At 44.5% G+C, this 288358-nt stretch overlaps 1 protein-coding gene across 2 annotated transcripts; it reads left to right on the top strand.

The window, feature by feature from the left end:
• The first annotated feature begins 67670 nt into the window (after window positions 1-67670).
• Window positions 67671-270706, top strand: IGDCC3 (immunoglobulin superfamily DCC subclass member 3). Of its 2 annotated transcripts, none has more exons than XM_073653419.1 (14): window positions 67671-67988; window positions 119446-119751; window positions 202752-202896; window positions 204008-204138; window positions 204229-204366; window positions 207289-207447; window positions 217077-217242; window positions 225906-226153; window positions 257056-257220; window positions 262055-262243; window positions 264245-264349; window positions 265875-265986; window positions 267407-267599; window positions 268849-270706. In XM_073653419.1, exons 1-14 carry the CDS (start codon window positions 67922-67924, stop codon window positions 268972-268974), a joined length of 2250 nt encoding a protein of 749 aa, XP_073509520.1. In that variant the 5' UTR covers window positions 67671-67921; the 3' UTR covers window positions 268975-270706. The 2 variants fall into 2 exon arrangements, with proteins under 2 accessions (XP_073509520.1, XP_073509519.1); XM_073653418.1 differs by having other exon boundaries at window positions 265848-265986.
• The last annotated feature ends 17652 nt before the right edge of the window (window positions 270707-288358 follow it).

Raw genomic sequence — 288358 nt, 5'->3', positions numbered from 1 at the left:
CGATACTTAGAATAGAATATTGCATACTGCGATTTCTTTAACTCCCCCCTAGTAAGGACCATAAAATGAGCACTAAATAAAAAAGCCCAGATCTCGGGAACTGTATGGTGGATTTATTAAAAAAAAAAGCAGAATACTCAGGTGAGCAGTAGTAATACCATGACAGCAAAAACTGAACACTTTTGACCTGGTCACAGGCCTTTAAGTAAGGAATTTGAATTATAGTAGATGGGGCAAATTGATCGCACATGCAATTTGCCTTTTCTGCGAGGAAGAGGACTAGAACTCTAGTGCCACCTACTGGAAATAGCAATCCTAAACATCAATATCGACTCTAACAAGGCTTGCCACTTGAAAGCCAGAATCTCAATTTGCAGACTTGTGTTGTCCCTACTCAGTGCAAAGCTTGAGATCTGACTTGGCTGTATGAGAGGCCTCTGACTAGGGTCTAAGGTGAGACTATACTTTGCACTGAGGAGGGGCAACAACCTCGAAACAGGTCTGCAAATTGAGATTTTGGTTTGGCTTTTATCCTAAGTCATGTGGCAAGGCTCGTTAAAGAGTTGATATTGACTTTTAGGATTGCTACTTCCAGTAGGTGGCACTAGTGTTTAAGTCCTCTTCCTCTCTGAAGAGACAATTTGCATATTTAATTTACCAGAGGTGCATTGCATGGCCTATAAGTCTTTCTACACTGGCATGTCAGGCATCCCAGTGCCAGTGTAAGTAGACCCTCCACAATAGAGGTATACAAAATGTTTTGGTCCAAGGGCCACATTGCCATAGTGAACCAATCCCAAGGGCCTCAAACATTTTTAAAGTGGTACTTACATGAATACCTCATCAGAACCACCATCAGTGCGTTAATACATTACCAGAACCAAGTTTAGGGTATTTGAGCAGGATATGGAAAGTTTCTGCTCAGTTTCTGCTCCAAAAAAATCAGTGTGAAGACACGCTAAATTAAACTGTTTTTGGAGCAGAAACTCACCAAATCCTCCTCATAATCTCAAATCATTAAATTTTGAGGATATTTAAATTTAACATGGCAATGAAGCACGTTATGGATTGCTATATGTGTACAAGATCCGAACCATTCAGCATGAGTGCGGTGCCAGAACCACCATCAGTACATGAATGCAGCTCTAGAAGCACCGTCAGTACATAAATGCAGTACCAGAACTCCATCAGTACATGTATACAGCACCAAGCATACTACAGTGATCAATTGTAATGTCAGGTCAGCCCCATATATAATTATATTGCTAAAACCTACAATTACCAATATGTCTTAACAATGGATGGAGATACTGGCAGTTGTTACCAGCCATCATCAGATTGCAGACCATACAGAAACCATAGCACTGATGAGACGTAGTCAGTATCACAAATAAACATTTGCATCCGTGTATCATTTAGGTGACATCTTCTTTGATTGAAGTCGCTCCCATCCTTATGTCTCTATGTACACTGCTCAAAAAAATAAAGGGAACACTTAAACAACAGAATATAACTCCAAGTAAATCAAACTTCTGTGAAATCAAACTGTCCACTTAGGTAGCAACACTGATTGACAATCAATTTCACATGCTGTTGTGCAAATGGAATACACAATAGATGAAAATTATTGGCAATTATCAGGACACCCTCAATAAAGGAGTGGTTCTGCAGGTGGGGACCACAGACCACATCTCACTACCAATGCTTTCTGGCTGATGTTTTGGTCACTTTTGAATGTTGGTTGTGCTTTCATGCTCGTGGTAGCATGAGACGGACTCTACAACCCACACAAGTTGCTCAGGTAGTGCAGCTCATCCAGGATGGCACATCAATGTGAGATGTGGCAAGAAGGTTTGCTGTGTCTATCAGCGTAGTGTCCAGAGGCTGGATGCGCTACCAGAAGACAAGGCCAGTACAACAGGAGACATGGAGGGGGCTGTAGGAGGGCAACAACGCAGCAGCAGGACCGCTACCTCCGCCTTTGTGCAAGGAGGAACAGGAGGAGCACTGCCAGAGCCCTGCAAAATGGCCTCCAGCAGGCCACAATTGTGCATATGTCTGCACAAACGGTTAGAAACCGACTCCATGAGGGTGGTATGAGGGGCCGATGTCCACAGATGGGGGTTGTGCTCACAGCCCAACACCGTGCAGGATGCTTGGCATTTGCCACAGAACACCAGGATTGGCAAAGTCGCCACTGGCGCCCTGTGCTCTTCACAGATGAAAGCAGGTTCACACTGAGCACATGTGACAGACGTGACAGAGTCTGGAGACGCCGTGGAGAGCGATCTGTTGCCTGCAACATCCTTCAGCATGACCGGTTTGGCAGTGGGTCAGTAATGGTGTGGGGTGGCATTTCTTTGGAGGGCCGCACAGCCCTCCATGTGCTCGCCAGAGGTAGCCTGACTGCCATTAGGTACCGAGATGAGATCCTCAGACCCCTTGTGAGACCATATGCTGGTGCGGTTGGCCCTAGGTTCTTCCTAATGCAGGACAATGCCAGACCTCATGTGGCTGGAGTGTGTCAGCAGTTCCTGCAAGATGAAGGCATTGAAGCTATGGACTGGCCCGCCAGTTCCCCAGACCTGAATCTTATTGAGCACATCTGGGACATCATGTCTCGCTTTATCCACCAACATCACATTGCACCACAGACTGTCCAGGAGTTGGCGGATGCTTTAGTCCAGGTCTGAGAGGAGATCCCACAGGAGACCATCCGCAACCTCATCAGGAGCATGCCCAGGCGTTGTAGGGAGGTCATACAGGCACGTGGAGGCCGCACACAATACTGAGCCTCATTTTGACTTGTTTTAAGGACATTACATCAAAGTTGGATCAGCCTGTAGTGTGTTTTTCCACATTATTTTTTGCATCCTGAGCTGACGTTTTCATTGATATCATTTTGGGGTAGATACGATGTTTTGATCCCCTCTTATTGCATTTTATTGCAGTGTTGTGGCGGCCAAAGAAATGTAATTCTGGCTTTTTGATTTTTTTTCCTCGTTACGCTGTTTACCGATCGGATTAATTTGCTTTATATTTTGATAGATTGGACAATTCTGAACGCAGCGATACCAGATATGTGTATTTTTTTATTGTTTTATTTTCAATGGGGCAAAATCGGGGTGATTTGAACTTTTGTGTTTTTTTTATTTTTTTCATATTTTTAAAATCTTTCTTTTTACTTTAATTAATAGTCTTCTATAGACCTGAAGCTGCGATCGTCCTATCGCCTGTGGTATACATAGCAGTGCTTCATTAACCCCAGCAGTCTTGGCAACCCATTGGCACCCCCTAATCATGTGAAAGGGGCGCCGATGGGCGGGATTTATACCATGCTTCCGGGAGGCGCATATAAAATCCCGCTGTCAGAGATTGACAGAAGTATTTACTTATTAACAGCCGCTGGTGGAGCTCCGATGTTAAAGGCACATGATAGTTGATTAAATCAGCTGTCATGTGCAGGGAAAGATGCGGGCTCAGCATCGGAGCCCGCATCAAAGGCTTATGATGCGTCATATTTCGTGAAGTGGTTAAATAAAAATTAAAATGATGTTTACTGTTTAAAAAATGGTGCTCTATCTGTAAATAACATGCAGGATGTTCATGAAAAAAGATATATCTGCCAAATTTGCTCAAAACACATTTGAACAAATTAAAACTTGCGTCTACACAAATCCTATGGACTACAAAATATGCCATGGACTTTGCTGTAAGTTATTTTAATGGTCCAAGTGCTCATCAGTATAAATGCCTTTGTGCGCTACGTCCATAAATAACCTTTGTGCTGTTGTCCTTATAATGGGTTCATTTATTTTAATGCTGTTCTTCACCTCTGCAAATAGCACCATTTCCTGATTTTAATTTGAAATTAATGTGCATATGTCAATGTCAACTTGTAAAGCAGAAAGAATCAGCATTTTAACTCATCCATAGAGACTAATTTGTTAGGAAATGAAACCCATTTTAAACTAGAATAGGAAAAACTACCACTAGGGGGCGACATCAGCAACGAAAAATGTGTTCTGGTAAAATTCAGCAAGATTGATTTGGGATGAAGGTCGGTGTATAGTGCACCCAGCACCTGGGATGTATACGTGTAAGAGTGGTGGACTGTACTGTTGTGTTCCTACCCCTGATGACACCAATCGCACAGTGGCATGTAAAAGTTTGGACACCCCTGGTCAAAATTACTGTTAGGCTATGTGCCCACGATGCAGAAATGCTCCGGATTTTTCTTGAGCGTTTCTGCATCTCCCTGGCAGAAAAAAACGCATGCGGATTGTACATGCGGATTGTACATGCGGATTGTACATGCGGATTGTACATGCGTTTTTCCTGCCAGGGACAAGCGGATGTGAAGCCTTCTTCACTTGCATTTCTGCATGCGGGTTGACAAGCGCTCTCCAAGCGATTTTAGCATCACTTGGAAAGTGCTTGACAACTTGGTCACACTATATAAATCCATGCAACCGGCATGGATTTATATAGTGTGACCCGAGAGAATGTCAAAAAATAAAAAAATAAATCTATACTTACCTTCCGATGGCCCGCGCTGCCTTGATTCCCTCCGTTCTCCCTTGCCGGCAGCGGTACATGAAGGACCTGCCGACGTCAGCGTCACGTGGTGACTAGTGTTGAGCATTCCGATACTGAAATATCGGGTATCGGCCGATATTCGCGGTATCGGAATTCTGATACTTAATTCCGATACTTTTATAATATCGAATACCGGAATCGGAAGTTCCCATAATGCCTGCGCTCTGCAGTGTCTCTGAAGGATGACAAGCTGGATGGCAGCGCTCAGCTGAGATCCAGCCTGTCATCAGAATGCCATCCCAGCGTGAGAGAATTCTCCTGATTGTTTAAAAGCCAGCGGGCGGTAAAAAGCCGCCGGCTTTTAAACAATCACACAGCCCCATACTGCTTCCCCGCAGCCTCCCACCACGATCCTCCTCTCCCCTCACCACCTCCCATCCCGATCGTAAGTTAGGACCGGGCGGGGAGCGCAGCACCATGGAGCGGGGAGCGAAGGACCCGGGCGGGGAAGCCGGCAGTGAAAAGACTTCACCGCCGGCTTTCCCGTTCTGTGCTGCGCTTTCCCGCCGGTTATTTCAAATGAACAGCTGAGGTATCAGGTGATGCCGATCAGCTGTTCATTTGAAGTAGCCGTGGTGCCCTCAGAGGGTTCATGTGAGTTCATGCTTGACTGCATGAACTCAAATGAACTTTCCCACAGCCGCACAGGAAAGCCTCACCTCCCAGACCGGTCATGATTGGTGTGTGTGAGTGTCTGTGCAATGTGTGCAGGTGTGCGCGGTGTCTGTGCGGTGTGTGCGGGTGTGCGCGGTGTCTGTGCGATGTCTGCGGGTGTGCGCGGTGTCTGTGCGATGTCTGCGGGTGTGTGCGTGCAGGCAAACATAGGCCGATGTGACACTACTACTCCCATCGGCCTATGTCTGTCCCCCGTCCACTTGTGCCAGCAGGATCAGCTTGATGGGAGCAGTAGTTCCCATCAGCCTGATCCTGCTATTTAAACTACCCCATATGTTATTTTGCCCCTATACATGTTTTATTTTTTTAGGCCCCCATATTTTTTTTTGTTTTTGGTCCCCAATAAATTTTAAATACATGTCATTGGTGGCCAGTGGTTACCTAAAATAAATTAGTTTATACATTACCTGTCCCCGCCGATCGCCACCTAAAATAAAGTAAAAAATAAAAAACTACACCTATACTCACCTAGACACCTAATTCCCCGAAGCCATCGATCTCCTGTAATAAAATATAAAATAATAAAGCACAACCTTATCCTTACCCCTCCGTAGTAGTCCACGAATGTCCCACGAAGATCTCCAGATTAGAGCAGCCACATAGAATGTGACCGCTCTGAACTGAATGATGGGGCCGTAAAGCAGCTCCGTCATTGCATAAGCGGGTTCACCGGAGTTCAGGCAGCGCTGCTCCGGTTAGCTGCTTTACGGCTCCGCTGTACCGTGAGAAATTCCCACGGTACAGCAGTGCCGTAAAGGAGGTCTCCGGAGAAGCGCTGACTGAATGCACTCCGGTGACCTCAGTCAGGGGCTCCTGCTGCCGGGAGCGGACGTGTTCATAAAGATGCAGTCCCTAAATTATTATTTATTTTTTAATTAATTTTTCCCAAAAATTTTGACGTGGGCTTTGCCATATTTTTGTATGCCAGCCAGGTACAGCAGGCAGGAACGGGCTGCCCTCATCCACCAGCTGCCTATTTGTACCTGGCCGGACACAACAATATAGGGAAGCCCTTTTTTTTTAATTATTTCATGAAATAATTTAAAAAAAATTGACGTGGGGCTTCGCACTATATTTGTGTCCAGCCAGGTACAGCAGGCAGGAACGGGCTGCCCCCAACCACCAGCTGCCTATTTGTACCTGGCCGGACAAAACAATATAGGGAAGCCCTTTTTTTTTTAATTATTTCATGAAATAATTAAAAAAAAATTGACATGGGGCTTCGCCCTGTTTTTGTGTCCAGCCAGGTACAACTAGGCAGCTGGGGGCTGGAATCTGCAGCGCAGGGAGGCCCAAGCTTTCTGGGCCACCCCCGCTGCAAATTGCAGTCCGCAGCCACCCCGGAAAATGGCGCGTTCATAGAAGTGCCATCTTCTGGCGCTGTACCCAACTCATCCAGGGCCCTGGTGCGGTGGCTCACTGGGTAATAAAGGGGTTAGGGCCAGCTTGGCATTATCAGCTGGCCCTAAGTCCGAAATTCATGGGGTCACGCCAATATTAGACATGACCACCATGAATTTCTAGTAAAGTATTTAAAAAAAACACAAACACCCAGAAAAAAGTCCTTTAATTGAAATAAACACACAATTCTTTATTGTTCTAAATTAAACCATACTTACCATCACGCCCATTCCAGCTGAAGCCAACGATCTCCTGCAATAACAGAAAAATAATAAAGCAACATCATCCTTACCTTTCCATGGTTCCCAGGACAGCTTCAGCTCTGCTACATCGAGATGACAGGCTGGACCGCAGCAGAACGCTGCCATCCAGCCTGTCATCCCGCGGACACTGAGAAGCGCAGGCTTGCTTGCGCTCCTCAGTGTCTCGCTGTGACGGCATAAAGATGAGCCGAGGTCATGTCCAATGATCTCGGCTCACCTCATGCACGTCACTGACAGCGTGGGAAAATTCTCCTGCACTCAGCGCTTCAGCGTGAGAATTCTCCCACGCTGTCAGTGACGTGCATGAGGTGAGTTCATGTCCAATGAACTCAGCTGAGCTCTATTCTTTCTGTTGTAAATTGTCGGGTACCGGTGTATGCCGCTGATGAATTGCCGGCTTTTCGCGTAATACATTCTACATTATTCTTAGTTGTTTTACTTCATGTAGAATTAACCTACAAGGAAAGAAAGGGTTTATTTTCATTCCGATATTTGTGTCCCATTGACTTGCATTGGTTTCCGGTATCGGAATCGGCGATATCCGATACTTTTTGGGTATCGGTCCGATCCAATCCGATACGATATTTCCTGATATCGGAAGGTATCGCTCAACACTAGTGGTGACCCGTCACATGACTATGACGTCAGAGCAGGTCCTTCAGTGCATCGCTAGTTGCCGGCATGAGAGGAGGAGCGCAGCGCGGGCCGCCAGAAGGTAAGTATATATTTATTTTTTATTTTATTCTTTTTTTTTTACAGTTTTCTATGGTACCCAGGTCCGGAGGAGAGTCTCCTCTTCTCTAGACCTGGGTACCATCTGCACATTAGAACGCATGGAATGCGCATCTACATATACAGTGATTCGTAATCCATGTGGTCTAATGCAAGTCAATGGCGGCGAAAACGCTGCACTTACGCAAAATAATTGGTAGTGCTGCGTTTTTTTCCACAATGATAATCCGCAGCGGAAATTTCCACAGCATGTGCACAGCACATGCGGATTATCATTGGGGAACATGGCAGGCCTTCTACCATGCTTTTTTTAAGCGTTTCTGCAGCGTTTTTGCCGCTGCGGAAACGCTTAAAAAGCGCATTGTGGGCACACAGCCTTATTATGAACAGTTAAGCAAGTTGAAGATGAAATAATCTCTTAAAGGTCTAAAGTTAAAGATGACACATTTCCTTGGTATTTTAGGCAAATATATATTTTACATTTTAAAAATTACAAAAAGGAAAATGGGCCTATGCAAAAGTTTGTGCACCCTCCATGGTTAGTACCTAGTAGCACCTCCTTTTGCAAGTATCTCCGCTTGTAAACTCTTTTTATAGCCAGACAAGAGTCTTTCAATTCTTGTTTGAGGGATTTTCATCCATTCTTCCTTGGAAAATTCTTCCAGTTCTGTGAGATTCCTGGGTCGTCTTGCATGCACTGCTATTTTGAGATGCAGACAGATTTTCAATGATGTTCAGATCAGGCTACTGTGAGGGCCATTGTAAAGCCTTCAGCTTGTGCCTTTTGAGATTTTTAACGTGTGTTTAGGATCATTATCTATTTGTAGAAGTCATCCTCTTTTCAACTTCAGCTTTTTACAAATGACAGGCAATCCCTGCTTGTGTCACAGCTGTCTAAGAGCCGTGACACTTGCAGCCGCAGCAACAGTAACAGAAATGCCGAGCACGCCGCAAGTACCCGGCTAGCACACGAGTGTGCTTGCCGAAAGGGTTAACGATACATACTTGCTCATTACTAATGAGTAACCAATTATACCAAACACATGAAAATGATCATCATTTCCATATGTAGATTGAAGCACATTCATTAAATTAAACAGAAACAGCTCTGTAGGAACTAAACTTGGTGAGGTACAGCCAAACTTTGCTGCAAAGGTGAGGTTGTGGAATACAGTTTCATGTCACAGGTCAAACACCATGGCAAGACTGAGCACAGCAACAGGGCAAGAGGTAATTATACTGCATCAGCAAGGTCTATCCCAAGCAAAAATTTTAAAGCAGACATGGTTTCATGATGTGCTGTTCAAGCTCTCTGAAACGGACAATATTAAAGACTGCGGATCCATTGGTCAACCATTAAAACATTGTAGAAGATCAGATCAGAGCCTGCCTGCACAATTGCAGCCAGATGTTTTTTTCTGAATTGCTCTGGCACTTCAAAGAAAATATACCTTTTTTTTATAATTCTTTATTTAGAAGAATCAGACAAGGAAAAAGCACAACCACTACAATATCATAACATCTGTATTTGCCAATAAAATACAAATCAAACATTTAAAAGAAACTGAATATTGAAGCGCATATATGATCAAAAGCTACGTCCACAGGAGATCTGTGGTTAGTTCTCCAAGATGTTTGGAACATCCTCCCTGACGAACTCCTTCAAAAACTGTATGCAATTGTACCTAGAAGTATTGATGCTGTTTTGAAGGCAAAGGGCGGTCACACCAAATAGTGATTTATACACAAGTACAATGCAAGGCTTACATGTGATGTGAATAAAGAATACAATGTTTAACAGCCAGGGGAAATATTAAACTTCTTTGTGCTCCAAGGTGAATCAGCAGAATTTCTAAAACATTTTGAAATAAAAAAATGGATAAAAATTCTAAATAACTAAATACAGCATCAGTAAAAAAAATCTACTAGTTTTTGTAAAAGTGGAATTAGACTTAACTTTTACACTAAAAAGGTAAAATAGAATCTGAACGAGGATCATGTCTGTACATAGTTAATGTAACCTAAGACTTACCAAGCAGGGACATTTTTTGTAAGTGCAGCATAAATAATCTGTAGGTCACTTTGTGATGTAGAAGTGCAGCATAGGCAAAATCAGTGTTATCGAGCCATCACACTGACCTTACTACATTGCAGCAGTGTTCATGCTCTATGTACTGTATGTATGCAATCCAATAATATCAGATATTCAAGACACAGTCTTCATGAAATGTCATCCATGTATATTATTCTATATTAGCTTTTTAACCTGGGGTTTGGTTCAATTCATGGGGCAACAAACTATAAATGATGAGTGAACTAAGTATAGCCCAAATTACAGAATATAATCTGTGTGCCACTTACTGTTACAGATGAGATCCATATATTGCAGGAAAATCCTAGCACAAAATAATCCATCACTGGATAACTGACTATAACTGACTACATATTCACTACAATAAATCATTGTTCCCTTCATAGTGTTGTCGTTATTTTTTTTGTCCCTTTGCATTCAGAATAAGCTAAATGCAAAAAAGTGAGTACTTATAGAAAAATAGCCTATATACAGTGGTGGCCAAAAGTATTGGCACCCCTGCAATTCTGTCAGATAATACTCAGTTTCTTCCTGAAAATGATTGCAATAACAAATTCTTTGGTATTATTATCTTCATTTAATTTGTCTTCAATGAAAAAACACAAAAAGAATTGTCCTAAAGCCAAATTGGATATAATTCCACACCAAACCTAAAAAAGGGGGTGGACAAAAGTATTGGCACTGTTTGAAAAATCATGTGATGCTTCTCTAATTCGTGTAATTAACAGCACCTGTAACTTACCTGTGGCACCTAACAGGTGTTGGCAATAACTAAATCACACTTGCAGCCAGTTAACATGGATTAAAGTTGACTCAAGCTCTGTCCTGTGTCCTTGTGTGTACCACATTGAGCATGGAGAAAAGAAAGAAGACCAAAGAACTGTCTGAGGACTTGAGAAACCAAATTGTGAGGAAGCATGAGCAATCTCAAGGCTGCAAGTCCATCTCCAAAGACCTGAATGTTCCTGTGTCTTCCGTGCGCAGTGTCATCAAGAAGTTTAAAGCCCATGGCACTGTGGCTAACCTCCCTAGATGTGGACGGAAAAGAAAAATTGACAAGAGATTTCAACGCAAGATTGTGCGGATGGTGGATAAAGAACCTCGACTAACACCCAAACAAGTTCAAGCTGCCCTGCAGTACGAGGGTACAACAGTGTCAACCCGTACTATCCGTCGGCGTCTGAATGAAAAGGGACTGTATGGTAGGATACCCAGGAAGACCCCACTTCTTACCCGAGACATAAAAAAGCCAGGCTGGAGTTTGCCAAAACTTACCTGAGAAAGCCTAAAACATTTTGGAAGAATGTTCTCTGGTCAGATGAGACAAAAGTAGAGCTTTTTGGGAAAAAGCATCAACATAGAGTTGTCACGGGTGTGTTACCACGAAGATCGTCACGAGTACACAGCCTGACTTCTCGCAGCTGACTTGTTGGTGCTTTGTGTTTTCTCGGCAGTGAAGGAGTTAATTCTCTCTCTCTCTCTGGGCTAGCTGAGGTCCAGCCTCGCCCAGCTGCAATCAATGCTTCGTTAGTGAGACTCCTTTATATTCCTGCAGGTCTGTTTGTGAGGTGTCGGTGAAAGCTTTTCATTCTGACTTACAGAGCGGATCGTGGTGTTTGGAGTTGCTGAGTTAAGTGTATTTGGAAGTGTTATTTCCCTTTCCTCGCTTTATCATTTATCTCCTTTCCCGTTGGTGTTCCCTCTGTTGTAGTTGTGTTGAAGTTGTATGCAAGGTGGTTTTGGTTTTTCCCTTGTACTGTCTCGTTCGTCTAAATACTGTGTGTGGGCATATTATTGCTGGTTCCCAATTGTTGTGATCGGGGTCCTTCTCAGGACTAGATTACTGTGGTGCAGGGATCCTCAGGAGGTAGGGGTTACGCTGGCGGCCTGGACCTCTGTACCTTTAACAGTACCTCCAGGATGAGGGATTAGTCAGGGCCCCAGCTTAGGGTCAGCTTAGGCCCCCTACCTCCAGTATTCTGTGACAGTGTGACATTTTCACCGACCAACTTAGTTTTTCTCCAGCTACCATGGATCCAGTAGCCGGTCTAGCTCGGCAGTTGCAGAGTTTGTCCATGGGGCTGGCGGACGTTAGGTCCAAGGTTTTGCATCCTCTGGAGCAAGCCGGACCAGAACCTAAAGTAGCTCTCCCTGACAGGTTCACTGGGGGGCGGGACAAGTTTTTTGTTTTCCGGGAGGCATGCAAATTGTACTTTCGGCTGCGGCCTCGGTCATCGGGCAGTGAAGAACAAAGGGTGGGAATTGTCATCTCGCTCCTACAAGGGGACCCACAATCTTGGGCGTTCTCTCTTCCCCCAAGTTCCCCGGTTCTCCAGTCAGTGGATAGGTTTTTCGCTGCTTTGGGACTCGTATATGATGACCCAGATCGGATCTCCCTTGCTGAGTCTAAGTTACGTAGGATTCAGCAGGGAGATCGTCCGGCGGAGGAATTCTGTTCAGAGTTCCGTAGGTGGGCCACGGACACCCAGTGGAATGACCCGGCTCTTAGGAGCTAGTTTTGTCATGGTTTATCCGACAAATTACAGGATGTGTTGGCACAGTATGACTCTCCCGCGTCACTGGAAGCCGCTATGGCCCTTGCTATTCGCGTTGACAGACGGCTTCGGGAGAGGTGCGGGATAACTCTACCCCCTGTAATGTCTCCACCTCTTACAAGGTCCCCTCATATGGTGGTTCCCCTGGTCAGTCCGGAGGAGCCTATGCAATTAGGAGGGACATCATTTCGGGGAAGGGGACCGGTGGTGCGCCATAAGACAGGAAGGTGTTTCCTCTGCGGGAAAAAGGGACATTTTATTGGGGGGTGTCCATCCCGCCCCTTGCAGAGTAAAGAGTCGTCGAAAAAACTGTTGATCCCAGGTTGTGTGGTGGACGGCAATCTGGGAGTAGGTATTTCGTCCCTAGGTTCGTCTCAATTTCTCGTACCGGCGGAGGTGGTGGTGGGTACGAGAACTGAGAGGATATCTGTTCTTCTGGATAGTGGGGCCGGGGCTAATCTGGTTGATGCTCGGTTTGCCCGGGTTCAAGGTATGCGATTGAGTGAGTTGGCTAAACCCATCCCCATATTCTCGATCGATGCCAGGCCTCTCGGTCAGGGAAGTTTTTTGCAAGCTGTGCATGGCGTAAAACTTCAAGTGGGGGCAATACATAAAGAACTGTTGTCTTGCTACGTGTTGGAGGGTCTTCCCACTCCTATAGTGTTGGGCCTTCCTTGGTTAGCTAAGCATAACCCTGTTATTAATTGGCAAACCAGAGAGATAAGCCAATGGAGTAAATTCTGTAATAAAAACTGCATGAACACGGTCATCGGTGCGGTTACTCCTTGGGTCTTACCTCCATTTCTGGCAGACTTTGAGGATGTATTCTCGGAGAATGGGTGTCAGGAACTACCTCCTCATCGCGAGTATGACTGTTCTGTAAAACTGCTCCCTGAGGCCAAGTTACCTAAAGCTAGGTTGTATAACCTTTCTGGTCCTGAGAGGCAGGCCATGAAGGATTATATTTCTGAAAGTCTGGCTAAGGGGCATATTAGACCTTCATCTTCACCGGTGGCCGCGGGGTTCTTCTTTGTTAAGAAGAAAGATGGAGGCCTACGCCCTTGCCTGGATTTCCGTGAACTTAATCGGATTACGGTCCGAGATCCGTATCCGCTCCCACTTATTCCCGATCTCTTTAATCAGATCGTGGGCGCCAAATGGTTCTCTAAGTTGGATCTCAGGGGGGCGTACAATCTGATTAGGATGAAGGAGGGGGATGAGTGGAAGACGGCTTTTAACACTCCGGAGGGGCATTATGAGAACCTTGTCATGCCATTCGGTCTGACTAATGCCCCGGCGGTGTTTCAACACTTTGTTAATGATATTTTTCGCCACCTGGTGGGACAGTTTGTTGTCATATATCTGGATGATATCTTAATTTACTCGCCGGATCTGGTGTCTCATCAGGAGCACGTTAGACAGGTGTTACAGATCTTGCGGGATAATAAACTGTATGCCAAGTGGGAAAAGTGTGTGTTCGCCGTACAGGAACTCCAGTTTTTAGGCTTCCTGGTTTCTGCGTCCGGTTTTCGTATGGACCCTGGGAAAGTGCGGGCAGTTCTTGAGTGGGATCGGCCGGAGAATCTTAAGGCACTACAACGTTTCCTGGGGTTTGCTAACTATTACCGGAAGTTCATTCGTAATTTCTCGTCCATGGTTAAGCCTCTCACAGACATGACTAAAAAGGGGACGGATTTTTCTAGGTGGTCTGACAAGGCTTGTCAAGCATTCTCCTCCTTGAAAAAATGTTTTGCCTCGGCACCCATACTCATTCAACCTGATGCGTCTCAGCCATTCTTTGTAGAGGTAGACGCTTCCGAGGTAGGGGTGGGAGCAGTATTGTCACAGGGTTCGTCCCCTGGTAAGTGGCATCCGTGCGCCTTTTTCTCTAAAAAATTGTCGTCCGCTGAGAGGAATTACGATGTCGGCAATAGGGAACTCCTGGCCATTAAGTTAGCTTTTGAGGAGTGGCGCCATTTTTTGGAGGGGGCAGTTCATCCGGTCACCGTCATCACCGATCACAAGAACCTGCTATATCTGGAGTCCGCTAAACGTCTGAATCCCAGACAAGCTAGGTGGTCATTGTTTTTTACCAGGTTTAATTTCGTCGTTACATATCGTCCTGGGTCTAAAAATGTAAAGGCGGATGCCTTATCTCGTAGTTTCCCTGGGGCCGGGAATACGGACGACCCGATTCCTATTCTTCACGAGGGGGTGGTGGTTTCGGCAGTATGCTCTGAGCTGGAGGAGGAGATATTGGAGGCTCAGGGGGACGCCCCTGTTGGACCTCCGGGGAGACTGTTCGTTCCAGATCAGTTGCGACAAAAGGTGATCGAGGCACACCATAACTCAGTTTTTGCAGGACACCCGGGGAGTAAAGCAACTGTGGATCTCCTCTCGCGTCGGTTTTGGTGGCCTAACTTACATAAAGAGGTGGTAACTTTTGTCGCGTCCTGTGGGGTTTGTGCGCGCTCTAAGACCTCACATACCCGTCCGTCTGGGGCCCTCTTACCTTTGAAGATCCCGGAGCGTCCTTGGACTCATCTGTCTATGGACTTTATTACGGACCTCCCTCCGTCTTCGGGTAAAACGGTCATACTCGTTGTAGTGGACAGGTTCAGCAAGATGGCACATTTTATCGCTCTTCCGGCTCTCCCTAATGCTAAAACTCTTGCGCAGGTGTTCATTGGGGAGATTGTGAGGCTTCACGGGGTACCCTCCGAGGTGGTGTCTGATCGGGGGTCTCAGTTTGTGTCCAAGTTCTGGAAGGCGTTTTGTGCACGGCGGGGGATGCATTTGTCATTCTCGTCGGCTTTTCATCCTCAGACCAATGGTCAGACGGAACGTATGAACCAGAGCTTGGAGACATATCTTCGGTGTTTTGTGTCAGAGAACCAGGAGGACTGGGCTTCTTTCCTACCTCTGGCAGAGTTTGCTCTCAATAATAGGCGAAGCGAGTCCACTGGTAAGTCCCCGTTTTTTGGGGCATATGGTTTTCACCCCCAGTTTTGTACTTTCAGTAGGGGGGGCTCTTCGGGGGTTCCGGAGGAGGAACGATTTTCCTCATCTCTCGCTTCAGTATGGAGAGGGGTGCTGAAGAATCTGAATACTATGGGGAACCGATACAAACGTATGGCTGATAGGAGGAGAGTGTCTGGTCCGGACCTAAGTGTGAACGATCAGGTATGGTTGTCTACCAGGAATATTAAACTTAAGGTTCCCTCCTGGAAACTGGGTCCCAGGTTCATCGGGCCGTACAGAATCAGTTCTGTTATTAATCCGGTGGCATTCCGTCTTGACCTCCCCTCTACGTTTAAAATTCACAACGTGTTTCACAGATCATTGCTTAAGAGGTATGTGGCGCCGGTGGTACCGTCACCTTTACCTCCCCCTCCTGTGGTTGTCAATGGTAACTTGGAGTTCCAGGTATCGAGGGTCATTGATTCACGCTTTAATCGCCGGTCTCTTCAGTACTTGGTTCATTGGAAGGGGTATGGTCCTGAGGAGAGGATGTGGGTTCCTGCGTCGGATATTAACGCAGACCGATTAGTTCGGGCCTTCCACACGACTCACCCGGATAAACCTGGCCCTGAGGGTCCGGAGGCCCCTCGTAGAAGGGGGGGTACTGTCACGGGTGTGTTACCACGAAGATCGTCACGAGTACACAGCCTGACTTCTCGCAGCTGACTTGTTGGTGCTTTGTGTTTTCTCGGCAGTGAAGGAGTTAATTCTCTCTCTCCCTCTGGGCTAGCTGAGGTCCAGCCTCGCCCAGCTGCAATCAATGCTTCGTTAGTGAGACTCCTTTATATTCCTGCAGGTCTGTTTGTGAGGTGTCGGTGAAAGCTTTTCATTCTGACTTACAGAGCGGATCGTGGTGTTTGGAGTTGCTGAGTTAAGTGTATTTGGAAGTGTTATTTCCCTTTCCTCGCTTTATCATTTATCTCCTTTCCCGTTGGTGTTCCCTCTGTTGTAGTTGTGTTGAAGTTGTATGCAAGGTGGTTTTGGTTTTTCCCTTGTACTGTCTCGTTCGTCTAAATACTGTGTGTGGGCATATTATTGCTGGTTCCCAATTGTTGTGATCGGGGTCCTTCTCAGGACTAGATTACTGTGGTGCAGGGATCCTCAGGAGGTAGGGGTTACGCTGGCGGCCTGGACCTCTGTACCTTTAACAGTACCTCCAGGATGAGGGATTAGTCAGGGCCCCAGCTTAGGGTCAGCTTAGGCCCCCTACCTCCAGTATTCTGTGACAGTGTGACAAGAGTGTACAGGAAAAAAAAAGGGGCATTCAAAGAAAAGAACACGGTCCCTACAGTCAAACATGGTGGAGGTTCCCTGATGTTTTGGGATTGCTTTGCTGCCTCTGGCACTGGACTGCTTGACCGTGTGCATGGCATTATGAAGTCTGAAGACTACCAACAAATTTTGCAGCATAATGTAGGGCCCAGTGTGAGAAAGCTGGGTCTCCCTCAGAGGTCATGGGTCTTCTAGCAGGACAATGACCCAAAACACACTTCCAAAAGCACTATAAAATGGTTTGAGATAAAGCACTGGAGACTTCTAAGGTGGCCAGCAATGAGTCCAGACCTGAATCCCATAGAACACCTGTGGATAGATCTCAAAATGGCAGTTTGGAGAAGGCACCCTTCAAATATCAGGGACCTGGAGCAGTTTGCCAAAGAAGAATGGTCTACAATTCCAGCAGAGCATTGTAAGAAACTCATTGATGGTTACCGGAAGCGGTTGTTCGCAGTTATTTTGGCTAAAGGTTGTGCAACCAAGTATTAGGCTGAGGGTGCCAATACTTTTGTCTGGCCCATTTTTGGAGTTTTGTGTGAAATGATCAATGATTTGATTTTTGCTTCATTCTCTTTTGTGTTTTTTCCTTGTAAGCAAATTAAATGAAGATAATAATACTGAAGAATTTGTGATTGCAATCATTTTCAGGAAGAAACTGAGTATTATCTGACAAAATTGCAGAGGTGCCAATACTTTTGGTCACCACCGTAGGTGGTATTGAAAAATGGTGAACAGCTTGTGGCTTGCATGCTAATGCTACACTGGACTCCTAAACTCAATAAGCAGGGCTCTTACCAGCTTCATTAGCAGCATAAAGCAAGATTACTGAATGGGAATACAAGTCAGTCCAAAGAAAAAAAAACAGATTCGTAACGAGTGTCTTTTCATACATCCACCTATTACAGAACGTTTGGGGGGCACTATTTGCATGATATATTGAACAGAAATTTTCCCATTAGTGTAAAGTGAAATCCAGAAAGTTAACATAGCAGTTGAATACATTTCTAATTGTGGCCGTATAGAACCTCCATCCCCAACTAAGGACCATGTTCCGATTGGAATACCTAGCCCGACATCTGGATCACCTGATCTGAGCTATCTGCCTCATACATGCCTAAATGTCATAAGCATATGAAGCACTTATCCTGAATACTGAAGGTTCAGCCTAGTGATAAAGTCGCACTGATGGTCCAAACTATGCTATCTGACGTACAGCAAGCAGAGGCAGCTTTACCTCCGCAGCATGGGAAATGGGTGGACATATCATTGGTGCAACCTGTGCAACCTCCCAAGAAGTAAAGGGCACCATTTCCACTCTCAAAACAGGTAGAATTGTGTATTTTGAGGAGCTATTGGACTATAAAGGACCCATATATTGTTCTTGCACAAAGGCCCTCTTCTGTCTGTGTTCACCAGTGTTGGGAAAAGAACAGGGGCATTGAGGCTGGGCAGATTCAGAGATCTGAATAGCTTCAGAGAGGGGTGAGCAGGGTCTAAAGCATAGCCCCTCAAGTGGCGCACACTCCTTACCTAGGTAACCGGCCACTCTGAGATGACAGGTCGACCGGTAACCTAGGTAATGAACTGTAAAATGAACTATAAAATAAAAAATCCTCTCCCTTCTAGAAAATGGAGAAGATTTTTTGTAAGAGGTAAATTGCCTGTTTTTCTAAGCACTTTGCAATTTTAATCATTTGGAAAGTTGAGGCAACCCCCTTTAAGCTATTTCTGTTTTACGCGGGATACAGTGGCTGAATATTGGCAATCTAGAGGTTGACTGAATTTGCATGTGTTGTCAATAGTCCTCAATATAAGAAGACGTAACAATCGGTCTTAATTAGTGTTGAGCGAGTATGTTCTGTTCCGAGTATGCTCGGGCCGAGCTCCGAGTATTTACAGCTGCTCGGTGATATGGTTGAATCGCTCCCGTGTGCATGATTTGCAACTGTTTGACAGCTTTATTACATGTGAGGAATGTGTAAGAAATAGACATTCCTCCCATGTAATAAAACTGTCAAACAGTTGCAAATCAGGCACACGGAAGCGATTTAACCATATCACCGAGCAGCTGTAAATACTCGGAGCTCGGCCCAAACGTACTTGGCGAAAGGGTTAATAGAGCATACTCGCTCAACACTAGTCTTAATTCTTTGTAAACAGTTTCACATCCCCATCTCATTTTATGCACCCATTTTTATACACCGTGGAAGAGATTTACTAGGCTAATGCTGCAGAATTTAAAGACTCTTTTTGTGTCAAAGAAGCATGGCTACCCTAAAAGGGTCAAAGTCAACTAATAGATGCAGTGTTTAAGGGGCCTTAGTCCTCAGCGCCGCTTTCTCATGGCACCGAGGATTAAGTGTATAGCGACCCTCAATGGGCGAAAATCCCACTGTATATGACAGCTGACACCCTGCGACATCGCCCCTGACCGGATTTGGAACAGATCAGGGCCGATTAACTTCTTAAATGCATCTGTCATTCGTGATAGCGGCATCTAAGTGGTTAAAAACGGTGGACTATAAGTCGGTCCTAACATACTGAGTCAGTATAGAATTGACAAGTCTCAGGTACTGCAGGACAAGAGTACTATAGTGTATGAGACTAGCGATCAAAGTAAAAAATATTCATTTCCCATAGTGGGACTAAGTGTAAAGTAAAAAAAGTGAAATAAAATATGAAAGAGGTAAAAAAAAACAAAATGGACAAAAATCACGAAAATCAGTTTCACTACTAAATATGCAGCCTTTGTGTTAAAATAAAAATAGACAAAAAAACATACACATAATTGGTATCATCGCATCCGGAATGATCAGGAATAAAACTGTCATGTTATTTATTCCATGAAGCGAACACCGTAAAACAAAAAAAACGCCAAAATGTAGTTTTTTCGTCATACTGACACACAAATTTTTTTTATAAAAAGTGATCAATAAGTCATATGTAAAAAAAAAATGGCATAAATGAAAACACCAAATTGTACCGCAAAAGCAAGCTCTAATATGGCTCATTCGGGGAAAAATTAAAACGTTACAGCTCTCAGAATATGACGATGCAAAAACAAGTTCATTTTTGTAAAATATTGTTTTTAGTGTGTAAAAGTAGTAAAGCATAAAAAAAATTATATAAATCTGGTCATTATATTTGGAAACCTACCTTGGTTACCATCACTCCTTGTTTCTTTACGTGAATAATCCTCTTTGTGTCATCTCTATACATGTATCATTTGTCCTTGTGATGCATGATTTTTTATAATATTTCTGTCAATAAAGTATGATTTATTTTATATCTATTTTTGCGAGTGGTTTTTGGATAACAAATATCCAGGTGTAGGCTAGTATATGGATTAATCCACTGCATTTAATTTGTTAATATGGTGAATGGATAGACTGATTTTGGAATGTCTCTAGCCAGGTTGAATAATATATGCGTTTTGAATATTTGCATAAGTATAAATCTGGTATTGCTGTAATCATACTGACCCGAAGAATAAAGCCAACTGATCACTTTTACCGCACGGTTATCCATTTAGATTTTTCAGAAGCTCAATGGTATCAAAAATATCTTCAACTCGTTGCGAAAACAATAAGCCCTCACACAGCTCTTATCACCAAAAAAGAAAAAAAGTTTCAGCTCTCAGAATATGGCAACCAAAAAACTATTTTATAAATAAGTATTTTCATTGTATGATAGTAGCAAAACAATATGAATCTGGTTTCTCTGTAATTGCAGTGACCCGAAGAATAAAGCCATCTTTATCACCTATAGGCATGGTGAATCATGCAACTCTAAAAATAAGAACTAAAATTGAAATAAGGCTCGGCTCACATTTATCCTGCGCTCTCTGTTGAGCACTTTCATCGGGGTTTCCATGTAGATCCCAAAAACCGCAATTTAGGCAAAACCCTCGAAAGAGCCACTCACTTATGAGGCAGATGGAGGCACTTTGGACTGTGTCTGGTCTCTGTTCCAGTGGTGTCAAATAATTTTAGGCTGCGTGCCCACGATCCGTAATAGCAGCGTTTTGGACGCAGCTCATCTGCACTGCGTTCAAAACGCTGCATTGTACAGTAGAAGCACAGTGGATGAATTTATAGAAATCCCATGCCTACTGTGCTTCTATTTGACCTTGTGTAAACCCACCGGCGGCACAGCTTTACAAACCGCAGCATGTCAATTTCTGTCATGGAGACACTAGTCTCCGCAACAGAAATTTCCCCAATAGAATGTATAGGGTGCGGTAACTCCCCATATGTTCAATGAATTATTTACCTGCGTGATCGGATACAGCGAAAATACGCTGTGTCCAAAGCGCTGCTATAGCCTGATCATGGGCACATACCCTTTGGTGTTTTTGAAGAGCACAAGTTGACCACAGATCTGTGCACGCTTAAAAAGATGGATACCACCGGAATAGACACCAAACAGTCCAAAGTGTCTCCATCTGCCTCATTATAGTGAGTGGCTCTGTTGGGGGTTTCTTCTGAATCGCATTTTTGTGAGATTTACACGGAAACCCCATCGTAAATGTTCAGCATAGAACACAAGAATGTGACCACAGCCTTATACTGAAAGTAATCAAAAAATGCTATGTACCCTAAAATGTTTCCAATAAAAACCCTAACTTATCCAGCCCCCACTCGCACCCATCATCAGATGTCATGTCCACTTTAACCCCTTCCCGACATTCGTCGTACATATGTAATGCAGGTGCCGGAATGCAACGCACAGAGACACAAGGCGAGAACAGTCAGAGATGTTTGTAAACAGTTTTATACAACAGGTATACTGAAACAAGGGATTAGCAACAAGGGTAATGAACAGTGGTTTGAAATATCAGAAAAATACGAAATTTCTCAAAATAAGGCGCAGTCTCTTAAAATAAGGCGCAGTCTCTTAAAGTAAGGCGCAGTCTCTTAAAATAAGGCGCAGTCTCTTAAAGTAAGGTGATGCCCTCAAGCATGAGAAGCACCACACAAGTTCTTTAACCGTGAATTTGGCCCTAGCGGGGGTCACCGGTTATTCCCGCTAGGCCGTGAGTCTCTTTCTGGATGAATTTAATTAAATCACGTTGTGCTACTTTAGCCCCAACCGTCCCCCTCCCAACCTGAGTACTTAAACCCAATTGTCCCCGGTACCGTGGGTGAGCAGTGGAAGTGACGGCCCTGCTCACGTATGCAGCTCCTCTCTGCTTGGCTGTTGGGGGCAGTCTCTCGAGCCTTGGATAGGGGGGTCCAGGCCTCGTCTGTCGGCGGCCGACGTCGGGTTCCGCGAACTCACTCAGCACAGCGATCAGGTTCCTAGTATCCTCAGCAGGCACAGCACTCGAGTCACAACTGTGAGGGATCCGGAGCTCTTTTACCGGTGCCCGGCTGGAGCACCTCTCAGGCCTCTGGATTTGGCCTGTCACACGGGGTTTCTCAGGACGCAGGGAGCACGTCTGCTCCTCTCTGCTGCTTGGCGCCAAAGACCCCTCGGGTTTGGCGCGCTGGCCTCTTATCTCTCTGAACTCCTTCCTGGAAGTCACCTGATCAGGTCCAGCCTCTGAATCTGCCCTGCCTGCAACTTCCTTTGTGTATTTTGGTTCCGCTTGACTGTCTCTGGCCAGTAGATGGCAGTCTCGCTCCATCCTTGAAACGTCATGTTGAAGTTCTGTTACAAGCTTTTTAGCTCGTTCTACACATATACAGGGCAAGTCGGGAGCGGGTGCATGGAGTTGGTTCACAGACTGAGCCCGCATTATAGTGCGGGCTCAGTCCAGTTGTAGAGGTTGTCCAGTCTTTTGCTAAAAGTCTGCAGTCACTCTGTGTGACTGCAGACTTCTGAATGCTGTGAGGATTCTCCTGTGTTGACGGTAAAAGTGTGCAGTCATGTGACCACAAGTATGTGATTTCTAAACTTCCGGCCACATTCCATCTAGACATGTATTGAGCGAGGCCACGAACATCTTGTCTGAATATGCCCGGAAGTATGGAAGTCATATGACCACTCACTCTCACCGTCAACGCTGGGGAATCGCAGCATGTAATGATGTGATGCGCGCTTTAAGGATTCAGAAGTCTGCAGTCACATAGAGTGACTGCAGACTTTTAGCAAGGGCGTGTTCGCAGTGCGCTAATGGGTTTCTATGACAGCTAGGAGTCTGGTAAAGACCCCCATGCCTGCTATCACAGAGCTCTGTTGAAACTCATCTGTGTCAGGGCTTTAAAGAAAACTTTTGCTCTATACAGCAGTACTGAGGTATTACAGCGTATAGCACAAGCGATTAGACAAACGCAAGTTCAAATCCTCTAAGGGGACTAATAAATACAGTAAAAGGTAAAAAGAAATTTAAAAAAAGATAAAAATTTAAATAATCCCCCATTTCTTCATTAAAAATATAGATATTAAAAAATACACATATGTGATAGCGCTGTGTCCATTAAAGTCCCATCTATCAATATATAAACTTAGAGCACCACTCCAGCATTTTTTTTTTATTTCAGCACTGTTGTGCTGCTATTAATCTAAGGTTGCTGCCCCTCTTTGAGTTACTAGCTGCCATCTTCAGCTGTTCCCAGCGCTGCTCTAGTTAGTTTGCAGCAGTTTTAACCTGCCGAACTGCTTCAGTGTTTGCTGAATGAGCTGGAGGTCACAACTCAATGTAAGTCTATGAGAGCTAGAACGAGGCCAGAACGAGGCTCTCTTAGACTTACACTGAGAGCTTGTGACCATCACCTCTGACTTCAGGTCACTCAGAAGTCACAGTCACAAGACAGTGGACAGGAGCGGCGCCAGAAATATGCATAGAAACATGTACGTTCATGTATTTTAAGTAAATAATATGGTGGAGGCACTCAAGAGCATTTTTGCACAGGTCACCATTCAGTCTATGGATGGAATTTGTTATGATCTGCAACATGAACTAAGGAAAGATAGGGGAAAGCTGTCCTTACAGTAAGACTAAGCTGAATCCCTACGATGTAGCGGGCTGACTGTTCCTAGCGAACAGACCCGCCTTAGTCCTCAGCTAGTCTGAACGGAGACCTATAGCATTAAGGGAGGGGTCCCTAAAAGAACTAAGGACTGGGACAAAAAATGGGACACCTCCTAAACAGAGAAGTTGTTGCAAAACACAAAAAGACAAACTGCCAAAAAGGTACTAGAGGTCCCAGAAGCACCAAGCGAACTGACAGAGAAAGGTACAGAAGCACCTGGCTAGAGAAACAGTCAAACACTGAAGTCCAGCACAGCCAAAAGGGTGGAGCGGGAATGTAAAGGCAGATGGTCACGTGACCACAAAACACAAGATGGAAAAAACAAACAAGAGAGTTCTAACAGTGCCCCCTCTTTTATGAGGATCCTCCTGATCCTCCAGTTCCAGGCCTATCCGGAAACCTCTTGTGGAAAGCTTTAACAAGCCTAGGAACAGAGACATCATCCGTCCTTACCCAGGAGTTGTCTTTGGGACCGAAACCCTTCCAGGAGACGAGATACTGTAATCTCCCTCTATGTCATCTAGAATTCAAGATACGAGAAATTTCATATTCGCCATCTTCCACCACAGGAGTAACTGTGACAGTGGCGTCCCTATCAGATACATCAGCCTTTTTCAACCAGGAAACATGAAACACAGGATTAATCTTTCAGGAAGTGGGGACATCCAACCTAACAGCAGACGGGTTAACAACCTGAAGCACTTTAAATGGACCCACATACTTAGGACCCAGTTTTTTTGAGGGAATCCTCAACCGCGGGTTCTTCGAGGACAACCAAACCATGTCACCCACAGTAAACAAAACCTCCTTACGTTTCCTGTCAAAATACTTCTTGGACTTCTTGTTAGCCTCTTGAAGGTTGCAACATACATTAGTCCAAACTCTCTCCAAATCACCGGAAAAATTCTCCTCCTCCGGCACCGCCGACCCCCATTTGGAGAACGAACCAAAAGACGGATGTCTCCCAGTACAACAAAAAAAAGGCGAACACCCAGCAGAGGAGGATGTATGATTGTTAAGAGCAAATTCTGCGAGAGGAAGAAACTCAGACCACACCTCTTGATTGTCCGCCACAAAACAACGCAAAAACTGTTCAACATCCTGGTTCTTTCTTTCAGTCTGTCCATTAGACTCAGGATGAAAACCAGACGAAAATGACAAATGGACTCCCAACCTGTCACAAAAAGCACGCCAAAAGCGAGCCACAAACTGAGGTCCTCTATCAGAAACAATATCTGTGGGAACGCCATGGAGCTTGACAATCTCCTTAACAAACGCCTTAGCGAGTGTCTTGACGCAGGGCAACTTAATGAATGGAACTAAATGACACATCTTACTAAAACGGTCCACAACCACCCAGATGACAGTAAAACCCTCGGACACTGGAAGATCCGTAATAAAATCCATTGTGAGATGCATCCAAGGCACACTAGGAACCTCCAGAGGGCCAAGCAACCCCGCAGCAGGAGTAGGTGAAGCCTTTGACCTAGCACACACAGTACATTGACGCCCCCACTTGAGGACTTCCTTCTGCCATCCTGGCCACCAAAAATTGCGACTGATAAGTCTCTTAGTCTCCGAAATTCCTGGATGACCTGCCAACCGAGACTCATGACACTCCACAAACAAATCTCTCCTAAAGGCTCTAGGCACGAACAACCTCCCATGGGGAGTGTTAGATGGAGCATCATCTTAAGCTTTAAGAATCCCATTCTCCAAAATGGAGTCCAATGCCGCCACCACAACTCCTTTCTGTAAAATGCTCTCCTCCTCGGCACCGACCGTAGGAGAGAAGCTGCGAGATAAAGCATCGGCTTTAACATTCTTAGTACCAGGGATATAGCTAACAGAAAAATGAAACCGAGAAAAAAAAAGTGCCCACCTAGCTTGACGGGCATTCAAGCGCTTGGCAGCATCCAGATAGATCAAATTCTTATGATCTGTGAAAACCTGAATAGGAAATCTAGCACCTTTTAAAAAATGACGCCAATGTTCAAACACGAGTTTAATAGCAAGCAACTCCCGATTTCCAACATCATAATTCAGTTCGGTTTCCAAAAATTTTTTCGAAAAGTAGGCACAAGGATGTACTCAATCCCTGTTCTCCTGAGACAAAACTGCTCCGACCCCCACCGATGAAGCATTAACCTCGACCAAAAAAGGCTTGGTCTCATCAGGCTGCATAAGGATAGAGGCAGAACTGAACCTCTCTTTGAGATACTCAAATGCTTCAATGGCCTCAGTAGTCCACTGGGCCGTATTCGCACCTTTCCTGGTGAGATCGGTTAGAGGTTTAACAATTACAGAAAAATTCCTAATGAATTTCCTGTAATAATTGGCAAAACCCAAAAATCTCTGTATAGATTTCAAACCAATAGGCCTAGGCCATTCATGCACAGCCTGAACCTTCACAGGGTCCATCTCAAAGCCCTCGCTGGAGACAATGTAGCCCAAAAAACTAATTTTCTGCACAGCGAACTCACATTTCTTCAGCTTAGCAAAGAGTGAATTATCACTCAATAACTGCAAAACTTGACGTACACTCTGCCAATGGGACTCTAGATCTGGTGAATAAATCAAAATGTCATCCAAATACACAACCACATTCTTACCAATCAAAGGTCTCAGGATGTCAATAATAAGGTTCTGAAAAAATGCAGGTGCATTGGTAAGACCAAAAGGCATCACCAGATTCTCAAAATGACCTACCGGAGTGTTAAAAGCAGTTTTCCATCCATCACCCTCCTTCACTCGTAACAAATTGTATGCCCCCCGGAGATCAATTTTAGAGAACCACTTGACCCCCACTAACTGGTTAAACAAGTCAGGTTTTAACGGCAATGGGTAGGAATTGCGTACGGTAATCTTATTAATTTCACGAAAATCCAGACATGGACGTAAACCCCTGTCCTTTTTTTTAACAAAGAAAAATCCAACTGCCACAGGCGACTTAGAAGGTCTAATGTGACCAGCAGCCAGGCTAGTCTGTATGTACTCCTCCAAGGCCTTTCTTTCAGGAATAGTCAGATTAAACAAGCGACTCTTGGGAAGAGTAGCACCCGGAATAAACTCAATGGCGCAATCATAATCTCTATGAGGAGGTAAAACTTGCGACTCCTCCTCAAAAAAAACCTCCAAAAATCTTGAATAGGTACAAGTAATTCCCCTTTTTCCACAGCCGCAATGTGACCATTACAACATTTATCATAGCACTTCGGACTCCAAGACTTAATCACATTAGCAGACCAATCCAGTAAAGGATTGTGCAGTTTTAACCAAGGCAATCCAAGAACAAGCGGAGAGGGTAAATTATCTAAAACAACCAAATCCAAAATTTCTTGGTGAACTCCATTGATAGTGAGGGGAACTGCAGCAACCTTGTGAATAATAAATTTCTAGGAAGTGTTATCAATTGCAATCACAGAAATAGGTGATGACAAAGGTTTGGATTTCCATTTAAGGTTTTCCAAATACCCTTTATCAATCACATTAAGTGTTGAACCACAATCCACAAATACCTGAAATTCAATCAAATCTCCCTGCAAAGTAGTACTCCCAGAAAGAAATACTCCTGCAGAGTGTAAACAAGCTATACGGGCGTAACTGACCTTTTTTTTTTCTTTACTTAAACGAAGCTCACAATACTTAATCAAATGGTCAGCTTTACCACAATAAAGACACAATCCCTCGGCGAACCTCCAGTCTCTCTCCTGAGAGCGGAGTGACATCGCCCTAACCTCCATCGGTTCTCCGCCGTCTGAGCAGATTTTCTGGGGACTATGAACTGACATTACAGGAGTCTTTACCTCATTCAGCCTGCACCTCAGCCTCCTGTCCACACGAACAGCTAATTGCATGGCATCCTGCAGAGTCTCAGTTCAGGGAATGCAATTAGCAGATCCTTAACTCTTTCACTAAGACTAGCAAGAAATAAACATTTCAGCACAGGATCATTCCATTTAACTTCTGAGGCCCATCTCCTGAAGTGTGTGCAATAATTTTCAACATCACCTGACCCCTGATTCAAACACCTGAGTTCTGCCTCAGCAGATGAGATTCGATCAGGATCATCATATAATAGCCCCATAGCAGAAAAAAATTCTTTAACAGACCACGGATCATTAGGTTGGAGAGAAAAAGCCCACCCCTGTGGTTCATTGCGCAAAAAGTGACATAATAAAACCAATGCGCTGTGATTCATTCCCAGAGGACCTTGGTCTCAAACGAAAATATAACAAACAAGCATTTTTAAAGGAAAAAAAATCTTGCTGTTTACCATAAAAACATCAGGCAGTCCTACCTTGGTTCGACAAAATGCGCTCCAAAACAGCTACTCACGTGTTGCTGAAGCTCGGCCACCTCCAGAGACAATCCCTGCAGGCGTTGAGCCAAATCCTGGATGGAAACCATACTGATCCCCGAATTTCTTTCCTTTTAGTTTTTTGGGCTGGACTTACTGTTATGATCTGCAACATGAACTAAGGAAAGATAGGGGAAAGCTGTTGCTACAGTAAGACTAAGCTGAATCCCTACGATGTAGCGGGCTGCCTGTTCCTAGCAAACAGACCCGCCTTAGTCCTCGGCTAGTCTGAATGAAGACCTATAGCATTAAGGGAGGGGTCCCTACAAGAACTAAGGACTGGGACAAAAAAATGGGACACATCCTAAACAGAGAAGTAGTTACAGAACACAAAAAGACAAACTGACAAAAAGGTACTAGAGGTCCCAGAAGGACCAAGCGAACTGCAAGAGAAAGGCACAGAAGCACCTGGCTAGAGAAACAGTCACACACTGAAGTCCAGCACAGCCCAAAGGGCGCAGTTGGAATATAAAGGCAGATGGTCACGTGACCGCAAAACACAAGATGGAAAAAAACAAACAGGAGGGTTCTAACAGAATTCTCACCTGGGCAATTCTAAGGAAATCCTGAATAGATGATCTGTTGGTGGCTCTTAAGGACTGGAGTTGGGGGATACGCTGGACTAAGTTGTGAAAAGGTTTTTCAATCCAACAAAGCGAATTAAAAACAAAAATACTTTATTGTGACTTCATTAAAATAGTAGTATGGGCATAAAAAATAATAAAAAATATACTGATGCGTCTCGAGTCTAGCTGACTCTTAATCGTAGATATACACAATAAAGTATTTTTGCTTTTAATTTGCTTTACTGGATTTAAAAACCTCTTTTCACAATTTTGAACAAAGCTGCTTGATACCTCTACCTTTATCTGTGCATAGTGGAGTGGATTGCCCAGGAAACCAGGCTGAAAAACATACCTATATTGAATGGGATGAGCTGTATCTACAAACTATCTTATATTACTGAACACGGGACTAGTCTAAAGCCACCATTCACTTTGAATTGCTGTTAGCAGAATGATATTTCAGCAGATTGTTTAGCGGCAATTATCATGCCCAACTCCCCCATACAAAGGATCGCTCGCTCTGCCGAGTGGTCGCTTGTTCTATATGATAGAGCCACTGCCAGACATCTCTGGTGACTGCTTACCTCTTAGAGGACAAAAGTGACTCGCCCCCTGGGCCGTGGGGTACCCGGAACCGGGCCTTCTAGTGTACGGTACTGATGGGGGTAGTAGTGGCGACCCGATCCCTAGGCTCAGGGTGGTCAGACCAAATGCTGTGGCAGTCTATTTATGGAGTTATGAATGTCCGACTACGCCACCTGTGGATTGCGGTCAGGGATGACCTCCGCTGCTAGGCAGACCGCTGAGGCTGGTGTTGGTCTGCAGCACAGGGGTAGGACAACTCCCCACGGGAAGAGTGTAGCCTCAGGGCAGTGTAGGTGAATGCTGGGGGTGATAGTGCAGGCTGCAATAGTAAAAGTTCAGAGTCCGCTTCAAACACTCCAGGGTCTTTATTGTAGGTATTATTAATGACCCAACAGGAGTACCGGGTAGGAATGGGCCTGGGTATCTGAGAGCATTCGGGCGAGCCCCACTGGTCAGGGTGAGTGTGTAGGCCTACCGTTCTCTCTATGCTCTTGCTGAGTATCCCCCTTTTCGTGGTGTAATAGCCCACGTCCCTGAGCTGGCCGTGTACTTTTCGCCTGTATGGCTTGCGACTCGGGCCTTGGGTACCTGTTTGCTTTCTCCTCGCTGTACTGGTCCCTCTGTGTGGCGGAGCCTCCAGGCTTCTTAGGCCAAGGGACCTGAAATCCCTCGCGGGTTGGTTCTCTGCTGCTGGGCTTACAACCCTGACAGCCTCGGACCCCAATGTCCGGTTGTGTGCTTCTCTCAGCCAGGACCAGCTCTCGTCACCTCTGTCCCTGGCTCGCAGTCTCTCCTCTGCCTCACGGACTCCCCGGCTACAGCTGAACTGTCCCTCCTTCTCTGGGACTAGTCTCAGTCCTGAGCTAGGTCGTCCAGTTCTCTCTAACCCTGCCCCCAGTTCCAGCTTTTATAGGGGCAGCCAGCTCCCCCTACTGGCCTGGGACAGGAGGTGCTGTATGCTAATTGTCCCTAACCAGGGAACCTCCCTCCTGCTCTCAGACACAGCCTTTAATATTTGTGGCATCCAGGCCTGGGGTGACACATTCCCCCCTAGTAAAATTTAGTACTCCGGGACTAAACAGGAAACACAAATACAAGGTAGAAACAATAACATAACATATATACAAGTACATTTTGTCCTTAAGGTCACGGCGCTTCCGTGACCGGGTGTCCATATCACCCAACAAGGTGAAGTTTTGAACGGTGTGGGGACCTGTCTCCATAAACCCCAAGTTCCTGGCCTTGGGCGTGGCGACAAGGCTGAGCTACCTACTTTGGGCCACAAGGGAGCCACGCCAGACAGGTTTTTCTTCTGTGGCCATCTTCACAAGAGGGCACCAAGTGCAACTATCTACAAGACAGTTCCGGCCATTCAGTGTCCATGACCTGTTAGTCCATTGTATCTAGAAAAACTGGGAAAACAGTATTAATAATCAGGTATAAAACATAAAACATTAAATATATACTTTACATTTAGATCTTCCAGCGAGCTGGTATTTGACCCCTAGTGATCCGGGTTGACCTGCGTAACCCACTGTCTGGTGGTGGTCCAACCTGGCTTTCCCCACTAGCATTAAGGGTACAGTTACTAGCTGGGTTTACAGGCAGTGCAGGCAGCTGTCTGCGGGTCCTTTGGCTTACCGCAGGCATGGCAGGCTCACTGTCAGCAGAGGGTTGACTCTCCTGGGCTGCTGGCATGGGTTCTTCTGCCTCTGGGGCCGCTTGTTCCTCTTGTGCTTCCTGCTCTCCTGTAGGTTCCTGATGGGTAGGTTGAAGTAAGTGTAGGACGGGTACCACTATTGCATAATTTATCCGAGTCCAGGACCGGGGGAACTCTCCAAGAACTGTGCTCATCATTTCTTCCTTGTCCTCTGTGGGTTCAAGGTCATCTTGATCTTCTCCTGCACTCTGTAGTTGCTCGGGGCACCATTTTAGGTGGTCTCTGGAGACGGTGCTAGTGGTTTCTCCTCCATCCTTGGTAATTACACATACCTTCGGGTTGTTGTGGTCGGACTGCAGTACTGTGTATGGGTCGCTCTCCCACTGGTCATCTAGCTTGTGAAGCCTTCTCTTCCGCTTCAGGACCTGCTCTCCAGGTTCCAGGGGACCAGCAGGGGCGTGTTGGTTGAATAGCCTCTCTTGCTTTTCTCTCGCTTGAGCCAGACTCCTCTCCACACTCTCCTGTACCTTCTTGTACTGTAGCCGCCGTTCCGTATCCCAGTCCGCGTCTGGGGAGGTGTCCTCGGGTGTCAGGACTCCCATCTCCAGGTCCATAACAGCTTACCGGGTCTCGCTCGCATCAGGTAAGCCGGGGTGCAATTTGTAGCATTCACCGGGATATGGTTGTATAAGTCAATCAGGTCTGGCAGCTTCTCCGGCCACAGGCTGCGTTCTTCCAGGGGCAACATCTTGAGGAGATCAATGACGATATTATTCATTTTCTCACACAGCCCGTTGGTTTGCGGGTGGTAAGGCGTCCGAATCTTCCTACAGCTGTAGAGGTTGCAGAACTCCTGGAATACTTCAGCCTCAAACGCTGGACCTTGATCTGTCAAGACCTGTTCCGGATACCCGTGTGGATGGCAAAAGTGTTGTTGGAAGGCTCTGGCCGCTGTTTGGGCTGTCAAGTCTTTAACAGGAACCACCACCAGGAACCGGGAGTAATGGTCCACAATCGTGAGGGCATAGATGTAGCCGGACCGGCTTGGAGCCAACTTCACATGGTCCAGAGCTACCAGTTCAAGAGGCTGCCTGGTGATGATGGGCCTCAAGGGTGTCTTCTGGCTGGTACGGTCCTTCCTTCTGAGGTGACATGGGCCGCAGTCCCTGCACCACTTCTCTATGGCCCCTCTCATACCGACCCAGTAGAACCGCTCTCTCAGTAGGAACTCCTGTTTCTTCCACCCGAAGTGTCCCGCTCTGTCATGATAGGCCTCCAGGACCATTGCTGCATCTCGCCTTGGGACCACTACCTGCCAGGTCAGCTCGTGCGTCCGGTGGTTGACAAGCCTTCTGCACAGCTTACCCTCGTAGAGGAATAGCCTGCTTTTCTCCTTCCATAACTGCTTGGCTTCCTCCGGAGTGTCCGGGCCAGGGCTAGCGTCTGCCTGGGTTAACAGGTCTTTCCCCAGGCGAATTGCAGGGTCACTATCTTGCGTTTCAGCCCAGCTGTGGTGGGGTAAGGGGTTGAACATGACGGTGGTTAGGTCTTTGTCTCTTACCTGGTGAGAACACTGAGTGGCCCCATACCGGTGGAACGCAGGGAGCTCTACTTCCTCCAGCTCTTCCGAATCCTCTTCTCCTTCGGGTAGGTGGGGCATTCTTGATAGGGTGTCTGCGTTGGCGTTGGTTCTGCCTGCCCGGTACTTGATGGTGAAGTCATAATTTGATAGACGGGCCATCCACCGCTGTTCTAGGGCACCTAGTCTTGCATTGTCCAGGTGTATCAGCGGGTTGTTGTCCATGTACACAGTGAACTTTGCGGAGGCCAGGTAATGCTTAAACCATTCTGTGACGGCCCACACCACTGCCAAGAATTCTAGCTTGAAGGAGCTGTAGTTCTCCGGGTTTCTTTCAGTGGGCCTCAGCTTCCGGCTGACGTACGCTATCACCCTTTCTCTGCCCTGTTGGTTCTGTGACAGTACGGCTCCCAGCCCCACATTACTGGCATCTGTGCGGAGGATAAAGGGCTGGCCATAATCGGGGTAGGCCAGGATCTCATCCCCCGTGAGGGCCATCTTCAACTGGCGGAAGGACTCCTCTTCTGGCTTGTCCCACTTGAAGGGTGGCTTTTGGCTTCTGGTCTTAGATTGTCCTATCAGGAGGTCCTGCATAGGAGCTGCCATCTTTGTGAACCCGGGGATGAACCTTCGGTAGTAGCCTACCAACCCGAGGAATTGCCTCACTTCTTTGATGTTAGATGGACTTGGCCAGCTCTTGATTACTGTAACCTTGTCGGGGTCGGGAGCTACTCCCTCTGCACTCACCACGTGTCCTAGGTACTGTACCTTTGGTTTCAACAGGTGACACTTTGAGGGTTTCACTTTCAGGCCATAGCCTGCCAGGGCTTCGAACACCTCTGCCAGGTGTTTTAGATGGTCCTCGTAGGTCTTTGAACATACAATCACGTCGTCCAGGTAAAGTAGGACCGTCTCAAAGTTTCGGTGCCCTAGACAGCATTCCATCAGCCTCTGGAAGGTCCCGGGTGCGTTGCAGAGCCCGAATGGCATACAGTTGAATTCACTTAATCCCATCGGGGTGGTGAAGGCGGTCTTCTCCTTGTCAGCCTCTGCCACAGGAACCTGCCAGTACCCGCTAGTAAGGTCCAAAGTAGAGAAGAAATTAGCTGATTTTAGGGCTGCTAAAGACTCCTCTATTCTAGGTAACGGGTATGCGTCTTTATGGGTGATACGATTGACTTGTCTATAGTCCACACACATTCTCATGGTACCGTCTTTCTTTTTTACCAGAACGAGGGGGGCTGCCCAGGGGCTACAGCTGTCTCTAATGACCCCGGCTTCTTTCATTTCTCTCAGCATGCCCTTTGCGTTCTGATAATGTGCGGGGGGTACAGGCCTGTATCTCTCCTTTATTGGTGGGTGGCTCCCCGTGGGGATGTGGTGTTCTACCCCTTTCACTCTGCCGAAGTCTAGCGGGTGCTTACTAAAGATTCTTTCATACTCCTGAACCACCCGGTAGACTCCTTGCTTTTGGTGCAAGGGAGTGGAGTCAGCACCCACGTGGAGTTTCTGGCACCAGTCCTCCTTGGGTTTCTGGGAGCCATTACCCTCCGCCTGGGGAGATGAAGGCAAGGGTTCCACGGCCCTGACAGCACTGTGTTCAACAGTATACAATTTGGCTAGTGTAGCGTACCGGGGCAAGTGTACTTCCCTTTCCCCAATGTTTAAGATCCGGACGGGCACCCTTCCATGGCGGACATCAACCACCCCCTGGGCTGTCAAAATGGTGGGCCTGCTGTCTGAGTACACGGGTTCTACCATGGCTTGATAGTCTCTCCCTCTTAACCCGATTGCAGTCCGACACCAGATCATCATTTCACTTTTGGGAGGCATGGCAATAGGGAACGGGTCGCTCATCCTCACGCTACCGATCTCACCACCAGACAGTTCTACCTGTTGCCGTCTCATCAGGGCTCTTATCTCTTTCTGGAGGACCCTCTGTTGGCTGGAGCTCACATTCATCGCCACCTGCTGCAAAATCACAATTACTTCTGAAAGACAATTTTCAATCACGTTAGTACCCAAGGTTATTTTAGGGTGACTTTCTCGACGGTCAATGTCCACAATGATCACTCCCTGTGCCGGCAGTTCAACTTTACCAATCTTAATGGTCATCTCTCTGAACCCCACCTGCGGCACGGGCTAGCCATTGCTGGCGATGATGCTCAAGCCATTGTCTGGATAGCGGGTTATGTCAGTGTCACTCCATTACTGCTTAAAAAGTACATAGGGGATGGTAGTTACTTGCGACCCGGTATCCAGCAGTGCACTCATGGGGATACCCTCGAGCACTACGGGTAAAACTCGGCGTCCCGCCACGTACTTATCACGCCAATTAGACGGGCCTGATGACCTTATGCCTGGGGGTTGGCCCTCTGCCCCAGGTCGGACCCGTTTAAAGTACAGTACCTGGCTACGTGTCCCGGCTGGCCGCAACGGCGGTAAATCGGCTGTCCATCCTCAGTGTAACGGTCGGTGGGCCTCCCTCTAAACGACGGGATCCTCCTCTGTCGACGCCACGGGACATCCTCCGGACTGGAATCCAGCTTGATTGGTCCTGACGGGTCCATCTGTAACGACTGTACGGTCCTGGTCAATGCAGCAACACTCTTTGTTAGTTCTTAGACCTGATGGTGCAGGTTTGCAGGCTGGGATGGATTTAGGGCCTGCGCATCAGCCCCCACAAGGTCTGCGGGGTAGGGCGCCGCCCCCTGGTGGTAAGTGATGGCAGGGCGCCGGGAAGCTACAGCGCCACCTGGTGCGGGTTCTCGGAGTACCCGGATGGCCCTATCTTTGAACTGTGCAAAAGTCAAATCGGGGTTCTGTAGGGCCATGAGGCGCAGCTGAGTCCTGTGGGTGCTCGACAGCAGACCTTCTGTGAACTGGTCAGTCAACAGTTTTATCGGTGTCCTGCACGCTGCCAGGGTCAGCTTGTTTGATTGCTCCCAGGGCTTCTTGCAGGTTTAAGGCATAGTCTCTGATACTATCTTGGGCTCGCTGCTTACAGCCATAGAACCGCATTTTGATTTCTGCTGAGGTACGGGTGTCAAAGGTGTCCCGTAAACGGGTCAGAACCCCCTTTACAGTCCTTTTCTCTTCAGCTGTCCAAGACTTTACCTCCCGCTGGGCCGCACCAGTTAACTGCTCTATCAGTATGCTTACTTTCTGTTCTTCTGTCAGGGGATAAACTTTGAACAGGCTATACAGCCTTTCTTTAAAGTCGCCCAAGGTATGCGACTCGCCAGCATACTGTGGCAGCCAGGCCGCTCCGGGGATATAGGGCATGGAAAACGGCATCACAGCTGCAGCGGCTACGCTGGTGGTAGAGGGTCCCTCCGTGTCCGACATCTTCCTCCCCCCTAGTTAACCGTAGCCTACCTTCCGTTGATCCTCTTCCGTAGGCCGCGGTTCCGCTAGCGCTGCTCTGGGCGAGGACCTTGCGTCGCGTCCTGGTGACGTCAGCGTCGCTCTCTCTCCTTCCAGGACCTTGCGCAGCGTCTGGACGTAGGGCGGGTCTTCAGGTCTCACGCGGTTTTGACATCCACGCCCTCCTGCGCGGCGTCCCGAAGATGGCGTCCGATGGTGGGAAAACGGCTGAAGATGGCAGGAAACGGCTCCGAATGGCGGGAAATCTCTTTTTAAGGTACGCATGCAGTCTTTTAAGGCGCGCAATACCCGTTTGTGGCCGGTTGGTCACAATCCTGCCGACTACGCCAAAAGCTGACTCGCCCCCTGGGCCGTGGGGTACCCGGAACCGGGCCTTCTAGTGTACGGTACTGATGGGGGTAGCAGTGGCGACCCGATCCCGTGGCTCAGGGTGGTCAGACCAAATGCTGTGGCAGTCTATTTATGGAGTTATGAATGTCCAACTACGCCACCCGTGGATTGCCGTCAGAGATAACCGCTGCTGCAAGGCAGACCGCTGAGGCTGGTGTTGGTGTGCAGCACAGGGATAGGATAACTCCCCACGGGAAGAGTGTAGCCTCAGGGCAGCGTATGTGAATGCTAGGAGTGATAGTGCAGGCCGCAATAGTAAGAGTTCAGAGTCCGCTTCAAACAGTCCAGGGTCTTTATTGTAGGTATTATTAATGACCCAACAGGAGTAACGGGTAGGAATGGGCCTGGGTATCTGAGAGCATTCGGGCGAGTCCCACTGGTCAGGGTGAGTGTGTAGGCCTACCGTTCTCTCTATGTTCTTGCTGACTATCCCCCTTTTCGTGGTGTAATAGCCCACGTCTCTGAGCTGGCCGTGTACTTTTCGCCTGTATGGCTTGCGACTCGGGCCTTGGGTACCTGTTTGCTTTCTCCTCGCTGTACTGGTCCCTCTGTGTGGCGGAGTCTCCAGGCTTCTTAGGCCAAGGGACCTGAAATCCCTCGCGGGTTGGTTCTCTGCTGCTGGGCTTACAACCCTGACAGCCTCGGACCCCAATGTCCGGTTGTGTGCTTCTCTCAGCCAGGGCCGGCTCTCGTCGCCTCTGTCCCTGGTTCGCAGTCTCTCCTCTGCCTCACGGACTCCTCGGCTACAGCTGAACTGTCCCTCCTTCTCTGGGACTAGTCTCAGTCCTGAGCTAGGTCGTCCAGTTCTCTCTAACCCTGCCCCCAGTTCCAGCTTTTATAGGGGCAGCCAGCTCCCCCTACTGGCCTGGGACAGGAGGTGCTGTATGCTAATTGTCCCTAACCAGGGAACCTCCCTCCTGCTCTCAGACACAGCCTTTAATATTTGTGGCATCCAGGCCTGGGGTGACACAAAAAGACTGACACACCAACATGCTGAACCATCATATCTCCTGACATTCACTGATGATGTCGGGGGAGAGTTGGAGGTCCCCATACACATTAGACTGCCGGCCGAATCAGAGGGTTCAGTCGACATTGGTCTAATGTGAATGGGGGTCCTTTAATTTGAACTGTCAAAAAGTTTGAAAGCTTTAGTAAATCAGCCCCATTGACTTCAATGGTAAAATCCTAACAAATACGTAGTAACAGATTGTGAAGGATTAATTTGTTTTGATGATTAGTTTTGTTTCCAGAGATACAGTTGGATAAATGTGATCTTTTGACAGACCTATTTTTTTTTTCTAAAAATGAACCAATTATGCCTATGCAGATGGAGATGTGGTCGCATTTTTCAAATTATGTAGCAAATAAAATTCATTATGATGAAATAGATGCAAACTGTGCAACAAATTGAGTCCTTAGCAATAAAAACAGAGTCAAGTAAGGATGTAAGGATGCGCCATGAGTTGTATTTGTAACAAAAACATGATAACATTAAGTAAACCATAACTGGCCAAGCATTCGTCATTAATATTTTACAAGACTGTAGTGCTGGCACATATTGTGGACATTGCCCATAGAGGACAACGCAGCTTATATTTCTAGTATTAGTTCTGCTCTGCAGTTCCTTGGTATCTGAGGAGGGTAATGGGTGCAGTTAATCCCAACTTGTCGTTCTAAAATATGCAAATGATTGTACCAGGGCTATTTAGGTGCATTACATGCACGAGGAATCAATCAGCAAAGAATAAGCAGGTGGCACACGAGTCCTCTCAGCACATTTCATTAGGCATGATGGCACATGATGCACTTGTTTCAGCCAGTGCATTAATGCACGTATTAAAAGAAAAAACTGTATATGCAATGACTTCTATTAATTTGGAAATCTCATGAGCGCCCTAATGATAAGGGGCATGCCTAATGGCAAGTGCTTTGACACTTAGCTAGTCATAAAAGGGTTAGAGTAGTTGGGCTTAAAATAAGGCATTCTTGGTAATACTTGTAGTAAGTATGAGATATCTTGTGATGTCAGGAATAATTAGATTTTCTCATAAAATAAAAATATAAAGATTTGGGGGTCTTCAGTGGTTGATACCTTTTAATGGCTAACTGAAAAGATGGTAACAAATTGCAAGCTTTCAAGACTACTAGAGTTTCAAAATCTTGCACTTTAAAAGGTATCAACCACTGAGGACTCTCAAATCTTGATATTTTTATATCTGCTGGCCAACACGGTACAAAGATATATGTTTTTCCTCGTAAGAGAAGGGTGCCATATTGGACGTTGAATTTGACTATCCCACCAAATGGATATAAGACTTCATTCAGGGAAGACAGTGCTGTCATGCATTTTGCAGGGTTTGTCTGCCATGGACAACCCCTTTACATATGTCCTGTAGGTTAGGTATATGCCCTTTTTCTTTGGAGGACTCATCCTGACCGTGCATTGCACAGAAAGACCATTGATTTCAAGCTCTTTACTAGTGCTGTAAGGGAAAAGAGTACATCAGCCTCATCAGTCCAATCAGATCAGAAGAATATGCCTAATGACAGGTAGGATGGCAGATATCGCTGAGTGATATCTTGGTTTTTGCACTCTACAGTTGTGGCCAAAAGTTTTAAGACTGACACAAAGATTGTTTTTCACAAAGTTTGCCACTTCGGTGTTTTTAGATCTTGTAGTCAGACCTTTCTATTTTTATTGAAGTTCAATTATAAGCATTTTATGAGTTTTCACACTTTTGGTGACAAATACATAAAGTTTATGCAAAGACTCAATATTTACACTGTTGACCCTTATTTTTTAAGACTTGTGCCATTCGTCCCGTTGGTTCCATGCGCCTATCGGCCCCTCTGCAATGCAATCGCAGGGTGCCAATGGGTTGCTATGGCAGTCTGCAGTCTGCTAAAGACTCCCATGCCAGACATGATGATACTACATGATGGCACCAGTGGCTGGTGTGTAAGGGTGTGACAGCCGCTGTCATATGCCTCTTCCTCTCTAAACAGTGTTTGCACAAAATGTGTGCTGATTTGTGACTGGTATAACATGTGTATAAAATAGATCCGGCACTCCAGATAGGTGAAATATGAAAATTTATTGATACAGGTAAATCCACTATGAAGAAAAATATTTTGACTTTTCGGCCAATAACACGGCCTTCATCAGAACATCAGTGGAACTAAATCTAGTGAACATGAAGAGGTAAAATTCACAACAGGAATATTCCATAAGATGGCACAGAGGCCTGGAGAATTATTTACATCCAGTTATAACGGCGCTGTGGATCTGCACTGCTGTGCTCACGTTGTGGCCAATAATGTAAGTAATTCTCCAGGCCTCTGTGCCATCTTATGGAATATTCCTGTTGTGAATTTTACCTCTTCATGTTCACTAGATTTAGTTCCACTGATGTTCTGATGAAGGCCGTGTTATTGGCCGAAAAGTCAAAATATTTTTCTTTATAGTGAATTCACCTGTATCAAGAAATTTGCGTATTTCACCTATCTGGGGTGCCGGATCTGTTTTATACATTATTGTGGAGTGGAATCCTATCCGGGCACCCACACAACAGCGAGTGCCGCGCAGCCTATCCTTTGTTATAATATGTGGCACTGCATAGAGTTCTATGAGCACTAATGTTCACAGTTAATGTAATGTATTATGAATAATGTTATTTATGTATAGTGTTTAGGGATAAGTACAGGGTATAGGTATAGCATAAGGTTCATAGTTTAGGACAGGAATTAAAAGGTGCAGTTTTTGGGCACACTAGATATAGGAAGTCCAGTGCATACTGTTAGAAGATGGTGACTGAAGTTACAGTCATATGAAAAAGTTTGGGCACCCCTATTAATCTTAAGCTTAATGTTTTATAAAAATTGGTGTTTTTGCAACAGCTATTTCAGTTTGATATATGTAATAACTGTTGGACACAGTAATGTTTCTGCCTTGAAATGAGGTTTATTGTACTAACAGAAAATGTGCAATCTGCATTCAAACAAAATTTGAAAGGTGCATAAGTATGGGCACCCTTATCATTTTCTTGTTTTAAATACTCCTACCTACTTTTTACTGACTTACTAAAGCACTTTTTTTGGTTTTGTAACCTCATGGAGCTTTGAACTTTATAGCCAGGTGTATGCAATCATGAGAAAAGCTACTTAAAGTGGCCACTTGCAAGTTGTTCTCCTGTTTGAATCTCCTCTGAAGAGTGGCATCATGTGCTCCTCAAAACAACTGTCAAATGATCTGAAAACAAAGATTATTCAACATAGTTGTTCAGGGGAAGCATACAAAAAGCTGTCTCAGAGGTTTAACCTGTCAGTTTCCACTGTGAGGAACATAGTAAGGAAATGGAAGAACACAGGGACAGTTCTTGTTAAGGCCAGAAGTGGCAGGCCAAGAAAAACATCAGAAAGGCAGAGAAGAAGAATGGTGAGATCAGTCAAGGACAATCCTCAGACCACCTCCAGAGAGCTGCAGCATCAACTTGCTGCAGATGGTGTCACTGTGCATCGGTCAACTATACAAGGCACTTTGCACAAGGAGAAGCTGTATGGGAGAGTGATGAGAAAGAAGCCGTTTCTGCAAGCACGCCACAAACAGAGTTGGCTGAGGTATGCAAAAGCACATTTGGAGAAGCCAATTTCTTTTTGGAAGAAGGTCCTGTGGACTGATGAAATCAAGATTGAATTATTTGGTCATACAAAAAGGCGTTATGCATGGTGGCAAAAAAACACAGCATTCCAAGAAAAACACTTGCTACCCACAGTAAAATTTGGTGGAGGTTCCATCATGCTTTGGGGCTGTGTGGCCAATGCTGGCACTGGGAATCTTGTTAAAGATGAGGGACGCATGGATTCCACTCAGTATCAGCAGATTCTTGACAATAGTGTTCAAGAATCAGTGATAAATATGAAGTTACAAAGTGGATGGATCTTTCAGCAAGACAATGATCCAAAACACCGATCCAAATCTACTCAGGCATTCATGCAGAGGAACAACTACAATGTTCTGGAATGGCCATCCCAGTCCCCAGACCTGAATATCATTGAACATCTGTGGGATCATTTGAAGAGGGCTGTCCATGCTCGGCGACCATCAAACTTAACTGAACTGGAATTGTTTTGTAAAGAGGAATGGTCAAAAATACCTTCATCCAGGATCCAGGAACTCATTAAAAGCTACAGAAAGCGACTAGAGGCTGTTATTTTTGCAAAAGGAGGATCTACTAACTATTAATGTCACTTTTCTGGTGAGGTGCCCATACTTATGCACCTGTCAAATTTTGTTTGAATGCAGATTGCACATTTTCTGTTAGTACAATGAACCTCATTTCAAGGCAGAAACATTACTGTATCCAACAGTTATTACATATATCAAACTGAAATAGCTGTTGCAAAAACACCAATTTTTATAGAACATTAAGCTTAAGATTAATAGGGGTGCCCAAACTTTTTCATATGACTGTAAGTAGGTGAAAGGTGAAGTTTCACCAGCAACAGACTGCTGGGGCAGACAGGTTAGTACACAGTTAATATGTTAGGGACCAGCCCCGAAGGTGAGGGGAAAGGTTATAAAAAGGGTGGCATTTCCTGGTTTTAGTCAGAGAAAGATAGAGTTGGAGATTAGATTAAGAGATAATTTTAGCAAGAGTTCAAGGCCAGACGGCTGGAGGGCACAAGAAGTACAAAATGTTTGGCAGTATGAGAACGTTGGCAACTGTCTTCAGCGGACATTCCTGTAACGTCTGGGACCTATGGCCCGAACTAGGCATTGAGAAGCGTGCCTTATTCTCTTTACACAAGGGGAAGCCAGATGGGGAAATGCATGAGGGAGACAGGACTCATGGATACTGCAAAGCTGAATGGAGTATCCCAGGGGCCAAGGAAGCCTGAAGTGAAGGGATAGTGTTAGAACCCTCCAGTTTTTGTTTTTTTCCATCTTGTGTTTTGCGGTCACGTGACCATCTGCCTTTATATTCCAGCTCCGCCCTTTTGGCTGTGCTGGACTTCAGTGGTTGACTGTTTCTCTAGCCAGGTGCTTCTGTGCCTTTCTCTGTCAGTTTGTTTGATCTTTCTGGGACCTCTAGTACCTTTTTGTCAGTTTGTCTTTTTGTGTTCTGCAACAACTTCTCTGTTTAGGAGGTGTCCCATTTTTGTCCCAGTCCTTAGTTCTTTTAGGGACCCCTCCCCTTATGCTATAGGTCTTCGTTCAGACTAGCCGAGGACTAAGGCGGGTCTGTTCGCTAGGAACAGGCAGCCCGCTACATCGTACGGATTCAGCTTACTCTTACTGTAGGGACAGCTTTCCCCTATCTTTCCTTAGTACTTGCTGCAGATCATAACAGATAGCTCAGGATGAACAAACGGAAAATGTGGAAACTTACTGTGCTGTAACTGCAATTGAACTTAAGATGCTAAGTAAAGTTGAACTGTTGGTTATGAAGTGAGTGTCCCCTGATTTGTGTGTGGATGTTCCTGGATTCAGGATCGTGGATACAGCGGAGGCTTGCGGCTAAATCGTGAATGTTATAAAATATTCTAATTTACTGAGATAATGGCTCATTGGGTGTGAAATGTGTTTTCATTGGCTGTAATCCATAATCTTCAACATTAATAGAAATAAACACTTGAAATAGATCACTCTGTTTGTAATGACTCTATATAATATGAGTTTCACTTTTTGTATTGAAGAACTGAAATAAATTAACTTTTTGATGATATTCTAATTTAGTGAAAAGCACTTTATATCACTTAGATAATAAATGAATGAACACTGCGCCCATTTAGTGCATGCATTACCCTCCCATGCTCATAGTGCCATTATTTACCTTGAAAAATAAGACTCGCAGTGTCCCCTGACACTATAACGCACCCACCCCATGCTGGCTTACTTATCCAAGTTCACATGCTGACTTTCACCTACAGTTTGCAATGAAGGACATATTGCCCTCTGCTGGCAACATCTAGTATTACTAGAAATATATTACTGATTACTAGTCTATTCATAAACCATAGGGTGCAGCACACTGTGTGCATTGTATAAGATGTATACCAGGGGTGGATTAAGAGTAGCAAGGGCCCCGGGCAGTTTAGAAGGCGCCCCCCCCCCCCCCCCCACACACACACACACACACACACCTGATGTATCACATGTCACATGATCCCCTGTGATAGATCATGTGATAGTTCACGTGAAATTAATTTGGCACAATATTAATATATTAATTCTAATAATTTTTTTTAGGCTGTGTGCCCACTATGCGTTTTTAAGTGTTTCCGCAGCGGCAATTCCGCTGCAGAAACGCTTAAAAAACGCTTGGTAGAAGATCTGCCATGTTCCCCAATGATAATCCGCATGTGCTGTGCACATGCTGCGGAAATTTCCGCTGCGGATTATCATTGCGAAAAAATCCGCAGCACTACCAATTATTTTGCGGAAGGGCGGCGTTTTCGCCGCCATTGACTTGCATTGGAACGCATAATATCCTCATCACTACATGTGCACATGCGGATATTATGCGGTTCAATGTGCGGATGGTACCCGGGTCTGGAGAAGAGGAGACTCTTCTCCAGACCCGGGTACCATAGTACCTGTAAAAAAAAAGAATAAAATAAAAAATAAATATTATACTTACCTTCTGATGGCCCCTGGTGTCTTTATCCAATGCGTCCTGGCTTGCCAGCAGCTCGCGGTAGACTAAAGGACCTGTAGTGACGTCATTTAGTCATGTGACGGGTCACGCGACTGCTGACGTCGGCAGGCCATCAGAAGGTAAGTATATATTTATTTTTTATTTTTTACCATTCTTTTACGGTCACACTATATAAATCCATTCTGGTTGCATGGATTTATATAGAGTGACCAAGTTGTCAAGCACTTTCCAAGTGATGCTAAAATCGCTTGGAAAGGGCTTGACAACCCGCATGCGGAAATGCATGTGAAGAGCGCTTCATTTCCGCTTGTCCCTGGCAGGAAAAACGCATGTAAAATCCGCATGCGTTTTTTCTGCCAGGGAGATGCAGAAATGCTCAAAAAAAATCCGGCGCATTTCTGCATCGTGGGCACATAGCCTTACATTAATTGTATGACTTAATATTGAGCACACGTAGCCATCTATACACAGCGGGAGGCTGCACGTAGCCATCTATACACAGCGGGAGGCCACACGTAGCCATCTATACACAGCAGGAGACCGCACTTAGCCATCTATACACAGCAGGAGGCCGCACGTAGCCATCTATACACAGCAGGAGGCCGCATGTAGCCATCTATACACAGCAGGAGGCCACACATAGCCATCTATACACAGCGGGAGGCCGCACGTAGCCATCTATACACAGCAGGAGGCCGCACGTAGCCATCCATACACAGCAGAAGGCCGCACGTAGCCATCTATACACAGCGGGAGGCCGCATGTAGCCATCTATACACAGCAGCAGGCCGCACGTAGCCATCTATACACAGCAGGAGGGCGCACGGCGCCATCTATACACAGTGGGAGGTCGCACGTAGTCTTCTATAGAATGGGGGACGCCGCACGTAGCCATCTATACAAAGCGGGAGGCTGCACGTAGTCTTCTATACACAGCGGGAGGCCGCACGGTGCCATCTATACACAGCAGGAGGCCGCACGGTGCCATGTATACACAGTGGGAGGCCGCACGGTGCCATCTATACACAGCGGGAGGCCGCACGGTGCCATCTATACACAGCAGGATGCCGCACGTAGCCATGTATACACAGCGGGAGGCCGCACGTAGCCATCTATACACAGCGGGAGGCCGCATGTAGCCATCTATACACAGCAGGAGGCCACGCGGCGACATCTATACACAGCAGGAGGCTGCACGTAGCCATCTGTACACAGCAGGAGGCCACACGGTGCCATCTATACACAGCAGGAGGCCGCACGTAGCCATCTATACACAGCAGGAGGCCGCACGTAGCCATTTATACACAGCGGGAGGCCGCACGTAGCCATCTATACACAGCAGGATGCCGCACGGCGCCAACTATACACAGACAGCGGGAGGCCACACGTAGTCTTCTATACACAGCGGGAGGCCACACGTAGCCATCTATACACAGCAGGAGGCCGCATGTAGCCATCTATACACAGCAGGAGGCCACACATAGCCATCTATACACAGCGGGAGGCCGCACGTAGCCATCTATACACAGCAGGAGGCCGCACGTAGCCATCTATACACAGCAGAAGGCCGCACGTAGCCATCTATACACAGCGGGAGGCCGCATGTAGCCATCTATACACAGCGGGAGGCCGCACGTAGCCATCTATACACAGCAGGAGGGCGCACGGCGCCATCTATACACAGTGGGAGGTCGCACGTAGTCTTCTATAGAACGGGGGAGGCCGCACGTAGCCATCTATACAAAGCGGGAGGCCGCACGTAGTCTTCTATACACAGCGGGAGGCCGCACGGTGCCATCTATACACAGCAGGAGGCCGCACGGTGCCATGTATACACAGTGGGAGGCTGCACGGTGCCATCTATACACAGCGGGAGGCCGCACGGTGCCATCTATACACAGCAGGATGCCGCACGTAGCCATGTATACACAGCGGGAGGCCGCACGTAGCCATCTATACACAGCGGGAGGCCGCATGTAGCCATCTATACACAGCAGGAGGCCACGCGGCGACATCTATACACAGCAGGAGGCTGCACGTAGCCATCTATACACAGCAGGAGGCCGCACGTAGCCTTTTATACACAGCGGGAGGCCGCACGTAGCCATCTATACACAGCAGGATGCCGCACGGCGCCAACTATACACAGACAGCGGGAGGCCACACGTAGTCTTCTATACACAGCGGGAGGCCACACGTAGCCATCTATACACAGCGGGAGGCCGCACATAGCCATCTATACACAGCGGGAGGCCGCACATAGCCATCTATACACAGCGGGAGGCCGCACATAGCCATCTATACACAGCGAGAGGGCGCACGGCGCCATCTGTACACAGTGGGAGGCAGCACGTAGTCTTCTATAGAAAGCGGGAGGCCGCACGTAGCCATCTATACACAGAGGAAGGCCGCACGGTGCCATCTATACACAGCAAGAGGCCGCACGGTGCCATCTATACACAGCGGGAGGCCGCACGGTGCCATCTATACACAGCGGTAGGCTGCACGGTGCCATCTATACACAGCAGGATGCCGCACGTAGCCATCTATACACAGCGGGAGGCCGCACGTAGCCATCTATACACAGCAGGAGGCCACACGGCGAAATCTATACGCAGCAGGAGGCCGCACGTAGCCATCTGTACACAGCAGGAGGCCGCACGGTGCCATCTATACACAGCAGGAGGCCGCACTTAGCCATCTATACACAGCAGGATGCAGCACGGTTCCATCTATACACAGCAGGAGGCCGCATGGTGCCATCTATACACAGCAGGAGGCCGCACGTAGCCATCTATACACAGCAGGAGGCCGCACGTAGCCATTTATACACAGCGGGAGGCCGCACGTAGCCATTTATACACAGCAGGATGCCGCACGGCGCCAACTATACCCCGCGGGAGGCCACACGTAGTCTTCTATACACAGTGGGAGGCCGCATGTAGCCATCTATACACAGCAGGAGGCCACACGGCGAAATCTATACGCAGCAGGAGGCCGCACGTAGCCATCTGTACACAGTGGGAGGTCGCACGTAGCCATCTATACACAGCAAGAGGTCGCACGTAGCCATCTATACACAGCTGGAGGCCGCACGTAGCCATCTATACACAGCGGGAGGCCGCACGTAGCCATCTATACACAGCAGGAGGCCATACGTAGCCATCTATACACAGTGGGAGCCGCACGTAGCCATCTATACACAGCAGGAGGCCGCACGTAGCCATCTATACACAGCAGGAGGCCTCACGTAGCCATCTACAGTATACACAGCTGGAGGCCTCACGTAGCCATCTATACACAGCAGGAGGCCGCACGTAGCCATCTATACACAGCGGGAGGCCACACGGTGCCCCCAAATACAGCGGGAGGCCACACGGCGCCATCTATACACAGCGGGAGGCCGCACGTAGCCATCTATACACAGCGGGAGGCCGCACGTAGCCATCTATACACAGCAGGAGGCCGCACGGCGCCATCTATACACAGCGGGAGGCTGCACGGCGCCCCCCCAGAGACAGCGGGAAGCCGCACGCAGTCACGCACACGCACAAACATATACAGACATATACATGCACGCATAAACACATTTGAAACACAAAAATACATATAAACAGACATCACACAATGAGATCTGCCTGCACACACACACACACACACACACTCACTCAATCACACACACACTCACACACATACACACACTCGCACACACACTCACTCACCATCCCCCGGCTCGGCTCCAGTCGTCCAGCTTCTCTCCGGTGCAGCAGTGCAGGCCGAGCGCGCACTGCGTGACGTCACACTAGCGGACATGGCCGCACACAGGGCCGTGTCTCCTAGCTGTGACGCGGCCGGGCCAGCAAACAGGGAAGTTAACAGGTGCAGTACTGGCCCGGCCGAAGAAGAAGCAGTGGCCGTGCGCCGCTGCTGTCGGAGCGGTCCGGGGGCCCCCCCGCCACTGTCTGCCAGTATGTGCCGCGGCACCGCACATATTATAATGAGGGCGATCTGGCCATGGACCCCCCGGGGCCCCGGGCGGTAGCCCAGATTGCCCTCATTATAATCCGCCTATGATGTATACAAACATTGAATATTTGAATTTCAATGCTGTAGACTAGGCTAATAAAATTGAGGTACTTACTTAGTGCATAATTTGGCCAATTTGTGTGTGCTTCTAAGCCACGGCGACGTGCCTTTCTTTGATATGACCCTAACTTTTCTATCAGACATAGCTCTCCCGAGCTAAAAGTATACAAATTTAAAGGACAGACAAAATCCAGCATTAATTGAAAACATAGAAGAGTATAATGCACTCCCCATAGTCCTCCATATAGTATAACGCACAGCCCATAGTCCTGCATAAAGTATAATGCACAGCCCATAGTCATCCATAAAGTATAATGCACTCCCCATAGTCCCCCATATAGTATAATGCACTTCCCATAGTCCTCCATATAGTATAACGCACAGCCCATAGTCCTGCATAAAGTATAATACACAGCCCATAATCACCCTTGTAGTATAATGTACAGCCCATAGACATCCATGTGGTATAATGCACAGCCCATAGTCATGGATATAGTATAACGCATAGCCTGCCCATAGTCATATTTACTTGCCTTGGTTTGCTGTGCGCGCTCGCCCGGTGCATTCAGTTCCCCGGCCTGGACATTCGGCACTCTTCTCGTCCATGTGTGTGCAGCCCTTTGCTGCGCGCTCCCGGATGTGACCGCCGGGTGTCATGTGCCGGGACTGCTCTGCCCCGTGCGCGTGCGCCGTACATGCGTTCCTATTGGCTGGTTTCCGATCACGTGGTGCACCACGTGACCGGTAACCTAGATACTTTAAGGTCCTGTCACGCAGTCAATTTACCTTCCCTTGAGAAAGCTGTTTGGTACTCCACGCGAAACGCGCGTCGGGAATCCAGTACCACCCACACTACTCTTTGGAGGCGCATCACTGATAAGGGGTAAGCGGCACCGAGGTTTACTAAGCTTGTGTGTTCATGCTATTGGTTTTTAGGGTATTACCCCTGATTATATTGCCACTGCCTGTGCAGCTTCCTACATTGCAATATATATATATTAATTGTCTACTCTCTCAGCTGTTTCAGGAAGTGTGGCTTTAACAAAGGCTTGTGCACACGGGTACCTCTTATTTTAAATTTTCCCAGGTGCTGTCATTTCCTTTTCCCTTATCATTGTTTTGCGCCTCTTGCTGCTATTTTTCATCCCCCTCCTGCTCAGATCTTGTCTAATTTTACAATTTTGTACTAAAATAACTATATGTATTAATAAAGTTGAATTTATCTTTATAGTAAAATTGAAAAAGACTCCGTGTTGTTCGCTTTTTGTAACTGTCTTGTGGAGTTTCTTGTTTGTATTGGTGCACAGTTGGTCCAGACGGATTCATGTGCCCACAAACAATATGCGTTTGGGATTATTTGTTATAACTATTTCCTCTGTGTTTTTCACAGTTTATCCTGTTTTTCTCATGGACTACAGGGCCCGTGACGTCACATGGCTCTCTTCCCTTAATGATGTATGCAAGGAGGGTGTGGATGTCAACACTATTGACACTGGTTCAGATAGTCAATTTATGGTGACACAGCTAAAGGATTTAATTAGAAGGAGAACGCGCACATGGTGGAACCACGCATTTCTTGATAGATATATACAACGAGGGCTCATTCCTAGGGGCCTTCGGGTCCAGGTGTTTCCTTCTTTCCCTATTGAGGACGATGTTTTTAAAAGCAAATGGGAGGAATGCGCCAACGTATGTTCCCGGGGTTTTCTCTCACTCCTTAGGGATAGGAATCATGCCTCAATAACTGACATGGAAAAAGAGATTGAAGGCCTCCTGACTTGCCTCAACAAAGACCTCACTATATCTGCATTTAAGAAATTAAATGATGAGATTGATGCTGAGATTCAAAATTTAGCGGATGAACTTCAAAAAGTCAAAATAAAGAAATTTCAGAGGGACATTAATGACTTAAAGGTCAATAGAGTTTACAAATGGAGAAATCCACAAAATCGATCACGATCACGCTTTAGGGATGATATGTCCTCAAGATCAAGGTCTTCGTCTCTTCGTTCTGATATTTCCGGTGATCAAATAGCATCTATTTCTAAAAATGCTAAATCTGGATCTAATAGTGGAATACAACGGGTCACAACACGACAGAACGCTAAGCGTCAGGCACCCGTAAATGGACAGTCGGGAGGTGATAACCAGGGGGGGCTACAGGTGATCAACCTTTCCTCATACAAATTTTCTGAACCTGAATTACAGGTGCTCAGTATGGGCCTAACATTTTCACCTTCTAACGAGTTTCATTTTTTCACAGCCCTCAAGGACCTAAATCTCTTTGCACGAAAATTAATTTTAAAGAAATTACACTCCAGGGACACAATGAATCCACCCATGATGAATTCGGCCGAGAGGGAGGCATTGCAGACATTAGAAGAACTCCTTGATGAACAGACCTCGGCAGTTAGAGGTAGGTTTCCTCCTCAGATACTTCCCAAATCTACACGTTTCCCCCCCCTGTCAATTAGCCCGGCAGTGGAGATCTTCACTAGACTTGTCTCTGATGACTTTAGGAGGCTCTCCACTGCACGAAGATATGATAATCTTACATACTCTCAAAGGGCAGCCATATCTAAGCTCCAGGCATACCCTGATTTGGTGTTTAAACAAGCAGACAAGGCGGGGAACATTGTAATATGGCCATCAGCCCTTTATGAAAAGGAGGCACTACTTCAACTACGGGATAAGACAACTTATAAAAAACTGCCGTTTAATCCATTGCCCACCTTCTCGGCCGAACTTCAATCTATCCTCGGTAGTGCATTTGAAACAAATATCATCACCAAAAAGGTCCTTGAGGGACTTACAGTTAAGTTTCCAAAGATTTCTACTTTTTATTTATTACCAAAAATCCACAAAGACGCGGCCAACCCACCGGGACGTTCGATCGTGTCAGGGATAGAGAGTCTCTGTGAACCAATCTGCAAATTGGTGGATTTTTATCTTAAACCACTGGTTGAGACTCTCCCATCGTATATTAAAGACACGACGGACGTCCTTACTCGGGTTGACGGCGTCTTTGTGGATGCAGATAGTTTATTGGTTACAGCCGACGTGGAGACCTTGTACACGTGTATTTCCCATACAGATGGATTGGAAGCTGTCCGCCTCTTTCTCGGGGCCTCCCACCTGGACGGCCCCTTATGCGGGTTTATTCTCGAGCTGTTGCACTTCATTTTGACCCACAATTTTTTCATCTTTAAGGATCAGTTTTACCTCCAACAACGTGGCACAGCAATGGGTGCGGCCTGCGCGCCCTCGTACGCCAATCTCTTCCTGGGCTCATGGGAGAGATCCCTCTTTGGTGGCGAGGGTGGGTGGGCCGCTGACCATGTGCTGTGCTGGTATAGATACATAGATGATATCTTCTTTCTGTGGAGGGGTACAGTGCAGCAGCTCGAGAAATTTATGGGGGAAATCAATACCAATAATTTGAATATCCGCCTGACTTATAAGGCGGATGCTGCTATAATTGACTTTCTTGATATCAGTTTGGAGGTCGATGATGACTTTTCCATTCGTACTGACGTTTTCAGAAAGTCAACAGCAGTAAATTCATTAATTCATGCTTCTTCCTCCCATTATCCCGCAACCATAGGGGCCGTCCCGGTGGGACAGTTCCTGAGGGTGAGGCGGATTTGCTCCTCCTCTCGGGATTTTGAAACTCAGGCTAGAGCTCTTAGGCAGAGATTTGTACAACGAGGTTATAGCAATAGATCAATTAAAAAAGGATACAACAGGGCTAAGGCAACATCACGGTCCCAGCTCCTATATGGGCATAAACAAACTAAACGGACTGAAGGCCTGACACGATTTATTACTACATACAATACGGAATGGGATAATATGCGTGCCATTCTGAGGAAACAGTGGTCAATATTGTTGACTGAACCCTGTCTTATGGGCTCTATCAGTGAGTTTCCATCCATGACTGCAAGGAGAGCCCGAAACCTGGGTGATTTGATTGTCAGGAGTCATTATGTTCCCATTAATAATACCTTCCTCTCTGCCAGTCAACCCATTTTGGGTTGTTTCCCCTGTGGTCACTGCTTGGCTTGCGCCAATGTCCTACGTACCCGAACCTTTGACTCTGCAACAGGAGACAGACAATTTCAGATTCAACACCGTATCTCCTGTAGCTCCACTAATGTGATCTACTACGCCACATGTGGATGTCCACTTATTTATATTGGTCTTACAACCAGGGAGCTCAGAGTTAGGGTTCGGGAGCACGTTAGGGACATTGCCGCAGCCAAGTCAGTGACAAACCCCTCCGAGCTAAAGACACTTCCCCGCCACTTCCGGCAATTCCACAACTGTGATGCGTCTTCACTCTCCATCCGTGCTATTGATATGGTACGGTTGGGGGCGAGGGGGGGCAATGTTAAACGTATTTTAGCACAGCGGGAAACCAAATGGATAGTGACCTTGGACACTATGTCCCCTAAGGGTTTAAATGAAACACTTAGTTTTGCCCCATATCTATAATAGGTTCCATCTGTGCGCGTTTGTTCTCCTGTATTCTTCCTTCTTTTATTTTTATTTATATATTTTTCCCCCCCCTTTTTTTGCACTTTGTCTTTGTTTGTTTTTTATCAAGTTTTAAAACTTCCAGTGTTGTTTGTGCAGTACATTCCATATATTGCCTGCGTGTTCCCATGGTCTTTGTGTATAACTGGTGTTTTGTTTTCTTTAATTACTAATTTTATTTGTCCATTTTTCTTTTCTATTCTCTGTTGTCTAGGTTGGTCCCCACAAGTTTGCTACAATTCAGATTGGACTCACCTTCTACTACACAACTTATCTTTTTTGTTATGCCTCTCTTTTCCCCCCTCTATGTGTATGCCCATTGTCAGATGTTGCCATGGTAATGTGTTATATTTACTTGCCTTGGTTTGCTGTGCGCGCGCCCGGTGCATTCAGTTTCCCGGCCTGGACATTCGGCGCTCTTCTCGTCCGTGTGTGCGCAGCCCTTTGCTGCGCGCTCCCGGATGTGACCGCCGGGTGTCATGTGCCGGGACTGCTCTGCCCTGTGCGCGTGCGCCGTACACGCGATCCTATTGGCTGGTTTCCGATCACGTGGTGCACCACGTGACCGGTAACCTAGATACTTTAAGGTCCTGTCACGCAGTCAATTTACCTTCCCTTGAGAAAGCTGTTTGGTACTCCACGCGAAACGCGCGTCGGGAAGCCAGTACCACCCACACTACTCTTTGGAGGTGCATCACTGATAAGGGGTAAGCGGCACCGAGGTTTACTAAGCTTGTGTGTTCATGCTATTGGTTTTTAGGGTATTACCCCTGATTATATTGCCACTGCCTGTGCAGCTTCCTACATTGCAATATATATATATTAATTGTCTACTCTCTCAGCTGTTTCAGGAAGTGTGGCTTTAACAAAGGCTTGTGCACACGGGTACCTCTTATTTTAAATTTTCCCAGGTGCTGTCATTTCCTTTTCCCTTATCATTGTTTTGCGCCTCTTGCTGCTATTTTTCATCCCCCTCCTGCTCAGATCTTGTCTAATTTTACAATTTTGTACTAAAATAACTATATGTATTAATAAAGTTGAATTTATCTTTATAGTAAAATTGAAAAAGACTCCGTGTTGTTCGCTTTTTGTAACCATAGTCATACATGTAGTATAATACACAGCTCATAGTCATACATGTAATATAATACACATCCCATAGTCATACATAAAGTATAATGTACAGTCCATAGTCATCCATGTAGTAGTATGTCCACTGGTTTTAAAAAAAAAAGTCATACATGTAGTATAATGCACAGCCCAGTCATGCATGTAGTAGAATGCATAACCCATACTCATACACGTAGTATAATGCACAGGCCATAGTCATCCATATAGCATACTGCACAGCCCATAGTCATCCATGTAGTATAATGCACAGCCCATAGTCATCCATGTAGTATAATGCACAGCCCATAGTCATCCATGTAGTATAATACACAGCCCATAGTCGTCCATAAAGTATAATGCATAGCCCATAGTCATCCATGTAGTATAATGCACAGCCCATAGTCATCCATGTAGTGTAATGCACAGCCCATAGTCATCCATGTAGTATAATACACAGCCCATAGTCATGCATGTAGTATAATACACAGCCCATAGTTATACATGTAATATAATACACAGCCCATAGTCATCCAAGTAGCATAATGTACAGTCCATAGTCATCCATTTAGTAGTATAACCACTGATTTAAAAAAAAAATACTCCCCTTCCCTCCAGTCCTCCGCCGCGAGGTGTCCTCTTATGAAGCTGGCAGCAGACTTCAGCATGCAACAGGAGCGCATGATGTCACTGCCATGTGCCCCCGGTCACGTGCATGCTGACATCAGCTGCTGACCTCTGAATGGCCGGCAGCGTGTATTGCCACACATGGACCCGATGGGTCTATGCGGTGCAATACACTTCAGCTGGCTGTGAGTCTGAGTACACACATCCAGCTCAAGTTTGTGCTGGCGTCGGCGGGACTCTGGCCCTCTACACCCATGGTCGTTACGCCACTGGGTGGAGTGGTGGGGACTGCAACCAGATTGTAGGTTGTCAAAGAGTGAGTCAGATGAGAGGTGGGAGGAAATGTGAGCATTTACATACTGATCGAGGAGTTTGAAGGCAAACGGGAGCAGCGATATAGGATGATAGCTGGACGTAGAGGTCGGGACAAGGGATTGTTTCTTCAGGATAGGTGTGATTGTGATATGTTTGAAAGCAGAAGGGAAAGTGACAGAAGTTAATGAGTGGTTGAAGAGATGGGTTAAGGCCTGCATAATCGGTGATGGTGGTGAGGTTGGGAAGGTGGTGGGATGAGATGAGTAAGCTCCCCTTCAGTGATTGTGGGGAGGAAGGTTATGGGGGAAGTTCAGTGGTCTGCTATACATAGAGGTTATTTTGACCTATTCTTCCTCTGTTTTCTTGGTTTAATAGCAGAATAATAGCAACCATTTTTTAGCACTTGTAGAACAATCATATATATATAGTCACTTTGCTCCACAAAAATAGAGAGGCCCCATAATTTTTGGATTTGCATTTTTTTACCTAGTTTTTGGTACATTCTGCTATTTTTCATTTGCACTTTCTTCTTCTTTTAGTTTGCGCCTTTTTTAAAGTTTATTTCATATGTGCTTGCCTGTCTTTTTATATGTTTGTTAGGCCCCCTTCACACATCCGTGTTTCTGGCATGTGTGGCGTCCATTTCCACATGTACCAGAGACACGTACAGTACAGACCAAAAGTTTGGACACACCTTCTCATTTAAAGATTTTTCTGTATTTTCATGACTTTGGAAATTGTACATTCACACTGAAGGCATCAAAACTATTAATTAACACATGTGGAATTATATACTTAGCAAAAAAGTGTGAAACAACTGAAAATATGTCTTATATTCTTGGTTCTTCAAAGTAGCCACCTTTTGCTTTGATGACTGCTTTGCACACTCTTGGCATTCTCTTGATGAGCTTCAAGAGGTACCGTAGTCACCGGAAATGGTTTTCACATCACAGGTGTGCCCTGTCAGGTTTAATTAGTGGGATTTCTTGCCTTATAAATGGGGTTGGGACCATCAGTTGTGTTGTGCAGAAGTCAGGTGGATACACAGCTGATAGTCCTACTGAATAGACTGTTAGAATGTGTATTGTGGCAAGAAAAAAGCAGCTAAGTAAAGAAAAACGAGTGGCCATCATTACTTTAAGAAATGAAGGTCAGTCAGTCCGAAAAATTGGGCAAACTTTGAAAGTGTCCCCAAGTGCAGTTGGAAAAACCATCAAGCGCTACAAAGAAACTGGCTCACATGAGGACCGCTCCAGGAAAGCAAGACCAAAAGTCACCTCTGCTTCTGAGGATAAGTTTATCCGAGTCACCAGCCTCAGAAATCGCAGGTTAACAGCAGCTCAGTTTAGAGACCAGGTCAATGCCACACAGAGTTCTAGCAGCAGACACATCTCTACAACAACTGTTAAGAGGAGACTTTGTGCAGCAGGTCTTCATGGTAAAATAGCTGCTAGGAAACCACTGCTAAGGACAGGCAACAAGCAGAAGAGACTTGTTTGGGCTAAAGAACACAAGGAATGGACATTAGACCAGTGGAAATCTGTGCTTTGGTCTGATGAGTCCAAATTTAAGATCTTTGGTTCCAACCACCGTGTCTTTGTGCGACGCAGAAAAGGTGAACGGATGGACTCTACATGCCTGGTTCCCACCGTGAAGCATGGAGGAGGAGGTGTGATGGTGTGGGGTGGTTTGCTGGTGACACTGTTGGGTATTTATTCAAAATTGAAGGCATACTGAACCAGCATGGCTACCACAGCATCTTGCAGCGGCATGCTATTCCATCCTGTTTGCGTTTAGTTGGACCATCATTTATTTTTCAACAGGACAATGACCCCAAACACACCTCCAGGCTGTGTAAGGGCTATTTGACCAAGAGGGAGAGTGATGGGGTGCTACGCCAGATGACCTGGCCTCCACAGTCGCCAGACCTGAACCCAATCGAGATGGTTTGGGGTGAGCTGGACCGCAGAGTGAAGGCAAAAGGGCCAACAAGTGCTAAGCATCTCTGCGAACTCCTTCAAGATTGTTGAAAGACCATTTCCGGTGATTACCTCTTGAAGCTCGTCAAGAGAATGCCAAGAGTGTGCAAAGCAGTCATCAAAGCAAAAGGTGGCTACTTTGAAGAACCCAGAATATAAGACATGTTTTCAGTTGTTTCACACTTTTTTGTTAAGTATATAATTCCACATGTGTTAATTCATAGTTTTGATGCCTTCAGTGTGAATGTACAATTTTCATAGTCATGAAAATACAGAAAAATCTTTAAATGAGAAGGTGTGTCCAAACTTTTGTTCTGTACTGTACACACCCCCATTATAATCTATGGGGCTGCGAATATGCCTGTGTTTTCACAAGGACAGTGTGTCCATGTGACCCACGCGTAGACATGTTTTTTTTTCCGGCAGCACGGATGTTAATACATACCGCACACACGCACAAGTATGTCATCCGTGTGTCATCCGTATTCCATCCGTGTGACACGTACCAGAATAGAATGCAGAATAGAAATTAAAGATTTTTATGTGATAAAGATGTGCAAAGATAGATAGATAGATAGTTACGATATGAGGTAAATAGATGATAGACTCTAGATAGATAACAGATACATCGATAAATAGATATCCATGAGATTTATAATTAGTGCCTTGCATGTGCAGCTTACTGTACATGGATTAACCTAATAAATAAATAAATGAAAAAAATTACGTGGAGTCCCCCCCATTTTTGCCAACCAGCAAAGGTAAATCAGACAGCTTTGAGCTGATATATTTAGGCTGGGAAGGGCCCAATGACCATGGACCTTCCCAGCCTTATAATACAAGCATCACATTAGATGCTCCAATTCTGGCCCTTCCCGATTGCCCTGGTGCGGTAGCAATCAGGGTAATGGTAATTGGGGTTGATATCAGCTGTGATCTGTCAAAAAACACAGCTGGCATCAAGTCCTGGTGTTAATAATGGAGAGTGGGCTGGCTTTAGGTGTGGATTGGTGCATGTGAACAGGACACACTATATAAACCAGCCATGTGAGTGTATAGGTATACTTTACAAGCAAGTGCTCTCAGCTTTTGTCTACTCTGGAGTAATGGAGAGATGTCTATCAGACATCTCCATTACTAACCCAGTAATAAAAAAAAACAGACACACACAAAAAATACTTTATTTAAATAAACACATCCCCAACACTTTCCCTAGTTCACCAATTTATTTAAAAAGGGGGGTTGATGCCAGATGTGTTTTTGGACAGCCGTCATCAACCCCAAGCCCCATTACCCAATCAAGTAGAGTGGAGGCGAAGCGCCAGAATTTGCACACCTAATGTAATGCGCCACTTCTGGGGTGGCTGCTGGCTGGTATTTTTAGGCTGGGAAAGGCCCAATAACCATGGAACTTCCCAGCCTGATAATATCAGTTCACAGCTGTCTGCTTTACCTTTACTTGTTACCAAAAATGGGGGTGACACCACATCAATTTTTTCATTTATTTATTAGATTAATCCATGGAAAGTAAACCTATGTATCTATATATGTATGTATGTATGTATGTATGTATGTATCTATTGTGATAAAGTCACTGGTAAGGTGATAGAGGAAAGATATGTTTCACGGAGGCTATTAGCTTCCGTGAATTGAAACCATGAAGTTTGCTCCAGCATGTTATTTGCTGAGAGGGTTAAACCTCCATTTTAAAAGGGAATGGTTTTTGTGAATAACCATTGTGAAGGGTGGGAGGTCATTCACCATATCTCCACCGCAGAGTGTGCTCTGGGGTTTAAATACACGGCCTGCTGAGGCATTAGTTGTTCAGTAGGTCTATAGAGAGTAACTCCAGATATGTTTATGTATAGCTAGCCAGAACCACGTGGAGTTGCTGAACGCCGAGCAGGCAGATCTCTGCTAACACAATGACTGTGCTTTTATGTTACCATTTTGCTTTGTTTTCCCTGTTTTGCCCAAAGGGCCGTATTTCTTTTATGGACTCAGTGTTGGTTTATACTGCATTTTAATAAACCAACCAGAAGTTTTAAAGAGACAACGTACCTCCGTCTACCTTCGTGTGCAGCTGAGTGAGCAATCTACCACACTATATATCTCTATTTTTGCACTTCTTTAACACCTAAAATTCTGCAATTTCTATTCTGCATTCTATTCCGGTATGTGTCACATGGATGGCACACGGATGGTACACTCGGACAGCCAATGGAAAACTATAAGGATAGTAAAAACGGACTGTCTCATGTGTACGTTTTTTTAAGAGGACGTGTGAAGGGGGCCTTATAGTGAGTGGCAGTTGGGATTTCCTAATTTTTTCAACTGATTCATCCACTGCAATTTTTTAAAAAGTCGCTACATTTTTGTGCAAATGTACTCCAGTGGAGTAATTTTATGTCTAAAATTTCGAGCAAATTTTGCAATATTTTAGCAGAATATGTGATGCTAAATAGTCGCAAATCGGTTAAAGGCAAGTATAAAGAGCATTTTTGATTTTACACAAAATTCACGGGTGCCATTTTGAAAAATTTTCAACTAAATAAAAAAAAAGAAAAGTCATTTAAAAAAAAACTGCAAATATTAAATTGAGCCTATAAGTCTCTCCTTGCCCTCTCTTTCTATTTTTTCTTTAGTTCCTATTATTTTCTTTTAATTTGATGCAATAGCTGATGTAAGAGTGAATAACAAGGAAAATTGTGAAAGGCTAGGTTCACACTGGAGCTTTTCTATTTCATTTTTACATTATAACTAAGCAAATGGTAAATTGATAAATGAGGGGACATAATAATCAGAGTTGTGAAAAATAACATACATGAAATGAAGCCAGTGCAATCTAATTGTGAAGAACTTTTCACCAATTTTTTACAGAACCCAATGATGAAGTGAGACATTATTTACATTGTTTTTTTCTCTTATTTTTGTTACTGGTGTACTTTGACATCAGCAGAAGTATAGCTATAGACCAGATACCTTTACACCTTCACCTGCTATCTGTGGGGTCCTAAAGGCCACAGAACTATAAATGCCATATAATAGGTGCGAGCGGCGAGGCCTATTACAGATTATGATTTGCCACACAGAAGCTTTAGGTTGCACCTCTGGTCATCAGTATAAGACCTCATTCATATGACAGTATTTTGATCAATATTTTGCATTACTTAAGGAAAAACAAAAAATAGTGCATAAACGAAAAATAGGATAATGGAAAGATTTGCACCTCTTCCATATTTTGGACCCAATCCTGTTTTTGGCTTACTAATACTGATGCAAGTTACTGATCGCAATTCTGCCAAATAAAATTGCCCTTTTACCCATAGAAATAAAAGGAGCTATCGAAAAATCATTTTTTTCTTTTTTAATAGTAAAAATCTTAAGCAATTCTGACTGTGGGAACAGATTCTTTTCATCAGGTTGGAAATTACAGCAGTAACCACACTGGTTGCTATGGGCATCACCTCACATTTCATTTTGCACATACTACACACCAGTGGCATAGCGTTGTTGGAGGGGCTCCAGGTATGGTTACCCCTGTGTCGCAATAGTTTTAAGGGTTTAATATTTGAAATAACAATAAAATAAAGCAGCAGTGGTATCGCTACTGCCGAATATCCGGGGCAGCACACATGCCCCAATGTTCTGGCCAGGAATCCAAGATCTCCAGTCGGGCGCCACTTTGAACTGTATCAGTGTCACCATGATGCCGATACAGTTGGATCATGTGGTTGTCATGCAGATCTCATACCCCATTGCTCTCTGTACTGTAGGCCGCAGGCTCAAACACGCTACCATCCCAGCCCAGGTGATGCAATGACACCACTGCATTGTGCCTGCTGTGCCAACCCGCACTATGTGCAGGGAAGGAGAGGACTCAGTCGCTTGATTTAGGTGTGAATAAACTTTATGCTTTTGTGGGAGGGAGGTGGCACAAAGGTAGCATTCTTACTTTTGGAGTGAGTTATTAGGTTTTTTCATGTGTATTGGATATTTGTATGTGTATAGGTGTGCGGGGCTCACACTGTATATAAGAGGCTATGTGGGGCTCACACTGTATATATGGAGGCTATGTGGGGTTCACACTGTATAAATGGAGGCTATGTGGGGCTCACACTGTAGATATATAGAGGCTGTGTGGGTTCAAACTGTATATATGGAGGCTATGTGGGAGATCATACTGTATATTGGAGGCTATGTGGGGCTCACACTGTATATATGAAGACTGTGTGGGGCTCGCACTGTATATAGAACGCTATGTGGGGGCTCATACTGTATAGAAGACTATGTGGGGGCTCATATTGTATGTAGGGGGCTATGTTGGGGCTTATATTGTATATAGGAGGCAATGTAGGGGCTCATACTGTATATAGGAGGCTATGTGGGGGCTCATACGGTATATAGGGGGGCTGTGTGCGGGCTCATATGTTATATAGGGGGATGTCAGCATTCTTAATTCTGCTCAATATTAAGTGATACAAATAATATTAATATGAATAATTATAATTAATATATTAATATTGAGCAAAATTGATTTCAGCCTATTGGTTCAGCCCTCCACAACATTCACTGTCTCTCATGTGGCCCCTCGGAAAAATTAATTGCCCACCCCTGACCTAGAGTAAACAAAATTTGCAGACGTTGATGAAAAATTAACAATTTGCAAACTCTACAGTTGTGAATTAGAGGTACAGACAGTACCACCGATCATTGTGTGATGTTACCTCGATTAATAATCTCAGTGCCTTTTTGTCAGTAGCAAATAGGACAGGAGGAACGCATGTCACATAAATAAAGTTAACCAAATCAAGCAACAGTCATTTCAGTAAGATGAAGGATGTCCGCCTGCATCCAGAGACTACATCTCTGCTTGCACAAATGAACATCAAGCTGACAGTCAATGCTAGCGGCAGCAATACCCCAACTGCAGCCCACAATCCATATCTCACTAATGAATATTTCATATCAACCCAGGCCTGGTCCTCCAGGGGTCCTCTGTTCATTACATTAAGGGTGCGGCCACATAACAGAAATGGGTTATGGCACATGTGAACTTATGGAAGATGGAAGCTTTTTATCATGGACTATATACTAAGAAGGTTGATGATATATTGCAGCTTCATTAGATATTTGATATTTCGAGCTGTAAGAGAGACATCAACCAGCCATTTTCCGTTAATCCCTGTCGTCCTATCAAATCCCTGTCAGGGAAGGAGTTAATGTCCTTTGTATTATTTACCACTGATTAATTTCTATGGAAACTGATCTCCTTTGGTTTTCCCTGGAAAGCTTTAGCACAAGAAGCATTAACCCAATTGGCGGTGGGGTGACCGGGCATGCAAATGGGAAAACAAGGAGTTAATTTTCCTCTTAAATTAAGTATGTAACTCAGTGAGTAAATGAATAGGAAGCGTTTCTACTAGTGGTAAGTCAGATACCAGGAAGATTGAAAACCTTTATAGACATGTAGGATGGTTTATTTGCAGACATTAAACTGAACCTCTACTTCACTTTGTATTAATGGAGAGAACAGTGCTGCAGCGAGTAAAGTGCTCCTATATCTCCTGGTAATTTCCTCGAAAAGTGTTTTCCATCTAGGCAAAATGTGAAGCAATCTTTCTCTATTTCGAGTTTACTAATAGTTTTTAGTACAGCCCGTCGTTGTCTTATAATTCCCAAATATGTTCTATACTGATTATTAAGATTACTGTCTGATAAAGTGATCTGCCAGTAACAGTAGGCACTGTGCTCACTGGTCAATCGGCATTAGTTATGTGTTGCATAAAGTTCATCCACAAGCAGACCATAAAATGAGTATAAGATAGAGCCTGCATGGAGAAACATGGAATAAGGATGACAATCAGTGCATTAAACTGGAAAAAGCCTTGGCTGGCTTGGATGGGCAAAGGCAAAGGGTATGAGGAGCAGACAGTTGATCCAAGAGGACCTGCCACCAGGTCAGTTTCTAAGTTGCTAAGTTTTTTGTTCTTAATTAAGTAGGTGGTGCTCCCTGGGTACTAATGCTGAGAAACCTAAAGACATGCCCCCAGAAAATACTGTGAGCCATATCCTCCTGTCTTGTAAACATCATATTTTTGACATCATGGCGCAATGGAGAACATAACACATTTACATACACCACTGTGCGGTTTTCGCATCAGCCCCAAATTAATATAATATCTATAGAAAGCTGAAGTCATGATAGGAAATATGGAATAAATATCTCCCAATAATGTAATAGCAATTCCAGCTCAATGTTGGTGTTCTCCCGACTTTGGTGTTCTTTGACAATGGCTCTGCCACAGCCCGGAAATGCAAATAGAAAGGAAAGGAGTCCAGACAAAAAATTCATGCAAAGGACATCTGGTAAGATGATGGCGAATGAATTGATACGAACATAGCGCTGGCATCTATGCATTTCATGTGTCGCAGCACCCTTAATTATCAATAATGTCTCCCGCCTGGGACCTCCAGGGGGGCAGACATCTTCAAGATCAGGGATCTCACTTCGGTACTCGAGCCGCATCTCATTTACTGGCCTCCATGTGAGGTCACCAAAGGGGCGTGACTCTTACCTGGTAAAAGCAGATTCTGACTTAGAGCCATTGTTCAGTGTTGGGAGATACAGCTCGTTGTAAGACTGCACCATTTCCTGATCGGAGCGCTCCCCTCCCCAAGATCTGTGCCAGTCCTGTGACATCAGGTCTAGTAATTTTCTTTTGTTTATCCTTTTTATTTTTTATGTGATTGTATATACTGTATTGTCTTGTCCCCTTTGTACATATTTTGTATATTTTTATAAACACTGCCTAATTGTGGGATTAAATATATAAAATGTAATAGCTTTGTTCTTCTTGCTCTACAAACCGCACCCCTGAAGCCTTGTGAGGACACAAGTTGCCAATAATGGGTGTCCAATTGACTTGTATAAACGATTGGTGGTGGCAGCTACTTTTTCTTTGATTATTGCGGAGCTTGTCAGTGCCCATACCAAAGTATATATACTTACCAGTCTGCTGGAATCGGATGTGTGTATAATATACATTAACTGTGAAAGCGGCCAATAACTGGCCTAGTAGCAGAAGCAGCCAGTTGCCTTGTCCATCAATCGTCAGTCAATTGTTTCATTGTCCTGACGACTGGAGGCAGTGGAGTGCTGTGCGTGACAATTAGCCCTAATTATAAAGGCCTGTATCTCGGGAACTGTATAGAGCATTTAAAAAATGAGAATAAAGGAATACTCAGTGGAGCAGTGGGAATAAAACAATAGCAAAAACTGGCCACTTTTGACCCAGTGACCATGGTGGCTTATTCATTCACTGGCCTGGTATTGTAATCTGTAGCTCGAATTTTATGCTAGTGATCTCTTATTTCAGTTTCTTTTTTTAATTCTTACCTGCAGCACCAACATATTCTGTAGTGAAGTACAGAGATTGTAATCATTGATATCAGTCCCTGTGAGAAACTTATTTCTCTACCACAAGCAGTAATAATCACCTAAGCATGTCTGTGTAGGAGGAAAACACAGCACCTGGAGGAAACCACGCAAGCACAAAACGAGCATGCAAACTCCATGCAGATGTGATCCTGGACTGACATGAATCCAAGACTCCAGCTACCTCTTGTTGGCTTCTGTGCATTCTCAATTATACTCTCCTCTACATTAACATTGCAATACCAAGAAGGAAAAGTCATATAATTATGGAAATCAGAGGATCGATAGACATATTAATGATATGCATTGATAGCAGCCAAGGAGTGTAAGTGCATGTATTTCTCCGTTCATATTCGAGACTGAATAAATCAAGATATTTTGAAAATTTTGTTTCCATTTTTATAATTTGCATATCATTAACATGTACATCCGTCCTGTGATTTCTGTAATTCCATGTTTTTTCCTTCTTGGTGTTGCTGTTTCAACATTGAGGAGAGTATATCTCATCACGTCCTCTCTCTGGGAATATTCATGATTCTTACCACATATCTAATGCTCATTGGGTTCAACATTTATCTGCTTTTATGGCATGTGTTTGTCAATGTAATCTGCTATAGGCTTTACTGTGCTGTACTGTACTTTTTTCAGGACATTTTTAGACCTCTGATTTCCATTTTATCTTGATCTTTTCCTCTAGCAACACAACATGTGTCTGTATGAGGCCCTTGGAGAGAGGGGGTCCAGCTGTGGCTGGTTCCAGCATCTTTGCTGGTGGGTGGGTGCTGAACATCAATGCAGGAATCACTTCTACGGACAAACTTCCCAGACTAATGGTATATGTCAAAAAATTGTAGCGTATACTAGATTAGTCTGTTTAACAGACTGGAACAGTCCATGCAATAGAAAGCAGCTCTGAGATGCAGACAAGCATGCGGGACTACACATGGAGCCAATCACATCTGAATTTTGTGGATGTCACTTGCTCATTTTTGTTTTATGGCCATCATAACCAGAACAGATTATTGGAAAGAAAAAAATAAAAATCAAGATCATCTATTTTGGTGGCAAAATTTGACACCATGAAGTAAAGTTGAATCTTTGCTAAATTGTTTTTTTGTCGCTATTGTGGTAGACTATATTCTGACTACTTTATAGACAGGCATTTACAGAGCTCTTGGTGAAGCTCCATGTACTGTACATGTCCAAGCAGGGCAGTATATATCATAATAAGTGAAATATGTCTTTGTCTAACTGAATTAAAGGGTTATTCTCAAGTTGTCTCTCGAGCAGCTCAGAGTTATGCAGTCTCCTTACTTCCTGGTCTCTTGCAGGGCGGGCTCTCATCCTTGAGTGACAGTTCTGGTGAGTCGCAGAGCTGTATTATAAGGCGGGGATCACATTAGCGTATACCATATGCAATATGCTAATGACACTCAGCTCAAAGTCTACTGCGAGCATGAGCCGAGTGTCCTGCTACTGGGAGCCGATCATCTCGCATGCGAGAATTGGACCACAGGTAAAGAGAAGAAGGAGAGATTAATCTCTCCATCTTCTCCATTGCCTGTCTCGGCTTATATCGGACTGCACTCGGATGACATCCGAGTGCAGTCCAATGTTTTGCACGCACCCATTGACTTGAATGAGTGCCCAGTCGCACCGTGCAAGATACACTGCCAATCACAGCAGGCTTTGATTCGGTATGAGAAAAAATTCACACATCTGCTCTGCCTCATTAAATAACACTGACTAGAGTGCAATGCTAAATTTTCTCCATATTATACGCCAGTTTGAGCTATCCCTAAGTAGAAATAAAAAAGCTCATCACAAGTTCTGCTGTAAAACATTGGTTATCAGTGCTTTGTTCTTGAGTGTACACTGTTATCACTGCATTTACACATAGAGAAAACAAGGTATTTGAACAAGCACATAGCTTGGGACAGTGAGAGCAGCAGAGAGCTGTGATTAAGAGACCTGCTCTGAAAGCTGCCTATGCTGGGGGCTGGTGATTTTGCAAGATTTATCACAGCAGATTGTCAGTAGCTGAGAGAGAGGTGAGCAGCTAACTGTTACTTAGGAAGCGATGTGCTGGAGAGTGGTGGCTGGGATGTAACTACTGTGCACTCTCAGCCAAGCTCCATGGAAACCAGCTGTACACTACAAAAGATAAAAGCACTCACTACAGGAGAATAACAGCAAATAGAAAAAGCAAGTCAATTGGAAACGTGCTTATTTTATGCTGTCTAAACAAAGCAATTTAATAGCTTGAGAATACCCATTTAAGTAATTTAGAAGTCCCTTGCCATTGCTCACTTTCTTCACTCATTACTTATGTGGATAAGACTATTTTTCCTCATCCATTCTAGATATTTACTTCATTTACAGCATTAATGGGATCATGTGTTGTAAATGTGCAATGTAAAAAGTGGACCTCCATAAATCTGGATTACTAGTGCTGACACTTCAGTTCACTTATTTCCCAGAGATTTCTAGTCCTAATGTACTACATTGTTTTTCATACTAAAGTGGGTAGTCCACTACTTGCACTAAATGTTTGGCCCCGATAACATAAAAAAGCTTATACTCACTTCCTGTTCCGGCTCCGTTCCAGCTCTGTTGGCACTCGCGGTCCCGGGACTCCCGTGTGGTGTTAGGACACGTGGTGCCCCGCTTTCGTACGTACTGAATATGAAGAGGAAGATAGGGCTGCAGCAGATCTCTGACTTCCTCTTCATGTTCAATTTGTACAAATGCGGGGACAGTGACGCCAGCGCTGATTGGGAGCCAGGGTCATGTGTCATAGCACCACATGAGAGCCACAGGGAGAGCGAGTGCCGTCACTGCTGGAACGGCGTCGGCACGGAAGGTGAGTATAAGCTTTTTTATTTAATCGGGGCCAAACATTTAGATCACGAAAGGGTTGTCCTAGTAGTGAACAACTCCTTTAAGCATATTACTGCCTGAGGAAGGGCATTCTGATACAGTAAACCATGTCACATACCATAGTGTCTTGAAGAGACCTGGAGTGTTACAACCCTCATCAAATGAAATTAATTGAACTAAATTGTAACCCAATGCTGGGTATTTGAAATATTCTTCTTCAGTCAATGAAATGTTTCCAGAATTTATATATTTGTTAAATCAGGATTCGATATCTACAATTTAGTGTTTTATGTTTTTTTCTTTCTTCTGCTGTTTCAATTTGCAGCTTTCTGTAACATTTCTGTTTGTGAACTTTGAAGATCTTTGCTTATAAGGCATTATCAGTTCCTCTGTCTTTTGTGGGTAGCACTTGCCTTTTCATTCTTCCATGTGACTTTTTCTGCTCTCCATTCCTTTACTTTCTTTTCCAGTGTAATGAGCCATCCCTCTAGGTAGGAGCCATACCATCCTCTACCCTACGCCTGTCAGTGCACATCTATCTATCACGCTAGAGGTGCTATCTCTTTGTCTTATGTGCAGAGGTTTGGGAGAATTCACGCCTCAACCTCGACTCCTTTAATAAATATATCTGCAAAATAATATCTGTAAAGCATATATTATTGACAAGCGCCCACCTATGCACCCTGGCATCTCCTGGCACACTCCTGGAAAGAGGAGAGAAATATCAGACGTGACATAACAAGGTTCGGGTAGAAAAGGGGCGATCTTTGATACCTCCCCTAAAATCCACACGCCCGAAGTTCAAAAGCATGGGGATCACTTTGCTTAAAAAGTCCACTGGCTGAAAACACTAGCTGGCTCTTTTGTTCCCCAGAAAGGGCCTCAAGAGAACTGTGGTGAGAGGGAGGAGGTAAGGGGGGGGGGACCTGGGAGCTGCTGGTTCAGTGCACACACACACTCACACACTCATGCGGATGGTCTATAGGAGCAAAGGGGATGCTGACAATTTTTTTAATGCACGTGCAAAATGGTGCAAATGTGCCGCGATTGTCCCAGTGACGAGTGACTGAGACTTACCGTCTGGCTGGATTGCTTTGTGCAGCTGCACTCTCCAGACTTGATTTTGCTTGCAGCATTTTTGGCAGATTTTTTTTGGAACACCATAAAGTGATACTATGGCTGGTGAAAGCTGCTCGTGGTGCTTTGGATTGTCACTAACACTGATGATGATATCCATCTTCGGTGAGTAAATGAATTGCTTCATGCACTTGTTGTCTAAATCATAGCTGGACCTAAAGTCACATGGCGGCCAAACAATATTGGGCACCTGAACCCAAGAGCTTACAGCAACCTTGCATGGCATGTAGACCAGAGATGCATGTTCATTCTCTGACACAGTGCTGCCTTCATTGTATAGGAAGATTTATGTTCTTTGTTATATTCTTATGCAATCTCTATGTTTAATTCTATATTTTGCACTGATAAAGTTTCACGGGGTAAACTCCCCTAATCTGCCCAGACTACCCCCGTCTACCTCCGTCTGGTACTATGGTAGCATTGTCTTGTTCATTCATCTGAGTTCCATCTCGCACACCTAAATCTACCCTAGGTATTGTCCCCGTACCTAGTAGCCATGGACCCCTCAATGCCACATTGCTCTGCAGCATCTTGCAGTGAAAGACCCCCTCCCTAAAAAGACTTGGAGGTCCTTAGTGTCCTGTTGCCATGACAGCCTGATCATAACATCTCTTTGTAGTGGTAGTGGATGGGCAGAGCATTGTCTACCATCCGGGTGTGTAACGCTGTCTAGTACTAGAGCACATGGCTGTGTCAACAAGTCTCCCAGCAGCAGGGAATGGTGCCAAATGGCAATAAATAATGTGCAAAGGGACGCACAGCGGGCAGCGTGGCATGCCTCATCGTAACCCAAAAAAAAATATGATAGCGACAACGTATTAACCCACGCCACGCCGCAATGTTAGCAATTGTTTTTCAGGAAAACACCAACAGTGATGCGACATTGTTTGCATCTTCAGCTTTGGATAATGAGCCTCCTGGGGTCTGTTCCCATTGATCTGTGTGCTTGTAAATGTGCATGGTTTCTCTTTGTACAGATAAGGATCTGGGCGCAGTGTGCATGTGAGCTCCCCGCCTGACGATGACATGTGTACATACATTGTACATCTCGCCTGCTCTCTATCTGGACCATGTGAGGCGTGTGTAATCCATTCTGCTAAGAAATGCACCGCTTCTTTTGTGCAAGAGCAGAGACTACTATAATCCCATATAATTAGGATTATCGTGGATTTTAGTAATTCACTTCTCTTAAAACTGTATAATAATTAGGGGTATTAATTAGAGATAATTGAGTATCAATTGCTAGCAAGGTATGTAATAAGAAATGCAGGTTACTTCTGTGATAGATGTGCAACCAATAGATTTAGCACATATCTCTGGATGAAGATGTGATCAATGTCAAATTTCATTGGAAATTATTAAATGTCCTTAAAATTATTAAACTTCCAAAATGTAAAATTATTAATTACATTTTGTGATTTGATGGACAGAGCTTTGGTAAATTTTCAGTCAAAGTTGCTATTAATTATGCGTCAGTAAAGCTTTTTTTTTTAATATAAAAGGGTTAAGAAAAGCAGAGGTGCATTGGATTTAGGAACAAATGTCAGATCCACCCTGTCTGCTGCCCTTAGTGGATATGCTGGGTATTACAACAGCACAAAAGCTTTAGCCTATCGATGGCACACCTGCAAAAGGGACCACTGCATTAAATGTATGTTGTAGACCATAGTACTTAATGACACTTAGGATATATGTATATATGTACATACAAATCTATATATACATATATATTCACAGTGAAACTATAAAAAATGAGTATCTTGCCCATTTTTTTAGCCACAGGATGAAAACTATGAAATTGTTTATTTTCACTCACATAGAATATTTGAAAACGCTATTATATAGTTTCACCTTGGAGTCATTTAGCAGAATATAATAGCGGTTTGCAAGATGTATAGTTTCATATAGTTGCTGCCTGTTCGCACGATGCAGGCTGCAGAAATTCTGATTACAGTAAGGGAAATCATAATATATTTTGCAAAGAAATCCAGTATTTTGGACACCTAGGGTGTCACGATTGATGGGGTAACATTTAATATTAAATTAACATTCTTTTTTATTATGCTTTGCTTATATAACATCATCATATTCCACAGTGCTTTACAGACTTCATTATCTCTGTCCCCATTGGGGCTCACAATCCACATTCTCTATTAGTATGTCTTTAGAGTGTGGGAGGAAACCGGAGAACCTGGAGGAAACCCACACAAACACATACAAACTCCTTGCAGATGTTGTCCTTGCTGGGATTTGCACCCAGGACCCCAGCGCTGCAAGGCTGCAGTGCTAACCACTGAGCCACCTCACTGCCCCGTTTTAATTTCTGTTGCCACTGCTATTTCTACTATCGTCACCAATAAATTCCTTCCAATGGTTCATACAAAGCTAAGGCATCAGGAATAGGTGTAAGTAACTTCACTTTGACATAAAGATCACCTTCCACAGAATATACCTTAAATATCGGAAAGATGAGAACCTGCACATATTTCCACAATTGTTCTGGACCCAGAGGTTGCACCTGTATCTATCAGACATTTATGGCATATTCTATTTATATCATAAATGTCTGAATGGGAATACCCCTTTGCAGGAAAAATGCTTTATTAATAAGTTAGGATACAGTGCGGATTTGGGCATCTAATGTGCAGTAGGACCTCCTGGCTCTATTCTATCAACATATTGGGATGTTGGATTTCAAAATGCCTCATTCTTTTGTTTCCAGTGGAGATGAGACGTCACCAGAGATTTCTGGAAGTTGCCTCTTACTTCCCTGTCCTCATTCAGAATGCATGCACGCTCAGCCGGGCTGAATGTACATTTGTATGGGGGTCGGTAGTGGTAGCTGCTGGACAAATGATCGTTAGCTGACAGCTATGTAATGTGTATGGCCAGCATTATCCCCGTAGTGTGGGCAGCATGCACAATGTGGTAAGGATGTAAATAACTGCAGCATTTGTATAGACAAAGCCTGCTCCCTGCCACTTCTGCTGCAGAGGCAGAAAATCCTGGTTTGTACAACCTTGCACACAGAAAAAGAGATCTGATTAAAGGAGGTGTCCCCTTTCAGAATTTTTTTCATTATACTCAGTTCGTTATAGAAAAAACAAACGGTGCTTTACCCACCCTCCCCAGGTTCAGTGCTGTGACTCCACCGTTGCTCTGGTCTCTGTTGTCTGACTGCAGAGGTGACGTCACATTGACAGCGCTCAAGCCAGTCACTGAGCTCGGCCTCTCTTGTCATTTATGTTGACAGAGCTGCTTGGCTCAATGATTGGCTACAGCTCTGTCAATCTGCTGTCACTACTGCAGCCAAACAACAGAGATTGGGGCAGCATCTGAGACACGGATCTGGACCGAGGAGAGTAAATAAAGCTCAGTTTGTTGGGTTTTTCTAAACTGAGAATATGATAAAAAGTGTTCCAAAATAAACTCTTTACTGAACGGGAACTTGGTAGGGAAAATATACAAGAGATAGCGGGAACACAGTCTTATGAACATTTCCTTCACAACTCGGAGCATTTTCCACACAGTTTCCTTCCTTCGTTTCTCTATTGTTCTCTATGTCCACTGTTTCTCACTACTTCACCACAACCCAGCTTTAATACTACCGTCCTGCTTCGCAAGAGTCGTTTACTTGTCCCACGGTTCCACGTCCTCTTTTCCCTTTAGGATACCAGTATGGCCGGTAATGCTGACACTCTGGAACTTGCGCCTGGGACACTTTACTCGCCTCACGTACTCAGTCCTGTTTGGGCACTTTACCTTCAAACATTATAAACTCAGCCTTGTGGCTAGGCGTCCTCCTCCAAGACCCCTCTCTGGAAGGTCATCTTGGCTCTTAGTCACTTCTGCTCCAGATCTCGCTATCCCTTTTCTTCGGTCTCCTCTCACTTAGGGTCAACCCAGAATGCGACACTGCTTAGCTTGGACCTTTCGGTCCATTTGCTGTGCACTCCAGGCCCTATCTGACTCTAACAGGAAATTGTCACTTTCTCTGCAACTCAGCCCCCCCCACTCTGGGCTAGTCCCAACCATTAACTCTAACTGTCCCTATGGTCAACTACACAAACAGTATTGCTAACACCTTTAACGCACATCACAAGTCACACTATACATCACATAACATTTTATAACAACAAACTTGTTTCTTCAAGAGGGAAACTTAGGCAACATGTTCATTTCCTTACCTTGACTAAAATATCTATCAAAACTGATGTTATAACTGATCCTATTGATCATTACTGGCTTGGCATTGGCACTTTTGTGTCCCAATTGGAAACTATTTTCCTATATGTACTAATGCTGTCTGATAGAGAATGGAAAGTTAGTTCAAGCAGTCATAGATTTGTCAAATACTGTATATCATAGTGGCGCATGGTGTGTGATAGATTTGACATTCCTTGCTTACCTAATTCTTAGTTTTCTAAATTTAGCTTATTCTTTTGTAGCAAAAATCTGGCTCATGCCAATAATTATAAATGGCACACAGTACAACACCATTTAGCTGCTCCCATTTTAAAGGCTGAAGAACATAAACTTTGAGAGTGATGCAAAAATTCATTATTTTTCTGCAAAAAAACTGATAAATCAGTGTAAAAAAATAGAACTTAAGTGAAAAGTACGTGAAAATAAGGTACATTGACCAAAGTGAAAGTGGGTTATTGTCAATTGTTGAAGCCAAAAAATAATCTCTTTGAGGAGTGTAAAAAAATAGTAGCAGCAATTAGAACAATGGATGAAAAAGCAGGGGCAACAGATTCTGATTATTGATTGCATATATTTTTGTCATCCTTCAGTGGATGATAACTAAGAAAAATGTAGATATGTTGCACCCAATGTACAAAACCTCATGAAAAAATTAAGTCAGCATTTGTCATGATTTTTTATGTTAGAGCTCTTCAGTTTACAAACAACAGAGCAGAATACAGTAGATCATGGATTGACCAAAATTCAGAGAGTAAGGTGTGTATCAGCTGCAAAACATCCGGTACAATGAGTAGTAATTAATCTTCATCGAATCACACATTAAAATCATGTGTTCAGTTAGCCGATATGGGTTTTCTGCTTTATTAATAAATGCCCAGAAGATTCAAGAGACTTTATTAACCAGCAGAACATATTGAAAGGTGCTTAGTTGTTTCAAATTCTACTAGGTTTCTTCTGAAAGAGGAAAATGAGAAATGGTCGATGATGATAGTGATGGATTATGTGTTGACCCACCCCAGTTTTGGGTCATCGAGGCCACAGGCAATTTCTCAGTGATGAAGTCACCCATGTAGTCCTAGCCTTGGGGTATTTGGGTAGTGTGTGGGAATGTGATGGCTTTCAGATGGAAGGGAGAATGAGAATTCCCAGGATACAATAGGGCGTGTGGTGACTTCAGGGACATTACGAGAGAATGACAGCTCCTAGGAGCAACAAAGCCAAGAATGAAAAAGTTGTCCTTAATATTCTATACTGAGACATCTATATTGCTGACATTAGCTTAGAGATCTGGGGATGTGAGCACATTCCAGAAGAACGAAGAAAGTCAGCTTATCGCTATCCCACATTCCCACCCCTCATTAAATTAGCATTAACTTTGTATGAAAGTCATTTAACAATGAGTTTATTGCTTGACTATGACTGTTACATTAATCTGATCACATATCGAGACCACAGTTAGATTTCACCTAAGAAATATAACCTGCTGTCAGCTCCAGACCTTTATCTACAGTATATACCATCTCTGCTACCAGGTACATTATTCAACTAATGTCTTTTTCAATCACTTTGCTCAGCAGAGTAATATGCAAAGATTATAATGTATACTGAAACCTAAGGGTGTGTGTGCAGACCGGGAACATGCGGAGAGGATTTTCCATCTAGATTTTACCAAAAGATCTAAGGGCCGGCTATGCAAGCCGATTGACAATTGTTTAATGACCTATTTATTGGCTGACCACACTTCAACGAGCACAGAATAATCATTAAAGAAATTGTCCACTACTTTTACACTGATGACCTTTCCTTAGGATAGGTCAATATATAATCGGCTGGGGTCTGACACCCGGCACCCCATCCGATCAGCTGTTATCGGCGGCTGCCGGCCGGAAGCTGCCGTCTACTTGTCGTGGTCGGGCTTGGTACTACACATCCGCCTCCTATTAAAATCACTAGGAGGCGGATGTGTAGTACCCTGCAGCGGGCACTACAAATAGACGGAGCAGCTCGGCAAGACGTGCTTCCGGCCGGCAGCCACCGCCGATGTCGATAACAGCTGATTGGCGGGGGTGCCAGGTGTCAGACTCCAGCCGATTAGATATTGACCTATCCTAAGGAAAGGTCATCAGTGTAAAAGTATCAGCAGCACGATTAGTTTACACAAGACGATGTCCTGCTGATCAAAAATGATTTTTAAGCTTCTTTAATAATCATTTCACCCCAAGACCAAGCGCTGTGCTCATCCGTCCTGTTATTGCAGGCCTGTTTAGCCAGACTAATGTTCGGGAAAAAAATGTTCATAAGAATGTTCCTGAATATTGGTCTTTTTAAATGGGCCCTAAAGGTATGTTCGCACGTGGCATTTTTGCTAAGTTTTTTTATGCAACCTATTTGATGTTTTATAGTACCAGCATAACCAATGTGATTTCTGTAAGCTCATGCACATGCTGTGTATTTTCCATAGGTATTTTGTGCCCTGCTGCATTTTTGCCAGGATGCAGAATATCAATTCTTTCAGAGTTTTTGGCTGTTTTTCACCCATGCAAATGAATGTGTGAAAAATACAATAAAAAATGTTACAAAAACGGGCACATTGTATATAGCATCTTTGCTGTCACCCCTCTGGTGTTTGGTGCAAAAAAAAAAAACACTGCAAGACTGTCACATGGGAACATACTCTAACTTTCAAAAATGTCGTGCACACATTGCGCAGAATATTCGCAGAATAAACTGACAACTACTGTGGTCATAAAATCCATAGCATGCCAATTTATGAAGAGATATTATCTTAGATTTCATCATTTGCAAAAGGTAAATGTCTGGAAAATCCACATCTGCAAAAGATGGGGCAGAAAAAAATCTGCTATAATTCAGAATTAACATCTACATGAGTTATATGTAAAATTTGATGTGTGGCGCCCCTGAGGGTTCGACCGCCACAGGAATGCTGCACTTCTTTAATGGAGTGTGGTGTTCCTCCTCTGAGGTAAGGCCGGTGCGATGGTTGTGACCTAACCTTTTGCATCCAACACCACATTTCCACCAGAGGGAGCTATTATGCACTAGGTGCTGTTCCCCTGGTTACAGGGAGACTGGGGAACACAAAGTAGTAGGAACCAGTTAGTGGGTGTGGGTGGAGGAACAACTAGTAAGTTACACTTTAGATTTCATATTTAATAGTATGCCATCTTTGATCTTGGTCCTTCTGTTCTTCTTCTTCTTCGGCTGTTCTAGTGGTCGTACTGTGCTGTCAAAATACTGTGTGTAATGTGACTTCCCTCCGGGAGCGCAGATCCTGTGTGGGCCTGCACCGGCATGGGACACGGCCCTCGTACCCTGATATTGGGACAAGAGGTAGGTTGCAGACAAGGAATGTCTCATCCCGGCCGAGGACCAAGATCAAGAAGGTCCGGGAGCTTTAGAGTGTGGCTCCCTAGCAAATGGGTCCCGGGGAGGATGCAGGCGGAGCGGAGTACGCCACCTGTCCTCGCTTACCTGATCTATTCAGAGGGATTCCGGCTGCAAGAGGGGTACCGGCCCCCGACACCCAACCTCGTACTCTACGTCCAGGACGGGAAAGCCCGGTTAGGCCCTGAGGATTCCGCCGGGCGTCGGATGGAGAGGAATTGCCACCCGAGCCCTACACCTGAGAGGAGCTCAGAGGGAGACCCGGCCTATCCACACACGCACAGACGGGAAAGGGTGAAGTCTGTAGTGCAGGAACACTCTGGTCTAGGGTCGCTACCGAACACTGGACTTCCTCGGAGGTAGTCCCTGGTGGCCGCAGGACTCCGCGAAGAGCAGGGAGTCGCCTTCCCGCTAATATCTCTCAGTGAGTAAAGCTTTGGAAGTTCACCCCTATGGCCTCCGGACTGTTCATTACGCGCTATACCATGCGACGCGGTGCCCGTACTCCCCGTGCTACTGCTACCCCCCTTCATCCTGTTTGTCTGCCCTGAGGTCTTGCTCCGCCTGTGGGGAGCAGTGAAAACTTTAGCCGCCACGACACCGGGCCTCAGCGGACTGCTAGCGGCGCTGGTGACCCTTCACCAGGTACCACAGGTGGTGTAGTCGTTAATCAGCCACTCAACCCGGACAAGCCCACACCATCTCTTTCTAATGTGACAGCCCTGAGCACGGGTTGGGCCCGGGCCACGGCTGCATCCCATCTCTTCAACACAGGGCCCGACACCGAGTCCCCCAACACCCAGGGTAAAACACGGGCTTTCTGAGTAGAGGCGTCACAGATGCATATTTTGCCACAAATTTACAGTGGATTTCACCCAATGTGTTACAAAAAGGTAAATCCACTGTGAAAATCTGCATGTTGATTGACCTGCAGATCTAAAATTCCTCACCAAAGGTTTCATGCAGATTTCATGCAGACTTTTTCTGTAGCTTATAGATGAAATTTTTTAGATGACCTGACACTTGCTCAAAGAATTTAGTTAAATGCCTTATAAAAATCCACCAGTTCCCCTGATTCAGCCGCTCTTTTCCTTTTTGCGCTGCTTCACTCCATTATAAAGGGAGGGATTAAAGTGGACGCCCCCAGAGAAGACTCTGAAAAAACGCCCAGTTGGTCTGCTAGCAGAGATTTCACATACTGCACTCCATAATCAATAAATGTGAATATATTGCAATGGAGCAACACAGCACAAAATGCAAAAAAAAACAAAACGTCACAATCAGGGACTCTCAGGGTTTTTAAAAAGTATTTAACTCAATTTGAGCAAGTGACAGGTCCTCTTTAAAATCAATATCACTTTACTGCTTAGGCCATGTTCACACGTTCAGTATTTGGACAGTATTTTACCTCAGCCAAAACCAGGAGTGGGTCAAAAATCCAGAAGTGGTGACGTGTTTCTATTATACTTTTCCTCTGATTATTCCACTCCTTGTTTTGGCTTACACATACAGAGGTAAAAAAACTGACTAGATACTGATAGTGTGAACGGGGCCTAATTCCGAAAATATAGTCCGGAAATCCACAATGCATTCTCCCCGTGTTAACATACCCTAAAAGCAGTTCTGATATAAACATCATTCAGTAACAAAGCAATGTGTAGTGTTCACACTTTCAAATATGGATACCGTGCCAAAGTCATGGGGTCTGTCACTACAAGGGGACGGTTAGGAGGCTGCTGAGAATGTTTATTTACATGGCGCTGTTCTTTGGCTCCATAGCTCCTTACGGATGTCCTCCATGTGTCAGAGGAGCAGCTTCGAAATAAAAGCCTCAGCAGATGGCACACAATGTATAGTAAGTTTGCATATGTAAATTCGTAGAAACAGACAAACCCTATTTCCAGAATGAAAGCTGATCTACATTGGCACACAGTTTAATAGACTAACATGATATAAAAGTCTTTATTTATTATGGTTTTTGCTGGTTTTTATCAATTAGATTTTCTGGAATTGAAAAAGAGGAATTGAGTGTTATTTAATAAAGCATGTTTGGATTGGCACAGACAGGGCACTGCTTATAAAATGAGCACTGCAATCACCACATATAAAAATTCAGATACCAATACAGTGCCCTCTGTCTCTTCAGAATTATTATTAAGGCTCCTGAGACTACAAACCATTATTTTTCGTGTTGAACCACAGATTCTTACTGTTGCTTGCTTTCTTCGCTTGAAACACTTGCAGATTAATGGACCTTAATGACCTGGGTGGACATCATTACCCACCGAGAACCAGACTCCAGTCACACGACAGCTTAGGTCCGGAAGGTTACTGCTATGATTAATGCACAGGATAATGTTTCTTGTTTTGCCACTACATGTTAATAATGATACGTCATCCATTGCTGATAGTCAAAAATAATAATAGACGTGTCTTATACATAGCTGAAAAGCACACGAAGCATTTCATTGATAGAAGTACATAATGTAGAGCAAAGTTTTATAGGAGTTTTCTCAGAATCACAAGTTATTCCCTATAAATAAGATAGGTGATAAACTGCTGTTCACCGGGTGCTGAAATGCTGGGACACCCAGTGATCCCAAGAACGATATTCTGCAGAGCCCCACTTTGAATAGAACTGAGGGCTGCATACTCCACCTTCGCTCCACTCATTGTCTATGGGACTGCTGGAGAAGCTGAGTACAGCACTCCACTATTTCCAGCAGTCCCATAGCAGAGACAAATTTAGTTTTCTGTATCCAGGGCAAAAACTCAGTTTGGCTCCCCCTTCTAAACACCGCTAAAATTATCTGAGTCATCATCATGTGACCACTCATATACAATTTGCATACTTACAGTCACTAGCTTCTTATTAGCTATAACCGCCACCCTCATCGCCCTTATGAGCTATAATCGCCACACTGTCTGACTTTATGAGCTATAACCGCTACCCTGATTGCCCTTATGAGCTATAACTGCCACACTGTCCACCCTTATTAGCTATAATCACTACATTGTCCCTATATTTTCCACATACTTTCCCACATACTGAACCCTCACATTGTCCCCACACACTGCCCCTTCTCTATACTGTGCTCTCACACAGTACCCCCATGCAACCTCATCGCTATACTGTGCTTTCACACTGTCCCCCTACCCTGCCCCCTCTCTATGCTGTCTCCCATACTGTCAGCTGACACTGTGTCCCCACATACTGCCCAGTCTCTATACTGTGCCCCTTCTCGCACCCCCATACTGTCCCCACCTATTCCCTCCTTCTCAATAAAGTCCCCTCATTGGAATGCTTACCTTCCTGCCATCTTCTCCTTCTTTGCAGCACAGCAGTGACATCAGCATCGTGATTAGGTGACCTCATCATGCTGCTGTACATCGCCTTCACTCCGGCGGTCAGAACTTTACTTTTATTTGCGTCTGAAAGATGCGAATACAATTGACAGCAGGGATCCGGCCTTGTACCTGTTCTCCAAGACGGCTGTCAGTTTATCAATGATCCAGGAGAAATTTCCTTTTTCCAGCATGATGGAGACCATGTCACAAGACAAAGTGATAAGTGAACAAAACATTGAAATTTTAGATCCATGTCCAGGAAACTCCTCAGATCTCAATCCCATTGATAGTCAAACCTCAAAAAGTGGATGTGATCAACTCCAAGCACGGATTAGACAAGAATGGGCTGTCATCAGTCAGGATTTGGCCTAGAAGCTGCTATCCAGCTGACAGGGCAAATTGCAGAATTCTTAAAAAAATAAGGGACCACGCTGTAAATTTTGAGTCTTTGCATAAATTTGATGTTTCTTTTAAATAAAAGTTTAACATTTTGGCCCCAACTGTAATACAAAAGGAGATTTTCCGGTTTAGCCCTGACAGTTCATGATCGTTGTGCATGTTTATACAACCTCACTGGAGAATAGAAACACACAAGTTCACAGCTATACCGGTGCACACTTCCACCTATACCAGTGCACACTTCCTGCTATACCAGTGCACACTTCCAGCTATACCAGTGCACACTTCCTGCTATACCAGTGCACACTTCCAGTTATACCAGCGCACACTTCCAGTTATATCAGAGCATACTTCCAGTTATATCAGAGCATACTTCCAGCTATACCAGTGCACACTTCTAGCTAGACCGGTGCACACTTTTAGCTTCACCAGTGCACACTTCCAGTTATACCAGTGCACACTTCCAGCTATACCAGTGCACACTTCCAGTTATATCAGTGCACACTTCCAGCGATACCAGTGCACACTTCCAGCTATACTAGTGTACACTTCCAGCTATACCAGCGCACACTTCTAGCTTCACCAGTACACACTTCCAGCTATATCAGTGCACACTTCCAGTTATATCAGTGCACACTTCCAGCTATACCAGTGCATATTTCCAGTTATACCAGTGCACACTTGCAGCTATACCAGTGCTTATTTCCAGTTATACCAGTGCAGATTTCCAGTTATAGCAGTGCACAGTTCCAACTATACCAGTGTGCAGCTCTAGCTATACCAGTGCACACTTCCAGTTATACCAGTGCATATTTCCAGTTATATCAGTGCACACTTCCAGCTATACCAGTGCATAGTTCCAGTTATACCAGTGCACAGTTCCAACTATGCCAGTGTGCAGTTCTAGCTATACCAGTGCACACTTCCAGTTATACCAGTGCTTATTTCCAGTTATACCAGTGCAGATTTCCAGTTATAGCAGTGCACAGTTCCAACTATACCAGTGTGCAGCTCTAGCTATACCAGTGCACACTTATAGCTGGAAGTGTGCACTGGTATAACTGGAAACATGCACTGGTATAACTGGAAGTGTGCACTGGTATAGCTAGAACTGCACACTGGCATAGTTGGAACTGTGCACTGGTATAACTGGAACTATGCACTGGTATAGCTGGAAGTGTGCACTGATAGTGCATATTTCCAGTTATACCAGTGCATAGTTCCAGTTATACCAGTGCATAGTTCCAGTTATACTAGTGCATAGTTCCAGTTATACCAGTGCATACTTCCAGTTATACCAGTGCATATTTCCAGTTATACCAGTGCATACTTCCAGTTATACCAGCGCATATTTCCAGTTATACCAGTGCATATTTCCAGTTATACCAGTGCACACTTCCAGTTTTACCAGTGCATATTTCCAGCTATACCATGTCCTCCACTTTCTAATAACCCCTCAAATCCCTACACCAAGTAAGAAACTCTTCATCTCTCCCTCTATTCTCCCCATTCATCTCACCTCCTCCTCCAAATTATTCCTCAGCATTCAATCCTGGATCTCCAAACACAGACAGCCACCTCATGCTCTCTCTTGCTCCCACCTGCTAACACTTTCTCTGCTCCTCCTCACTGCTGGAGATATCTCTCCAAATCCTGGTCCTCCTCGCCATATCCCCACAGTCACTTCTACCTCCTATCCACGACCTTCCTCAAACTGTCGCAACCCTTCTAACCTCATACCCATCCAACTAATACCCACCTCCTCAGCTATACTAACAGGAGCTCTATGGAACGCTCGCTCTGTCTGCAACAAACTTTCCTTCATCCACGATCTTTTCATTACAAACAAACTCTCCTTCCTCGCCATCACTGAAACCTGGCTCACCCCCTCTGACACAGCCTCCCCAGCTGCCCTTTCATATGGCGGATTCCACCTTTCCCACACCCCCCGCCCCAATGGCAAACATGGTGGAGGCGTAGGTTTCCTCCTATCGGAACTCTGCGCTTTCACCAAAATCCCACTGCCACCCTCCGTTACACTCCCCTCTTTTGAGGTGCACTGTGTGCGCATCTATTCCCCCTCCAACCTCCAACTGGCCGTCGTTTACCGACCCCCAGGGCAAGCCACCACCTTCTTAGACCATTTCACTACCTGGCTGCTTCACTTCCTTTCCACTGACATCCCCACTATCATAATGGGTGACTTCAACATCCCCATTGACACTCCCCACTCGTCTGTCTCTAAGCTCCTATCCCTCACCTCCTCCTTTGGACTCACTCAATGGTCTTCCACACCCACCCACAAAGATGGCCACACACTGGACCTCATCTTCACCCGCCTCTGTTCCCTATCTAACCTCTCTAACTCACCACTCCCTCTCTCTGACCATAACCTCCTCACATTCTCTACCCTCTCCTCTCCGGGTGCACAATCCCCACTCCACAAACTCACACACCCTCGCAGAAATCTCAAACACCTTGACCTACACTCTCTCTCTGAATCCCTCCTTCCTCTCACAGACATAAATTCCTTGCACGATGCAGACGTTGCTGCTGCTTCATATAACACCACAATAGCTGCAGCTCTAGACTCGATCGCCCCTCTCACACACACCACACCTCGCACATTCAACAGGCAACCCTGGCACACTAAACTTACCAAAGAACTGCGCCGGGCCTCCAGGGTTGCGGAGCGGAGATGGAAAAGGTCTCACTCCATCGAGCACTTCATCGCATTCAAGCAATCCCTCACTAATTTCAAGTCCGCACTCACTACAGCAAAACAAACCTACTTCTCATCTCTCATATCCTCCCTATCTCACAACCCTAAACAGCTATTTAACACTTTCAACTCTCTCCTTCGTCCCCCAGCACCTCCTCCCTCTTCTCTCATCTCAGCCGACGACTTTGCCTCATTCTTCAAACAGAAGATTGACACCATCAGACAAAACTTTGGCCTAAAGTCCACACAACCCCTCCTCATATCTACTCAACCATCCTCCTCCAAACCCCACTTCTCCACCATTACAGAAGGTCAAGTCTCCTCTTTACTCTCCAAATCACACCTCACCACCTGCGAACTTGACCCAATCCCATCCCACCTCATCACTAACCTCACCTCAGTCTTCATCCCAACCCTAACCCACCTCTTCAATCTATCACTAACAACCGGAGTCTTCCCCTCATGTTTCAAACATGCCGCAATCACACCCATCCTCAAAAAGCCCTCCCTTGACCCTTCCTCTCTGACCAGCTACCGCCCCATATCACTTCTCCTCTTTGCCTCAAAACTTCTAGAACAACATGTCCACCTTGAACTGTCCTCCCACCTCTCCTCCTGCTCCCTCTTCGACCGTCTACAATCTGGCTTCCGACCGCATCACTCGACTGAAACTGCCCTGACCAAAGTCACAAACGACCTACTAAATGCCAAATCCAAGCGACACTACTCCATCCTCCTCCTTCTGGACCTGTCATCTGCCTTTGACACAGTGGACCATTCCCTCTTACTCCAGATTCTCTCATCTCTTGGCATCACGGACTTGGCTCTATCTTGGATCTCCTCATACTTAACAGACAGGACATTCAGCGTCTCCCACTCACGCACCACCTCCTCATCTCGCCCCCTATCTGTCGGTGTCCCCCAAGGTTCAGTTCTAGGACCCCTGCTCTTCTCCATCTACACCTTCGGCCTGGGACAGCTCATAGAGTCTCACGGCTTTCAGTATCACCTCTATGCTGACGACACACAGATCTACCTCTCTGGACCCGATATCTCCTCCCTACTAACCAGAATCCCACAATGTCTGTCCGCCATCTCATCCTTCTTCTCCGACAGGTTTCTAAAACTCAACATGGATAAAACAGAGTTCATCATCTTTCCACCCTCTCATTCACATCCCCCATCCGACCTATCCATCAACGTCAATGGCTGTTCACTCTCCCCAGTCCCACAAGCTCGCTGCCTTGGGGTAACCCTGGACTCTGATCTCTCCTTCAAGCCACATATTCAAGCCCTTTCCACCTCCTGCCGACTCCAACTCAAAAACATCTCCCGGATCCGTGCATTCCTCAGCAAAGACTCTGCAAAAACACTAGTGCATGCCCTCATCATATCCCGCCTCGACTACTGCAACCTCCTGCTCCGTGGCATCCCTTCCAACACTCTTGCACCTCTCCAATCTATCCTAAACTCTGCTGCTCGACTAATCCACCTGTCCCCCCGCTATTCCCCGGCCTCTCCTCTCTGTCAATCCCTTCACTGGCTCCCTATTGCCCAGAGAATTCAGTTCAAAACTCTAACCATGGCATACAAAGCCATCCACAACCTGTCTCCCCCATACATCTGTGACCTAGTCTCCCGGTACTTACCTGCACGCAACCTCCGATCCTCACAAGATCTCCTGCTCTACTCCCCTCTTATCTCCTCCTCCCACACTCGTATACAAGATTTCTCCCGTGCTTCCCCCCTACTCTGGAACTCTCTACCCCAACATATCAGACTCTCGCCGACCGTGGAAACCTTCAAAAGGAACCTGAAGACCCACCTCTTCCAACAAGCCTACAACCTGCAGTAAATACCACTGCACGACCAGCTCTACCCTCACCTACTGTATCCTCACCCATCCCTCGTAGACTGTGAGCCCTCGCGGGCAGGGTCCTCGCTCCTCCTGTACCAGTCGCTGACTCGTTTTGTTAAGATTATGTAAATGCTTTTGTTATGTATATCCCTATCACATGTAAAGCGCCATGGAATAAATGGCGCTATAATAATAAATAATAATAATAATAATAATACCAGTGCATATTTCCAGTTATACCAGTGCATATTTCCAGTTATACCAGTGTATATATCTAGTTATAGCAGTGCACACTTCCAGTTATACCAGTGCATAGTTCAAGTTATACCAGTGCATATTTCCAGTTATACCAGTGCATATATCTAGTTATAACAGTGCATAGTTCCAGTTATACCAGTGCACACTTCCAGCTATACCAGCGCATATTTCCAGCTATACCAGCGCATATTTCCAGTTATACCAGTGCATATTTCCAGTTATACCAGTGCACACTTCCAGTTATACCAGTGCATATTTCCAGCTATACCAGTGCATATTTCCAGTTATACCAGTGCATATTTCCAGTTATACCAGTGCACACTTCCAGTTATACCAGTGCATAGTTCAAGTTATACCAGTGCATATTTCCAGTTATACCAGTGCATATATCTAGTTATACCAGTGCATAGTTCCAGTTATACCAGTGCACACTTCCAGTTATACCAGTGCATATTTCCAGTTATATCAGTGCACACTTCCAGCTATACCAGTGCATAGTTCCAGTTATACCAGTGCACAGTTCCAACTATGCCAGTGTGCAGTTCTAGCTATACCAGTGCACACTTCCAGTTATACCAGTGCTTATTTCCAGTTATACCAGTGCAGATTTCCAGTTATAGCAGTGCACAGTTCCAACTATACCAGTGTGCAGCTCTAGCTATACCAGTGCACACTTCCAGTTATACCAGTGCATATTTCCAGTTATATCAGTGCACACTTCCAGCTATACCAGTGCATAGTTCCAGTTATACCAGTGCACAGTTCCAACTATGCCAGTGTGCAGTTCTAGCTATACCAGTGCACACTTCCAGTTATACCAGTGCATGTTTCCAGTTATACCAGTGCACACTTCCAGCTATACCAGTGCATATTTCCAGTTATACCAGTGCATAGTTCCAGTTATACTAGTGCATAGTTCCAGTTATACCAGTGCATACTTCCAGTTATACCAGTGCATATTTCCAGTTATACCAGTGCATACTTCCAGTTATACCAGCGCATATTTCCAGTTATACCAGTGCATATTTCCAGTTATACCAGTGCACACTTCCAGTTTTACCAGTGCATATTTCCAGCTATACCAGTGCATATTTCCAGTTATACCAGTGCATATTTCCAGTTATACCAGTGTATATATCTAGTTATAGCAGTGCACACTTCCAGTTATACCAGTGCATATTTCCAGTTATACCAGTGCACACTTCCAGCTATACCAGCGCATATTTCCAGCTATACCAGCGCATATTTCCAGTTATACCAGTGCATATTTCCAGTTATACCAGTGCACACTTCCAGTTATACCAGTGCATATTTCCAGCTATACCAGTGCATATTTCCAGTTATACCAGTGCATATTTCCAGTTATACCAGTGCACACTTCCAGTTATACCAGTGCATAGTTCAAGTTATACCAGTGCATATTTCCAGTTATACCAGTGCATATATCTAGTTATACCAGTGCATAGTTCCAGTTATACCAGTGCACACTTCCAGCTATACCAGTGCATATTTCCAGTTATACCAGTGCATAGTTCCAGTTATACTAGTGCATAGTTCCAGTTATACCAGTGCATATTTCCAGTTATACCAGTGCATACTTCCAGTTATACCAGTGCATATTTCCAGTTATACCAGTGCATACTTCCAGTTATACCAGTGCATATTTCCAGTTATACCAGTGCACACTTCCAGCTATACCAGCGCATATTTCCAGCTAAACCAGTGCATATTTCCAGTTATACCAGTGCACACTTCCAGTTATACCAGTGCGTATTTCCAGCTATACCAGTGCATATTTCCAGTTATACCAGTGCATATATCTAGTTATACCAGTGCACACTTCCAGTTATACCAGTGCATAGTTCCAGTTATACCAGTGCATATTTCCAGTTATACCAGTGCATATATCTAGTTATACCAGTGCATATTTCCAGTTATACCAGTGCATATTTCCAGTTATACCAGTGCACATGTCCTCCCTGACACACAGATCTCTGGAGCAATTTCTACATCAGTTTTGCTCCTTCTACCACATTATTTCCATTTATGCAAATTTCTTTTCATATTTTGGCCCAAGCTTCATTTTCCCCAACTTGTCTTTGGGAAACAATTGGGCCCTAATGTCAGCCACACTATGTCCTCAAGTGCTTAACACAATGGACAGATTCATCAAATTTCTCTTAAAGGAAAACTGTCCCTGTTATTCTAGCAACCAATCACATCTCAGCTTTAATTTTGCCAGAGCAATGTAAGAAATAAAAACTAAGCTTTGATTGGTTTCTATATGCAATAAAGAGAGTTTTTCTTTCACAGTGAGTCCCATAATACCAGCCACTGCCCTCCCATTGACATACAAGAATCCTGCCCTGAGTGTTAGCACAAAGTAATTATTAATGGGTTTGTCCACCTTTGGAGACCATTTTAAATGTAATTTGGGGCTAAAAATCAGTTTTGCAATTGTGTTTCATTCAAATTTTGTACCCTTTCACACAATGTTAGGATTCGGCAAGCTGCACGGCTTGTGAAAATTTCCTCAGGAATAGATGACCCTTTTAAATAACATTTTTAGTGCAGGAATGGATGAGATAATTGTAAGTTTCTTTATTTTGTAATTCTGGTCAACAACAGGTGGATATAGCAAAGGTTCTTTGCCCAGTCCTGGGTCACTGACAGCAGGTGGACAAGTGTGATCAATGACCAAGATCACCCGCAGTGACCTGTATAATCAGTCACAGATCGATATTCTGACATATTTAGCTACACCGTGATGCAATTGCTATAGGCATTTTGGCCAAAAGCCAGCAGTGAATCCCAAGATTAGAAGTATTAAAGCAATGAGTAATGGATGCCGATCAGTGGTAAACATGTGCCTGTAATTGTACAGGTGGGATTCGCTATAAGTTGCTTTACCTCTTATGTGCTCTATATTATTTTCTTATTGTATGTCTTCGGATACTGTAATTGTTTGATAACAGTTGTCTCAATATGACATATATCCTTGATATTGTTTGTTTTGAACTTATATGTTTTCTCTTTTCTTGAAAAGATTTATACATTAAAAAAAAGAAAAAAAAAATGCTCTGATTGCACCAAATTGGCAGCATGTATTCATCTTCACCAGAAATAATTCATTTAATAATGCAAAAATGGAATAGCAAAGGGATATTGCATAAAGTTATATCATGGTATAGGAATAATGTCCTTTCTTTGGTCTCCCAATAATCTGCATCATATTTACTGTTAGGTCACGTTCACACATTCAGTATTTGGTCAGTATTTTACATCAGTATTTCTGAGCCAAAATCACGAGTGGAACAATCAGAGGAAAAGTATAAGGCCACGGCCCCACTTTCAGTATTTGATCAGTATTCGGTCAGTATTGTTTCTCAGGAGTGGGAGCCAAAACCAGGTGAGGAACAATCAGAGAAAAAGTATAATAGAAACAAGTCACCAATTCTGCATTTATCACCCACTCCTGGTTTTGGCTCCCACTCCTGAGAAAAAATACTGACCAAATACTGATAGTGGGGCCGTGGCCTAAGGCTACGTTCCCACTATGAGCTTTTGGTGAGTTTTTGATGTTGCACATTTTCTGCACCATTTCTGTACCTATAAATTAAAATAGGTTACTTGCATTTGTTCGAAAATAAGCAGTATAAAAAACTCACCAAAAATTAATCGTGGGAACGTAGCCTTATAGAAACACGTCACCACTTCTGCTTTTTTCACCCACTCCTGGTTTTGGCTTACAGACACTGCTGTAAAATACTGACCAAATACTGAACGTGTGAAAGTGGCTTTAATCACCACTAACTGACCCTCACCTCGAAATACAGGTGGACTTTATATCTTGGTGGTTTCACTGCAGCTGCTATGCTTGCTACCATGGTAGTGACATCCATACCCAGAACATTATTACTCATCCATATAACTTGTTGGCACTATGCAATTGAAGGAGAATATTCCTGGCAAATACCAAACCCAGAGTAGGCCATCAGACCACCATATGGTGATGCATGATTCATCACTTCATGGAACGTTTCCTTTCTAGAATCCAGTGATGGTTTCCCTTACATCACTATGAAACCCCAGGGCACAGACAGAATTTGGAATTCAGTAGTGATTGCTGCAGACAAAGATGTAGGATTTTGTTGCTCCTCCGTGTTTACTTTTTCCATTTACAGAAGAACATTTTCATCCTGGACAGCTCTAGCTGAGCAAACATTTAATAAACTGATTTGTTAGAAATGTGGCAGCTTATGATACGACCATAACAAAAGTCAATGAGCTCCCAGTATGAATTATTCGACAGTTCGTGTGTCTCTCTATGGAAATTGCATGATGTTTGATTTTATGCATCAGTTAGCAATGGATGTGGCTAAAGGGATGTATGCATGCATGGCAATTGTGCTGTATCCAACAGCAGGGGTCTCCAACCTGTGGCTTCGGAACCAAGTTCACGTGTCCATGTTGTGTGGCTAATGATTGTCTGCAAGCTTTGTGCGTTAGCGAAGAGAAGGTCTTCAGATGGTGACTTTTGTGAGTAGCTTGGCACAGAAGAGCAGATCTGGATGCCCGTATGCTGGTAGGGCAGGAGCATAAATACAATATAATAAACTGGAGATAGGATGATACTGTGAGTCAGAGGAGGTCCTTGAAGCTGGGTATGATAGTTTGGTAAGTGGGCTAGATGGAAGAATACTGAAAGAGTGTAAAGTGGGAATTCAAGGATTTAAGTATGTGGTCTATAAGGAAGGGGGCACATAGTTTTGGTGTACTTTCTGTGGTGGAGCTTTGGTTGACATTATATCAGGACTGTAGGATTCTTGGTGTCACTATGATGTACATGGAAGAGGTCTTGGTAAATGTAGTTTGTGGCCATCTGTCAGAGCTGAATGTGGTTCTTAAAGTAAAAAGTTTGGCAACCACTACCCTACATTACAGAGAAAGCTTTATTATGTGCTAAATACTGTGTAACAATGCTACTCACTTGGGAGTGATATGAGGTATCACAGGAACTGTTTCTATTTAAAAGTCTGTCTGGTTTATTACAGTTCTCATAAACCACATCACAGGAAAACATAAATACAGTCCTTGTTTGGCACAAAGTAAAACATAAGCTAAACAGTCCATACAATAGTGCGGGTTCATCTGGGAGGCTTAGGGTTCAGCTTCTTAGTCCTTTTGCAAAGCCACACAATCCAGGCGGTCTACACACCTCCATACACAGAAACATGTGTCAGATAAACAGGTCCCATTTTACAATGTGAACCACACCCAGGGGTGGAGATATGGTGAGCAGCTGTCCCGCCCTAACTCTTCAGCTGCTCACAATAAGACCTGGCCCTAACATGGCCAATTAACCCTTCTTAGTCATATGTGTACTAGAGCATTATTCCAGGTTTATACCACAGAGGACATCCACCACTGTGATACATATCTCCCATCCACTATGTGTCCGGCAACCACCTTACAACTGTATAAAGAAAGATCTCTGCCTACAGTAGAACTGAAAAAGTAGACAATTAAACTTTCCAATTTAAAAAGTAGAAGAAAACATGCTCACATGTCCAGTTATTATTCATTGTAAGGGATCCAATATAATATATACATTATATATATACCTACATATATATACCTCATTATGGACTAAAACTCCTATGGAGTGCCTATGCTGCCTTCTAAATGCCATAATCCTCAAATTCCATCTTTGTTTCGACTGGTATCAGCCTATTGAAGTCACCAAAACATGGTGCACTCTAAACAAATGCACTTGTTTTAAAATGTATGTCATCACCATAGAGAAAAGTAATATCTGATCCAAGTCATGTCCCAACCTATTGTATTTTGCTCAGAAAATTTTGTGAGATTTTAAGCAGAAAAAAAATCTGGGGGGTTTATGTGTCCTCTGAGTATTTTCTGAAAACTAATAATGGTCTGGGATCACAGTCTTCAACCCTGTAATTATCCAATATCTCTCTGTAAAATATCAAAAAGGTAATTGACTGTATTTCCCCTTTAGTTACTGTATATCTGCACACAGTAGTTCTAAATTAAGAAAAATAATGTATGATACCATAGAGAAGTCAGACTCCATCTGAGAATCACTGAGCAATAGCTTTCTAGTATGAGAAAGATTAAATTACTTTATTAGTTTCTCCATCCTGCAGAATACATTTGAGAAGTTTCTATCTTTGTACAATGGAAATAGAAAGAGGGAATATTCATGAATATTGCGGAGATAAGCTGTAGCTCCAGTAACCTCTAAGACCTTATTAAAATATATGAGCATGGTAATTAGTGCTCAGAGCTTATTTAAAGTCACAGTCGGGAGGCATTCTGGGCGTTTTCTTCACAAACTTTAACACTGTATAAAACTTTGTTCCGTGAGTTGTATTCCTCGAAATACTGGGCTTTGGCTGACAGCGAAAAGTGCCTGGGAGCTGTGTTCCAGGAGCAGCGCCAGCAAGCCACTTGTTCTTGGAAAAATCATTTAGATATATGGATAAGGAAGACTCATGAATCTTTTCTGTTAAAACATCACTCCAGCATTTTTTTTTATTGCAGCGCTGGAGTGGTACAAATAATCTAAGTTCCCTGCCCCTAGTCTTATACTTACCAGCCGCCGTCTTCATATTTTATTGGCACCACTCCAGTTGGTGTCCAGCAGTTTGTGATCTGTCAGATCGCTCCAGTGTTTGCTGAGTGAGCCGGAAGTCACTACTCAATGTAAGAGCTTCATTCTGGCTCTCATAGACTTGCATTGAGAACTTGTGACCATTACCTCTGACTTCCGGTCAGTCAGAAGTTGTAGTCACAAGAAGGCGGATCGGGACCAGAGCAGCACCGGGAAGAACTGAAAGCGGTGATGACCATAAAAATGCCCACAGAAAAAAGCCTACTGCCTTGAATGCCCACAGGAAAGTTGCCCACAAGGAAAGCTACCCACATAGAACATTGTACACACAGAAAATTGCCCACATGGAAAATTGCCCATACAAAAAATTGCCCACATGGACAAAATAACAACAGTTATCACCTCCCTGCCCCCGACCTGTAATATGTTATATTGCTCCGGAGCCTGTGTACAGTGTGACCCCGGCTGTACCAATATAACATTATCACCCACCCCCCCACCCCGATCTTTAATATGTTATATTGCTCCGTTATTTTGTCCATTGTCCATTTGGGCAATTTTTTGTGTGGGCAATTTTCCGTGTGGGCAATTTTCTGTGGGGGCAACTTTCTTTGTAAGCAATTTTCCTGTGGACATTCATGGCTGTGGGCATTTTTCCTTTGGGAATTTTTCATGGAACTGAAAGCGGCGGCTGATAAGTATAAGACTAGGGAAAGGGACCTTACATTACTATCACCACTCTAGGGCTGAAATTAAAAATAAAACGATGTAGGGGTGCTTTAAGAAAAAGCCTGGTTATAAATATCTTAAGATATTCCCATTCACTAAATATATTTCGGAAATAGAAAAATTGATCAAGCCCCTTTCTAGAGAAAGAAAGTTAAATGATGGAGCTGTAAGTAGGTGACTTTGAACATGGCCTGGTTTATGGTGCGCACATTGAAAAAATTTTTTTGGGACACTAATGTTATGACCATGAACCAGTTTACGCTGTTTAGACATGAAGGGAAAAATGTGCACCTGCAAGGACTGCAGACAACTGGGAAACATAGGGCGGTGGTCCTGCTATGTGCAAGAACCCATATATTGCTTGTGTCAGATCAAAGGGAAACGATCAGGATGGGGAGGATTTTACCCAGTGGGCCCCCTGGTATAATGACCCCTTCTCCTAAACCAGATAATGTGACTGGAAATACTTCCTCTCTCTAATTTCCTGCTCATGCTTGTTCTTAGTAGCACGCTTTGTGTCCCTCAGTCCTTTACATGTGAGTCATCCTACAAAGAACATTGACAAGTATTAACATCACCGCATTATTTAGGGATGAAAAGCCTTATTTGTGGACTTGAGCCTGCACCTCCATTTCTCCCTGATGTATTAATAAACTATTACAGCACAAGGGAAATAAGATCTGATCTCTTCAACCTATGCAGGGCCTCCCTGTCCACTCACTGAAATATTACCAAAAAGGGAGAGGGAAATATTCGGCCCATCCTTCTCCTCCATGAGTATAAGGATCAAACACATGACAGAGCCACCTGCTCCTGTACTAGAATCATTTAGTATTAGTACAAGACCTCATTTTTATTTTTTCTATAGGGTCTGGTCTAATTTATGAAAAGCCCTATATATGTATGCATGTATATATATATTTTTTATTACAACATCGTATTATGGATTCTGAAGTATCTTAGCAAGTTAGCATCCAACAGTTGCATTGTCCACTGGCAGACACAGACAGATGAGGGCCCCTGTGCAAGTACACTATATGGGTCCTTTGTGGTCCAATAACTCAGCATAATGCACAAAGCCTCCTGCTTTGGAGGTGAAGTTGCCCCTTTGCCTCTTGAGCCCCTGTGCTTAAATATAAAGATATGTGCGTTTTATTTGTTACATCCATAGCTGCCAACAATCCCCAATTTGCCAGGACTGTCCTAAATTTTTGGCATAATGCAGGCTGAAAAGGGATGTAATTTACTTAATCCCCACAAAGAAAAGTGGCATTACTACCTAGTTTTCGGCATCCCATGGCATTACCAGGAACAAGACTTCAACATCAGTATTTTACCAATGCTCATGTTGGTAAATATGGTTACATCTGCAGTGGTTTTGGCGGTCATGATTTTACGACAAACCACAAAAGATAAATAGTAATACAGTTAAACCACTCCAGAAGACCACCTCTCTGAATAGACCACCCCTGATCTGGATCAGACTTTTTCTTTGTACCCTATGTATATGTGCCATGTTCTATAAGACAACCACATCTCTAAAAGATAATCACAATTACCAAAACTTAATATCTTAAGCTTGACTACATAAATCTCGACTATTGTCATATCAATTTTATGGTGAACTATGAAGCCAAGATATTAGTGTTTTGATTGGACTTGAAAGGGGACAAGGCTTCTTTAAGAGCTATTAATCTGGGAAATAGTCTACCCCAAGAGCTGGATACAGCGGGAACCACTTCAAAAGGGGGCTTAGATGCTTCTTTAGAAGAAAAAATATAAATAATTATGTAAATGTCTAAAGATTTTTTTCTGAATGTTTGGTCCGCTAGAATTGGGATCAAGAGAGAAAGATTATCTCTCCTGGGGCAGACTCCATCACGAATTTTGGTTGTACATACAGTATATGCCATCCCCTTTATCATTCCCCTTCCCTTGACTGATCTTGATGGACATGTGTCTTTTTTCAACTGTATTAAAGGGGTTGTCTGGTCAAATGGATAAGTCTGCAGTCACTCTGTGTGACTGCAGATTTATAAATCCCCCCAGCGCAGGCACTGTGTACTGCAGGCATTTGCCGGTATGATAGGAGGTATAATGGAGGGTATGTGTGTGTTATATGACGCGCCCCTAGAGCCATGGGGTACTCGGCAGCCAGGCCTATGGATGCCGGTGGGGGATATCACGGTGGCTGCCCCGGTCCGTGGCCCAGGGCGGTCACCAAAAAGGGGAATTATTTATAGGGGACTTGTAAAGTGTTCGTGACGCCACCTGTGGAATGCGGCTAAAGGGAGCCGCCTCTGCGGAGCAGTCCTCTGAGGCAGATGTTAGGGCAGCTTATGATGGAACGGCTCCCCACAGGTAGAGCGGGCCTCAGGGCAGCGTGGGGTAATGGATGGTGGTGCAGGGGAGAGACGGCCAGGACGGTTCAGGAAGAAATGACAGACACTCACACGGGGGTTCACTTCGGTACCTTTACTGGTGTTGGTTCAGGTATGGTCCAGGGTACTCGGTAGGCAGGGTGCACTTCTGGACTCTCCCCAGTGAGCGGGTGTAGGGCCTCCTGATCCGTTGCTTCCACTTGCTAAGCTTCTGACCTGCCAGGAGCTAGGCCTGGTTTAATTACTGTCTCTCTCTTGCACCTGCTGACCTGGTGGTAGGGCCTTCTCTTGGAGATCACTCTCCCTGGTCGCTGGGGCCTCAGTGACTCCTAGCCCTGGTACGGTAGTCAGCGTTGGTCGACCTGGGACTTGTAGTCCTCCAGGTGTCCGGTGGTCCCTACTGGGTATAAAGGGACCCGGTAGGCACGGACCCGGTGTATATTTCGGGGTGAGCCTGGTACGCTCCTCTGCCCCCTCAACTCCTCTCTCCTCTCTCTCCTCTGCCTTCGGCCACACTCAAGGCCCTCACAAGGCTTCCACTCGTGCTGTAGGCCTTGGCTCGCCTAAGCACAGCAGCCAGCGTGCTGCCTCTTCACTGGTCTAAGTGCGAGCACACTCTCTGACTCTAGACTAGTCACTGAACTAACTGAAATGCCTGGCTCCACCCTCCATATATATATCCCTAACGGGCTCCCTCTGCTGGTCTGAGGTGGTAGGGTGGAGGTGTGTGGATGTGTCAGGGCCTCTTGTGGAGAAGTCCATCCATGCACCCTACTGGGTTCTGTGGCACCTGTGCGGAGCAGGGCGCCACATATACATACCCCGACCAGTGGGCGTGGCCTCGCTCTCCATACACTTGTATTGAGTGAGGCCGTGCCTTCTAGTCGGATGCCGTCTGTGTCACTAGACGGAGCGCGGCCTCGCTCCATACAAGTGTATGGCTGGGGGTATGTATAACACATACATACCCTCCGTTATCGGGTCTTGTACCGGCGAATCCCTGCAGTGCACAGTGCCTGCGCTGGGAGTATTCATAAGTCTGCAGTCACACAGAGTGACTGCAGACTTATCACTTTTGACCGGACAACCCAAATAACTATTTTATGCTGAACATTCCTGCAAAAGAAGTGTGCCATGTGGTAGATGTTTAATAACATGAGAATCTTTGGATGAGGGGTACTACGGCATGCCTGGAAATTCTCCTAAGATATAATCTTGTTGGAATGACAAATGTAATGTGAACAGAGCCTTAAATGTTTGTACCGGTGCTTAACTCACTGATATGGTGGAGTCATGATGGTCACTGATATATTTTGTTGCCTGACATAAAATATTAGCTCCATTGGGAGCAATTTTGAATTCTCCAGCTCAAAGTCACTAATAAAAATCTTGTTCCCTGGGGGATTATTTATAATATTAAATCTTTATATACTGTACATCTCTACAGCTCCTTTCCAGGACGCCACGTCCCATTCATTCTCCTCTCTCATCCATTCAATGTACCTCTGTATGGAGCACTCCTGTCCTGATGGCGCCAATGCTTTGTCATAAATTCAGGGGAGACCACATTCTTCTCCTTGTGGACTCCACCAGCTAAGGTATGTGGTAGAAGAACATGGCCCCACTCATGGAATCCATCCAGCACCAGGGCACGTGCTCTGCCAGCTTCACTCCTAGCTAAGTCCCTGAGGAGGAGATTGTGGTTTGTGTGACAAGGAAATCTTGTTATCCGCAGTCTAATTGGTTGACTACAGTCAAAAGTCTGAATTTTCGTGTTTCAACTAGAATTGTGGTTTAAGCGTTGATTTCCACTCTGCATGATCTGGTGGGGGTATATAGCATTGTAGTGAAAAGAGCTGTAGTTCTAAGGGCAATATTGCCATTATTAGTTTTTACAAAAACAGAGACCCGTATAAAGTAGAGAAAATGGGATAGGTATCCGGTGATCAATGCCGAATCCTAGCCACCAAAAAAGTCTACTCAAAACCGTGTACCATAATTTAAAAAGGAGAAAGAGAGTAGCATGGCATATATCAAATGTTATTAAGAAGTGGTATTTAAAATTACAATATCATATAAATATATAATACACAAATGTGACATGGGAACAAAGTAGGTCAGGTGATAGGACATCCTGCCTCGTCAGAATAGGCCTCAGTATATACCATGGGAGTAACGGGAGGTGATATCCATCTATAGAATAGCCAAACGGCTTATACCAAGGTATAGCAGTAAATATATTCAAGTGAAAAAAGAAGCGGCAACCTCCAAGAGACTTCCCACATTGATATAGTGCCCATGAACCGAGGCAGGGTGTCACACAGAAAGTGAAAGGAACGCGCCCCATTAGTTTTTATAGAAAGGTCACTCTTCTCTGTGACCTGCGGCCCTACCTGAGATCTCATGTCGGCGCTGAAATACCCGGGGTCGGCACATGAGCAGATCGATATTCCAACTCTCACAGCGTCATCAGGACCTTACAGTGCATGCGCCGACCCAGGATTGATGGCGCCTGTGCGAATGTTATTTTATGGTTTAAAAACCTACTGACAGGCTTTCTTTAAGGCTCCGTTTCCACGATGAGCTTTTGGTGAGTGTTGCAGATTTTTCACACTATTTCTGCACTTATTAAGTAATTTAGCTCACTAGCATTTTTTCATTGCGTTTTTATCGCATTTTTGACCCTGCAATTTTTGTCTCTTGTTAATATGTCATAACTTAAACAAAGCTGCTTTATTTTTTACACTTCCTGGTGTTTGGCTTTGACAAAGCTTCATTGATACAGTCATGTGCGGATTACTTACGTTTTTGATGCGTTTACACCACGGAAATGCACTAAAAATATATGTGCGATTTTTACCTGTGGATTTTCGGCATCTAATGCTAGTCTGTGGGAAAAAGCGACACATAAAACTCAGTGTACCCGCAAAAAAAATTGACATGTTGCGGGTTTGAAGCACGCACCGCAGGTCAGTTTACACTGAGTGAAAAAAAAAGCACAGTGGGCATGAGATTCCTATAAGGCCATGTGCACATGTTCAGTATTTCGTGAGTTTTTTACCTCAGTATTTGTAAGTCAAAACCAGGAGTGGGTGATAAATACAGAAGTGGTGACATGTTTCTATTATACTTTTCCTCTGATTGTTCCACTCCTGGTTTTGGCTTATAAATACTGAGGTAAAATACTCACCAAATGCTCAATATATTCACATAGCCTCAGACGATGCGTTTTTGACAGAGTAAAAATATGCAGCATCAAAAACTAATTGTGTGCACATAGTCTAAGGCTATGTTCCCACACATTGTGTTTTTCAGCATATTTTGCTGCAGATTTTTATGAAAATTTTCAGCTGCGTTTTGCAGTACCAGCAAAGCTGTAGAATTCTCTGTTCACACATCTTGTTGTTTTTTTTTGCTGCGTATTTTGCGGCTTGGTTGTGTTCTTGGAAATTAGAGCATGTCACTTCCTTCACCTTTTTTTCAGCACTTTTTCAGCATTTTTTCACCCATAGGAAGTAATGGGTGGTTAAAAAAAGCTGAAAAAACACACTAAACAACGCAGATACGTTTTTTCAGCATTTTTGATGGCAAAATAGAATGGGGTTCTTTTTTTCACAGAACTTTGTGTGCATGCATAAATAGAGACAGAAGTACCGTAATAAAAAAGCCTGAAAAAAGCATCAAAAACGCAGCAAAAAACGCAGCGAAACCTGCAGATTTGACGCAGCCAGAGATAATTTTTACTGCAGATTTCTGACTGAAAAAAAACTCAACATGTGGGAACACAGTCTTAGACTATAGGTAGAATTAGTGGAAGTGTTTATTTTTATTTTTCCTAGTTTTGATGTTTTTACCTTTGCTATTTTTCATGCAGAGAACTAGTCCACAGGTAACAATAGACCTTTGGGTACGTTATACATGTATATGTATTTATTTACATTTCTGTGACGCAGCAGCCTCAGTTACTCATTAAACCTTCCTGGCACCATGTTTTTGTAGTTTCACCTCTGGACGGTAACAGCTTATTGAACCCTAAATATAAATGTGTAAAGCCAATTCATACATTGAAGATTCTTGGCTTACACACGCATCTAAATCCAATCAGAATCCACTGCAATGCTGCCGGCAATGCACGTGAAGGAGCTTTATATTCCTCATTCACATACTCATGAAAAATCTGTCCCTTTCATTTTATAATCCACAGCATGTTCATTATTTCCATGGATTTGCACTGAAAAGTCTCGAGTTAGTTCCATTTACCTACAATGGAGCTACAATACCTCCTCTGCGGCTTCCATATGTACAACCCCTGGCAAAAATGATGGAATTGTAGTGCCCCGAGGGTTCGGCCGCTACAGGGGTATTGCACTTCAACCAGAGGTGTGGTATTCCACTCCCGGGTAAGGATGGAGTATGGACCAGGGCTCAGTTAGCTGCACTCATACACACTCCTCATTTCCGGGGGACAGCTCAACAGTGCTCCCATTAGTATGCAGGCACGACTGACTATGTCCCTGGCTGGAGTGGGGAGGGGGGGAACCTAGTGATGTGGGAGCAGATAGGGGCTGGTTTCTGGGCATAGGAAGGAGCTCATTGGATGCAGGTCACCTGGGCTCAGACACGGAGGAGGAGGTATAAAAGGTGGGCACCATCTTAGAGTTCAGTCCAGTCTGTGAGGAGAAAGTGAGAGTGGAGGAGAAGGGGAGCAGAGGCTCCGCTGGAGTTCTGCTCCAGGGCCAGGCCCAGGGACACGGGCAGGGCGAGAGGGAGAGAGGAAAAGGGAACAGAACAGAAGGAGAAAGGAACAGAACAGAAAGAGAAGGAACCAAAGAATAGAAAGGCCCAGGAACACGAAGGTAGAAGGGACCCTAAGGACCCAGGAGATTACGGGTGACGGGTCAGGCAAGACATCGGATTCCAAGTTGGTGGAGGCAAATAATCCTCAGCCAAGAACCGGAGGTCGTGATCATTTATTGGTGTGACCCCTCGCTAAACCTACTAGGAAGGCACCACATAGGGCCAGGGAAGCTGGCGCTAAGTTCTCCCAGAGAAGGCCCGAGGCAGCCGGACAGAAGTTTGGTCACTGGTGGGGCACGGCCAGAGGAAGGATAGAAGGGAGTTCTGTGCCATGCTCCTGAATTGCCTGGGGGTTGACCGAGCCCCGCACCTGGTGGACGCAGCACGGCTTGAGCAGTCCTACTCGCGCAAAAGTGACTTGGATAACAACTGTGAGTAAAAGAACCTGAACTGCAACACCTTGTCTTTGTGCTTCCTCGTCGTGTCAGCACTAACGGTACGGGGACCATCACCCCCAGCATCCTACCACACTGCCCTGAGGCTACACTCTTCCTGTGGGGAGTTATACTATCTCAGCTGCACACACCATCAGCCTCAGTGGACTGCCTTGCAGTGGCGGTTTATAATAGCCGCAACCCACGGGTGGCGTAGTCGGACATTGCAAAACATATAGAAGACTGCCACTGGTCTGACCACCCTGAGCCACGGACCGGGTTGCCACTACTACCCCCATTATTGCCCTGTTGCCCATCTCCGAGTGCCCCACGGCCCAGGGGGCGAGTCAGAATCACCGGGCTCGGAGGATGTTCATTTAGTTGTTTAATGTTGTTGAAAAAAAGCAGATCACAGACATGGCACAAAACTAAAGTCACTTCAAATGGCAACTTTAGGGCTTTAAGAAACACTAAAAGAAATCAAGAAAAAAAATGTGGTACTCAGTAAGGGTAATTTTTTTTCAGACCAAGCAGAGGGAAAAAATTATGGAATCACTCAATTCTGAGGAAATAATTATGGAATCACCCTGTAAATTTTCATTTCCAAAACTAACACCTGCATCAAATTAGATCTGCTCGTTAGTCTGCATCTAAAAAGGAGTGATCACACCTTGGAGAGCTGTTGCACCAAGTGGACTGACATGAATCATGGCTCCAACACGAGAGATGTCAATTGAAGCAAAGGAGAGGATTATCAAACTCTTAAAAGAAGGTACTGTAAATCATCACGCAATGTTGCAATGTCATGGCCTGCAAATAGTCCGGATCTCAATCCAATTCAAAATCTTTGACGGAAGTTGAAGAAAATGGTCCATGACAAGGCTCCAACCTGCAAAGCTGATCTGGCAACAGCAATCAGAGAAAGTTGGAGCCAGATTGATGAAGAGTACTGTTTGTCACTCATTAAGTCCATGCCTCAGAGACTGCAAGCTGTTATTAAAGCCAGAGGTGGTGCAACAAAATACTAGTGATGAATTGGAGTGTTCTTTTGTGTGTTTGTTTTTCATGATTCCATAATTTTTTCCTCAGAATTGAGTGATTCCATAATTTTTTCCCTCTGCTTGGTCTGAAAAAAATTACCCTTACTGAGTACCACATTTTTTATCTTGATTTCTTTTAGTGTTTCTTAAAGCCCTAAAGTTGCCATTTGAAATTACTTTAGTTTTGTGCCATGTCTGTGATCTGCTTTTTTTCAACAACATTAAAGAACTGAATGAACATCCTCCGAGCCCGGTGATTCCATAATTTTTGCCAGGGGTTGTAGTAGCTATAGTAGCAGCAGAAACCCTGAGCTAAATAGCATATGACACGCATTTCCCCGTTATTTAGTGGTTCATCAGGAGAAGATCATCCTGCAGAGAGCTACGGTAGCTCTCTGCAGGATGATCTTCTCCTGATGAACCACTAAACAACGGGGAAAAATTAATCATGATGAATGTATATTTCTGCCTGCACTAGGTCACTTTTTATGGGCACTTTACGGGCACTTTATGTATGTTATATTTGTCAAATATGACTATTAAAGATTATCTTTCATAATAAATAGATAAAAGGGCTTTTTGTGTTAGTTGGTAAAAGATATTCCCTTTATATATGGAATCAAGACTTTGTGATCTTATGTAAGTGATTTTGTTGTCAGCACATTCAACTTTGTACAGAACAAAGTATTCAATGAGAATATTTCATTCATTCAGATCTAGGATGTGTTATTTGAGTGTTCCCTTTATTTTTTTGAGCAGTGTATTTAGTTACTTCTGTATTACTGCAGTAGAGCTGTACATCACCAAGGTTTCTACCCCTTGTATAAAATGTATGGGTGAGTGTATCCTTTGATTTAACAATACTTTTTATAAATGATAAACCTCTTTCATTTATTATCCTGTACTTGAAATTCAGATGAGTCTGCCACTATCAGCCCTCACAGTAGTGATGATTTCCATTATAGTAATATACGGAGAAGTAGACACTCAGCTTTCCCTCGTTAGAGAAATTAACAGGATGATGTTCGGCCAATTAAACAAATCCTGGTCTGCGGGCAGCTGGCTGCGGAATTTCCAACTCAGGAGGAATCTTAACCCATTCACTGTCTGATCCATGTCACCCAGCATATCTAATAGCGGGAAGAAATATGGTAGTGTGTGCGCAGTAATATATACAGCCATGTCCTGTTTCGCTCTAGTAGTGTTCCTCAACTTCAGTCCTTAAGGCCCACCAACAGATCATGTTTTACGGATATTCTAAGTATTAGCACAGGTGATAGAATTATACAATACTAAGGAAATACTGAAAACATGATCTGTTTTTGGCCCTTGAGGAGTGGAGTTGAGGAACATTGCTCTAAAATACTGATTCCTGAGATGTTTGAATGAAATGGAACAGTTAGTTTGGGCGACTGCTAAAATAGTCCCAAAAAGATGGCTATCCTCGTAACTTTTGTAGAGACTACTCTTTGCAACAAAAAAATGGCAGCAATATTTATTATATATTGCCTCAATATTTTGGAAAAAGGTTGTCCAAACTTGGTGATTTTGGTGGGACTGGCCAAACATCTAAGGCCGATTATGCACATTCATCTTTTAGCGGTCTGTACTCAAACCTCGACCGGCCTAGTTTCTCCTGACCCAATCTCAGCAGCCTCATACGGTATATGCTTATTAAGCTGCCAGTTTCGATCAAGAGATCCATGGTGAATCTGTGCTTTACAGTTCAAGTATGGACAGCGAAGCATGGATGTGTGAAATTGGTCTAATGTATATGGAGATATGGGGGCTTCCTGATTGCTAGAGACAAATTTGTCCCCATAGAAGGTAAGCCACCTGAAGTTGGCTCATTACCCTCTCCCTTTTCAAAACACATGAACTGAGAAGCCAAACTGAGCATGAATATGTTTTAGGGTGCCAGGAAATATGTAGCTGTTAGGATGTAGATTTTTTTGTTAAGTTTATTTAGGGTGGAAAAATAGCTTAAAAAATGCTTCATTGCTAATTGTAAAACTGCTTTTCTGCTCATATGCTCAGTTTTTTTAGGTTTTAGGTTTTGAAAACATTTCACAAACTCTTCAGAAAAGTTCCAAAATCTCACCAAATAGGGAACATTTTTATGTTTAAGGGTGTCAGGAAATATGTAGGTGTTAAGGTGTTGCTTTTTTTGAAAGTTTTTTTAGGGTGGAAAAATTGCTTCAAAAATGCATCTTTACTATTGTAAAACTGCTCTTCTGCTCATATGCTCAGTTTTTTTTAGGTTTTAGATTTGAAAAACAAAATCTGTTCCAAACTAGGCACTGTCCGATCAAAATGCTGCAAAAAGAAAAAAAGCACATCAGGAAAAAAAATCCTACAAAACACTTGAAAAACATTTCAAAAGCTCTTCTGAAAAGTGGCAAAATCTCCCCAAATAGGGAACATTTCATGAAGCAGCTTCGACTTGAAAACTTGTCATTTTTGGCATTCTCAAAAAGAAATCCGTGTGCACGTACCCTAACATTTCCCCCAAAGAGTTTATACATCTCTGTTAATAACATACTAACGCTTGGCTAAACTGAGTGTTCATGTATATAGGCTTAGAGCCACTGAAGGAGGAAGAGTGGATTGTTAGGCAGTAGCCAATTGATTTTGTACTGATTGATCATGAGTTTTTCATTTACTTTGTGTTTTGTCATTGTTATTAGTTTAGAATCCTAAAAAAATTTGCACATTAGTTTTTTTTGGTGTGTAAAAAAACTGACTCATGGACCTGACATGGATCTAGCACATTGAAAAAAAAAAAAACTTGAACAATTTTTCACTTTTAAGGAAAAAAATTGAAATGTGAAAACAGCCTCAGGCTGCATTCACATGTTGAAGTCAAGTTGTGTTCTTTTAATAGACAACCAAATAGTTTCCACACGTACTTACTTTCAGCTGATATTTTCAGCCATCAGAAATTGCAGTGGAAAACAGTAGGCAAGACATTTATATAACTCAGTGTATACTGCGGCTTAAAATTAGTTTTATTATCCTATACTTGCATTAATTGCTTTAATATTTAAATGTATTTTGGGAGTTGGTTTGTACTTCATAATGAAGTGTTCTGTAAATGATGACATGACATGATGCGATGGGTCGTGACTTATCATATTTCTGTGCGTCACTCGAGGGTTAATAGATTTAAAAACAAAGAAGCTTCCGGAAGGATGAAAGTCACTAATTTATTAAAACAGGTGGAGTGTCCGTGAACCGCAGCTGTGAAAAATCAGAACGTTGGTGAGAAAAATCTTGGAATTCCATCCGTGAATTATCTGGGTAACTCAATAACTTGCAACTGTGTGAGCTACTGGGAATCCTCCTGCTGACGAGTATAGCGCTGTGATGATGACAGCTCTCTGGGTCTTCGGCCGCGTGCATTTTCACACTTACATCGTGATAAGTGTTTTCTGAAAGCAATGAGACATAATACTGGCTTTTAAGGAGGCCAAGAGCTTGGTAAAGAGTTGAGTAATGTCAGATGACATCAGTTTTTAGCTTAGTGGTTTTAGGCTGTGTGCCCACAATGCGTTTTTCAAGCTTTTTTGCTGCAGAATTTCTGCAGCGGAAACGCTTTTAAAACGCTTGGTAATCCGTCCCCTATGGTCCCCAGTGAAAATCCGCATATTCTATGCACATGCGGATTTTTCCGCAGCGGATTTTCTGTGCAGAAAAATCCGCAGCATGTCCATTATTTGTGCGTTTCCGCATGCGGATTTGACTACTCAATGCATTTGAAAAACGCAAGTCAAATCCGCATGTAAAAACGCTGCAAAAACGCTTAAAAAACGCGTGTAAAACACGCAAGCGTTTTTACTGCCAAGGACATGCAGAAACGCTGCGGAAATTTTCTGCTTCAATTCTGCATCGTGGGCACACACCCTTAGGCTGCGTGCCCACTATGCGTTTTTCAAGCGTTTTTGCAGCAGAATTTCCGCAGCGAAAATACTTAAAAAACACTTGGTAATACGTGCCCCATGGTCCCCAATGATAATCCGCATGTGCTATGCACATGCTGCGGAAGTTTCCGCTGCGGAAAAATGCGCAGCATTTCCATTAATTTTGTGGTCCCTCAGCGTAATTGCCGCCATTGACTTGCATTGAATCGCTTAATATACGCATGACTACATGTGCACATGCGAATATTAAGCGATTCAATGTGCGGATGGTACCTGGGTCTGGAGAAGAGGAGACTCTCATCCAGACCCAGGTACCATGGTACCTGTTAAAAAAAGAATTTAAAATAAATTATAAACATATAATCACCTTCCGATGTCCACCGGTCTCCTGTATGATGCGTCCTGGCTCCCCGACGGCGCGCGATGGTCTAAAAGGACCTTCCATGACGTCATTTAGTCATGTGACAGGTCACGCGACCGCTGACATCAGCGGTCGTGTGACCTGTCACATGACTAAATGACATCATGAAAGGTCCTTTCACACCACTGCGAGCAGTACAAGAGACCGAACGCAGCGGAGAAAAGTCTGGGGACCATCGGAAGGTGAGTATAATGTTTTTTTTACCATTTTTAATCTTTTTTTCAACTATTAATTTGGTCACACTATATATATCCATGCCTTTTGCATGGATTTATATAGTGTGACCAAGTTGTCAAGCACTTTTCCAAGTGATGCTAAAATTCGCTTGGAAAAGCACTTGATAACCCGCATGCAGAAATGCATGCAAAAAACGCTTGACAAATGCTTCTACCTGGCAGGAAAAACGCATGTAAAATCCGCATGCGTTTTTCCTGCCAGGGAGATGCGGAAAAAATCTGCAGCATTTCTGCATCGTGGACACTTAGCCTTAGTGTAGCTTCTATATATCAATAGACATGTTAAAAATATGCAAATGATGAAAAAATGGAAATTTGATTTTCAAAACAATTTGATTTATTCACTATCGAATATGAGTGCCACGTGCAGAATTCCCGCACGTACACACCTTGGCCGCTTTTTGGAAATGGCCATACGGCTAGTTCCACAAACAAATCAATGTAAATTCAAACTGTTAGCGTACCTGGAATGAAGAAGGGTCTGCCTACCATACATTGTGCCACCTCACACCATAATTACGGAAGTTGGACATGTGTGACGGTGGCTTGTGAAGGTATCTTCATAGCGTCGCCCTTGTGTTCTCCATATGGACACTGGAGGCTGAAATTGAGCAGTGCACGATGGAATGAAGGTGTATCCCTCTTCAGCCATGAGTCCTACTTTTGTTTTGGACTAAATGATAGCTGGAGATTGGTCTGGAGACCACATGGGCAACGGCATAAATAGGCCTTCATGAGGGAACATCACACCATCACAGGTATGTCACTCTGAAATGATGCAGTCTGTCAGAAAACTACTTTGTACATGGAGCTGAATGAAGAGACTAGACTAGACACTAAGATGGGTATTCTCCGGCTTCTCCCCATCTGCCTCTGCTTGACTAACAGGTCTCCTTCTATGTGTCTATAGAGAAAAACATTACATAAAACTATACGCCACTCCATTAGAGTAACGGTGCCTCAGTAGGTATCCAGTCTGTTACATAAATAGAGAAAAACTCGGCACTCAGGGGTTGAGCAGTAGAATAGTCAAAAGGAAAAGAAAAAATGGCACTTGAAAATACAATTGAGCTCAATTGCATTTTCAAGTGCCATTTTTTCATTTCCTTTATTTCAATTTTTGATTTTATATTCAAACATTTGTATATTTTCGTGTCCTTTGGTGGTTTGTTTGTTTCTGTTTTTTATTGAACTTGCCTCCTGACATTTTTATACCCCTTTGACGCAATCTTTTTTCTATGTTTCACACAGTTGCTTTCTGATGAAGGTCCGGAATCGAGTACCAAAATATCAAATACAATATTTTCACTATTGTACTGCTCAGCCCCTGAGTGCCGAGTTTTTCTCAAATTATAGAGGAATATCTGCCAGTCAAGCAGGGCCGTGCAAGGAAAAATCGGCAAAGACTCCCCTAGTTTTCTAAGTTGCCTCTTTGTGCTCCATGTTCAAAGTTTATTTTCTCTGTAGAGTTTGAGAGTGAAACATAGATATTTGTAATGAGGGTGCTAGTCTCTGATTAATACTGCTCATGATTTGGGCAGCATGATCCATCTGACAGGTTCTTATTGAGTCAATGGGGTGTCTGTATAATGCAGGGTACTCCACAATTAATTCAGGATCCAATAACATGATTTATGAAAATGGGTTTCCTAATGTAGACAACCTACACTCACCTGACAGATGTTTTCAAGTCTACAAAGATGCTCCAACAAACTCCACTATTTGGCATTAGTATGCAGTGAGAAAGCTCCTGTGGTGGTGACATGTCCACCCGTAGTCTCACTAATAAATGCCAAAAGAACAAGTGTTTCGTCCCCTACGAAAGGCATCAAAAGATGGATTCTTCCTTTATAGTAATCCAGTACTTTTTACACATACAGTGGGTACAGAAAGTATTCAGACCCCTTTAAATTTTTCACTCTTTGTTTATTACAGCCATTTGGTAAATTCTAAAAAGTTCATTTTTTTTCTCAATAAAGTGCACTCTGCACCCCATCTTGACTGAAAAAACAGAAATGTAGAAATTTTTGCAAATTTATTTAAAAAGAAAAACTGAAATATCACATGGTCATAAGTATTCAGACCCTTTGCTCAGTGTTGAGTAGAAGCACCCTTTTGAGCTAGTACAGCCATGAGTCTTCTTGGGAATGATGCAACAAGTTTCTCACACCTAGATTTGGGGATCCGCTGCCATTCTTCCTTGCAGATCCTTTCCAGTTCCATCAGGTTGGATGGTGAACGTTGGTGGACAGCCATTTTCAGGTCTCTCCAGAGATGCTCAATTGGGTTTAGTCAGGGCTCTGGCTGGGCCAGTCAAGAATGGTCACAGAGTTGTTCTGAAGCCACTCCTTTGTTATTTTAGCTGTGTGCTTAGGGTCATTGTATTGTTGGAAGGTGAACCTTCAGCCAAGTCTGAGGTTCAGAGCACTCTGAAAGAGGTTTTCATCCAGGATATCTCTGTACTTGGCCGCATTTATGTTTCCTTCAATTGCAACCAGTCATCCTGTCCCTTAAGCTGAAAAACACCCCCATAGCATGATGCTGCCACCACCATGTTTCATTGTTGGGATTGTATTGGGTAGGTGATGAGCAGTGCCTGGTTTTCTCAACACATACCGCTTAGAATTATCACCAAAAAGTTCTATCTTCGTCTCATCAAACCAGAGAATCTTATTTCTCACAGTCTGGGAGTCCTTCATGTGTTTTTGAGCAAACTCTATGTGGGCTTTCATATGTCTTGCACTGAGGAGAGGCTTCCGTCGGGCCACTCTGCCATAAAGGCCCGACTGGTGGAGGGCTGCAGTGATAGTTGACTTTGTGGAACTCTCTCCCATCTCCCTACTGCATCTCTGAAGCTCAGCCAAAGTGATCTTGGGGTTCTTCTTTACCTCTCTCACCAAGGCTCTTCTCCCACAATTGCTCAGTTTGGCTGGATGGCCAGGTCTAGGAAGACTTCTTGTGGTCCCAAACTTCTTCCATTTAAGGATTATGGAGGCCACTGTGCTCTTAGGGACCTTGAATAATGCAGAAATTCTTTTGTAACCTTGGTCAGATCTGTGCCTTGCCACAATTCTGTCTCTGAGCTCCTTGGGCAGTTCCTTTGAGCTCATGATTCTCATTTGGTCTGACATGCACTGTGAGCTGTGATGTCTTATATAGACAGGTGTGTGTGACTCACCCCCTGGGCCATGTTGTGCTGCGTTGCGCATGCGGGGGATACCCGGAGCCGGATCCGATGGGGGTAGTAGTCTTCTTGTGGCGGTGACCCTGTCCGCGCCCAGGGTGGTCAAACTAAGTGGTAGTGCTCGGCATTAAGATGTTATAGAGTTCGACTACGCCACCCGTTGATTGCGGCTATGAAGCCGCCGCTGCAGGGCAGACCGCTGAGGCCGGTGGTACGGTGGTGCAGCGTGGATGGTATAACCCCCAACGGGAGGGGTATAGCCTCAGGGCAGCTGGTGAGGCAGGGAGGAATGATGGTGGTAGTGGTAGTGTGGCAAGGAATCACTGAGACGTGCGGTTGCAGTTTTCACAGCTTTACTCACAGTTCTTTATCAGGTCACTTGTGCGCAGTAAGGACCACCCGAGCCGTGCTGCGCCCACCAGGTGAGGGACTCGGCTAACTCCCAGGCAATTCCGGAGCGTGGTCCAGGGCTCCCCTCTCTTCCTTTCTACTGGCCGTCCCCACCAGGGACCCACCTTTGTCCGGCTCCCTCGGGCCTTCTGGTGGCGAAACCTTTCCCGGCTCCCCTGACCCTATACGTGGTATGCCTTCCTGGTGGATATGGTGAGGGGTCGCGCCAAGGCTTGACCACGACCTCCGGTTCCTGGCTGAGGATAATTGGCCTCCACCAGTTTGGGATCCGGTACCCTGTTCTGCCAACCCTTCACCCGTTAACTCGTGGGATCTCAGGGTTCCCTCTCTTCTTGCGTCTCTGGGCCTTTCCTGGTGTTCCTGTTCCTCCTTCTTCTTCTTTCTCTCTCTCCCTGCCTCAGGCCTCCACTTCAGGCCTGGCTCTGGAGCTGGGCCCGGACTGAGCCACAGCTCCCTGTCAGCCCTCTCTGGCTGAGCTCCTCTCCTCTTCTCCTCCAGACTGCGCTGAACCGAACTCACCGCTGTCCTAAGATGGTGCCCACCTTATATACTCCCTTCTGACACCCGAGCCCAGGTGACTAGCACCCAATGGGCTCCTACCTATGCCCAGAGTCCCTCCCCTCTCTGCTCCTACACCACTGGGATGTTCCTCCCCCCTCCCCACTCCAGCCAGGGACAGAAGCTGTCGTACCTGCACATCTATCTGGTGGGAGTACCGTTGATCTGTCCCCCGGAAATGGGGTGAGTGTAGTGTATGCAGCTAACTGAGCCCCGTTCCACACTCCATCCTTACCCGGGAGTGGAATACCGCACCTCTGGTTCGAGGTGCAATACCCCTGTAGCAGCAGAGTCCTCGGGGTGCTACATTCCCCCCTGGTAAATCACAGCACGTCCTCGGGCTGGAAAAGAGTAAAACAATTAGACATACAAAAATTTTAAAGTGCACTCACATATAAGATATTAACTATGAACTCATCCCTTTATGGGAGGTACTCTTTTCTTTTTAAACGTTACAGGTATAAAACATTTTCCTATGACATTATAAAATATCTGGCTAATGCCACCGGAACTCTTTTGTAAAACATTATGCAAGACTTTGGCATTACTGTTTTAGCAGCATAATAAACTTCCTATTATAAGACATTTTCACATACAACGTTTTCAGAACATATTCTTGATTTCTGGCCACGGTGCAACTTGTGACCAGGTAAAGTGCAACAGACACTTCTTCCAAGGTAGAAAGGCAGTTCTTATAAAACCAATAGGGGGCGCTTTAAGAAGCGCAACTATGTACAGGGTGTTGACCGCTCTCAGTCCTCGGCCAGTGGGAATAGGGAATGGCTGCTCACAGTCCTCAGCCTGATTAGGGATTAGGGCACACAGGTAACAGTCCCTTTAATAACTCCATACTAGTCCCAACGGGGACCACACTCCAATTAGCAGCATGACAGGTACCCTTACGGGTAACTATATACAGTTTCAGTTACCGTTCATTAGTAACAATGTCCTCCTGCTCCTTCCTGAGGGTAGTCTTCAGACCCGTCCGGGTCCTCTTGGTCTTCCTCATACTGCATCTCCTCCTCAGTCAGCCGGTGTACGTGAAGGGCATACGGTCCTTTAGCACACTGATGCCGGGTGAAGGCGACCACATCACCCGGGTAGAGGTCACGTCCGCGGTGTCCCTCCGGCAGGTGGCTCTCGACATCCCTGCGGGTGACAAAGACGTCGCCGGGAGTTCGGTGATCCCGGATAAAGCCCCAGCCATTCTCTAGCTGGAACTTTATTATGGTCCCGGTGGTGCGGGGGCCGTGGGCCGTACGGGGGTTTCGTCGGGCCCGGCGTTTCTGCTCCGCGCTTTGGGCCTGCAGCTGTTCCTCGCGGATTCGCCTCTCTCGCCGTTCTCTCCCAAAGACCTCCAGCTGTTGACGGCAGCACTCCTCACGCCGGGCTGCGTCTGCCCGGGTCTCCTTGGTGAACCCCATGAGGTCCTCACCGGTCGGATCCCATGCAAATTGGGCGTCCTCCAACGGGAGTGGAACAATTTTGGCGGGCGCCGGAGCCGGGATCAGGGGCTCGCACAGGAGCCGTTCCCTCCGGAGTCGGGGGTTGACGTACTCCGGTGGCCACACGAAGGGCAGCCCTTCCGGGCAAGTATGCTGTGCGAATAGATCTGTTCCCAGGGGTGGCACTGTGGAAGCAGAGTGCGCGGTGGGGGCCGCGGCGCCCGGGGGTATTCGGCCTTGCGTCCAGGCCGGAGGCATCCTATTCGGGTCTAGGAATGGCACTTTCGGGGCAGAAGGCACTGTGGAGACCGCGGCGCCCGGAGGTGCTCGGCCTTGCGACCAGGCCGGTGGCACTTCCTGTTTCGCCGCGCTCAGGGTCAAGGGGCGTGGCGCGGAAGAGGGCGTGACCGCGGCTCCTGCCGCTTGAGGCCTAGTTGGGAGCAGTGGCAGTGCGGCAACGGGCGCGGTGAGTAGGACTTCGGGCTCTGCGACGGGGAGCTGGGGCAGGCTTACGGCTACTGGGCTCGGGGTAATGACGTCCCCATTACCTGCTTCCATCCTTGCAGCTCCCTCTGCGGCGTCGTCTGCGGCCTTCGTCCCTCCTGCACCATCCTCAGGGGCAGACATGCCCCACGTTGCGGGTGGTGTCCTCTGCTGGCGGGTTCCAGCCTGCTGGGCCATCTCCCTTCTCCATTCGGCCAGTGCTTCCTGCTGTACTCGGGCCATCTTCCGGGCCAAGGCCTCCAGCGCGGTCTGTGCACGCTCCCGATCTCTGGGGAGTTGTGCCATTATCTCCACCAGGCCTTCTGGGGTGGCGGCCTGCAACAGGCTCCGAACCACGGGGTCGGTGCTGCTCGACTCTTCCTCCATCCCCGGGTGCGATCTGTCCAGACTCCTCCAGGCCGCACCCATCTTCTCAGCTTTATTCCCTATCCGCCCCCATTGGGAGTGGTCCCGGGGCATCTTAGTGACAGTCAGTTTCGGGGGCAGACCCCCCACTCTGATGGACATCTCCATTATTGTAGTCTCGGCTGGTGGGGGCGGTCTCTTCCTTTGGCGCCACTCTGGGGCCATGCCCACGATGGGAGGTGGTCTCTTGCCACCCTTTGGCACGCCCATAATGGCGTCCGCTCTGCCAGGGCGGGAAACCGTCTCAGATGGCGGGAATCGTCTCCTGATGGCGGGAAACTCCGCGGATGGCGGGTAAAGGCTGCAAATGGCGGGCAAACGGCGGGAAACGACTCCGGACGGCGTCCAATGGCGGGAATCCTCCGGAATTGGCGGGAGACTTCTTTTTGAGGTACATGTTAACTTTCCTTCAGGCACGCAGTACCCGGTGGTTGCGGGCACGTAATCCTGCCGACTACGCCAAAGTTGACTCACCCCCTGGGCCATGTTGTGCTGCGTTGCGCATGCGGGGGATTCCCGGAGCCGGATCCGATGGGGGTAGTAGTCTTCTTGTGGCGGTGACCCGGTCCGCGCCCAGGGTGGTCAAACTAAGTGGCAGTGCTCGGCATTAAGATGTTATAGAGTTCGACTACGCCACCCGTTGATTGCGGCTATGAAGCCGCCACTGCAGGGCAGACCGCTGAGGCCGGTGGTACGGTGGTGCAGCGTGGATGGTATAACCCCCAACGGGAGGGGTATAGCCTCAGGGCAGCTGGTGAGGCAGGGAGGAATGATGGTGGTAGTGGTAGTGTGGCAAGGAATCGCTGAGACGTGCGGTTGCAGTTTTCACAGCTTTACTCACAGTTCTTTATCAGGTCACTTGTGCGCAGTAAGGACCACCCGAGCCGTGCTGCGCCCACCAGGTGAGGGACTCGGCTAACTCCCAGGCAATTCCGGAGCGTGGTCCAGGGCTCCCCTCTCTTCCTTTCTACTGGCCGTCCCCACCAGGGACCCACCTTTGTCCGGCTCCCTCGGGCCTTCTGGTGGCGAAACCTTTCCCGGCTCCCCTGACCCTATACGTGGTATGCCTTCCTGGTGGATATGGTGAGGGGTCGCGCCAAGGCTTGACCACGACCTCCGGTTCCTGGCTGAGGATAATTGGCCTCCACTAGTTTGGGATCCGGTACCCTGTTCTGCCAACCCTTCACCCGTTAACTCGTGGGATCTCAGGGTTCCCTCTCTTCTTGCGTCTCTGGGCCTTTCCTGGTGTTCCTGTTCCTCCTTCTTCTTCTTTCTCTCTCTCTCCCTGCCTCAGGCCTCCACTTCAGGCCTGGCTCTGGAGCTGGGCCCGGACTGAGCCACAGCTCCCTGTCAGCCCTCTCTGGCTGAGCTCCTCTCGTCTTCTCCTCCAGACTGCGCTGAACCGAACTCACCGCTGTCCTAAGATGGTGCCCACCTTATATACTCCCTTCTGACGCCCGAGCCCAGGTGACTAGCACCCAATGGGCTCCTACCTATGCCCAGAGTCCCTCCCCTCTCTGCTCCTACACTACTGGGATGTTCCTCCCCCCTCCCCACTCCAGCCAGGGACAGAAGCTGTCGTACCTGCACATCTATCTGGTGGGAGTACCGTTGATCTGTCCCCCGGAAATGGGGTGAGTGTAGTGTATGCAGCTAACTGAGCCCCGTTCCACACTCCATCCTTACCCGGGAGTGGAATACCGCACCTCTGGTTCGAGGTGCAATACCCCTGTAGCAGCCGAGTCCTCGGGGTGCTACATGTGCCTTTCCAAATCAAGCCCTATCAGTTTAATTAAACACAGCTGGACTCCAATGAAGGAGTAGAACCATCTCAAGGCGGATCACAAAGAAATGGACAGCATGTGACTTAAATATGAGTGTCTGAGCAAAGGGTCTGAATACTTATGACCATGTGATATTTCAGTTTTTGTTTTTTAATAAATGTGCAAAAATTTCTACATTTCTGTTTTTTTCAGTGAAGATGGGGTGCAGAGTGTACTTTAATGAGAAAAAAAATGAACTTTTTAGAATTTACCAAATAGCTGCAATGAAACAAAGAGTGAAAAATTTAAAGGGGTCTGAATACTTTCCGTACCCACTGTAAGACTTTAATAAAAGAGCACTAAACTGACTACTTTGTAATACATTTCTGAGTAACATTAAAGGGAATCTGTCAATAGGATCAACCCTCCTTTACATGGGCATGCAGGTCATAGGAAGCTGAATTACATGATACCTTCATATCTGCGACACGATATCTTATTCCAGAGAAATCAATGTTTTTTCTTATATGCAAATGAGCTGTTCCAGGCCGGACATAGATCTCCCTGAGAATCTGCCTCCAGAGATTATTATACATGAAGGGGGAGCTACCAGTGTGACGTGTGATGGCTGCTCTCTGCTCTCACCGCAGATCTGCATGTGATTATACCTGACACATCTGCAGGCTCCTCTCAGCTTCAGCTTCCATCTTACAGGCAGACAGAGTTGTAATACAGCAGAGCTGTGAGAGCTGCAGCAAATGTGTTTGTAGGGAGAAAAATTGCAGTTCTACTGTTCTGTGTTAGTTACGTGTCTCACACTGGTAACCAGGGCTGTGGAGTCGGTAAGTCAAACCTCCGACTCCAACTCCTCAATTTCCATGACACCAACTCCGACTCCCTCATACATGGCTCATGTTTAAGTGATAAATTTACTGTAGCACAGATTCATCTCAGCTAAAAGTCTAGACCAGTGTTTCCCAAACCCCATCCTCACGGCCCCCCACAGGTGATGTTTTCAGGATCTCCTTAGTATTGCACAGGTGAGAGAATTCCTGATGCCTTGATGATACTTCCATCACCTGTGTAATACTAAGGAGATCCTGAAAACATGACCTGTGGGGGGCTGTGAGGATGGGGTTTGGGAAACACTGGTCAGGAATAGGACAGACATTTATAGGACATGCCATAACTTTCCCAAATTCTTATGAAAAAATATTCCCCACAAACTGCATTGAACTACTGTACCCAATTTATTATATATTTTAGGAGTCGGTCCATTTTATACCAACTCCGACTGCACCAAAATAGGCTCCGACTCCATGACTCCGACTCCACAGCCCTGCTGGTAACTTCCCCTTTTATTTAAAATAAACCTTGGAGGCAGATTAGGAGATCAGTATCTGTCCCATAGTCCTGAACAGCTTATTTACAGCTTATTTACATATAAGAAAGACGTGGAATAAGACATCAGATCACAGATAACAAAGTATCACTTTATTCAGCTTCCTATGACCTACCTGCCCATATAGATGTCTTGGAAGGGTTGAGCCTACTGACAGATTCCCTTTAAGATACCTTAATGTAAAAACTGATGTAAAACTACTTGAAATGTTGCAAATTTTTTGTGCAACCCATAGCGGTGCTAAAACAATTTCCACTTTAGGCAGTTGTACATCAGTCTTGGTCAGCTTATCCCACATTTTGAAAATGAGCTGGTCTTAAACAGACGGACAATTATAATTTCTGCCAAAAAATTGGTGCAAATTATAACAGAAATGTATTCTAGCCTCTCTGACAAGAGTACATTTTTTGCTGTGATTCATGGCAGCTGAAATAGACGCCAATTCATTAAGAGATGCACACTTCTTATTGAATTTGGCACATCTTACTCCAGCGCTCTGTTCATCGAGATTGGCATGCAAAAAAAGCCTAAAAGTGATCATGAAGCTTGGTTTCGAGTAGGCAAAAGGAAGGAATGTTTGCTTATATGTCTTCCCTTTTATATATAGATCGCTATCCCTAAAGATGGCCATATATGTTAGGCTAATTTCAGCCAAGCCTGCCGATTTTGGCATAACTGCAAACTAATCAGATGTTTACCTGTGTTCATTCCTCAGATGTTGAGATAAAAACAGATTGCACATAATGAAATTTAACATACCAAATTCTTTGTTTGCATGGGAGAAAGGCAGCTGTTTGCTCCCACTTTCCAACCTTAAAGAGGTTATCCCATAAACACCATTGATCACCCATCCACTGGATACATAATAAATAAATGATCACTTTGAGTCTGACTTCTGTGATTGAAGCGCTGGTGCACATGTGACCACCATTCCTATAGAACTAATTAGGAGGATTTTCCGGTTTCTGACCCAGGAACGGCAGTGATAGATGTGATATGCATACTCCCAGGCAGAACCCGTCTAGTGGGTGTGACCTCGCTCCATCCAAGTGTATTGAGCGAGGCCGTGCCCACTGGAAGGCCATGCCCTCACTCTGTACACTTGTATGGAGTAAGCTGCACCCACTAGATGGCTTCTGCCTGACAGTATGCATATCACATACATCCCCACCATTCCCAGCTCAGAAACGGGTGAATCCTCTCAGCGCACAGTGCCTGCACTGGAGGGATTCATGAGTCTGCAGTCACACAGAGTGACTGCAGACTTTTCATTTTAGACCGGAAAACCCCTTTAAGTGTTTACAGTCACTTGTTACTATTTTTGTGGAATCTGTAAGAATAAAAAAGTATGTATGACTCTGAATAACATAGAAGGCACATAGATGTACAGCAAGCGTCAGGTGCCCTATTATGCATCAGTACAACACAGATCTGCACGATTTTTATATTACTAACTAGTAGTAGAATTACCCAACTTCGCGCTGGTCTATCTGATTTAACTATTTGTTGTTTGTGTATGGTTAAAAACTTCATTTGCTACTGCTATAAAGCCACCGTATGAATATGCTGAGATCGGTAGGTTTTAGAGAGATGAGATTCAGTGTAAAACCTTCCAAAGCTCCTGATTTACCTATGTGGCAAATTTGGGGCAGGTTGGTCTGGTTGTTTGGCTGTAAATTAATATTTGCTGTGATATTCTGTTCTTTTTAGTGAATATATCAATAATGGAAGGTCCTATAGAGCTAAAACCTGGTGCAAAGCCTTTCAAAGTGCCCCATTAATATCTATGTGGCAACTTTGGGGCAGATTTGTCCATCGTTTTGGCTGTAAACTAATATTTGCTGTGACATTCCGTTGGTAGGTCCTGAAACCTGTAGCAAAACCTTCCAAAGTGCATAATTTACCTATTTGGTAAATTTGGTGGAAATTTGGTCCAGTTTTTTGGTTGTTTATAAAGAACAGACAACAGAAGTTAATTTTTATGTATATAAATGATGACATAAGAAAGTCAAATAGTTGAAAGATGAATAAATATAGTATGAAATACATGAACAAATGACTATGGACCTATTACCTGAAGTAGATGTAACTGGCATAGAAACCTAATTAGGTGCTAATAGAAGTCAAGAACTAGCAGCTTGTATCCATGTAGTCTAATGCAGGGTTCCCCAACTCCAGTCCTCAAGGCCCACCAACAGGTCATGTTTTCAGGATTTCCTTAGTATTGCACAGGTGATGTAACTATTGCCTGTGCTGATGATGGAATTATCACCTGTGCAATACTAAGGAAATCCTGAAAACATGACCTGTTGGTGGGCCTTGAGGACTGGAGTTGGGGAACCCTGGTCTAATGGACTCAATAATAAGATCACTTTATAGCAGGACTTTCTGCATGTAGAGTCTGAGGAGCATTTCGTAGTGTGGGTGGCACTAGATACATCTGGTGTTTTTAGATAAGACAGGCTGCAACTGAGGAAAATGAGAAATGTGTTATATAGAAATCAACACTTACTTTCATGATGTGAAAGGGGTGCTGAAAACATGCCCCAATATTGGTCATGGTTATGCAATTCTTAATAACTAGTCCATGTATTTTACACGGGAACTACAGCCAATTACAGTAATCCCAATCCTGAACCAAAAGAATTCCGCTCCCCCTTTTCTTATATACCAGATCCCAATACATAGTCTGATCGCTGACAGCAGAACAGAAAATAACCAGAACTCTCACACATCAATAAAATCCAATTTAAAACAATATGCTTACACATATCAGGCTGAAGAGCCTTATTCATGGTGTTAGCCCAAAATGTAGAAGCATATGGAGGCAATTTTTTTAAAATGTTTCTAAGCGAAGACAGATTTCCCAAGCCTTCGAAACTAATGGTCATAGTATAAATCCAGCTATACTAATTCGACCTTAAATGCGTTTTCTGCCTATGGACAATTCCTACTCGCTTGCAAAGTCCAATGCGCCAAAACGGGAGGAGATTTGGCACCAAGAGATGACAGGATGTGCGTCACGGGAGATGCTGAGGCCGGGGTGCCGGGTTATGACAGGAAGCGTGAACGAGTGGCTTGTGGAGTACCTGGAAGCCCTGGTGGAGCCAGACGAGCCCCGGAATCCAGACTACGCCGGTCAAACCCCGAAAACCAGACCCATGCCAGTCAAGACCTGGAGCCGAGACTACGGCAGTCAAGAGCATAGGCGCAGCCCTTATCCCACCGGGTACGAGAGACATCCGCCATCGGTCAAGCACCGAAGATCCATGAGGAAACTACGCTCAGTGGTGGACACCTGCGGTGGTGAACAGGAGGAACAAGTGAGCCAGGCCATTGCTTCCAGCACTGACGTACTGTTTAAGGGCTGGCCTGGGCTAGTACAACAGACAGGGCGGAGGAGCGAAGGAGGCCCAGCGAGCCTTGTTAGACTTTGTCAGGAAGACTTGCTGCCTAGCAGGAAGAACCATAGACCCCCCGCTAGGGTCTGTGCTAGAGGAAGAAACAGTACAATGACTCTCATATTATCGGGGCCACCGTCCCTGCTAGAAAGCTATGAGAATATATAAGAAGAGACTGTTATAATAGTTAGAGTGAACCTGAGGATTCATTATATGTCTAATATTGTATATTTCATGCTGTAATTACCCTGTTCTGAATTATTTACTGTTGCTATAGTTACTGCAATTTCTTAGTAAAGTACTCCTTTGTAGTCCAAGTTAAAGAATATATTAAAAGGAATCTGTCAGCAAGTTTTTGCTATGTAATCTGATGGTAGAATGATGATGTAGAGGCTGAGATACAGATTTCAGGGATGTGTTCTCTTATTAGGCTGTGTTCTGTTGTTTCCATACAATGATGGTTTTATTCCCTTTAAAGGAAACACATATTTTAGCAGAAAATAATTCTGCAAACATAATTTGCATATAATATGTGTCAGATACAGTACAGACCAAAAGTTTGGACACACTTTCTCATTTAAAGATTTTTCTGTATTTTCTTGACTATGAAAATTGTACATTCGCACTGAAGGCATCAAAACTATGAATTAACACATGTGGAATTATATACTTAACAAAAAAGTGTGAAACAACTGAAAATATGTCTTATATTCTAGGTTCTTCAAAGTAGCCACCTATGTACAATTTTCAAAGTCATGAAAATACAGAAAAATCTTTAAATGAGAAGGTGTGTCCAAACTTTTGGTCTGTACTGTATATTGTACCTACACTTTCAAAATAGGATTTCATTACCAGACAATTAATTTTCGTTATACTGAGATATTCCAAACCAGCTGGGTTACGGTAGTTATAACATGTAATTGTAATGCACTGTATTGTAATAGTGCACAAGGCCTATTGTAAAGTATTAGCAATTAGTGATGAGCGAGCGTGCTCGTTTAACCCTTTAACCGAGCATGGGTGCTTACCGAGTATCTTCGGCGTGCTCTTATATTATGTTTGAGTCTCTGCGTCTGCATGATTTACGGCTGTTAGACAGCCTCAACACATGCAGGGATTGCTTGTTTGTTAGGGAATCCTCACATGTGTTGAGGCTGTCTAACAGCCATAAATCATCCAGACGCAGGGACTCAAACATAATATACGAGCACACAGTAGATACTCGGTAAGCACCCAAGTTAAAGGGTTAAACGAGCACGCTCGCTCATCACTATTAGCAATTTTTTTTTTTCTTATATAGAAGCAATATATTCCAAAGCTCATTACAAGTTCATGAGTCTGAGTAACATTTAGATGTCATTTATTATCATTTATAGAAAAAATCTCTACTACCTGTAAGTACCATAACTCACATTCTGCATGTTCTTCATGTTTACAAGGGTGAATATGGAAACTAATAAACCAGATCTAGTTTTGATTCTGGAAACAAACCTGCTGTGGGTATTTTAGTAGATTTTAAATGCTCTTAGTTTTTTTCCTAGTAGATGTATCAAATTTCAACCGAACTTCGAACTTTTAAAAATCTCTCTATTTATGTACATCCAAAAAAACCCTCACTCAAGTACATCACATGTGAAAGTAATGTAAAGATGGAATATGTCAATCATCTTGGTTAATAACTGTTCTGTTCTCTCACAGGTCAAGGATACTCAGTGGAGTTGGCATTTCCAGCAGAGCCCAGCGATGAGGTAGCAGTACCAGGACAGCCTCTTACTCTGCTGTGCTCTGCAGATGGTGTCCAGCCCATTACTATTATATGGAGGAAGAATGGCGCTCCCCTGTGGAATGAGGCAGATATGTTTCCACTTCCCAATGGTTCTCTCTATATTCCTTTCTTCCATGTCAATAAGGAGGATGGGTCATCTGACCAGGGCGAATATGACTGCGTGGCGCAAAATCGTTTTGGGACCGTGGTGAGTCGCAAGGCGAGAGTGCAGGCAGCAGGTAAGCAATTGTAATAGTGCAATACCCTCATAAATCTTATCAAATGTATGTAAAATAATATACACCAACAATTTGCTACTGAACATTTATAATTAAGCTCATCATGTTTTGCACTATTTTAGAGAACTGCAATTTTTAATGACTGGTTACGACACCCCATGCACTGCTATGGTGCCTTAATGAACCCTTAAAGGGGTTGTCTGTTGAAAACAAGTTATCAACTATCCACAGTATATGTGATAATTTATTGATCTAGGGGGGTTTTGAAGCCTGGGACCTGCACTGATCAGCAGAATGGAGAACTTTCATCCCCATTAGAATGGAGCTGTAGTGCAAACGCTCGACCGCCGCTCCCTTCATTCCCCATAGGGCTGATGAACGCTGCGCTCAGCTTTTTCTGGAAACCCCACAGAGAATGCTTAGGAATCTGACCTGATGCTCCATTTTGTATCAGAGATAAAAGTGACCTGTTGGGTATAAAAATTCTCCATTCTCCAGAGGTCGGATCCCCACACCATCAGTAATTGATGATAACTTCTTTTCGCCGGACGATGAAAAGGTTCAGGGTACATTTTTATTTTAACAAAATACAAAGATTTCAACTGGAAAGAGTAAAAATGGGAAACACTGATATGTGCAAGTGCAAGCCAGAATAAGTAATCAGGAGTAAGAAATAGTATTATGTTGTACATAACAAAGCTCCAATTTTCAAAGAGTAACTAAACTTTACTTTTTAATTAATCATTTTGATTTTGTCCAGCATGGACAAGTTTGACACTTTGCAACTCACTTTATTAATGGATTTGTCTTTATTCCTGTTAAAAAATACATGTAAGCGACTTCCAAACCCCGGCTTTTCCCCAGTCTATTTTCCTGCCTTTAGAGGATCAGAATATCAGAACGTTCTCATTTGGAGTACCGATGATGGCAGTGATTGGTCAGCTCATGTCTCCTCCTTTGAGTATTGTGGTGAGGCTGCAGTCAGACAGCCGTATGTTCTTTAACACAAGAGAATTGGCTCGATTATGCTAATGTCACTCGGCTCAAACTCTGTCAGTTGATTATGAGCCGGGTGTCATCATAGTGTGTTGCAAGAGAATCATAAAATGGCATGCGAGAAAATCGGAGCGCAGGTGTGGAGAAGATGGAGAACTTAATTTCTCCATCTTCTCCATTCTGTGAGTCCTTGGATGTTGGACTGCACTCGGATAAAATCCAAGTGCAGTCCGATGTTTCACATGCACCCGAATCGGCATGAGAAATAAATTGCAGATCTGCACTGCTCTATAGTATAACATTGGGCCGAGTGCTATCCGTTAAATCATTGCATAGCACTCGTTATACGTTCAATGTGAGCGAGCCCTTATCAGAACAATCTCCTGCAGAAGCCTATCCCCACAGTGAGGCACAGGTGCTGGGCTGATCCTTTCACTCAAATCATCAGTACTCCAATGATGCCCCTTCAGTGCCCCCTCCAAAAGTAATAACGACACCTTCGTGCCACCCGATAAAAAAACTCACCTTATCTGAGCCACAGAATCCTCTTTTTCCCTGTACATAGAGCGGCTGATACAGGTGACGTAAAGCAATAATGACACTAAAGCACTAGGGTCAGATAAAACATTTGTTTAGAAAGATGCAGCACAATCAAGTCTGGGTATGTCTGTGCTTTTCCCTTCTCCTCCAACATTTTCCGCCATAGACTTCAACTGACAGCTGTAATCTGACGCCTCAGTGAGCTGACAGTCAAGTCTTGTTTTGACCAAGACAAATTTTTGCATTTTTTTCAGCATTAATAATAAGATCAGGAGGCAGAGGAGGGCATGGAAGATTCGGCTCATAAGTGGAAAAAGAAGCATTTTTTTCCGACAATATAACATACAAAGTTTCCTGTTTTTTGCTTGTACTATCTACTTGAAAGGTTTGTTGAAAAGACACAGAGCATTTAAGTAGACTACATTTCTATTATTTTATACAAAGAAAAGTGGAGACATTACGAGACCTATAAAATGCATTAGTTATTATTATTCATAATCCACTGTTACTTTCCACTATGCTAATAGAGGAAGGCTGATATGATAGCGAAAGGAGGTCAAGATGACACAAATAATGTGCCGAGGGGAAAAGAAATGTCAAGGGCAGAAATCTGTTATTTACAGTTTATTAGTAAGAAAATCCTCCGAGCCTCCCTTGCAATTAGTACAATGTGGATATGGAAAGATCTTTGTTGTGTAAAAAGCTTTAAGTAAGATGTGAAGAAATAAGAGGAAAACGAGTTTCCTTAAAGGGGGTGTTCACCTCTGGGAACAATTTTTTTATTTTACCTACAGTAAATACATGTGTCTTGGACCAGAAATCATTTTTGTAATTCAGTTTTATTAAAATTCCAAGGAAAAAATATAGACTGAAAAAATGGAGAATATTTAGACATTTATTTTTTTTACATCTTCTCCACATCCGAGAAAATCGGATCACACTATGATCAGAGTATGATTAGCACAATCGACCCGATTCTCTCTAATGAGAGAAAATACAGCCGTGTGACCCCAGCCTCAGGGCCAGTACAGACCACCTTATTTTTGGTAAAACATCGGATCGCACTTGGACCAATGTTAGTCTATGGAGCCGTGCACATGTCCGTTTTTTTCCTCGGACCGAGTCTGTCGGAGGAAAAAATTGCAGCATGCACGATTTGCATCCGTAAATCGAATCACACTAATGCTAGGATCGAGCGATCAAATTTTTTCTCATCTGAGAGAATCGGGCCAATTATGCCAATCACATTCTGATCACACTCTGATCAGAGTATGATCTGATTTTCTCGCATGTGGAGAAGAAGAATTTTTTTTAATGGACAATTGACTTGCATGGTCGAGTGCATTCCTATTTGCAGATGTAAATCGTGACTACTGTGATTTTTTCACAGCCAGACTCTGTCGGAGGGAAAAAAATAAATCGGACATGTGCACAACCCAACAGAATAACATTGGTCCAAGTGCAATCCGATTTGTCAGATTGCACTAGGACCGAAAATACAGATTAAAGAAACTCTCACATTGGACTGTCAGAATGATCTCACTGATAGATACTCAGTTAACCGTTTCTGCAGCCAGCAATAGATAGTACAACATAGAGACTATAGAAGGCAAACCATGCAAAATTTTTGATGAAACTCTGTTACAAAAATTAGATTTAGCCAAACATACGTGTATGCAAGTAAAGAAAAAAAAGTCCCCAATGGCGGACAATCCCTTTTAAGTAACATGTTAATATCAAATATGTTCCCATTAGCTGAAGAACTGTTCCCTAATATGAGCTTAATAAGGGCAAAATTTCACATTTTTCACTATTATACTGAAAAACGAACTGAAGATGAGCATCAGGACAGCCTGCAGCTTCTTCACAGACTGTAGGTTAATGCACTGTACAGTATGCTACTCACCTGCTGGAAGTTTGTAAGTTTGTTAGAAAGCATCTACTACTCTTTGAGAAAAATATTGTTTTTTGACATTGCTTTTGATCGTCCCTCAACTAATTACAGATTGTATCCCCTTGTGTATAGTTTCTTGGCAAAAACACTTCTCTCAACTTATGCCGTAGCCAATTTTTTAATTTTGCGATTTAGTTTTTTCATCCCCTTCATCTAAGGCCCCTTAACACATCTGCTTAAAAAACGTATGCGTGAGACGGTCCGTTTTTACTATCCGTGTGGTTTTCTGTTGTCCGTCTGTGTGTACGTGTATACCACCCTTGTGTCATCCGTGTGTACAATCCATGTGAATTCTGTGTGTCGTCCATGTGACACGTACCGGAATAGATTGCAGAATAGAAATAACAGATTTTTAGGTGTTAAAGATGTGCATTCTTTTTTTGCAGAGTTATGGCAACTTGCAACAAAAAAATGGCAATTATAGCTGTTCAATTGTTTTTTATGCCATGGACCATACAAGTTAATCATTTTATATTTTGGCAGATTGGACTTTTATGGATGTGGAAATACTAAAAAAAATATTTATATATTTTTTTAAATTCCATTGTTATTAAAAGGGAATGATTCAAACTTTTTGATTTTTTAAAAAAAAATGCTTAAATATTAAAAAAGTTAACTTTTTAAGTTTTTTAGGGGAATTGAATCTATGATTATCTGGACAGTTGTTTTATATACTATAGTTGTATATAGAGAGAATCACAGTATGCAGTATATAGAATATACAGAGAAAATCAAAGCGCATACAGAAAATTATAGTGTCATGTAAAGCCCAGCCTATATTATACTGATATGGCAGGCTTGAGGGCCTTCAGCACATCTTGGATGTCATGGCCACTTATTCGCACCACACAATTGTGTTGCAGAGGGGCCAATTCAAGTATGATTCAGGCTCAGCTCCTGAGCCTTTTTTATACTCCCACAACCTACATGTGCTGTACATGTACAGTGGATGTCTGCAGTGGGATAAAATGTACATTTTTTCACTCCTCTTTTAATTAAAATGAAAGAGAAATGCAACACAATACCTGTGACACAATAAAAATCAAACCTTAAATTTAGAGATATTTGTAAGTTAACAATTCAGTTCCATGAGCAGTGGGAGAAGACACAAGATAGTCCTTTGACGTTCTCTGCGGCTTTGTATTTGGAGAAGATTCAAGTGATGAAGGCATCCTTCCATTCATTTTCATTAAGGGTAATGCTCAGCCAGATAAACATGTTTTCTTAATTTTTTTTAAAGAAATAAAACTTGGATGTGTTGTGGTGAGAGGGAGGCTTCATTCTGTATTGTCGTGGGTAGTTCAATATAAGAAAAATTCAGTAACGTCTCAGATCTGTGAAGATATAAGATTTTATGTATAATAGACTATATGTCTTCCCGCTGTATATTGTTACTGCAAGCAAGCAGTCGCATTTTGAAACGACAGCAGCCATACTCCCAAGATTATGTTGTGCATAATGTTATGTCAAGAGTAGTGTTGAGCATTCCGATACTGAAATATCGGGTATCGGCCGATATTCACTGTATCGGAATTCCGATACTTAATTCCGATACTTTTATAATATCGAATACCGGAATCGGAAGTTCCCATAATGCCTGCGCTCTGCAGTGTCTCTGAAGGATGACAAGCTGGATGGCAGCGCTCAGCTGCGATCCAGCTTGTCATCAGAATGCCATCCCAGCGTGGGAGAATTCTCCTGATTGTTTAAAAGCCGGCGAGCGGTAAAAAGCCGCCGGCTTTTAAACAATCACGCAGCCCCATACTGCTTCCCCGCAGCCTCCCACCCCGATCCTCCGCTCCCCTCGCCACCTCCAATCCCGATCGTAAATTAGGACCGGGCGGGGAGCGCAGCACCAAGGAGCGAAGGACCCGGGCGGGGAAGCCGGCAGTGAAAAGACTTCACCGCCGGCTTTCCCGTTCTGTGCTGCGCTTTCCCGCCGGTTATTTCAAATGAACAGCTGAGGTATCAGGTGATGCCGATCAGCTGTTCATTTGAAGTAGCCGCGGTGCCCTCAGAGGGTTCATGTGAGTTCATGCTTGACTGCATGAACTCACATCAACTTTCCCACGGCCGCACAGGTCAGCCTCACCTCCCGGACCCGTCATGATTAGTGTGTGTGGGGTGTGTGTGTGTGCGGGGTGTGTGTGCGGGTGTGTGTGCGGGTGTGTGTGCGGGGTGTGTGTGTGCGGGTGTGTGTGCGGGTGTGTGTGCGGGGTGTGTGTGTGCGGGTGTGTGTGTGCGGGTGTGTGTGCGGGGTGTGTGTGTGTGCGGGTGTGTGTGCGGGGTGTGTGTGTGCGGGTGTGTGTGCGGGTGTGTGTGCGGGGTGTGTGTGTGCGGGGTGTGTGTGTGTGCGGGTGTGTGTGCGGGGTGTGTGTGTGCGGGTGTGTGTGCGGGTGTGTGTGCGGGCAGACATAGGCCGATGTGACACTACTACTCCCATCGGCCTATGTCTGTCCCCCGTCCACTCCTGCCAGCAGGATCAGCTCGATGGGAGCAGTAGTTCCCATCAGCCTGATCCTGCTATTTAAATTGCCCTACTGTGTCCCCAATAAATGTTAAATACATGTCATTGGTGGCCAGTGGTTACCTAAAAGAAATTAGTTCATACATTACCTGTCCCCGCCGATCGCCACCTAAAATAAAGTAAAAAATAAAAAACTACACCTATACTCACCTAGACACCTAATTCCCCGAAGCCATCGATCTCCTGTAATAAAATATAAAATAATAAACCACAACCTTATCCTTACCCCTCCGTAGTAGTCCACGAGTGTCCCACGAAGATCTCCAGTTCAGAGCAGCCACATAGAATGTGACCGCTCTGAACCGCTGCCGCCGCTAGAATGACGGGGCCGTAAGGGTTCACCGGAGTTCAGGCAGCGCTGCTCCGGTTAGCTCCTTTACGGCACTGCTGTATCGTGAGAAATTCCCACGGTACAGCACTGCCGTAAAGGAGGTCTCCGGAGCTGCGCTGCCTGAATGCACTCCGGTGACCTCAGTCAGTGGCTCCCGCTGCCGGGAGCGGACGTGTTCCCGGCAGCGTGAGCTTACAGCAGCCATGCACAGCTGTCACCATCTCCAGATGTGACAGCTGTGCATGGGAGATCAGCGCAGGAACGTGGACAGGTAACTATTTTTTTTTTAGTAAACTAAGAATTAAATAAAATGGTGTTTTATTTCAAATAAATTATTTTTTTCTGGGTGTAGTGTGTTTTTTCTTTTTAACACTTTGTAGGTTAGTAATGGGGGTGTCATATAGACGGCCATCATTACTAACCTGGGCTTCATGGCAGCTGGCGCTGACATGAACCCCACCACTATTACCCCCTGCCACCGCACCAGGGCAGCGTGGAAGAGCGAGGCTAAGTGCCAGAATTGGCGCATCCTATGGATGCGCCATTTCTGGGGCGGCTGACGGCTGGTGTTTCTAGCCTGGGAGGGGGCCAATATTCATGGCACCCTTCCTGAGCTATTAATATCAGCCCCCAGCTGTCTGCCTAGCCTTTGCTAGCTATTAAAATAGAGGGGACCCCACGTCATTTTTTTTTGGGGGGTCCCCCATTTTAATAGCTAGTAAAGGCTAGGTATTCAGCTGGGGGCTGATATTAGTAGCCTGGGAAGCTCCGTGGGTTTTACCCCCTTCCCAGGCTTCAAACATCTGCCCCAGCCGTCTGCTTAACCTCCGCTAGAGACTAAAATTATGGGGGATCCCACGCCATTTTTTTTTAAAATAAATCCTTTATTTTAACACTAAATGACATTTGAGGACTTAATAAAGATGCAGTCCCTAAATTATTATTTATTTTTTAATAAATTTTTCCCAAAACTTTTGACGTGGGCTTCGCCATATTTTTGTATGCCAGCCAGGTACAGCATCCAGCTTCTATGAACGCGCCATTTTCCGGGGCGGCCGCGGACTGCAATTTTCAGCGGGGGGGGGGAGGGCAAAAAGCTTGGGCCTCCCTGCGCTGCAGATTCCATCCCCCAGCTGCCTAGTTGTACCTGGCTGGACACAAAAATAGGGAGAAGCTCCACGTTTTTTTTTTTTTAATTATTTCATGAAATTCATGGAATAATTAAGAAAAAAAGGGCTTCCCTATATTGTTGTGTCCGGCTAGGTACAAATAGGCAGCTGGTGGTTGGGGGCAGCCCGTTCCTGCCTGCTGTACCTGGCTGGACACAAATATAGTGTGAAGCCCCACGTCAATTTTTTTTTAATTATTTCAGGAAATTCATGAAATAATTAAAAAAAAATTATGTGGGGCTTCGCCCTATAATTGTGTCCAGCCAGGTACAGCAGGCAGGAACGGGCTGCCCCCAACCACCAGCTGCCTATTTGTACCTAGCCGGACACAACAATATAGGGAAGCCCTTTTTTTCTTAATTATTCCATGAATTTCATGAAATAATTAAAAAAAAAATGTGTGGCGCTTCGCCCTATTTTTGTGTCCAGCCAGGTACAACTAGGCAGCTGGGGGCTGGAATCTGCAGCACAGGGAGACCCAAGCTTTCTGGGTCCCACCCGCTGCAAATTGCAGTCCGCAGCCGCCCCGGAAAATGGCGCGTTCATAGAAGCGCCATCTTCTGGCGCTGTACCCAACTCATCCAGGGCCCTGGTGCGGTGGCTCACTGGGTAATAAAGGGGTTAAGGCCAGCTTGGCATTATCAGCTGGCCCTAAGCCCGAAATTCATGGGGTCACGCCAATATTAGACATGACCGCCATGAATTTCTAGTAAAGTATTTAAAAAAAACACAAACACCCAGAAAAAAGTCCTTTAATTGAAATAAAGACACAATTCTTTATTGTTCTAAATTAAACCATACTTACCGCCACACCCATTCCAGCTGAAGCCAACGATCTCCTGCAATAAAAGTAAAATAATAAAGCAACCTCATCCTTACCTTTCCATGGTTCCCAGGACAGCTTCAGCTCTGCTACATCGAGATGACAGGCTGGACCGCAGCAGAACGCTGCCATCCAGCCTGTCATCCCGCGGACACTGAGAAGCGCAGGCATGCTTGCGCTCCTCAGTGTCTTTCTGTGACGTCATCCAGATGAGCCGAGGTCATGTCCAATGAACTCAGCTCACCTCATGCACGTCACTGACAGCGTGGGAAAATTCTCCTGCACTCAGCGCTTCAGCGTGAGAATTCTCCCACGCTGTCAGTGACGTGCATGAGGTGCGCCGAGTTCATGGGACATGACCTCACCTCATGCACGTCACTGACAGCGTGGGAAAATTCTCACGCTGAAGCGCTGAGTGCAGGAGAATTCTCCCACGCTGTCAGTGACGTACATGAGGTGAGCCGAGTTCATTGTCGGCTCATCTGGATGCCGTCACAGCCAGACACTGAGGAGTGGAAGTATGCCTGCGCTTCTCAGTGTCTGCGGGATGACAGGCTGGATGGCAGCGTTCTGCTGCGGTCCAGCCTGTCATCTCGATGTAGCAGAGCTGGAGCCGTCGTGGGAGCCATGGAAAGGTAAGGATGAGGTTGCTTTATTATTTTTCTTTTATTGCAGGAGATCGTTGGCTTCAGCTGGAATGGGCGTGATGGTAAGTATGGTTTAATTTAGAACAATAAAGAATTGTGTGTTTATTTCAATTAAAGGACTTTTTTCTGGGTGTTTGTGTTTTTTTTAAATACTTTACTAGAAATTCATGGTGGTCATGTCTAATATTGGCGTGACCCCATGAATTTCGGGCTTAGGGCCAGCTGATAATGCCAAGCTGGCCTTAACCCCTTTATTACCCAGTGAGCCACCGCATCAGGGCCCTGGATGAGTTGGGTACAGCGCCAGAAGATGGCGCTTCTATGAACGCGCCATTTTCCGGGGCGGCTGCGGACTGCAATTTGCAGCGGGTGGGGCCCAGAAAGCTTGGGCCTCCCTGCGCTGCAGATTCCAGCCCCCAGCTGCCTAGTTGTACCTGGCTGGACACAAAAATAGGGCGAAGCTCCACGTTTTTTTTTTTTTAAATTCATGAAATTCATGGAATAATTCAGAAAAAAAGGGCTTCCCTATATTGTTGTGTCCGGCTAGGTACAAATAGGCTGCTGGTGGTTGGGGGCAGCCCGTTCCTGCCTGCTGTACCTGACTGGACACAAATATAGGGCGAAGCCCCACATCAATTTTTTTAAATTATTTCATGAATTTCCTGAAATGATTTAAAAAAAATTGACGTGGGGCTTCGCACTATATTTGTGTCCAGCCAGGTACAGCAGGCAGGAACGGGCTGCCCCCAACCACCAGCTGCCTATTTGTACCTGGTTGGACACAACAATATAGGGAAGCCCTTTTTTTCTTAATTATTTCATGAATTTCATGAAATAATTAAAAAAAAAAAATACGTGAAGCTTCTCCCTATTTTTGTGTCCAGCCAGGTACAACTAGGCAGCTGGGGGATGGAATCTGCAGCGCAGGGAGGCCCAAGCTTTCTGCCCCCCCCCCTCCCCCCGCTGAAAATTGCAGTGCGCAGCCACCCCGGAAAATGGCGCGTTCATAGAAGCTGGATGCTGTACCTGGCTGGCATACAAAAATATGGCGAAGCCCACGTCAAAAGTTTTGGGAAAAATTAATTAAAAAATAAATAATAATTTAGGGACTGCATCTTTATTAACTCCTCAAATGTCATTTAGTGTTAAAATAAAGGACTTATTTTAAAAAAAATTGACGTGGGGCTTCGCCCTATATTTGTGTCCAGCCAGGTACAGCAGGCAGGAACAGGCTGCCCCCAACCACCAGCTGCCTATTTGTACCTGGCCGGACACAACAATATAGGGAAGCCCTTTTTTAAAAAAATTATTTCATGAAATAATTAAAAAAAAATTGACGTGGGGCTTCGCACTATATTTGTGTCCAGCCAGGTACAGCAGGCAGGAATGGGCTGCCCCCAACCACCAGCTGCCTATTTGTACCTGGTTGGACACAACAATATAGGGAAGCCCTTTTTTTCTTAATTATTCCATGAATTTCATGAAATAATTTTAAAAAAAAATGCGTGGGGCTTCGCCCTATTTTTGTGCCCAGCCAGATACAACTAGGCAGCTGGGGGCTGGAATCCGCAGCGCAGGGAGACCCAAGCTTTCTGGGCCACCCCCGCTGCAAATTGCAGTCCGCAGCCGCCCCAGAAAATGGCGCGTTCATAGAAGCGCCATCTTCTGGCGCTGTACCCAACTCATCCAGGGCCCTGGTGCGGTGGCTCACTGGGTAATAAAGGGGTTAAGGCCAGCTTGGCATTATCAGCTGGCCCTAAGCCCAAAATTCATGGGGTTACGCCAATATTAGACATGACCACCATGAATTTCTAGTAAAGTATTTAAAAAAACACAACACCCAGAAAAAAGTCCTTTAATTGAAATAAACACACAATTCTTTATTGTTCTAAATTAAACCATACTTACCACCACGCCCATTCCAGCTGAAGCCAACGATCTCCTGCAATAAAAGTAAAATAATAAAGCAACCTCATCCTTACCTTTCCATGGCTCCCACGACAGCTTCAGCTCTGCTACATCGAGATGACAGGCTGGACCGCAGCAGAACGCTGCCATCCATCCTGTCATCCCGCAGACACTGAGAAGCGCAGGCATACTTCCACTCCTCAGTGTCTGGCTGTGACGGCATCCAGATGAGCCGAGGTCATGTCCAATGAACTCCGCTCACTTCATGTACGTCACTGACAGCGTGGGAAAATTCTCCTGCACTCAGCACTTCAGCGTGAGAATTTTCCCACGCTGTCAGTGACGTGCATGAGGTGAGCTGAGTTCATTGGACATGACCTCACCTCATGTATGTCACTGACAGCGTGGGAGAATTCTCACGCTGAAGCGCTGAGTGCAGGAGAATTTTCCCACGCTGTCAGTGACGTGCATGAGGTGAGCTGAGTTCATTGGACATGAACTCGGCTCATCTGGATGACGTCACAGAGAGACACTGAGGAGCGCAAGCATGCCTGCGCTTCTCAGTGTCTGCGGGATGACAGGCTGGATGGCAGCTTTCTGCTGCGGTCCAGCCTGTCATCTCGATGTAGCAGAGCTGAAGCTGTCCTGGGAACCATCGAAAGGTAAGGATGAGGTTGCTTTATTATTTTTCTTTTATTGCAGGAGATCGTTGGCTTCAGCTGGAATGGGCGTGATGGTAAGTATGGTTTAATTTAGAACAATAAAGAATTGTGTCTTTATTTCAATTAAAGGACTTTACTCTGGGTGTTTGTGTTTTCTTTTAACTTTGACTATGGGGTTAGTAATGGGGGTGTCTTATAGACGCCTCTCCATTACTAACCTGGGCTTGATGTCAGCTGGCATTATAAGCTGACATCAACCCCAACCCTATTACCCCCTGCCACCGCACCAGGGCAGCGTGGAAGAGCGAGGCTAAGTGCCAGAATTGGCGCATCCTATGGATGCGCCATTTCTGGGGCGGCTGACGGCTGGTGTTTCTAGCCTGGGAGGGGGCCAATATTCATGGCACCCTTCCTGGGCTATTAATATCAGCCCCCAGCTGTCTGCCTAGCCTGTGCTAGCTATTAAATTAGGGGGGACCCCACGTCATTTTTTTGGGGGGGTCCCCCATTTTAATAGCTAGTAAAGGCTAGGTATTCAGCTGGGGGCTGATATTAGTAGCCTGGGAAGCTCCGTGGGTATTACCCCCTTCCCAGGCTTCAAACATTTGCCCCAGCTGTCTGCTTAACCTCCGCTAGAGCCTAAAATTAAGGGGAACCCCACGCCAATTTTTTTTTAAATAAATCCTTTATTTTAACACTAAATGACAAGTACAGTAATCAACACTGTCACTGTACTTCATATATATGTGACTGACATGTTTCTATCTATCTAATCTATGTGTGATTCTCTATTCCTTCTATTCTAAATTGTCGGGTACAGATGCTGAATTGCCGGCCGGCTTTCTTAAAGAGACGGTGCATGAAAACACTATTATTTTTTTAAATAAATCCTTTACACTAAATGACAAGTTCTGTAAGCAACACTGTCACTGTACTTCTTATATATGTGACTGACATGTTTCTATCTATCTAATCTATGTGTGAAGCTCTATTCTGTCTGTTATAAATTGTCGGGTACAGATGCTGAATTGCCGGCCGGCTTTTTTAAAGAGACGGTGCACGAAAACACTAATATTTTTTTTAATAAATCCTTTACACTAAATGACAAGTACAGTAAGCAACACTGTCACTGTACTTCATATATATGTGACTGACATGTTTCTATCTATCTAATCTATGTGTGAAGCTCTATTCTTTCTGTTGTAAATTGTCGGGTACCGGTGAATGCCGCTGATGAATTGCCGGCTTTTCATGTCATTCTACATTATTCTTAGTTGTTTTACTTCATGTAGAATTAACCTACAAGGAAAGAAAGGGTTTATTTTCATTCCGATATTTGTGTCCCATTGACTTGCATTGGTTTCCGGTATCGGAATCGGCGATATCCGATACTTTTTGGGTATCGGCCCGATCCAATCCGATACGATATTTCCTGATATCGGAAGGTATCGCTCAACACTAGTCAAGAGGGTTTAGGTCAGGTGAGGAATGGGCCATGTCATTATTCTTTCATATTTAAGACCTTTACTGGCAGCCAATTAGTGGAGGACTTCAGTGCATGTGATGGAGCATTGTCCTTCATAAAAATCATTGTTTTCTTGACAGATGCAGACTTTTTTCTGTACTACTGCTTGAAGAAAGTGTCTTTTAAAGACTGGCAGTAGGTTTGGGAGTTGATTTTGAGTCCATATTCAACCTGAAAAGGTCCAACTAGCTCATCATTAACACCAGCCCATAGCAATGCCCCACCTCCACCTTGCTGGCGTCTGAGTCGAAGTGGAGGACTGTGTACGTTACTTATCCAGCCACGGGCACATCCATCTGGCCCATCAAGAGTCACTCTCATCTCATCAGTCCATAAAATCTTTGAAAAATCCGTCTTCAGATATTTCTTGGCCCAGTCTTGACATTTCAACTTCTGTGTCTTGCTCAGTGGTCGGGTTTCAGCCTCCTCACCTCGGCCATTTCTCTGAGCACTGATCACCTTGTACTTCTAGGCCTTCAGGGAGGCTGCAGCTCTGGAATATGACAGCACTAGAGGATAATGGCTTCTTGGTCGCTTCATGTTTGATTCTTCTCAAATCTTTGGCACTTAATGAGCGTCTTTTCTCAACATGTTTTTTGGGACTCTTAACTATTTGCAACAAATGATGGTTCTGTGACTACGCCCCAATATCTTAGCAATTTCAACAGTGCTGCATCTTTTGTAAGACTTCTAACAATTTTTGACTTTTCCAAGCCAATGAAATTTCTTTTCTGGTCCATTTTATCTGAGGAAAACAAGCTGCCTAATCATTTTGCACACCTTGATGAAAGGTGCTGATATCCTTAGGCCTCACCGTCCTTATTATACTGTGGCGCCCCTCAGGGTTCAGTCGCCACAGGGGTACTGCACCTCAGAACGAGGTGTGGTATCTCCTCTCCCAGGTAAGGATGGAGTGCTACACAGGACCCCAACCACACACTCAACACTACACCACTCCAGTTCTGAAGGGGGCCTAAAGCACCATAGTGCTGCCCCGGGCCTGAATGGAGGAGTTGGGGGGAACCAAAGTTAGGGGGAACCACGTAGTGAGTGAGGGTGGAGGAAGCATTTACTTAAGCACTTAATTAGAATTCTATTTAACTGGAGGCCATTTTAATAACATGGTCTTTGGTCGTGGGTCTTTGGGACGGCAAGTCAGCACAAAGCTGCAGCCGGCTGAGGATCCATGGTTCCCAGTCTCAGGCCTCGAGACGGGGGGTCGGGGCAGAGTTACAACCGGCTCTGTTCCCAGTCAGGGTCCAAGCAAGAAGGCCTAGGAGGGGAGCAGAGGAGATAGGCTCCACAGGCGAAAGGATCTCAGGGGGTGCGGACGGAGCGGAGTCGCCACCTGCATACCTTATTCTGGCCCTGCCAGAGAGACCCTGCCGCAAGAGGGGGTACCGGTCCCCGATTATCTGACTTTGCACTTCACGTCTCTGTCGGAAAAGTCCGGAGGCTTATGTGGATCCCACGGGGATACGGACGGAGCGGAGTCGCCACCTGTATGCCCTAATTTGAGTTTATCCAGAGGGACCCGGCCTTACACCATGTTCTCACCACCAGTCACCAAAAAGGGCACCCAGTCGGTATGGGAACTACACGTTACCCACAAGGGACATCGCTGTACCCGTACGGGACTGAGTGGGGGACACAAGGCGGGAGAAGTTCAACAGGAGAGGAATACACTAGAGCCGGGGTCCTGTCAGGCGCTCCTGAACTACCTGGAGTGTGCTGAACCCCACGCTGGCGGCCGCAGCTCGCCGTGTGACAGCAGAGAGAAGCTCTGAGCTGAGAAAACATCACCGTGAGTAAAGACTTGGATGACTTCAACTACTGCCTCTGTCTGTTCTTTCCTCCGCGGCTCTGCACCCGCCAACGCTCTATTCTACACCCTCTCTACTTGCCCTGAGGCCCTGCTCCACCTGTGGTGAGCCGCACCAACTAAGCTGCCTGAACACCGGCCTCAGAGGACTGTAGCAGCGCTGGTGACTCTCACCAGACACCACGGGTGGCATCACGAACATTCCCCTATCCCATACAACTTTCCCCCCTTTCCTTTTAAGAGTGACGGCCACCGCGACATCCCCCGAGATCAGGCAACAACAAGGCCTGGGCGCCGAGTCGTTTCCCCATCCCCCTGGGTGCGTCAACACAAATACACATCACCTGATCGGCTTCATCCAATAAGCATTCAAGTTTATGCAGCTTGGAGTTGGAAAATCTGCATAAAAATGATGATATGGTCAAAGTACTCACTTGCCTAATAATTCTGCATACAGTGTATCTCAAGAGAAGATTGATAAATGTCCATTATGTGTCCTTTCCTGGATATTTGTGGAATCTCTGTCTTACAGGAGCTATTATATGACATTTGTAGATTACTATGAAGAGTCAGCGGTTCTGCAATCACATGCTGAGTAAATTGGCTGTAGATGAACTATGGATATGGTTCCTCTTTCCTGCTGCTTATTTGCATCCATGGGTTGGGGCACATTGAGCAGATTTAACCTGTCAGGGGCTTGAGCATGAGCCGCTGACATCAAATAATGGCACAATTTATAGTCATGATGAAATCTAAAAGGATTAGTGTGAGACAAAGAGGATGCATGATTTTATGGGTCACCATGCAAGGCATTATTAGACTTCAACAACAAAGGAATGTAATTACAGTCTAAAGGACCCAAGCATCATGCTGGCACCCAGCTAAAAACATCCCGCCATTATCTGGGGCTGCTCATTAGGAAGGATTTTAAGGTGGCCTCTCAGTTATTTCTGCTTCTGAAGGAAAGTTCATAGAGGTGGAAATTCAGTCCAGTCCTTTGTATGGGAGCTGCTGTCTGTTGCTCCAGTGGTATGTGGCAGAACAAGATCAACTTTTCGCGACAGGAGGTCAACAGCAAAGTTTCCGAACAGTTTTCCTGTGCCAACTTGGCACATAAGTCAAAGTGCTGACTGCACAAATTCCAGATTATTGGTACTCGCCATTCATACTCATTATATAGAACATAATAATATATCATTGTGTGCCCGCCGCCTGTAGGGTAAAAGTGAGGGAGATTTATGAAGCAAATTGTTCCATAATTCTTTTGCAAAATCCACCATAAATATATGGAGTGCATGTGCTACCATATAAGAAATCTTTTCCAATGCCTTTTTGAAAAGTGTTCCAAGAAAGCAGCAAGGCTAATAGGAGTTATAAAACGCACCAAATTAAGAAAAGACATGTTCTATTTTGTGGCACAAATTATTGGCATACAAGTGTAAGTGTGCCAGCTATGATGAGGTGGTGTAAGAAAGAGAAGTCTGTCTAGCTGGCCAAGCACTTTATTTAGGAGAAGTTATTCACAACAGATTATTGGGGTCCGGACTCTGTACCCCTACGATCAGCTTGTGGCAGGAAGATGTAATGAATATAGCAGACCTCCATTTAAAGTGAACCAGGCAGCATAGATCAGACACTGTGGGCATGTATAGGGAGAGACCTGTCACTCCAAGGGAGTGGGTGGGAAGGAGTCCCTGGGGATCCGCCTTTTCAAGCAGTCTTCCATGCGGCTCGGTACCCGGCAGCTTTTACAGGAAGCTTTCTCTGAAACACCTCAGAATTTCAGCGTCAAAAAATTAAATAAAACAGCAAGTGTATGATACGTGTTGTCCGGGGGTCGAGCTGTCAGGATCCCTTTAATGTGTAGGAGCCGCTGCCAGGAACAGGAGCTGATCTTCAGCCTGCCACTGATCAGATATTGATTACTTCTCCTAAAGAGAGGTCAACAATATATTAGCTCTACACAACCCCATTAAGCCAAAAGTCTCATGACACCTACAATTTTGATTAGCTCAATTTCAAAGAATAATGCCATCCTGTATGGTACTATTACTAGATATCCAACCAAATTCTTGCTGGCCTGTCTTAGAAAGTGTATAGTATTTCATGCACTGACTGAAATCCCAGGGTGATTGCTAAAATGTGACTATGTCTTACACTAATAAGTGTAATGTTGCATCATGAGGCAGACATGCTTTCTAATATATTTATCTACTATTGTTGATCTGCATCCTCCAGTATACACATACAGGTATATGAAAAAGTTTGGGCACCCCTATTAATCTTAAGCTTAATGTTTTCTTAAAATTGTTGTTTTTGCAACAGCTATTTCAGTTTGATATATGTAATAACTGTTGAACACAGTAATGTTTCTGCCTTGAAATGAGGTTTATTGTACTAACAGAAAATGTGCAATCTGCATTCAAGCAAAATTTGACAGGTGCATAAGTATGGGCACCCTTATCATTTTCTTGTTTTAAATACTCCTACCTACTTTTTACTGACTTACTAAAGCACTTTTTTTGGTTTTGTAACCTCATTGAGCTTTGAACTTCATAGTCAGGTGTATGCAATCATGAGAAAAGCTACTTAAAGTGGCCACTTGCAAGTTGTTCTCCTGTTTGAATCTCCTCTGAAGAGTGGCATCATGGGCTCCTCAAAACAACTGTCAAATGATCTGAAAACAAAGATTATTCAGCATAGTTGTTCAGGGGAAGGATACAAAAAGCTGTCTCAGAGATTTAACCTGTCAGTTTCCACTGTGCGGAACAAAGTAAGGAAATGGAAGAACACAGGGACAGTTCTTGTTAAGGCCAGAAGTGGCAGGCCAAGAAAAACATCAGAAAGGCAGAGAAGAAGAATGGTGAGATCAGTCAGGGGCAATCCTCAGACCACCTCCAGAGAGCTGCAGCATCAACTTGCTGCAGATGGTGTCACTGTGCATCGGTCAACTATACAACGCACTTTGCACAAGGAGAAGCTGTATGGGAGAGTGATGCGAAAGAAGCCGTTTCTGCAAGCACGCCACAAACAGAGTCGGCTGAGGTATGCAAAAGCACATTCGGAGAAGCCAATTTCTTTCATAGAAAGAAGGTCCATGGAAGAAGAAGGTTCATGGAAGAAGGTCCTGTGGACTGATGAAACCAAGATTGAGTTATTTGGTCATACAAAAAGGCGTTATGCATGGCGTCCAAAAAACACAGCATTCCAAGAAAAACACTTGCTACCCACAGTAAAATTTGGTGGAGGTCCCATCATGCTTTGGGGCTGTGTGGCCAATGCCGGCACCGGGAATCTTGTTAAAGTTGATGGACGCATGGATTCCACTCAGTATCAGCAGATTCTTGACAATAATGTTCAAGAATCAGTGATAAAGTTGAAGTTATGCAGGGGATGAATCTTTCAGCAAGACAATGATCCAAAACACCGCTCCAAATCTACTCAGGCATTCATGCAGAGGAACAATTACAATGTTCTGGAATGGCCATCCCAGTCCCCAGACCTGAATATCATTGAACATCTGTGGGATCATTCGAAGAGGGCTGTCCATGCTCGGCGACCATCAAACTTAACTGAACTGGAATTGTTTTGTAAAGAGGAATGGTCAAAAATGCCTTCATCCAGGATCCAGGAACTCATTAAAAGCTACAGGAAGCGACTAGAGGCTGTTATTTTTGCAAAAGGAGGATCTACTAAATATTAATGTCACTTTTCTGGTGAGGTGCTCATACTTATGCACCTGTCAAATTTTGTTTGAATGCAGATTGCACATTTTCTGTTAGTACAAAAAAACTCATTTCAAGGCAGAAACATTACTGTATCCAACAGTTATTACATATATCAAACTGAAATAGCTGTTGCAAAAACACCAATTTTAAGAAAACATTAAGCTTAAGATTAATAGGGGTGCCCAAACTTTTTCATATAACTGTACATGTTACAAAAGAATATATTAAAAGCTTGATCACAGTCTGAGCTCTTCATCACAGACTTTTTATTATAATAATTTTTTCGTTTTATTATTTTGTCATGTACAATTGAATATAAAAGTATAGTGCTCAAACTATAACCTGTATTAAGTTACCTAGTTAATTTAAAAGGCTACAAAATGTGTCCTCCGCTGAGCGGTATACTGACAAGCTGAAATCCTCTTAGTTTTCTGTCTTTTCACAGATAAAACTGGTTTTGGTACACTTGCCAGTATAATATGTCCAGGAACTGCCCTAATTCTCGTGCTCTGTAGCTTGTCATCCCATATTTTTTTGTAGTTAATTATTCTTCAGCAGCAGCAGTCTGCCAGCACTACATGTACTAGAACTTCTTTTCCCTTTCATCCAAGCAATCATTGCACCTACTATTGTGCAATGACTTGCTTCTCCTGTCTTGAAAGCCTGACTCTGTTATGTCTATGTAGAGTCTGAGAGACAGCAGAGCAGGAATAGAGAGACAAAACCCCACTCCCATTTTTGTAATCCGTCTTGGCATCTCTGCTGCTATATAAGTGTGAAGAGCCACATGAATGATGAGAGTGACCACCACAGATGGCTACTCTCTAGGAGTCACCGCCAGAGATGGCTTCTCTCTAGGAGTCACTGTGACACCCCAGGGGTCTGGTTGTCACAGTGATAGAGATATTACGTCTGAGAGCAGGTGGGAGGTCCTTTGGTCAGGGATCCTGTGCATGCCACACCTCCTGCCCAGCCTTGGGAGGGGAAGAACTTCCCCTGTATAAACCCGGGGCTGAGGCAGGGTTAGTGAGTCCAGGAAGAGTAGAGACAAGAGCAGCATAGGAAGCAGCAGAGTCACAAGGAGTCAGGGGCTGGCAGCTAAAGAGCTCGCCCTGACTAAGAAGATTCTTTACCGGACCCGGAGTCCGAGGCTGTGGGGACTAACTTCTACCCAGCAGCAGAATCCGTCAGGCAGGGGATTTCAGGTCCCCTGGCCCAGAAGCCCGAAGGCCCGGTCACACGCGTGGGACCAGCACCGCCATCGTGGAGCGGAAGCCATTAGAAGGCCCCGAGTCACCGGCCATACGGGTGAGCACCACACGGTACACTCAGGGACGTGGGCTACTTACATCAGCTTCTAGCAAGGTAGCCAGAAGAGTACAGTCAGCTTGGGAGGCCTACAACTACGCCTGGCCAGGGGAGATCCCATCTGCTCAAGGACTGACCAGGCCCCGTTCGCTAGCAAGTACTCCGGGAGGGTCTATCGTTGTTACCAGTAAAGACCCTGAACGCTACCATACCGTCTCTGAGTGGTTCCTGCTACCCCCATCATCCACGTCGGCTGCCCTGAGGCCATACCCCTCCCGTTGGGGGTTATACTATCACGCTGCACCATCCTTCCACCGGCCTCAGCGGTCTGCCCTGCAGCAGCAGCCCCCTGGCTGCATTCAACGGGTGGCGTAGTCATCAACCATTTTCTACCGCTAACAGACTGCCGTCCAGTTTGACTCCCTGGGCACGGACCGGGTCACCGCCACGAGACTACAACCCTAAACAGATCCGGCTCCGGGTAAGCTCCCGCGTGCGCAACGCAGCGCGACACAGGCCCAGGGGCGCGTCAACTTTGGCGTAGTCGGCAGGATCACGTGCCCGCAACCACCGGGTACTGCGTGCCTGAAAAGCAAAGACTGTTCAAACTTACCAGTGGTGAAGATTCCCGCCATCGGTGAAGATTCCCGCCATCCGGCGCCATCTTCAGCCTTCTTCCCGCCATCGGTGAAGTTTCCCGCCATCCGGCGCCATCTTCAGCCTTCTTCCCGCCATCCGTGGAGTTTTCCCGCCATTGGACGCCATCTTGAGGACGCCGCGCGGGAAGAAGAGGGGCGTGGACTCCGAAAGCGCGCGAGAACTGAAGCCCCGCCTCACGTCCGGACGTTGCGTAAGGTCCTGGAAGGAGCCCAGCAGACGCCGACGTCACAGGAGCGCGACGGAAGGTCCTCAACCCTGACGATCCACTGCGGAGCCGCGGCCTACGGAACAGGATCATCGCAAGGTAGGCCACGGTCCACTAGGGGGGAGGAAGATGTCGGATACGGAGGAGAGCTCCACTGCCTCAACCCCCGCCAGCGCTACCGCTGTTGCAGTTATGCCCTTCACCATGCCCTATATCCCGGGAGCAGCTTGGCTACCCCAGTACTCAGGGGAGTCACATACCCTGCATGACTTTAGAGAAAAGCTGGATAGCCTCTTCCAGGTGTACCCCCTCACAGAAGAGCAAAAAGTGAGCATCCTGGTGGCCCAACTAACTGGGGCAGCCAAAAGGGAAGTAAAATCCTGGCCACCTGGGAGGAAGACTGTCGCAGGGATACTAACCCGGCTGAAGGACACCTTTGATACCCGCACCTCAGCCGAGATTAAACTTAGATTCTACGGGTGCAAGCAGCGAGCGCATGAGAGTATAAGGGACTATGCACTCAACCTACAAGAGGCCCTGAGGGCCATTAAGCAGACCGACCCTAATGGAGTGGGAAACGAGGACAGGCTGTTGACCGAACAATTTATAGAGGGTTTATATTGCAATGCCCACCGCACCCAGTTGCGGGCAATGGCCTTACAGGACCCTCATCTAGAATTTGCACAGTTCAAGGACAGAGCCATCCGGGTGCTCCGAGAACCGGCACCAGGTGGCGTTGTGACCCACAGACGCCCCACTACCACTTACTACCAGGAGGCGGCGCCCTTGTCAGCAGGGCCTGTGGGAGCTGATGCGCAGGCTTTGGACAATGACCCGGCTCCAGACCTACACCATCAGGTCCAAGAGCTAGCTAAAAGCGTTGCTGCGCTAACCCGAACTGTGCAGTCTTTACGGGTTTCCACTCCAGGGAAGATCCAGCTGGCATCCGGACCGGAGGACATCCCGTGGCGTCGACCAAGGAGGACCCCACCGGCCAGAGGAAGACCCAGTGACCGATACAGCGAGGACGGACGACCCATCTGCCGCCGCTGCAATCAACCCGGACATATGGAAAGGTACTGTTCTTTAAACGGGCACAACCTGGGGTAGAGGGCCAACCCCCAGGAAAAAGATCACCAGGCCCATCGAACTGGCGCGACAGATATGTGGGAGGACGTCCAGTCTTGCCTGTGGTACTGGATGGCATTCCCATGAGTGCCCTACTGGACACCGGGTCACAGGTCACCACCATCCCGTACGTGCTCTTCAAGCAGTACTGGAATGACTCGGATATTACCCGCTACCCTGACGACGACTTGAGTATCATCGCCAGCAATGGTCAGCCCGTGCCACAGATCGGATTTAAAGAGGTGACCATCAAAATTGGTAGAGTCGAACTGGCCGCACAGGGACTGATCATTGTAGATATTGACAAACATGAGAGTCACCCAAAAATAACTCTAGGAACTAATGTAATTGAAAATTGTCTTGCAGAGGTGATTTTCCTTTTACAGCAGGTTGCCAAGAATGCCAGCTCCGGCGAGCAGCGGGTGCTCCAGAAAGAGATCCGGGCACTGATGCAACGGCAACAAGTGGAACTCTCCGGCGGTGAGATTGGTAGCGTAAGAATGTGTGACCCTTTTCCTATTGCCATGCCCCCAAAAAGTGAAATGATGATTTGGTGCCGGGCAGCTATTGGTCTGAGAGGTAGAGATTACCAGGCAATGGTAGAACCAGTTTACTCAGACAGTAGGCCCACCATTTTGACAGCACGGGGGGTGGTCAATGTACGCCATGGGAGGGTGCCCGTTCGCATAATAAATATCGGGGAGAGGGAAGTGTACCTGCCCCGGTATGCCACGCTAGCCAAATTATATACCACTAATCAAAATTCTATACAATCTGTGGAACCCTTGCCTCCATCTCACCCGGAGGAAGGTAACGGCTCTAAGAAAGACATGGAGGACTGGTGTCAGCAACTACATCTGGGTACTGACTCCACTCCCTCACACCAGAAACAAGGAGTCTATCGGGTGGTTCAAGAGTATGAGAGAGTGTTTAGTAAACACCCGTTAGACTTCGGGCGAGTCAAGGGGGTAGAACACCGCATCCCCACGGGAGATCATCCTCCCATAAAAGAGAGGTATCGACCCGTACCACCTGCACATTACCAACACGCCAAGGGGATGCTTAGAGACATGAAGGAGGCTGGGGTAATCCGGGATAGCTGTAGCCCCTGGGCAGCCCCACTAGTTTTAGTCAAAAAGAAAGACAACACCATGAGGATGTGTGTAGATTACCGGAAAATCAACCGTATCACACACAAGGATGCGTACCCCTTACCAAGGATAGAGGAGTCATTGGCTGCTTTAAGATCTGCTAACTTCTTCTCTACCTTGGATCTCACTAGCGGGTACTGGCAGGTTCCTGTAGCAGAGGCGGACCGGGAGAAGACCGCATTCACCACCCCGATGGGACTTAGCGAGTTCACCTGCATGCCGTTCGGACTCTGCAACGCCCCAGGAACCTTCCAACGATTAATGGAGTGCTGTCTGGGCCACAGAAACTTCGAGACGGTCCTGTTGTACCTGGACGATGTCATCGTATACTCCAAAACTTATGAGGACCACCTGAAACACCTGGCGGAGGTGTTCGAAGCTCTGGCGAGTTACGGCCTAAAGGTGAAACCCTCCAAGTGTCACCTCCTGAAACCAAAGGTGCAATACCTGGGACACGTGGTGAGCGCTGACGGAGTGGCTCCCGACCCCGATAAGATCACCGCAATTAAGGGATGGCCAAGCCCCTCCAGCGTAAAAGAAGTGCGGCAGTTCCTAGGGTTGGTAGGCTACTACCGAAGGTTTATTCCCGGTTTCACCAAAAAGGCAGCACCTATGCAGGACCTCCTGATAGGCCAGTCCCGGAAGGCCAAGAACCAGAAGCCGCCCTTCAAATGGGAAAAGCTAGAAGAAGAGTCCTTCCGCCAGCTGAAGATGGCCCTCACGGGGGATGAAATCTTGGCGTACCCGGACTATAGCCAGCCCTTCATCCTCTACACCGACGCCAGTAACATCGGGCTAGGAGCCGTACTGTCCCAGATTCAGCAGGGGAGAGAACGAGTAATCTCCTATGCCAGCCGAAAACTGCGACCCACCGAAAGGAACCCCGAAAATTACAGCTCATTTAAGCTAGAGTTCCTGGCCGTGGTATGGGCAGTCACCGAGCGCTTTAGGCATTACCTCGCTTCTTCCCGGTTCACCGTATACACGGATAACAACCCGCTGACACACCTGGACACGGCAAGACTCGGTGCCCTGGAGCAGAGGTGGATGGCCCGTCTGTCCAACTACGAGTTCACAATTAAATACCGGGCAGGGCGCTCCAATACCAACGCGGACGCCCTGTCCAGGATGCCCAACCTGCCGGACGGAGGAGAAGATCCGGAGGGACTGGAAGAAGTTGAACTCCCTGCGTTCCACCGTCATGGGACTATCCAGTATTCCCACCGGGTAAGGAGTAAGCAGGCTGCTACGTTGAACCCCTTACCTCACTACAACTGGGCGGAAACGCAAGACAGCGACCCTGCCGTCCGACTGGTGAAGGAGATGCTGACTCGCCCGGAGGCTAGCCTGGAATCAGACGCTCCAGAGGAAGCCAAACAACTATGGGCAGAGAAGAGTCGACTGTTCCTTTACAAGGGGAAGTTGTGCCGCAGAATGGTTAACTCCAGGACGCATGAACTACTCTGGCAAGTAGTGGTGCCATGAAGAGACGCAGCCATGGTGATGGAGGCATACCACGACGGAGCTGGACACTTCGGGTGGAAAAAGCTGGAGTTCCTGCTGCGCGAGCGGTTCCACTGGGTAGGCATGAGGGGAACCATCGAGAAGTGGTGCAGAGACTGTGGCCCGTGCAATCTGAGAAGGAAGGACCGGGCCAGCCAGAAGACTCCCCTGCAGTCCATCGTCACCCGGCAACCGTTGGAACTGGTAGCCTTGGATCATGTAAAACTGACCCCCAGCAGAAGTGGCTACGTCTACGCGTTAACCATCGTGGATCATTACTCCCGGTTTCTGGTTGTCGTCCCCGTCAAGGACTTAACGGCTCGAACAGCAGCTAGAGCCTTCCAGCAGCACTTTTGCCGTCCACACGGGTACCCGGACCAAGTGCTGACGGACCAGGGACCTGCCTTTGAAGCGGAGGTCTTCCAGGAATTCTGCAATCTGTATGGCTGCCGGAAGATAAGGACGACACCCTACCATCCGCAAACTAATGGACTTTGTGAGAAAATGAACCAGGTGGTAATGGATCTTCTAAAAACGTTGCCCCTGGAAGAACGCAGTCTGTGGCCTGAGAAGTTGCCCGATCTGGTGGACCTATACAACCACATCCCGGTAGGTTCCACCAACTGTACCCCGGCTTACCTAATGAGGGCAAGACCTGGTAAGTTACCTGTTGACCTGGAAATGGGAGTCCTGACGCCCGAGGACACTTCACCAGAAACGGACTGGGACACAGAGAGGCAGCAGCAGTACCGGAAAGTACAGGAGAGCGTGGAGCGAAGTCTCTGTCAGGCTAGGGAAAGACAAGAGAAAACTTACAACCAGTATGCTCCCGCTGTTCCCCTGGTACCCGGAGAGCAGGTCTTGAAGAGGAAGAGACGGCTCCACAAGTTGGACGACCAGTGGGAGAAGGACCCGTACACCGTACTGCCCTCAAGCCACGAGAACCCGAAGGTCTGTACCATCAGTAAAGACGGAGGGGAAACCACAGCCATTGTATCCCGGGACCACCTGAAGAAGTGCCCCGAACAACTGAGGAACCCTGAGGAGGAACAGGAAGACCATCGACCCGTGGAAGAAAGGGAAGATATGGTTAGTACCGTGCTCGGGGACTTCCCTCGGTCTTGGACTCAAGTCAATGGTGCAGTTGTGGTACCCGTACTCACCTTCCTCCAACCATCATCCCAAGAACCTACGGAGCAACGGGTAGAGCTGGAAGAGCAACCGGTCCAGGAGGCAGAAGACTCCACCCAAGCGGAACAGGAGAATCCACCCTCTGCTTATAGTGAGCCTGCCGTACCCCTAGTGAGACAAAGAGCCGGTAGACAGCTGCCCAGTTTACCCTTGACAGCTCCTACACCCTGTAGTTCAGGGCCAGACAGTCAGCTCCGTAGGTCCACTAGGGCCACTAGAGGCCAGTTACCCGCACGTTGGAGGATCTAAATGTTTAAGTTGTTTTACAATGTTTACCTGTTTATTGTTGCTTGTGTGTAATTTTGTGTTTCTAGTTGTTTTTAGGAGTCTTCGGTGGATTTACCGGGAATCCTTTGTATATAGTTGGAGCGTAACCCAGGATGGACTAGAGACTGTTAAGGACTCGGGGTAGGACAGACCCCTACCTGGTTACGTCTCCCTGTGTTGGTGAAATGGACACCTTTGCTTTTCTTCAAAGACTGCACCCGGTTGCGGACATCCGTGACCATCTTATTGTGTTTCCTTATTGTATTTTATTGTTCTTTGATATACCTTGTTATATTTTTCTAAAAAGTGTTTAGTCCCGGAGTACTAAATTTCACTAGGGGGGAGTGTGACACCCCAGGGGTCTGGTTGTCACAGTGATAGAGATATTACGTCTGAGAGCAGGTGGGAGGTCCTTTGGTCAGGGATCCTGTGCATGCCACACCTCCTGCCCAGCCTTGGGAGGGGAAGAACTTCCCCTGTATAAACCCGGGGCTGAGGCAGGGTTAGTGAGTCCAGGAAGAGTAGAGACAAGAGCAGCATAGGAAGCAGCAGAGTCACAAGGAGTCAGGGGCTGGCAGCTAAAGAGCTCGCCCTGACTAAGAAGATTCTTTACCGGACCCGGAGTCCGAGGCTGTGGGGACTAACTTCTACCCAGCAGCAGAATCCGTCAGGCAGGGGATTTCAGGTCCCCTGGCCCAGAAGCCCGAAGGCCCGGTCACACGCGTGGGACCAGCACCGCCATCGTGGAGCGGAAGCCATTAGAAGGCCCCGAGTCACCGGCCATACGGGTGAGCACCACACGGTACACTCAGGGACGTGGGCTACTTACATCAGCTTCTAGCAAGGTAGCCAGAAGAGTACAGTCAGCTTGGGAGGCCTACAACTACGCCTGGCCAGGGGAGATCCCATCTGCTCAAGGACTGACCAGGCCCCGTTCGCTAGCAAGTACTCCGGGAGGGTCTATCGTTGTTACCAGTAAAGACCCTGAACGCTACCATACCATCTCTGAGTGGTTCCTGCTACCCCCATCATCCATGTCGGCTGCCCTGAGGCCATACCCCTCCCGTTGGGGGTTATACTATCACGCTGCACCATCCTTCCACCGGCCTCAGCGGTCTGCCCTGCAGCAGCAGCCCCCTGGCTGCATTCAACGGGTGGCGTAGTCATCAACCATTTTCTACCGCTAACAGACTGCCGTCCAGTTTGACTCCCTGGGCACGGACCGGGTCACCGCCACGAGACTACAACCCTAAACAGATCCGGCTCCGGGTAAGCTCCCGCGTGCGCAACGCAGCGCGACACAGGCCCAGGGGCGCGTCATCACCGCCAGAGATGGCTTATCTCTATGAGTCACCGCCAGAGATGGCTTATCTCTAGGAGTCACCGCCAGAGATGGCTTATCTCTAGGAGTCACCGCCAGAGATGGCCCCCCTGAGCAATTAAGAAATACAAATTCTCACCTAGACCCATTCCCACTTTGAGCGGAGGTGATCTACAGGTCTGCTCTCGTCTGTATTTTGTGTAACTTGGTACAGAAGACATGATCTAGTGATGTCAACGTGAAGACACAGATACAGCTGAAGTTGGGACATACCATCGACGCTCAAGACCATGAGACTGCTTCCCAAAACCTGGAATGTCCTGCTAGATGTAGAATGACCGTAGGGAGGTATGTATTTGCACAAAGGAGAAAAAAACAACCATAGAATCTGAATTAAATTGTTTCTTAGAACATTACTTTTTGGATGGCTGACCAGCAGATGTACGCATAGACAATGAGAGACAGAAATAAATGAAATAATTTTGCAGCATACAAAATGTAGGGCTCATGTACACGGCAGGGCCATACACTCAGAGGCTATGTGGAAGCGCTTGGTGTCCTCCATGTACGGCCACATGATGCTACATCATAAAACATTCCCTGTGTGGGAAAAATATACATAACGATACTTGATTTAAAGGAGCACGGCTTATTTTTCTTCTGTTGGATAAAAACAAAATATGTCATAAAACCCCCCACTGTAGAGGTACAGTGTAGTCCCATAGAAGTCTATAGGTGCAGTATTACAACTTCCACTAAAATACTGTAATACCTTCTTTACCAACATTCTATTTTTAATGCAAAGGATAGTTTGGTTGAGAATTAACTTCCTAAAGAATTTCCCAGCCCCCAGTTCACCATCACGACTGTAAGATTAACGGGGCTCCTTCTTTTCCTGTGCGGACCCTCCTATCCCTTTGAAGCAGGATTGTGTTCATAACTTTTTCTGGATTCGCTTGCTCATTTTTAATCTGAGCTTGCGACAACACATTATATTTTATGACAGACGTGATACTTTGTGGCAAACTGGTGCAATCTAAGACCATTTATGTGATCAGGAGAACTGTGGTCAGATCTTTAATCCTTTATCAACTAAGCAAAGTTATAGTGTGTTAGAAAAGAAATGGTCAATGGAAGCGAACTGCATTTTATTCCCTTTGTGGAGAAGTTTACATTTTTTTTAATCAGATTTAACAGTTTTTATACCCCCCAAAAAAGGCAAGCTGTATGAGCTTGACATGGTAAGAACATCTTCAATGGTTTAGTCCTAATTATAAAAGACTTACAAACACCCCATTATTATTAAGGAATGCTCATTAGGAAAGACCTGTTATTTCACTTTCTGGCACAAAGTTCTCAGAGGCGGAAGTTTAGTCCAGCTCTTTATACAGATGCCAGTCGGATGTGCCAGTGGAATTTGCAGGAAGATGATCCTCTTGTCACAGAGACAGAGCAACACCAAAGTTTCTAGGCGAGCTTCCATGTGCCAGCTTGACATACAAAGAATGAATGCTGACTTACACATTCCAGAATTCTGCTGCCAAATGTTCATAACATTGAGGAATCTTGGACAAGACTCCTGGGCTAATATGAAGTTTAGACGGTGCGTGCCTCTTTCTGGATCTGGTCCATTACATCTAGCAATACAGTAGATAAGGAAGGCCAGCAGCCCTCAAATAGGAGTTCCAAAAAGTTACACATTTTAATTCAGTGATGCAACATTTCTGCTTTATTGAAGTCTTTTTCAAGTATGGACATTGCTCATATATAGCCAAAAAATTGCATTACTAACACTAAATGTTTGCAACTTCTATTTGAGTGCTGCCTTCCTTTTCATGACAGGGTAGAAGACACAAAACTTTTATGGATGTACTTATTAAGACTTATTGGTGTCTATATAAGTTTTAAACAACCTTTACAGCTTAATATCACCTATTATTTTCTTATCATTGGAACATATACCCAGGGCTGAACTTAAAACCAATCCTGCCATTTTAAAGCGTGCAACTCTCCCATCCTATGTACCATATGTTTGTATGGTGATACATGTCCACCAGGCAGGACCACTGTAGACTAGCTCATCTGGCATTTGACATAAATCACATATTTTTCTGGCTACATAAGAATAAGACCTCGATCAAGAGCTGTTCATGTTGCTTGGGCAACACACTTTATTGCATCACAATAAAAGATAATGGAAAAATAAGGAATGGACTGGCACTTCCCAAAGTAAGACCTAAACAGTTGAGGTGTTATATCTAACATACTGTGCACCATACAAAACGAAACAAAACCAAAAAATTAGTACACCATACAAAACCAAAAGCTATTGCACCATCTCCTTGCCTTCCTAGCTGATGCATTCACAGTAATAAGCCTTATCTGTGTCCTTCTGTAGTTGTAATCCTCGTTCTCTTCGAATGGCAGTACTCGCATGCTGGGCTATTCTCCCTCACCTGGGAGAAACAAGACTGACAGCAGCTCGGGCTGGAGCTTTTTACAAGATGCTCATTTGTGGCCCTAATCCCTCGAGATGAAAATCTTTATAACAAGTGCTACTCACTCCCACTTGCTAGCTAGCTAAGCCACAATTGTTTCTAGCAAGGCTGAACGTCTACTCCTCTGCCTGTCTGCATGTGTCTGACTTCATACTGGTAAGAAACAAGAACTGTTATGCCCTTTGCTATGTTTCCAGTGGATGTGGATGTGCTTATGATACTGACCCCATGTTGCTCTATGACCTCACCATGTCACAAGCAACTTAGCGCTCATAATGCAAAGTACACGCTGCAAAACCATCACTCCCTATGAGCAGCCACTTTACGATACCACAGCTACTCATTCACAACATTTCTAGGCATTATCTGACCCAGGGCGTATCTTACATGTCCTCATTAGCCTTGACATCATTACTCACTCTCATCATTCATGTGGCTCTTCACACTTATCTGTCAGACATCTTTCTGTCATATCTGTCACAGCATATACATAATAAATTGCACCAATAAGCATCAATAAGACATTATTTAAATGATGGCCCGTAATACTACCTAGCAATATTATACTTATTCATTAGACCTACAGTATATAACATAATGCAGCACACAGAATAGCAAACAGCATGTTCTAGCATTTTTATAGCAAAATAAAGACATTTGTATTGCAATAAAATAACTTAGGCATCTGGGTGGCATTTCCACCACAAAACGGTCAGCAACCAACAAGGGATATATAAGCCCCAGACAGTGAGGTTCAGGTGGTAACACTCCTTAAAGGGGTTTTCCCATGAACAACAGTTGATTTGAATCAATAGATGTTGGAATAATAACTTCCACAATTAGATGTGTTTAAATAAAATGTTCCTGTGCTGAGATAATGTTATAAATGTGCCCCTGCTGTGTACTGTGTAATGGCTGTGTCTGACCGTACAGGAACATGGTCTGATCATACCACAACTACTGGGCAGGGGAGGAAACAAGAGTATACAGACATTACAGCAGGGGATCACAGCTGATTCTTTTTGTGAGGTAAAACATTTCTCTGCCTGTTTTTAAACAATGTTTTACTTCAAAGAATCAAAGAAAGGATTTGCTATAATCTCGTGCTGTCCTATCTGTATACTCTTTTGCTTCCTCCCCTGCCCAGGAGATGTGGTATGATCAGACCATGTTCCTGTACGGTCAGACACAGCCATTACACAGTACACAGCAGGGAAGCATTTATAACATTATCTCCGCACAGGAACATTTTATTGAAACTCATTCAGTTGTGGAACTTATTATCATTCCAAGATCTATTGATTAACAGGAACATTTGTTCGTGGGAAAACACCTTTAATTCTCAACTTTCTTACAATAAAGAAATCTACATGTATTATTCAATTTCCCTGCAGCGCCACCACTGGCAAAATTAAGAATTACACAGTGACCATTCAACCTGATGGGTTGTCTGTGTAATTGGTCTTTCATAAAAGTGAATCCTTTTTGTAACTGTTCTCCATTTTGGCCAAGAGATGTAAAACCTAAACGGGATACTCCTCTAATTCAGAATTCCCAATAAAATCTTATGAAAACGAGTGTGAGGTGGATTATGTTATATTCTGAATAGAGTGTACGAGAGAGAATGTGACAGCCAGAGCTTCTCCGGGAGGTAAAATCTACTCTGTGGTTAACATTGGCTAATGATAGTAAAACGGTAATTAAACATGAATAATTTCTAAGCATTTGGAGAATGCTGAGCAATGTATTATTCATGAATTATAATCATTTAGAAAATAAACCTTGTTGTTAATAAGACTGGTATAGTTGATTAATTTATAGTAAGTATATACTATAGTTTACAATATGAGTATATATAGTTTATAAGTATATAGTGGTCTTCACAACGTCTACACCGAGAAATGTAACAATAACCAGCAGGCTATCCATCTGCTCTCTTACTTGACTTCTACATTTGGGGTCTCTGTTCATAGGTCACATCCGTTCAGGTCCTGGTTCCTGAGCCCTCACTTTTAACTCTGTCCCTGTTGCCCAGGGTGGTGTGTGAGTTATGGCTTGCTCCACTGCTGGAGTTTGATTTTTTTAATGCAGGTTTCCTTTTAGTACCTGACAAATGTCTTTTATCTTGGGCTGATCCAGTCACATAGAGCTGCTCAGTGACCTCTTAATCAGAAACAGAAATTATAGGCTTTCCATTCCCACTAAATAAATCATATCCCTGTGTTTTATTTCTTCTTAAGACAAAGTGAAACCGTGATAAAAGTCTCAATGGAGAACACTGGGGTAATAAATAGTATAGGAACATAGAATTGTACTATGGCCAAACTGCAAAAAGAGAGACATTTTATGTAGGGTTTTAGTTCCTAAAAAGGGGGTGGCGGATAAGGGGGTCTTATAGATTGGAATACAAATGCTTGCTAAACATTGAGTCCTCTCTGTGTGACGTAAGGTAGAGTAGAAGTTTATACCTACTATCATGAAGCAGGGGTTGTAGTATTAAAGCAAGAGTTTAGTTTAGAAATATAGCAATTATTGACTACAGTCATCATGACCCTATCTTTCCAAAACTGAACTTCTTGTGTTCCTTCTGTCTTCTAACCCACCTAAACCCATTATTGCCATTTCTGTGGGTTGATCTACCATAACTTACAAGCAGCACGCTGGCTGACTTAGGGTTATATTTGACTCAGATCTTTCCTTCTCTCCCTATATCCAATCACTCGATTGCTCATGTCATCTTCACCTCAAAAACATCTTCAAAATTCGACCTTTTTTTACCTTTGACTCTGCAAAAACACATACTGTTGTTTTTATTCATTCGCGTCTGGACTACTGTAACTCTCTACTAATCATTCTCCCTCTTCTCTCTCTTTTCCATTCTATTCAGAATGCAGCAGCCAGAGTTATAATTCTGTCCAGCAGCTACACCGATTCCTCCACCCTATGACAGTCATTGCACTTGTCACCCATCTGCTGCAGAGCACAATCTAAACGTAACACATTCACCCACAAAACTCTCCACAGTTCTGCACCTTCCTACATATCCTCACAAATCTCTGTCTACCACCTACCTGTACCCTCTGTTCTGCTAATGACTTAAGACTTACATCCTCTATATTTTGAACCTCACTCCATTTCCATAACTTCTCTCTTGAGCTGTGCTAATTCTCTGGAACGCTCTACCTCAGACAATTTGTTTAATTCCCAGTATCCACAGTTTCTAGCGTGCTCTGAAAACACATCTCTTTAGACAAATATAACTGTTCCCTGTTCTCCCTTCCTAATTTTTCTTCAGAAATCGGGAACCTGTCAGATCGCATAACTGTCCCCAACAGCTACTACAATAGTATGGGTGCAGATTATTTTATTTTAATAAATTGTTTTATTTGCAATCCTAATGCTGTAGTGTTCAAAGAAAGTTGTAATGTTTTAGTCTGTAGCGTCGCTTATGCAAATAATACAAAACTGAAACACCTCCCTGGGCTTGATTGACTGCCGGACTAGTCCTACTTCATTTGCTGCACATTAAAAGTACATACTTCAAATACTGCAGAATTAGTATTTAACATAAAACATTCTTTTGCAACATTGATGTTTAATATTATTGTATTTAAAGGAATAATATTGTTAATTAAATTATGAACATGGTTAAATTGTAAACCAAAGTAAGCCCTCTCCTAACGCACCCCCTCTGTAGGCCTCCTGCCCCCTCTTGCCTCCGGTTTTCCCCATTTCCAAACATCACAGTTAAGTTCAAGGGTCAGAGAGGTGAGAGGAATCTGTGACCTTGTATTAAGCTGGCAGGATGGCTGGCCCCTCTGATTGCCCCTGGGGAGAAGCTCTGCTAATGAAATGCAGGGGAGAAAAAACAACTCTACCAGCTCCACCAGCAATGAAAGCATTACTGTTTAACTCTTCCTTGCCCAAACACCCTGCACCATATTATACAACATCCCTTTTAAGACTTGACGGATAAGGTGCTAATTGATCAGGGAGCAGCAGTACCTGCCAAGACCACTACAGCAGTATTAAGATGCATTTACTCCATGAGATGACAGACGGCATGTGCCAAGATACGCCCAAGTGTCGCGGACCGCTGGCTTTGAATCAAACACAATCACTCATTTTATGAAAAAATATCAAAACCATGCAAACAATTATTGCATCAAATTCTGTGTTGCCCTGTACCCCATGGTCAATGTGGTAGATGCAGAGATATGGGAATTTCATGTACGTAGAACAGCTTGCCATTCTAGTATATTGTATTGAAGCTGCAATGGCGGCAAAATTTCATTGGGGAAGGATTTAGAAAAAGTTTTTTTTCTGGAAATTTGAAGAATATCAGCAGAACTTCGTGACATTGGAAATGCGGCAGTAAGTAGCTGTTCTCATTCTAGATAAAGAGTGGTTTGACAGATTTTGGATTCAGAGGCTTTGTAAATAACCCATTCCTATATTTCCCAATTTTTTAAAATTTATTTTAGTTATTTAACATTTTCAAAAAAACATTTTCAAGAACAAGGGTTAAAAAAAATATCAGTTATAGAAGGGGACGTGAACCGCTATTAGGTTAGATGCAGACAACCTTCCGAGAAAATGGGTCCCCTTCCCAGAGTTTGATCAGTGTGTGATCACAGTGGGATCCAATTCTCTCGAAGGTGGAAAGAAAAAAGGAAAAATAATTCTCCATTATATCAGGCCATTAAAATCGGACCGCACTTGAATGTCATCCTAGCGTGGTCCGACTCTTTTCACGGACCCATAGACATAAATGGGCGAGTGCCATGTGATTTTCTAAGGAAAATTGTGTATGCTGTGATTTTTTTCCTTAGACCACTCAGTCCGAGGAACAAAATTGGACATGTGCACAGCCCCATAGAATAATAAGGGTAAGAGTGCTATCTGCCAAAAAACACGGTAGCACTTGTCTGATTTATATGATCTGCACGAGCCACTATAGAATGAGGTGGAAGGAGGGGAGCTAGAATAGGGCATGTAGAACCTTTGTAAAGGACATGTTATAACAAAACATTTTGAAAACAGAAAACAATTAAAATTATGGGAGGAAGGGAAAGAAAAGAAGACATGGAAATGGGAAAATACACTTTCTAGCTCTAGGGTCCTCTCTTCACCCTGGAAAAGTAACTAAACCCACCCAAAAAATGCATCTTCTTATGCTACGATTGTTTTATACTCCATAACGTCTTGAAATGTGAACTAGTAATGCAAACACTTGAGAAACTGATCATATTAGTTGGGGATTTGTGAGGTCAGATCGGTCATGCACCATAGTTCATGTACGTTTTGAAGCCAATGCTTTAAAGAAAAAGCATCAGGACGTTTCCATAAAACAAGAATGCATGCATTGGCTGCGTTAACGAGATACCCAGTATGTCTTTAGTGGGATGTCGTTATGATGTAGAGATTGGAGAAGGAGTGGGGGGATTCATTTGAGATAAATTGGATGTCTGGACTGTCAAATAACCTCCCAAATAATACAAGGCAGAGAAGGACCAACAAAAAGGGAAGGAGGAGGGTAATGAGAAGAGTTTGGCAAGTAGATGTTCAGAGTCTCTAATTTTTGAAGATTTATCTTATTATTGTGACAATTCCTTGAGGAGGTTATGAAGCGAGACAAGAGTCAACAGCAGAACAGCAAGTCGTCTGCATATGTGGTAACTCTCATTTCAGAAGTTCATATCCCTCAATTTGTAAAGGCAAAACTATAGCAAACTACATTGTCATTTTTGGTCTACAACAATGTACACATCATACGATGTGATATATATACAGTGCCTACAAGTAGTATTCAACCCCCTGCAGATTTAGCTGGTTGACACATGCGGAATTAACTTGGCATTGTGACATTTGCACTGTAGATCAGCCTGGAAGTGAGAAATGCACTGCAGCAAATTTTGTTTGCGTTTTTTTTTTTTTTTTTTAAACGTTAAAAGTTAATTCAGAGTGTCATTTATTATTCAACCCTTCAAACCACAAGAATTCTGTTTGGTCCCCCTAAAGTATTAAGAAGTAGTTCAGGCACCAAGAATAATGAGCTTCACATGTGTGGATTAAAGATCTCTTTTGCCAGCCTTTTCTGACTATTTAAGACCCTCCCCAAACTTGTGAACAGCACTCAGACATGGTCAACATGGGAAAGACAAAGGAGCATTCCAAGGCCATCAGAGACAAGATCGTGGAGGGTCACAAGGCTGGCAAGGGGTACAAAACCCTTTCCAAGGAGTTGGGCCTACCTGTCTCCACTGTTGGGAGCATCATCCGTAAGTGGAAGGCTTATGGAACTACTGTTAGCCTTCCACGGCCTGGACAGCCTTTGAAAGTGTCCTCCCGTGCCGAGGCCAGGCTTGTCCGAAGAGTCAAGGCTAACCCAAGGACAACAAGGAAGGAGCTCCGGGAAGATCTCATGGCAGTGGGGACATTGGTTTCAGTCAATACCATAAGTAACGTACTCCACCGCAATGGTCTCCGTTCCAGACGAGCCCGTAAGGTACCTTTACTTTCAAAGCGTCATGTCAAGGCTCGTCTACAGTTTGCTCATGATCACTTGGAGGACTCTGAGACAGACTGGTTCAAGGTTCTATGGTCTGATGAGACCAAGATCGAGATCTTTGGTGCCAACCACACACGTGACGTTTGGAGACTGGATGGCACTGCATACGACCCCAAGAATACCATCCCTACAGTCAAGCATGGTGGTGGCAGCATCATGCTGTGGGGCTGTTTCTCAGCCAAGGGGCCTGGCCATCTGGTCCGCATCCATGGGAAGATGGATAGCACGGCCTACCTGGAGATTTTGGCCAAGAACCTCCGGTCCTCCATCAAGGATCTTAAGATGGGTCGTAATTTCATCTTCCAACAAGACAACGACCCAAAGCACACAGCCAAGAAAACCAAGGCCTGGTTCAAGAGGGAAAAAGTCAAGGTGTTGGAGTGGCCTAGTCAGTCTCCTGACCTTAACCCAATTGAAAACTTGTGGAAGGAGCTCAAGAATAAAGTCCACATGAGACACCCAAAGAACCTAGATAACTTGGAGAAGATCTGCATGGAGGAGTGGGCCAAGATAACTCCACAGACCTGTGCCGGCCTGATCAGGTCTTATAAAAGACGATTATTAGCTGTAATTGCAAACAAGGGTTATTCCACAAAATATTAAACATAGGGGTTGTATAATAATTGACCCACACTTTTAGGTTTAAAATTTAATAAAATTCAACTGAGCAACATAACTTTTTGGTTTGTAAGATTTATGCTTCTGTTCATAAAACCTACTCTTGTTTGCAGTTTGAAGGCTCTAACTTATTTGCATCTTATCAAACCAGCTAAATCTGCAGGGGGTTGAATACTACTTGTAGGCACTGTATATATACTTACCTAGTTGTGAGAGCCATTGTGAGGGACACCTGAACAACAAGTACAGACCATGCCCCCATATTAGCCAACGTGCCTCCAATACCAGCGCCTTTAAAGTCATAATTAGGCCTCATTCTGATGTCAGTAATTTTTCATGTACACAAAAAAACTGTCCGAGTGTTATCAGTGTTTTGGATCCAATTTTCAGCAATGTTTGGTCACTGTTAATTTTCACCATCAGTGTTTCATCAGTGATTTTCATGTATTAAAAAAAATGACAAAGCTTCTCCTATCCATTGCAATGTTAATCACGGACAGTGCACAGATAACACACTGCTGCCATCCATGCGGTCAGTGATTTTCTCAGACCTATAGACTTGCATGGGTAATTTTGATACGTGACTTGGTTCAAAAATAGACATGTCTCCATGATTTTTTTTGCGGACACATGAGTCCTGATTTCGCAAGGTGTATTCATTAGAAATCTGGCATAAAACACTTTGACATAAGTCACAACTCGAGGTTGCGCAAAAATTTTGCAACTTTTGTCATTCACTCCAGTTACTCTTAGCTCTGCCAAAGTGGGCAGAGCTTGGGTGTAATGGGGGTGTGACAACACACTGCATCTAATTCATGTCGAGCTGTGGCTTACCTTACGCCAGAAATCTTTTGCCAGTAACTGACTGGAGTAAGATGTGTGGCACAGCTCATGGAGATGCACGCCACTTTACATATACGCCGGATTCATTAAGAGGTGTGCATCTCACTCCAACATGCCCGCTCATCAAGGCTGGCATTCTTCACGCAGGTCTTCATGAATTGGGGCTATGGTCTGCAGAAAAAAAAACAGACATGTGAATGACACCATAGAACATGTACCCATTATAGTCTATCTGTGAAAGTCACAGAAAGAATAGGTACGTGATTCACGATGCAGGAATGAGGCCTTAGAGTGTCAACAGAGTGCCCTTCATGTAATCTGTCAGGGGAGAGTTGGCAAGTTTAGCCAATTTTACTCTAATACATATGAATGCGTTAAAGCTGAGAATACTTATCAGATAGCTGTCAGCCGAACTACAGTTACGAGGGCAGTTATCTTGCCAACTTCAACAGAGGTCAGGGTCACATGAGCGTAGATTCTCTCATGCGAGAGAATCGGATCGATTATGTTAATGATACCGCCATCAAACTCTGATCACAGTTTTATCAGAGTGTCAGCTTAATGTGATCTGATTCTCTTGGATAAGAAAATAGTAGCACAAGTGACGAGAAGATGGAGACCATAATTTCTCCATCTTCTCCATTGTGTGTGTCCGCGGAAATTGAACTGCACTGTATGTCATCTGAGTACAGTCTGATGTTTTGCACGCAACCATGCACTTGAATGGATGTATGATATCTGATTTGCGCTACATGCTGTGAATTTTTTCTCACGTTGAATTGGTATGAGAAAAAAAATGCAGATCTGCACTGCCCCATAGTATAACACTGGTCTGAGTGCTAGCACTCGGCCATGTTATGCGCTAGTGTGAATGAGCCCATACACAGAGAGCTGAGCGCTACCATCTTCTATAGGAAAAAGCCGCTTATCTTATTGCTGAATAAGACGATCAGGTGATTGATTTCCAGCCACCCGATCTTTATGTCCTCTGTCATATTCTATGGGCGGACAGTCGGAAACCCTAATATATATGACACGTTTGGCCACTGGCAGACACAGACAGAAACTGACCCCTTTGCAAAAACAATATATGGGCCCTTAGCAGCCCAAGAACTTCTACAAATGCAAAATTGCACCTGCTTTGGAAATAGAAATGGGCCCCCTTACCTCTTGGGCCCCTGTGTGGTCGCACAGGTTGCACTAATGATATGTCCGCCCCTGCATTTGGCCAATACTGCCAAACTGGGGGAATTTAATCTAACGTGTATGGGCGCCTTTAGTGTTCTATCAAATTTATGGCTAATTAGCCATACCTGCAAAAATCAAATTATTCATTTTCCTTAGTCACTACTAACCAAAAATGAATTTATATAAAAGCAACCACAATTTGATGTTACATGGCTGCTTCTCATTGACAGTATTAATAAATCTTACAAGCACTTTTTGTTAACTAATGAAAGGGTTGTCCCTATTCTGATAAAAGTCCCCTAGAAATAAGCTGATGGGATTCTCAGTAATTAACTGTAATCTGTGAAGGAATTTGGCAGCAAGCGTTCAACTCTGTACCACCACAGGGGGATGAAGCATTACACAGCGCCTATTCGAATCAATGGACTTTCCATGTAACGCATGGATTTGCACAGTCCTTTAGAGAGAGACAGAGCTTCTCTTTGCTTTAACATATGGAGGACTTCTCTCTGTGAACTCAGGACGCCCTTATAGGATATTTGAATATGGATTTTTTAAAGCAGACAAGCGCTATAATGATATGTTCCTTTCTGAACCATCTAGCTGTAATTTGTGGAAGAGCAGGTGGTTGACTGTGAATGTGTATTGAGAATCAATGGACAGTGAAATATTTAATGCATTTTCATCTCACCGCCTGGTTTGGGATTTGTAATGTCGTAGCACCATTCTGCACAAATAACATAGAAAAGATCAGGGCAATACGTGACTGTCTGTATTTGTAGAATATAGAAGTTCCTAAATCTTAAAAGTAAATAATGAATTCTTTCTAGAGCTTCATGAAAATCTGAATGATCTTACATATGTATCTAAGGAGATATAGTCGGACGGCCGTATAAATTGGAGCAAGATCGGAACGCAGTGCATGGAGTGGCTGGCGGCTCTCCCAAATTGGAGCGAGATCGGAACGCAGTGCATGGACTGGCCAGCGTCTCTCCCAACCTGAGCACTGTGTTCCGATCTCGCTCCAATTCGGGAGAGCCGCCAGCCAGTCTGTGCAATTTATTCGTCTGTCTGACTCTGCCCAAAAAATGATGAATATCTGGAACATTACAGGTGGAACCAGTTTCCCAAGTCTAGATGCGCCACTTCTGCTTTTTGTTGGCTTGACCCTATTGCATACTTTAGCCACCATTTATATGAAGCTACAAATCATGCAAATGGTGCACATTTTCCGTTGAACTTTATGTAATTGTTCAAATTTCCACATTGTATGGGATAGAAACGCAGCAATTTGTGCTGTTCGCTACCGATAGAAGTACGAGCAAGCTCCCTTCATCTCTCTGTTCTTACTGGCTGTAAAAACAAACTGTTTTACAAGGTTTTTAAATATTTTACTGGCTCATTTTCAGCCTCCATATCATAGCTGGATTCTTTAATAGGAGGTTATGAGCTGCTTTACTGGCTCCTGAGAGCATACTGAGGCCAGTAAAGGAACAATATAAATGTTATATAAGATTTATACCCTTGCCACAGTGCTAAAGCTGCCAGATTGTAAGGGGGGGAGGGGTGCTAGGGGTTATAGTCTGCAGGACCTCCTCCTCAGTTCCTAATACAATGCAGCTATACAAATAGGTCTGCTGACTCCTAAACTTCATCATGAATGTATTTACTATTGCTTTTATTACTATTTTATATACCCACACATACATATATTAACACTTGTGCCGATGATCACCTGTGGCAAAATATCTTCATAATAGTCTTGTAAGCTGCAGGATGTAGTGTGAAGTTATGTGTTTGAACTCTCAAATTCTGCATAAATTTCTACTTAGAAAAAATAAAAGTTTGGGTGACTTTAGTAGCCCTGAATATCAGTTTAGTCTATTTACTAATTATCATGAATGGTTATTATAAAAATGTGCTAGGAATATGATATGCTATCAAATAGCATCCTGGCCGGAACACAGAGATATTATCTCAGTCTCAGTCCATGTCTGGAGGTCATTTTCCAAGAAACAAGTATTTGCAGCACTGTAAAAAGTTTTCTTTTGTTGTGACTAAAATGAATTAGTGATTTTGTATTATTATTCTTCCTTCCTCAGTTGGAGACACTGTGTTTAGTCTATATTGTGAGTGAAAGTAAATTGTATCTGTGGAGGCTTTGGAGCAGTCATTTTGGACTGGGTAGAGGCAGACGATTGCTTTACCATATATATTTTCAATTCTGAGAACCTCCGGGAACATTTCTGTACAAATGTGGTTATAGTGGCAGCACTTTCTCTAATCTATGCTTTTTACTTTTACATTTAGTGGTTGTCTTATCGAAGAAATCACGACTGGCAACACCAACAGTTTACTACACCAAAGAAAGCTGCCGCCAGCCAGATATTTCATGCAGAGGGAATGTAATATTAGTGTCCATAGAAATGGCCATCCATGTAATATAAAAACAACTTGGGCCTCCAGAACAGAAGTTGCTAATTTCTGACTCATAGAGAACGTTTCTGTGGCACCCCAGGGGTCTGGTCTCCACAATAATAGCAACATTATGTCTGAGAGCAGGTGGGAGGTCTCTTGGTCAGGGATCTTATGCATGCCACACCTCCTGCCCAGTCCTGGGAGGGGAAGAACTTCCCCTATATAAACCTGGGGCTGAGGCAGGGTTAGGAGAGAGAGAGAACAAGAGTAGAGAAGAGAAGCAGCATAGGAAGAAACAACAGGAGCTCTGTGGGAGCAGTGCTACAAGGAGTCAGGGGCTGGCAGCTGCAGAGCTCGCCCTGACTGAGAAGTTATCACCGGACCCGGAGTCCGAGGCTGTGGGGACTAATCCTTACCCAGCAGCAGAAACCGACCGGCAGGGGATTGCAGGTCCTCTGGCCCAGAAACCCGAAGGCACGGTCACACGCGTGGGACCAGCACCGCCATCGTGGAGCGGAAGCCATTAGAAGGCCCCGAGTCACCGGCCATACGGGTGAGGACCACACGGTACACTCAGGGACGTGGGCTACTTTTACCCGCCTCTAGCAAGGTAGCCAGAAGAGTACAGTTAGCTGGGAAAGCCTACAACTCCGCCTGGCCAGGGGAGATCCCATCTGCTCAAGGACTGACCAGGCCCCGATCGCTAGCAAGTACTCCGGGAGGGTCTATCTTTGTCACCAGTAAAGACCCTGAACTACACGCATCGTCTCTGAGTGGTTCCTGCTACCCCCATCATCCACGTCGGCTGCCCTGAGGCCATACCCCTCCCGTTGGGGGTTATACCATCCCCGCTGCACCATCCTTCCACCGGCCTCAGCGGTCTGCCCTGCAGCGGCAGCTCCAAAGCTGCATTCAACGGGTGGCGTAGTCATCCAACATCTACTGCTAATAGACTCGCCACTTAGTTTGACTCCCTGGGCACGGACCGGGTCACCGCCACGAGACTACTACCTCCATCTGATCCGGCTCCGGGTAAGCCCCCGTGCACGCGATGCCGCACGACACAGAAGGCCCAGGGGCGCGTCAACTTTTGGCGTAGTCGGCAGGATTTCGTGCCCGCAACCACCGGGTACTGCGTGCCTGAAAAAGACTGTTCAAACTTACCAGTGGTGAAGTTTCCCGCCATCCGGCGCCATCTTTTGCCTTCTTCCCGCCATCCGCGAAGTTTTCCCGCCATCCGGCGCCATCTTCTGCCTTCTTCCCGCCATCCGTGGAGTTTTCCCGCCGTTGGACGCCATCTTGAAGACGCCGCGCGGGAAGAAGAGGGGCGTGGACTCCGAAGGCGCGCGAGAACTGAAGCCCCGCCTCACGTCCGGACGTTGCGTAAGGTCCTGGAAGGAGCCCAGCAGACGCCGATGTCACAGGAGCGCGACGGAAGGTCCTCGACCCTGACGATCCACTGCGGAGCCGCGGCCTACGGAAGAGGATCATCGCAAGGTAGGCCACGGTCCACTGGGGGGGAGGAAGATGTCGGATACGGAGGAGAGCTTCACTGCCTCAACCCCCGCCAGCGCCAGCGCTGCTGCAGTCATGCCTTTCACCATGCCCTATATCCCGGGAGCAGCCTGGCTACCCCAATACTCAGGGGAGTCACATACCCTGAATGACTTTAGAGAAAAGCTGGATAGCCTCTTCCAGGTGTACCCCCTCACAGAAGAGCAAAAAGTGAGCATCCTGGTGGCCCAACTAACCGGGGCAGCCCAAAGGGAGGTAAAGTCCTGGCCACCTGGGAGGAGGACTGTCGCAGGGATACTAACCCGGCTGAGGGACACCTTTGATACCCGCACCTCAGCCGAGATTAAGCTTAAATTCTATGGGTGCAAGCAGCGAGCACATGAGAGTATAAGGGACTATGCACTAAACCTACAAGAGGCCCTGAGAGCCATTAAGCAGACCGACCCCGACAGCGTGGGAAACGAGGACAGGCTGTTGACCGAACAATTTATAGAGGGACTATATTGCAATGTCCACCGAACCCAGTTGCGGGCCATAGCCTTACAGGATCCTCATCTGGACTTTGCACAGTTCAAGGACAGAGCCATCCGGGTGCTCCGAGAACCGGCACCGGGTGGCGTTGTGACCCACAGGCGCCCAGCTATCACTTACCACCAGGAGGCGGCGCCCTTGTCGGCAGGGTCTGTGGGGGCTGATGCGCAGGCTTTGAACAATGACCCGGCTCCAGACCTGCACCATCAGGTCCAAGAGCTAGCTAAAAGCGTTGCTGCGCTAACCCGAACTGTGCAGTCGTTACAGGTTTCTGCTCCAGGGAAGATCCAGCTGGCATCCGGACCGGAGGACATCCCGTGGCGTCGACCAAGGAGGACCCCACCGGCCAGAGGAAGACCCAGCGACCGATACAACGAGGACGGACAACCCATCTGCCGCCGCTGCAATCAACCCGGACATATAGCAAGGTACTGTCCTTTAAACTGGCACAACCTGGGGTAGAGGGCCAACCCCCAGGAAAAAGATCACCAGGCCCATCGAACTGGCGCGACAGATATGTGGGAGGACGTCCAGTCTTGCCTGTGGTACTGGATGGCATTCCTATGAGTGCCCTACTTGACACTGGGTCACAGGTCACCACCATCCCGTACGTGCTCTTCAAGCAGTACTGGAATGACTCGGATATAACCCGCTACCCTGACGACGACTTGAGTATCATCGCCAGCAATGGTCAACCCGTGCCGCAGATCGGATTTAAAGAGGTGACCATTAAAATCGGTAGAGTCGAGCTGGCAGCCCAGGGACTGATCATTGTGGACATTGACAAGCGCGAGAGTCACCCTAAGATAACTCTAGGAACTAATGTAATTGAAAATTGTCTTGCAGAGGTGATTTTCATTTTACAGCAGGTTGCCAAGAACGCCAGCTCCGGCCAGCAGCGAGTGCTCCAGAAAGAGATCCGGGCACTGATGCGACGGCAACAGGTGGAACTCTCCGGCGGTGAGATTGGTAGCGTAAGAATGTGTGACCCTTTCCCTATTGCCATGCCCCCGAAAAGTGAAATGATGATTTGGTGTCGGGCAGCTATTGGTCTGAGAGGTAGAGATTACCAAGCAATGGTAGAACCAGCCTATTCAGACAGTAGGCCCACCATTTTGACAGCCCGGGGGGTGGTTGATGTACGCCATGGGAGGGTGCCCGTTCGCATAATAAATATCGGGAAGAGGGAAGTGTACCTACCCCGGTATGCCACGCTAGCCAAATTATACACCATCAACCAAAATTCTATACAGTCTGTGGAACCCTTGCCTCCATCTCACCCGGAGGAAGGTAACGGCTCTAAGAAAATAATGGAGGATTGGTGTCAGCAACTACATTTGGGTACTGACTCCACTCCCTCCCATCAGAAACAGGGAGTCTATCGGGTGGTTCAAGAGTACGAGAGAGTGTTTAGTAAACACCCGTTAGACTTCGGGCGAGTCAAGGGGGTGGAACACCACATCCCCACGGGAGACCATCCTCCCATAAAAGAGAGGTATCGACCCGTACCCCCTGCGCACTACCAACACGCCAAGGGGATGCTTAGAGACATGAAGGAGGCTGGGGTAATCAAGGATAGCTGTAGCCCCTGGGCAGCCCCACTAGTCTTAGTCAAAAAGAAAGACAACACCATGAGAATGTGTGTAGATTACCGGAAAATCAACCGAATCACACACAAGGATGCGTACCCCTTACCAAGGATAGAGGAGTCTTTGGCTGCTTTAAAATCTGCTAACTTCTTCTCTACCTTGGATCTCACTAGCGGGTACTGGCAGGTTCCTGTAGCAGAGGCGGACCGGGAGAAGACCGCATTCACCACCCCGATGGGACTTAGCGAGTTTACTTGTATGCCGTTCGGACTCTGCAATGCACCAGGAACCTTCCAACGATTCATGGAGTGCTGTCTGGGACACAGAAACTTCGAGACGGTCCTGCTGTACCTGGACGATGTCATCGTATATTCCAAGACTTATGAGGACCACCTGAAACACCTGGCGGAAGTGTTCGAAGCCCTGGCAAGTTATGGCCTGAAGGTGAAACCCTCGAAGTGTCACCTCCTGAAGCCAAAGGTGCAGTACCTGGGACACGTGGTGAGTGCTGACGGAGTGGCTCCCGACCCTGATAAGATCACCGCAATTAAGGAATGGCCAAGCCCCTCCAGCGTAAAGGAAGTGAGGCAGTTCCTCGGGTTGGTAGGCTACTACCGAAGGTTTATTCCCGGTTTCACCAGAAAGGCAGCTCCTATGCAGGACCTCCTGATAGGCCAGTCCAGGAAGGCCAAGAACCAGAAGCCACCCTTCAGATGGGAGAAGCTGGAAGAAGAGTCCTTCCGCCAGCTGAAGATGGCCCTCACGGGGGATGAAATCCTGGCATACCCTGATTATAGCCAGCCCTTTATCCTCTACACCGACGCCAGTAACATCGGGCTAGGAGCCGTACTGTCCCAGATTCAGCAGGGGAAAGAACGGGTAATTGCTTACGCCAGCCGAAAACTGCGACCCACCGAAAGAAACCCTGAAAATTACAGCTCATTTAAGCTAGAGTTCCTGGCAGTGGTGTGGGCAGTCACCGAACGCTTTAAGCACTACCTCGCTTCTTCCCGGTTCACCGTGTACACGGATAACAACCCGTTGACACACCTGGACACAGCAAGACTCGGTGCCCTAGAGCAGAGATGGATGGCCCGTTTGTCCAACTATGAGTTTACAATCAAATACCGGGCAGGACGCTCCAATACCAACGCGGACGCCCTGTCCAGGATGCCAAATCTACTGGACGTAGGGGAAGACTCAGAGGGACTGGAAGAAGTTGAACTCCCCGCATTCCACCGTCATGGGACTATCCAGTATTCCCACCGTGTAAGGAGTAAATCCGCTACGTTCAACCCTTTACCTCATTACAACTGGGCGGAGACGCAAGACAGTGACCCTGCCGTCCGACTGGTAAAGGAGATGCTGACTCGGCCAGATGCACGCCTTGACCCAGACGCTCCGGAGGAAGCCAAGCAACTGTGGGCTGAGAAGAGTCGACTGTTCCTTTACAAGGGGAAGTTGTGCCGCAGAATGGTTAACTCCCGGACGCATGAATTAATCTGGCAAGTAGTAGTGCCAAGAAGAGACGCAGCTATGGTGATGGAGGCATACCACGACGGAGCTGGGCACTTCGGATGGAAGAAGCTGGAGTTCTTGCTGCGCGGGCGGTTCCATTGGGTGGGCATGAGAGGAACCATCGAGAGGTGGTGCAGAGACTGTGGCCCGTGCAACCTAAGAAGGAAGGACCGTGCCAGCCAGAAGACTCCCCTGCAGTCCATCGTCACCCGGCAGCCGTTGGAACTGGTAGCCTTGGATCATGTAAAACTGACCCCAAGCAGAAGTGGCTACGTCTACGCACTAACCATCGTGGATCACTACTCCCGATTCTTGGTTGTCGTCCCCGTCAAGGACTTAACAGCTCGAACAGCAGCTAGAGCCTTCCAGCAGCATTTCTGCCGTCCACACGGGTACCCGGACCAAGTGTTGACGGATCAGGGACCTGCCTTTGAAGCGGAGGTCTTCCAAGAATTCTGCACTCTGTATGGCTGCCGGAAGATAAGGACGACACCCTATCATCCGCAAACTAATGGACTTTGTGAGAAAATGAACCAGGTGGTGATAGATCTTCTAAAAACATTGCCCCTGGAAGAACGCAGTCTGTGGCCCGAGAGGTTGCCCGACCTAGTGGACCTATACAACCACATCCCGGTAGGTTCCACTAACTGTACCCCGGCTTACCTGATGAGGGCAAGACCTGGTAAGCTACCTGTTGACCTGGAGATGGGAGTCCTGACACCCGAGGACACTTCACCAGAAGCAGACTGGGACACAGAGAGGCAGCAGCAGTACCGGAAAGTACAGGAGAGCGTGGAGCGTAGTCTCTGTCAAGCTAGGGAAAGACAAGAGAAAACTTACAACCAGTATGCTCCCGCTGTTCCCCTGGTGCCCGGAGAGCAGGTCTTGAAGAGGAAAAGACGGCTCCATAAGTTGGACGACCAGTGGGAGAAGGACCCGTACACCGTACTGCCCTCAAGCCACGACAACCCGAAGGTCTGTACCATCAGCAAAGACGGAGGGGAAACCACAACCATTGTATCCCGGGATCACCTGAAGAAGCGTCCCGAATAGCTACGGAACCCTGAAGAGGAACAAGAAGACCCTCGACCCGTAGAGGAAGGGAAAGATATGGTTAGTACTGTGCTCGGAGACTTTCCTCGGTCCTGGACTCAAGTCAATGGTGCAGTTGTGGTACCCGTCCTCACGTTCCTCCAACCAGAATCCCAAGTACTTACAGAGCAACCGGTAGAGCTGGAAGAACAGCCGGTCCAGGAGGCAGAAGACTCCACACAAGCAGACCAGGAGGATCAACCCTCTGCTTATAGTGAGCCTGCCATACCCCTAGTGAGCCAAAGGGTCCGTAGACGGCTGCCCAGTTTACCCTTGACAGCTCCTATACCCTGTAGCTCAGGACCAGTCAACCAGCTTCGTAGGTCCACTAGGGTCACTAGAGGCCTGCTGCCCGTACGGTGGAGGATCTAAGTGTTTAAGTTATTTTATTAATGTTTATCTGTTATTGTTGCTTGTGTATAATTTTGTGTTTCTAGTTATTTACAGGAGTCTTTGGTGGATTTACCGGGAATCCTTTGTGTATAGTTGGAGCGTAACCCAGGACGGACTAAAGACTGTTAAGGACTCGGGGCAGGACAGACCCCTACCTGGTTACGTCTCCCTGTTTTGGTGAAATGGATACCTTTGTTTTCTTCAAAGACTGCACCCGGTTGCGGACACACCGTGACCATCTTTATGTGTTTCCTTATTGTATTTTATTGTTATTGTTATACCCTGTTATGTTTTTGTAAAATATGTTTAGTCCCGGAGTACTAAATTTCACTAGGGGGGAATGTGGCACCCCAGGGGTCTGGTCTCCACAATAATAGCAATATTATGTCTGAGAGCAGGTGGGAGGTCTCTTGGTCAGGGATCTTATGCATGCCACACCTCCTGCCCAGTCCTGGGAGGGGAAGAACTTCCCCTATATAAACCTGGGGCTGAGGCAGGGTTAGGAGAGAGAGAGAACAAGAGTAGAGAAGAGAAGCAGCATAGGAAGAAACAACAGGAGCTCTGTGGGAGCAGTGCTACAAGGAGTCAGGGGCTGGCAGCTGCAGAGCTCGCCCTGACTGAGAAGTTATCACCGGACCCGGAGTCCGAGGCTGTGGGGACTAATCCTTACCCAGCAGCAGAAACCGACCGGCAGGGGATTGCAGGTCCTCTGGCCCAGAAACCCGAAGGCACGGTCACACGCGTGGGACCAGCACCGCCATCGTGGAGCGGAAGCCATTAGAAGGCCCCGAGTCACCGGCCATACGGGTGAGGACCACATGGTACACTCAGGGACGTGGGCTACTTTTACCCGCCTCTAGCAAGGTAGCCAGAAGAGTACAGTTAGCTGGGAAAGCCTACAACTCCGCTTGGCCAGGGGAGATCCCATCTGCTCAAGGACTGACCAGGCCCCGATCGCTAGCAAGTACTCCGGGAGGGTCTATCTTTGTCACCAGTAAAGACCCTGAACTACACGCATCGTCTCTGAGTGGTTCCTGCTACCCCCATCATCCACGTCGGCTGCCCTGAGGCCATACCCCTCCCGTTGGGGGTTATACCATCCCCGCTGCACCATCCTTCCACCGGCCTCAGCGGTCTGCCCTGCAGCGGCAGCTCCAAAGCTGCATTCAACGGGTGGCGTAGTCATCCAACATCTACTGCTAATAGACTCGCCACTTAGTTTGACTCCCTGGGCACGGACCGGGTCACCGTCACGAGACTACTACCCCCTTCTGATCCGGCTCCGGGTAAGCCCCCGTGCACGCGATGCCGCACGACACAGAAGGCCCAGGGGCGCGTCATTTCTCTATGACGTCCATATGACCTAAATGGACAAGAAGACTAAGGTTGACTTTTTGAGTGCTTGCTATTAAAAATGATGTAGCTATTAACCATATTATTTTATCTATTATACATTTAAGGAATGAGGAATTGCTGAGTATTGATATTAAAAAAATCTTCCCATCAGCTTCAACAAAAGGTGCTCCTATCTGTCCTGGGACTTGGGAATCATGTAAGCCCAGGATTGTACCAGGCAGATTCTCGTGTGCTGAACGAAGGGGTTTTGCTGAGTGTGCCCTCCTACACTGATACTCCACTAGTCCCCAACATCGTTTTTTACAATCCATACTTCCTATTTTCCTTTGCCCCATCCAGCAATGTACCCAATATAGAGACAGACAACACTACTGCTGTGTGGCCCAATGTAAAAAAGGGCCTGTCTCTGGCTAGTCTCTCCAGTCATGGATCCCACAGGAGCTCTTCCTCAATAAAGTAGTTGGAGTGGTGATCATCAATACCATGGCTGGCAAGAAGAACAAACAAGTCCATTTTGTAACAAATCAAGCCATACAACCCCTGGCAAAAATTATGGAATCACCAGGCTCGGAGGATGTTCATTTTGGAATCATGAAAAACAAACACACAAAAGAACACTCCAATACATCACTAGTATTTTGTTGCACCACCTTGGCTTTAATAACAGCTTGCAGTCTCTGAGGCATAGACTTATTGAGTGACAAACAGTACTCTTAATCAATTTGGCGCCAACTTTCTCTGATTGCTGTTGCCAGATCAGCTTTGCAGGTTGGAGCCTTGTCATGGACCATTTTCTTCAACTTCTAACAAAGATTTTCAATTGGATTGAGATCCAGACTATTTGCAGGCCATGACATTGACCTTATGTGTCTTCTTTCAAGGAATGTTTTCACAGTTTTAGCTCTTTCTCAGGATGCATTATCATCTTGAAAAATGATGTCATCATCCCCAAACATCCTTTCAATTGATGGGATAAGAAAACTGTCCAAAATATCAATGTAAACTTGGGCATTTATTGAAGTTGTAATGACAGCCATCTCCTAAGTGCCTTTACCTGACATGCAGCCCCATATCATCAATGACTGTGGAAATTTGCATGTTCTCTTCATGCAGACATCTTTATAAATCTCATTGGAACGGCACCAAACAAAAGTTCCAGCATCATCACCTTGCCCAATGCAGATTCGCGATTCATCACTGAATATGACTTTCATCCAGTCATCCACAGTCCACGATTGCTTTTCTTTAGCCCATTGTAACCTTGTTTTTTTCTGTTTAGGTGTTAATGATGGCTTATGTTTAGCTTTTCTGTATGTAAATCCCATTTCCTTTAGGCGGTTTCTTACAGTTCGGTCACAGACATTGACTCCAGTTTCCTCCTATTCGTTCCTCATTTGTTTTTTTGTGCATTTGCTGTTTTGGAGACATATTGCTTTAAGTTTCCTGTCTTGACGCTTTGATGTCTTCCTTGGTCTACCAGTATGTTTGCCTTTAACAACTTTCCCATGTAGTTTGCATTTGGTCCAGATTTTAGACACAGCTGATTGTGAACAACCAACATTTTTTGCAACATTGCGTGATGATTTACCTTCTTTTAAGAGTTTGATAATCCTCTCCTTTGTTTCAATTGACATCTCTCATGTTGGAGCCATGATTAATGTCAGTCCACTTGGTGCAACAGCTCTCCAAGGTGTGATCACTCCTTTTTAGATGCAGACCAATGAGCAGATCTAATTTGATGCAGGTGTTAGTTTTGGAAATGAAAATTTACAGGGTGATTCCATAATTTTTTCCTCAGAATTGAGTGATTCCAGAATTTTTCCCTCTGCTTGGTCTGAAAAAATTACCCTTACTGAGTACCACATTTTTAATCTTGATTTCTTTTAGTGTTTCTTAAAGCTCTAAAGTTGCCATTTGAAATGACTTTAGTTTTGTGCCAGTCTGTGATCTGCTTTTTTTCAACAACATTAAACAACTGAATGAACATCCTTCGAGCCCGGTGATTCCATAATTTTTGCCAGGGGTTGTATATGTCACTTGAAGCAAGGATCATCAAGCTACGACTTGCCTACTTTGGACACATCATACGAAGAGAGCAATCACTGGAAAAGAACATCATGATTGGAAGAATAGAAAGAACAAGGCGAAGAGGAAGACCAGCAACCCGATCGCTTGATACAATCAAAATAATGACGGAGGAGACACTGGTGGGCCTATTTAGGCTTGCACAAAATCGATCTTCCTACAGATTGTTCATCCATCAAGTTGGAATCGCTCAAAATCAAGCCGAAAGCCATTAAATAAATAATAAGTGGTGATCATAAATGAATGCAGGGCAGCATTTTGGCCTTGCAGTGTTGGGGTCTTGGGTTCAACTCCCAACAAGAACAACATTTGCAAGGAGTTTCTATGTTCTCCCCCTGTTTGCGTGGGTTTCCTCTGTGTACCAGTTCCCTCCTACACTCTGAAGAGATGAAGATATCTGTAAAGCGTTTCGGAATATGATGGCGCTTTATAAGTGAGTAAATTCATAAATTAACTTTATCCACAAATTATCAAACAAGTAAGCCCAACTTTCCTTCTCTTTTAAGAATTCTTTTCCATCCGATATAACCTGCGTTTGTGTCAGGTTGCGATGTGAATTTTTGACATGTGGTGCTTTCTTTTATGTACAATTTTACCACCTTTCTACAAATAGGTGCAAAAATAACTTTATAAAGTGCGGTCTTCAGCTTTCCAATATTTAGCAATTCATACATAGCACTCATTGAAGAGTTATTTCCAGGAATGCTTTCTTCTTCCTGTTTTTAGTATTGATCATTCTACAACCCAAATTTTGCAGACAGCAGTGGTCCTCTCTCAGCTATTCGGCTTCCATAAAAGTGCTTTGCCTAAGAAGAATGGAAATTGGTGCTCAATGGGGAGGAAAATAAGACAATTTTGTTTTTTGTGTTATTATTCACAACCCTCCCACCTTTAACATATTCAAGAGGGTAATTACTTGGTAATTGCCACTGTAAATGCCATTGATTATTCAACCAAACCTAATTAAAAAACGGCAAGTAATGTTTCCAATTTACAGCTAAATGGCGCCCTATTCAGCTCGGTGACAGGTCCTTTCTAAAGTGCAATACAGGAAAGCGCTGATAATTTTGTTGACAGGAGTGTTAAGTTTCATTTTTCACAAAATCTGCACAAAGTCTACATAATAGAATTGTAGATTCATCTCCCAGGCTTTTTATTCAAACACCCCCTGCCATGCCTCCCATTTTACCCCCCAGGACATGAAATGGTGATCCCGAAGAATAATAAATCGGCTCATGATGGGTTGTTAGTAGAGATGAGCATTGTTCTACTCAAACTGTTCGCCAATCTCAAATTCGAGCTGTTTTGGGCGGTGTTCGAGCCGTGCGGCGAACACGAACAATTTGAGAAAAATTCGGCTGTTCGAGGTTATGTTCGATAACTGTTCGTGCACCAAAATCATAACTGGATTTTTTCTCAGTAATGATGAAAGTTAATGTTAATACGCAGTTTGAGTGTACAGCGGGGCGGGGGGAGGGGCAGGGGATGGATCTCTGCAGGAACAATGAAGATCTCCATTTTTTTTTCTCTTTCCCGCATTTGCAGTGGGGAGGTGCAATCTGTCAGCCTATCAGCAGCGCACACACGGAGCGAAGTGCTTTTTTTCACACAAGCAAGGGCATGTGTCATTGGCAGTGTATGTCACATGTCCTTGCCCTATAAGACCAAGCCATTTTCCCCGTCGCCACCATTTTCTCACTGCTGCAGCTGCGTGTTAGACGGCACCGCTGTTGCTGTGTGCGCTATACCTTGTTAATTTCAAGCCAATTTTCGCACAAATATACAGATAGCTTGGGAGTAGGGAATAGTTGTGATTGCAGTCCTTTTAAGGACTAGGTTACAGCATTTCCTACGACTTTTATCAGGCAGGTCTGTGCTCTTAAATAGATAGGTTGTGGGAGTAAAGACTAATTGTAATTGGAGTCCTTTTCAGGACTAGGTTACATCAGTTCCTATCAGTTTTTGCCAGGCAGGTCTGTGCCAGTGCTGTGCAAGTTTTTTTCACAGCATTTGGCTGAATCTAGCAAAGCTAATCCTTTTTGGCCTATTGCAGAGTGTGTTAGTCAGTGGAGTAGCCTATCTGTGTTGCAAGATATACCACCTGTGTATAGAATACCAATTTTTTTACTGCACCTAGTGAAGTAAAATCTTTTGGGCATAGCATCATTCTATTAGTCCATCTATACTGACCTCCATCAGGTTGCAAACTGAATATATTTTTTTCTGCATCTACCTCTGAAAAAATATTGGGCTTCTAGCTGTGTGTGGGACTTGTTGTATTAGTCCATCTATACTGACCTCCATCAGGTTGCAAACTGAATATAATTTTTTTCTGCATCTAGCTCTGAAAAAATATTTGGCCTTCTAGTAGTGTGTCGGACTTTCTCTATTAGTCCATCTATACTGACCTCCATCAGGTTGCAAATTAAAAATAATTTTTATCTGCATCTAGAGTACCTCTGAAAAAATATTTGGCCTTCTAGCAGTGTGTCGGACTTTCTCTATTAGTCCATCTATACTGACCTCCATCAGGTTGCAAATTCAAAATAATTTTTATCTGCATCTACAGTACCTCTGAAAAAATATTTGGGCTTCTAGCTTTGTGTGGGACTTGTTGTATTAGTCCATCTATACTGACCTCCATCAGGTTGCAAACTGAATATATTTTTTTCTGCATCTACCTCTGAAAAAATATTGGGCTTCTAGCTGTGTGTGTGTCTTGTTCTATTAATCCATCTATACAGACCTCCATCAGGTTGCAAACTGAATATAATTTTTTTCTGCATCTAGCTCTGAAAAAATATTTGGCCTTCTAGCAGTGTGTCGGACTTTCTCTATTAGTCCATCTATACTGACCTCCATCAGGTTGCAAATTCAAAATAATTTTTATCTGCATCTACAGTACCTCTGAAAAAAATATTTGGGCTTCTAGCTGTGTGTGGGACTGGTTGTATTAGTCCATCTATACTGACCTCCATCAGGTTGCAAACTGAATATATTTTTTTCTGCATCTACCTCTGAAAAAATATTGGGCTTCTAGCTGTGTGTGGGACTTGTTGTATTAGTCCATCTATACTGACCTCCATCAGGTTGCAAACTGAATATATTTTTTTCTGCATCTACCTCTGAAAAAATATTGGGCTTCTAGCTGTGTGTGGGACTTGTTGTATTAGTCCATCTATACTGACCTCCATCAGGTTGCAAACTGAATATAATTTTTTTCTGCATCTAGCTCTGAAAAAATATTTGGCCTTCTAGTAGTGTGTCGGACTTTCTCTATTAGTCCATCTATACTGACCTCCATCAGGTTGCAAATTAAAAATAATTTTTATCTGCATCTACAGTACCTCTGAAAAAATATTTGGCCTTCTAGCAGTGTGTCGGACTTTCTCTATTAGTCCATCTATACTGACCTCCATCAGGTTGCAAATTCAAAATAATTTTTATCTGCATCTACAGTACCTCTGAACAAAATATTTGGGCTTCTAGCTGTGTGTGGGACTTGTTGTATTAGTCCATCTATACTGACCTCCATCAGGTTGCAAACTGAATATATTTTTTTCTGCATCTACCTCTGACAAAATATTGGGCTTCTAGCTGTGTGTGGGTCTTGGTCTATTAATCCATCTATACAGACCTCCATCAGGTTGCAAACTGAATATAATTTTTTTCTGCATCTAGCTCTGAAAAAATATTTGGCCTTCTAGCAATGTGTCGGACTTTCTCTATTAGTCCATCTATACTGACCTCCATCAGGTTGCAAATTCAAGATAATTTTTATCTGCATCTACAGTACCTCTGAAAAAATATTTGGGCTTCTAGCTGTGTGTTGGACTTGTTGTATTAGTCCATCTATACTGACCTCCATCAGGTTGCAAACTGAATATATTTTTTTCTGCATCTACCTCTGAAAAAATATTGGGCTTCTAGCTGTGTGTGGGACTTGTTGTATTAGTCCATCTATACTGACCTCCATCAGGTTGCAAACTGAATATATTTTTTTCTGCATCTACCTCTGAAAAAATATTGGGCTTCTAGCTGTGTGTGGGACTTGTTGTATTAGTCCATCTATACTGACCTCCATCAGGTTGCAAATTGAATATAATTTTTTTCTGCATCTAACCCAGCCAATAGTTTTGGCCTAATACCACAGTTTGGCCACTCAGCTCTGCTCGGTTACCATCCATTGTTTTTTTGTGCAAACAACTCCAGAGTTGTGAATTAGTTAACCACAAAAATGAGTGGAAAAAGGCCTGCTGCTGGTGGAAAGGGGAACAGGTGTGTTGGGAAGGGGAAAAAAGGTTGTGTCCTTGGGGTAGGTGTTAAAGCAACAGTAACATCTGCAGAAGAAAGACCATCTTCCAGCCAAACTAAAATGTCTATTACTTTTAGCGGACAATGTGATAAGATCCCTTTCTTACGGCCACGCCAATCGCTACAAATTCCAGATGAGGCACAAAAACAGCAGGTGCTTCAACGGATATCAAGTGCTCCTTTAAGTGGGCTCTCCTCCACATCAACTTCAACATCACAAATACTCCAGTCCTCAAAGGTGTCACCCAAATCGCACTTGCTTCCTCACAGCTCCCAAATCTCCAGCTGCCCGTCTGAGTATGAGGTAGAACAGATGGTTGAGTCTGCAGAGCTGTTTACTCATACTATAGCCTGGGAATCAGAGGTCGACTCCAACGCTTCTGTGAATCCAGACGAGGAAATGATCTGCACTGATGCCCAGAATCTTTATGAGTCGGATCCAGGACCAGACGCAGAAGGTTCTGACCATAATGTAGACCCTCATTCCCAAACTGTAACTCCTGTTGGTGGAGACAATGAGGAAGACGATGATAAGACTCAAATACCTGATTGGAGCGACAACTTTAGTTTTTTGTCAGGGCAGGAACAGGTTGGCTCTGAGGACGACGGGTGTGATAACACACAGGGTGATGATGATGAGGTTGGAGATCCCACTTACTGTCAACCCACAGTCAGCCAAGAGATGAGGTCAGCAGAGGAGGTGGAGGAAGATGCTAGTGACGACGAGGTCAGGTTGCGCCTTCCTGGACAGAGACGTAGTACTGGAAGCACGTCAACAACTGCATCCTCAAACACAACTCTGCCTCTCACCACAAGTCGTGGTGGCTCTTCAGGTCGCATGGGTGCTAAGCCTTGCATAGCCTGGGCATTTTTTCAGATCGATAAAGATGACCCAACTCGTGTTATCTGTAACATTTGTCAGCAAAAGCTAAGTAGAGGCCAAAAAATACATAGTTTGAGTACTTCATGCATGAACCGGCACATGGACATGAAGCATAAGTTGCAGTGGGAAGCTCAGTGTGCTACAATGCGGTCTAGCCGGCCGGGCCAACCACCGTCTGCCATATCTTGTGCATCCCCGGCCTCTTCATCTTCTGTGACTGGGGGGACAGCAGTCACACCTGTTTTGGGGCGCAGACCTGCCACCTCTTTACCCGCAACAGCCAGCGTGATTGGCAGGTCATCATTTTCTTTGGAGGTGGTAACACCAGCTGGTGTTGAGCGCTGTCCGACATCGATAGCACCACCTTTGGATCAAGGCAACCTAACATGTCCGCCTGCATCTTCCTCACAGACCGGCAGTTTGCCGGGGACACCCTTATCAACCCCGTCTAAGCACAATAGCCAGCCCTCGGTCCCTCAGATGTGGACAAGTAAAAGACCATTTCCTCCTAGCCATGAGAAAGCTAAGAGGTTGATTTTCACCATCTGCAAGCTCTTGGCTACAGAAATGCTGCCTTTCCGCCTGGTGGACACAGAGGATTTTCGAGACCTTATGTCCGTCGCAGTGCCCCAGTACCAGATGCCCAGTCGGCACTACTTCTCAAAGAAAGGTGTGCCTGCGCTCCACCAGCATGTCGCACACAACATCACCGCTTCTTTGAGAAACTCTGTGTGTGACAGGGTGCATTTCACCACAGACACTTGGACGAGTAGGCATGGACAGGGGCGTTACATGTCGCTGACTGGGCACTGGGTAACTATGGTGACAGCAGGACAAGGGGCTGCTGTCCAAGTCTTGCCGTCCCCACGAGTTGTGCGTCAATCCTCTTTATGTCAAAGTTCCTCCACTGCTTCTGCCTCCTCAACCTCCTCTCGGTCTTCCACCTGCACCCAAAGCCTGTCTGGTCATGCCACAAGCTTTCTAACTGCGCAGAAGGGATCCTGCACACCTCCTTACTATGCTGGCAGTAGGGCTCAAAGTCATCAGGCGGTTTTTACATTGAAATGTCTGGGAAATGTGAGTCACACAGCTAAGGAGTTGTGGTCAGCTCTGGAGAACCAATTTCATGAATGGTTGTCTCCACTGGACCTGAAACCAGGGAAGGCCGTGTGCGACAATGCTGCAAACCTGGGTGCGGCCCTTCGCCGGGGCAATGTCACACACGTGCCTTGTATGGCTCACGTGTTGAACCTGGTTGTCCAGCAATTTTTAGCCCACTATCCCAGACTAGATGGCCTTCTGCAGAGGGCACGGTCGCTGTGTGCTCACTTCCGCCGTTCGCATCCCGCAGCTCAGCGACTTACATCTCTACAGAAGTCGTTGGGCCTGCCACTTCACCGGCTAAAATGCGATGTGCCTACCCGGTGGAATTCAACTCTGCACATGTTGCAGCGACTGTGGCAGCACCGACAAGCCCTGGTGCAATACGTTCTGACGTATAGCCTGGGCCAACGAGATTCAGAGGTGGGGCAAATCACGCTGGAGGAGTGGTCTCAGATCAGGGACCTATGCACCCTTCTGCACAGTTTTGAAATGGCGACGAAGATGTTTAGTGCTGACGATGCCATTATCAGCATGACTATTCCGGTGATTTACATGCTGGAGCACATGTTAAACAGAATTCGGAGTCAGGTGGTGGCACAAGAGGAGGTGGAGGAAGTAGAGGAGGAGGAGTTGTATGCGGAAGGGCTAACATCTGCAAGGTCCAGACGGTCGGGAGCACCAAGGCGGCAGGCATGTGAGGGTGGGGGAGATGGTTTTACCAGGGCGCATGGTAGCAGCCAAACTAGTGAGGAAGGTGCAGGAGCCCAGGAAGAAGTGGAGGACGAACTGATGGAAGACTCATCAGATGAGGGAGACCTTGATCACATTTCTGTTGTGCGAGGTTGGGGGGAGAGGACAGAGGAAGGAAGCATGATTGTTACCTCGCCACCAACACAACAGGGACTTGGTGCTCCTGGATGCGCAACACACATGAGTGCCTTCTTGCTGCACTATCTGCAACATGACCCTCGAATTGTGAGAATTAGAAATAATCCTGACTACTGGGTTGCCACACTGTTAGATCCCCGGTACAAAAGTAAATTTGCAGAAATTATTCCTGCCATAGAAAGGGATGCACGCATGCAGGAGTATCAGCAGAGACTGTTGCAGAATCTTACATGTGCTTTTCCACAAAATACCAGTGGTGCACGTAGTGAATCTCACAGTTCCAACTTGCCAACCGTGGGACCGTCAAGTGTTCAGCACTCAAACCATAACAGAACCACAGTATCTGCTGGTAACATCAATTTTGCGGAATCATTTCACCACTTTTTTAGCCCATCCTTTGCAAGGCCACAGGAGACAAGAAGTCTGACACATAGTCAACGCCTAGAGACGATGGTACAGGAGTATCTCCAAGTAAACATTGAAGCCACGACTGTGTCACTGGACCCTTGCTCTTTTTGGGCTTCCAATCTGGATAAATGGCCGGAGCTAGCCACTTACGCCTTGGAGATCTTGTCATGCCCCGCAGCCAGCGTTCTGTCTGAACGTGTGTTCAGCGCTGCTGGTGGTGTGCTGACAGATAAGCGCACGCGGCTCTCCACTGATAATGTAGACAGACTCACGTTCATAAAGATGAACAAATCATGGATCCGAAACGACTTTTCTACCCCTGTGTCATCCTGGGGAGAGTAAAAGCTTGATGATTGGTTAAAATCACCCTACCAACCGTTTTAAGCTTTCAAATTACTAATCATGTTTATCTGTATCTTGACTGGAAAATAATTTGGGCTTTGTAGCAGTGTGCAGCACTGATCCTATTAGGCCATCTATAATAAGCTCCACCAGATTTAAAATTAAAAATAATTTTTAGCTGCATCTAGCCCGGAAAATAATTTTGGGGCTCCGAGATGCGCAAGACACATAAGTGCCTTCTTGCTGCACTACCTGCAGCATGACCCTCATATTGTCAGAATTCGAAGTAATCATGACTACTGGGTTGCAACACTCTTAGATCCCCCAAACTTTTCGATCAACCTTTTCATTTTAATAAAGACCAAAAAAATGGTCATTTTTGAAATTATAAGCATTAGCAGGTTGTTAGAAACTGAAATCAAACAGTTTTCAACTCAAAACTTTATTGTAGGTGATGTTACATTTTCACATAGGACCCCTTGTTCGAAAGGAGCTTCTGAACTCTCTCGTCCATTGAATTTGTCAGGTTTTGGATGGTTTCTGCTTCAATTGTTTTGCATGAGGACAGAATACCCTCCCAGAGCTGTTGCTTAGATGTGAACTGCCTCCCGCCATCATAGACACTCCTTTTAATGATGCTCCAAAGGTTCTGAATGGGGTAGAGGGAGCATGGGGGTCACACCATAAGTTTGTCCCCTTTTATGCCCATATCAGCCAGAGATGCAGATGTTTTATGTGCAGCATGAGATGGTGCATTATCATGCAGAAAAATGATCTTGCTGTGAAATACACGGTTCTTCTTCTTGAACCATGGCAGGAAGTGCTGTTTGAGAAAATCCACATACATTATGGAGTTCATCTTTAGCGCCTTCAGGGATCCTAAAGGGGCCGACAATCTCTCTCCCCATGATTCCAGCCCAAAACATTACTCCACCTCCTCCTTGTTGGCGCTGTAGCCGTGTTTGCGTGGGGTGTCCATCAACCAGCCATCCTCCACTCCATCCATCTGGACCATCGAGCGCTGCACGGCACTCATCCGTGAACAAAACAGTTTTGAAATCAGTCTTCATGTAATGTTTGGCCCACTGGAGCCGTTTCTGCTTGTGTGAAGTGGATAGAGGAGGTCGACAGGATGGCGTATGCACAGCTGCAAACCTCTGAAGGACCCTGCATCTTGTTGTTCGGGGGACGTTGGAGGCACCAGCAGCTTCAAAAACTTGTCTGCTGCTATGACAAGGCTTTCTTGCCGCTGCTCTTTTAACCTGACGTAATTGCCTGTAGGAAAGAGTCCTCAATTTGCCCTTATCAGCACGCACACGTGTGTACTGTGAATCAGCTACATACTTCTTGATTGCCAAGACACTTCATCCTGATCATCGCACAATGTTGATTGTAGTCATGCCTTGACCTAAACACTCCACAATTTGTTGCTTCTCAGCAGCCGACACATCCTTTTTCTTTCCCATTTTGGCAGAAAATGTAGGCTGCTTAATAATGTGAGAGAGCCTTCTTAAGTAGTCTTGCCTTTCATTGGACACACCTGCCAAACTAATTAGCACAGGTGTCTGCAATTGCTTACAGTGATATAAAGAGCCCTGACACACATCACCATCAATGAGTTTAACTGACAAACAAACAAATTCTTCCCTTATCACTCCTAAACACTTTTTGCATAATAATTTGGAACGCAGTGTACATGTGCTTTTCCACAAAACACCAGTGGTTCACGTAGTGAATCTTACAGTTCTAACTTGCCAACCGTGGTCTGTATGGAATTGTTCAATAAAGGGCCCAAAATTAAGATAACATAGATGGGAGAGGTCTCTATGAATAGGAATTCCTAAGTATTTGATACCCTGTGAGGGCCAGGCAAAGGGAAAGTTGGACTGGATGGAATCCTATATGGATTTGGGGAGGGAGACATCGAGGGCCTCAGACTTCGCTGCATTGATTTTAAAATTTTACCATGTAACAAAGTGATCTATTTCAGCCATAACAGCAGGGATGGATATATGTGATTGAGTGATATATACTAGGACATCATCAGCAAATAGAGAGCACTTGTACTCGGTGCCTCCCACCTCAATCCACCTAATATTGGGGTTATGGCGAATTGATGAGAGCAGGTGCTCCGTCACTAGGATGTATAAGAGAGGGGACAGAGGACATCCCTGCCTTGTCCCATTGGTGATTGTGAAAGGTGATGAAAATGTTCTGACGCACCCCCTGGGCCTTGGGACACCCGGAGCCGGACCCTTTTTGGTGGATGCTGGTGGTTGTAGTCTTCATGGTGGCGACCCGGTTCCGTGGCTCAGGGCGGTCAAACCAGTGGCGGAACTATTTATGTGGTTTTGATGTTTAAATGTCCGACTACGCCACCCGTGGATTGCGGTCAGAGTGAACCGCCGCTACAGGGCAGACCGCTGAGGCTGGTGTTGTGGGTGCAGCAGAGCGTAGCATAACTCCCCACGGGAGGAGTATAGCCTCAGGGCAGTGTATGCGGAGGATGGGGGTGATGGTGCAGGGCAGCAGCAGTAACGACACGGAGTCAGTGATGCAGTCCAGGGCCTTTACTCACAGTTCTTATTATCCAGACCTCGTCTGCAGGTAACGGCTGCCCACGTCGTACTGTGCTCACCAGGTGAGGGGCTCAGACAACTCCCAGATAACTTTGGAGCACTTCACGGGACCCCCTTTGTGTGTCCTTTGTCTGGCCTTTCTTACCAACACTTCTGTCCGGCTGCCTCGGGCCTCCTCTTGGTAAACTTGGCGCCAGTTTCCCTGACCCTATGTGGTGCCTTCCTAGCGGGTGTAGCGAGGGGCTGCGCCACATAAAATGTCAGAGCCTCCGGTTTCTAGCTGAGGGTCGTTTCCTGCCTCCACTAGTTCGGGGACCGGTCTCCCCCTTTGGCCTGACCCCTCCACGCAGGTGGATTCGGGCGTGCGGTGGCGACTCGCCCGTCCGCACCCCTGGGATCCCTTCATTCCTCGTTCCTGGAGCCTTCTCCGCTCCTCTTCCTTCCTTCTCCCTCTTCCAGGCCTGGGCCTCTGTTACTAGGCCCGCCTCCGGAGCAGAGCTCATGCAGAGCCCCTGCTCCCTGCCACTTCTGCTCAGACTTCTCTGCACTGAACTAAGATGGTGCCCACCTTTTATACTCCCTTCTCAATGCACCCAGGAACTGCTTCCTCCCTGCTCCTGCACTACAGGGTTCCCCTTCCTCAGTGTTCCCTCCCCCCACTCCAGCCAGGGACAGGGACTGTCGTGCCCATCTCAGGGGCATATTGGTTGCCCTGCCCCACGGCAATGTGGTGTAATGCATGCAGGTGTCGGGTCCTGATCCACACTCCATCCTTACCTGAGAGTGAGATATCACACCTCTGGGTGAGGTGCAATACGTCTGTAGCAACCGAGCCCTCAGGGTGCTACAGTTCCATTTATCTTCAGCCTAGGTGACGTATTGCGATACAGGGCCGTGATTTTGGCTATTAAAGGGTCCCCTAGACCCCTACCCCAAGCTTTTTAAGAGAATCATATATGGCGTGCCAGGAGACTCTATGGAATGCTTTCTCAGCATCCAACGAGAGTATCTAATTACAAATTTTTAACTGCATCTAGCCCAGGAAATACTTTGTGCCTAGTAGCAGTGTCTGCTAGTCAGCGGATTATCCCGGCTGTTAAGCAAGCTACACCACCTGTAGTTTAGACACTTAATTTTTTCAAAGGAAATGCTTCGGGACCATGGGATACTTAGTGAAGAGCATCAGGAGGCACCCCAAGGCATAGGGGCTGGGACTGGCAGTAGGATGCCTTGCGGTGGACAGCCGAGCTCGATCCTTATAAAAGCTTTTTAACTGCAGCAGCTTTAGTGGACGCTACTGGAGCTGGAATTACCGCGGCTGCTGGCATGAGACTTGCCCTCCAATAGATCCTTGTAAATGGATTTAAAGTGTATTCATTCAAATTAGAGAGACAATTTAAATTAAAAAGCTTAGAGCTGCCTCCACCACAGGGGGGCTCGCTCGACCCACCAGCGGACAGGCACCAGTATTGGGAGAGGGGGGCTGGCCGTCAGGGTTCACCGCGGCTCTGGCACAAACCCGGCGACACGGAGGTGGCACGGGCAGGAGCGGACTGGCCGTGTCGGCTTCTCACTTTTTGGATTTTAGAAGGGCATGACATGCCTATATCTGTGTCTCCCCCTCCTTTTACTCCTCCACCTCTTTTATTTTCGCATGACTATATGTACTTGTCACTTTTCCATGTGTTAGTTATGTCTTCTGAGCAGTTTGTCAGCTTTTGGACACCTTTGAAGGTGTTTTCTATGTGTTTCTATGTGTTTTTGTTTGCCTGCCATTGGTTTTAACGGTGTTCGAAGGTGTTCGACGAACAGTTCGACGAACAGTTCGGCGAACACACGGGTGTTCGACGAACCAAACCGAACTCGAACACTACGGGGGTGGCTCAACACTAGTTGTTAGCAAGTAATTTCATGTTGCCTAATGAATACAGTAAATGGGGTAGATGGTAGATGGTGGTGAATATGGATTTCCTAGAGAACCAGCTAGGGTCGGAGTTCGTCCCTTATAATAAAATGTGCATTGGTCAGCATTGTGATGCCTTATTCTGTGCCTTCTTACCAGTGTTGCATAACAAGCCAACTGACCCCACACATTTAGGAGACAGATTTGTCCAAATTAGTCTTTAATTAAAGGCTTGTTCGGCTAGATATAAGACTGTTTGCATACTTGGAGAATTACTGATTTGGGTGGCATAATGGAACACCCCCCTGGCTAGTCTCTCCTGTCACAGTTCCCACAGGAGCTATTTTCGGCTCTTTCTCCCTAAACGAGCAGGAGTTGCTGGAAAGCGGCGGCAGTCATGTGGGAATCTGGCCTACTTTTTCAAAGAACGGAGGCAGCATCAGCTGGGATTGTGCCAGTCAGTATTGGCATTAACCCTGTCGCAACTCCCTGTGCAGCTGGGCGATCCGACTTTGTGAAGTCTCTACTTTGCCATCTTTTCATCTTTGTTTCTGAGAGCTTTCATGTATAATTTAATTATCAGACTCCAAAATAACATCTAATGACCCTCTATATATAATATTCATACAGCATGTATTTCACTTAGGAAATATGTTAATAGCAGCAGCGTTTCCGCGCAAATCAGAAGAATTTTTAAGGTGCTGGAATAGAAATTAAAGTGAAAGGTTGTTAGAGATCCCTCGATTCTGCCTACCAAGGGGGTAAGCCCCAAAGTTGCTCATTTATATCTAAAATAAGGTAGCAGTGAGTCGTGATTGTATTTGCTGTAGTTCAAATTGTCAGAATTTGGATAAAATAGAAAATATTATGGCCATTTGCATTTGATTTTATGCATCACAATTGACAAGTGAGGCCATTTGTTTTCAATACCAATTATCCAGCAGACACTGTGTACAATACGACATGGGTATGCCGGCCATGACTCTAGGCCTGGGTGAGAATTTATTGCTTCCAGATACATTGGACAGTACATACCAAAGGGCAGAGCTGGGCAAACTGTGATCCGCAGGCCACATCCAGCCTTCTGGCTGTTCCAGTCTGCTCCACAGACCTAGACAGCTGAAAAGCTGAAACAGTGGCCCACGGGGTGAGCATGCCCTCGCCTGCCGCCATTCGCTATCATCTCTATCTGCATCCTCGGGATGCCATCAGCTCCTTCTTTCACCAATCAGCATGTGCGACTGAGCCAGCTGACAGGATGACGTCACTTCATCGCGTTTGCTGTCCAGAGAGTCGGTGGACTGGTGACTGGAGTGACTAGCCCAGGGGATGGGGATGACTCGGTACCCGGGCCTTTGCCTGGCCTTGGGGATGTCGCAGTGGTCGGCTCCCGGGCCCGTACCCTGGGGTCAGCTTTAAAAAAGGGATTGTTTAAGTTTATGAAAGTTCGTGATGCCACCTGTGGTTTCTGGTGAGAATCACCAGCGCTGTGCAGTCCACTGAGGCAGTGATAAGGCAGCTCGATGGTATAGCTCCCCACAGGTGGAGCTAGGCCTCAGGGCAGCGTACGGAGAGGGGGATGCAGGACAGGCGAGACCCAGCCGGGTCAGAGCAAGAACAGGGACGGACACTGTAGTCACTTCAGTACCTTTTACTGATGGGAATTCAGGCACATCCCGGAGCACTGTAGGATGAAGGGTGCATATCAGGATCCTCCCCAATGAGCGGGTGTAGGGCCTCCTGTTTCTTGCCTCTGCGTAGTAAGTTTCTGACCTGCCTGGAGCTAGGCCTAACTTTGTCTCTGTCCTGCAGCGGCTGACGTTGTGGTAGGGCTTTCTGTTGGAGTGCACGCTCCCAGTTTACGGGGCCTATGTGTCTCCTGGCTCTGTTACGTATCAGCTCTCTGGTGAACCTGGGACCTGTAGTTCTCCAGGGATTCCGGTTATGCCTTACTGGGTCGTAGAGATCCCGGTAAGCTCGGACCCGGTGTCCGGTATATGTTTCGGGGTGAGCTGGGTAAGCTCCTCTGCCCCCACTGCTACTTACTTTCCACTCGCCTTCAGCCATGCTCGGGCCCTCACTAGGCTACTCACACTAACGGCAGCTTGCCGCGCTTCACCGATCTTATGGCGCCGGCACACCTTAAGCTCACTATTCTTAGCTACAACTGAGTCTAGTCTGGATGAGCTAGCAACTGCAGGAGCTGGAACAGGTTCTGTCCTCTGAGGTAACTCTTCTCAGACTGTACTGGACTCAACTGCTAAACCAGACTGAACTAGACTGAACTGCCTGGCTCCACCTTCCCTATTTATATCCCTAACGGGCTCCCTTTGCTAGTCTGAGGTGGAAAGTGGAGATGTGTGAATGTTTATGGGGGCCTCTTGTGGAGGAATCCATCAATGCACTCTTCTAGAATCTGTGATACCAAGCGCAGCTGGGCATCACAGGAGCAGATCAGGGGGAACGGGAGCGAGGTGAGTATGTGTTGTTTTTTTTGTTTTCATATGTGTATGGGATGTATGCATGTATACAGGAGGCTATGTGGGGGCTCATACTGTATAAAGGAGGCTATGTGGGGGGCTCATATTGTATATAGAAGGCTATGTGTAGGTTTGTATTCCATACAGAAGTTTAATTGGGGGTCATACTGTATAAAGGAAGCTATGTGGGGACTTATAATGTATATAGGAGACTGTGTCGGGGCTCATACTGTATATAAGGATGGAGGAATCCATCAATGCACTCTTCCAGGATCTGTGATACCAAGCGCAGCTGGGCGTCACATTCCCCCCTAGCAAAGCTCAGCACTCCCGGGCTGAAGTACATTTTAAAACAACAATAAGAAACATGAACAATCCTCCCTTTATGGGAGGCACCAAGCTTAAACGTTACATAACAATATTAACAAATTGTCCTCAGAATTCAAGTCTCTTGTGGTGAGGTTCCCAGACAGGATGTCCATCTCACAGGGTAGAGTACTTGGTGGTTTGAGGGACCTGTCCCAAACCCTCAACGTAGGCCCTGGGGTGGCTGCAGTGCATGAAGATCCCGAGTTGGACCTCCAGTAGAGCCACTCCAGACAGGTTTTATTTCGGAGGTCACCTAAAAGGGCACTCCAGGGAGCGCAATTATATACAATAAATAGTTTTTGGGCTGCACACAGTCCTCAGCCACGGAGTTCTTAGATAATTAAGAAAGTAAATAGCCAAAGTGTCCATATCACTTAAACTGTTCATCAATAAGGCAAAGCACACAATAATATACATATGCATGAAAATACACAATGATACAGTACAATAATACACAATACCCCAGGGGTAACTATCTTACTGAGTGTATCTGACAGGGGGTTTACCTCTCGTGCTATGTGTTGATCTGCGTAGTGCGGTGGTCTGTGTGGTAACAGAGTCTGCATTGTCAGTTACCCTACAAGTTCTACGTGTGACTAAGTTGTAAAACTGCCTTAAACTCTCTCTGGGACTGGCAAGTGTACCATTGGCTGGGCCCTCTGGCTCTTCTCCTGCCGGGGATCCTTCTTGAGCTGGCTCTTCTGCAGCACTAGGTTCTTCTGCAGCACTTACTGGTTCATCTTGCTGTGGAGGGTCTTCTGGCTGTTCGAAGAATTGGCGTGTTGGAATGATTACTGCTCCTCCGATTTGAGGCCAATCTGCCGGGAAATCTCCTAAATCAGTGTGTATCACTGCTTCTTTAGGCTCTTCCGGGATTGTGAGAGGCACTTCTTCTTGGGGTTTCAGTAGATCTGGACACAACTTTAGATGGTCCCTGGACACTGTTGCAGTCGTCCTTCCTCCATCTCGACTAATTAAACAGGTCTTTTTATTGTCGAATCTTGAATTCAACACAGTGTAGGCTTCTCTCTCCCACTGGTCGTCAAGTTTGTGGTTTCGTCTTTTCCTTTTCAATACTACTTCACCAGGTGTGAAGGGTTCTGCGGGCGCGTTTTTGTTGTAGTACGCCTCCTGCTTATCTCTCACCCGAGTGAGACTGTCCTCAACACAGGCCTGTACCCTCCTGTACTGCTCCTGTCTGGTCGTGTCCCAGTCCTCAGTGGTCATATCAGCTTCAGGCTCAACAACACCAAGCTCCAGATCCATGGGTAGCTTTCCTGGCCTTGCCCGCATGAGATATGCCGGAGTACAATTGGTGGAACTTACTGGTATATGATTACATAGTAACATAGTTTTTAAGGTTGAAGGAAGACTAAGTTCATCTAGTTCAACCCATAGCCTAACTTGTTGATCCAGAGGAAGGCAAAAAAAACCATGTGGCAAACACTAAGCTCCACATTGGGGAAAAAAATTCCTTCCCGACTCCATGCGACAATCAGACTAGTTCCCTGGATCAACGCCCTATCAAGGAATCTAGTATTTATTACCTGTAATATTATACTTTTCAAAAAAGGCATCCATGATTATCCAGATCTACTAAGTCAGGTAGTAGGTCTGGCCACTGGTTTCTCTCCTCAAGTGGTATGGTCTTTAGCAGGTCGACGATGATGTTGTTCATCTTCTCACATAGACCATTAGTTTGTGGGTGGTACGGTGTAGTTCTTATCTTCTTACACCCGTAGAGATGGCAGAACTCCTTGAACAACTCAGCCTCAAAGGCCGGGCCTTGGTCCGTCAGCACCTGCTCAGGGTATCCATGGGGTCTAAAGAAATACGCTTGGAACGTCTTTGCTGCTGTCTCTGCCGTCAGGTCTTTGAAGGGGTCGACCACCAGGAAACGTGAGTAGTGATCCACCATGGTCAGAGCATAAGAGTACCCTGACCTGCTGGGTGACAGCTTGACATGGTCCAGGGCCACGATCTCCAGAGGTCGAGTCGTCTTGATGGGTTGCAGGGGTGCCTTCTGGCTACTGTAGTCTTTTCTTCTAAGGCCACAGGGTCCACAGTCCAGGCACCACCGCTCAATGGAGCTGCGCATTCCTACCCAGTAGAATCGACACTTCAGCAGGGTCTCTAGCTTTTTCCAGCCAAAGTGCCCCGCCTGATCGTGGTAGGCCTCCAACACCATTTGGATGTCTGTCTTGGGGACCACTATCTGCCATACCATCTCATGGGTTTTTGGATTGACGTACCTCCAGCACAACTTCTCACGGTAGATAAACTGCCAGCTTCTCTCGTTCCACAGCTGCTTTGCTTGCGGAGATGCTTCTTTTTCCAGGGAGGAACCTTCTTGGGTTATCAGCTCCTTGATGCGGCTGACAACCGGGTCACTGTCCTGGGTCTCTTTCCAGCTGTGGTGAGGAAGGGGGTTTAACGTCTTTCCACGCTGCCTCCTGGAGGCTCGTTGCTCGTGGATCATCCCATTCCAGTGAAATGCAGGTAGCTCAATCTCTTCCAGGTCATCCACTTCTTCTTCTGTGTCTGAATGGTGAGGCATCCTGGACAGGGCATCGGCGTTGGCGTTCTTGCAGCCCGCCCGGTATTTAATTGTAAATTGGTAATTTGACAGCCGAGCCATCCATCGTTGTTCCAGTGCTCCTAGCTTAGCTGTTTCAAGATGGGTCAAGGGGTTGTTATCAGTGAAGGCAGTGAACTTACTGGAGGCTAGATAGTGCTTGAACCTTTCAGTGATGGCCCAGACCAAGGCCAGGAACTCCAGCTTAAAGCTGCTATAGTTCTCTGGGTTCCTCTCAGTTGGGCGGAGCTTCCTGCTTACATATGCGATCACTTTCTCTTGGCCATTCTGCTTCTGACTTAAGATAGCTCCCAGCCCTTCGTTGCTGGCATCAGTATACAGCAGGAATGGTTGGCTGTAGTCAGGGTAGGCTAGGATCTCATCGCCTGTCAGGATCTCCTTCATCTCCTGAAACGACTCGGCTTGCTCCTTACCCCAGTGGAATGGGGGATTTCTGCCTTTGGGGGACTGCCCTACCAGGAGGTCTTGCAGAGGAGCTGCTTTCTTAGTGTAGTCCTTTACGAATCTCCGGTAGTACCCCACTAGTCCCAAGAACTGACGCTCCTCCTTGAGGTTCTTCGGCTCCGGCCACTTCTGGATGGCAGTGATTTTCTCCGGGTCTGGTGCTACCCCTTCCAGACTGACAATGTGCCCCAGGTACTGTACCTTTCTCTTGAGCAGGTGGCACTTTGAGGGCTTCAACTTCATCCCGTACCGGGACAGTGACTCAAATACCTCCGCCAGGTGCTTCAAGTGGTCCTCGTACGTTTTGGAGTACACTATCACATCGTCCAGGTAAAGTAACACAGTCTCGAAGTTGCGGTGTCCCAGGCAGCACTCCATCAATCTCTGGAACGTTCCAGGGGCATTGCAGAGTCCAAACGGCATACTGTTGAACTCGCAGAGTCCCATTGGGGTAGTGAAGGCCGTCTTCTCCCGATCCTCCTCAGCCACAGCTACTTGCCAGTACCCACTAGTGAGGTCAAGGGTGGAAAAGTTATTCGCAGACTTTAAGGCAGCTAGGGACTCCTCTATGCGTGGTAAAGGGTATGCATCTTTATGTGTAATGCGATTTACTTGTCGGTAATCTACACACATTCTCATGCTCCCGTCCTTTTTCCTAACTAGCACTAGGGGAGCTGCCCAGGGACTACAACTATCCCTTACTACACCCGCCTTTCTCATGTCGTGCAACATTTCCTTAGCCTTCTGGTAGTGTGCTGGTGGTATAGGCCTGTAACGTTCTTTAATGGGTGGATGGTCATCTGTGGGGATATGATGTTGAACCCCCTTAATCCTCCCAAAGTCAAGTGGATGTTTACTAAACACCTGCGCGTATTCTTGAACCACCCGGTGTGCACCCTGTTTCTGATGGGCAGGAGTGGTGTCAGTTCCAACATGGAGCTGTTGACACCAATCCTCCACCTGGGTTGCAGGGTCATTATCCTCCACTTCATCTGGTGAGGCTAAGGACTCCTCCTTGTGAATGCAGTTGTTATTTACAGCATGTAATTTGGCAACAGTGGCATAACGTGGCAGTCTGACCTCATCTTCCCCTCAGTTGAGAAGACGGACGGGCACCCTCCCATTGCGTACATCTACCACTCCTCTGGCGGTTAAGAGCGTGGGTCTGTGCTCGGAGCAAAGGGGTTCTACTACTGCCTGGTAGCTCTGTCCTCTAAGACCTATAGCAGCTCTACACCAGATGAGCATTTCGCTCATTGGGGAGACCACAATGGGTATGGGGTCTGTCACCCGCACATTACCGATTTCACCTTCTGTTAACCTTACTTGCTGTTGGTACATCAGGACTCGGATCTCCTTCTGCAGCGCCCTCCTCTGTCCTGGTCTGGCAGTGTCAGCTATCTGTTGGAGCAAGAACACAACTTCTCCCAAACAGTTATCAACAATGTTAGTGCCTAGTACCATATACAGATTGGTATCATCAGGATTAGTCTCTACTACAATTAGTCCCTGGTCCTTCAGCTCCACTCTCCCCACCTTTACAGTCACATTCTTAACCCCGATTAGGTTAAGGGGGAGTCCGTTTGAGGCATAAACAGAAAGATTTGGAGCTGGCGGACGTAGGTCGTCCATGGACCAGAACCTCTTGTAGAGGACGTCAGGGATTATGGTTACCTGAGATCCTGTGTCCAGCAGAGCGTGCGTCGGGATGCCGTCCAGTACAATGGACAGGAAAGGTCTTCCTCCGACGAACCTGTTGTACCAGTCTGATGGACCTGGGTAGTTTACTCCTGGGTGTCGGCCCTCAGCCCCAGGGTTTTCTCGTTTAAAGGACAATTCTGGGCGGTATGTCCAGTCTTGCGGCAGCGGTAGCAGGTAGGGTCCTTCTGTGGACGGCGATGGTCACTGATCCTTGTAGAGGGTGGTGTTGTCCACCTCCTCCTTCGCATCCAGGGGACATTCTCAGGGCTATCGGCTAACAGGATTTTCCCTCCTTCCTCGGGCTCCGTCCGCAGCTGCAGAGCACTCAGCACAGTGGTCAGGGTTTTGCTCAACTGGCGCACTTCAGAGCGCAGACTGTCCAGCTCTCTAGAGGACGTTGCTGGAACCTCGGCTTCAGCAGCCACTGGGGAAAAGGTGGGTGTAGCAGGCATCGGGGTAGCCCCACACTGGTAACATTGGATGGCATTTGTTTCCAGGGGCTGCAGTTCTTTTATAGCCATGTCCTTAAGATTGTCAAAGGTGGCATCTGGATGATCCATGGACCACCAACGCACAGTCCTGCTCTCCTCTGGAGACCTCAGTCCCCGGACAAACTGTTCCTTCAGCATTTTGTTTTCATTTTCGATGCTGGTCGGACTAACCTGTTTCAGAGCCCGCAGGGCCCCTTGTAGACGCCAGACATAGTCCCGAACATTGTCCTCCGGCTGCTGAGAACAGTTGTAGAACCTCATCCGGAGGTCCGCCTCAGTATGATCCTCAAAAACAGTCTGTAGCTTTTTAAATATTGCGGACACTGACTCCTGGTCTGCGGCTGACCATGTTTCCACTTCCCGTTCCACAGCACCAGTCAGTTGTCCTAATACAACAGCTTGCCTGTCATAGAGTACATGTCTAAGATGCCGCATATCTTCCGTTTGAATCCAGACACCCTGGTGTCTGGTTTGCCGTTGTACTGGGGGAGCCACTTTGCTCCAGGAATGTACGGTAGAGTTATGGGAATGACAGGAGTTACAGGCGCTGCTGGTGGAGCGGCAACTTCGGCCTGCTCGGCGTCGGGCATGGGTTGAACATCAGGGCCGTTAACCGGTATTCCGGCGTTGTGCTGTTCGTCGGACATTCTGGCGCCCCCCTAGTGAACCGTGGCCTACCTTCTTTTCTTTTCTTCCGGTAGGCCGCAGCTCCTCAGGTGACGGTCGTCTTCAGGACCTTGCGTCGCTTGCGTCCTACGTCAGAGCGTGCAGCGACGCTCCTTCCCGGACCTGGCGCTTCCAGGTTTGACGTCGAGGCGTGGGGCGTTTCCGGGGCTTCGCGATCTTTTGCAGGTACGCCCCTCAGTTTCCCGCGGTTACGCCCTTCTTCTCGCTCGGCGGCCCAACAATGGCGGCAATCTTCACCACAGTTTAATGTACACAGTTTTTAATTAAAGGCGCACAGTACCCGGTGGCAAAGGGCATAACACTCCGTCTTTCCAGCGGGCACGCGATCCTGTTCGTGACGCCAGGGAAGATGACTAGCCCAGGGGATGGGGATGACTCGGTACCCGGGCCTTTGCCTGGCCTTGGGGATGTCACGGTGGTCGGCTCCCGGGCCCGTACCCTGGGGTCAGCTTTAAAAAGGGGATTGTTTGTTAAGTTTATGAAAGTTCGTGACGCCACCTGTGGTTTCTGGTGAGAATCACCAGCGCTGCGCAGTCCACTGAGGCCGGTGATAAGGCAGCTCGATGGTATAGCTCCCCACAGGTGGAGCTAGGCCTCAGGGCAGCGTACGGAAAGGGGGATGCAGGACAGGCGAGACCCAGCCGGGTCAGAGCAAGAACGGGGACGGACACGGTAGTCACTTCAGTACCTTTTACTGATGGGAATTCAGGCACACCCCGGAGCACTGTAGGGTTAAGGGTGCATACCAGGATCCTCCCCAATGAGTGGGTGTAGGGCCTCCTGTTTCTTGCCTCTGCATAGTAAGTTTCTGACCTGCCTGGAGCTAGGCCTAACTTTGTCTCTGTCCTGCAGCGGCTGACGTTGTGGTAGGGCTTTCTGTTGGAGTGCACGCTCCCAGTTTACGGGGCCTATGTGTCTCCTGGCTCTGTTACGTATCAGCTCTCTGGTGAACCTGGGACCTGTAGTTCTCCAGGGATTCCGGTTATGCTTTACTGGGTCGTAGAGATCCCTGTAAACTCGGACCCGGTGTCCGGTATATGTTTCAGGGTGAGCTGGGTAAGCTCCTCTGCCCCCACTGCTACTCACTTTCCACTCGCCTTCGGCCACGCTCGGGGCCTCACTAGGCTACTCACACTTACGGCAGCTTGCCGCGCTTCACCGATCTTATGGCGCCGGCACACCTTAAGCTCACTATTCTGAGCTACAACTGAGTCTTAGTCTGGATGAGCTCCACTGCAGGCTAGCAACTGCAGGAGCTGGAACAGGCTCTGTCCTCTGAGGTAACTTTTCTCAGACTGTACTGGACTCAACTGCTAAACCTGACTGAACTAGACTGAACTGCCTGGCTCCACCTTCCCTATTTATATCCCTAACGGGCTCCCTTTGCTAGTCTGAGGTGGAAAGTGGAGATGTGTGAATGTTTATGGGGGCCTCTTGTGGAGGAATCCATCAATGCACTCTTCTAGAATCTGTGATACCAAGCGCAGCTGGGCATCACAGGAGCAGATCAGGGGGAACGGGAGCGAGGTGAGTATGTGTTGTTTTTTTTGTTTTCATATGTGTATGGGATGTATGCATGTATACAGGAGGCTATGTGGGGGCTCATACCGTATATAGGAGGCTATGTGGGGGGCTCATATTGTATATAGAAGGCTATGTGTGGGTTTGTATTCCATACAGGAGGTTATATGGGGGCTCATACTGTATAAAGGAAGCTATGTGGGGACTTATAATGTATATAGGAGACTATGTCGGGGCTCATACTGTATATAAGGGGCTATGTGGGGGCTCTATACTGTATATAGGGGGGCTATGTGGGGGCTCATACTGTATGTAGGGGCTGTGTGTGGGCTCTTACGGTATATAGGGGGCTGTGTGTGGGCACTTACGGCATATAGGGGGGCTGTGGGCTCATACGGTTTATAAGGGGATGTCAACATACTTAATTCTGCTCAATATTAAGTGATACAATTTCAATATAAAACAATTATAATTAATATGTTAATATTAATATTGAGCAGAATTAATTTCAGTCTATTGGTTTAGCCCTCCATAACAGACATGGTCTCTCATGTGACCCCTTGGGAAAATTAATTGCCCACCCCTGCCATAGGGGAAGGATCCCCTATTAATCTGGTAAAAACTGTAAAATATTGTTTGCATAAGGTTTTGCAATCATATGTATTTCCAATCCATAAGGAACCTGATGGACCTACGCCGAATTGCTTCCTTGTGAATTTCCTGTTCTCAGTATCTAGTGTTTTAATTATTCTCAATAAAAGTGAAGTTTTATATATACTTACCTAATCATCGCTGGAGGATTTCTTCTCTTCAAGCATGCTTCTCTGCAGCCTTGACTCGGGCAGCTCCGTGCGATGACTCCCCGGTTTGGACACAAGTGTACCATACTTTGGTGAGCAGTATCTCTCTCCCCAACTCCTTGCATTTTTATTTGTGGCAATGGGGCTAGGTGCCACACTATTGGTACCATGTTATAGACAATCAAAATAATGTGGGGAAGGGGAAAAAAGGAAAAATCTTCAGCTCACCGGTGAAGGAGAAATGCCAGGTAGGCTGGAGTACAAAGATAGTTCCAGGTCAGTTCCTGTGTTGAATATGCAGTAAAAAAGGGTGTTTATCCAGCCTCTATATTAAAACTAAAAAAATCTAAAACTTCACATTTATTTGGATTAACATTAAAAACAGGGAAAAAATAAAATATGGCAATAGACATGCAGACGTTTGGTCTACGCGTTTCATGCAAAACGCTCTTAATCTTGAAATTACAACTTCCATGGTTTTATTTTTCCTAGTTTTTAATGTTAATCCAAATAAATGTGAAGTTTTAGATTTTTTTGTTTGAGGAACATCCCTTTCTCCACCTTGTTATAGAGTTGATAGGTTCATTCCACTGCTACTGGTGAACTGGATAGGAGGTTTATAGAAAATAGTAGGTAGTAAATAGTAGTAGGATAGGAGGTTCTAGAATAGTAGGTTCTGGATAGTAGATTCTAGAAAAGGCTATTTCTTTACTACCGCACAAGACAAATAGGAAGGGAAGAGTTACTAGAGGGATAGTAGGTTATGCTCATCTCAGAATTGAATCAGTGACCTGATTCAGGAACATGAAAATAGTATTTAGAGGCAATAGTTTAAAGGTCTCTATTTCTGCATTTATATTGAGACACAACATAAATAATATTACAGAGGAAATCTTCTTTATGATGGATTTAAAACTATAATCTGATTTTATTTAAAACTTTATTACAATGTAAAGTTTCTTTCACTGGCAAATTCGCCAATTCAGCGTAAATCTATGCCATTCGAAAAATTCCACCAGAAATGGTTTAAATGGCCAGAAAAATGGTTAATAATTGTACTGAACATAGAGCCTTATAAAGGAATGTACATGGGAAGCTGATTTTGGTAGCATGATTTGTTGTGGCACCAAAGAGGTTAACCCCCTCCTCTTTTAATGTATACTGGGCAAAGGTTGCGAGTGGCACTGGTTCCTCTGGATTTTCTGCACAAGCTGCATTAATCCTGCTCCAGTGAAATGTAGGTCAAATCCCGCGGCTGCTTCCCAGTCATGCTGCAGACTCATCTGCTTGGCAAAACTCTCAGATAAGGCCCTGTAACTGGGCAGAGATCTTAGTCTGTCCGGTTGTCACTAGGGCAAAGATCGGCCTCTGAGCACTGGGTCGAAGCTCTTTTTAGAATATTCATCACAAGGCGAGGAAGCAGATTGTGTCTTAGCTTTCATCAACATTAACGATATTCTTTATTTAGGAGTTTACATTTAAAAGTTACAGTACTGTGAAAAAAGTTTGTTAGGTGCAGAAAAAATGCTGCAATGTAAGAATGCTTTAAAAAAGAAGTGCTAATAGTTTATCAGATAGCAAAATGGAACGTGAATGAACAAAAAACAAATCTACATCAAATTAAACATTTGATGTGACCGTCCTTTGCCTTTAAATCAGCATAAATAATTCTAGGCACAATTGCAAACAGGTTTGGATTGAATTCAGCGCAGCGGCTGTTCCAAACATCTAGGAGAACCAACCAAAGTGGCCACTGATGGGCTGCAGCCTTCACAGTTCTGTCTGACATTATCACGATGAGTTTTTGGTGAGTTTTTTTACAATGCATATTAAAAAAAATAAAAAATGCAAGTAACCTATTTTACTAGGTACAGAAATGGTGAAGAAAATCTGCAATATCAAAAGCTCATCATGAGAACATAGCCTAAAGGCTGCAGCCAATCAGTGGCTGTTGATTGTTATGTCATGTGCCCCCACACCCAATCATGTGACCACTGACAGACACAGGAGCCAATATGGATGGAACAACACAGGTCCGAGAGATGAGTTATTTTTTTTATTATCTTATTTGATGGATGTTAGTGTGGCACCCCAGGGGTCTGGTTTCCACAGTAACAGCAATGTTATGTCTGAGAGCAGGTGGGAGGTCTCTTGGTCAGGAATCCTATGCATGCCACACCTCCTGCCCAGTCCTGGGAGGGGAAGAACTTCCCCTATATAAACCTGGGGCTGAGGCAGGGTTAGGGAGTTCAGAGGGAGAGTGCAGCCAGGAGGGCTGACAGGGAGCTGTGGCTCCGGCTGGGCCCAGCTCCTGGGCCATGCCAGAAGTAGAGAAGAGAAGCAGCATAGGAAGAAACAACAGGAGCTCTGTGGGAGCAGTGTTACAAGGAGTCAGGGGCTGGCAGCTGCAGAGCTCGCCCTGACTGAGAAGATTTCTTACCGGACCCGGAGTCCGAGGCTGTGGGGACTAACTCCTACCCAGCAGCAGAATCCGTCAGGCAGGGGATTTCAGGTCCTCTGGCCAAGAAACCCGAAGGCACGGTCACACGCATGGGACCAGCACCGCCGTCATGGAGCGGAAGCTACTAGAAGGCCCCGAGTCACCGGCCATACGGGTGAGCACCACACGGTACACTCAGGGACGTGGGCTACTTATACCCGCCTCTAGCAAGGTAGCCAGAAGAGTACAGTCAGTTTGGGAGGCCTACAACTCCGCCTGGCCAGGGGAGATCCCATCTGCTCAAGGACTGACCAGGCCCCGATCGCTAGCCAGTACTCCGGGAGGGTCTATCTTTGTCACCAGTAAAGACCCTGAATCACACCGCATCGTCTCTGAGTGATTCCTGCTACCCCCATCATCCACGTCGGCTGCCCTGAGGCCATACCCCTCCCGTTGGGGGTTATAACATCTACGCTGCACTATCCTACCACCGGCCTCAGCGGTCTGCCCTGCAGCGGCAGCTCCATAGCTGCATTCAACGGGTGGCGTAGTCGTCCAACATCTACTGCTAATAGACTCGCCACTTAGTTTGACTCCCTGGGCACGGACCGGGTCACCGCCACGAGACTACTACCCCCAACTGATCCGGCTCCGGGTAAGCCCCCGTGCACGCGATGCCGCACGGCACAGAAGGCCCAGGGGCGCGTCATTAGCATTTAATGAGGGGTTGTCCAGTAGTGCACAAACCCTTTAAAACCCATTTCATGACTATCCTTCTACATATTATGTGGTGGGAAGTAAGAATCTAAGGTTTGGAATTCAATCCCAATCCTTTTGTTCGGCATGAAGATAAGTCACCGCCAGAGGATTTTGTCAGCAGATCTTTCATAGAGAATACAGGAACGCTTGGCGAAGGTGAATGTTCCTGAGCATTGCAGGAGTCAGGAGAGAGAGCTGTCAGTCGGACATTGGTTTGGCTTACAGCTACCTAATGTGTATGGACTGCTTTACACCTGAATGGAGTAGGGGCCACTATTCCCTCTAATCTGTGCTCTACGTAAATTATACAGTTAAAATGCTAAACCCTACAGATGCACCATATACTGAAATCAGCACTATGAGCTACAGTAAATTTCTGCACTCATTTTTTATGTAATTTCTAGTTAAACTATCAGAGTGCAGTTACCCCATCTCTCCCTCTAAGGCACACCAACTTTTTGTGAATTTTTTGGGCACAATGTAAAAACACAAAAGAGTAGCAAAGTTTATAGACGTACAAGTTGCACATTTAAGAGTGACTAAACATTTACATTTTTTTTTTATTTTTTATGCACCTACATTGCCTGTGGGTCCGGGTCCTGAGAACCCCGAGCGATATCCCAAAAGATAGCTGATAAGACTGCAGCTTGGGAAGCAGGAACGTGCAGCTCCTACCCAAGCGAGAGCACAGAGAAGAGTACAGATTTATTGGAAAAACTATGACTTTCTGTAGAATTTGTGTAATGTGGCGCGGGGCGGTAGCCCAGGGCGAGGCACTTGTCTTCTTCTGTCACGCCCCAGCTACATGAAAGAGTGGGTCCTGGTTGGATGTTGTTGTTAGTGTTGTGTGAGCCTTACACCCGTGCAAACCTCCTTTAACTAATGGTGTTGGCTGGCCAGGACCACAAATTCCACAGATTTATAAAGGAGACTTTCATTCAAACATGGGGACTTTACTGAACTTGATAAGGGTTATGTACAAAGGATAACAGGTACACAGTTTTAAGAACGTTCCTTCACAGTAGGAAGCATTTTTATTTCTGCTGTATCCTTCCTCTGTAGGCTACTCGAGGACTTTGCAGCTTATCTGTTTTGTCTCTATGTTGCCACAACCCATCTTCTAGGCCACAGTCCTGATCAGCGAGTTTCTCACTACTTGCTCAGCTGTTCCGTGTCCTATGACTATGGATGCCCTGGATCTACCTCTCGGGACCCCCACTAGCCCCATGCTGTCAGTCCTCTTTAAGTCCATTACCTTCGACACTATCAAGCTCTCGGGTTTCTCGTGACCCTGCTTCTTATTCGATTATGCCTTCTGGAAGGTCTCTCAGTCTTGTCAGTAAATCTATTTAGGATCTCGCTATTCCTCACTCCAGTCTCTTCTAGCTGTGGATCACCCCTTGGTAGCACTGCACACTTATTACTCTCCAAACTCTATCTCCTGACTAACTATCAGGAAGTAGTCTGCTTTCCCTAGCACTAGCCCCTTCCACTGTGGGCTAGTCCCAACTCTTAACTTACCCTGCTGTCTGTTGCTGGGCAGAATTTCCCTACAAAACACTATTTTACAGCCAACTATCTTCATCCTAATATCAATATCTATGTCTTATACTGTACAATATGCATATTACACATTCACTGCTTATCACACGCTATACAATACATGGGAACATTTTACATTTCACATTGCACATTACATCACGATATTTACCAAAGACACAGGACATTGTTCACAATACTCAATATTGACGTGATTGGAGTCTTCAGGGATAGGAATGCTACAGTCCAGTCCACACCTCATACATCGGTACTCCTCTCTATGTGCTCTCCTGCCTCGTGAGCTGGGCACTTCTCAGCTGTCTTTTGAGCAATCCATGATCATCTCAGGACTTGGACCTCCCTGATCTACAGGCATTTAAAGTGCTTAAAATATATTAAATGTTTAGTCTATCTTTATAGTTTGCACTTTTATATACTAGAGAGCTGGTGTAAAGTGCTTAATGGAGCCATATTTTTAAACCCAGAAACGATTTCAGAAAGCAATAAAAAAGCATTGATGTTATAAAGTGCACAAGATACTCCATGCCAGGCTTCATCCTCTAAACCAACCACTGCCAACTGGTAGCTATTGTAAGTAATTACCCATTTGCTTGGGTTTATATTATATAAGCCCTGTCATTGACAAAAACTGACATAATCTAGCTAAATAGAAGATATTATTGAAGATAAATGTATAAAATAATACAAAGTGCACAACACAATATATCCTGTGCTGCGCCTATGGGCTGTTCCTATGAATATTTATTTCTCTGCTGTAACACGTCTTGTCCTCTCAGAAGTTAATATCTTATTTTTTTTAAGACATCTGGTGTCTTTAGAAATGTACTACAGAAAAGACCTTGTCAACTACTTTACACTGAATAACAAAACTGCGGAGAATTTTTTTGTATACTGTATTTTCACTTTTTCATAAAAGAAAGCAAAGGTGCGAAGAGCAAAATACAGGAAAGCCAGAGTGTCCCTTTTGTTAAATACCTGAGCAATAGGATACGCCTCAGGGGTGTTTTATAGAGGCTAGCACATCGCCCCCCATCTGGTACAGTGTGACAATAAAGGGAGGCGATGCTGAGTGGGTGTGAACCACAGACAAAGACGCTAACACCCTTGTGTGAGTCTGAGGGTCGCAGTGAGCTAACAGTGAATAATTCTCTTACAAATATACTGTAAGAGAAATTAAATGTAGCTGGATATTACCATTTACTTCGATTCAATTCATAGATAATACAGAAACAGACCATGTGGCCTTCTTGGTGCTCTTGGAAAGATGAGACATGGGCATGAGTTAAAGAGGTTGGCCACTACTTTTTCATTGAAGGTCTATCCTTAGGATAGGCCATCAGTATCTGATCGGTGGAGCACTTACCGGCGCTGGTGGTGACTGGAAGTTCTTGGTTGCTGCCGGAATACAGCAGTTTCTTCAAAACTATAATGGTTATGACCAGATACTACAGACCCATCCTCTATTCTCTTGAACAGGGGGTGGACCTCCAGTTCCCGGCCGTGGCCACTGTAGAAATGATGGAACTGCTGTGTTCCAGCAGCATCCGAGAACTTCCGGCTGCTGCCGGTGATAGCTGATTGGAGGGGGAGCCGGGTGTCGCACCTCCACCAATTAGATATTGATGGCCTATGCTGAGGATAGGCCATCAATAAAAAAGTAGTGGCCAAACCCTTTAACTATCCAGGGGTCATTGAAAGTTTGCAGGGGAGGAGGCAACATGCAGACTTTCTGCCTGGAACCAGTATAGAAGGACCATTTTTATTTCAGCTATGGGGATCTCTAATGCTTTATGTAGAAGTGCTGCATAAGTGGGCATTCTCCTACAAGAAAGTCAGCCTGGAGATGAGCTGAATGCCTCAGTTTTAGCCTCTGAAACTTCTGGCGATCAACTGTTATTACTTGTGAACCATACTTCAACATGTCCTACTGAAGCATGTAAAGTTTCATAGTTTCATAAGAAAATCAATTTAAAGGAACCCTCCCACTAAATTTGATTATAAATTAAATGTGCATATGTGCTTGTACTGTAGTGTGAGTGTATTAATATACTCACCTACCGCCACTCTTCCCAGTGTCCTGCGTCCATCTTCTCCTCTTCTCAGTGTGACATCATCGCTTTGTAGACTCTCCTGGTCACACTGCGCTCTGCATAAGCTGGAAGTGACTTATACAATGTAATTCTATGGCGCATCAGAACGAGTTTCCATAGATTTACATTGTAAAGGAGACTTCCATCTCACATATAGAGCATAGAGTGATCCAGAGAGTCTGAAGAGCGGTGACGTCACTGAGAAGAGGAGCAGAACAGCGCTGGACACCAGAGAAGGCAGCGGTAGGTGAGTATATTAACACACTCACACTACATTACATGCATATATACACACATTTAGTGAATAAAACAATTAATGGGAGTGCTTTTTTAAAGAGAACCTGAAAGCTGATTAATTCTGCGCAAACAATAGGTAGCAAGGATCAGAGTCCAGCTCCATTATAACAGCCATGTACAGTGGATGAAGTTCTTTATTATCTGACAATTAATCATTCACATTTTGGTCCTATGAGAAATTCTCATTTTCATTTAATGAGCTATGGCCTAAGAAGATTGATCCATTAACTATTGACTAAGATGCCAAATTGCCCTCGCGATTCTTCCACAAGTCCAGATGAGCAAGAAGTTTCAGACATGAGAACACATTTATCTGCATAGAATTTTCAGAATATTCTACTAATGAACAAAACGTAAATGTTTATTATACAATTGATTACATTGTCTCATTCGCTTCATGACAATCTTTCATACCGTCACTGTAAGAGGGTGAAACTGGACAATTTTTACATTCTGACTTTTGAATTTTAGTGTAAAAATAACAGAGGTTTCCATAGCAACCAGTCAGGTTATTTCTTGTATTTTGTAAGAAAATTCTATTTGGAGTCTCATTGGATAACTCACCATTACATTTGAGCTGCAGATGTTCAGACTATCCTCCATTGTATACCATTATTGCAAATCTATGGTTTAGTAAAACTATATCTAACTAAATGAATAAAAAGCGATTTAGAATTTTTTTTCACGTTTGTTAAACCAATTTAATGTGTAAATTTACCTTTGTGATCATTAACTAAACCACAATATTGCTCTTCTTCCACAGCTATATCAGATTTCCACATCTTTCCCCGGGATGCTACTCTAGAAGAAGGCGGTGTGGCAAGGTTTCAGTGTCAGATCCACGGTCTGCCCGAGCCCGAGATTGTATGGGAGCGGAGTGGTGAAATTATTGATACAGAAAACCCCAGGTACATAGGGACCAAGAACCTAACACCGAACCTGACCTAGGGTTCATCCACACTACTGTATTATAGCTACATCCAGCCATCAGATAATATAGATTTGTAATACTGCACCAACAAAATCTATAGGGTATTACAGAACCTCTATTAGCCTCTATTTTTATGTCGTTATACAGAAATTGTTTCAATCCATAAGAATATGAAAAAATGATGCCAAGTTGCATAAGGTGCTGTATTACAAAGCTATTGCTTCTAGAGAAGATCATCTCTGTAACATGGCGCCTTCCATAGTACCTTTTGCTGGCACTTAGAGAGCCTATAACTTTACATATACATTTTTGTGCTTCCATATAGCCTTCGTGAACATAGCTTTGCCATAAATGAGTGGTCATAGATCTTAAATCACATTGAAGTAGGGAGAATATTCTTGCCCTTTGGTAGTACATCAGTTGGATAACCTAAACCAATAAATGAGACTTTCAATGGAAGAAATTTGAAAAATCCAAAGAATTAACTTGATCTTCAGTGTTTTTTGTACAGTTTTGTATTGGCATTGCCATTTTCGTCAGTAGGTGTCCTCTTTACTCAGGACGATATGCGGTTAAGAATGATGATTTTATAAAATTATTTAATCCGATGAAAGAGCATTGTGGTGATTGGCAGAATGGTTGAGAGGCGGATTCTCGAGAAACGAACCTTCCCAATAATCGTCCAGGGTGAATGCATTCTTAGACAATGCAAACTTAGACGAGACCGACTTAAAATGCACCAAATTTATTATAGTGATTCATGTTGTGTGATACATTTTAAAGACTGTGTAGTCCAACCTTACATCACCTATTTAGCTAGTTTACTTTGGGCCACAAATTTGCATGAAGATTTTGTAGCATTTTTTTGGTATGTTTAAGTCACACACTTCCCAAAAACCATGCTCTTTTCAATGAGGCCTCGCTCCTTGCCAGACAAGGTGCAGTCTATAACAGTGTACAATAACAGTTTATAATAAATATGGTGTGAGATATAAAAAGTAAAATACAACAAAATACACCAGAATTCTGGCACATTCAGTTTGATACATTTGCCCCAATGTGTCTTATTTTCTTCCGATCCTATACAGATATACCTTGCTTCCCACCGGTGTGCTACAGATAACTGCCCTCCAAGCTGAAGACGCAGGCGCGTTTCGTTGTGTGGCTTCCAATGCAGCTGGCATTAAATACAGTCCTGAAGCTGCCCTAACAGTCACGGGTAAAGTCCTTGAATATGCCTTTTCCTAGTGGAATATTGATTTATGATATGCTTATATGCCATATGTAACTGTACCTATAACCACTATAGGCCCTCACTCCACTGGATACAAGGATCCAATGATCTTAGTTGGCCCAGAGAACCTCACAAAGACAGTTCATCAGACAGCGATCCTTGAGTGCATGGCTACTGGAAATCCCCGGCCTATTGTGTCCTGGAGCCGACTTGGTAATACCAACTGCATGATTAGTAAATCTGCTGACAAATTATTACTGTAGTTGTTTTAGTAAGTAAAGTTCATACATGCAGTAAGAGCTTTCATTGGGATTTACATGTGATATTTGGTTATATGGTCATCCAATTAATGTACTAACTGTTCTGTATTCTCAAACATAGTTATTACAGAATTTGTAGATTCATAAGTGGGTTTTTAACCTGTGTAAGTGTAGCTCTGGATAAAAATTAAGATTTCACATCTCGGCAAAATGTTACCATTTTATACATTTATGACATGATGGCTTCATATATTGCGTTTTTGGTGTTTATTTTTGCAGGGTTTTTATTGGCATTTAATGCAGCCAGGTGTCACTTTAAAATTTATGGTACATTCTAAAATGCACTACAGACTTATGCACTACCGATTAATGAAGACTGGCATTTCATATGTCATTCTTAATTCATGCCACTTGGTGAATTAGTTGCATCGTGTCACTGTGGTGCGGCTGTATGCACCTCGCCAGAAGTGTTACTCCAGTCCCTAGAGTACGTTTCTGGAGTAACTTTTGAAAAATTTTCATTATGGTGGATTTAGGCAGGACTGTCTTGAAAAAGTAAAAAATAGCACATTTTTTATACAGTTTCAGACTGCGGAAAAGTTTAGTAACTGGTGAAAACACTTGATGAATTGGGGCCTACGTTTTTTCCATTTTTCATTGTGTTTAAGTTGTTTTTATTTCTTTTTTTTGTCAAAACACAAGATGCTTTAAGGTATGGCGTTTTTTTCACAGGCTGCTCAATTAAACTAGAAAACTTTACAGAGAAATGTATATTTTAGTCATGCAAGTGTTACAATAAAAAAAAACTCAAAGAAATCCTGTTAAAAACACTAAAGAAGTGTGGCTTTTTTAGAAGCCAAAAAAAAGCTATTTGTAGAGGGAGAATAAGTTGTACATTTTTTCTCCTCAGAAATAGATTTTACTCCACATACACCAATGTCTATTCATTTACCAAGAATTATGTGTCAAACTTGCTATATGACATCCTCCATCTCCCTCTACAAGTGTGTAATAATTACATCAGCACGTTCCCTGACCTCTAAGCCCTCATACCGTCGCCCTCTTATCATACCATTAGATACAGACTATATCCAGATGCCACCAGGGACCTGGTGTCTTTTATGGTGACCTTGGGCATTTAAGTATCTGATGATGCTTAGACTGTTCATTTCCACATAACTTTTTAATATTATTCTATTTCTTTGACTTATTTCAAAAAATATTTGCTATAAAATTGTCCTGTGTTAACCATACCTATGTAAAGTGGCCGAGAGCAGCAGTCATGACCGAGCTGTCCCATTATGCTCTGCCACATTACAGGAAAACCGTGTCCCAGTCCCAGTGTGCTGTCAGGTGTGGGGTGCATCACACTCACTTGTAGGTCGCAGGCCTCTGCTGTCTCCAGGCCTCCATCTTCAGGAGCCGCCGCACACAAGACAGGGGACACCAGGTTCATTTCAACAAACAGAAGTTTACTTGACAGTTTAAGTTCATCAAGTTGTAGAATAGGGCACAACACATCTTCATCCCCACTATCTGTTCCTCCTGGACTATTCCTAAGCCCACTGGCCCCATCAACCCCAGGGATTTCCTGTCCAGTCTCGCAGTGCACCTGGGATCCGCTACCTTCCCTTCACACGGTTTCGTGTCCATCTTCCACAGTGTGCCAGAGGAAACGTTGTGCCCTTTAGCCCCTACATTGGTCCTTGACATTGCTGGAATCTCCACATGGGATTCTGATGCGGCCTCCACTGCATTGAACGCTAGATACATGCTGGCCCTAGCAGCCCACTGCACTTGAACTTTACCTTGTTACTGTACTTCCCTATCTGAGTCACTACCAGGAAGTGTCCACTTTTTACTAGCACCTAACCCCTCCCACTGTGGGCTAGTCCCAAGCATTAACTGTATGTTACCCTACACCTTTAGCTAACTACACTTACTATCCTATTTATTTATTATGCTTTGCTTATATAGCGCTATTATATTCCGCAGCACTTTACATGCATTATCATCGCTGTCCTCATTGAGGTTCATAATCTAAATTCCCTATCAGTATGTCTTTGGAATGTAAGAGGAAACCGGAGAACCCGGAGGATACCCACACAAACACGGGGAGAACATACAAACTCCTTGGAGATGCTGTCCTTGGTGGAATTTGAATCCAGGACCTCAGCGCTGCAAGGCTGCAGTGCTAACCACTGAGCCACCGTGCTGCCCATATAACCATATATACTAAGCCTATTGTCCTTATCTTATGTCCTATCCTTATACTGACCGCTATCACATGTCCTATACCGCTGTCACGTACTATGCATGTTATACTTCACAGTATTAACAGTACATCGTTCACATTTCACATGACACTATATATATATACATAAAATGCGTGACATTATCTATGTTACGCGATTGTTGTCTTCAGGGGCTGGAGCAGGCAATACCACACTCTTTCACACATAGCCAAAATAATTCACGTAGTTGGAGGCATCAGAAATAACAAAACATTAGAGTAAGTATAGCAGATTATTTCACAGATACCATTGCTGTGCTGACAGATCCAATTATTAAAATGTGCTTTACAAACTATTTCACTTAATTCACTTAACAGAGAAATTATGTCAGTATATTCAATTAGTGAGTATTCACAATTTAATACATTTACTCATGGTCTCCAATACTAAAAGGAGTATATGAAATAAAGACTATTGCCTTTCAGTATTTCTCTAGTGCCGTCTAGTATCATCTAGTGCTGACTATACTCTGTCAGTGATCCTATGATCAGAGTTTTGGGTGACAATATTGCCCCCTATTGCCATTATTTAGAAACTGAACTGCAAAAAGATTCCAATTGATGTACCTGAATGTCTTTCAGATGGCCGTCCTATTGGTGTGGAAGGAATTCAAGTTTTAGGTACAGGAAATTTGATGATATCAGACCTAACTGTGCATCACTCTGGAGTCTATGTGTGTGCTGCCAACAAACCAGGAACCAGGGTGCGCCGGACAGCACAAGGCCGGCTCGTTGTCCAGGGTAAGTGACCGGGTACCTGTTCTATCTGTAGACCTGCACATAAGTGGTCATTTCACATGTTCAAACAAGACATTCCACTTTAGCCATTTTGGGCCTAATTATATAACGCATAAAAGAGAGAATAGTAAGTAAACATTAACAGAGGAATATTTTATTAGGAGATGTGGATCTAGCAGATTTTCCCAAGTCCAGGGATATTTACTGGAAAACCCTAAAGACTGAATTTGAGGACAAGCTGGTATGGGAGATTGGCTAGTTAATAATGATAATTATTTTACTAATATATATATTTACACCAAATCTTGAGCTAATATCTATAGGGAATAATATTTTGTTATGGGTTAATTTTAGGAACCTATGTGAGCTAAGACTAGCCTATAGCAGGCCATTTTTAGGTAAAACTAAGAGTATAGATCACAGTTTAGACACAAGACAGACCAAAATTATCTATTTTAAAGTCTAATTCCAGACCAAAAAGTGAAAATTCTGCATTTGAATAGCTTTACGGAGATCTACTACATGGGTTGTAATTGCAGATCCTCCAAGGTCCTCATCTAGGTCCAATTTTGTCAGCTATATCACACAACGACAATATGATACTTGTAAAGTGATAACATGAGCCAACCAGACATTTCTATACTATCAACGATCATGTACATTGTGCCTGTTCCATGTACATGTGGTCAACAATTCTGGAGGAAAAGAAAAAAATCAAGACATACAAGAAGGGACTAAAAAATAGGTTTCAGCTATTTTTCTGTAAAAACATTATCCTTGTATTGACTACACAAGGTGCAATATTTTTTTCCCATTTTCCCAAGAACCTCAGCAATAAGCTATGTATGGTACCTATTTAATGTTGCATTTGTGTACATTTTATTAGAAAACACTACAATGTAATCCTCTGGGATCCAGAATAAAACATTTCTTTATTGTAAATGAAATATCCTTGAGATTCTTAAGTGACCCAAGTAAGATAAAGCCCTAATTCTGCGTTGTCTTTGTCTTGGTAGGAGGGGAAGTCGCTCATGGTAGACTGATTACATTTGTATGTTTCACTGCTCTTTTCTCTTCCATTAAATTAGTAATGCTGCTAAGTAATGAACGCAACAGATTGAAGGCCAGACGGGATTGCATCAGCAGTGACTGTGTTAATATATTGACCCTATTAAGTTCTTCTATGGAAGTCTCAGAATTTTCCCAGCAGCGCTATTCCTTGCAGAAAGAAAAGAGAAGGGCATGGACAAAGGGAGTAATCTGTGCATTCAGTCCACTGCATCCTCCCTCTTCCCTACTCAGCATCTTTCGGTCATGTCTGCATCTAGCAAATAAAAATTCCCATTTGTAATTTTGCAGTGATGAGCGATGCATGTTTATATGCTGAGTGCGCTAGGATCTAATAATGGCTACTGTAAGGCACCGTCACCAGAAACTTCTTTATGCTTCATTCTGCCTTGTGCATACTGCTTTCATTGTTTGCTTTTGTACTGACAAAGCCCCGCATTGCTGTGCAGCACTCCCTCCGTGCTATCAATCTTATTCGCTGCGCTAGTGTATGCTTATACGCTATTGTTATGGGGCTATCACCACTAAAATAAAAGGGTAAAGAGCAACTTATACTCTTACACACATTTATGTAGGATCCTAGAACTGGACATATGAGAGGTAAAGTAGTGATCACGGATGGGACATATTTTTCTGCATTTCTTTTTAACAATCCCAATGAAGAACACTCCAGTCTGCCTCTCCTTTCAGAAACAGCTGCTCACAGGGAACAATAGACTGTATTCAACTGTACAGCAAATGGAGATAAGAGAAATGTTAGGTTTAATGAGGCTCTAGGAACAGAGAAAGGCCACTTCCATCAAATTGCTCTCTACAAGCTCATTTACATATAGCAGTTTTCTTACACCACCCAGATAACTGGCTCCAGAAAGTGCTACGACTACAAGACAGATGACCAGCAGCCCTGTGCATTAATACCAATGGCCAAGGTAGAATGTCTTGTTGGTGCCCTCCCCTGGCACCCAGCTTACAGGGTATATTAAACTACACCCAGCTAAGTAAGCAGTGAAAACATATCGGGCACCCCGTGAGTGGAGTAAAATCTTCAAATTAAAACCAACGTGTTTCAGCCAGAAGGTCTTAATCATGGTTAACTATGAACCATGATTAAGATCTTCTGGTTGAAACGCGTTGGTTTTGCTGACTGAGTTGTCCTGTCTATATGTATGTTCCTGAAATAAATTTGAAGATCTTAGTCTACTCACAGAGTGCCAGATATCTTTTCACCGTTAATGTCTGACAAGCTTATGTACCTGTTCACCTGTAGAAGGAATATACTGCAAGACTGGTGCGCTGGGACCCTCATTCCTTACACCCAGTTAAGCCCTGAGTTTCCTTCAGCACAACAATCACATGTACCAGTGGCATAATGTGAAGCTAGTGGGCCCCAATGCAAAATCTCCAATAGGGCCCCTAATTATCATTGGTCTGTAATAATATTGGTGTTTTAATATGGGCGAGAGGAACCTTAGGTCACCTTAGGCTTCAGGGCCCAGTGCCGCTCCATTCTAACAGGTGTAAAAGTGTCCTGTACTGCTGAGCACTGCGGCTCAGACACCCACCCATCTATAACTTAACACATATCCACATAACCTATCTTCATTGCAGAAAACCATACATTTTTATATATGGACAATCAATTTTACATGTTAAAATGAATCCGTTGTATGTTCATTATTAGCCAAATGCATATTTATACAGAGCAATTATTGTTCATACAGTCACAGCTATTCATATAATTACCATGTGTAAATGAGCTCTAACCTAATGTGAAAGAAAATCCTGTGTTCATTCATTTCGTAATAGACATTAAAAATGAAATTGTAGAAGTAAGTTGAAGTTTTGTATTTCTGACGTAGAGCGCTCAATCTCCTGCATAGACAAATACTTATAGAGTATTTTTCATCACCACTTCTAATCAGGGATGGGATTCACATGCCTCTTTACCACACATATCAAACTCTGGCCCATGGGCCAAATCTGACCCTCAGGGTGATTATATTTGGCCCACTACACCATATGGAGGACTATGTGGGGCCATTATTCTGTGTGGAAGACTGTGTGAGGCCCATTATTCTGTATGGAGGACTATGTGGGGCCATTATATTGTATGGAGAACTATGTGGGGCCCATTATACTGTATGGAAGACTATGTGAGGCCCATTATTCTGTATGGAGGACTATGTGGGGCCCATTATTTTGTATGGAGGACTATGTGAGGCCATTATTCTGTATGGAGGACTATGTGAGGCCCATTATTCTGTATGGAGGACTATGTGTGGCCCATTATTCTGTATGGAGGACTATGTGGGGCCCATTCTGTATGGAGGACTATGTGTGGCTCATTATTCTGTATGGAGGACTATGTGGGGCCATTATTCTGTATGGAGGACTATGTGTGGCCCATTATTCTGTAAGGAGGACTATGTGGGGCCCATTCTGTATGGAGGACTATGTGTGGCCCATTATTCTGTATGGAGGACTATGTGGGGCCATTATTCTGTATGGAGGACTATGTGGGGCCATTATATTGTATGGAGAACTATGTGGGGCCCATTATACTGTATGGAAGACTATGTGAGGCACATTATTCTGTATGGAGGACTATGTGGGGCCCATTATTCATTATGGAGGACTATGTGAGGCCATTATTCTGTATGGAGGACTATGTGAGGCCCATTATTCTGTATGGAGGACTATGTGGGGCCCATTCTGTATGGAGGACTATGTGTGGCTCATTATTCTGTATGGAGGACTATGTGGGGCCATTATTCTGTATGGAGGACTATGTGTGGCCCATTATTCTGTAAGGAGGACTATGTGGGGCCCATTCTGTATGGAGGACTATGTGTGGCCCATTATTCTGTATGGAGGACTATGTGGGGCCATTATTCGGTATGGAGGACTATGTGGGACCCATTATACTGTATGGAGGACTATGTGGGGCCCATTATTCTGTATGGAGGACTATGTGAGGCCATTATTCTGTATGGAGGACTATGTGAGGCCCATTATTCTGTATGGAAGACTATTTGAGGCCCATTATTCTGTATGGAGGACTATGTGGGGCCCATTATTCTGTATGGAGGACTATGTGGGGCCATTATTCAGTATGGAGGACTATGTGAGGCCCATTATTCTGTATGGAGGACTATGTGGGGCCCATTATTCTGTATGGAGGACTATGTGGTGCCCATTATTCTGTATGGAGGACTATGTGGGGCCATTATTCTGTATGGAGGACTATGTGAGGCCCATTATTCTGTATGGAGGACTATGTGGGGCCCATTATTCTGTATGGAGGACTATGTGTGGCCCATTATTCTGCATGGAGGACTATGTGGGGCCATTACTCTGTATGGAGGACTATGTGGGGCTCATTATTCTGTATGGAGGACTATGTGGGGGCCATTATTCTGTATGGAGGACTATGTGGGGCCATTATTCTGTATGGAGGACTATGTGGGGCCATTATATTGTATGGAGGACTATGTGGGGGCTATTATTCTGTATGGAGGACTATGTGGGACCCATTATACTGTATGGAGGACTATGTGGGGTCCATTATTCTGTATGGAGGACTATGTGGGGCCATTATTCTGTATGGAGGACTATGTGGGGCTCATTATTCTGTATGGAGGACTATGTGGGGGCCATTATTCTGTATGGAGGACTATGTGGGGCCATTATTCTGTATGGAGGACTATGTGGGGCCATTATATTGTATGGAGGACTATGTGGGGGCTATTATTCTGTATGGAGGGCTATGTGGGGGCCATTATTCTGTATGGAGGACTGTGTGAGACCATTATTCTGAATGGAGGACTGTGTGGGACTATTATTCTGAATGGAGGACTATGTGGGGCTCATTATACTGTGTTGGGGTATCATACTGTGTTGGGGTCACCCTACTTTGACAGGGGAGTGGAGGGGGAGGGGTACAGTATGGAGGGAACTGTGGAGCAATTCACTGTGGGGTATCATACTGTGTTTGGGGGGCACTTTTGTTGGCATCATACTTTATGGGGGCAATGAAAGGGGAATCTAGAGGCTTCAATAGGAGAAAAATTACTCTGTATGGGCTGCAAAGTTGTGACATATACTCCTCTGTGACCTCATCGAATATTGAAGATTTTTTTTAATGAATATCAAGGTTGGCCAGCGACTTTGGCCAAGTTTTTAATTTTGGCCCTCTGTTTATTTGCGTTTCACATCCCTGCCCTTTACAGACCACGCCTATTCACATAGTAACCATAATTAAAAGGTAGGCTTTCTGCAAATGTAGTAGATGTTACCTGTAGTCCTATGTAACAGCACATACAGGTGCAGCTCATTAAATTACAATATCATCAAAAAGTTAATTTATTTCAGTTCTTCAATACAAAAAGTGATTACAAACAGAGTGATCTATTTCAAGTGTTTATTTCTGTTAATGTTGATGATTATGGCTTACAGCCAATGAAAACACAGAAGTCATTATCTCAGTAAATTAAAATAATTAACAAAAAACACCTAATTTAGTGAGAAGCACCTCTATAACACTCAGTGGTAAGTCAGTACAAATAATATATTAGAGGTTACAAGCAGTCCCATGTAAGGCTATGTCCAGTTGTTATTTCTGTTTTTGGGATGACAAAAACTGAAATAAAATGATTCAGTACAGGATCCAGTAATTTGAACGAGGATGGAAAGATCCTAAAATGTCTTCCATTTACCTCATTTCCAGCTGCAATCTGTTTTTTTTTTACTGTGTAAAATGTAACCTACACAACTATTTTGCCCGCCACAAAAAACAGAGAGAAACTAGATCAGTTTTTTTTTGCAAATATTGAAGTTTATGGGAAATGGATCATAACGGATGGTTATCTGTTATATGTTAACGGATCAGTTTCTGAAGTACTGCACATGCCCGAGACACTGTATGTGTTCAGACACCTGTAGAAAAAACAGATCCGTAACAAATGCAACAAAAATTAATGCAACACGGAAGCCAAAGTGTGCTTTCGTTTTTGTTCCATTTGTAACAGATACAGTATTTTTTTAATACTGGATCTGTTACCAATGGAAGACAACTGGATATGTGAACAGAGGCTAACATTGACATTAAAGGAGTTGTCCACTACTTTCACATTGATGCCCTATCCGTAGGATAGGGCATCAATGTATGATCGGCCGGGATCCCGCACGCGGCACCTCCGCCAGCCGGAAGTCCTTATCTGCGTGGTTGCCTGTCAAGTTGTAGTGGCCGGCGCTTGTTACTGCACATCCGCCTCCTATTCAATTGAATGGGAGGGGGATGTGTAGTATCCCGCTGCGGCCACTACAGATGAACGGCCAAGGTAAGGACATACATTGAAGCCCTATCAATGTGAAAGTAGTGGACAACTCCTTTAACACCATCCTACAGAAGCAGATACAATTGAATCTATCAATGGAAAACCAGATTAGCATCCTGCATCTCCATCGGTTCTCTGAATAGACTAGCATTTTAACAACCGGTTCGGGAGAGCAGAGGAGAACTGGCTCGATGCCATTCCTGCTCCAGACATATCTGAGACATTTATTACTGTATATACCCTACAATGTAACTATTCTCAATAATCTTGGCTCTTCCATTGTGTCTTTTCCCTGGTATTTCAATTAGAATATGATGAATACATTGACATACCCTGACATTGTCTAATTAGTGCTGACCGACAGTGCATACGCTAAGAAATTAAATAGCACAGAAGGTTGAACTTAAAAACAACATGTTGTTAAAAGATGGGTATTAAGGGTGTGCTCACAAAGCGTTATTATTGCTGAGTTTTCTGAGCAAAATCTCTCCAATTAGTCAATCAAAACTCGTGGTTTCTGCTCTAAGAAATCAGAAAAAAAACCTCAGTGTGAACCTGCCCTAGGGATATGTGCATACAGCATCTTTTAGACCCCAGCATGCTGGTTGTATTTTTTAAAAACAGAAAACACTGGCGGTGTTTTTTCTGAAGTGTCTTTTTTATGTCTTTTCTGAAGTCTTTTGTGGTGGCAAAACCATATTTTTTTTTAAATTGTATGAGTGAGGGGCTTCCATGTGAAAGCCGACTGAAGAACGGTCAGGTCACTTCTTTTGACCTCTCGGCAGGTTTGTAAGCCTGACGCGGTTTAAACAAGATCAAGAACATATGTACAGCCAGTTGTTTTGACATTACTATGCATATGTTCACTCTTTTGATTTTTCCTGAGCAGACCTGTCTGAAAAAGACATTGTGGGCACATATCCTGAGTCTCACAATCTCCAATACAATAGTCATCTGGTTATATTCTCCGTCATCCCTACCACCAGCAGACCGGTTCTGTGGTCCATTGGTCTTTGCGTACAACACTGTATAGTGATGATGTGTTGCACCAAAATGTGCCCCCTGCGGTTAGTAGGGTTGAGAAATCACATCATCGCAACACTGGAAACAAAGACTGGCAGGACCATGGAAGTGTGGTTCCGGGATAGCGAGGGATTTAAAGGTAAGTAAATCATTTATTATTTTAACTTATAAGCAGCTTACATGGGCATGTTTATCACCTGGAAAACATCTCATAATACAGTGAATCAGTTCTTAGTAATGCCACATCTTTCAATTTTTAAATGTGTTGGTTCACACTGCACAATCACTATCTTACAGTTTGTATATTTATATAATCAACACAAAAGTTGAGTAAAATTGTAAAAAATATTTCATTACTAATCGTGTACTGAGTTACAGGTTTGTTTATAATCTAAGTGAAGCTGAATTCACAATTCTATTGTCTTCGGAGCCGAAATCTGCACATTTCTTACTTGTCTTAGTGTCTCTACATAGTTCACGTTAGTGATTTCTTTTGGGGGATAAATCCATAAAACTAAGCGTTTCACTGTATCACAGGAAGACAGCTGCATTCAAGTAGCTGATTCCAGTACCAATGTACAATTTTCATAGTTATGAAAATACAGAAAAATCTTTAAATGTGAAGGTGTGTCCAAACTTTTGGTCTGTACTGTATATATATATATATATATATATATATATATATATATATATATATACACACACAGTACAGACCAAAAGTTTGATGCCCTCAGTGTGAATGTACAATTTTCATAGTCATGAAAATACGGAAAAATCTTTAAATGAGAAGGTGTATATATATATATATATATATATATATATATATATATATATATATATATATATATATACAGTACATACATACAAAAACACATACGCACATACAGTTGGTGAAATAAGTATTGAACACGTCACCAATTTTCTAAGTATTTCTAAAGTTGCTATTGACATGAAATTCTCACCAGGTGTTGGTAACAACCCATCCAAACCACACAGGCATAGAAATCAAACCATAGATGTCCATAAATTAAGTTATGTGTAATAAGAGAAATGACACAGGGAAAAAGCATTGAACACACTTACTGAAATTTATTTAATACTGCATGCAAAAGCCAATGTTGGTGATGACAGTTTCAAGACATTTCCTGTATGGAGAAACTAGTTACATGCATTGCTCAGGTGTGACATTGTTCCACACAAACACTCTTCATATCCTGAAGGTCCCGTGGGCTCCTTCTATGAACTCTGAGCTATAGTACCTTCCATACATTTTCTGTTGGATTCAGGTCAGGTGATTAGCTGGGCCATTCTAGCAGCTTTATTTTCTTTCTCTGAAACCAATTGAGAGTTTACTTGTCTGTGTGTTTGGGATCATTGTCTTGCTGAAATGTCCAAACTATTTTCACCTTCATCATACTGATACATGGCAGCAGATTTTATCAAGAGTGTCTTGGTACATTTGTCCATTCATCCTTCCTTCAATTATATGAAGTTTGCCAGTGCCGTATGCTGAAAAACAGCATCACACCATGATGTTCCCACCTCCAAACTTCACTGTTGTTAAAGTGTTTTGGGGTGATTTGCCTTGCCTTTTCGCCTCCAAACATGGTATGTATTATGGCATCCAAAGACTTCAATTTAGATCTCATCTGACCAGACTATATTCTCCCAGTATTTCACCAGCTTGTCTAAATGTTGTTGAGCAAACTTTAAACGCACTTGAACATGCTTGTTGTTCAGCAATGGAGTCTTGTGTGGTGAGCGTACATACAGGCTATGGAGGTTGAGTGCATTACTTATTGGTTTCTTTGAATCAATTGTACCTGTTGATTCCAGGTCTTTCTGTAACTCTCACAGGTGGTCCTTAGTTCTTCTGATAATTCTTTTCACTCCTCTGTCTAATCTTGCGGGGAGCACCAGATCATTTATGGTGAAATAATGTTCAATAGCACCTTACCTTTCAAAATATATTTACCTAGAAAAAATTTAATTTGTCATTTACATGTAAACTGTAAAATAGTGTCAAAAATATACGGTATACTTTAAATGCAATAATTTAGATTAGTTTAAATATATATATCTATTAGCTGAATAACTATTTGAAGATAACTGTTTTTTTTTTTTAAATCTCTCACCACTTATCCATATTCTTACAGCATAACATTTTGCCTGTGGTCATTCATTGTACCATATTGTCTTTTGCAGCCCCAGCTGAGTTTGTTCAACACCCGCAGTCCATTTCCCGTCCTGTTGGCACTACAGCAATTTTTACATGCTTGGCCCAAGGAGAGCCACCACCACAAATCACATGGCTGAAGAATGGGCAAGAGCTGGAGCCCAGAGGGCACATCAAATTGAAAAATAATAATAGGTAATAGAAATTAAAAAGAAAAATCAAGACTAAAATGCAAGTAGCAACCTACGTTTTGGTCTTAATGTGAGCCCCCTTGTTTTAGCAACCTCATGCCACCCAATCAAACAGTAGCGGTTACACTGATGAATTATCGTAAATGCATATGGATATATATTAAGGGGTTGTCAGGATAGTTTAAAAGGAGGTGCAAGATTTGTTCTTTTTCAGAAACAGCGCCACACTTGTATATTGGTTGTATCTAGTATTACAGTTTAAAATAATTACGTTTAATACGTCTAAGCTGCAATGCCAGACATAGATCATGGCGCTATTTCTGGAAGATACACATCTTGTATAACTCTTAGGCTATGTGCCCACGATGCAGAAATGCTGCATATTTTTTCCGCTTCTCCCTGGCCGGAAAAACGCATGCGGATTTTACATGCGTTTTTCCTGCCAGGTAGAAGCGTTTGTCAAGCGTTTTTGCATGCACTTCTGCATGCGGGTTGTAAAGCGCTTTTCCAAGCGATTTTAGCATCACTTGGAAAAGTGCTTGACAACTTGGTCACGCAATATAAATCCATGCAACCGGCATATATAGTGTGACCAAGTAATAGTTTAAAAAAAAAGAATAAGAATGGTGAAAAATAAAATTATACTTACCTTCCGATGTCCTCCCGGTGTTTTCTCTGCTGCGGGCGGCTCGCGGTGTTGTGAAGGACCTGCAGTGACATCATTGAGTCATGTGTCAGGTCACATGACTCAATGACGTCATGGCAGGTCCTTCACAACACCGCGACCCATACAGCAGACCAGACGGAGGGGAGAAAACACCGGGAGGACATCGGAAGGTAAGTATAATCTTTATTTTTTATTTTAAATTCTTTTTTTTACAGTTTATATGGTACCTGGCATGTACAGATGCAGTGATGCGGATGTCACGCGGTCCAATGCAAGTCAATGGCGGCGATTACGCTGCGTGTCCGCAAAATTAATGGACATGCTGCGCATTTTTCCACAATGATAATCCGCAGCGGAAATTTCCGCAGCATGTGTACAGCACATGCGGATTATCATTGGGGACCATGCGGCACGTATTACCAAGCGTTTTTTAAAGCATTTTCGCTGCGGAAATTCCGCGGCAAAAACGCTTGAAAAACGCATAGTGGGCACGCAGCCTTAATGTAAAACAAGTACGGAGACTAGATATAATTAGTATTTTATGCCTATCCTATTTTATTGTTGCTGCATAAGTTGAAGTATATTTCTTATATTAGATAATATCCTCATATGTCTCATGTATCATGGCAATAGTATTTAATAATCACACATAAGTGAAAGGTTGCATATATGGAGCAGAGCCATGAATAAGGGGCTTTATGGGGGCACTCTGCATTCCATATTGTGCTCCATATGGTGGTTTATCACAATTATTCTCCCCTTGAAGTAATGCTTATAGAAGAGAATAGCTCCATCATATGATATTCAATGTAACCAATGTTTGTTTTTTATGCTTGATTCATTGGTTATTTTGTGGTACACTGGGGCCCCATCATAGTGGATTATAGCTAAGTATAATTTAATGGAAATTTGTAAGCAGAATATTGTGTCATAAAAATTCTTACCACTTAAGGAGAAGCTGTTTAAATCAGGTTATGTTAATTTTTTTATTATTTTGTTAATGCTTTATTTTTTTTTTAACTATCAATATAACACAAATAAAAATCTTGCAATTGTCACACTGGCCACTAGGCCTAATATTAGACTCCTCCTTCCTGACACTGGACATTAGCAGCAATAGGCTGACTCGACTAATTATACTGAAGTATTTAATAAGCATGTGGTCATCAATGCAAAGATCATTGTGAGGGTAGGGGGAGGAGATAAGCTCTGACCATCACCTATTTTGAATGGTGGATCCTGAGTTATATATTTTATATAGAGGTGTTATCTTTCATTGTAATGCTATGTGTGCTAGTGAGACTGCTGAAAAGTCGTCTGTAGGGAACCGGAAATGTGAGACTAACATTAGACCTAGTGGCCTGTGTGAAAATTGCAAGATTTTTTTTATTAATATAGATAGTGAAAATTGAAAAACATTATTAAAAGTTGTTTTTTTAATTTAAAGTACACAACATAAAACCTACTATAAAGGGAATCTGTCAGTAGAATCAACCGTCCTAAACCACCTATATGGGTATGTAGGTCATAGGAAGCTGAATAAAACAATACCTTAATATCTGCGATCCGAAGTCTTATTCCAGAGAAATCCATGTTTTTCTTAATATGTAAATGAGCTGTTCCAGACTATGGGCCGGACACTGATCTGTATGAGAATCTGCACCCAGAGATCATTGTAAATGGAAGGGATCATTACCAGTGTGAGACAAGTAACTAACACAGAACAGCAGAACTGAACGTTGTCTCATAACAAACATGTTAGAAGCTGCAGCTGTCACAGCTCTGCAGTGAGATCAGGAGAGCAGAGAGCGGCCATTACACATCACAGTGGTAACACCTCCTTTTATTATAAATAATCTCTGGAGGAAGATTCTTATTCAGATCAGTGTCCGGCCCATAGTCCTGAACAGCTCATCTACATATAAGAAAAACTTGGATTTCTCTGGAAAAAGACATTAGATAGCAGATAACAAGGTATCATTTTATTCAGCTTCCTATGACCTACATGCCCATATAGACAGTTTAGGAAGGTTAATCCTACTGACAGCTTACCTTTAAAAAAAAACAGATCATTTTCAGGTGACACATTCCTTGTAAATCCCAAACTTGATCTAGCAGCTATGGCATATACTTACTGTACAGTAAGTATACCTGTAGCTTGAAATTTAAAGGGGTTGTCTAGGCTTAGGGTTCAAGTCTGCAGTCACTGCAGATTTGTGAATCCTCACCGCAAGCACAGTGTGTGTGACGCGCCCCCTGGGCCTGTGTTGTGCGTGCACGTGTGTGCGGGGAATACCCGGAGCTGGATCGCTGGGGGTTGTAGTCTCCGTGGCGCTGACCCGGTCCGTGCCCAGGGTGGTCAATTCAGTGGCAGTCTTATTAGTGAGATAATAGTCCGACTACGCCACCCGTGGATTGCGGTCAGTGGGGACCGCCGCTGCAAGGCAGACCGCTGAGGCCGGTGTTATGTGTGCAGCTCAGAATGGGATGACTCCCCACGGGAGAAGTATAGCCTCAGGGCAGTTAGTGGGGATGATGGGAGTGATGGTGCACGAGCGTCCCAGCACTGGTAGTGCTGGTGCGGCGAAGAAGCACAGAGACGTGTGGTTGCGGTTTCCAATGCTTTACTTACAGTTCTTTACTGGTCCCAGTCACCTCGGTACCGGCGGTGACTGCCCAAGCCGTGCTGCGTCCACCAGGCAAAGGGGCTCGACCAACTCCCAGGCAATTCCAGAGCGTGGCACAGGGCTCCCTTCTCTTCCCTTCTCTGGCCGTGCCCCACCAGTGACTCTACGTTTCTCCGGCTGCCTCGGGCCTTCTCTGGGCATGCTGATTTCTGCGTCCCTGACCCTATGTGGTGTGCCTTCCTGGTAGGTGTAGTGAGGGGTCGCATCGAGATATAGTCACGACCGCCGGTCTTTGGCTGAGGATTAGTCGCCTCCACCAATTTGGGATCCGGTACCCTGTTCTACCAACCCGTCACCCGCAGTCTCCTGGGCCTATGGGGTTCCTTCTTCTCTCGTGTCTCTGGGCCTCTCTTAATGTGCTGTTCCTTGTTTCCTTTCCCTTTTGTTCCTGTTCTCCTCTCCTCTCTGGCTCCGGCCTTCACCCTAGGCCTGTCTCGTGGAGCTGGGCCCAGACTGAGCCACAGCTCCCTGTTAGCCCTCTCTGGCTGAACTCCTGTCTTCTTCTCCTCCTGACTGAACAGACCCTGAGCTAAGATGGTGCCCACCTTATATACCTCCCTCTCTGTGTGAGACCAGGTGACTAGCAACCAATGGGCTCCTACCTTTGCCCAGAGACCCACCCCTATCTGCTCCTACGCCACTGGGTTTTCCTCCCCCTCCCCACTCCAGCCAGGGACAGATGCTGTCGTGCCTGCACTTCTGTCTAGTGGGAGCACCGTTGACCTGTCCCTCGGAAATGGGGTGTGTGTGGTGCATGCAGCCTACCGAGTCCTGGTCCACAATCCATCCTTACCCGGGAGTGGAATATCACACCTCTGGTAGAGGTGCAATACCCCTGTAGCAGCCGAGCCCTCGGGGTGCTACATGTGCCATCGGGATTCTCTGGTGCAGGTGCCAGGAATGGGCTGGCATGTGACCCCAAGTATGTGATTTGTATTCATGCGGTCATGTGCCAACTAGATGTGCATGGCCTCTTTCAATACAAGTGAATTGATCAAGATTCAGACACGTCTAGTTGGAATGTGGCCGGAAGTATGCAAATCGCATAATTGCAGTCTTGTGACCACCTGCTCCCGGCACCGGAAAATCCTGACAGTGTATACTGAGAGAATTCATAAGTCTGTAGACTGGAGCCCCAAGCCTGGACAACCCCTTAATATAGAAGCTGCTGAATTATTACATTTAGCACCCACTTCAACTGTACATGTTGTGTTTTTTTGGCTTTAAATTCTGTATTGTGACAGAACATTGAGAAATTCAGTTTTAAAACAATTACTTTAGCCTGTCAAACAGATTTGTATCATGATAGCCGGGACAGCCTTTATATAATAATCCAGCATTGCTATTATAGCATATTCATAATCTTATGATCCCTGGGGAATTACTATTCTTGAACAGTGTGACCCCACTTAGGTTTGTCATCTTGCTTCTTGACGCTATAAGCTGCTCCAGTTTCAGGGGTCATACCCTGCCTGGGAGGTGGTTGTAATCCTGGACGATGGAAATGAAGGATGATGGGGGGAGAGGCACCAGTATCCAGGAGACATCACTATGGCAACAAGTAACCAGGGCACTGAGCTGTATTGATCCCCCCACCCTACCCATGGTAATTAAAGTCTTTCATTTCAATAGAAAGGGGCCTCCAGCCAGAAGGGTCCCTGACTTCAACTTTTAGATACTTAACCCCTTGACTGAATAATTTCAAAAGTCTATTGGTGATAATGAACAAACTGCTGGCACTGAATAGGTTAAAACAAATGTCTCCCCAAGTAAAGTTTACTGAGGACAAGTGCAGTAAAGAAAAACCAGAAAAGAGATGTCATGTAACGATTGTGTATCTGTTCAGTGACCCAAGAAGTGAGAGGTCTCCAGCTTTTCCTATCTCACACGGAAAAGGTTAACCAAGATTAATGAAAGGCTACCATACTTTTTGCAATGTAATCAAGCAAAACCATTACCTAATACATAGGATAAATCCAGACAGATCATTGTCGTGCCGATACAAAAGGGAGAACAAGCAGGTGCAGTGTCTGGGGGCACAAAAGGAGCTTAATGTCCTGCAACAGATCACATTATTAACTGACAACATGATTAGCGGCTGCCATTTGTAATAAGCATTACCTTATGTCTCACTACTTGCCGAGTCCGTTCTTATGAATCTATATCTACAGCCAGTGGCGGACACAGACAGAAGAAGGCCCCTGTGCAAGAACAATATTTGGGCCATTTGCCGCCCAATAGCTCATCATAATGCACAATTCCACCTACTTTTGAGGTAGAAATGGCCTCCTTACCACTCGGGCCCCTGTGCGGCCGCACAGGTTGCATCAATGATATGTCCGCCTATGTCTACAGCCACATCACCTGGTTTTGTGACCTGTGCGTATCTAACTGGACAGTCCAGTGCAGAGAGGTGCATAGTGTTTTTTGATTCGAGGCCAATATTGTCAACGTAAACCACCAAAAACATTTTTGGCAATTTTTATTTTTAATATCACAATACGCAGGAGCAGACGCAGAGAGAACAGGGCCCCTGTGCAAGAACATTATATGGGCCCTTTGCAGTCCAATAGATCATCATAATGCACAATTCTACCTGTTTTGGAGGTGGAAGAGAGCCCACTTACCTCCTTGGCCCCTGTGCGGCTGCACAGATTGCACCCCTGACAATATCTATGAAAAAATGAAATCTTGCAATTTTTTACATACTGGTCACAATATTTTGGATTCATGCTTGCTGTTTCTTTTCAATCTCCTCATTATCATCACAGACAGGGTTACAATCACAGGTTAACCCTCAATACAGAGCTGATCACAGAATTCACCATTCTTGATCAGTGATCTCACAGCTGATCCCGCTCCCCTTCCCTTCACAATGACTTTTGCATATGCTCGTTAGATACTTCAGTACAATATATAGGGCCAGAGTTCACCTATTGCTGCTAATGTACATGTGGATTTCTTGAACGAACAGAAGCATGAGTCTAGAATAGTCCCAGTGATCAATGTGAAAATTGCTAAATGTCAATTTTAATTTTTAATACAGATTGATATATAAAAGAAACATTGTAAAAAAATATATATTTAACACAAAATCCTGATTTAAACAATAGGACATTTTCTCATGATACCTTCCCTTTAAAGCCGTATAACTATATTCACTATTTATGGCATTGTGACAGTAGAATATATGTCATGAACTTACAAATCAAATTTTGGGACATGTAACCTCTGCCCCAAGAATAAAAGAATGCCTCCACAACTGCCCAGGAACACCTCAAAATACCCACTTTTGGGCAGTGTTATCTGTCCCTCACCCTTTTTGCGGTCTGATTTGTGGGACTCTCCTAGCAAAACTGTGACTGTAGGTGACGCACCCCCAGGGCAGTGGGGTACTCGGCAGCCGGGCCTATGGATGCTGGTGGGGGATATCAAGGTGGCTGGCCCAGTCCGTGGCCCAGGGCGGTCAACCAAAAAGGGGGATTGTAACTTGGATAGGAAAAATAAAATAAATAGTTTGTGACGCCACCTGTGGTACCTGGTAAGGTTTACCAGCGCTGCTGCAGACCTCCGGGGGGGTGATGGGATAGCAGCTGAGGTGTTTCTGCTCCCCACAGGTGGAGCGGGCCCCCGGGGCAGTGTGGAGTTTGATGGTGGTGATGCTGGGACCTGTAGTGCAGGCAGTTGGCGAAGCAGGAGTAACTGACAGAGACAGGGGATTCGCTTCAATACCTTTACTGGTGCGGATGTCAGGTACGGTCCAGGGTACTCAGTAGGATGGGTGCACTTCAGGACTTCTCCCCAGTGAGCGGGTATAAGGCCTCCTGGTCCGTGTCTCCCTCTCTGTATGCTGCTGGCCAGCCTGCAACTGGGCCTAGCTTATGTGTCGTGTTGTTCCTTCACCTGTCGCTCGGTAGTAGGACCCTCTGTTGGCAACCACTCTCCCTGGACGCTGGGGCCTTGTGGTTCCTGGTCCTGTAATGGGTCTAGCTTCAGGTCGTCCAGGGACTTGTAGTCCTCCTGGAATGCCGGTGATCCCTACTGGGTATAAGGGAACCCTGTAGGCGCGGACCCGGTGTCCGGTTTGTATATCGGGGTGAGCCTATGATGCTCCTCTGCCCCCTTAACTCCTCTGTCCTCACGCCTCTTGCCGTCGGCCACACTCGGGGCCCTCAGAACTCAGCAGCAGACGAGCTGCGTCTTCGCTGCTCTCAGCGTCAGCACGCTCTCAGACCCTCTCTGTCTGAACTGAACTGCCTAGCTCCACCCTCTATATATATATGTCCCTAACAGGCTCCCTCTGGTGGTATGAGGTGGAAGGGTGGAGGTGTTTGTATGTAATGAGGGCCTCTTGTGGAGAAGTCCGTCCATGCACCCTGGGTCCTGTGGTACCTGTGCGCAGCAGGGTGCCACATAGGCCAGCATGCATAAATGTCTGAAAGGTACATGTGCCATTTTTAAGACTGAGAGCGGCATGCATAGAGGACTCTCTCTCTACACAAGGACGATTTCACAAGTCCATTTACGGACCATGATGTCCGGAGCGGCCACGAGTCTCCTGACCTGAACTCAACAACTTCACGGCATATATAAGACTATTCAATGGGATGTATGAAACTGGCCTAATATTTTGTTTTGTGGCGTGCCAGCTGGGGTCAAGTGAACCATTCTTTGGATATATGGGGGACCAGAGTTGGCTATACATTGTGTCAATAATGTTTGCCATTACCCACTCCTGATAGTATGCCACATGGAAACTATGTATGTGATCAGCCACATGCAGACAAGCATTTCTGTATCTGGATGGGTGAGGGTTGCACAGATTGGCAGTGGAAGCCACATGTGCACCCTAATCCACCAGTTGTGCAGCCCTGGGCTCTTGTTTTTTGACTCTCAACATCCTCAAACAAGTAAAGTCATCATAAAATAAAATCAATGTTAACAAGTGATGAATATCATAATAGTGCCGATTACTTCTATATATATCATAATTCTGTTCAACTTGTCAATTTCTGTTTCAAATTTTCATTGTGGATTTTCCGTTATGAATGTAAAGGAGCCAAATCCGCAGTGAGTACCACCACAAATCCACATAAATATTTGGATTTTGTTGTGGATTTGTAATGCCCTTCCAATGTGAAGGTGAGAAATCTGCAGTGAGAATATGCAACCAAAATGGACTGCTTTGCAACATAATCCAAGGGAGAATTTGTAGGAGACTATACTGTCACGTGTGGACGAACGAGTAAAGATCATTGACTGTGAAGAGTTAACTTTGTCCAGGTCATAGTAAATTTCCTCTTCTTTTCTTAGCTCTCTGACCATTTCTGGGATCAGTCAGGAGGATGAGGCAATTTACCAGTGCATAGCACAGAACACTGCGGGTTCCAGCCAAGCTAGTGCCCGGCTTTCTGTAATATGGGTGGAAGGACTACCAGGTGCCCCACAAGATGTCACTGCCACCACTGTATTATCAACTTCCATCCAGGTAACATGGAAAGAGCCGCTGGAAAACACACAAGAGATAATCGGCTACGTGGTCCACATCCGCAAGACTGAAGGTACTTACCACAAGTCAAGTCACAAGTCTTATCACTGTAGTGCATACAATGCTCAGTCGTCTTAATTCTTTAAATGCTTTCTCTATGTTTTTCCATTTTAATTTACAATATTACGTTTTTTTTCCTTCCTCCATGGGAATTTACTTACCTATACACCAGAAATGTACTTGCCCCTGAGCAAGCCTTGATTAATCCCTTTACAACCCAAGGTGTTTTGCACGTTAATGACCAGGCCAATTTTTACAATTCTGACCACTGTCACTTTATGAGGTAATTACTCTGGAACGCTTCAACGGATTCCCCTGATTCTGAGATTGTTTTTTCGTGACATATTGTACTTCATGATTGTGGTAAAATTTCTTCAATATCACTTGCGTTTATTTGTGAAAAAAATGGAAATTTGGCAAAAATTTTGAACATTTTGCAATTTTCAAAATTTGAATTTTTATGCCCTTAAATCAGAGAGATACTGTATGTCACACAAAATAATTAATAAATAACATTTCCCACATGTCTACTTTACATCAGCACAATTTTGGAACCAAATTTTTTTTTTATTAGGGAGCTATAAGGGTTAAAAGCTGACCAGCGATTTCTCATTTTTCCAACAAAATTTACAAAACCATTTTTTTAGGGACCATATCATATTTAAAGTCACTTTGAGGGGTCTTTGTGACAGAAAATACCCAAAAGTGACACCATTCTAAAAACTGCACCCCTCAAGGTGCTCAAAACCACATTCAAGAACTTTATTAACCCTTCAGGTGCTTCACAGGAATTTTTGGAATGTGGAAGAAAAAAATGAGCATTTAACTTTTTTCACAAAAATGTTACTTTAGACCCAATTTTTTTATTTTCGCAGGGGTAACAGGAAAAAATGGACCCCAAAATTTGTTGTGCAATTTCCCCTGGGCACGCAGAAACTCCATATATTGGGAAAAAACACTGTTTGGGCACACGGCAGGGTTCGGAAGGGAAGGAGCGCCATTTGACTTTTTGAATGTAAAATTTGCTTGAATAATTAGCGGACGCCATGTTGCATTTGGGGAGCCCCTGATGTGCCTAAACAGTGGAAAACCCTCACAAGTGACAACATTTTGGAAACTAGACCCCTCAGGGAACTTATCTAGATGTGTGGTGAGCACCTTGAACACCCAGGTGCTTCATAGAAGTTTATAACATTGAGCCGTAAAAATAAAATTTTCACATTTTTCCCACAAAAATGTTTTTCAGCCCCCAACTTTGCATTTTCATAAGGGTAACAGGAGAAATTGCACCATGCAGTTTGTTGTGCAATTTCTCCTAAGTGAGCAGATACCCCATATGTGGGGGAAAACCACTGCTTGGGAGCACGGCAGGGTTCGGAAGGGAAGGAGCGCCATTTGACTTTTTGATTGTAAAATTTGCTTGAATAATTAGCGGACGCCATGTCGCGTTTGGAGAGCCCCTGATGTGCCTAAATAGTGGAAACCCCCCCACAAGTGACCTCATTTTGGAAACTACACACCTCAAGGATTTTATCAAGGGGTATAGTGAACATTTTGAACCCAGAGGTACGACACAGAATTTGATAACATTAGGTCATCATATTGAATAAGTTGTCATTAGTCTTGAACGCAAGTGCTCGCTACTTGAGTTTGCATCGGGTACTCAGGTATGCACCATGTATCATGGGTGCTCGAGTGACATGCTCGAGTCCCCGCCCGCATGTTTCACGGTTATTAGACACCCAAAAAAAAACATGCGGGGATCGCTCGTGCATGGCAGGCAATCCCCTCGAGGTTTTTTTGGCCGCGAAGCATATGGGGCGGAGACTCGAGCACCCGCGATACTCAATGCATACCCGAGCACCCGATGCAAACTCAAGTAGCGAGCACTTGCGCTCAACACTAGGTGCTATATCGTCATCTTTTTTTTTTTTACTTTTGAAAAATATCCCAACCCTAACCCTAGCCTAACCCTAACCCCAACCCCAACACTAGTCCCACCCTAACCCTAGCCCAACCCTAACCCTAACCCCAACCCTAGCCCAACCCCAATCCTAGCCCAACCCCAACCCCAACCCTAACACTAGCACAACCCAAGCCCAACCCTAACCCCAACCCCAACTCTAACCCTAACCCTAGCCCAACCCCAACCCTAACCCTAGCACAACCCTAACCCAAGAGTTTATTTTTTACGCCGTTCCTCGTGCGGTATAAGTGATTCGACAACTTTATTCTTCGGGTCGGTGCGACTACAGAGTTACCAGAATCATATCGGGTTTTTATGATTGACAGCTGTCACACACTAAAAGACGCATTTTTTTGTAAAATCTAGTTTTTGCATCGCCATATTTTGAGAGCTATAATTTTTCCATATTTTGGCCAACAGAGTCCTGTGATGGCTTGTTTTTTGCGGAATGAGTTGACGTTTTTATTGGTGCCATTTTCAGGCACGTGACATTTTTTGATTGCCTTCTATTCCGATTTTTGGGAGGCAGAATAAACAAAAACCAACAATTCAGGAATTGTTTTTTTTTATTTTTTTATTCTGTTCCGCGTGTGGTAAATTTGATGAGGTAGCTTTATTCTTCGGATCAGTGCATTTACAGCGGTACCACATTTCTATCGTTCTTCTATGTTTTGGTGCTTTTACATAATAAAAGCAATTTTATATAAAAAAATATTTTTTGCATTGCTTTATTCTGAGAGCTATAACTTTTTATTTTTCGGCTGATGGAGCTGTATGACGGCTTGTTTTTTGCGGGACGAGATGACGTTTTCAGCGGCACCATTTTTATTTATATTCGTCTTGTTGATCGCATGTTATTCCATTTTTTGTTTGGCGGTATGATGATAAAGCATTGTTTTTTTTTACCGTATTCACTGAAGGGGTTAACTAGTGGGACAATTTTATAGGTCAGGTCGTTCCGGACGCGGCAATACCAAATATGTGTACTTTTATTGGGTTGTTTTTTTTCATAATAATATTTATTGATGGGTACATTATATTTTTATTTTTGGTGGATTATTTTTATTTTTATATTTTTACAATTTTTTTTACATTTTTTTTTCACTTTCTGACACTTTTTTTACTTTTATACTTTGTCCCACTATAGGACTTTCACTTTTTTTATTCTGATCGCCTGCATAGCACAGGAATGGAGCACCATCCCTGTGCTATGCAGGCTGTCAGCGTTGCACAGGGAAAAGATAGTTTGGTCATGCACTGCGCATGACCAAAATATCTTCCTGCTGTCTGGTGACCCGGATGTTGTCATGAAGACATCGGGTCGTCATGGCAACATCCGGGAAGCCGCGGCAGACAGCGCTGGGGGCCGGAAGAGGAGGTGAGTATTGCGATCACCTCCCCTTGCCACCGCAATGCTGCGATCGACTTTGATCGCAGCATTGCGGAGGTTAATGTGCCTTGAGCGGTGTCGGACCACTCCCTGCACATAGCACCGGGTGTCAGCTGTGACAATCAGCTGACACACGGCGGCGATCGCGCCCGCACTGCCTGTGTGCGCGCGCGATCGCAAAGACGTACTAATACATATCAGGCTCTTAAAGCCCAGGGCGCAGATACGTATTACTACGTCTTGGGCTTTAAAGGGGTTAATAAATTTAGTGCATTTGGTGTCCCAGGAAGCAAAATAAACGCCAGTAATGATCTGGTGTAAATTTGAGCTATAATTTATGCTAAATTCTGGCGTACATTATAGTACATCTACAGGTCACTTAGACTAAGAACTTTGCTTTTCAGCAAAGTGGTAAGAGCAGATCACAATTTTTGAGAAAAATGGGTGTTGTAGAGAAAAATTTGTTAAATCCATAAAGACATCTCAGGAGAGGGGACACCCTCACATTGAACATATGAGATGCATTATAACTGATGAAGTGAGAAAGAGCTGACACTTCAACTTCCATTGAAGTAGTACCTCCTCCCATGAACAGGTAATTACAACAAAGGGATCTGCTGAGAACCAGCCATCAAGTCTAGGATCTGTATACTCAGAGACGCAGAAGTACAGGGGGTTCCTCTGTTCAAAGGAATTACCTCAGGTACCGTGAAGCCAGTGGTCAGTGATTAATATTGGGGTTTGCATCGATACAATAGTTATGGGAGATATATTTTCAGTGTCGTGGTGAAGTGACAAACATAATGCTTTCACTCCAACCCAATATCGGACAGATGGATGATGCTATCCACGCCATGTTTCATCTCTATAGAAAGGTAAAATTTTGATAGGTACCACGACAACAATATCTCCCGCCTGGGACCTCCAGGAGCAACGATATCCTGAAAGTTGGGATCTCATAATCTTCTAAAGGCCTAGCACATCCCACATCCAGCCCGCCATATGAGCTCACCAAGGGGGGGAGGTATGTGGGTATAACCTTGATCTAATAAAAATCAGAGTTTGGGTTTTTTGTAATTTGCCAGTTCTGAAAGACACAGTACTCTGTGGTTCTGTCCATTGCTCTAAGGAGTTGTTCTAAGGTGTGCTTCCTTCCACTAAGCTCCAAACCATTTCTGTGACAAAGGTTTAGTACTTATTTTTTGTTATCCATTTAGTCCCTTGTGATTGTATATATCGTATTGTTTTGTTCCTATTTTGTAACATCTTTGTACATTTTTTATAAACACTGTCTACCTTTCTGGATTAAATATATAAAATTTAATAGCTCTGTACCTCTTGCTCTGTAAACTGCACCTTTGAAGCTATACGCTACCTGTAACGGGTGTTCAATTGGCCTGTATAAACGATTGGTGCTGGTAGCTAGTAGTTCCTTTTGTAATTGTGGAGTTGGCAGTGATCGTATAGGGGTATGTGTATGTATATATATTCCATGCGTTGGAATTTGAGGTCTATATAGCATATGCTCAATGTGAGTTCCCCAATAACTGGCCTAGTAGGGCAAACCGCCGCTTCCTCATCCATCACTCATCAGTCAATTGCGTAAGTGTCCTGATGATTGGAGGCAGCGGAGTTGCGTCCCCTGACAATGGGTGTTCTGCAAATATTGTCATTGTTTTCCAAATGAAATCTGCAGCTAAGACTTTGACAAATTCCTGCCAATAAATACAGGTAGCCACAGTTACGCTTAGTTCACACCAGCGTATTACTGGCTTGTGTGCTGTGCATGTGTATAAAGGACCCGTATATGGACAGATCATAGATCAATGTTAGCTTATATGCGGGTGCAGGTCCACATGGAAACAAATTGCAGAATGCACTAGTATGGTTAAATGTATGAATCACAATAGTGCATGTAAATGCAGGCAGCTCCTGCTATGAGCATGAGGCATGAGTCAGTAATGTCCACAATTTACAGATGTGACTGGTCAGCAAAGTTCTACTCTCATCTGAACTCAGCCTGAGGCCATGTTCACATGTTCAGTATTTTACATCAGTATTTGTAAGCCAAAACCAGGAGTGGGTGATAAATACAGAAGTGGTGATGTGTTTCTATTATACTTTTCCTCTCATTGTTCCACACCTGGTTAAGGCTGATAAAAACGGATTTAAAATACTGACCAAATACTGAACGTGTGAACGTGGCCTAAGGGTACCACGTCACATCTCAGGGTTCTGTTTCAGGCATTTTGGTGCCATTGGTTAAACCAAAATGAGAAGTGAATGCAAAATAATTAGCATCCGTCCTTTACCGTTCTCTCCCTTTATGATCCACATATGGTTTGGGCTTAAAGGGAATCTGTCACCAGGTTTTTGCTACCCCATCAAAGAGCAGCATGTTATCGAGGCAGATATCCTGATTCCATAAATGTGTCACTTACTTGGCTGCTTGTTGCAGTTTTGATAAAATCCATATTTTTTCAGCTACAGATCTAGCGGTTCTCTGAATGATGAGCTCTCTATAACCCCGCCCACATCACTGATTGGCAGCTTACTGTGTACACCGTGCATAGGCAGAAAGCTGCCATTCAGTGGTGGTGGTCGGGGGGTTATACAGAGCTCATGGCTATGGAGGACTAACTGGCAGCAGGTCTACTAGTCTTCCAGTGATAATCCCCTGCTGATAAAACAGTGATATTATCAAAACTACTGCAATCAGCCCAGTGAGTCGCACATCGCTGGAATCAGGGTCTCTGTCTCTAAACTATAGTGCACTCAGATTAGGTGGTAAAAATTTAGTTACGGACTCCCTTTAAAAAACTGTATTGCTCCTTTTTGCATTGTTTTTAGTTTTGTTTTTATATGATAAAACATGATTTTAAGAGGCATCTTGGAAATACAAAATCTATGAATCGCATGACTTGCAATATTAAAATGCATATACAAAACAACAAAAAAAACATACTGAATTTACTGGCATTTTTTCCATGCATATTCAGACCAAAAAACATTGCAAGTAACTCGTGAGTGAACCCAGCCTAGGGGCGATCCCAGCATCATCAAGTATATTTCCAGATTTAAGGATTTCTTACATAAAATCTGCAATCACAAAGTACAGTAAGTAGTCAGTAGCCTGTCACTCTAGCCAGATCAGACGTGCAGCCCCTTCATATTGCTCTCTAATACATATTTATGCCTCTAATTTACATGTAATTCAAGTAATTGCCAAAACAATTAGGACAATTTGCATTAAGCACATTGCATTATGTTATGGATCACAATTTTTTTTTTGACGGACTCAAATTCTGTAACTGTATTGCAGCTGTAATTTGGTGTAGGTTTTTCTCATTTGGTCTTTTTTCTACTTTTCTAATTTAATTATTAGCAATACATAGCCAACACCAGTGCGGCTTCTCTTCAGGACACTTACTATATACATCCAGTGACTCCTCCTGTCATTAATATTCCTCTGTATCCAGTACATAAGTCCATTTAATGGGGAATAATAGTATTTCATATTAGCCATGGTATGACGGGGTTTCTTATTGAAACGTATATAAGGGTCGTACGAGAAGTTCACATTGTGAACAACTTCTGGCAAATAGAGAGATCCAACATTTGGAGGAAATGTATTGTGTATCATTATAAACAAATGTGCGAATCTTCAGGAGAAATCATGAATTTCTTTACATTTTATAGGCTGATAAAGGAAATGTGATGTGAATCTTCAAAAATAGAGAAAAATGGACTGCAGTGTGCAATGACGAAGCGTCTCTACCTGAACGAAATCTCACCTGAATAGATTCATGATGGTATGGTGCAGACATGGGGTGTTCCTCAACATTGAACTATAGTGAAGTGTGCGTAGTTAACGTTTCTTCATTTTTGATGATTCACATCACTTCATTCCCTTTGACAGCCATAGGGGACGACATGAGAGAATATCAGTGGTTATTCTCTTTATGGTAAAATTACTGTTGTTTATTATCCCTGTACTGATATCACTGAGTTTACTATCCCTGTACTGTGACATCGCTGTTTATTATACCTGTACTGTGACATTGCTGTTTATTATACCTGTACTGTGACATCGCTGTTTATTATACTTGTACTGTGACATCACTGTTTATTATACCTGTACTGTGACATCGCTGTTTATTATACCTGTACTGTGACATTGCTGTTTATTATACCTGTACTGTGACATTGCTGTTTATTATACCTGTACTGTGACATCGCTGTTTATTATACTTGTACTGTGACATCACTGTTTATTATACCTGTACTGTGACATCGCTGTTTATTATACCTGCACTGTGACATTGCTGTTTATTATACCTGTACTGTGACATCGCTGTTTATTATACTTGTACTGTGACATCACTGTTTATTATACCTGTACTGTGACATCGCTGTTTATTATACCTGCACTGTGACATTGCTGTTTATTATACCTGTACTGTGACATTGCTGTTTATTATACCTGTACTGTGACATCGCTGTTTATTATACTTGTACTGTGACATCACTGTTTATTATACCTGTACTGTGACATCGCTGTTTAAGATCCCTGTCCTGTGATATTGCTATGTTTAGGATCTCAGTCCTGTGACATCACTGTTTAGGATCCCTGTCCTGTGACATCACTGTTTACTATCCCTGTCCTGTGACATCACTGTATATATTATTCCTATACTGTGACATCACTGTTTATTATCCCTGTACTGTGACATCATTATCCCTGTTCTATGACATCACTGTGTGTATTATCCCTGTACTGTGACATCACTGTGTATAATATCTCTGTACTGTGACATCACTTTGTATATTATCTCTGTACTGTGACATCATTCATTATCGTTATACTGTGACATCACTGTGTATATTATCTCTGTACTGTAACATCATTATCCCTGTACTGTGACATCACTGTGTATATTATCCCTGTACTGTGACATCATTATCCCTGTACTGTGACATCACTGTGTATATTATCTCTGTACTTTGACATCATTATCCCTGTACTGTGACATCACTGTGTGTATTATCCCTGTACTGTGACATCATTATCCCTGTACTGTGACATCACTGTGTATATTATCTCTGTACTGTGACATTGCAGTGTTTATTATTCCTGTACTGTGACATCATTATCCCTATACTGTGACATTACTGTGTATATTATCCCTGTACTGTGACATCACTATTTACTATCCCTGTAATATGACATAACTACATTAATTATTCCTATACTGTGACATTATTGTTTCTTAAGATGCATTTACACTGCACGACGACTATTGTGAACAAACATTCCTGAGAATTCTTTTATCACAAGAATTATGGAGCCTAAACAGGCTGCAAATTATCTGATGAATAAATGTTTTGCCAAAAAAGATAATTCTCCGCAGCACATCGTTCTGTGTAAACAGGACCTGCACTGTGGAGAACAATTTCATCCTACACACACACTGAACGATATATTACTGCTCGCTCAATTTGTATCTGAAGTGAGGTCTGCCTAAGTAAGCAGGATAGTAAACAATCAGCAAACCTGTTGCCAGTTGGTGGTCTTTTAACATTGGGTTTCATGTAACTATATACTCCCATCTTGAGGCACTCTTCTGACTGATGAGACCCGAGCACACAACAACAACATTCCCATGAATAAAAGACCACACAATATATAACTTTTAAAACAAATCCTTTTAATGGATGGAGGTGGGTCACAGCAAAATGTATGTAAACATTTGGAGAACATCTCTGTTCCAGTGGCACTATAAGTGCAAAATTGTGCAAAAAACAGCCGAACTCCCGGCGGGTATAACCATTAAAACGTAAAACACCATAACTGACCGCTGCTGTGACTTAACATCAAGGTATAGACTCATAATATACAAAATAACCGGGCGGGAGGGTGGGACAACCAGTCTCCGGGTCCCACGCTGTGGGGAGTGACCGGAAGATGACACACAGGGACATTTATATGAAAGGGAATGGGAGGAGGACAGGAAACACGGAACCATTGGGCAGGCAAACATGGAGGAGGGGACATGGGAATGCGGGGGATTTTAACCCCTTATAGCAGGGCACCTCAGTCAGAGGCATCTGACTAAGGGTCAGACTGCCCTACAGACTGATGAGACCCGAGCACACAACAACAACAACATTCCCATGAATAAAAGACCACACAATATATAACTTTTAAAACAAATCCTTTTAATGGATGGAGGTCGGTCACAGCAAAATGTATGTAAACATTTGGAGAACATCTCTGTTCCAGTGGCACTATAAGTGCAAAATTGTGCAAAAAACAGCCGGACTCCTGGCGGGTATAACCATTAAAACGTAAAACACCATAACTGACCGCCAAGGAGGGGCGCAGCTAAACTGCGCTCCGACCCCCACCCATTAGAATCAATGCCTGTTCGATACTGGACAGGAAAATATCCAGGTCGATGTCGGTGAGATGGACACCATCACTAACCATGAGCCTAGAGTTGTCCCCTTCAAGCTGGCGGTGTCGAATAACGACACCCCCTTTGAAACGCACAAAGCGGGACATGCGAGCATTGAGGGTTCTGCGAGAGCGTTCAACAGCAGCCGACTCCCTAGCACCCTGCCACACGACGCAAGGAATGACCTCAGACCAAACCAAGACCAGCTCTGAGAAGAAGCAGTGAAACTTGTCCACATCAGACCGCATCATCGTCAGCAGCTTGGCAAGGCGGAAGGAGCAGAGGTCATTCCCGCCAGCATGAAGAACAAGAATGACGGGGGAAGATGCAGGCTGAGAAATTCCAACAATTTCCGGTAGAACTTGGGACCAGGTAAGGTCACGAATGCCTTTCCAAAACACCTCCAAACCCCGGAAACAGAGGCCTCTTCCTCCTGGACGACTGTCTGCACTTTGGGCGGCCCAAAAAACGTAGGAATGACCTAGGATCCACACAGTAGGTCTGGTCGAACCTAAGGGAAAACATTATGTCATTAGACAAGCAAATCCGGTCTGATATACTTCACAAAGCAAGCAGAACGCCATCTGCCAATCCGTTGAATCTCGACATTGGATAAACCTGCCCGAGCCGCTTCGGTAGCCGCCCCAATTCTAAACGAGTGAGTGCCGAAATCTTTCGGGGGAAGACCTAGTAAACCCAGGCTTTTAAGAAAAAGGGAATGAAATTGAAACTTTGTCAGAGGGGAACCGTCTTCATGGGACAAAAATGAATAACCGCAACATCTCTGTTGAAGGAAATTCGAAACTAAAGATAGAGGGCAAATGGGGCCCGGAATGGAAAACAGAGGGACCCATGTCCCTGCACCTGAAGGGTCTGTCTTGGATTTACGTATACGAATACGTAAGCCTCCCTGACAGAAAGATACGTCATCGTGGCGAAGGCCTCCTGGGCTGCGCTTAGAGGCTGATACCAACTCACTAATGCCGAAAGCACCAAAGAATGCGAGACCAAAAGCGGCTGAAAATAAAGAAACCTTGTAAGGAGAGGAGCAGAGGGAGGGGGTGCACTCAATGAGGCGCTTTAGGAGGTCAAAGGAACTGGGCCGTCTGCTCTCCTCCCGAGGGTGACTCCTGCTCCAGCCCCTTACGGCGCGCCGTTTAATAAAAATTTTTGTCACATCCACCCATTCACGGAGCTGAAAGTGAAAAGACAGACCTGACAAACGGCTTTGGGCAACCGCGCCTGAGGCACCAGTGCTGTGAAGGTGAAGAAGATACTGTATAGTAGCTTCTAGGCGATCAGAGGTGGAAGAGGAAACCGGTTTGTTACCTGCGAATAAAAGCCACTCATTCCATGCCTTACCGTAGGCCCGCCAAGTCGCCGGGGCAACAGATGACCTGACCAGCAGCATTAGCTGTCCTCCACAACCTCCCATACACTGGATGGGCATGGTAGACCCTCCGGCTGGGCACTGGGACACAGGTGTCGAAATCTCTGAAAATCAAAACGCGAAAGTGAGTCAGCGACAACATTCATAGAACCAGGAATATGGCGTGCCCGAAACCATATGTTAAAAGATAGACATTGTAATACTAAAAACCTAATTAACCTTATCACCGGAATGGACGAAGATGAAAGATGATTTATAGCCTGGACTACACTCATGTTATCCGACCAAAAGCAGATGCGCTTATCACGCAACTGGGGACCCCAGATGCAAATTGCAACTGCAATAGGGAAAAGTTCCAGCAAAGTAAGATTTTTAACCCAATTCCTGGCGTGCCAGGACTCGGGCCACTTTTCAGCACACCACTGGTCCTGAAAAATCACACCGAAACCTAAAGATCCTGAGGAATCAGAAAAAAGAGACAGATCCTCGTTAGAAGACTCCGCTGACTGGAAACAAGTACGGCCATTGTAAAAGGAAAGAAACTGTCTCCAAACCACCAGGTCAGCTCGCAAAGGGGGGGGTTATGCGGATCCGGTGATGAGGAAGCTTTATACCTTTAGTAGAAAGGGACAGCCGGCGAGAAAAAATTCTACCCATGGGCATAACCCGACATGCAAAAACAAGGAGGCCCAACAGGGACTGCATTTGACGTAGAGTGATGCTTTTAACAGCGAAAAAACCTTTAATGATCGATAATAATTTTGAAATCTTGTCCTCAGGCAGACGAAAAACCATTTCTACTGAGTCAATTTCAATACCCAGGAAAGATAGAGAAGATGTTGGTCCGACAGTTTTTTCAATGGAAAGGGGGACTCCAAAACGAGACATAAAAGAACAAAAAGTGTTCAACAAATATTGACAAGAACTAGAATCCCGAGGGCCAACGAACAAGAAATCATCAAGGTAATGAATGATTGAAAAGGACTTTGTTTCATACCTAATGACCCATTCAAGGAAGGAGCTTAACAGTTCAAAATAATGGCATGAAATGGCGCAACCCATTGGAAGACAGGTGTCGTAGTAGTATTGCCCATCCACCAAACAACCTAAGAGGTGATGACAGTCAGGATGAACCGGCAAGAGGCGAAAAGCAGATTCGATGTCAGATTTTGCCATTAAAGCTCCTTGACCGGCATCCCTGACCAGGGCGACTGCTCTATCAAAGGAAACATATGTAACAGACGCGTTACTGTCAGAAATGCCATCATTAACAGAGGAACCCTTAGGATGTGATAGGTGAAGAATCAAACAAAACTTTCTGCTCTCCTTCTTGTGTACGATACCTAGCGGAGATGCCCGTAAATTGTAAAACGGGGGGGGGGGGGGGGGTTTGAAAAATGACCATTAATTCTTCCCAAAGAGATTTCTTTTTGAAGCTTCTCAGCTAGTATCTGAGGAAAATCTCTGGCAGATTTTAGATTTGAAGAAAAAGAGGGAAACCTGCTGAAACTGAAGGGAATAAAGAAACCAAATGTGAAACCAAAGCGGAGTTGGGCCCCTGACTCTTTATTGGGGTACAGGTCGAGCCACGGCCCCATCTCAGACTCGCTCACTGGAGTCCTTTTTTTCAGATTGACTAGAGGGCATGGTTGGAAACTTAGTGGAGGGGCGGGAACATTTAATGGGCGCATGAGGGGCTCTTCAGGCGGAGCACTCATGCTTATATTTAGAGAGTCCGTAAAAACGGCAGTGCCCTTCATTGAAAAGCCAGCATGTGCCCGGTCTGCGAACGAGGGGGCCAGGGGCCGTTGACTGAAAGGAAGATGATGCCTTTTGAGCCATCGTTAATCTGAGCCATGTATCCGTGGCTTTTACCCCCCATCCCAGATGGGGCTGAAGGGACAAGCGCCTTCTAAAATCCTCATCATAACGCCACCAGGCGCATCCTCCGTGGGACTTGTAAGAATTATATATGGAGTCCATATATATAAACATCTCAGAGCATCGCTCAGGGTGTTTCTGACCCATAATACAACCCATAACAAAGAAGGCCTGAAGCCAATTATTCATAGTCCTTGCGACCTTCGGTTTGCGGTCATAAGGTCTATCGGACACACGACGTTCCTTGTCAATGGTGTGTTGGTCAGTGGAAACTAGAAACCAAATATCAATATATTCATTTGACCAAATTTTATTTTGGGTTTCCACATCTAAGTGAGATCCTAACGGGGAAATACCGCAGAAGAAAACATCCTTATGTATGCTGGCCTGTACCGGGGTGAGGTCCCGCTGGACTGCGGGGTTCTGAATTAACGGGTTCTGAATTAACATAAGTGGGTTAACTAAAACTTTTCTACCTGTGGTGGAAGCTACTACCGGTGATGAACCATCCCCCCAAGCCCCATAATATTGGTACTCACCACAGCCTTGCTGAATCGTCGAAATAGGAACAGAAGTGGGAGCGATCATACCCTCCTGACGTTCCGGAGGTCCGGGTGACCTGTGACGGCGCCGAGAGCAACGGTGTGAACCCCTCTGCGAATCCGTTAAAGAGTTCGCCGACTCGTCTGTAGAAGACGGTGAACGCCAGCGTGAGGACCTCGAACGGTAGCTCCTTGAGCTATGGGAAGAATGCCTGGTGCGCCGTTTATGTGATTTTCTTGCGTGTCTGCGTGGAACTGGGCTGCCTGAATTTGAAGGGGATTAAGAATCCGTGGTGCGGGCACCGCGCCCGCTGTGGCAGCGATGACGAGCCGGAGATCTTGCACCCGCGGATGGACCAGCAATGGGAATAGATGCCATATCAGAGCCAGAGAAAAAGTAACCTGGCACTCAGAAGACTCTTGGGTTATTTTAGTAATTTTTAATAAAGTAGTGCAGAAAATAAACAACAGACGTTTCGGTCACATTAGACCTTCATCGGTGTACTACAAAAAGTAAAAAATGGCAGTAAGTAACATATAGAACTGTGTAAATAATACAACCAAAACAGACATGATAATTTGTCATGTACAGATGCATACAAGGAGTACAACAGGGGAAAGAGGGATGGGAAAGGAAAGAGGATCAGGGGTAGGTAGGGGATGGTGGCAAATCCTGAAATATTTTAAAATGACCTACCAGTATATGGGTGTGGGTATACTTAAGCAGAAGCTTATTAGGTTCTGTTAGCTGTGGGAATAAAATATATAGGCGTAAGTGCCATAACCATGGCCTATTACCATATAGGGAGTAAGGAGACCATCATTGAAAAATTACCTTTAGATGTGTGGTAGCCGGACACTGTGTCCACCGTTTGTCAGGAGGTGTTGTGGAGAACTGAGGACCTAAGGGTTCTTAAATATGTGGTGGAGGGGGTTAAAGGTCGCTCACAGAGCTGATCATTGGTGGCAGTGGGGTTTGGGCGCGCATATGGAGTGTGGAGTAGGACCTGAAAAGCGGAAGTAGTGTCATATGACGCTCTTCAGGTCCTGAAATGAGAAGAACCGGTCACGTGACCGGAAATGACGCGCTAGTGCGTTCCACAGTGTATTGTATGCGTTCCACTGCGTGTGGGAAGCGCTGGAGTTCGAATGACAGGATGGAGAATCATTAGGGGAGCAGGATAGGAGTCCCGGAAGGTTGGGGATCAGGAGGGAGGAACACCAATTAGGATGGGATCTATGAGAAATCAGAAAAATGGTGTAAATAACATGACCTTAAGAATACATCTTTAGAACAATATACAAGTAATTGCATCAACAAGGCATCGCATATCTTAGGACATCAGGGGGTTAAGGTAGTAGTTACATAAACAGGGTATCGCATATAGGCAAATATGATCATGTCATCCGTAATGATAGTCCCAATACTAAACGTTGTTTTATATAGAGGGTAATAGTCCCTGATGAGCATCATAATTGAATCCGTGTATATGTTGGCATAAGGTTATATAGGCTTAGGAACAAAAATGTCACAAACAGGGATAGTTAAGTGAAAGAGCTAAGATCATATTCTCTATTGAGTCCTTTGGGGGATAGGGATTGTAGCTCATGGATCCAAAAAGACTCCCTGTGTTTCAATAAACGGATGCGGTCTCCAGAGGGCATCAAAGGTGCTGCGGAAGAGATGATTGGGTCAGGGAGGTTAGGAATGGGGGCTAGCACCTGCAGCATGTGTGGATGATGTGGGGAGGGAGGGGGAGGTGACGTGGCTAAAATCACTGCCTGTGATGGATGGCTGATTGGTAGTGGCGTAGGCGGGGGGGGTTTAATACGCCCGAGGGTACCGGCGGTTGTGGAGTAATAGCAGTCTCCTCAAAAGAGGAAGAGCTGCAACTAGCATGGCCACCCATGGCTATATAAGCAGGCTGCTGGTTTAAAGTGGGGTAAATGGAGGAGCAAAGAGGGGGCTCTGCAATGCTCTGCAGCATGCACCGATTACTTGCCCCTTGAAAATTCCTATGTGAGGGGGGGGTTTGAACCATCGGCTCTGCGTTACCCGATATACGGCGTGCAGCAGCCGCGGGTGCTGTGTGAGGGACTGTATTTGGCGCTTTATTCAAAATGGCTAAGGGTCAGACTGCCCTACATTCTGCTTGTCAAGCAAGGAACAAAAAGTATGTAAACGACGTAACACTCGCGGTGCAAAGCATTTAGGATAACTTTTTCATCCAAATGCCCAGAATTCTGCCACATATAGTTTAGTAAATCTCCCTCAATGTGTGCAATAGTTTTGGTATAAGTACCTGGAGCAATAAATCCTGGTTACAGGTTTGTTAAAGAGAACCTGTCATCAGAGTTATGCATATTAAGCTAAAGGTATGGCCATAACGGCGCTGTTATACTGATTTAATACATACATTCAGTGAAGAAATCCACAGCCTAGTTGTTTTAAAATAGAATCATAGAATCATAGAATCATAGAATGGTAGAGTTGGAAGGGACCTCCTGGGTCATCTGGTCCAACCCCCTGCTCAAAGCAGGATTCACTAGATCATCTCAGACAGATGTCTGTCCAGCCTCTGTTTGAAGACGTCCATTGAAGGGGAACTCACCACCTCTCGTGGCAGCCTGTTCCACTCATTAATCACCCTAACTGTCAAAAAGTTTTTTCTAATATCTAATCTGTGTCTCCTCCCATTTAGTTTCATCCCATTGCTTCTAGTCTTTCCTTGTGCAAATGAGAATAAAGATGATCCTTCTACAATGTGACAGCCCTTGACATATTTGTAGACAGCTATTAAGTCTCCTCTCAGTCTTCTTTTTTGCAAGCTAAACATTCCCAAATCCTGCAACCGTTCCTCATAGGACATGGTTTGCAGACCAGTCACCATTCTGGTCGCTCTTCTCTGAACTTGCTCCAGTTTGTCGATGTCTTTTTTAAAATGTGGTGCCCAAAACTGTACACAGTATTCCAGATGAGGTCTAATTATCATTAGAAGTTTTGGTCTTCGTCTCCGTGCATCGGGGCGGCCTATGGGGCAGGTCTGTGGGGTGGGCCTGTGGGTAGGGTCTTTGGCTCTGCCACGGCATCTCCGCTGCTGCTGGTGTTTTTATCCTCTTCTTTTTTTAAATTTCATGCCTGCGCGCCTCACCTGGGAAATGTTGCCCTGGTACTATACGGACACCTTCAGTTCCAGAAGTACTGGGGCCTTCCTCTTCCTGACTTCCATATATTAGGGCCTTGATCGCTACCTCCTGAAACTTAAGGAAGGTCCCCATATTGCCTGCATATCATGATAGTGTGGCGCCCCTGTGGGTTTAGTCGCCACAGAGGTACTGCATCTCACCCAGAGGTGTGGTACCCCATTCTCAGGTAAGGAGGGAGTACTACTCGGGACCCACACATCCGCATCCAACACATTCCACTTCAGTAGGGAAGGGCGAGATTGCTCCTAAGGGAGAGCACATTTCCTGGTCCCTAGCTGGAGGTTGGAACCATGTAGTGGGTGTGGGTGGAGGAAGTAGATCAGGGGAGCACTGTCAGGAAGAGTATAAAAGACAGAGAGAAGCATCTAGAAGGGTCCAGAGTCGAGTCCTGCTCAGGAGAGCAGTGGAGGAGGGTCCAGGCTCCTGGCTCCAGTGTTTGGAGCAGGAGTTGAGTGGAGAGAGAGAGGAGTCGGGCCTAGTCTGAGAGGCCCAGGAGAAAGAGTGAGAGAGGATGGGAGCAGAGGGAAGGCTCCAGAGACAGAGGGGATCCCAGGGGCACAGTGAGTGCAGGAAGCCACCCGTGCGCCCGAATCTACACGGATGTGGAGGGGATCGGCCCCTAAACTAGTGGAGAACAACCAGGCTCAGCTAGATAACCGGAGGCTGCTGCATTTGCAAGGTGCTGCAGCCAACAGCCACAATTACATCACCGAAAAGGTGGCCGCATAGGGTCCAGGGGACTGCATGTCGCCCGACAAGACCCGAGGCTACTGGCTTGGGACACTGATTGTGAGGCGCAGGGCAGGAAGGCGTGAGCAAGCGCAGGGAAGACGACCAGGAAAGGCACATAGAACGAGGTCCCATTTAAGTACTCCTGAGAGACTTGAGAGCTGCTGAACTCCTTCCCTGGTGGACATAGGACGACGTGGGAGGTTACACACTGGCCCTGGTAACCTGGAGTCTTGAACAACTGTGAGAAACCTGAAGACTGCACCCCACTGTGCCCTGGAATTATTGCTGCGCCATCACTAGCCCTGCACTACACAGCACCAGCAACATCTACCTCATAACATCATCTTACACTGCCCTGGAGCTTAGCTCTGCCTGTGGAGAGCTGAACCAACTCTGCTGCGTCACCATCAGCTCCAGAGGATCTGCACTGCAGCGACGGCTCCACGAACATTATCTTTATAAAAACTTTATTCCCCTTTTACTTTTGCCCTTTAATTGACCGCCCTGGGTCAAGGACTGGGTCACCCCCACCGTGACTTCCCCCAGCACCGACCGGCCCGGCTACCGAGTACCCCACGGCCCAGGGGGCGCGTCAAACTTGGCGTCATGAACAGGATTTACCGACCCATTAACCGGGTCCTGTGTGCCACAAAGACTGTGTATAACTGTATAAACTGCAGCCATTACTGTAGCACATGCGGAGTTAATGATATGTGGGGTGTCCCATCATGGGCGGAGCCTCAGAAATGGCGCCAAAAAGGGCCCCTCCCACTTGCATAGACTGTACCAGAGTTGTCTGTCACTCAGGCTGAAAGGTGCCAGCCTTCCCCTTTGCATCAGACTGAGGGGGGAGATTGTCGCCTCCCCCTGCAGAGGGCTGTGTGATCCATCCATCCCATCCATCCCAGCTGCTGCAGCTCTGTGCTGTGTGATCCCATCTATCCAGCTGCTGCAGCTCTGTGAATACAACACAAGTGTGAGAAGCTGTGCAGCAAGAGTGCGGCTGTACAGTGACCAGCAGAGCAGTCTCAGTGACCGGCTGTGCAAAGGGAGACAATATAAGCATCCAGAGCGGTGAGTCCTACCCCAGCAAGGGTGAACTAGGAGGGTAGAAAGATGACCAACTTAGGCGAAGCTCCGACAGCCGGCCAGTGCTGCCGCAGCCCCCATAATGCCACTGTCTATGCCATATATCCCAGGAGCGGCCTGGTTACCACAATACTCAGGAGAGAGGGGGTGGTATGTGCTTGATGTGCGGAAGGTGAGCGCGGAGGACTTGCCCCTGACTTCTTGTGTCGCTGACCCTGGCTGTCCACAAGCAGCTTCTGCTCCGGCTGCAGCTAAGTACCCCGGAGACAGAGTAACATACACCCATCACCGTGGAGAACGTGGGTGGTACGCCCTGAATGTGTGCAGAGTGGTGGAGGAGGAGAACACACCCATGCCATCTGAAGCTGATGACCCGGCTGGGCCATCTAGTGGTGGACAAATGTTCACCCGGAGGGAGTACCACTACTGAACTGTACTGCTTAAAAGTTGACAAACTGTAAATAGTTGCCCGGAAGGGTATTGATAATCCTTTAAAGAGTTAAAAAAAGTTTTTGAATGTGTTGTGTACCCGGTTAAGGTACAAGGACTTATAGGTTGTGGACGGTGAGCAGCCAAAAAACTTTATTTATAAATAGTTAGCAATTCTTAAGGTGCTTCCTGTTGGTTTTATAAGACCACTGAACAAAAACCCGTTTGGCGTGGCTGAAGACGTGGTCCAACAAGTGGATCAGCTATGCCCTGCAGCCATGCCCAGAGCCTACATTGGGTGTTTTCGGACGGGTCCCCCCACTTTGCACCTTCTCCAGTGAGATGGACACCCCATTATGGATCTCACTGTAGCTTCCTGAAAAAATGTTTTATATGAAAAATCTATATATATATATATATAATCATCTAATTCTGTCTGTTTGTCTGTAACGGAAATCCCGCGTCGCTGATTAGTCGCGCCAGCCGGCCGCGACCAGTCAGTGATAGGCGCAGTCCGGCCGCGAATTGGCGCAGGATTTGAACCACGCTTCGCTGATTGGTCGCTGCCGGCCGGCCACGACCAATCAGCGATATTGGCGTGGCTACTTTAAATTAACCCCCCCAATGTATCCCCCCGGGGCCCCTAATGAATTTCGTAAATACCTCATGTTGCCAATACTGCCTGTGTGCGGCGCTATCGCTGACCACGCACAGGCAGCACGTGACCCCCGGCTGCAGCCGCCTTTTGCTTCCGCTTACATCACGACTATTTGCGGCTGCAGCCAGGGGTCTCCTGTTCCGTGTTCCACGGTGAGTGACGGGTTGTGGGCGGGGTTATCCCCATCGCATCACACCCGGCATCCACCGCGCGCTCTCTCAATGAATGGGCGCGCGGTGGATGCCGGGTGTCAATAGCACATAAACGTTATACATTGCCATCTGAACGATGTACACGATCAGCTTTTTGTACCACACCTTAGCTTTCCGCATGGCGCTGTACGGCTGGAAAACTTGATTAGAGAGATCAACTCCCCCCATATTTTTATTATACTCCTGGACAGTCTGATTTGTGGACCTGTGTAGAGGAACCTTGTACAGCGGTGGGGGTGCTGCCATTACCATTTATTGTGGTCAATAAAAAGGACATCCCTCTTGTACTTGACCACCAGCAGGTTGTCGCTACATTGAGCCCCGCTCTCACCCTTTCTGAGCAGCCACCCAATTAGCGACCTGGGGAATTTTTTGCACCGTATGCTGTGATAGATCTGGCAGAGAGAGACTTGAAGAGTGTGATGCTGGTGTAGAAGTTATCTATGTAGAGGGTATAACCCTGATCCAGCAGTGGGTGCACCAATTCCTACACAATTTTCCCACTCACTCCCAGGACAGGGGAGCATTCAGGGGGCTGAATCTGGGTGTCCTTTTCTTCTTAAACCCTAAATTTGTGGGTATACCCTGAGGTACTCTCGAACAGCTTGTACATTTTAATTCCGTACCTGGCCCTCTTACTGGGCAGGTATTGCCGGTATTTAAGCCTCCCCTTGAAGTGTATTAGGGACTCATCTACGCAGATGTCTCTTTGGGGACCGTACACCTCAGTAAATTTGTTGCTGGAGAGATCAATGACTGACCTAACTTTAAAAAGTCAGTCAAAGTTGGGGTAATCTCGGGGAGACACTGTGCATTATTATTATTATTTATTATTATAGTGGCATTTATTCCTATAGCGCTTTACATGTGAAAAAGGGGTATACATAGCAAATACACTTACAATAATCTTGAACAAAACGAGTCAGCGACTGGTACAGGATGAGCGAGGACCCTGCCCGCGAGGGCTCACAATCTGCAATCATTGTAATGCAAAAATTTGTGAATGGCCTCTAAGCGTGTCTGGGGCATGGCCATGCTGAAATCTGGAGTGTTATATAAAACATCAACATTCCAATATTGCCGAACTTCTGGCTTCTTCACTAGCCCCATGTAAAAGACCAGGCCCCGAAAAGTCATGATTTCTACTCTGTCTATAGGGGTGCAGTTAGCAAATGATGATGCGGGATTTTGGGATAAAAATAGTTGGGCATATAAATTTGCCTGTGTCACCATGAGATTTACAAAATTGTCAGAGAAAAAAATTGATCACTGTGAGGCCAGCGGTGTCAAATTGGATTCCTGATTGTGCCACAAAATAAGGAATCTGTGGCTCATAATCTTAAAGGGGTGAGATCCATAGAGGGTCACTAACGGTGGGGGCTGGCTGATTTGTTGTCCTGGGGCGTCTGCGTGGGGGTTCATTATCGCTAGAGGAGGAGGAAGAAAAGTAGAGGAAGGTAGTATACTCTTCCTCACTATTAGTGTCAGAGGCAAGGAAAGCTTATGTCTCCTCCGCTGAATACAGTGTTTGGGAAGAGCAGGACATTTTATTTTTCACGTAGGTGTGTGTTGGATAACCAAAGATTATTTAGGTGTGTGTTTGGTGTAAACTTTTTTTTTATAAATGTATTAAATTTATAATAGAAGAAAGGGAAAAAAAGAATAGAAGAAAAAAATCTAGAAATAAAAAGGTAAAAATAAAAAGGAGAATATAAGAATTTGGTAAAATAAAAAAAACTTACTAAACGGATGACAGTAAGAATAATTACTGAGCAGTAGAAAAAAACCTGTATATAATTACTATAAGAATTTTCCACTAAAGTTCTGAAACTACTATTACTAAATGGATGTCAGTAAAAAAATTACTGAGCACCCACAACGATCTGACGCTAATTTTGATTCTATGTATTAGTAGAAACAACCTGTAGTATAAGTACTTCAAGAATTTTCCACTGAAATTCTGAAATGACAATTACTAGATGGGCGTCAGTAAAAACAAATTACTGAGCGCTCGCAACTATCTGATGCTAATTACTACACTACATACAGTACAGACCAAAAGTTTGGACACACGTTCTCGTTTAAAGATTTTTCTGTATTTTCATGACTATGAAAATTGTACATTCACACTGAAGGCATCAAAACTATGAATTAACACATTAACACATGTGGAATTATATACTTAACAAAAAAGTGTGAAACAACTGAAAATATGTCTTAGGCTGTGTGCACACGATGCATTTTTAATGCGTTTCCGCAGCGTTTTTGCAGCTGCGGAAACGCCGCGGAAACGCATTAAAAACGCATTGTAGAAGGGCAGCAATGTTCCCCAATGGAAATCCGCATGTGCTGTGCCCATGCTGCGGATTTTTCTGCAGCGTTTATGCTGCACTCAAAAATCCGCAGCATGTCCATTAATTTTGCGGAAACGCGGCGTTTTCGCCGCCATTGACTTGCATTAGAACGCGCCAATACCGCAAGACTGCATTTGTACTTGCGTTATTGGCGCGTTCTAATGTGCGGATGGTACCCGGGTGTGGAGAAGATGAGACTCTCCTCCACACCCAGGTACCATTAAAAAGCTGTAAAAACAAGAATAAAATAAAAAATAAGATATATTCACCTTCCGACGGCTCCCGGTCTCCTTCCCTCTGCTTGCGTGCAAGACTGAAGGACCTTCGGTGACGTCACAGTCATGTGACCGCAGGCCCTTCAGCGCAGTGTCTCGCGATATCCCGGCAGCCAGGAACAAGCCAGGAACGAATGCGGCAGCACACGCCGGGCCATCGGAGGGTAAGTATAGCTTTATTTTTTTACTTTTAAACATTCTTACGGTCACACTATGTAAATCCATGCCGGTTGCATGGATTTATATAGTGTGACCTAGTTGTCAAGCTCTTTCCAGGTGATGCTAAAATCGCCTGGAAAGCGCTTGTCAATCCGCATGCGGAAATGCATGTGGAAACGCATGTGAATCCGCATGTATTCCGCAGGAAAAATGCATGTACAATCCGCATGCGTTTTTCTACCAGGGATATGCAGAAATGATGCAGAAATTTTCAGCTTCATTTCTGCATCGTGTGCACATACCCTTATACACTGTGTGCAGAATTATTAGGCAAGTTGCATTTTAGAGGATTATTTTTATTATTGATCAACAACTATGTTCTCAATCAACCCAAAAGACTCATAAATATCCAAGCTTAATATTTTTGGAAGTTGGAGTGTTTTTTTTTTTAGATTTGGCTATCTTAGGAGGATATCTGTTTGTGCAGGTAACTATTACTATGCTGAATTATTAGGCAACTTAATAAAAACCAAATATAATCCCATCTCACTTGTTTATTTTCACCAGGTAAACCAATATCAGTGCACAAAATTTAGAAATAAACATTTCTGACATGCAAAAACAAAAACCCCCAAAAATAGTGATCAATATAGCCACCTTTCTTTATGATGACACTCAACAGCCTTCCATCCATAGATTCTGTCAGTTGCTTGATCTGTTTTCGATTAACATTGCGTGCAGCAGCCACCACAGCCTCCCAGACACTGTTCCGAGAGGTGTACTGTTTTCCTTCCCTGTAGATCTCACATTTTATGATGGACCACAGGTTCTCTATGGGGTTCAGATCAGGTGAACAAGGGGGCCATGTCATTATTTTTTCTTCTTTTAGACCTTTACTGGCCAGCCACGCTGTGGAGTATTTGGATGCATGTGATGGAGCATTGTCCTGCATGAAAATCATGTTTTTCTTGAACGATACCGACTTCTTCCTGTACCACTGTTTGAAGAAGTTGTCTTCTAGAAACTGGCAGTAGGTCTGGGAGTTGAGCTTCACTCCATCCTCAACCCGCAAAGGTCCCACAAGTTCATCTTTGATGATACCGGAGTGGAGCTCTCTGCCCTTTACTGATCCAGCCTCTGGCCTATCCATCTGGCCCATCAAGAGTCACTCTCATTTCATCAGTCCATAAAACCTTTGAAAAATCAGTCTTAAGATATTTCTTGGCCCATTCTTGACGTTTTATCTTATGTTTCTTGTTCAAAGGTGGTTGTTTTTCAGCCTTCCTTACCTTGGCCATGTCCCTGAGTATCTCACACCTTTTGCTTTTTGATACTCCAGTAACGTTGCAGCTCTGAAATATGGCAAAACTGGTGGCGAATGGCATCTTGGCAGCTTCACGCTTGATTTTCCTCAATTCATGGGCAGTTATTTTGCGCCTTTTTTGGCCAGCATGCTTCTTGCGACCCAGTTGGCTATTTGCCAGGAAACGCTTGATTGTTCGGTGATCATGCATCAAAAGTTTGGAAATTTCAAGACTGCTGCATCCCTCTGCAAGACATCTCACAATTTTGGACTTTTCAGAGCCCGTCAAATCTCTCTTCTGACCCATTTTGCCAAAGGAAAGGAAGTTGCGTAATAATTAAGCACACCTTATATAGGGTGTTGATGTCATTAGTCAGCACCCCTCTTCATTACAGAGATGCACATCACCAGATTTACTTAATTGGTAGTTGGCTCTCAAGCCTATGCAGCTCGGAGTAGGACAACATGTATAAAAAGTATCATGTGATCAAAATACTCATTTGCCTAATAATTCTGCACACAGTGTATTCTAGGTTCTTCAAAGTAGCCACCTTTTGCTTTGATAACTGCTTTGCACACTCTTGACATTCTCTTGATGAGCTTCAAGAGGTAGTCACCGGAAATGGTTTTCACTTCACAGGTGTGCCCTGTCAGGTTTAATAAGTGAGGTTTCTTGCCTTATAAATGGGGTTGGGACCATCAGTTGTGTTGTGCAGAAGTCTGGTGGATACACAGCTGATAGTCCTACTGAATAGACTGTTAGAATTTGTATTGTGGCAAGAAAAAAGCAGTTAAGTAAAGAAAAACGAGTGGCCATCATTACTTTAAGAAATGAAGGTCAGTCAGTGCGAAAAATTGGGAAAACTTTGAAAGTGTCCCCAAGTGCAGTTGCAAAAACCAACAAGCGCTACAAAGAAACTGGCTCACATGAGGACCGCCCCAGGAAAGGAAGACCAAGAGTCACCTCTGCTTCTGAGGATAAGTTTATCTGAGTCACCAGCCTCAGAAATCACAGGTTAACAGCAGCTCAGATTAGAGACCAGGTCAATGCCACACAGAGTTCTAGCAGCAGACACATCTCTTCAGAGGAGACTTTGTGCAGCAGGCCTTCATGGTAAAATACATAGGGATCATAGTGCTTCATGGTAAAATAGCTGCTAGGAAACCACTGCTAAGGACAGGCAACAAGCAGAAGAGACTTGTTTGGGCTAAAGAACACAAGGAATGGACATTAGACCAGTGGAAATCTGTGCTTTGGTCTGATGAGTCCAAATTTGAGATCTTTGGTTCCAACCACCGTGTCTTTGTGTGATGCAGAAAAGGTGAACGGATGGACTCTCCATGCCTGGTTCTCACCGTGAAGCATGGAGGAGGAGATGTGATGGTGTAGGGGTGTTTTGCTTGTGACACTGTTAGGGATTTATTCAAAATTGAAGGCATATTGAACCAGCATGGCTACCACAGCATCTTGCAGCGGCATGCTATTCCATCCGGTTTGCGTTTAGTTGGACCATCATTTATTTTTCAACAGGCCACTGACCACAAACACACCTCCAGGCTGTGTAAGGGCTATTTGACCAAGAACGAGAGTGATGGGGTGCTACGCCAGATGACCTGGCCTCCACAGTCACCAGACAAGAACCCAATCGAGTTGGTTTGGGGTGAGCTGGACCACAGAGTGAAGGCAAAAGGGCCAACAAGTGCTAAGCATCTCTGGGAACTCCTTCAGGATTGTTGGAAAACCATTTCTGGTGACTACCTCTTGAAGCTCATCAAGAGAATGCCAAGAGTGTGCAAAGCAGTCATCAAAGCAAAAGGTGGCTACTTTGAAGAACCTAGAATATAAGACATATTTTCAGTTGTTTCACACTTTTTGTTAAGTATATAATTCCACATGTGTTAATTCATAGTTTTGATGCCTTCAGTGTGAAATGTACAATTTTCATAGTCATGAAAATACAGAAAAATCTTTAAATGAGAAGATGTGTCCAAACTTTTGGTCTGTACTGTATACTACAGTATATTTTTACTGTGGATTACACGGTCCCTAATCTAGATCTATCCACTAATCTACAGGGTGGGCCATTTATATGGATACTCCTAAGTTAAATGGGAATGGTTGGTGATATCAACTTTCTGTTTGTGGCACATTAGTATAAGGGAGGGAGAAAACTTTTCCAGATGGGTGGTGACCATGGTGGCCATTTTGTAGTCAGCCATTTTGGATCCAACTTTATTTTTTTCAATGGGAAGAGGGTCATGTGACACATCAAACTTATTGAGAATTTCATAAGAAAAACAATGGTTTGCTTGGTTTTAACGTAACTTTATTCTTTCATGAGTTTTTTACAAATTTATGACCACTTGTAAAATGTGTTCAAAGTGCTGCCCATTGTGTTGGATTGTCAATGAAATCCTCTTCTCCCACTCTTGACATACTGATAGCAAAACCTCAGAAGAAATGCTAGCACAGGCTTCCAGTATCCGTTATTTCAGATGCTGTACATCTCATATCTTGATGGTATGGTGTGGTATATGGGGTACAAAGATAGTGGGGCCATTCTTCATCAATGGAAACCTCAATGCCACTGGATATCTGAAATTGCTACATGATGATGTGTTGCCCTCTTTATGCACTGAAGATGGCACGTTCCCTGAGTTTTTCCAACAAGATGGTGCACCACCACATTATGGGTGTCAGGTCCGAGCATTCCTACATGAACAGTTTCCTGGAAAGTGGATTGGTCGTCATGGGCCTGTTGAATGGCCACCAAGGTCTCCCGATCTGACTCCCTTAGACTTTTATCTTTGGGGTCATCTGAAGGCAATTGTCTATGCTGTGAAGATACGAGATGTTCAGCATCTGAAACAACGGATACTGAAAAAGCCTGTGCTAGCATTTCTTCTGCGGTGTTGCTATCAGTGTGTGGGAGAAGAGTGGGAGAAGAGGATTGCATTGACAATCCAACACAATGGGCAGCACTTTGAACACATTTTACAAGTGGTCATAAATTTGTAAAAAACTCATGAAAGAATAAAGTTACGTTAAAACCAAGCAAACCATTGTTTTTCTTATGAAATTCTCAATAAGTTTGATGTGTCACATGACCCTCTTCCCATTGAAAAAAATAAAGTTGGATCCAAAATGGCCGACTTCTAAATGGCCGCCATGGTCACCACCCATCTGCAAAAAGTTTTCCCCCTCCCATATACTAATGTGCCACAAACAGGAAGTCGATATCACCAACCATTCCCATTTAATTTAGGTGTATCCATATAAATGGCCCACAGTGTATATTATTTGATTTTTTTTTTTTTAGCCTTTACTATCTGACGCTAATTCTGTTTATATTTTAGTAAAAAATAATGTAGTAGAAGCTAATTACTACAGTATATTTTTACTGTCCCTAATCTAGCCCTACCAACTAATCTAAATTATTTTTATTCGATTCTTGTGTTACACTTTTTGAAAAAAAAACAAAAAAAAACGAATGCCGATCAGTGATTTGCGTCATTGATCAGTACTCGCCAGCTGCAGTGCGCAAGCATGGAGGTAGTCCAAAGGGGGTATAAAAAATGGACAGGTAAAAAATAACCTGGCCAAAAGCGAGCATGGATGCTGATCATCTCAGCGGCTGCAGAACGCACGCACAGAGGTGGTGCAAAAGGGGAAGAATGTATAGGAAAAAAAAGTCCTGGTAAAAACCGAGCACGGATGCCGATCAGTGATGTTGTGCCTCACTGATCAGCACTTGGTGGCTGCAGAATGCACGCGCGTAGGTGGTGCAAAATAAAAAAAACTGCCAAAAACTCAAGCAATCAAGCACTAATCAGCGATCAAGTACTGATCAACCCTCGGCGGCAGAATTGGGGCTGGAGAAGGGATTAGGGAAAGAGGGTGAGTGGGATTGGGGTAGACTAGAAAAAAGCATGGATCAGGAACAGATCTTCTTTCTGCTTTTCTTCAGGTCTTCAGTCAGCAGCAGCAGCAGAAGGTTGGCGCAAACTAAAATAGTCTGTGGCACCACAAGGCCCAGCAGATCGGCAGCAAAACAACGCAGTGAGCGCTCTGCACACGTCTCCAATCTGGAATGAGGCTGTGCAGAACGACCACTGAAAGGTCAGACTGTGCTCCTGCTCACTGATTTGTGCGATCGGACGTCATCGTACAATCGCACCAATCAGTGCTGGGCTGCTGACGCTGCTATTTCCTAACTCTAGCCTATGATCAGGGCTGTTATAGCACTGATCAAAGCTGGACATCAATGTTTCAAGCAATTCTATTTGCCGAAACATTGAAATCGCTGACATTGGCTGTTCAGAACTCAACAGTCAATCACAGCGATCATAGTTGCGAAGGGCTGCAAACCCGCCGTGGCTACAAGCCCCGGTGCCCTGCTGTCAGAAATAAAAATTGAATGACAGTTACTCTTTAACCCCTTCACGACATTTGACGTACCTATACCGACCGATGAAGTACAGCTACGTCCTGGCAATCATGCAGCCACCGTATCCAAAGGCACGTGAAAATAAGCAAATTTGTAATATATCTTAATTAAATCTGCTTCTTTCACCTCCTGGACTAATTTTTCACTCTTAATTCACAGGAAAAATCTGTAAAATTCAGTGAAGACAGACATTCCCATTCCTGACATAGGAGATGACAGTTGGTGGTTTTAAAATTCTACGAAGAAGGGATGGAGGATCTAGAGGCAGACATTCTGCTGCAAGTTCTCTGGAAACGACAGTTAGAGTTCTCCATAGAACTTTATAAGCACCAGCTGTCGTCTCCTATCTTAGTAATGGGAAAATATGTATTCACCGAAGACAGGTTTTTGAGGATTTTCAAAATGAATGATTAATGCAGGAGGAGAATGAAGCAGATTTCTCCAATAAGTATATTACAAAGTTTCTTATTTTTATGTGTGCTATAGATATATGAAAAAAAAAAGAAATTGTAAACAACGGTTACTCTATAAAGCTAGTTTGTCATCCAACCCCATTATGCAGTGGGGAAAATAAGTATTTGATACACTGCTGATTTTGGAAGTTTTCCCACCTACGAAGAATGGAGAGATCTGTAATTTATATCGTAGGTACACAACTGTGAGAGACAGAATCTAAAAAGAAAAAACAGATAATTACATTGTATGATTTAAAATAATTAAATTGCATTTTATTGCATGAAATAAAAATTGGATCACCTACCAAACACCCAAGAATTCTGCCTCTCACAGACCTGTTGGATTCTTAAAGAAAAACTCTCCTACTCTGCACTCATCACCTGTATTAATTGCACCTGTTTGAACTTGTTACCTTTATAAAAGACACCTATCCACACACTAAATCAATCACACTCCAACCTCTCCACCAAGGGTTAGACCAAAGAGCTGTCTAAGGACACCTGGGACAAAATTGTAGACCTGCACAAAGCTGGGATGGGCTACAGGACAATAGGCAAGCAGCTTGATGAGAAGGTAACAACTGTTGGCACAATTATTAGAAAATAGAAGAGACACAAGATGACTGTCATTCTTCCTCAGTCTGGGGCTCCATGGAAGGTCTCGCCTTGTGGGGTAAGGATGATTCTGAGAAAGGTCAGGAATCAGCCCAGAATTACACGGGAAGACCTGGTCAATGAACTGAAGAGTGCTGGGACCCCAGTCTCAAACATTACCATTAGTAACACACTACACCGTCATGGATTAAAATCCTGCAGGGTACGCAAGGTCTCCCTGCTCACGCCAGCAAATGTCCAGGCCTGTTTGAAGTTTGTGACCATCTGGATGATCCAGAGGAGGCATGGGAGAAGGTCCTGTGGTCAGAGGAGACTAAAATATAACTTTTTGGTATCAACTTCACTCGCCGTGTTTGGAGGAAGAAGAAGGATGAGCACAACCCCAAGAACACCATCCCAACCGTGAAGCATGGTGGGGAAAACATCATACTTTGGGGGGTGCTTTTCTGCAAAGGTGACAGGATGACGGCATTGTATTGAAGGGAGGATGGATGGGGTCATGCATCGCAAGATTTTGGCCAGTAACCTTCTTCCCTCAGTAAGAGCATTGATGATGGGTCGTGGCTGCGTCTTCCAGCATGACAATGATCTCAAACACACAGCCAGGGCAACTAAGGATTGGCTCCATAAGAAGCATTTCAAGGTCCTGGAGTGGCCTAGCCAGTCTCCAGACCTGAACCCAATGGAAAATCTTTGGAGGGAGCAGAAGCTCAATGTTGCCCAGTGACAGTCCTGAAACCTGAAAGATCTGGAGAAGATCTGTATGGAGGAGGGGGCCCAAATCCCTGCTGCAGTGTGCGCAAACTTGGTCAAGAACTACAGGAAACATCTGACCTCTGTAATTGCAAACAAAGGTTTCTGTACTAAATATTAAGTTCTGTTTTTCTATTGTATCAAATACTTATTTCATGCAATAAAATGAAAATGATGTAAAAATACAATGTGATTTTCTGCATTTTTTTTAGATTCTGTCTCTCACCGTTGAAGTGTACCTACGATAAATATTACAGACCTCTCCATTCTTTGTAGGAGGGAAAACTTGCAAAATCGGCAGTGTATCAAATACTTATTTTCCCCACTGCATATTTTCTCGAATTTCTTCAAATCTAAATCCTCATCTGCTTCTTCCAACTTCCTAATAATTTTTATTTTTTTATTTTGAACATTTTTCTTTCACGATTTGTATGTATAGAGATTTACACCTGACATATCTTATGTATATTTAGATTTCTGTGCATATTAAACCTAAATTGTCATAAACATTTGATTATTCTATACTGATATACTTATAAAATGAAAAATTACAGACAATGTACTGAGGAGTGATTGGGATATATCTGATTCATTCTCAGACCCTGTCCAAATGGAGTACCAAGAAGCTGTGAGCAAGGATACCTTTCATCAAACAGTGACAGATCTAGAACCATCTACCAGCTACATCTTCTACATAAAAGCATATACTTCTAGAGGAGCCAGCCAGTCATCTGCCAGCGTGGTGCAGAGAACTCTAGGAGAAGGTAGGAGAAGACTTGGTGAACCAGGCAGAATTGATTAGGTTTAGCTCCCTCGATATGTATCTATTAGTTAATTATCATTTGTAAAATTACAATTCTGGACAATCTTTTCTTAGGCCTCAGTACTGTGCCATTCCTCTTCTGAATACTTTGGTAACTTGGTACTACCAGTTAGGGGCATGTCCCTATGAAGTCTGACACTGGCCAACAATTGCTGTCAGACTGTGCAGAGATACACACCCATTCAGAAGGGGTGCGGTTAACACCTAGTTGTCTATTTATTCAGGAGGTATTGAACAAATGGGAATGGAACAGTTCTAAGAAAAGATGCTCCAAAGTTGTTATTTCATATAGGATTGTAGTGACTGCCCCTGAAGCGCTCACCAATTTGAGTTTAGAGGGGAATATCTTAGACTTCCAAAATGCAGTGTGCACATGGTAGTCTGAGAAGTGGGCAGCTTTTGCAAATAAATGCAGAGGGGACTAATCAACAGATGTGCAGGAGAAGCACTAAAATGCAGGGCACCAGACAATGTAATACATTTTTTAAGACAAAATCCAAGGAAAAAAACAAAATTAGCATATATCCTGTAGTAACTGAATAGTAATAGTACATAAGGTATTTAGTTAACACGATTTTTATCAAAAAGCATAAAAGCCATCCCACTGCAACAAGGTGTACCCAATCAGGACAGTCCTATCCTGTCTCTAGTATTAAAACCTCAGCTTGTGTCAGCCGACCTCAGTGTAGATGTCGGGGCCCTGTCCTGCTCTGCCCTTATCTACTGTACATTGAGGTCGACTGACACAAAGTAAGTGTTTAATACTAAAGACAGGATAAGACCGTCCCGATTGGGTACACCTTGTCGCGGTGGGACAGTTTTTGCGCTTTTTTTGATCAAAATAGTGTTAACTAAGTACCCTATGTTATTGAAATGTACTATTACTATGTATTTATTTACTTACTACATTTGGTTTTTTTCTCAGGTTTTGTCTGTGAAATAGGCAAAGTGTGACCGTGCTCTTACACACTGCACATACAAGTGCTTCTCACTAAATTAGAATATATCAAAAAGTTAATTTATTTCAGTTCATCAATACAAAAAGTGAAACTCATATTATATAGAGTCATTACAAACAGAGTGATCTATTTCAAGGGTTTATTTCTGTTAATGTTGATGATTATGGCTTACAGCCAATGAAAACACAAAAAAAGTCATTATCTCAGTAAATTCGAATTAACAAAAAACACCTGCAAAGGCTTCCTAAGTTTTTAAAAAGGTTCCTTAGTCTGTTTCAGTAGGCTCCACAATCATGGGAAAGACTGCTGACTTGACAGATGTCCAGAAGGCAGTCATTGACATACTCCACAAGGAGGGTAAGCCGCAAAAGGTCATTCTTAAAGAAGCTGGCTGTTTACAGAGTGCTGTATCCAAGCATATTAATGGAAAGTTGAGTGGAAGGAAAAAGTGTGGTAGAAAAAGGTGCACAAACAACCGGGATAACTGCAGCCTTGAAAGGATTGTTAAGAAAAGGCCATTCAAAAATTTGGGGGAGATTCAGAAGGAGTGGACTGCTGCTGGAGTCATTGCTTCAAGAGCCACCACACACAGACGTATCCAGGACATGGGCTACAAGTGTCGCATTCCTTGTGTCAAGCCACTCATGACCAATAGACAACGCCAGAAGCGTCTTACCTGGGCCAAGGGGAAAAAGACCTGGACTGTTGCTCAGTGGTCCAAGGTGTTGTTTTCAGATGAAAGTAAATTTTGCATTTCATTTGGAAATCAAAGTCCCAGAAACTGGAGGAAGAGTGCAGAGGCCACAATCCAAGCTGCTTGAGGTCTAGTGTGAAGTTTCCACAATCAGTGATGGTTTGGGGAGCCATGTCATCTGCTGGTGTAGGTCCACTGTGTTTTATCAAGACCAAAGTCAGCGCAGCCGTCTACCAGGAAATTGTAGAGCACTTCATGCTTCCCTCTGCCGACAAGCTTTTTGGAGATGGAAATTTCATTCTCCAGCAGGGCTTGGCCCCTGTCCACACTGCTAAAAGTACCAATATCTGGTTAAAAACAACTATATCACTGTGCTTGAATGGCCCGCAAGCTCGCCTGACATTAACGCCATAGAGAATCTATGGGGTATTGTCGAGAGGAAGATGAGAGACACCAGACCCAACAATGCGGATGAGCTGAAGGCTGCTATCAAAGCAACCTGGGCTTCCATAACACCTCAGCAGTGCCACAGGCTGATCGCCTCCATGCCACGCCGCATTGATGCAGTAATTGATGCAAAAGGAGCCCCAACCAAGTATTGAGTGCATTTACTGAACATACATTTCAGTAGGCCAACATTTCGGATTTTAGAAACATTTTTGAAGCTGTTGTTATAAAGTATTCTAATTTACTGAGATAATGACTTTTGTATTTTCATTGGCTGTAAGCCATAATCATCAACATTAACAGAAATAAACACTTGAAATAGATCACTCTGTTTGTAATGACTCTATATAATATATGAGTTTCACTTTTTGTATTGAAGAACTGAAATAAATTACATTTTTGATGATATTCTAATTCAGTGAGAAGCACTTGTATACCAACTTATGCTCTGGCTTATTTCTTTGGTTTTATTTATTTTTTTCAATGAAAAACCGAAGGGACACTTTTACTATGTAAAAAACCTGATCAATAATGTAGCTGTCTGTGCCCTTGAAATTTTGGTCAGTACTTTGGTTACAATTAGGGTTGAGCGAGTATGCTCTGTCCGAGTATGCTCGGGTCGAGCTCCGAGTATTTACAGCTGCTCGGTGATATGCTTGAATCGCTCCCGTGTGCATGATTTGCAACTGTTTGACAGCTTTATTACATGTGAGGAATGTGTAAGAAATATGTAACAAAGCTGTCAAACAGTCGCAAATCATGCACACGGGAGCGATTCAAGCATATCACCGAGCAGCTGTAAATACTCGGAGCTCGGCCCGAGCATACTCGCCGAAAGGGTTAATAGAACATACTCGCTCAACACTAGTTACAATATGGTCTCATTAGAATTTATCAAAGAAAGTGGAGCATCATGGTGAAGCGTTACATTGCTTGTTGTGAGTGGCACAGTTGATTGGCACTTTACATTAAAAATCACATCTGTTTTTTTTCTAAAAAAAAAAAATCTCTCCGTGAATATTCCCTAAATCTGCCTGTCTGTCATTTATTCTCATACTTTTAATGGCTGTACTACAAATTTGGTTTGTGAAGTGTCATGTGACTCCACTTGAGCACTGATAAACTGGAATGAAATTGTTCATACTATGCAGTTTGATTGCTGTTCTTGCAAATCAGGACTGTGTAATATGTAGGATCTTCATGAGAATAAATTGAGGTATCCTAAACAATAAATATTCTGCCATTTATCAAAACCTCTGCAACGTTTTCTCACATTTACACGTATTTGGAGAGCAGTACTTTTTATTTGCATCAGATTTATGTTATAATCCACACAGGAAAGTGGTAGTGAGCTATGCTAGGTGAAGCCTAACAAAATGTACTAGCTACATATTATCACCCTTGTAGGGGATAAAGCTTTCTTTGGTGACATCCATTGTTTTTTTGAGCCAAATTCTTAAAAATAGCGCACGTCATTCACGCATTTAAAGTAAAATAAAAAATGCTCTTTATTTTTGTATTTGACCAGTTTAGCGACTTTTCAGCACCAAAAGTGGCAAAATTCTTCAAAAAGTTGCATAAATGTGTCCGCTGATGTCATATCCTGCATAGTCACTATATAAAACAACCCCAGTGAATGAGGGTACTACGCTATACTATGATTAAGAACATTCAGTTCGAAACGCGTACCTTTGTGCATGTCCTGATAAACGGAAGTGTTTTTTAACCCTTATGAATTTTTTCAAATAATTTTTTTCAAATAAAAGGTTGTTTTTAATTAGTTGAAATTCACCCAGTAATTGTTGCTGGATACATTTGTTGAAACCATATCTCGCCTTGTTGCTAACTCAAGCTTCACATCCCTGCACTACTGGTGGGACAGAAGATTTTTCGAGTGAGCTGGATAAATACTTTTTTACTATTTTTTAAAAAAAAGAAAGACAACTTAATAAGAAGCATAAAATGTATAGAATATAAGGCGCAAATACTAAAGCCACTAAACTACAGCAAATTATGTCGGAAAACTGTAGAAACAGCAATGATGTTAGTGTCCAAATCTGTTGCTGCCTTTGAGAGAAATTGTTCTTTATTCCAATATTTTAATGAGATGGTCTGTGCATTGGGGGCGTGGCCAAGCAGTTCAGTGCACCTTCCCACCCACTGGTTTTCCTTCCATCTCCACTCCCCCCCCCGTATTTTTCCCTTTACGGAAGTCACTGAAGGGTGGAGGTAGAACGAAGTAGGTGGGAAGGTGAACTGAACTGCTCAGCCACACCAAGGCTGCACCGATCGCCTTATTAGAAAATGTGAATAAAGATTTCTGGCAAACTTAGCAACAGATTTGGACATTAAGGTAAAATTTTTATTAAAGATGTTTCTACAAGCTGCTGTGCTTGGTTTGAACAGTCATTTTGTGCTGACTTCACTTATTTCAATAAGATTAATGGGGTATTCTTGCCTAAGCATGTTATTGCCTGGTTAGCCATCAGCCATGCCAGCGCAGCGCCATCCAGCTGCCACTAATGGTTATTTTACAAATTATATCACTTTCTTACATATAGTCTCAAGATAAAATTTCAAGACTGGAATTCCTGAAAATATAACAACCTGATATTAATTACAATACGTATGTAGTGGGTTCATTGCTACTAACTCTAGTGATCTTATCTTTCCAGTCCCGGCTGTCCCTTCTCTCTACATCAAGGTCCTGAATAGTACAGCCATCCAGGCAGCTTGGGAGCCGTCAATCAAGTTGGGTCAAAATGAAGGTTTTAAGCTCTATTACCGTAAGGTGCCGCTGCCACATTACACTGGGCCCATGCTGCTGCCGAGCAATGTTACGGCTTACAACATCTGCCGGCTTGGTGAGTTGTATAGGGCAAGGCACACCATCATGCCTTTATACATCTTAGATCAGAGTAATATTTCCATTGGCTCCGGTAATATATTATTGTGACACCTAGCACAGACGAGAACCTTGTGCAGCACCTCTGTCTCCTATAATTATAGTGATGGGTGATAGAATTATATAGTGACACATAATAATGGTAATCAAACATGGAGCCGGCACCTCCTCTGCATTAAAACTGTCAAAATTAGCAGTAACACTGGTTTGTAAATGCCACCTCGGCAAAATGATGGGGAAATGTAATATAGCAATCTCATATTGAGTCATTCAACAGCTGCTATTTGTCAACATGTACTGTTCCCTTAGGACAAGTATAATATAGTTAGAAGATAAAATGTCCTCAAATAAACAAAATAATTCTTAGATTCTGTAACATGAGGCATATTTTATATGAGCAATAAATTCTGTGCTTGGATTATAAAATAATCAGAGTAAAATATAAAAGAGCTGCAATATTTGTTAAAAAAATGGGTTACAAAAATCTCAATAAAAGTACAAAATATTGCAAATATAATGTCGCTTTATCAAATTCTTCAGTGGAGCTGATCCTATGTAGGAGCACATAGTCCACAAAGAAGTCGGCAATGGACAGCATTGAAAAGCGAAATTAGGGAAGCTGAACACCATCACATTCTGACCGGTGCCAAATCTCACAGACCACCGGGTTTTGTATTCATGGTTTGTTCAGACATTTCTTCTAAACAGACAACATCCATTAGGATAGATGTTGGATTACGGTTTTACAGCGCACTTGGCACACTTTCACAACACCTAAGACGTTCTTCTTCAAATAAATGGTGTGATTCCTTATCAATCAGAGCAGTCAAAACTTAGGGGGTGATTCATCAAAACATTTTGAAAGTCAAAAATCTTTTGTGCAACGCCGAGTTGCGCAAAAGTTTTGCAATTTTTGAAGTTTTCACGTCAGTTTGAAGCAGCTCCGCTTAAACAGGTGGAGCAGTCGGGTTGGGACAGGTGTCGGTGTATGGCAAAAATTTTACAACAGTCCCTGACTCCATGAGTGGAGTAATATTTCTGGCGGGGCGCAAGCAACTAATAAGACGCGCCTCTTAATGATTTCGGTACATCTTATTCCTGCACGGCCCTCATTAAGCTTGACATAAGATGTCTGTCTTAATGAATTAGCCTCATAGTGTAAAACCAATAACAAATTTGTATTCTAATTAAAAAAAAGAGACACAAAAGGTCGGTTGCACTTCCTAGATTTCAAAAATGTAATTTTTAATTAAATAAGAAACACAAAAACCTAGACAAGACAAATACAAACATTTGAAATTATTGCACCAGAACAAATTTCGCAGGCCAAAATTTGGCACTGGGATACAACGAATATGAGATAAGTATGAATGAACAATACACCTAAAGTGCAATGCACATGTACAGACATTAAATAATGCAGTATAATAAATATATATACATATATATATATATATATATATATATACATATATATATATATAAAAGAAAGTAAGCGATAACTATGTGCAATGAAGTGCCATGTGCATAGTCACCCAGGTAAATTGGCTCTTAGAAAAAGCATCATACCACGTGTATCACCACAGGAGGTGGCTTCCTCAGGCGTAAGCTACTAATAAGACGTGCCTCTTAATGAATTTGGTGCGTCTTGTTCCTGCACGACCCTCATTAAGACCCCAATCTTAATGAAGCGGCTCCATAGTGTAAAAACCAAATACAAATTTTTATTCTAAAAAGCAATTAGCATACTCACAAAAGAGCATAGGATAGTCAGCACATCAATATAACCCAATTTCGAATAGGGTGTCGCCCTTTAGCTTTTTCTTGGGGCAAGTTTTGGGCTTTGTGTGTTATATGTGCTTAGCACAACCCTTTAATGATATTGATGGGAAAAAAAAGTGGAAATGATTGTGTGACAATATAATGCATAGGTTGTAATGTAATAAAGTTTTGTATCCAGACCCCCTAGTAGTGTATGAGGTGAAGTTGCTGGCCTTCAATCAGCATGGAGATGGAAATTCTACAGTTCGCTTTGTGTCACTGAAGGAGACCTCTGCCCGAGCTGGTAAGTAGCTTCCATATTATAGAGGAACAGTATAAAGGATATATTAGTGACTACTAATCTACAGGGGAAAGAGAGTCCTTGTGTAAATGTCCTTCTATTGTTGGTTCTTGACCTCATCCCACCTTATCCTAGGTGAATGGGGCCAAGGCGTCTTTTTCCCTTTTGCATGGGGAGTGGGCTAACTGCCCTGTAAAAGAAGAGTAGTTCAGGCCATGGATGATAGGCTTGGTTAGAACTGAAACTAGACCCCTTCCTCCATGTACATCACAACAACAGTGGGATATGGCACGCAAGACGTTGTATGTAGATTTTACATTCTTTTTTGCTTGTATTGCTCTCTAAAATCTCTGCTCCCAAGGTAAATGCTATTTGTCAGCCTTTTTAGCCTTTTTAGTTTTGCCCCGTCTGTTACATCTTTCATCTTCTCCTCTTTTTTTTACTTTAACTTTACTCAGGAAAATATTCCGCACTTATATAGTAAAATGAATAATGCCATTCAAGCCTAGAGTTGAGCAAAAAGATTTGCACTACCATTGTTTAAAAGCCACGTTAGTAGTCTGTGGCTGCTAGACAACAGCACTGCAGACCTCTAAGGCCCACGATGAGCTTTTATCGCATTTTTGACACTGCATATTTTCGCTGCGGGAAAAATGCAGCGCTTTACAGTACCAGCAAAGTGGATGGGATTTATAGAACTCTCATGCCCACTGTCCTTTTTTTTTTACGCTGCGTAAACTGACCTGCGGTTCGTTTTTCCAATTCTCAACATGTCAATTTCTCTTGCAGGTACACTAAGTTTTCTATGTGGAATTTTCCCATAGACTTACATTAGATGCGGAAAATCCGCAGGTAAAAAACACACGTGTGTTTTTAGTGCATTTATGCACTAAATGTCAAGTACCAGGATGTTTCAAAGACAAAGCAGCTTTATTTAAAGCATGTCACATCAAACACAAACCAAAAACGCAGCTCAAAAATACAATGAAAAAAACGCAAGTAAACTAAGGTGCAGAAATTTTGCAGTGTGAAAAACTCCACAAACACTGATCATGGGAATGTAGCCTTATTATCTATAGCATCCTCGGCACCTCTTCTGATTAGTAGCCCTTGTACGATATCATGTTTCCCTCTGTGATTATGACATTACGCTGGCTAATTAGTAGGGGCGCTGGGGATTCCTGCAGGTAGGGGGAGGTTCACAGAGCTTTGGTCCAGGGGCCACAGCCTACCGATGATGTGGCTTCTGGACCAGGGTCCTGCAAATCTTTTTGCTCACCTCTATTCAAAACGACAACTCATTCCTCAAAAAAAAAGCCCTCATATGACTATGTTGATAGAGAGAAAAAAATTATGGATATTGGAAGCAGGGGGAAGAAAAAAAATGAATAAATGAAAAATAGCGGTGTTTCCAAGGAGTTAAATATTAAAAATATCCTCAAAAAACAGTTCCCACAAATTATAGAAGTCTTTTTGTATAACCCCTTATTTCTGTACACAGTGCTAAATCCATCCTGCAATTGTGTAGGTGATGAACAGAGGGCACAGTCTTCTACAACTGGCATCATCATTGGAATACACATCGGCGTGACCTGTATCATTTTCTGTGTGCTGTTCCTGATGTTTGGATATCGTGGGAGGTAGGACAAAAATATATTTTTATAGCATAATATATGCAAAGATCAGGAAAAATGTTCTATAAAAATGGGACACTTCAAATATAACATACAGTAATGTTTTAATATGAGAGACTTGAACCTTTGAAAATTCTTATTTTTGTTTCTTGGAGCCTATTATTGCAGATCAAAACTGATGGCTTTAAATATTTGGTGGCATAAGGGATATTGTTCATGCCTAGCCATGGATTAATCTGTAGACTTGTACAGAGGGTGACATTTAGAAAGTGGTTTTCTTCTCCCAAGAACATCTTTAAGTTGCTTCTTTAATTATTTTGTTTTTTAAGCTTTTATAGTGTAAGAAATTTGAATTAGACTTTTCATCAAAACCTATATGAAGTCAGAGTATGGTGCTAAAGTAGCAAGAAGAACCAGGTCTATAGCATGGCTATATGTAAAGTTTTTGTTATTTTTCCTTCCCTTTTGTGACATTTTTATGACAATTATAATTACTAAACACATAATGTAACAACTACATAATTAAACATGTAGACTGTACAGGCCATGTCCCTATGACAACTTTTTTCTTGTGTGACGTCTGAGAGTTCAGGGATATTAGTGGAACTTTGTGGGAGGTTGTCCCATAAACATTTATCACATATCAACAGAATAGATAGTAAATGTATTATCACTGGGGGTTCAAGTGTTGAGACCCCCACAGATACTGAAACGGCCCCCCCAGTTCAAAGTCCCCAGTGTGAATAGAGGTCTATAAGCATGTGCGACCACCACTCCTACAGTGTATAGAGCAGTTGCAAATACTCTCTACCTGTTCACTCCATTCACACAGTGCACTTTGGAACCCCCATTCTCATGATCTGTGGGGGTCCCAGCAGCCTGACCGCATCAATCATACATTTATCATCTGTTCTGTGGATAGGTGTTATGTGTTGTTTATGTGACAATCCTTTTATTAATAATCCACATTAATGTCCTCATATGCAATAGATTGAAAAAAAAGGCAATTAACATATGAACCAGTAGTATATCTCCAATAATGGTGCCCTCTTCACAGTAGACACCCGCAGGTAACTGCTGTGATTGGAGCTAGCGCTGATCGCAGCACTTTAAACACTTAGATGTTGTGGTGAACATTGACCATAGCATCCTAATGGTTTGATACCACGATTCAATTGCGTCTACTCGTTGAGTCATTGTTATGGCTTCTAGGAGCCCAAATTGACACCATTTCTGGGGCTCAGGTTTTCTACATCTGCTCCTGATATGAACATGCGATGATTTTTGATCCTTGTGCCTAAAGACAAAACTAAATTTGGCGAAGACATGAGAGAATATATGGACATCAATCAGGTAACAGAAAAACTTTTTGTATCTAAATGTGCCGTAAATAAATTGTTTTTGTTTGTACCTTTACTTCTCGTAGACTGATGAAGTGTAAGGCATCACAGGACCAGATGTCAGCTCCACAAGCTGCTGGTGGCATTAATGGCAGAATTTCACACCGAAGTACTCAAAATGGTGCTATACTGATGGATCCTAATGTTTCTGAATTGAAAGGGAAAGTTAGTGACCTCAATGAGATGGAGCATCTCTTTCCTCGCTCAACACGATCAGAGGTGAGAAACTTTTACGTAGTCATATCAAGAAGATATTTCTGTATCATAGGAAATATCCGTAACAAAGTGAGTAAGTACTTCTCATTTATAGAAAACCGGCCCAAAAATGAGTAGTGAAGGTACTGTGCGTGCCGAATGTGTATAAGCACATACTGTAACAATGCTACTCACTTGGGAGCGATCTGAGATATCACATGAACTGTTTCTATTTAAAGTCCGGCTGGTTTATTGTGGTCACAGGAAACTCAAATACATCCCTTGTCCGGCACAAAGTAAAACATAAAGCAAAAAGTCCATACAATAGTGCTGGTTAGCTCGCCTGGGTTAGATTCCAGCTTCTTAGTCCTTTAGCGAAGGCACTCAATACAGGAGATCTGCACACCTCCATACACACACATGTGAGAGGCAAACTGGCCTCATTTTACAAAGTAACCACACCCATCTCTCCCAACTCTTCAGATGCTCACAATCAACCTGTCATGGCAGATTAACTCCTTTTAGTCCTATATGTACTAAAGCATTACTCCAGGTTTATCTCCCATCCACTATGTGTCTGACAACCACCTTACAATACTTACATATATTCACTACTTTACATACAAGCATTCACTGTGTATCAACCAATATGTGAATGCACATTCACCACATACAAAGGATATATGCGGATTCTCACTACGTCAATGTATACAGTATTTATACACAGGGGGCCATCACACTCCGTAACAAATATTTAGGACAGTCATACCCTTAAAGAATAACCATGAATTTAAATCTTGTTTACGAAATCAATAATAATACACATAAAATAAGCAACTTTCACTTTTAGTTAATGGATAAAATCTGTGTTGGTGGAGACAGATTTTCCTATTACTGAGATAGGAGGTGGTAGTTAGCGCAGGGGGAACTAGAGGCAGACATAGACATTCTGCTCTAAGTTCTCCTGAAATGACAGTTGCAGTTTTCCATAGAACTTTATAAGCACCAACTGTCCACCTTGTGTCAGACAAGCTCAATGTAGATGGGGGGAAGAGCAGGACCAGGGTCCGACTGGTTAGACCATACCTGATGTAATATTGACCATACCTGATGTTACTAATACTTTTGAAGTCACGGCCAGAGGCAAAATAATATAAAAAAGCCTGAAAAATTCTGTATGTAGACCTCACCTACGTATAGAAAGGCTACATGGGTCAGTTGAGTGATGATATAAAAAGCTAATTCACCTGTATTTTTTTCTTCTCCATGACAGTCTGCTGCTTCACACTCTTTGGATGTAACTCTGGTGTCCGCCATCATTCCTGATGAAATCAGTTTTGCTGAAGAAGACCCTCCTGGATCTCAAGCAATTAACCATCCACCTGCAGCCAAGGACTGAGCCCCCGACTTCCTCCAAAACTGAACTGACCCAGAATCCCTGCTGCTCCTTTCAGCTGTGTTTGTTCGGAGCTTGCTATACATCTCAGGTCTCCATTTTCCGAACCCTGTGATTCTCTTGTACCCTTTTGATAGAGTTTTGTACTTTTTTAATTATTATGTGAGAACATTTGGCACTTATAGACTGTTACTCTCCAGAGACTGTGGGCAGCCGTCTTTTTTTTCCAGTCACAACACATGGAATTTGCCTGCTTTTCTAATCCCTTTGGATGCAGGGCTAATAGATGTTATAGGGAAATTTACTCAATTGACATCATCATTACCCACTGACATTTTTAACCCTGTGTTATTATTACTATTATGATACCAGATGATTGTTTAGGCTCTCAGGGATATCCCGGGAACGCCTGCTGCTCGAGTAGCCTGGTCTGAAGGTGAGATGGTTCATTAGGTTTTTTTTTTTAATTTGTCTGCTGAGAAGTCGGATACAAACTGTATTGAGGAGTCTGTACAGAGGTCAATCTCCATACCTACCTCAACCGGGATGAATGTTTTCAAGTATGATCTGTTTGTTATTCTGTGAAATTTGATCATGCGTGACTAGTGCGAACACATGCCCCCTACAGATCACAATATAGGGGATAAATGTGTGCCTGTTAGTGACAATATTACAGAAGTCCAATGACTGCAGCCATCTAACGAGGAATATGTGGCAATCCAGCAGCACCTGGATGGAAAGCTGTGTAGGACATGTTCACATGTTCAGTATTTGGTCAGTATTTTATATCAGTATTTGTAAGCCAAAACCAGGAGTGGGTGATAAATCCAGAAGTGGTGACGTGTTTCTATTATACTTTTCCTCTGATTGTTCCGCTCCTGATTTTGGCTTACACATACTGAGATAAAATACTGAGCAAATACTGAACGTGTACAAATAGCCTTAAACTTACATCAGATTATGATTTCAAATTCTTACTAAAATGTCCCTAAAAAGGGGAAGAAAAGCACATTTAATACTAAATCAACAATAAGGCACATATAAAAGCATTGTGTACTAAAGGAGGACTAAACATGGTGTGTGTATTACTTGTCCTACAGTTTTGGTCCACAAGAACTGATTTAGGGTCATTGCCCACAGAATAGGGTGGGATAGTAATTTAGCCTGTTAGGACACGTTCACACGTTCAGTATTTGGTCAGTATTTTACATCAGTATTTATAAGCCAAAACCAGGAGTGGAACAATCAGAGGAAAAGTATAATAGAAACATGTCACCACTTCTGTATTTATCACCCACTCCTGGTTTTGGCTTACAAATACTAAGGTAAAATACTGACCAAATACTCAACGTGTGCACATGACCTAAAATGTATACATTTTGCATGTAAAGAGATCAGTGTAGGCATCATATCCATAAAGTTGCCTATATGGACATGGGTACGTGACCTAACACCCCAACTCATTTCTAAAATCTTGTAAAAAATCGGAAATCTTATAGCTTACGTAACATATAGTTTTTTGACCATAGATTAATTACAGGGTAATGTAGCAAAGCCTGTTAGGCTGCGTTCACACTGAGGTTTTTTTTTTAGAAGGGTTTAGAAGCAAATTTACTTCAAAGAGCATTTAAAGTGTTTTTTTTTTATATATGGATTTTGGAGTGGATCTGCTTAAAATCCATGTGAAAACTTTCTGCGTGGGAAAAAGTATTTTGATTTTACACTGCTCCCGACACTTCTTCTACAAGTAGGAGGAGCTCATCAGAGAGATCTGGACTGACGCAGCTCAACAGATTCACTCTTATTTATGCCAAATAGTAACCCCAGGCTAAAAACATGCCAAACAACCTCATATTCATTACTATTCCCAATAGTAAAGTAACAAGCCACAAATATTCCTCGCTATTTGGTTCCTCGTAACTGATGTTGCTCTGAGGTAAATTTCCCTTTATTTTACTTTTTAGCGTGATGCACTTCCAAACTTTGTAGACAAACTTCTACCTCATTTTTTAATACTTTTTTTTTTTTTTGCTTTTGTAGAATTTGAAATGTGAGTTTTTCTGGTTTTGTTCTGTAAGCGCGTGTGAGGCTTTCTGGAAGAAAATCATCCTGAGTGTGACTGTGACTTGGATTACTTGCTCTTCTTTGTCTTTAGCACTGGGTTTAAGGAGAAGTATTGCTGACATGAAAATAATCTATCTGTGGTGAGAAAAAGGGATATTACTGGACTTATTTTCAATGTCAAACAAATGGAGGACGCAGACTAAACAAAAAGAAACGAGGCAAAGCTGACCATGAGATGTATGATGCACCAAGTGCGGCAGCAATCACTTTTGAATTGTAAATTCTCCTACTTGTGGGGCAAAAAGGGCCTAGAATGATACTTTACTTTTGCACCCACTCATTGGTGTATAGACACTTCTTACTAATGTATTTGTCAGCAGGTTTTTTCTTTTTTTTTCGTTTTTTCTTTTAGTCTGAGGGACTTATAATGTAGGGCAAGTGAGCCTGATTTCAATTATATGTCACTTACTGGGTTGTGTATTGTAGTTTCAATACAATCAGTGTTTTATCAGCAGGAGATTATCACTGCCTGACTAGTTCTCAACTGTAGGGCTGTTAGGCTAATCTGTGTAACCCCGCCTCCACCACTGATTGGCAGCTTGCTCACAATGCACACAGGAAGCTGCCAATCAGGGGTGTGGGCGGGGTTATACACAGCTCAGCATTCTGAGCACTGCTATATCTAGAACAGAGAAACAAGGATTCCAGCAACACTGCATCAAGCAAACCAGTAAATGACACATCGTTGAAATCAAGCTCTCGTGTCCTATATTATGTTGCTCTCACATTACATAGCATAAACCTGCTGACAGATTCCATTTAAGAAATAACATACCCCTTTTTGTACCAGCACCCACCTACGTACTGACCTTTCTCCCAGTACCCACCCTTTCTTGAATCTCAGCCTTCTCTTCCCAACTCTTTGGCTCTATCTTCTACTACAAATTCTGATAAGATATAATACAAAGTTTTTCTTATTTTTACATGGGCTATTGATTTAGGAAATAAAAATTAAAACAACGGTTACTGTTTAAGTTTAGATAAAAATTGCCCCCCAAACTGTCCCCAATGCCTCCTTTAACTGGAAATATATTTAGGTTCATGGGCAGATTTCAATTGACCATACTTATAAATATTATTGCTGAGCAGATGTGAACATATGGATAAAACAGAAAACATCACTTTTAGAAAAAAAAACTTAATATGTAACCATCATTTAATTTTTTTTTTCATAAATCAATGGGACACATGAAAATAAGCAACTTTGCAACGTATCTTATCACAGAAATCCTCTAGTTTCTCCTCCTGGACTGATCTTTCATTTCAAAATTCTTAATTCACGGCTAAAATCTGTATTCGGTGAAGATAAACTTTGTCATTACTGAGATAGGAGATGACTGTTGGTTTTTATAACATTCTATGATATTTAGCAGCACCTCTTCTTCTCTCCTCTTTATACAATGTTATCATTAGAAACTGTCATCTACTATCTCAGTAATGTCAAAATCTGTCTCCACTGAAAACAGATTTTACCCATAAATTGACAATTTTGAAAATGAAAAATCAGTCCTGGCGGAGCAAGAAGCAGATTTCTCTGATCAGATATATTACAAAGTTGCTTATTTTCATGTGTACTATTGATTTATGAAATAAGTATTAAAATGACGGTTACTCTTTAAGTTTACAAGTCTACTAAAAGAGGTTTTATACTATTTTTGCTATAGCCAAGGTGCATCAAGGTTTCTAAAATACAGTATAACTGTATAAAGTAACACAAAAAAGTTTTCTTGTGATCGGTCCACCTCCATTACAACCAGTTGTCACCTTCGTCAGGGGCCTCCACAAGTCTAAGATAAGTGCAAGGAAAACGACTTGCTGACACACTTAAACAACTGCTGAGAGGAGAATGGTATTTTCTTTGAAGGAGGCAAAATGAGAATGTACATGTTCTGTTTGATGTAGAAGAAGAATGACGACGCATGGTTAAAGTAGAATGGACGGTCTCCACTACGAGTATGAAAATGGAGGAATAAGTCTTAGATCTCTAGATGTTCACAGGACATTTTATATCTGCTTCCCCCCCCCCCTAAAAATATTTCTTAAAATAAAAAGTGCCTTTTATAATGTTGGAGGCATCACCTGGCTATGGGTAGACATTTGGAAGGCTTGTTTATAATGACTGATACTTCATCATAAAGCTTTTTAGTGCAAAGACAAAAAAGGGCACCCTCTTTTAGATCTGTCTATTTTGCTATGACAGGGGACATGGCTGATGATCCCATGATTTTATATATACATATATAAATATATATAGATGTAAACTGGATATGTATGTTTTACTCTGAAGATTTTTTTTTTTTTTAACTTACGGTGCTGCAACTCATTAGGTAGCAAAACGGGTTAAAAGGAACTGATTGATGGAATGACCGACAGATTAACCATGTGACAATACTTGATTGTGGGCATCGAAGGGTTATTTTTATCACGCTCTGGCATTGCTATCATCACCCTGGTAAGGAATTCCTGTTCGACTATTTTGTGCAGATATTTGCATGTAAATACCCATGATGCTTGTCCGCAGTTTAATGTTTGGGTGACATGACCGCCGATATATGCGCCTCTACTTTTCAAGTAGGTTTTCTTTCTACTGTTACCGGTAAGACGTAGAATATCTGTAAATATATAGAATATGTAGAAGTCTATGTTAAAATATAGAAACAATCTCCAAACTTCTAGAGAGAGTGTGCGCTATACAGAGAGCCATGTGTAATCTTCCATTAGTGAACTGTCGTGGGCTTTTAAAGTATGATTTTCCTTGCAGTTTCCATACTTATTCGGGAAGACGTCTATAACTTACCCTTCACATTGCCAGGTGGTGACATATGAAAGTGGTGGAGATTTCAGATGTTTTTTTTATGCACATACACGTGCTTGTTTGTATATAGCAAGTAAGGCCACCATGGCATAAAAATATGGTACACCAAACCATATAATCAGTCCAACAGTGTACATGAAAATGGCCACTAAATATATCATACTGCAGATGCAATTCAATGAGTCAAACTGTCCGGTTGGGGCACTAGAGTGCTGGCACTAGACACCCTGTAAAGCAACAAGCCCTAAAAGTCTAGCAAAAGGTCTAGCAATTTAAAGCCAATTTCTTGCTACTAAAGTGTACTTGATTCAGATCCTATTGATGATATGTCCTGTATGTGTGCAATGATATCCACAATATTCACGGATTCATTTCCTATGCCGGGCCCCAAGTCTTACACTGAATTGTCATATATCATTCTTGAGCCATCTAACATTTTTGTTGAAGCTGGTTGAATTGTCAACCTGAAGGACTACAGATAAGATTTACAGTAAGTTCCAAGGTGGCAAAAGAGTGGGGTCAATTTAGGTTTTTATCATATAAAATGTGGCAACTGTAATGAGTTGATCAAGGCATTCTATTGAGAATATCAACTAAAATCAGAAATGCACACAAGATTTTGATTTGTAATTGAGATAAGGGCTGAACTATTGTCACCTTTGGAATCCTAATGCACCTCAAAATCTAAAATATACTAAAATCTAAAACGAGTCCCAGTAATGAGCTGTAGTAAGATATTATGATTTTTGGATTCTTTTAAGGCAGTGTTTAGATGGTATATCATTCATAAATTAAAGGGAATTTGTCAGTAGGATCATTCCTAATAAGCCGTCTATATGACCATTTAGGTCATAGGAAGCTGAATACAATGATACCTTACTATCTGCACTCCGATGTCTTATTCCAGAGAAATCCAGAGATTATTTTAAATTAAAGGGGGTGTTATTTGTGTGACAAATGTAACTAACAAATAACAGTAGAACTGAACTTTGTCTCCTTACAAACACATTTGTTGCAGCTCTCATAGCTCTGCTGTTTTGCAGCCATGTCTGCCGGTGAGCTGGAAGCCGAAGCTGAGAGGAACCTGCAGACTTGTCGGGTGTAATCACACACAGCTCTGCAGTGAGATCAGGAGAGCAGAGATCAGCCATCACACATCACACTGGTAACTCCTCCTTTTATTTATAATAAGCTATGGAGGCAGATTCTTATCCAGATCACAGGATAACTGGATCACTGGAGACCATAGCCCTGAACAGCTCATTTACATTAAGAAAAATGTGGATTTCTTGGGGATAAGATATCGCATTGCAGCCCCGATTTATCATCATTCAGAGTTCTGGAGTAAGACCTATTGAAATATCGAAACATTCGTATACACTCAAATTTGTGACCTTTGGAGTTTTTACGTCAGTCTCAGCCAACTTTTTCAAACATGGGTGGACCTTAGTTGGTAGAGGGCGTGCTGGCAAATTCATAACGATATCATGAAGATAGATGTGTACTCCACAGACTGGAATACATTCCTTGCATTAGCGCCTGTGACCTAAAAAAATAATTAAGAGGTGCGCACCTTTTGACGAAGTTGGCACATGTCACTGTTCATCAACACTGGAGAGCAAAATATCAGTCTTGATAAATTGGTGGCAAAATTCTTATCACTTGATATTCCTGCATAATTGTGAAACATATACAACTTAAATTAAGTTACAAATCATTCAGAAGTAGAAGGAAGCACAAACATCAATATCATCGCCAAAAGATGTCATAAAAGGCCAAAACGTGTTTATTTGCCTTGTCTTTCGTAGTTGACATCTAAATCTCTTTGCTTGCCTACTACGGGCACACTGGCCGATCTGCCACATGCACACTACCAATAGGCTACATACAACTCAATCAGCTAAAAAGCCTTGCAACCTATGTGGAGCTATTCACTTGCTACTAGGATCTATTTCATATGCGATCTAGTAGAATTCCAAATATCCAATTACATTGAATTGACTTGTTTTTTATTTGCAGTTTATATCAACACCCATTGGCTAAGTCTACTTGAGAAAGTCTTGCAATTGACATAAAACCCAAAAAACATTCCAGTACCTCCATGTTAATTTTTTGCTGCTGTTTCATTAGGAATAATCACAGTAAAATACCTTTTTGACCCCATGAGAGCCTGGTTCCTAAACGGCTTTAATAAATTCATATTTCGGTGGGACCAGGCAACCATCTTAGGCTGGGTTCAGACCATGTCTGTACCTCCATTAATGACTGCATCAGGCCTTTCTTATGAAAAATAAGATTGAGACTTGCCCCCAACTGATCCATTGACTTCACTTAGGAAAATGAATTCCAAAATATAAAGCTTAAAACAGATCTCATGCTTTGTGCTGAGGAGGGTCAACACCCCAAAACATGTGTCTCCAAATTGAGATTCTGGTTTGGCTTTTATTCTAAGTCATGTTACAAGGCTCCTTAAAGGGTTGATATTGACTTTTAGGATTGCTACTTCCAATAGGTGGTAATAGAGTTCACGGTATCTGTCTTTGTCACTGGATACAATAGTGGTATACACTATGAAATTGAGTCTAGCTTAAAAGATGGACACCAATCAGGAAGAACTGGGGTGTAAAGTTTCAGATGGAAATCCCAGAGTCATGAATGGGCAACATAACGAATGGTGAACACTGTCTTACGTGTATAGGCACCTCCCAATGCTCACCTTGCACAATATGTCAATGGCTGATCTTTTATTTCTGTGGGAGATAAGCCGTTGTCAGAGATGTCTGACTGCAGTTTATTCTCCGCCTAGTGAAAACACATGCCCGCTTGGCCATCGGCCGATTACTCATTGGGCCAACAACTATCAAAGATGTAAGGGAAGCTTAATTCTGAAATATATAGATTTTTAATGACTTTCATTATCTAGTGTTGCTCAACTAACATTATATAAACTTATTATTGTCAGCCAGTTTGTGGTGAGGAAAAATGCACTTACATGGTGAATATTAACTTAATGGTTTTAGGCTTATGGTCAAGTGATTCATTTTACATGATCAGTGATTAAGACAGACCAAGGAGGATGATCATGGTGGCTTTCTTTGCTACTAGAAAAAAATGTAACCTCAGCCACTCAGTGGTGGGTTTTATTGAAGGTCATTTTTAATAGTGAATGGCAATTATGGAAATATAATATGCTTGAGAAGGATATCCTAATCCTCAATATTGCTTTTAAGTGTTTTCCCAAAGGAGAGGTATAAAATGAGAAAGAAACCTTTCAAGAAAACCTGAGCGTTAATCTAATATTTCACTGGGTAATCAACCCTCTATGACCTAAAAGTCACACAAGCTCTTTCTAAGATTGGCTGTAGGAATTAGTTTTGTCTTTCTCGCCCTATGGCATAGATGAGTGCAGTGATCTGTTATATATGCAAATCCTTGGAGCTTGTGATTTACCGCAAACCAAAAGGTTACCCCATATGTTACTGTGTATATATTGTAGGAGGCTCCACACACTGATTACAGAGGTAAAAGTCTAACTTAATAGGGATTAGTTAGTGATTATAAAACTCCTGTAAGTATAGTTTATCTTGGGCTGCAGATAAATGTGTTGACAATCACATGAAGGCCATGTACAGCAATGTCACATGGTTGAGGCTACTTGTTGGGTGGGTAGTTTGGCAATGATAAGCCACAGTCCTCATAGTAATGCTTCATAGCTGGGTTTCCAAAGTTTACTACTTTAGCACCATAGTATTTTGGGAACCTAACAAGTGGCCATAATTAGAAAGGTTAGCAAAAATGTAATAATTACATATTGTATACTCCCCAACTTCCGTCATCAAAAGCCACCAACAGATCATGTTTTCAGTATCGCACAAGTGATGGAATTACAAGTGATGGAATTGGATCTGGGCAATTCTAAGGAAATCCCGAAAACATGATCTATTGGTGGCTCTCGAGGACTGGAGTTGGGGAACACTGTTCTACTGTATACATAAAAAATACCGAAGATGACACTACATAGAAGTCACTGTATTGCAACAGAATCCGTAAAGGTGTCCATAAACCTTCAATAGCCAATGGATGAACAATTGTTTGACAGACAGCTATTCCTCCTACTCCCCTATACACACGTATGCTTGTTTTTCCCCATTCCTAATGGAGAGAGGGAAATAAGCTGCTGTCAAACACCTCTGGTAGCGGCTCATGTTCCCAGAATACTAAAGAGTCAGGCATTGAAGTTCAACATGCTTCATCCTTTCGAGAGAAGAGATGGGAGGCCACAAAACACATAACATAAACCACAAGCCAATTTAAGAGGTCTTAAGATCATCAATAGTTAGATGACCACATATGACCAACTTAATGGTTGCCTTTACTCCAGTGAGAAACAATCGAGCAGTATCAACACATTCCTCATAGTATCTTTACTAACAGCTCTGTGTGGTGCTTCTTCATTTATGGAACCTTTTATCCCAGTCAAATTAAGGGATCCTTATGTTTAGTTGAATGCTAAGATCTCCTTAGGCTAGGTGCACACTGTGTTGTGCTCTAGGTTCAGTGTATTATCTTTGCAAGTTTTTATTTTTTTTTAAGATTTATTTGGAAAATATACAATATGCAAAGGTAACCGTGCAAGGTGCTATTACCTACAGATGTGCTCGGTGTTATATGGTATTTATGGCTAACTGTGCAATCAGGATTTTACTGGTATGTGACCATACTGAACTGCACTCTTCAAGGCAAGAAAATAATAATGAGAATACAGAATGCTTTTTCTTACAGAGGTGTTCCTTGGCTTCTACATCAGCACTTGACAGCTTTTGGGACTTTTTTTTTTATCGGGTACCAGCTATGAATATGTATAATTTTTTTTAATATAGGGCATATTTGGGTGAAATATGCCCCTTGTAAATATAAAACATGAACTACACAAAAGTGACACATACAATAAAAGAAATCTTGATGTTCCATGGCTATCGTGTCTAATTTACACTTTCATCATGCAAATGATATTTTAAGGAAGAATATTGATGTACTGTATTTTCTGAAATTATTGCAATTTCTAAAATGATGGGACCTCTCGGTAATAGTTATAGTTTTCATTGGTTTTAGTTATATTTTTTGTAACTCTGAATCTCAAAAATGTTCCAAAATCATAAATCTGCATGATACAGAAATCAAGGGTGATTCCATAGAAGCTCTACGTCAGAGACAGAAGTTATGCATCTCCCCAGCCAACAGCAACATTGTTAAAGGGGTAAATAATTTAATCACTTTACAATAAGTTTCCGTAATATCCATTGATACTTTATGTTTCAGATCCTTAACATTTCTAAGATCTCTGCTTTGTCAGTGAATATGAACTTTCTTTCTTTACTTTCTAAGTTCTTATCTACCCTGCTGAATTCAAAACCGTCCGATTTTCATCCTGGAAGATCTTGTGCTTTGATATCAATTTTGAATACATGTTTTAACCATATGCATGTCTGTGTTACATTTTTATGTCCTCATTAGGTCTGTTTTTCTTATCCTTATTATATTCATACTATATTTGATCCTTTTCTGCTGTGCTTTATATAAAAAAATATTTTTTTTTTTCTATAATCCCAACTCACTGATTAGTTTAACATCAGATGCATTACATAGATCCATGTGCTTATAGGTGATGATGAGTTTGTCTCCATTGACTTCTATTGGCAATGGAGATAACGCATTAGCCGCAATTAATCAAGACTGGTGATTTTCCTGCCAGTTTTGATGAGGGGCCATGTTGTAGTCAGAAACTCCAAATTTAAAAGAGGCGGAAGCCTCTGAATGAATCAAGAATGTCTGACAATTGGCGTGAGCCCCCGTGCACCACGCTAGAAATCTTACTCCCGTCCATGACAGGAGTAAAATTAACTACCAGTAACTGACTACTGCCAGGTAGACCAGCCATGCCCCCACCACTAATTGGCAGCTTCCTGCCTATACACTGTGTATACAGTAAGCTACCAATCAGTGATGTGGACATGGTTATACAAAGCTCATCATTTAGAGAATGGCTAGAGCTGCTGCAGATATATCAGGGATATTATCAAACAACAGCAAGCAGCCCAGTAATTGATACATCACTGTTTTTAATTGATTTTCTGGTAAGTAACAATGGATTATTATTTTTTTTATTATTATTTATTTATAAGTGGTTACATCCAAAATACAGATATCACTTACAGTAAACAAACTAACAATGATAGACTGGTACAGAGGGAAGAGGACCCTGCCGTTGCAGGCTTACATTCTGCAGGATGATGGGGAAGGAGGCAGTAGGTTGGGAGGGTTGCAGCAGCTCCGGTGTTGGTGAGGCGGCAGCAGGGTCACTGCAGGCTGTAAGCTTTCTTGAAGAGATGGGTTTTCAAGTTCCGTCTGAAGGATCCAAATGTGGTGGATAATTGGACATGTTGGGGCATAGAATTCCAGAGGATGGGGGATATTCGGGAGAAGTCTTGGAGGTGATTGGGTGAGGAACGAGTGTGGAGGAAAGAAGGAGGTCTTGGGAGGATCGGATATTGCGTGAGTGAAGATATTGGGAGATTAGTTCGGAGACATATGGAGGAGACAGATTATGGACGGCTTTGTAGGTCAATGTTAGCAGTTTGAACTGGATACGCTGGGGAATTTGAAGGCAGTGAAGGAATTTGCAGAAGGAAGAAGTGGAGGGGTAGCAAGGCGATAGATGGATTAGTCGGGCAGCAGAGTTAAGGACAGACTGGAGAGGTGCGAGAGTGTTAGCAGGTAAGACACAGAGGAGGATGTTGCAGTAGTCGAGGCGGAAAATGATGAGAGCATGCACAAGCATTTTAGTAGACTTAGGGTTGAGGAAAGGACGGATTCTGGAAAGATTTTTGAGCTTGAGGCGACAGGAGGTGGAAAGAGCTTGGATGTGTGGTTTGAAGGACAAGGCAGAGTCAAGGGTTACTCTGAGGCAGCGGATTTCCGGTACAGGGTAAAGTGTGATGTCATATATTGTGATAGATCAGGTAGGGAAGATATGTGAGATGGAGGAAAGATGATGAGTTTAGATTTGTCCACATTGAGCTTGAGGAAGCGAGAAAAGAAGGAGGATATGGCTGATAGACACTCCGGGATTCTGGACAGCAGAGAGGTGACGTCTGATCTGGAGAGGTAGATCTGATCATCAGCATATAGGTGGTACTAGAAGCCATGGGAATTTATGAGTTGTCCCAGACCAAAGGTATAGATGGAGAAGAGTAGGGGTTCTAGGACACAGGATAAATGGATAAATAAAAGTTCAGACAATGATCTTCAGTTTTTAAAAATGGGTAATGTTACACACACACAGCTAGGTTCAGATACGGCAAGACGGGTTTCATGAATTTTTTGGAATCCCGGCGGGAACCATTACTCAGGGTGACCTTAGGCTGCAGCTTCTCTCAGGCACACAATAGATTCAATTGCTGACCAGTCACATCTGACAAGAGTCTTTTTCAACAGTTTAACAGTGGAGTTTAATCTGAAGCACGGCCAGTGCAATTCAGGGATATTACAGCAACAATCTTCATTACAGTACAGTCTGAGTTTCTTGAGCAACCGGCTCCAGTAACAATACAGTAGTTTCTTCACAATGCACAGTATTACAGTCTCATCAGTAGCATAATTGAGCATAGATTAGATCTCTTAGCAGCACACTTCTATGCATACACAACCACAGGCTTTTCCTTCACAAGGACACAAGAGTATACAGCATTATTTATCCTGAATTGAGATGGAGGGGGGAGGGTTTGATGAGGGAGATGATACCTGTTACACAATTCCTTCCAGCCCTTATCTTCCTGCCCAATGATAGACTTCCTGAAGTAACAGTGCAAGGTATCTAACCTGTGTTGAGCTTCACCCTGGACTTGAATCCTGTTCTCTTTCCTGCACTTCTGTGAGATACCAATCACACACACCACTTCTCCCTTTGGCTGCAGTCGACATCCTCCTGGTGGGTTGTTCCTCAGATACCATGGGTTCTTCGGTTACAGGAGTTTATTCTGCCACACTCATTTCTCGTACTTCCTCAGATGATCTTTGAACTGGCTTTGTATGTTCCTGTACTTCTCTTGAATTGTCCATTTTCACCTGGTCTGATAATTCTGCTACTCCTAACTGTTGATTGGTCTCTTCAGTGACCGGTGTTCGATCATCAGATCTGAATTGGACTTCATCTGTACTCCTTGATACAAACTCTGGAGCCTAGGGACTTAGTTCACTCTCTTGAGGATGGTACGTCTCTCTCCTTGCCGGTCCGAGAAATACAATGGTGTGCTCTTCCTCATTGGAACTTTCAAGGTTACTATCCACCTCCGAAGCTTCAGTCTGTGGTGGTCCCTTAGTCGATCTCGGTCGATGTTGGTCTGCTTCTGGGAAGTCTTGTGGTCGGAGATAATCACAGGGTAGTAATAAATTCCGATGGATTATTCTGGTTTTCTTGTCCCCTCTTTCCAATCGGATTTCATACACTGGACTGTCATCGGCTTTCCTCTTTACGATCACATACACCTTGTCTTCCCAGTACGAACAAAGTTTTCCTGGACCACCTTTCTCACGTACGTTCTTGACTAGCACCCGGCTTCCCGATGCCAATTCTGCTCCATATCATTTTCGATCATAGTACTCCTTACTCTTGCTCTGTCCTTGCTTAACCACTTTGGATGCTATGTTGTATGCCTCTGACATCTGTTCCTTCCATTTCTGAACGTACTCTGGATACGTTCTGTAAGTCTCTGACACCGGAGTATCGAACATGATGTCGATTGGCAGTCTTGGCGATCACCCATACAATAGGAAGAAGGGTGAGTAACCCGTTGCATCGCTCTTTGTACAGTTATAGGCATGTACCACTTTTGACAGAGAACTCTTCCAGTCTTTCTTCTCGTCAGCTGTTAAAGTGCGCAACATCGACAATAATGTCTGGTTAAAACGTTCCACTTGTCCTTTACCCTCTGGGTGATAGGGCGTTGTGTGGGATCTCTGAATTCTACAGTACTTTCCTAGCTTGGCAAAGAGCTGGTTCTCAAATTCTCTTCCTTGGTCGTGGTGTAACCTCGTAGGCACAGGCGTATTATAATGAGGGCAATCTGGGCTACCGCCCGGGGCTCCGGGGTGTCCATGGCCAGATTGCCCTCATTATAATATGTGCGGCGCCACGGCACATACCGGCAGACAGTGGCGGGGGGGCCCCCGGACCGCTCCCCCAGCAGCGGCGCACGGCCGCTGCTTCTTCTTCGGCCGGGCCAGCACTGCACCTGTTAACTTCCCAGTTTGCTAGCCCAGCCGCGTCACAGCTAGGAGACACAGCCCTGTGCGCGGCCTTGTCTGCTAGTGTGACGTCACGCAGTGTGCGCCCGGCATGCACTGCTGCACCGGAGAGAAGCTGGACGACTGGAGCCGAGCCGGGGGATGGTGAGTGTGCCTGTGTGTGAGTGTGTGTGTTTGAGTGTCTGTGTGTGTGTGTGATTGAGTGAGTGTGTGTGTGTGTGCGTGTGTGCAGGCAGATATCAAATGTGTTTATGCGTGTATGTATATGTCTGTATATGTTTGTGTGTGTGCGTGACTGCGTGCAGCCTCCCGCTGTCTCTGGGGGGGGGCACCGTACGGCCTCCCACTGTGTATAGATGGCGCTGTGCGGCCTCGTGCTGTGTATAGATCGCTACGTGCGGCCTCCCGCTGTGTATAGATGGCGCCGTGCGGCCTCATGCTGTGTATAGATGGCTACGTGCAGCCTTCTGCTGTGTATAGATGGCACCGTGTAGCCTCCCGCTGTGTATAGATGGCGCCGCATGGCCTCCCGATGTGTATAGATGGCTACGTGCGGCCTCCCGCTGTGTATAGATGGCTACGTGCGGCCTCCAGTTGTGTATAGCTGGCTACGTGCGGCCTCCTGCTGTGTATACACTGTGTGCAGAATTATTAGTCAAATGAGTATTTTGATCACATGATACTTTTTATACATGTTGTCGTACTCCAAGCTGCATAGGCTTGATAGCCAACTGCCAATTAAGTAAATCTGGTGATGTACATCTCTGTAATGAGGAAGGTTGTTGACTAATGACATCAACACCCTATATAAGGTGTGCTTAATTATTAGGCAACTTCCTTTCCTTTGGCAAAATGGGTCAGAAGAGAGATTTGACGGGCTCTGAAAAGTCCAAAATTGTGAGCTTCTTGCAGAGGGATGCAGCAGTCTTGAAATTTCCAAACTTTTGAAGCGTGATCACCGAACAATCAAGCGTTTCATGGCAAATAGCCTACAGGGTCGCAAGAAGCGTGTTAGTCAAAAAAGGTGCAAAATAACTGCCCATGAATTGAGGAAAATCAAGCGTGAAGCTGCCAAGATGCCATTCGCCACCAGTTTTGCCATATTTCAGAGCTGCAACGTTACTGGAGTATCAAAAAGCACAAGGTGTGCGATACTCAGGGACATGGCCAAGGTAAGGAAGGCTGAAAAACGACCACCTTTGAACAAGAAACATAAGATAAAACGTCAAGAATGGGCCAAGAAATATCTTAAGACTGATTTTTCAAAGGTTTAATGGACTGATGACATGAGAGTGACTCTTGATGGGCCAGAGGCTGGATCAGTAAAGGGCAGAGGGCTCCACTCTGACTCAGACGCCAGCAAGGTTGAGGTGGGGTACTGGTATGGGCTGGTATCATCAAAGATGAACTTGTGGGACCTTTTCGGGTTGAGGATGGAGTGAAGCTCAACTCCCAGACCTACTGCCAGTTTCTGGAAGACAACTTCTTCAAGCAGTGGTACAGGAAGAAGTCGGTATCGTTCAAGAAAAACATGATTTTCATGCAGGACAATGCTCCTTCACATGCATCCAACTACTCCACAGCGTGGCTGGCCAGTAAAGGTCTAAAAGAAGAAAAAATAATGACATGGCCCCCTTGTTCATCTGATCTGAACCCCATAGAGAACCTGTGGTCCATCATAAAATGTGAGATCTACAGGGAGGGAAAACAGTACACCTCTCGGAACAGTGTCTGGGAGGCTGTAGTGGCTGCTGCACGCAATGTTGATTGAAAACAGATCAAGCAACTGACAGAATCTATGGATGGAAGGCTGTTGAGTGTCATCATAAAGAAAGGTGGCTATGTTGATCACTAATTTTTTTGGTTTTTGTTTTTGCATGTCAGAAATGTTTATTTCTAAATTTTGTGCACTGATATTGGTTTACCTGGTGAAAATAAACAAGTGAGATGGGATTATATTTGGTTTTTATTAAGTTGCCTAATAATTCTGCACAGTAATAGTTACCTGCACAAACAGATATCCTCCTAAGATAGCCAAATCTAAAAAAAAAACACTCCAACTTCCAAAAATATTAAGCTTGGATATTTATGAGTCTTTTGGGTTGATTGAGAACATAGTTGTTGATCAATAATAAAAATAATCCTCTAAAATACAACTTGCCTAATAATTCCGCACACAGTGTAGATGGCTACGTGCGGCCTCCTGCTGTGTATAGATGGCGCCGTGCGGCCTCGTGCTGTGTATAGATGGCACCCTGCGGCCTCCTGTTGTGTATAGATGGCACCGTGCGGCCTCCTGCTGTGTATAGATGGCACCGTGCGGCCTCCCGCTGTGTATAGATGGCACTGTGCGGCCTCCCGCTGTGTATAGAAGACTACGTGCGGCCTCCCGCTTTGTATAGATGGCTACGTGCGGCCTCCCGCTGTGTATAGAAGACTACGTGCGGCCTCCCGCTGTGTATAGATGGCACCGTGCGGCCTCCTGCTGTGTATAGATGGCTACGTGCGGCCTCCCACTGTGTATAGATGGCTACGTGCGGCCTCCTGCTATGTATTGATGGCTACGTGTGCTCAATATTAAGTCATACAATTAATGTAAGGCTATGTGCCCACAATGCAGAAATGCTCCGGATTTTTTTTGAGCATTTCTGCATCTCCCTTGCAGAAAAAACGCATGCGGATTTTACATGCGTTTTTCCTGCCAGGGACATGCGGATGTGAAGCGTTCTTCACATGCATTTCCGCATGCGGGTTGTCATGCGCTTTCCAAGCGATTTTAGCATCACTTGGAAAGTGCTTGACAACTTGGTCACACTATATAAATCCATGCAACCGGCATGGATTTATATAGTGTGACCGTAAAAGAATGGTAAAAAATAAAAAATAAATATATACTTACCTTCTGATGGCCTGCCGACGTCAGTAGTCGCGTGACCCGTCACATGACTAAATGACGTCACCACAGGTCCTTTAGTCTACCGCGAGCTGCCGGCAAGCCAGGACGCATCGGATAAAGACACCGTGGGCCATCAGAATTTAAGTATAATATTTATTTTTGATTTTATTCTTTTTTTTACAGGTACTATGGTACTCCGGTCTGGAGGAGAGTCTCCTCTTCTCCAGACCCGGGTACCATCCGCACATTGAAAAGCATGATATCCGCATGTGCACATGTAGTGATGCGGATATTATGCGTTCCAATGCAAGTCAATGGCAGCGAAAATGCCGCCCTTCTGCAAAATAATTGGTAGTGCTTCGGATTTTTCCACAATGATAGTCCGCAGCAGAAATTTCCGCAGCATGTGCACAGCACATGCGGATTATCATTGGGGAACATGGCAGACCTTCTACCGCTGCGGAAATGCTTAAAAAACGCATAGTGGGCACACAGCCTAAAAAAAATTATTATAATTAATATATTAATATTATACCAAATTAATTTCACGTGAACTATCACATGATCTTTCACAGGGGATCATGTGACATGTGATACATCAGGTGTGTGTGTGTGTGGGGGGGGGGGGGGCGCTCCTTCTAAACTGCCCGGGGCCCTTACTACTCTTAATCCACCCCTGCTCGTAGGGAACCAAAACCTCAAAGCAAAATCATTGTAGATCTTCTCTGATGCTGTTCGACCAGCTTTATTGGTGGTGGCATATGCTTGGGCAAATTGAGTAAAATGGTCCATCAACACCAATATGTATTCGTAACCACCCTTGCACGTCTCGAGATGTAGAAAGTCTTTTGAGACCATCGCAAATTGATACGTTGTTTGGATATTGCCCATAGGTGCCCAGGTTGATGTGTTGCAACGTTTATCTTTCAGACACCTACACTCCCTGGTGACGTACCTCTCAGTATCTCTTTGCATGTACGGCCAGAAGAAACGTTCACGGATCAAGTTGGTTGTCCTTTCCACTCACAGGTGTCCCATGTTTTCATGGAGTTATTTGAAGACTAACCTACGGAATACTCTGGGTAGTACCAACTGCCGGTTTTGTCCTCCTTTACGATACAGGTTCCCGTCTTCACTGAGGTAGAGCTTCGTCCATTCTTTAACCCTAGAACGCATACCTGGGGCCTCGCAGGCCCGCCCTGTTAATTGTTTTCTATTTTCTGCAAGATTACTTTAGTTAGAATTTTGAAACTCTAGGTATTCCTCAGGTATATAGTTGTTTGTCATTTCCAGTTGTTCATTTATTTTTATGTTACAGGCATTTTCTGTATAACAACTATTTTTTGAAAATACCCATTTTTATGGTCATGCGTTCTAGGGTTAACTAAAACAGATACTGCTGGTGACTCATTATCTCTCTCCCATTTACTTGGAAACCGATTTTGGTCCGCATAAAGTAGTATTCTACCAATTATCTGATCTTCCCATTGTACTCTGCGGATTTTTCCTTTTGGTAGTTGTTGAATGGTCACCGTGGGTGATCTTGTTCTCTTGCTTTTGTGGTGGTTTCCACCGTCAACAGACACCACAATGGTGTGTCTTTCTCTTGATAAGCTTGCACTGCTTGGGTAGTGCTCTCAATTGCTTCCAGACTGACTTCCTGTGAGAATTCTTGCATGAACTCCTCAAGCTCTAGTGGCATTCTCGACAATCCATCAGCATCTGCATTGCATTTTCCTGGCCTGTACTTGATGCTGAAATTGAAGTCAGCTAGTTCAGCTACCCATCTCTGTCCCGTTGCATTCAGTTTGGCTGTAGTGAGGACATAGGTTAAAGGATTGTTGTCAGTGTACATCTCAAACCGTAACCGATGATTCTCAATTTTCCATCTTGATGCTGATACATGGCAGCTCCCAGTCCAACTTGAGAAGCATCACAATGAAGAACAAATGGTAAGTTGAAATCAGGATATCCCAAGATGGGTGGTTTTACCAGGTAGTCTACTAGTTCTTCCAATACTTCCTGGTGGTCTGATGTCCAGAGAATGGGCTGTTGGGACGAAAAGGCATTGTTTCTTTCAAGACCGGTCCTACCCACGTTCTTCTTTTTCTCCGTGGATGTTGTTGACTCTGTCGTCCCCCCCAAGAGGAGGTATAGGGGGGCGGCAATCCTGGAGAAGTTCCGAACATAAGTACAATAGTAGGAGAGGAATCCTAAGATCTGCCTTAACTCCCCGACAGTAGAGGGCC

This window comes from Phyllobates terribilis, unplaced genomic scaffold (assembly GCF_046119375.1).
Source record: "Phyllobates terribilis strain yellow unplaced genomic scaffold, ASM4611937v1 Scaffold_11__3_contigs__length_659146591, whole genome shotgun sequence".
In the NCBI taxonomy this organism is placed as follows: Eukaryota; Metazoa; Chordata; class Amphibia; order Anura; family Dendrobatidae; genus Phyllobates; species Phyllobates terribilis.
The sequence above is the reverse complement of the archived record's forward strand: the minus strand, read 5'-3'. Positions and strand labels throughout refer to the sequence as shown.

Coding starts and splice junctions, on each gene's coding strand:
- IGDCC3 (XM_073653418.1), top strand. CDS start 67,922: ATGGCTGGTGAAAGCTGCTCGTGGTGCTTTGGATTGTCACTAACACTG. Junction 204,139..204,228: donor AGCTGCCCTAACAGTCACGG/GTAAAGTCCTTG, acceptor TAACCACTATAG/GCCCTCACTCCACTGGATAC. Junction 265,987..267,406: donor ATGTTTGGATATCGTGGGAG/GTAGGACAAAAA, acceptor TACTTCTCGTAG/ACTGATGAAGTGTAAGGCAT.